The 243,793-nt window shown below is 36.0% G+C and overlaps 1 protein-coding gene and 1 pseudogene across 2 annotated transcripts; one reads left to right on the top strand and one right to left on the bottom strand.

Moving 5' to 3' along the window:
• Positions 1-3,479: 3,479 nt before the first annotated feature.
• On the bottom strand, positions 3,480-214,293 carry NDST3 (N-deacetylase and N-sulfotransferase 3). 2 transcript variants are annotated; one of them, NM_001266899.1, is given in 14 exon segments: positions 3,480-5,144; positions 7,115-7,217; positions 18,726-18,835; positions 20,498-20,668; positions 24,043-24,217; positions 28,136-28,259; positions 34,219-34,315; positions 36,527-36,709; positions 107,593-107,721; positions 113,042-113,227; positions 138,024-138,178; positions 147,436-147,523; positions 193,900-195,035; positions 214,163-214,293. In NM_001266899.1, coding segments are annotated over 13 exon segments (2,622 nt in total). In that variant the 5' UTR covers positions 194,881-195,035; positions 214,163-214,293; the 3' UTR covers positions 3,480-5,024.
• LOC106998474 (peptidyl-prolyl cis-trans isomerase FKBP4 pseudogene) lies at positions 66,411-67,774 on the top strand (annotated as a pseudogene).
• Positions 214,294-243,793: the final 29,500 nt, after the last annotated feature.

Genomic DNA, 243,793 nt, shown 5'->3' with positions numbered 1-243,793 from the left:
CAGTTTTATATAAGATTTGTCACGGATTCTGGGTGCTTTGGAAATATCTCACATTTTATTCAGTGTAATTCACTTTTCTGTATGGTAAAATGTGGGCAAATACATTCTTTCTAACAATATCTTGGAGACTTTATGCTGTGAGCATTTAATTTGTAAAATTTGCTTTGACTTCCTTGGAAAGGATTGCTAAGTAAATGTGATGACTAATTTTATGTGTCAACTTTGACTGGGTCACAGGGTACCTAGATAGCTGGTGAAACCTTATTTCTGGGTGTGGCTATGATGGTGTTTCTGGATGACATTAGCATTTCAATTGGTAGATTGAGTTAAGCAGATTACCCTCCCCAGTGTTGATGGGCATCATCCGATCCATTAAGGGCATGAATAGAACGAGGTGGAAGAAGGTCCAGTTAACTCTGCCTGGCTGCTTGAGCTGAACATTGAACTTCTCCTGTCCTCAGTGCTCCTGGATTTTAGGCCTTCAAACCCAGATTGCAACACTATTGGCTCTCTGGCTCTCAGGCCTTTGAACTACACCTCTGGCTTTCCTGGGTCTCCAATTTGCAGATGACAGATCATGGGCCTTTGCATCCTCTAAAATCATTTAAGCCAATACCTTATAATGAGTCTTTATATATGTGTGTGTGTATGTGTGTGTGTATGCATGCTTATATGTATATATATATGTATATGTATCTGCCACTAGTTCTATTTCTCTGGAGAACTCTGACTATAATATAATAAATGAGATATTTGACTTGACTCTGGAAAGTGAATGTCTTTTTTAACTTATTGATACTATTCATGATTCCTCTTTCTCTAAGAGATGCTCCAAAGGAGATGGTGAGCATGTAACTAATTCCAACTTTAGTGATTTATTAATTTTTGTATTTATAACTTTTGGGAATAGACTGAGATGTGACAGATACGTAAATATGAGGATAGTTACAGGATTAATGGAAGAAGGTTCAACTTATTAGTTTCAGTACTAACAAATAAGTGAATAAATTTTACTCTGTAACCTTTATTAAGAGCACTGAGTATTTAGAGAACTCTTATAGACAACAAATTAGGGACAATAAATGGCAAGAACTGGTAACCGCACTGGTTTGGGGAGAAGTGGCCCTCAAATTCTGTTAGGTATCCTTGGCCACAGGTGAAAGACTTACTTGAAGTAGACTGCAGATTTCTGGGGGGATGGAATCCAAGTGAAACTGTGTGCCTTAGAGTTCTCCAGAAAAGCAGAATTAATAGGAGAGAGATATGTACATATGACTTATTATGAGGGATTGGCTCACATGCTTGAGGCTGAGAAGTCTCGTAATCTGCTGTGCAAGTTGGAGACTGGGTGGTTCATGGTGTAATTCAATCTGAGACTGAAAGCCTGAGGACCAGGGAAGCCAATGCTGTAAATCACAGTCTGAAGGCAGAAGATGAGATGAGATGTTCCAGCTCAATCAGTGAGCCGTGTGTGTGGGAGGCAAGCCTGTGGGGAATTCAGCTGGTGCCCCAAGATAGGATGGGTTGCAACATGTGAAAAGCTGATGTCTAGAAAAGAAAGGGATTGGAAGAGAGAAAAGAAAACTTGTGGAGAATGAAGATAAATGGCTAACTTTACACTCCCCAAATCCCCCTCCCTCCTTTTTTTGCAGAGATCGTTTTGCTAGATTTTTGAAAAAGAGAGATGAACACGTTTTAAAACTCTGAAGAAAGAAATGGGCTCATTGGTGTGGAGCAGAACAGAATACTGGGAGTAAGAAATGCTATAATCATTCCTGTTCTCAAGTCCATTCAGTGACAGCTGTGTGATTCTCTTATTCTCTTATTCTAGGGTCCCATAAATGACCTAGGAGCTGTGTTATATTTATTGGAAGTAAAAAAAAATCACTATAAGTAACATATAAATTTAGGAAGAGAATGATCTGTGAAAGGTTTTATAAATATAGGATGGATATATATCCTACTTGAAAGCTTTCTATCTCTTCATTTTGAATTATGTTAGTGGTATCTATGTTCTGTAACCACCTCCCACTCACCCTCAGGCCAAAACAATAAAATACCTACTGATTACCTAAAATCACCAGGCCCAAACTCTTCGTTTTCCTATCAGTTTATTGTTGTACATATGAGGTACCATGCTACTATCAGAATTATATCCAGGTTTTTTATTTTAAAAAACTCAGAGAAAAAAATGTTTCCAGTAATTTTCATTCAATGTGAATGACAAGATTATAGCTATAAACATTGAAATAACCATTTCATTTCTTCCTGAGGAAGTTTCATATTTTAAACAATGAAAAAGGGAATTCTATACAAAGCTAGTTTTAACTCAAATTATCTCTCATTATTTTCTCATATGTATTTATGTTATTTTCAGATTAGCATATTAACTAGTTGGAGTACATAATGTGGAAAGTATGCGTGTCCTCTAGAATTTGATGCTGTCTTCAAGACACATTGAGTGGTCAAAAATCCTTTCACAGGTTTGCTGCTCTAGCTAGCATAATACATGTACTTGTGAATGAATAAATTTTGGTAAGATCTCTTCCTTTTTCTCCTATCTTTATACGAACATGGAGTATGTTTTTGACATCTATTTAAAAGGATGAGGTGTTCCGTCAACTCGATTTACCTAAACAAAATATGCCATTAGCAGCTTTGCTTAGCAGTTCAAAGGTATATCTTACCATTAAAGCATAAATGTATCAGTTTTTCTTTTCTTTTTTTTTTATTAGAATAAATGTTGTTGCCAAATGAAAACATGACACTGTATATAATTGCTGGGGCCTATTCTCATTATGGTTAACCTTCCTAAGCCAGTTTTGTTAAGTTGGTGGAGATGGAAGACTATAGTAATTTTCCCAGCATGTCTGGCATGTGCTGCTCTAAAAGAGACAGCAGTAAGAATGAAAACTGTGTTTCCCATATTTGTCCAAATGACTTTGATTTTGCTTTTAGAGTCAAGAGTCTTAAAAACTGGTGATTTTTCCAATTTCTTCTACTAATAGTATATTTAAAAATTAGCATATTCTTTAGGTACATAAAACTTTTAAAAAGTTAGTAATTATAATGTACATCTAAACATTTATAGTAAGTAGATCTCACAATTTGTTTTCTAATTAGTAATTGATAGTTTTACCCATTATAATGACAATGAAAATATTTTTCCTATAGGTTTTCCTCTCATTTTTTTCTAATCATAGCTTTGATAATATTTTATGAAGGCTTATAATCATAGCAGGGAATTAATTTACTACTTAAATTTTATGTATATGTACAGTACATTTAAAAATTAAGTATTCTGGGCATGGTGGCTCACGCTTGTAATCCCAGCACTTTGAGAGGCCAAGGTGGGTGGATCATGAGGTCAGGAGTTCAAGACCAGCCTGGCCAACATGGTGAAACCCTGTCGCTACTAAAAATACAAAAATTACCCGGGTGTGGTGGTGCGTGGCTATAATCCCAGCTACTCAGGAGGCTGAGGTAGGAGAATCACTTGAACCCAGGAGGCGGAGGTTGCAGTGAGCCGAGATCACACCATTGCACTCCAACTTGGGTGACATAGCGAAACTCTGTCCCCGCCTCAAAAAAAAAATTAAGTAAATGTTAACAGGACAATAAGTATGATGTATTCTTTTCTTTTTTGAAAACTTTATTAACCATGTCTATCATTTACAATTTAAATGTAAATATATTGCAAGAGCATAACTTGCTCATCTTTGTACTTCCTGCATTTAATTTAGTAGCTAATCCTTAATTGTACCTATGAACTGTTATCTTCCACCAGAGTGATGGGTGAAATATTTTCAAAAGTGAGCCTCTGCTCTGCTTTTGTTTCTTTGCCTTATATCAAAAGTATCACTGCAGACATTAGATTACAAATAATATATTAATTTGTTTTTTGTTATAAATCTTCACGTTACATAATTTTATTTTGAACTATCTGGGAAAATGGAATTTTTTAATAACCTAAATGTAAATAGTCTAATCACATCATCTAGGGAAACTGTTTTTAGTTTTCATTTAATAGGTTTTGTTTTGGGGAGCGTTAAATAAAAGCTATTCATATTTGAAAGTCAACCTGTTTCTGGAGATGACACATACCTCAGACTCTAGGCATGCATTTCTGTAGAACTAGTGAGGACTACTGGGATCGATTCACAGCTTACAGCAAGTGGACATAGAATTCTCAATGATATGTCTTTAGACCTCTATAATTTCTCCCCTTCAGAGGATTCAGTCAGTACACTTTACATTGTTATTTACTGTTTTGGTGTACTCAGTGTGTTTCTATTTACCATCCAACAGCTTTACAGTATATATTTCAGTATAACAATTATGTTGTGATGGAAGAGTTAGTAATTTTTACATATATTCACTAGACCATGTATATGAAAAAATCACTTTTGCTATAGTACTTATCTTTTTTTTTGGTGCAGATAAAGCTCATATATTACGTTTCCACTCTGATCTAGCACAAATTATAATTTACAATTATTTCTAAATACTTAAGTGGATTTAAATTTTGGCAAGCATTTTTCATGGGTGTTATGCTTTTGACATTTTATGCTACATTGTGAAGTTTATTTTGCTTCTTGTTTCATAGGACAGTTTATAGAATAAAAGAATAAGAAAACATTGTACAGGCAAACAGTGGTCTAAAAACCTACAGAGACACAATCTTAGTTGATATATAAAAGTGTAAATATTACTATGAAATGGAACAGTTCTGCATTTGTGTTTGATATTTATGTTGGTTGCAATTGACTTCCACATGAGTGCACAGTAGTCTACAATAATCCCACAGGCTCAGATATGAGTTAAGAGAAAGGCCACAGGCCTCAAGGCTTTAACACATACTTTTTCTTTTTTTCTTATCATCCACATGCCAGCACATGGAAGAAACTTTGTTCTTTTTTCTCATTTGAAGAGGTATATTTTTCAACTGTCTTTTGGTAGCTTCTGGAAGCTTTGGAAAAGGTGTGTTCTACATGGACGATGAAGTCTCGAGTTTTCTCTCAGTGCTATCTTACTTTCTGCAGCTCCTGTCTCAGCCAGGATGGCAGAGGCTGACCCAGTTTGTGCAGCAGCTTTGAGAGTTCCACATTGTGATCTCGATAGTAGCTTGACAGAAATGTCCTGCTCTAAGTGGAGAGGAGGAGAAAAAAGTACATTTTATTTTGTTTATTATATTTCATACACTTTGACTACGTTGAAATAAGTATCAAGTATACCAGATCTGGATTAAAATTTGTATTAGCATGTGGACTATTTATTTAGCACATCCTATGATATTTTACTGATGGTCTTGGGTACTGGCATTTTTCTTACTAGGAAGAGGCAAACGGCGTGGTGACAGTACTGCCCACTCTAATCCTTCCTACACATTTGTATTTTCATTACCTCTGGGAAGACCTCTTTACTCTTACCTCCTTTCTGGACATTATTTTCACGAAATCAGTCACTCCCTTAAATAAACCCAATATGGAATACTTAGTAACCTTGTTGAGAAGAAATGATATCCTGAAAAGTTGTGTTTTTCTTATCTTTCTCTACCACCAAATTTAATAAGGTCTGTGTTAAACCAGAGTAAAATAAAATGCTAAGAAAGCTATTCAGCAGTGTCTCTTAAGCAGTTTAGCTTTAATAAATGTACAGGAAATAGCTTTGACATAAATGCAGATGATATATTTTATATTACTTTCTTGAAATACTATAGAAATTGTATGTCAATTTCTTTTGGGAAAAGAAGGGTTGTTTTCACAGTGCTCTGAAGGTATATTTTAATAATCAGCCAAAGAAAATTGGAGTTCTGAAATTGCAGTTTGTTCATTAAAACAACGGAAACACCCCCCTCTTCTGTATATGATTTAATTAAGAGTTTATTGAGGACAGACCCTGCATCTATCAGGTCAGGCACAAAAAAATAGTCCTCAAAGTTTTGTTAGATAAGGTATTCAAATAAATTTAGCCCACCTTAGGATCCTCAGGTCTGAGGATTCTCAGTTAATATAATGTATTAATTGTGATCTAAAAAAATTTACAAATCAAACTCCACTTGCATGCTTATATTGAAACTATATACTAACTAGACTAATAATAAAAATATTATTAGTAAATCTTAATATATGTCAAGTAAGGATCAAAGTAAAAATGTGGGGTATAGAAATGGAGAAAACTGTAGCATTAAGTGATTAATGCTACACTTAATCACTTAATCAGAGTGTCACCATTCTGAACAGAATAAACAGGAAGTGCTGAATACATACTGCAAAGTGTGTATCTACATTCTCCAAAGCCTAAATTATCTGCTAGTGTAAGTTAGATGTTGGGAAATGTATTGCTTCTTTCATTTATTACCATATTAACAGCTCAAAACTTAGTATATTGTATCAGTAATTTATATTACTGCCCAGGGCACACTTAAAACAGAATGACTCAGGCAGTGAAAAAAATAGAATTTTTTTTTTTTTGAGTTGGTGTTTCACTCTTGTTGCCCAGGCTGGAGCTCAATGGTGCAATCTGGGATCACTGCAACCTCTGCCTCCTGGGTTCAAGCGATCCTCCTGCCTCAGCCTCCTGAGTAGTTGGGATTACAGGCACGAGCCACCATGCCCACCTAATTTTTTCTTTTGTATTTTTAGTAGAGATGGAGTTTCATCATGTTGGCCAGGCTGGTCTCGAACTCCTGACCTCAAGTGATCCACTCGGCCTCCCAAAGTACTGGGATTACAGGCGTGAGCCACCACACCCAGCCAAAAATGGAAATCTTGGTCTTATTTTCACTTTTCAATGAATATATTTCCTGTCTTGGTTTCAGTTAACCTTTATGCTAAAATTTTTGTGCAGGTATCATTCTTTTTGGAATAAGATATTATCTCTTTATTCTTTTTCAGAATGTCAAATTCTATTTTTTCCTTTATTCTTGCATGACAAGTAATAATATATTGTGGGTAAAATCGAAACAAGCAACCTACCTGTACTGAAATTGAAATGGCACTTTTAAGTTTTAGAAAGGCTGAATTTTAACTTTAACTAGTTTTTTAAGAAAATAGATGATATTATTGGTTATCATTTTGCTGATTTAGTTTGTTATTTTAAGCTCTATGCTTACATCAGAGTCCATTGGGGGGTATTTTCTTCCTTTGCTCTTTCCAAGGCATTTTGTTTTACCTTCTTCCAGTAACTGACACCAGAAACCTTTGTGAGAATCAAACCTAAAAAAATAAAAAATACACACAAAAAGACCAGAAAATCATTTTTCAACCAATTTATATGATATAATGACCAATGCATAAATATTTTACTTGGATAACAATCTATAACCAGAGAAACTGAATTCCTTTTTACTATATTCCTTTGCGTAAAGTCTTTTGGCATACTTCTAAATTCTCAGTTCATCTGTCATATTTGTGAGTTTGCCAGGTTCCTACTAGAAAAACTGTCAGCAGGTCTCCTATTAATAGAAATTAATAAGGCTACTTCCTTCATCTGGAAGGAAAAAATGCATAAATTTTCAATTTTATTTTAGGGTTTAGAAACAAGTCATTCTTTTTCTTTGTAGGGTTTAAAAACAAGTCAGTCTTCATCCATGTCTATGAATTTAGATGCTACTTGTATCATACAACTAGAAGGTAATAGAAGAGAAAAGGTTTCAGTGTATCATGGAGTGATTACTTTTAGGATTCTCTAGCTATAATCCATTTAATTTTTTTCAGAGCTACTTTCTTCTTTTGGTATGAGCTTGTTTTAAAGTAATAGCACCTATAAATGATTTTTTTTTTTTTTTTTTTTATTGAGACAAAGTCTCACTCTTGTTGCCCAGGCTGGAGTGCAATGGCACGATGTCAGCTCACCGCAACCTCTGCCTCCCGGGTTCAAGCGATTCTCCTGCTTCAGCCTCCCAAGTAGCTGGGACTACAGGCATGCGCCACCACGCCTGGCTAATTTTTGTATTTTTAGTAGAGACAGAGTTTCTCCATGTTGGTCAGGCTGATCTTGAACTCCCGACCTCAGGTGATCCACCTGCCTCGGCCTTCCAAAGTGCTAGGCACCCAGCCTAAATGAACTTTTTATGCCATAATTATAATAAACATAATAATAGCACATTAAATATACGTTCTATCTTACCAAAATATTTCATATAACTCTTTCTCATTTGAGGTTTCATTCTAACACTTAAGGATATGGTGTGAAGGATTCTTCCCATTTTATAGCATTTAGCATACTGTTTGGCTCTTGTAAACATTTGCCAAGTATTAGTTGAACACAAAATGAGAAAGGAGAAAATGCTTGTCAAGGTTTATCTATCTCGTACTATACTTCAATATTCAAGTCATGACTCAAGTCTAGGCCCCCGATTCTAGGTTCAAGGCTTTTTCTTTTTTACTGGTCTCCAAGTAGGTTTTATATTATTATTCACTGTAAATAAAGCACTAATTTGTATGCTCAGATATAAAAGTGAAAGTAATAGTCAGCAATGATAATTCCTTTACGTAGCTTTTGTTATTCAATAATTCTATCGCCATTTTTCTTCTCAATTAGAATTATTTCTTCAGATAATGTTTTTCTTTTGCTTTTAATCTGTTCTACTTCTAGGAATGCTACTTCCAACACTTTACTTACCATTATAATGTGAAAACCTGAAATACCTAGGGTGACAGTTAACAAAAAATATGTGCAATGACTGCACACTTAAAACTACAAAACGTTGTTAAGATAAATTTTAGAAAAAAAGGATCTATACTATGCTCATAAATCAGAAGACTAGATATTTTTAAAATACCAAGTCTCTCCAAATTTATAGATTCAGTATGATTCCTATCAAAACTCCAGTGGACTATATTTTAAGCAGAAATAGAAAATTATTATAAAAATGTAAAGGGAGTAGACAAGCTAAAACAGTTTGAAAACAAAGAGCAAAGCTGGAGAACTCATACCATTTAATTTCAAGATTTATTGTAATTCTACAGTAATGAAGATTGTATGGTGTTGGCATCAGTGGACCAATGGATCAATGGAACAAAATGAAGAATTCAGAAATAAATCTACACATCTACAGTCAACTGATTTTCAAAAAATAGCTGTCAAGGTAAGTCAATGGGAAAGGATTAGTCTTTTAAATTGCACAAGAAAAATTGGATATCTATATGAAAAAGCTGAACATTGACCCTTACCTCATGTTGTATATAAAAATTAACTTGAAATGTATTATTGAGCTAAATATAACTATAAAAATTTAGGCTAAAAACATATCTAAAATTATAAAAATTCTGAAAGAAAACATAGGAAAAAAAACCAGACAATTTTGCAGTCTTGGGTTAGGCAAAGATTTCTTAGGATGAACCATAAGGGAAAAATAACGTTAATTTTGAATTTATCAAAATTTAAAATTTTGCTCTCATAAAGACACTTAAGAAAATGAGAAGGGAAACCACAGACTGGGAGAAAATATTTGTAAAAAATATATCTAATGCAGAACTTGTATTCAGAATATATAACAATACAAAAGATAAAAATATCAATAAAAACTGGATAAAAGATTGGAACAGGCTGGGCATGATGGCTCATGCTGTAATCTCAGCACTTTGGGAGGCTGAGGAGGGCGGATCAGCTGAGGTCGGGAGTTCGAGACCAGCCTGACCAACATGGAGAAACCCTGTCTCTACTAAAAATACAAAATTAGCCAGGCATGGTGGTGCATGCCTGTAATTCCAGCTACTCAGGAGGCTGAGGCAGGAGAATCACTTGAACCTGGGAGGCGGAGGTTGCTGTGAGCCAAGATCGCACCATTGCACTCCAGCCTGGGCAACAAAAGTGAAACTCTGTCTCAAAAAAAAAAAAAAAAAGACTGGAACAGACACTTCACCAAAGAACACATGAATGGTCAATGAACAAATGAAAATTTGCTGAACACCATTCATCATTAAGGAAATACAAAATACAAATATAAATTACAAATGAAATAGCACTGTACCCTCAGTAGAAAAACTGATTTTAAAAATATCCAGTGTTGGCAAAGACATGGAACAAATAAAATTGTTGGTAGAAATTAAAAATATTACAGCTTCTTTGTAAAGTTTCTTAGAAATTAAAATACAGAACTACTATATGACCTGCCAATCCCATTTCCCATTTCCAGGTTTTTACTTGAAGGCAATGAAAATATATGTCCATACAACTGTTCACAGTAGCTTTGTTTGTGATAGCCAAAAAAATGCAAATTACTCATGTCCATCAACCGGTGAAAGGATAAACAAATTGTAGTATATCCATAAAATGGAGTAATACATAACAATAATAAAGAATTGACTCCTGATAGATGTCGCCACATAGAGGAAACTCAAAAGCATTATGCTAAGTGAAAGAAAGTAGCTTGATGATCGTCAGGGGTCAAGGTGAGTAGAAAGTATTGACTACAGAGGAGCATGAGGAAACTTTTGGATTATATCTTTTTGTTCTATATCTTGATTCTGGTGGTACATACAACTGTATACATTTGTATTCTTTGAACTGCACAATTACAATGGATGATTATATGTAAATTATACATTAACAAAGCACTTAAAATGATAGTATGATCTAATGTGTGTGTGGGGGGGTGTGTACCTGGGGGTGTACTCTATATGTAGTTAATCTTGTAGAATTTATAACTGTAGTCCTATGAAAATAATGCAAACCTGAATTTCTGCCTCTGTATGACTTTGTGTATTAGAGAGAATAATCACATTCCATTTATGTAAAGTCTGGTTTCCCATCGTTATTAAAGCAATTGTGTCAGATTAGGACACAACATTTTATGTTTTCATGCTGTTTATATTCTTGTTTGAATCAGTAAGGCAACTGAATAAATTAGTGTTATATACAGAATTACAAAGAGATCATTAATAAAGATCGTATTAGTTAAATAATCTGTACATGAAAGCCTTTGGGAAACACTAATACAACATTTCTGGAAGTCTGTGATTGATGTAATATTTTTCATTAACATTTTGCTATCAGCAATTTTCCAAAATTGAATTCTGACTCATTTTAAGTATTCAAGTGATCAAAATTCAGAATCCAGACCAGTTATTCACTTTTCGCTAATATACCTTGCTGTAGATACGTAACTGGAACATACATATGCTGTGTATTAAAATGAGTAGTCTTCTGAGAGAAAGTTTTTCTAAGAAACACTGAACTCCACACATGCTAAAATTAAGAATCAAAAGAAAAATAAGTTTTTCTTTTATCTCTGCTGATTAATTAGATCTTATGCAGCAGGTGTCAGGCTGGGCTTTACTGAGAAAAAAAACTGTGTGTGTGTAGCTGGCACCTAGTCTAGGCATCTGTATGCATACACTCATAGGCAATGGTATAAATGTGTCAGGATGCAAATGAGAAGGAGAAGCTAGAAGGGATGGCATGTTTATTTACCCAGTGGCCTGAGGGACTGGGTCTGGTCCTTCATAGAGAACCATCATAGATAGACGAAGGGACTGCTATTCATTGAAGGTCTTATGAGTTTGGGGCAGAAGTAATATTATTTCAGAGCCCAAATGAAGAAGTGTAATAGAAGATGGAGAAAATTGGCCAGGCGCGGTGGCTCACGCCTGTAATTCCGGCAGTTTGGGAGGCCGAGGTGGGCGGATCACGAGGTCAGGAGATGGAGACCATCCTGGCTAACACAGTGAAACCCCGTCTCTACTAAAAATACAAAAAATTAGCCAGGTGTGGTGGCGGGCGCCTGTAGTCCCAGCTACTTGGGAAGCTGAGGCAGGAGAATGGCGTGAACCCGGGAGGCGGAGCTTGCAGTGAGCAGAGATTGCGCCACTGCACTTCAGCCTGGACGACAGAGCGAGACTCCAAAAAAATAAAAATAAGAAGATGGAGAAAATCTCTCCACACCTGTCCAGAAAGCAGCAGTGTTTCTGTGAAGTCTGGTGGAACAGCAAGGAAACAATCTTTTTATGTAAGCACTGGCAACCATTCTCATGGCTGGGCCCCTCCTTTCAAGGCCTTCAGGCAGTGAACATTTTGGAGGAAGTGTTCATGTATTGTTTAGTGTCCGCTTCTATGGCTACCCTAACCTGGTGGTGGGGATACTTTGTTTATCATTGTGTCTCCAGAGTCATGCACGTAATAGTTATTGAATAAAATTTTGTTGATTTAAAGAGTAAAACAAGAATGGGTAAGAATGGTTCTTATGCTTGTATGGAATATCTTCTGGGGATGTTTAGAAATAACGGTAAAAGACTTGTGGGCAGGGGCACCAAGATTCTCCAATGATTCAACCTCTAAACAGTGACTTTTTTTTTTTTCTTTTTATTGAGTCGGAGTTTTGCTCTTTCGCCCAGGCTGGGGTGAAGCAGCCTGATCTCGGCTCACTGCAACCTTGACCCCCCCGGGTTCAAGCAATTCTTCTGCCTCAGCCTCCTGAGTAACTGGGGTTACAGGCATGCACCACCACGCCCGGCTAATTTTTGTATTTTTAGTAGAGATGGAGTTTCACCATATTGGTTAGGCTGGTCTCGAACTCCTGACCTCAGGTAATCCACTCGCCTTGGCCTCTTAAAGTGTTAGGATTACAGGCGTGAGCCCTCTTGCTTGGCCGACATTTTTATATTAATGGAAACGTGACTTTATTTCTACCCTCGTGCGGGTTAATCGTACAAAACATTCAGATTACACTTGGAAGACTAAAGTGTGTCTGAAATGCCTTTACATGGAAAAACCATTTCTATGGGTGAATACTGAATTGAAAATAGCAATTCAGTAAATTTCAAAATCAAAATACCATCATTTAGATATTACTAATATAGGATAAGCATAGCAGTTTTTAAAAATCAGTTCTCTTCTGGCAAACATGTTTCTTATTTAAGGAATCGTTTTACTGATATGTATTTTATTTTAACAACTTTTTTGAGGTATTATTTACATATTGTTAAATATACAATTCAGCACTATTTAGCAAATTTAGATAGTTGTATAATTATCACCACAATCTGTTTTTAGAACATTTCCACTATCCTTTGAAAACCCGTATTTTTGCAGCCCATTGCAGTCAATCCCTGCTGTCATCCCTAGTTCCAGATAAAGTCTTTCTTTCTTTATTTCTTGGTTTTTTGTTTAGACAGAGTTTCACTCTTGTTACCCAGGCTGGATTGCAATGGTGCGATCTTGGCTCACTGCAACCTCCGCCTCCCGGGTTCAAGCAATTCTCCTGCCTCAGCCTCTGGAGGAGCTGGGATTACAGGCATGCACCACCATGCCCAGATAATTTTTGTATTTTTAGTAGAGATGGGGTTTCACCACATTGGCCAGGCTCGTCTCAAACTCCTGACCTCAGGTGATCTGCCTGCCTCGGCCTCCCAAAGTGCTGGGATTACAGGAATGAGTCACCATGCGTGGCCCAGATAAACTCTTTCTAACTCTACATTTGTTTCTTTTCTGAACATTCCTTCCCCACCCCCACCCCCACCCCCCAGTGTGGATATAACAAATCCATTCACCAGTTGAAGGACATTTGTATTGTTTCTAGTTTTTAGCTATTATGAATAATGGTATAATAATTCCCTTACAAGCTTTTATGGACTTAGGTTTTCATTTATTCTGGGGTAGATTCTTAGAATGAAATTGGATTGTTGGGTAAGATGCTGTTTAGTTTTTAAGAAACTGCAAAACTGCTTTCCAAAGTGGCCACATATTATGCATTACCATCAGTAGTGTGTGAGGATTCCAGTTTCTCCACACATTTGCCAACATTTGCAATATGGTTTGGCTCTGTGTCCCCACCCAAATCTCACCTTGGATTGTAATAATACCCACATGTCAAGGGCAGGACCAGGTGGAGGTAATTGAATAATTGGGGCAGTTTATCTTGTGATAGTCAGTAAGTTCTCATAAGATCTGATGGTTTTATAAGTATCTGGCATTTTCCCTGCTGGCACTCATTCTCTCTTCTGCCTCCTTGTGAAGAGTTGGCTTCTGCCATAACTAAGTTTCCTGAGCCTTCCCAACCATGTAAAACTGAGTCAATTAAACCTCTTCTCTTTCTTTCCCTTTCTTTCAAATTTACATATTGTTAAATATACAATTCAGCACTATTTAGCAAATTTATATAGTTGTATAATTATCCCTCCCTCCCTCCCTCCCTCCCTTCCTTCCTTCCTTCCTTCCTTCCTTCCTTCCTTCCTTCCTTCCTTCCTTCCTTCCTTCCTTCCTTCTATCCTTCATTTCTCTCTCTCTCTCTTTCTTTCTTTCTTCTCTCTCTCTTTCTTTCTTTCTTTCTTTTTTTTTTTTTGTGTTTCACTCTTGTTACCCAGGCTGGAGTGCAATGGCACGATCTTGGCTCACTGCAACCTCCACCTCCTGGGTTCAAGTGATTCTCCTGCCTCAGCCTCCCAAATAACTGGGACTACAGGTGCCCACCACCATGCCCGGCTAATTTTTTGAGTTTTTAGTAGAGATGGAGTTTCGCCATGTTGGCCAGGCTGATCTTGAACTCCTGACCTCAGGTGACCCATCTGCCACGGCCTTGCAAAGTGCTGGGATTACAGGTGTCAGCCACCCCACCTGGCCTAAATCTCTTTTCTTTTTAAATAACCCAGTCTAGGGTATTTCTTCATAGCAGCATGAGAATGGACTAATACAGTAAATTGGTATTGTCTTTTGGATTATTGCCATTCTAATGGGTAACATAGTGGTATTTCAATGTATTTTAATTTGCATATCTTTATGATTACATATTTATGAAGAAAAGTGACATCCAGTGCACGTGGAGATGGATGTTATTCATAATAAAATCTGAGACAACAATAGCTCATTTTGAGGTTCTAGTTCTTTTTAAGGAAGCACTTCCTGTTAATATGCTATTCACTATTAAAAATTCACAGTATTGTTTGTCTGTGGTTCTAACATCCTGTGCCAATATGAAGAGCTTAACAGGTTGGCAGTGTAGGTTTCAGAGATAATTGAGTTTCAATCCTGCCTCCTCAACTTACTTGCTGAGTGACTTTTGGCTTAACTTTCCTGTGCCCCAGTTTTTTTAATCGGAAAAAAATGGAGCTAATTGTACCTATCACATTGTGTTTTATGAAGAGAGATAGATATATGGGACATGTAAATGTATATTTATTTTGAACTGTTACAACCACTTAAAAATTTATCATAGAAATTCGAGTAGACTATTTTTTTCTTTTCCCTATTCAGCATTTCTAGGTGTTCTTTCATGCCATCCAGAGAACCAACAGATTTTAGTTACTATGGCTACTATAATTTGCTAATAAGAAAGATTTAATTTAGTACGTTTGTACTCAAATGTATCTACAGTGGGTAGGAAAACAGTTCATGGGCGACATAAATTTGGTTGCCAAGGAAGTTATATTAAAGCCATTGAAGTCCTGATTTTCAAACAACTTCAGTCCTTCATGACTTAGCTAACCTTTATCCACAAAACAAACAAACAAATATACTCAACTCCCGGCTTTCAAATTCTCATTGCCAATTTATTGACATTTTCAAAGTAAATTAATACTAAAAATTCATATAACATAGTCTGGTTTCATTCATCTTGACAAATAGGTTAACTGGCTGAGACATAAAGATGCCAGGTTCAGGTATTTAGCTAACTAGTATTTCTAAACATGAAGACACCTGTCATAGGCATTGATGGCTAGGTATAATTGTGAATAGATGTATTCATGGCAAAACTAAAAATTCATATTTTTCATTTTAGTGTATACAAATTAGCACAATTCCATGCTAAGCATTATTTTTCCTGTCTTATTTCAAATGATTGCTTCAAAATACTATACAACACGTAACACAAAAACTAAAGTAATGTTAATATATCAGTTCCATTTAGGGATTAAGGGTATGTGGAACAAGAGTTGTAAATTATAATTTACTTCATTGAATGAGAAAGTTCTTATTTATATTTTTAAAGCTTATTTTGCTTATTTCATTCACATGATCACTGAGAAAATCAGATTATTTAACATTAAATATATCACTTAACACCCATGATGACAGTACTTAATCATTTTAAGACATCACAAATTCTTCAGTGACTTTGTATATCTTTAGAAGTCTTGAACGCTTTCTTTAGCACTTGTGGAAAAGAATAAACAACAGTCTTGACAATGGGGGCTTATTGTGATTCTTCTTGAAAATAGTTTTGATGCTGAAATTTGCTATATGGAAGATAGTAAGTTTAGAGATCTCTTAAATTGGAATACTCTTTCATGCCAAGATTGCATAGTAAAACATTTGTATAGACCTTGCTTCATTCATTTATTCTACTATATGCAAAGCACTAGATTTATGTAGTTAGTTGAGAATTCATATTGGTTTGCAGTTTACTATATCCTTAGAGGTCTTCCAATGAGAAAAAAAAATTTTTTTAAGCACCAGTGAGATAGTCGTCATTATCACCAGCAGGAAAATAAGAAGAAAAAATAAGAAGCAATACCAAAGTGTACAAAGTATACAAACTGGTATAAATGGCATTTCTGAGGATATATATTTTGTACCTCTAGTCATCCTCAATATTTCCACAGCACTACAGAAACAGCTATCAGTATAGTTACTCTAACAGGAGTAAGTAAATTGTGAAGACAGTTTTCAGATAAACAACTACAAAGGGCATAGGGTGAAGGATAATCAATTTAGACCCCAGACAATGACATGAAACTTCCAAATATTCTACAACTGGTGCACTGCCCGGATTTACAAGTTGTGTCAGGCCAATTGATGATTGACAAGAAAATATAAAAAGAAATGGAATGGAAACACATTATCTCAACCTGCAGGGTGAGAGCCTGGGTGGCACTGCTGGAACAGAAACTGTGGTTTCAGGGACTACACATATCTTATCTTGCTATTTCACCCACTGAGCCCCCAACCAGGTTAGAGAATCATATAATCAGTAATTTTGCTAGATGCAGCCCAGGTGCAAAGGGACCTACAGTTCTTTGTATACAGTACGTTGCTTTGATACTCTTTTAAGTTTACACTGCCTTTTCTCAGCAGTGGAGATGAATAAAAAGCTTGCTGCTGAGCTGGCTGCAGAGGGGACAAATACACAGCATGCAGGTCAAGGACCATCCCGTAAGAAAAAGCAACTCTGTCTTTATAGAATACTGTACTTTTTTTCTGAAATACAATACTTTGCTACATACTCTATAAAAAAAGACCCAAAGATAACCTAACTTGAAATAGAAAACTGTTTAGAAAATAAAAGCTTTCTTTTCTAAGAGATACTTAAAAAGATATAGAACAGAAAATGGTCTTGAATTTTTAAGTGCAAACTGAAATCACAAGGTCAAGTTGAATGTTAAATACCTAAGGCCAGTGTCTGTGTTAGTACTTGAACTAAGCTCTACAAAACTCTGACAGTACTCATAGTATAGAAAACACAGAGGTCAGAAGGTTAATAATAACAGCAAAGTATAAATGACTCTTAGGAAGGAAGCTCAAAACTGCAGAGTTCCACCTACTCCTTTGTCCTCTAAACCAAAATGCCTCCCTTACGTGTCTCTATATTTGATTGTAGGAGATATAAGCAGTATTTGATGCTTTTCTGCTAATCTTTTTTTTTTTTTTTTTTTTTTTTAACTGTAAAGTTTGTTGAAAGGTAAAGGGAACCTGCCTCTCGCTTTCTAAATTGATATTGAAGAGTACAAAAAAGGGGAAAACTACTTTATCTGTGGAACTGAGTTTTATACTGAAAAATACAATGGAAAAATTCCATGATAGTCTTTTTCAGTTTTTTTTAAAGGCTCAGTCCATGTAATTAAAAAAAAACCCAACTTATGGTGTGAGTCAGGTCCATGACCCAGTCCAACTCAGTATCTTCCAGTTGCTCTACACGTGTGGTAGGAACAAATATAATTCTCCTAAATCTGATTGCCATCCATTCCAAATGGACACAGTAAGATAGAGGCCTTCTTCAAAAATGCTAAGTGAAGCCCAGAGTCAGCACTAGGGTGAGATAAGAGAGGCACTTGGACACAGCACTCAGTCTCAGGCATGGGCACACCTCCGAGAGTAACTGCCTTCTTCAACCCTAGTGCCTTACTGGTCCCCAGTCATGAACCTTATAGAGTCAGTTACCTAAGAAAATCGGAAGAAACCAGCAAAAAAACATATAAACAAACAGAAAAATCAAACCAGTGCTTTAACTGCTGAGGACTCTGAAGGAGAGGTGACAGGGTCAAATGTTGGATAAAGACAAAGATGCAAAAAATAAAACAAAAAAAGAATGTTTAGGAGCAATAATAGTACATTTCTCTCTGCTTATTCAACCACCTATGGACTATTTCTTGCTGTATGATATTGTTTCTGAAAATTACATAAATGAGAGAAGAGTCAGTTCCTAAACTACTTAGTTACTCACCTGTTCATACTTCCAAGAGGCCCCATATTGCCTGTTAAATAGGCTCAGGCTTTATGAACTTATTTCAGATAACTTCTTTTAAGGTTTGTGGTTTGTTTTAAGATTTACCACTGTTTTATTTCTCTCCTTTCAGGGAAATCTTTGTACAATTAGGAATTAACACAGGATTTATGTTAGGACATTTCTTTGTCACACTGTTGAATTTTTTTTTGGTGGTTAATGTCAAATTGAAAAATAACCAGCATATAAGGAACAGGTAACCTGACAGTTGTATGACCAAACTACAATTTCTTTGAAATCAATTCCCTGCTGAAACGTCAATAAACTAATTAGAATATAAACTTACGTTAAAGCTTCTGAGTAATTATAATGAGGCGAGACTCCTAGAAACTTCTGTACTTCATCCATCACTGTAGCAGGATCAGTTCTTAATTGTTGCCCATCAATAATTAGCAACTAAATTATAAAATTAAAAAAATGCACATTGAAAAAAGACATGTAAACTGTACAATGAAAAATTTCTGCACTCTGAACTCATTCAGTGAGAGAGACTGTCCTGAGTAAAATTGCATGCATTGGTGTATAGAATCCAGGTCATCCTCATTAATGACCTGGAACCAGAAATCACACCAATCAAGTACACTCATGGTTTGCAATCTGAGAAGTCACTATGAAAGCAAAAAAGGCAGTTGAAATACCAAGAGAGCTTAGAAATGTGACTAGGAAATCACAAATGGAAACCAACTTTCAAAAGAGACAAAGCAATGATCCCATCATTCAAGCTGGGACATACAATAGAAAAGAAGAAAGGTTGTAATAAACTCAGACGTAATATGACAGAGAACATGTCATTCCTCATGATTCCTTTCAGGAATAGCACTGTAAAGGTTGAAGAGATATTTTGATAATCCATGTGGAGAATAAGGTTAGGCTCTCAGGAAACCTGAACATGGACAAAGTTCCTTAAGAAACTAAGGAGGAGAAGTTTCTTGTTACTCCAAGGAGGGTGGACCCAGTGAGAAAAGAGGAGACCAGGATTAAAGGACACAAAGCTTGCAAAGCAAGTCTTGTCTATCCATACCTCTTCTCTGATATTTCTATTTAGCCTAGATCAGCACTGTTCAATAGAACTTTCTGTGATGACGGACATGTTCTATAGCTGCTGGGTCTAACATGTAGCTATTGAGCACTTTTGTCTCGCTCTGTCGCCCGGGTTGGAGTGCAGTGGCTGGATCTCAGCTCACTGCAAGCTCCGCCTCCCAGGTTTACGCTATTCTCCTGCCTCAGCCTCCGGAATAGCTGGGACTACAGGCGCCCACCACCTCGCCCGGCTAGTTGTTTGTATTTTTTTTTTTTTTTTTTTAGTAGAGACGGGGTTTCACCGTGTTAGCCAGGATGGTCTTGATCTCCTGACCTCGTGATCCGCCCGCCTCGGCCTCCCAGAGTGCTGGGATTACAGGCTTGAGCCACCGCGCCCGGCCAGCTATTGAGCACTTAAAATGTGGCTAAAGCAACCGAGGAACTGAACTTTTCATATTATTTGATTTTAATATAAATTAAAATAGCCATCTGTGGTAGTGGTTGTCATATTTGGACAGCATGACTCTAGACTCACAGGTATATACCATGTTTGATGGGACTGGATTGCTTACACCATCCCATGAGGAGCTGGCTGATTTTGCAGTCTAGGTTGATGCCAGGCAGAAGAAATTCAAGGGCCTGAGAAAAACATAAGACTTATAAAAAATTCAGCAAGGGGGTTCAAAAAGAAAATAATGGCACTTAATTAAGCAAAATATTATTTGTCTTTTTTGGTTAAGAGGTTCCCTTTCGAACTTTATTCTCAGGAAGAGAACCAGGGATCTAAAGCTTTCGAAGCTTTTTACAATCAGGAAAGGTATGCACAGCAAATAGAGCAGGGAGAATTATCCTGAAATACTCTTAGAAAATTAAACAGTTTTTCCACTTCTGCCTATTTCTCTTTGCCACAGCCTCATTATTTACAACTAAAGAGGAAAAACTAGTAATAGTTTAACAAGTGAAAATTTTCTTATCCTTAAGGCAAAGTCATCAACTTAATGAGATTCTAACATGATGTAAATCCTTATTACTCCATACCTGAAATGGAGGGAAATAAACAAGCCATCTCTCGATGTGGCTGGCATACCACCCCGGGACCAAACATCTCTTCTGCAAGGCTCTGAGCTCCGAGGGTGCACGGGGCCCTGCTGAGATCACTTCGTAGAAGCTAAACTTTAGAGCTGCAGGGTCTTCATGTGATCGTTGATGCTATGATGAAAAGGTGGATGATTAAACTAATCTGAACCATAGGCGTAAATAATTAAAAACCAATCTTTGTGACAAGTCTCAAAGCTAAAGAAAGAAGTGCCTCACTGCTGGAGAGTTATTTATTTTGAAATTAATAACCGATGAAAATGTTTGCTTGGAGCCTCAGGATTTGAAGTTATGATACTTATGGGAGTAAGTTTTGGAGAATTTATCTGGTAGAAGTTGAATTCTTATTGATAGGATTCCTTCACCAACATTACTGAGTTGTTTCTTTAGTGTACGTATTTTATTGTGAAAGTAAACTTTTGAAAACTGTGTTAATGGCCCCATTCCCACTCATAAGCAAACCATTTATAGTGTCCAGTGAATATCCATAATAGACAAGCACTCTACTATCTCTGCCAAATAGTTTCGCTCCATCTAGTAATGCAGTTTTAGATTAGAAAGGGCCTATCAGCTCTTTTAAATGAAGAAAGTACTAGAAAGTCTGACATGCACATTATCTGAAATCCGCAGCTTTTATCATACATCCCCTGGTATCTAAAAGCCAAGATTATTTTATCTAATGGTAACCTTTGCGGTGAATCAGAATCATTTATTGTGCAGAAAATGCAGAAAGTAGCAATCCAAATAGGAAAGTGTTTCATAATGGCTCAGGCTCAGGCCCATGGGTTTGAGGAAATCACCTTTTCTTTAAATTGGCCAATAAATATTCAGGCTTAGTGGTGAGTTGGTGGATGTTTACATCTAGTTGAATAGCAAATTTTCTGCAACTGAGATTCAAATCACTGGACTACAAACTGCTAGACTTTGTTAAGGTCTGCATTTTGCCACTGTGATTTATTTGTAATATTTAGGACATTTTGTTAGCTTGCAGCCTTAAAGCCTTCTTTTTCTGTAAATTCTATATTTTTCAGGGACGAAGTGGTTGCCATGCTCCAATTTTCTTCATTTTCTTGGAGTCAATTAAGGCTTATTTTTCTTTTCTCCAGATACTTGGTGGAAAAGGTAAAAGTTGCAAAATCAAATCAGGCAATTTGCAATTTGCTGTATGTTTTGATTTAAAAGATGGCTTCAGGTTTGGCATGAATGATTAGTATAGAATTGTGGATTTTTATGGATCTTAGCTTTCCAGGATGTCTCCACTCCTTATTATTCAGATTATTATCAAAATGCCTATCTAAGATTTCATCTGCTTTTTGTGACCTTTCCCTACTATGTTCCTGCCGCAAAAGCTTTTCCAACAATCTGTTCTTCCTCTTGTGAACTTCAACAACTGCTTTTGTTAAGTAGCAGAAGGACTCAGTAATGAGCAACTTTATTCTCTAATATTGTAATTGTCAAGAACTTAGCTGTTTTAAATCAAATCAGTAAGAATGGAACATCCCACTCTTGTAGGGAGGATCTAAGCTACGTGGGTCACTTTAACACAGGGAAGCATTCATATATCCAGCCTACTTGCAGATTTCAGATTAGAGGTTTTCGTACATAGAACATTCCGCATTTGTCTTAACATTATCGTTTCCAAGAAAATAGGACCCTCAGTCTGCTTTTCAGCACTGACCTGACGATAACTCCTTTACATAGCTCTGCTTTGCACCTATGAGAACACTTCTTCATTTTAATTTTACCTGAATTTATCTCCTTACGTATCTTTCCCTTATTTGAGAAAGTGCCCCATGGTTCTGGTGTTTGGGCTTCTCTGCGACAGCCATGAATAAATCTGTCCTTTCCCAGATGGTCTTTGTCAAGTGGGTTTTGTCATTCTGAAGGAGTCTGTATGTCAATTGATTATTACTTTCTAATTTATATGCTTGTTTATACATATTTCTCCAATTAGGCTGAAAGCAATTTCAAGTATAGCATCACATTTATTTTTCAAATCACACTTAGAAAAAAACTGCACATGGTAGCACATTATTTGATGAATGGATAAACACATGAACAGCAGGAAAGCATTTTTTAAAATTACAAACCTGAGAAATGAGAACTAAGGGTCCTAGAGACTAAAGACACTGACTCCATCAATTTTACTATGTTATTATGTTAATTTTGACTGCTGCTTATTGAACCCTTCCAACTGGTGGTTAAACTATCACTGAAACAAGTTTTAAAAGATTGTTTCCTATTATTTGCAATGATTTATTAAAAGTGTATTTGATATATATTATTACTAGAGTTTGTTATTTCAAGGTGAGCATTTCTGTGCAAGGTTCTAACCAACATCAGAAAACAATGGCAATGAGTATACAAGAAACATTTAGATGTGTTAGGATCTCAGGGATGTAGAATTTTTCTCTTTTCTCTTTTCCTTTCCCTTCCCTTCCCTTCCCTTCCCTTCCCTTCCCTTCCCTTCCCTTCCCTTCCCTTCCCTTCCCTTCCCTTCCCTTCCCTTCCTTTCCCTTCCCTCCCCTTCCCTCCCCTCCCCTCCCCTCCCCTCCCCTCCCTCCCCTCCCCTCCCCTCCTTTCCCTTCCTTTCCTTTCCTGTTTTTTTGAGATAGAGTCTCCCTCTGTCACCTAGGCTGTAGTACATGGCGCAATCACAGCTCACTGCAGCCTCAACCCCCTAGGCTCAGGCGATCCTCCCAGTTTAGCCTTCCAAGTAGCTGGGACCACAGGTGTGTGCCACCATACCCGGCTAATTTTCTTTATTTGTAGAGACAGAGTCTCCCTATGTTGCCCAGGCTGGTCTTGAACTCCTGGGCTCAAACAATCTTCCCATCTTCCAAAACGCTTGGATTACAGGCATGAGCCACCAACCCCAGCCTAAAGATTCTTATATATATTAGTTTTGCCACTAAGCTGTTTCTTTAGTACAAGCAGTTGTTTAAGCTTTTTTAGAGCCAGGGTCAGCAGTCTATGGCCTACTGCCTATTCAGTAAAGTTTTATTGGAACACAGGAATGCTTATGCATTAACATATTGTCTATGGCTGCTTTTGAAATAAAATGGTAGAGTTGCAACAGAGACTGTACAACCCTCAAAGCCTGAAATTGTTGCTATCTGACTCTTTATAGAGTACACATGTATCAGATGAAAAAATAATGATTTAAAATTATTACCTTTAAAATGCAGATATATAGAAGCAGAGATATAAAAAAGTACATAATATTTTGTTATATTTTAATTTAGTTTCTCTTATTGCATTAATACATTTTATTAAATGAAGCGATTAAGTTAATAAAATAAGAACAAAAACTTAATGGAGGAAATTTCTCAGTGGAAATCAAGAAAAACTTGTTCATTTTTCTGTAGATATCAAACAACTAGCAAATCTCTTTTGTGAAAACCTGAGGTAGTGGGTATTGCTAAAAACAATGCTTCATTGTCCATACTCTGCTTCTGCCTGTTGGATTTTATTTGCATTTTCCTTACCTGGTACCAGGAGTATGCTCGGTCTGAAGGGTCAATGAGAATGGTGATAATCTTGGCTTTGGGAACCAGAGAAGCAGCTCTTTTAGGGGCTTCCTCTGAGTGGAAGTAATTGGCACTCTTCTCAAACAAAAAGTCGGTGGTGACATTAGATGGGACTGGGAAGAAATCCATATACCTAGAAAAGGAATATTTTTCTCAAAGTAAGACTATGGTTTATACTCGTATTCTGGTGACCAAAGATGTTAAAAGTGTCCCACAAATTCATGTGCTTCCTAAACAAAAGCCTTTTTCTTTACAGCATTTGTGAGCAAGAGAAAAATATCCAGAACACTAATAATGTGTTTGGAAGATGTTTTTGTAAGTACATTTTCTTTATGTTTTGCTTAATATCAGGAAAAAATATAAGTGATAACAAACACGTAGACACAGAATGATCAAACTGCAACAGGGATCAAGCTAGCTATATCAAATGTGTCTAAATGTAGAAACACTGTACAGAGAAAATTTCAAGTACTCAAAAAGAAAATTGTATTAAAACAGATGATATGTTCAGTTCAGACATTTTAAAAGGATTTAGAGAAAATATTTTTTACTTTATTGCAAGTGAAATAATTTCTTTTCCACAAATGTATTGTGCCAGTGTTATGTTTACTCACATAGTGTCAAAGATGCAGAGCATATCTGGTATAAATATTGCTTATTTGCTTACTTTTTCTCATATAGAGCCACCTATGTCCCTCTTTAGTATGATTATAAGAGAAGTTTAAAAAGTATGCACATTCCAAATATACAATCCTAACAAATTTCCCAAGGTCATGTTCTATATCCTTACCAGTAGACAGAATTCAAATTACCAGCAGAATGAACACAGGGATATCTATAGGTTCAAGCACTGAAATGTAGGATTTCATTTAATGTTCCACCTGAATAAAAGTTGTCAAATACAACTAATTCAGCACATGATAAGAAATATTTCTGAAGCACTAAGGAACATCTTTTAGAGGAAAAGGGCTTTTTTAGAGTGACTGTAAAAATATAGCTTCTAGGGATTCTTATATTTTATAATAACGGCCTCAGCCTCCATTGCCACCCCCTTCAATTCATAAGCCATTATCACACTGGGCTACCAAGACAAGGTAATTCAATAATTACTCAACAAAAAAGTCATTAATATTCATGAAATGACCTGTTTTTTACAGTATCTTGTTTTCTTTTGACCAAAAGATCACATGAGATGTTGGTAGATTTTTGACTGAGATCATATCCTCAAACATGATAAAGCTTCTGGTAGAATTCCAGTTGTTAACATATTGCAAAGTTTAGCTGGTGCAACACAGTGATATCTTGAGATTCAGAGAAGTAAAGAAATCCTTTTATGTTGTCTGGAATTGGCTTGTTGGTGATATGTAATTCTGGCACCCTTTTAGGGAGAAAGAGATATACAAAAATTTCTGGAAGGTTTGATGTGCTATTTGTTCTGGTGTACATTCTATTTACAGAAAGTGCCAAATTTCAGGATACTTCTTATGTAGAAGCTCACACTGGTTCCAGGAGTGCTAAGATTATTTCAAGTGTCTAGTGGTATCTTATTTGGTCCAAGCTTGTCTCAAACCTGCTTGTTCTGAAAAAGGCTTCAAAAATCACAAAAAAGAGCAGAAATTTTAGCTTCTTAAACCTGCCCTACCTTGCTAGAAGTCTTTTATATCTGGAACAGTTTAGGCTTTGAAAACCTCCTCAAGCAAGTCCGGATCTTGGACCTATAATGTGTTGATTTTGCCAGGCTCCAGGGGCTCATGGAGAGGGCAGGGCACAGCTCTTGTTTGCTTATATGTCTGCATCTTTCTAGTGTAGTGGCTGGCACTTACAGGTACTTGAAAGATGTTTCATGAATAGAGAAGCAAATAAAAGGTTCATATTTTTAGTATGGGACCTGGAAGCTCCATAAATAGGCTCACATTTAGAGAATGTAAATTCAGGTTATTCAAAGAATTAGTGAGCAAACTGGAAGTGTTTTAACAATGCGGGGGTTAAAAGCAAATGCCTCCCTTAAGTTTTCCTACTTCTATAAAACATAAAACTTCAGCATTTTCTTTTACCTGAAAAGTGGAATTTTTTTTGCAATACTCCACATTTCTTCATTTATTTGCTATTTGGGTTGACCCTGAGTATTTCTTCCTTTTCTTTTTTTTTGGAGACAGAGTCTCCTTCTGACAATGAGGAGGACAATGGCACCATCTCGGCTCACTACAACCTCTGCCTCCCAGGTTCAAGTGATTCTCCTGCTTCAGCCTCCTGAGTAGATGGAATTACAGGCGCCTACCAACATGCCCAGCTACTTTTTGTATTTTCAGTAGAGACGGGTTTTGCCATATTGACCAGGCTGGTCTCAAACTCCTGACCTCAGATGATCTGCCTGCCTTGGCCTCCCAAAGTGCTGGGATTACAGGGGTGAGCCTGTGTGCCCGGCCGGACTTTTTGTTCCTATCAGAGTACCTAGCCACATGATGATCAAAACATATTTTTGAAAGGTTTATGATAAAAAATTAAGAATAACTCTTGCAATAATTTTTTACCATAAATTTTTCAAAAATATGTTTTTTGAAAAAAAGTCCTAGAGAATCCAACTATTGACAGGAATGTAATACTAATACATTCCTGTCCACCTCCAAAGCAATTTTTATTCAGTCCTTTTAGTCCTGATGTTAACATCATTTTATTCTGTAATTATATACTGGCATATATACTTGAGTCAGTGGTCAAATACAGCTGAAGTAGTTGATGGTTTCTTTCTTTTCTTTTTTTTGAGACAGGGTCTCACTCTGTCGCTTAGGCTGGAGTGCAGTGGTGCAATTGCAGCTCACGGCAGCCTCAACCTCTATGGGCTCAGGTGATCCTCCCATCTCAGTCTCCCAAATTAGCTGAGACTACAGGTGCACACCACCATGCCTGGATAATTCTTATATTTTTGGTAGAGATGGGGTCTCTACCAAAGGTAGTCTCTTGCCCAGGCTAGTCTCAAACTCCTGACTTCAAGTGATCCACCCACTTTAGCCTCCCAAAATGCTGGAATTACAGATGTGAGTCCCTGTGCCTGGCCACTGTTGATGGTTTCTTGATTTTCCAGCTGTTATTCAACACCACACAATTAATCAAAATATCAAACCTTGAACTGAAAAATTGGCAGTGAGATATATAACAATTAGAATATATATAAATCCTAGTAGGTGCTCAAATTATACTCAATCCATTCCTTTTCCTTTCCATTCTGACTTCTCATAAGCAGCTCCTCAGGGGGTTGATAATTATAAAATTGAGATCATAAAATCTGACAACAGAGATATATATGACTATGCTAAAATACACGTAAAATCTATTTATGCTGTAGAATTATTATAATTCACTCATTTATACCACTCTCTGTCCAGCATTACACCTTCATAGCAAGACCTTTGGATACATTTTATGGTTAACATGTTAGTTTGCACCATCTCTCTCTACTACATGACTGTATTTCGTGTATTCTGACATTTTTACTTTTTAAATGTTGTCTTCAGATGGTTGATATATTTCTAATTTTGATTCAAAGGCAAAAATTAAATTCTGTGTATTGTTGATAGTTTTTTTATAGCTTTGATTACTCACGCAATATACAAACATTTCTAGTTTTATTTATTTATTTTTCCTTTTATGTGCCAAAGAAAATAGAAAATTACATATGTTGGCTATAGTATCACTTAATAAAAAGTGCACAAGAAGAAAAAGATATGAAATTTTTTTCCCCTTACTAGTAGAGAGGAATTAAATTTCTGAATATTATGCTATATTCTGACTTAATATCTATAATTACCATCAAGAAAATTAATGACAATTGAAATTACATGTGATCCTCTTGGGGAAACAAGTCTCTTTATAAACTGAGAAGAGTTTGTTCTGAAAAATTTCTGAGCCCCTTTATGATATTCAATCAATTTCCAAGGCACAGAGGTTAACTTTTATTTGTGACTACAAACTTAGATGTTTCTAAATATTAGTGCTAAGTTTATACTGTGCACAGTACATAAACTTTTAGATTTATACTAATAACCCATCTTACCAATCAATCCCCCTGTGGTAGTTATTTCTATTAAAGAACTGTACCTCCTCAAAGGTTTTTGGGCTGGGGGAGTTACTAAGGATGGAAGGATGCATAACCAGGAACAAATACAAAGCAGTGGTACCTGGAAAGATAATAGAGGTTCAGAAATTAATTAAATGAAAACACAATTTCCTATGATCAGCACTTTAAAGTCATTAATAAATATTACAATGATCCAAACAGAGTTGTTACAACTACTCCTTGAAATAACTTGAATGGATAATCAGCAGTTTAACAGAAGCAGGTTCTAAAAAAATGGAGACAGTGTGGTGTGAAAATAGGCCTGTTGCAGGGATTGAGAGAACTGGCTTTCAGTCTCAGTTCAATGACTGATTTGTCTGTGACTTTGTCTTTTAGCTTCTGTTTGTCTCAGTTTTCTTTTTCTTTTCCTTTCTCCTTCCTTTCTTCTCTCTCTCCTTCCTTCCTTCCTTCCTTCCTTCCTTCCTTCCTTCCTTCCTTCCTTCCTTCCTTCCTTCCTTCCTTCCTTCCTTCCTTCCTTCCTTCCTTCTTTTTTTTGACAGCATCTTACTATATTGCCCAGGCTGGAGTGTGGTGGTGCAATCATGGCTCACTACAATCTTGACATCAGGCTCATGGGATCCTCCTGTCTCAGCCTCCCAAGTAGCGGTGACTACAGGCATGCACCACTGTGCCAGGCTAATTTTAAAATTTCTAAAAATTTTTTAGTAGAGATGAGGTCTCGCTATGTTGCTCAGGCTGGTCTTGAACACTTGAGCTCATGCAATCCTCCCGCCTCGGCCTCTTAAAGTGCTGGGATTACAGGAGTGAGCCACCTCTCTTGGCCTGTCTCAGCTTTCTTAATGGAAAATCCCCTGCCTACTTATTTCATAGATTTTCTCTGAGAATGAAAAGACATGTACTTGGAGACATTTTGACAGTAATAAGGCACTATATAAATGAAATATATTATTATTTAATATATTACATTACCAAAATCAATACTTGGGTTCTCATATTAAGTTCTTCTTGAGGCCTATGAAAGCTAATTAAACTCAAGACAGAATTTAATCTTTCCACAAGTTTGCTTAAGCTTGAATGTACTTATATTTTTTATAAAAGTAGTGTCAAAAATTGTTTAAATTGCTAAATTTGAAAAAAAAATAGTGCCCTTTCTTAGCGACATAACTTATAGAATTTGCATTTACTAGGGAAGAGAATGGTATATCACAGGTACGCATATATATTTGTGACTGTTGGGGAGCAAGGGTGTGATTTTTCAAAAAGTGAGCAATGTCATAAACTGTACAATTAGTGTTTTATAAGACTAAATGAGGAGATAAAGGGTGCAGCTTAGTCGGTCTGGTACAAGAGAAAGTAAGGCAGTTTGGGTTCAGTTTATCAAAGGTTTAGCCATGTATTTAATATTTGTAACTGTGACTGTGTTTAAAAGATCATAATATAAAAGCATTTCTACATATTGGCTACCCCTAAGAGAGAAATATACTATTATTTACACTGTTATACAATCTGTGGAGCAGGACTTGAAAATTATATTCCAAGTCAATAGCTAGCGATGGTAATAAGACATGGCCTTGTAACATTTCTCTCACTTGGAGAAATTACTACTCTAATTTTGCTTAGTAATTATGTCATGTTGCCATTTGTACAAAACTTTGAATTTTCTTATTTTTCAGATAAGCTTTCTTTCTTTTCTTTCTTTTTTTTTTTTTTTTTGTTTGAGATGGAGTCTCGCTCTCTTGCCCAGGCTGGAGTGCAGTGGCATGATCTTGGCTCACTGCAGCCTCTGCCTCTTGGGCTCAAGCGAATCTCCTGTCTAAGCCTCAGGAGCAGCTGTGATTACAGGCGCCCGCCACCATGCCCAGATAATTTTTGTATTTTTGGTAGAGACAGGGTTTCACCATGTTGGCCAGGCTGGTCTCGATCTCCTGACCTCAGATGATCCACCCACCCAGGCCTCCCAAAGTGCTGAGATCACAGGCATGAGCCACTGTGCCCAGTCCTTAAATAGTATTAATATGGAAGTAAGGTAGTATTTTAGTGTTTATTTACTTAAATGGTACAAATATGGCAATATTTAAGTAAATAAATACTATTTAAGTATTTATAAATTAAGCTTTCTTTAATATTTATTTACTTAAATCTACCATATCTATACAATAGAAAAATTGTTAAAATAACTGTCAACAGCAATATTGTCTTAAAAAATGAATTGAAAGAGGTAGTCTTCCTAGATTATATCTGAACTAAACAATGAACACTGTAATCATAGATCATTATAGGGAATAAAACACAGTAATCTATGATATACAAAGTAAAAATGTGCTTCACAAGCTTGCCTTAAGACAGTGCTCCTCTAAGTAGCATGTATTAGATTCATCTGGTGGGCTAAAACACAGATAGCACAGCTCTATCCTAGTATCTCTGATTCAGCAAGTCTTTGCTGAATTTGCACTTTTTTTTTTTTTTTTTTTTTTTTTTTACAGGAGTCTCGCTCTGTCACCCAGGCTGGAGTGCCGTGGCGCCATCTCGGCTCGCTGCAAGCTCCGCCTCCCGGGTTCACGCCATTCTCCTGCCTCAGCCTCCCGAGTAGCTGGGACTACAAGCGCCCGCCACCACACCTGACTAATTTTTTTGTATTTTTAGTAGCGACGGGGTTTCACCATGTTAGCCAGGATGGTCTCAATCTCCTGACCTCGTGATTCACCCGTCTCGGCCTCCCGAAGTGCTGGGATTACAAGAGTGAGCCACCGCGCCCGGCCTGCACTTCTAGTAAGTTTTCTGGTGATGCTTATGCTGCTGCTCTGGCAACCACCCTTGAGAATCACTGACTTAGAATAACTGTGAAGCAATATCTAAAATTTATTGGAGGAAAAAAGCTCCATTACATGAAATCCATAGTAAAGTAGAAAGTAGTAAAGTAGAAAGAGCATGTTCTTTGAAGTCAGGTAAATTCTAGGATCAAGATTTTTATTCCTGTACTTACCAGCTGTGTGAATTTGAACAAAAATTATTTACAACCTCTCTTGAGTCTTAGTTTTTCCATCTGTGTAGTGGGGAAGAAAATACTTAGCTATCAGTGTTCTATGAGGATTAGCGAGGTAACCTAGGCGAAATCACCTAAAGAGTGCCATATCTGAATATCTAAAAGGCATTTTTCAGATAAAAACTTTACTGAGATGTAGCTTAGAATTATAATACATAAATATATAAATACATTTAAATCTCAGTTATACACGTGAGATATAATCCAGAAAAATGCATGAGGAATTTTTAAAATTAAAAATAACAAATATTTTTGGAAATAAGTGTTGCCATTATAATGTGAGAAAAAAAGCAGAGAGATTAATTCCTTTCTTAGATCAACTGAAAACATTATTTTCTGAATCTTATTTTTAAGAATTGTATTAAATACATTTGTTCACTTTTAATAGCGTTTCATGATCAGCATTAATTAGACAAACAGAAAAAACGGATATAATCTAATTATTTTGCATAGTCAGTAAAAGGCATAATGAAATGTATCAGTGTTAAAAAATTGTTAATTTGTGGTTTCTGAATTCTGTCTTTGCCTGTACATATTCTTGGGTCTGAATAAACTGTCCTGCATATGTATTTTGTGAGTGGTAACTCAACTACATAATCATAGACACACATTTAAATAACCATCTACAAATCTTCAGTTTTATATTTTTTGTCAGTCTTAACACTGAAATATTTGAATATCGAGATAACTAGAAATCTGTGCAAAATTATCCAGAAAAATACTTTTTATTTTTCGAGACAGAGTCTCACTCTGTTGTCCAGTCTGGAGTGCAGTGATGCAATCTTGGCTCACTGTAACCTCTGCCTCCCAGGTTCAAACAATTCTCCTGTCTCAGCCTGCTGAGTACCTGGGACTACAGGCGCACACCACCACGCCTGGCTAATTTTTGTATTTTTAGTAGTGATGGAGTTTCACCGTATTGGTCAGGTTGGTGTCAAACTCCTGACCTCAGGTAATCCACCCGCCTTGGCCTCCCAAAGTGCTAGGATTACAGGTATGAGCCATCGTGCCTGGCCCAGAAAAATACTTTTGACAAAAGTACAGTTAAAAATGAAGCTATTTTATTTTCATGTCACTGATATGAGAAAATACTTTAATTAAAAAATCAATTTCACAAAATATGGATATATACAGCAACACGAATCTCAAAAGTATTATGCTAAATGAAAGATGTCAGATACAAAAGACTACACACTACATGCTTCCATTTACGTGAGGTTCTAGAAAAGGTAAAACTGTAGTGGTAGAAAGTAGTTGCTTGTGGCTGGGGATGTGGTGGGGATCGGGGGGGATACACTGCAAAGGAACAAGGACAAATTTTTTTTAGGCTGACAGCTGTTCTGTGTTTTGAATGTGGTGGTGGACACAACTGTGTGCAATGTTCAAAATTCAGCTAATTGTACATTCAAAATGGCTGGATTTTATTGCATGTAAATTATATTCAGCAAAACTGGGAAAAATCAATTTCTATAAAAAAGAATCAATTTGTATAAAAGGTATTTTCCAACGACAAATGCCATATCCAAATTGTAACAAACACTTGGAAACCCAATTGAGTTTAAGAGGACAAATGATAACTCTACCATCTAACCATGATATCAAAATGTCTGCATATCCAGCACAACACGAGGGAAGTGAATCCTGCAGGACTTTCTAAAGCAAAATGCTACCAAGCCTTCAGGATGTGATCAGTCTTGACAAGTTTATGTGATGACAGTGGGAGTTCACTGAAGAGATTTTAGTTTAAATGTTTTCCTAGTTGTCTTTTCACTTTAGATAGATAAGGACAAGTGAAATAAATGACAAGAAAAATATAAGTATTTGCCATATTTATTATTGTTTTCAGATCGATATCTGCAAATGACATTAAGGAAAAAGATGAACATGCTAAACTCCTTGTGTACTTTGCACAGAATTTTCCTCAGTTATTTCTAGATCAATGAGGAGAGGAAATGTATTCTCCTTAGCAAGCAATATGATGTTCACTGTTTTCTGTGAAGCCAGTAACCAAGGGCCCCAAATAATTTATCACGCAGGATATAGCATGAATGTCTGGTAGTTTAAAGCTTCCATGAGGCTTCGTTTTAATACTGATTTTTAGAAACAAGAAGTTTATAGGCCGGGTGTGGTGGCTCACGCCTGTAATCCCAGCACTTCGGGAGGCTGAGGCGGGCAGATCACAAGGTCAGGAGATTGAAACCATCCTGGCTCACACAGTGAAACCCGGTCTCCACTAAAAATACAAAAAAATTAGTCAGGCATGGTGGCGGGCGCCTGTAGTCCCAGCTACTCGAGAGGCGGAGGCAGGAGAATGGCGTGAACCCGGGAGGCGGAGCTTGCAGTGAGCCAAGATCACTGCCACTGCACTCCAGCCTGGGCGACAGAGCGAGACTCCGTCTCAAAAAAAAAAAAAAAAAAAAGTTTATGGGGAAAAAAATTGCACATCATTTTTAAGAAAAGGTGCAAAAGATTTCTCCTGGGTGTGAATAAACACCTTTCTTAGCACAGAGTTTTATGTATGTCTAGGAATTCTGCTTGTGAAATATCTTTCAGACTTTTAAAAAATAGTCATCTCTGCAAGAAAGTTTACAAATAAACAATATTAGGAAAATGGCAGCCTAAGGGACTATTTTTCTAGCAGGGATTTATTATAAAGAGTTATAGGTACTTATCTGTGTCCCTCTTGACTTTTGATATAATCCTGTCACTGATTAGCTTTGATTTTAGAAGTGTTAATTAAATACTTTTCAATGAAAACATTTGGGGGGAAAAAAATGTGCCACCAAATTGACTGCTGGATATTTGAACAGTGTGACATCTGTTTTATTCTTTTCACCTAAAAAACACTTTGTTAAGCATTTAGGTACATTACTGAGCTAAATGAAAATTATGTCAGAGAAAAACGTTATTCATTCATTAGCAGATATGGGAGGTTTACAAACTTATTGTGACAATAACTCATTGTCTAGTCATCAGAAATTTTACACTGGTTAATCATAACATAAAAAGTTCTCACCAGTTTTCTGGGGTCCTATTACCAAGAATTTTGGTAAGCGATCGCAAGTTTTTTCTTTGGACCAAATGTCTCTGTGGCGTTTGTCATCGCAAGGATTCTAAATGGGAGAAGAACATAGAGATGTATTGTTTTCATGAATGTGTCCATTGTGTGCCAGCTTTTCCAACTTGTGTTCTTTAAAAGTATACCAGGAAACGCTGGGATAAAAACATAGGCTCTTTTAAAAAAATGAAAGCCCTGAAGTGGCATCATGGAAGTTCTGAATAACTCCTTTCCATCTTGAGGCTGAGAGTCTACAGAGGAGGCTGGAGATGGGCAGTATTTCCACTTTGGGTCAACAGTCTCAAAGCATGAACAGTTTAATTGGCTACTAGCAGTTCTATTTATGTTTTAAATAGTTTACTGGGCAGAGATTATGCTTCCTGCTAACCTAAAAGATGATACACACTTAGTATTCAATATATAACTGAAATATAAGTTGTCAGATCTTTATTCTAAGTAACTTTGAACTTTCCAGCTGTGCTTCAGAGGGATAGGGATCTGGCAAAAATACTACTATCTAAAGAGTAGATACCTCTCAACTGCCATCAAAGCTTGATGAATGTGTATCTAAAAACGTAATTTTATAGACTATGATGCCAGAAAGTCCTAAGTTTTAGCAAAAGGGAATAATGAGGGTGAATTACTACCTTAGGGATTCTGCTTTTGGTGTATAATATTTAACACCAACATCCACCACACAAGTCCTACTTAGAACACCCTTCATTTTAAGAACAAAGTATATATTATGTAGAAAAGGAGGAAGAATTACAGTACCTTTAATATTATTTCAGGAATGGGCAAAAGTACCACTTTTTATTTTTAGTCAGTTAATACCATAGGTATGTGAAGTTAAATAAAACTTCTGCTTATTTTTAATAAGCAACAGATGTTAAGACTAAAGTGAGAGTATTCTTTTTGGCTGTTCTTCTGAAAAAGTTTAAAACTTGTCACCTGAAATAATGATTTCAGTTTAAAAGTTAGGTTAAATTAGCAGGAAAATTGCATGTCTTTCCATTGGCTAACATTTGGTGATGTTTTGTGGTAGTTAAAATGAAAAGATGCTTGTTACAATGAAAAGATGCTTGTTGAAACAATGGAAAAGTAATATGCAGTCATAAGTCCACAACCACCAACCTTAACCTGCTAAATGTGCAGTTGTTATGGAGTTACCTGTGTGTGCTCAGGAGGTAATCAACTTACGGTTGAAAGCTGAATGCATTGAATATAAAGTTCAGAGTTAACAAATTCAATCTGTGGTAAAAATTTACTGAGGTCTACTTCTGATGATTGTTACTGTTTTACCATCAGCTCTGTCTGTAACTAGTAGCGTTGAAAACAGTGATTAGGAAGCACAACTTTTGAAGCCAGATGGCCTACAACTGATTCCTGCTCTGCCACACACTAGCTGTGTGACCTTGCTTAATTGACTGAGCCTTTCTGTGCTTCAGTTTCTTCATCTGTAAAATGCAAATCATAACTGTACCTACCACGTAAGGTAGTTGTGAGGATTAAATGAGTTAATACATGTAAAGTGCCCAGTCTGACATATAGTAAGCAAGATGTAATTATTTGCCAAGATTATGATTTTTCATAGATCATGGAGTGGACAATTTAAATTCAAAGTTGTTCCTGCAATTAATTCTATGATACCTAAGAGTCTATGCTTTGAAATCTAGGTTACCCCCAGGGTCATCTGAGTATGCCATATTCATGTGGTATTTTATCTTAAGAAGCTCAGTGATTTTCCCATGAAATGCCTTCCCTCATATTAATCCCCAATTAATACTTCTGAAAGCTGTCCACACTCAGCGGCTCTTGGCTATTGGTGTACCTCATGGTTCAGAAGGCAGATGTCAGTTCTGAACTCTTCTCAGAGATCCTTTAATATGGTTTAATCATTAAAGATATGGGGATGTGTTCAAAGGCTACCTGCCTAACAAACGACCTGTTTGCCATCTTCTACTCTTCCAGCCTATTGCAACATGTAGATTTATCTCTCACTCCTGATTGAAGACATTATGTCCACTGAATCCATCACTGAACTTTCTGAATCCCATGATTCCCAATGCGCAAGGGAACAGGGAATTGAGAGCAATATGTAGCAATGATAAAAGACTACAGTTTAGGAAGGAGTAGTTCCTCAAATTTACTAACATTTCCAAAATGCAGATTTTTTTCAGGTGGCTTCACTTTTCACATTTGGAATATCTCACAGAATTATGTTCCTGGAATTAATGGGTTATATCAATGATTGAATTAATTTTACCTGCCAGAGAGGGTCTTTCTGATCAGGAAACAGCTCAAAATACTTGTGGGCCAGTTGTACTGGAGGCAGAGTCTGAAGTCGCAGGTTGGTCCAGCTCTTCACAAAGTTGGCCAGATTAACAAATGTATATAATCCCAGTCGGTCATTCCCATAGTTGGACAAATGGGTCATGAAAATGCTGATCTGAAAAAAGCAAATGAACTTCAGTGTAAATAACATTTATTTTGACAGTAGAGGGCAGTATAATCACAGCGATGCTAGTTTTTTTCCTTAAGTAGTCTGCGCAGGGTTTCAATTCATGGTGTGTTTTTGGATTTGGGACATATCCCTCAAACCCTCATTATATTCATACATACTGGAGGATGTGTTATCAGCAAGACCTGAGCATTTTTTCCCTGAAATTTTCATATATTTCATAACAAAAAATACATTCAACATCAATAGCGGCCGTATACCCATGTTGGTGCAATAAGACTGTTGTTGAATAACATAACCTGTATGTTTCTCAAGCCCTTTTTCACATTCTTTAGTTCCATTATTCCCAATATAAAACACTTCCTTTAAGAAAAATCTTTAACTCTTGGCTAGATAAAATTGACTGTTCCTATGGAAGCAGCTGACCTAGATTGAATCCATGCATTCAAAGAAAATCACAGCAAGTGTGGGACATTTTTTACAATAAAATAAATTTGAACTCTGCAGGTTAGACTGCATTGGTCTAGGATGTAAATGTACAATGAGTATTTGTAAAACTATTGCTTTAAGTGAATGCAGATAATTTTTGTTGGTTAGTGTTGACAAATGAATTCTTCTGCATGGGATTTTTAATGGCAAAGAAAACCTTTGTGGCATTTGTGCTGCTATAAAAAAGATCATAAAAATAATTCATGTGATAATAGTACTTTTGGAAAATATATAATGTCATGTGAATGAATAGTAACAATGGTTTACTATAATCACAATAATGAGTTTAATAGGTCATTCATTAAGAGACTGAAAGAAATATTCAAGAAAATTCATCGAGGTAATGTGACAGAGCTGAAAGAAAAAGTTATACTAAGATTTAATACAATAAAAAAGAAAAATGTAATTACTTAACAACTATGAATAAGAGGAAGTAGTAATATCCTATGGAACAAATCCTGCAGGCTTTTACATAAAAAGCTTCATTGTGATCAAGAATATTTACATTTCTATTCACTCTGCCTGAACATATATTAAATCTTTGAACTTTTGCAAACAAAATATTTTGTGAGTGATTTAAAATAGCTATCTGTACCGGCAGACCAATGTAGTCATGGAATTGGGAAGTAAGCCTTTTACCATTTTGGGTCTTTCTAAAAAAACGAGACTTTAAAAATTAAACCTTCTGGTTATTTTTTAATAGTAACTTCAATACTGTGACTTAAATTTCCTCTTTTTCTCCTGAAAAATTTATCAGAACATTAGGTGATTGAGAAACTTATGAAAATCATTCTTAAATTTGGAAGTTTTTTTCTAATGTCTGTTGGAGGTGGTCTTTACTCATTTGTTTTACATGCCACATTTTTTTTTTTGTTTTTTTGTTTTTTTTTTTAAATTTATTTATTATTATTATACTTTAAGTTGTAGGGTACATGTGCATAACGTGCAGGTTTGTTACATATGTATACTTGTGCCATGTTGGTGTGCTGCACCCATCAACTCGTCATTTACATCAGGTATAACTCCCAATGCAATCCCTCCCCCTACATGCCACATTTTTCAATGTACCTTAATAAGATAGCAAAATGATACTTCTGTTTACCTTTCTCCTAAAAATTTTTTAACTACAATTTTAAAAACGTGTATTTTTAACCTGGTTAGTAAGTTCAAATTTCTTGCTTTATTTTTATGAAAGATTTGTCAGTAAGTCTGTATGTGTCATATTTCACTTGAATAATATCTGCATGGGACAGAAAATGGGAAACAGGGATAATATATAACCTTGTGATACTAATACATTTGAAATCCCTTTGAACTCACTTTTTAACCTCAGAAAACATTTTTATTCTGACAATTAAAGCAGAGAGCTACTCTCTACCTGCGTGACCATGGAAAGTAAAAAAAAAAAAAAAAAAAAATGCTACTCTTTCTGATAAAGACAGACAGAACCCAAAATGATTTATGAGCTGGTAAAGAACATTGCTTTTCATGAAACTGAACCTGATTTGCAAGAATTCAGGTGATACTTATAAGGTGTTGAACTTAGTCCTGTAAAAGAAAACCTACTTAGCCTCCAAGCATGGAACTTTTCCCAAATGTTCAATTCTATTTTTATATTCACACTTTAATATAATGCAAGGTGCACCACAAGCTAAAGGATGGTTTAATGTTTTTGTAATGCATGTCACCTTATGATCCTTTTAGACTTTGGACTCAAGCCTGAGATTTGTTTTGTGCTCCTAAAGAAATACAAGTCCATAAGGGAATATAATTTGTCAGGACATAATACATTTCAATTTCTTTTTGAACTTCTTTTTTCATGAATCACAATATTTTCTCTAGACATGGAATATTGCACATCTCTTGCTGAACATGTAACCTCTCTAAGTTTTCTTTGTTACTTTTTTGTTAGGAAAGTATGCACATTAAGCAGGAAAATTGACAAAAATAGATATATAACGAGAATGTTTTGGTCAAAAAGTTAGCTTGCTTTCTAGACAGCATTTCTTCCTTACCTATGTACTGACCTATGACATTTATAATGTCATTTCACTTCTTGGTAATTCCTCACCTGACAACAATTTCTGTACAGCATAGAAGGAAACAAAGACAAGGCTTGAAAAGGCTGCTAGTTCAGGAGAAGTAGATATTAGTTTTTTCCTAAAGATGATACTTTTACAATTTTAAGAGTACTTCAGGACTGAGGTTTTATTTTTGTTTTATTTATTTATTTTTTAAAGATGGAATTGGTCAAAATAGATTATTTTCTTTATACTTGTAGATTCCAATGAGAAGGAAAGTGTCAACAGAAGTGACAACTGCATTTATAAAACAATTTTTGCTATAAACACACTATGAGTAATTAGTTGTCACCAAAAGGACTAATTAGCTGCTTAAAACTCACATCATTTGAAACTCTGCCAAAGGCATAATGTTTATTTGACTAACAACTGAAAAAATTCTTTCTAGTCTGTGAGATATAGATGTGTATAGCAAGATGGTTATCTGTGAATTTTTTTCTGTAAAAAGGGAAAAGGTAAATATCAAATACCACATACGTTAGTATTTATGAGAAAGGAAACAGATACCGTTTGTCAAAGTGTAACTAAGAGAAAAATGTGGGAAGCTTTATCTGTACTTTCTAGCATCAACCCTGTGGATCTATTAAGCTGTAAGTATGGAGGGATGCATGGCTCACTACCAAGAATAAAAAGCAAAACATAGGTCCTGGTGCAAACACTGTTGACAATACAGTAAGTATTCTCTTTCTTTGGAGAAGGCTGGGAACAGGAGAGGAAATGTGGATGTGAAAAAGTATGCTAGTTATTATAAACTATGCCTTTCATGACCATGCTGCTCAGTTGAAATCCACAAATATTTTTCTGATTATTCTGCTATTTGCCAGATGCTGTGCTTCATTCTGAGGGTGCAAATATAAATATGCTGCTCATTTTTTCAAGTTTTGTTCATGAAAAGAGTCAGAATTCAGAAGTTCTCTTTTCATAGCAATCTATGAGTTTACAGCAAACTCTTTCTCTCAGCCAACCCGTTTTGTTTTGCTTTAGTATCCTTCTGGGTGACCATAGATTCAAAAGGTTTAGGATATATACAAATCAACTGGGAAGTTTAAAACATTCTGATCACCAGTCTTTATACGCATAGATTCCGATTTTTAGGTCTGGAGGAGGTCCTGGTACCTGCATTTTAATCATCTCTAGTGGTCTTGATGCAGGTGTCATTGGAATACAGTTTGAGAAAACCTGGCTAGACCCAGTTCTCCCAGAGAAACTTTTATTTTCCATAGAAATGTATATTTTATTCATACAGAAAAGATTCAGGTCATCAAACCCATTGGTTGCTTTGTAGTAGCTTTGAACACATTTGAACACATTTTAAAAACAAGCATGTTTTATTAAGCTCATAAAAATATTTCAATGTCCTAGACTTAGAGTTGTCCTTAGTACAAAACACAACTTGGTAAGTGCCGTTGGCCATGCCTTTCGAGGACTTCTGTACTGCTGACGGATGTGTGGTGATGCTCAGAAGATTGCTATGAAAACAGAACTGGTTCATACAGACATGTGAATTTGGCTTCTAATTCCCTTCAATACTGTTTTATTTTTGAATTTTACCTTAAGTTCCGGGATACAAGTGCAGAACATGTAGGTTTGTTACCTAGGTATACATGTGCCATGGTGGTTTGCTGCCTATCAACCTGTCATCTAGGTTTTAAGCCCCATATGCATTAGCTATTTGTCCTAATACTGTCCCTCCCCTAGCCCCCCATCCCTTAACTGGCCTCGGTGTGTTGTCCCCCTCTCTGTGTCCATGTGTTCTCATTGTTCAGCTCTCTCTTATGAATGAGAACATATGATATTTTGTTTTCTGTTCTTGTGTTAGTTTGCTGAAGATGATGGCTTCCAGCTTCATGTCCTTGCAAAGGACACGATCTCATTCCTTTTTATGGCCATATAGTATTCCATGGTTTATATGTACCACATTTTCTTTATCTAGTTGATCATTGATGGGCATTTGGGTTGGTTCCAAGTCTTTGCTATTGTAAACAGTGCTGCAGCAAACATATGTGTGCATTTGTCTTTATAGTAGAATGATTTATATTCCTTTGGGTATATACCCAGTAATGGGATTGCTGGGTCAAATGGTATTTCTGGTTCTAGATCCTTGAGGAATTGCCACAATGTCTTCCACAATGGTTGAACTAATTTACATTCTTACCAACAGCGTAAAAGTGTTCCTATTTCTACACAGCCTCACCAGTGTGAGATGGTATTTCATTGTGGTTTTGATTTGCATTTTGCTAATGATCAGTGAGCTTTTTTCCATATGTTTATTGGCCACATAAAAGTTTTCTTTTGAGAAGTGTCTGTTTATATCATTTGCCCATTTTTTTTTGATGAGGTGTTTTTTTTTTTTTTTCTTGTAAATTTGTTTAAATTCCTTGTGGATTCTGAATATTAGACCTTTGTCAGTTGGGTAGACTGTAAAAATTTTCTGCCATTCTGTAGGTTGCTTGTTCACTCTGATGATAGTTTCTTTTGCTGCGCAGAAGCTCTTTAGTTTAATTATAATCCCATTTGTCAATTTTGACTTTTGTTGCAATTGCTTTTGGTGTTTTAATCATGAAGTCTTTGCACATGCCTATGTCCTGAATGGTACTGCCTAGGTTTTCTTCTAGAGTTTTTATGGTTTTGGATTTTACACTTGTCTTTAATCCATCTTGAGTTTTGTATAAAGTATAAGGAAGGAGTTCAGTTTCTGTTTTCTGCATATGGCTAGCCAGTTTTTCTAGTACCATTTATTAAATAGAGAATCCTTTCCCCATTGCTTGTTTTTGTCAGGTGTGTCAATAATCAGATGGTTGTAGATGTGTGGTGTTATTTCTGAGGTCTCTGTTCTGTCTCTGTTCTGTTCCATTGGTCTGTATGTCTGTTTTGGTACTAGTACCATACTGTTTTGTTACTGTGGCCTTGTAGTATAGTTTGAAGTCAGGTAGCATATGCCTCCAGCATTGTTCTTTTTGCTTAGGATTGTCTTGGCTATATGGGCTCTTTTTTGGTTCCATATGAAATTTTAATTCATGTTTTTTTTTTTTTTCTAATTCTGTGAAGAATGTCAATAGTAGTTTGAAGGGAATAGCATTGAATCTATAAATTACTTTGGGCAGTATGGCCATTTTAATGGTATTGATTCTTCCTATCCAAGAGGATGGAATATTTTTCCATTTACTTGTGTCCTCTTTGATTTCCTTGAGCAGTGGTTTGTAGTTCTCCCTGAAGAGGTCCTTCACATCCCTTGTAAGTTGTATTCCTAGGTATTTTATTCTCTTTGTAGCAATTGTAAATGGGAGTTCATTCATGATTTGGCTCTCTGCTTGTCTATTATTGATGTATAGGAATGCTTCTGATTTTTTGGCACATTGATTTTGTATCCTGAGACTTTACTGAAATTACTTGTCAGCTTAAGGAGTTTGGGGCTGAGACGATGGGGTTTTCTAAGTATAGAATCATGTCATCTGCAAACAGAGACAATCTGACTTCCTCTCTTCCTATCTGAATACCCTTTATTTCTTTCTGTTGGCTGATTGTCCTGGCCAGAACTTCCAATACTATATTGAATAGCAGTGGTGAAAGAGGGCATCCTTGTCTTGAGCCAGTTTTCAAGGGAATGCTTCCAGCTTTTGCCCATTCAATATGATATTGGCTATGGGTTTGTCATAAATAGCTCTCATTATTTTGAGGTATATTCCATCAATACCTTGTTTATTGAGAGTTTTTAACATAAAGGGCTGTTGAGTTTTATCAAAGGCCTTTTCTTTTGACATAATAATGTGGTTTTTGTCATTGGTTCTGTTTATGTGATGGATTACTTTTATTGATTTGCATATGTTGAGCCAACCTTGAATCCTAGGGATGAAGTTGATTTGATTGTGGTGGATAAGCTTTTTGATGTGCTGCTGGATCCGGTTTGTCAGTATTTTACCGAGGATTTTCACATCGATGTTCATTAGGGATATTGGCTTGAAGCTTTCTTTTTTTGTTGTCTCTCTGCCAAGTTTCGGTATCAGGATGATGCTGACCTTATAAAATGAGTTCAAGAAAAGTCCCTCCTTTTCAGTGGTTTGGAATAGTTTCAGAAGGAATGATACCAGCTCCTCTTTTTACCTCTGATAGAATTCAGCTGTGAATTAGTCTGGTCTTGGGCTTTTTTTTGGTTGGTAGGCTATTAATTACTGCCTCAATTTCATAACTTGTTATTGGTCTATTCAGGGATTCGACGTCTTCCTGGTTTAGTCTTGGGAGGGTGTATGTGTCCAGGAATTTATCAATTTCTTGTAGATTTTCTAGTTTATTTGCATAGATGTGTTTATAGTATTCTCTGATGGTAGTTTTTATTTCTGTAGGGTCAGTGGTGATATCCCCTTTTTCATTTTTTATTGTGTCTATTTGTCAATCCTGTTTTTTACCAAAGCAAAGTTTTCCATATCTCCATGTACCTCTCAGATGCATGTTAACTTATGAGTTCTCTATTTAAAAGGCTGCCTTTCACATTCACTTTTGCTTTATTTCATGGCATTTTAATGGCTATGTGGCAAAGGAAGAGTATACTGTAATTTACTTTGTGTTCTTCTTCCTCTTTGACTTAGATTCCCAAACCAGAAACACTCATTACAGAAAGAGTAAGGAAACTAGTTTATTTTTATATAGGGCAATGAACAAACTCCAGAAGTTTCATTTTTATCATCATGGAAAATATATGAGTTCCATCACTGTCAAGATTGTACTCCATCACACGAGCACGTCTCATTCTGAAAAATAACTACAAAATTCTGAGCAGAAAGGATATTCGAATGATGCTCTGGGCCTGAACTTCCTATTCTATAATTCCCTGGCTCGAGCCCTCTCAAAGTGCCTCATTAGCTTTTGAATTGAATAAAGTTCAGTGTGTCAACCTACGGTACTACATGGTCCCAGTTTATCTTTCCAGTCTTCCCTTGTGTACCCCGTCTGTGCTCAGGGCAAACCAGCCAAATTGCCTTGCTTGTTGACCTACAATATTCCTTGGACTTGCTTCTCCATGGCTTTGTTTATACAGTTTCTTCTCTCTGTAAATACGCTGCCTCATTTTGCTACCTAGCTCAATTTTATGTATTCAAGAGTGTCATGTACACTGTTTCATATCTCTCCAGGCAAATGCAATGTTTTTAAAAATGTGAGCCCTAGAGCACCTAGTTTTGTCTTTCTGACATTTTCTTACCCTGGCTTGTTTTGTGCTTTTTAAATATACTTGTTTTATTCATCTCTAGACTGTAAGTTCCTTGGGGGCTGGCATGGGCCCTTCAACTTTATTCTCTGAACTGTCTGTAATATATTGTATGTGCCTTGAGCTGGTTCCAACAATCTTATTTTTAAAGTTGAAAAGTCTAGGGTCCGTTATTTTCAATGCCACTCATTCTGGTAATCTTTTAGCACCATTAAAATTGTGGGCCTCAATGATTTATTCTTGTCTCCTCTAACTTTATCCCCATTCACTGTGTACTCTTCTTTTTAGTCTCCACTTATTTTCTTACTGTCCATTTCCTGCTATTTTCCATGAAACCTTACTCCTTTTTAAATAAACTATATCTTTATGTCTTTGCCTTTGGCCTGTATAGTGATCAAGAAAGAGGGCTCCGCCACCTACCGGCTCTACAGTCTTAGCAAGTTATTTAAACTCTCAGTACTTTAATTGACTTGTTTAAAAGAAAACAAAAAGGATATAGTAATAGTAATTACCTCACAGGGTTGTCATTACAATTAAATGTAAAGTTTAAAAAAATTTAATACACTGACTGCCACATAGTAATTGCTTAATACATAAGAGCTATTTATTATTGTTGATATATTATTGTTAGTTTGGAGAAACATCATTTCTTATTTACAGTTTCTTTCTAGCAGCTCACCAGCCTTATCAGGATAGCTTTCCAATCTCTTAACCCTCTTATTTTTTTCTGCATCAATCAATGTGCTTCTGATCACTTCTTCTACCAGGCAAGATTCTATCTGCAATGATTTGAACTTCTCTAATACCATTACCCTCAGATTCCCAGATCATCTTTCTGCTTTCAGTGCTCTGCAAGTATGAGACTTTGGGCCAGTTCTTCCATTTAATTAGTTCACTTCCACATATGGACTCTTCAGCACAGCTAGAGAAAAAACACACAATAGGAGCTATTCATAGCGCATAAGCATATGGTCCCCAAACTCAATGGAATCCTTAGTGCTACTGGATATTCTTCTTATTTATTCATTGTCACCTTGCTCTTCTGTTCCCTTCAGCAGCTATTTCAAACTTTCAACCCTCTCTGGAGGTCTTCTGTTCAGTTTCCACTCTCCCTACTTTCCCTAATCATCCCCTAATTAACAGGGAGTGTTATCAAGCAGAAACTCTTTCAAATCCTTCTTTCTACACATTTGTCTTTTAAAAATTCCTCCTGACACCTGGAGCGTCAAGCAAAGGTGTTCCATTTTGTATTCAAGACTAATATATCTCCCAGTGCTTTTCATCCCATCTGCTTTCAACTCCCATGTAATCTTAGTCTATCACATATTCCTCTGTTTTCCTCTATTTCAGTCCTCTCCACTGGTCCTTCCCTCATACCTGAAAACATATTTGAATCTCTCTCATCTTAGGCTCTCTCCTGATTGTCTTTTCTAGCCACTGTCCTACCCAGCCAAGTTCTTCAAAGGAACAGTACCCAGGTGCTCACTTTACTCCTCACCTACATTCACGTTTCAGTCATTTGTGACTTAAGTTTTGTCCCCACCATCCCACGGAAAATGCCTTCTGAAAGGTAAGCAATAGCCTCTTAGCTACATATAGATACTTGGTAGTCATTGCATTAACCAATCTACTCTGTTGAACATGGTTGGCCACACTTAAAATTTTATTCTTCCTTGGCTTTTTTGACACTGTTTTCTCCTAGTTCTCCTCTATCTGTATTTTTCACTGATTCTTCCTTCTCCACATTACCTTTAGATAGCTAGTGTTTTCCAGGGTTTTGTTCTTTACATGCTGTCTCTAGGTGGAATCACCACAATGATCCCCACATCTCAAACTACTATTTCTATCTTTCTCCTAAATTTTATACTTAAATGTCTAGTTGACATTTTTATCTGAACGTGCCATAGCCATCTCACTTTAAACATGGCTCAATTGAGCTCATTATGTGCTTGCAATAGAGTGTAAGTAAGCTCCAGGAGAGCAGGGACCTCATCTGTTTCATCATTGCTAGTTTTCTAGCACCTAACCAGCGAAATAATAACTAGCACATAGTAGATGCTCAATAAATAATATTTGAATGAATGAATCTTTACAGCCAGATCTTGTCTTGCTTTTGTATTCCTTATTTTCCCTAAGGTTACTACTGTTCCTATGGTTATCAAGCCAAAAAATTGAGTGCATTCCAGACACTTACCAGATCCTCATTTCTTATTGAACTGGACTTGTTTTGTCAATACAGTCTCTTTCATAACTCCAGCTGATCCTCTCTATTCCTATTAGCACTTACCTGGTTTAATCTCTCATTGAATCTTAGCTGGGTTCTTTAAAAGCTTTCTAACTGATCTTCCTCCTTCCAGAACTGGGCTCCTCTAATCTATCCTCTAGAACAACGCTGTCCAATAGATATATATTGCAAGTCACGTGTGTAATTTAAATTATACCTTCAGTAGCCACATTATGAAAAATAATAATTGAATAAAACTAATTTAAATAATAAACAATATACTTAATTTAACCCAATGTATACAAAATGTCATTTCAGCATGTAATCAACATAAGAATTATTAATGAGGCATTTCTCATTTTTAAATACGAAGTCTTCAAAATCTGGTGTGGTATTTTATATTTACAGTACATCTCAATTAGGATTAGCCAACTTTCAAGAATTCAATTCACGTGTGGCTGGTGTAGCTGTAGAGTCTGTGTCCTTAATGCTTCAAGAGTCCATCATGATAATGCCCCTACCTTCTTCTTCATCTTCATATTTTCCCATTTACTTGCTTTTACTTTCATTCCAGTGTGCATGACTCCATGCATTAGTAGATGTTTTTCATTCTACCTGGAATACCTTCCTGTCTCTTTACCTACCATGTCTTTTCCAGTTTGAGGTGACTACTTCCTTTTTGTATTTCACTGTACCTTACGCTCTCTTATAAAAATTATTAGGATTAGTTGCTTTGACTTGTTATACGTTCCTCTTGCTAAACTGTGAACTCAAGAGCAGGGACCAGGTTGTACTTTTTATTATATCTACAGTCATGTGTATGGTTCATTAAATAAATATTTGTTAAACTTAATTTAATTACATAATAGACTACTGAAAAGTATTTGTTGAATTGAAGTCTATATCTTAAGTGATCTTTTACCTTTTAAAAATTATACAGTCAAGGTAAAAAACAGAAAATGTAAAAAAAGAGAAAAACATTCTGAATTGTTTTCATATATTAAAATCTTATATATATGATTTATATATAAAAGTATATATTGTAAGTTATGTATAAAATTTTTTTATATAAAATTTTGTATGTGTAGGTTAATGTAATGGTATAACCTGACAGATAGTGTTTACTGCTTAGCAATATATCTGTAGCATTTTAATACATTGTTAAAAATACTTTAAAGTGTGTGTGTGTGTATATATATTTAATATATATATTTCATGGCTAAATAGTAATTTATCTTATAAATTATCACAATTATCACAATGTCCTTAGTCAATTTTCTACTCTTGGTCCTTTAGTTTGCTTATAATTTTTATTGTTATAAACAACACTGGATTGGTCATTATCATTGATATATCTTAGTTTGTATCTGACTATATTCCTAGGAAAAATTTTTAGAAGTGGATGAAATTGCAGGTTCCAACAGAATGCATATTTTAAAGGCTAGTATCTTATGAGCCACCTGTCTTGGGTTCAGCACACTGGCCCAGTGCCCTGGGCTTTATTCCTATTCAGCTGTGGCATGAATAAGAACAAATCATAAAGGAAGAGCAGTCTACTGGAGTTCTTGAATAGTGACAATTTATGTTCGAGCTGTGAGAAAAATTGTCCTCTTCATGTCAAATCACTGCTTTTCATTTTGCATGATTCTTGCTGGCTGGGAAGCATTATTTGGAAATTGTGTTAGCTTTGACGATTTAGCTTTCAATCAATAATGAGCTGCAGATGAAAAGGAAACCAAATGTGAAGAGACTAATAAGGAAGGTAGAAAAATAGTCTTTCATCAGACTATAAGGGAGCAAATGTTAGCTTTAGCAGCTCCAGATGAATTACATGTGAGGATTCAATGAGATAATACAAGCTAAAAGTTCAATATAGTGTCTGACAACATAGTAAGTACCCAAGAAATCATGTTACTTAAGATTTGGTAAAATATGATATTTTGACTTGTCTCAAAATTCTTACACCCAAGGCTAACCTGTTATAATTATTTTATCTATTCTGAGGAAGGCTTGTGAGTATACTTATACTTTGGAGCTCATTTGGTTCTTTCCTCATGTATACAAAAAAATAAGTCAGCCATTCAGAAAACTCTTCGTCCTTTTAAAAAAAATGTCCAAATCAGGTAGACTTTAAAGGTGTAGGATGGTTCTGCTTTATATGGTCATAGCATACTCTTGATGTTATGTTGTAAGATATTATCAAACATTATATTGGGTATAATAATTTCTTATTTATTTATAAAAGAAAGAATGAATAACAAGGCCTTGCTCTGTCACCTAGGCTGGAGTGCAATGGCTCCATCACAGCTCACTGCAGACTCAACCTCCTGGGCTCAATCGACCAATCCATCTTAGCCTCACCAGTAGCTGGGGCCACAGGTGCATGTGGCCAGGCCCGGCTAATTTTTGTATTTTTTTGTAGAAATGGGGTTTTGCCATGTTGCTCAGGCTGGTCTCAAACTTCTGGGCTGCTCAAGCGATCTGCCTGCCTTGCCACTGCTAAGTGATGGGATTACAGGCATGAGCCACCAGGCCTGGCATTTCTCTACTTTTAATCCAGACTGTAGCTGCCTCTCTCTGCTGTATTTATAAAAAATTTAATAAAATTCACGTTATGGCATGTTTTTTCAATCAGGTCATCATACAAATTCCAAATGCTTTATTTGCACTGTGAACCCAACTAAACGTATCTGTCATTCAACTTCTAATTCGATCCAAAAAGATGCCCACTGCTATTCCAACCCTACCGGTCCTAAGGGGATGTTTGATACAAGGGATAGTGAATGGAAAGAAACGGTGGTCTCAAACAAGCTGTGGACGGGGTCCATGAAAGTGAGGGGCTTTGAATCATTGCCTTCTGAAGTTTCCCTCTAACCCCTCTTCTGGGATATGGGCAAGCCTGAGGGAAGAGGAGGAGTTCCTCAAGGGGACTCCTTGACACAGGCACATTGTACACTTTACTTGCAGTGTATTATTGTACATGGCAGTTTATGAGAGCCTAGTTACACAGATGTGCAGATTGTATTTTCTAGCTTTAATTATCCTAACCATCACAAAATGTCCAAGTGTCTTAAAAAGATTACTAAGAAACCACGGTTCATAGCGAATGCTATTAATAATAATGAAAGCGCAAGTGAAGGAAAGGAAAGTACCAGAGCCAACCCCTGTGCTCCTTCTAGTCTGAACTCTTGTCAGCCCCTAATGCGATGAAAACAGTGATGATATAATCACGTTTAACAATAGTAGGCTCCCAAATTTCAAAAGTTTCAAGAAGATTATTTGAAATATGGATTTACATCTGTTAATCATATATGAGGCCATTGTGATTGACAAGACATTTAAAAATCTTTTTATTTCATTCTTAGAAATTTTATATTTCTATGTATAGTCATGGTATAAAAATCTGAATATAAAATGAATGAAATAATCTTATAAATAATTATGTAGCTCATATGTTAAACAATTAGGATTCATGGAATATAATTACTAAAGCAATCTTACTTCTTTTTCCCACTGTTCCTTTAAAATTTGTTCAGTGTGGGTAGTTTTCCCTTGCAGAATGGCCTCCCTAATCTCTTAGGTGACAGAAAGTTGTCATGTAGCTTTAAGTCTTGATTTAGTAGTTTAAATCTTTTGGTTCAAAAAACAATCCAAATTCCAAACTTGTTGCAATATGAAATATGCTCCTCTCATCCTCCTGGGACCTGGTGCAGGAGAGAATTTGCAAGACAGGCTGGGAAGAAAGTCTGATTAAGGCTCTGTTCTCCAGTGGGTGATTTTACTCTCCTTGCTTACTGAGGTTTCTGATCCCTTAGTATGTGGGACATGGAGATGAAGGAGTGAAAAGGATGCAGGGAATTATTACTCGACTGATATTTTCATATGCATATGTTTAAAATCATCTGAGATCTTTGGAGCCATCAGTCTCACTTTGTTGCCAGGCTAGAGTACAGTGGTGCGATCTCGGCTCACTGCAACCTCATTGCAATCTTCTGCCTCCTGGGTTCAGGCAGTTCTCCTACCTCAGCCTCCTGAGTAGCTGGGACTACACCACAATGCCCAGCTAATTTTTGTAGTTTTAGTAGAGACAGGGTTTCACCATGCTGGCCAGGATGGTCTCGATCTCTTGACCTTGTGATCCACCCTCCTCGGCCTCCCAAAGTACTGAGATTACAGGCATGAAACACTGCGCCCAGCCAAGCAGGGTTCCTTTTAAAAGGACCCTAGGCTAATATTCCTTTTAAGAGTTGCACGTTTGGGCCTTGGGATTTGGGAGCCTTTGATCTGTCTTGGGAAAAGAGGGCACATAATTCTTATATGTGGTTCTTTCTTCTTCTGATACCACTTTAGCCAATCTCTCTCTTGTACTTTGGATTTATTAGTTGTAAGGCAGACACCAACTTACTGTGTCCGCCTCCTGCAGGGAACACTTCTCAAGCTCTCCGATGGTCTCAGTGACCCTGAAGCCAGATCTCAGCTAGCAGCAGAGCAGGCAATGACCCCTCTGTTCTCCCATGAGTAGAGGGTGGTGGGATCATGCTCAACACACAGCACAACTCTTTCCAAAAATCCTCCCCACGAATCCTCCTTAATTTCCAGGAACTTGACCTTTTTCTTCTGGGTGTGGGTAGGTATTAGAAATTTTGGAATGTTTGTCCCTCTCACAGCTCATTTTGGTGTCTATTGTCTTTCATGTTTTTGTGCATGGTTTTCATGTTTAGTTACACTAAAAATTACTTTCACTTTATCACCTTAATCTCTAAGGTTTAAATTCATTGAGCACTGTTTTTCTACCTGGCTTGTGCCTTAGTCATCACTTCAGAATCTCAAGGAAAGCTCAATTGCGGAATAAATTGGCAAAGGGTTCTTAACATTTAGAATTTGGGATCTGATAGGCTTTAAAGGAAAGCTGGAAGGGTAAATCAATTGCTCTCAATTAGGGACAGCTTTCAAAGGTATGGTGATGAGGTCAATGTAATTTAAAGCAATTTATCTTGGAGCAGTTTGTCTTTTTTATAACATCCATGTTTCTCACTAATTTTTCTGGCTATATTTTCAGAACTGCAAGTTCAACCCTTTAATTACAAGCTAATGATTGATGGTCAATTAGCATTTCTGTTAGGTGTCAAAAGTAATTCTATTGGTTTAATGCATTGCTATTACTTTAGCTGCTGAACAAATATTCACATGTCATGAGAACATCTCCAGTTCTCTGATCACCAATTTTCAACTAATTTTGAATTGTGTATCTTGCTCATGCTGTTGTAATGTTCTTTCTATATTATTCTGAAAGACCCTATTGCAGTTAGTTAGAGGCCAGACAAAAGCTGTTCTTGTTCCTTTAGAGTTAGAAAGTGATGGAATCATGAATATAGTTACACCTTATGATAGCTTTAAAAATGAATAATTAATAGAAATCCTTTTATAAGCAGCAGCGTAGCACAAAGGTTATACTCAATTTTGCAATGAAAACATCTTTATTTTTCAGCAGGAAACATTTTGCTTCTTTGTTTTAATCACTACCTCCACAATATAATAGATATAGGAAGAGCATTAAATTAAACATCTCTAAATGTGTTTAATTTAACTTCAAAAACCTTTGAGAAAATCGACCTACATGAAAATTTGATTTTGGCTCATATGTGAATGAATTAAATTTAGGTAATCACAAAGATCACCTTCACTACTAGTAGGTTTCAATTAATCATATTTGCTCATAAGGCTGAATTCACTCTGGGGGGAGAGGGGTATCAAAATACCAAACAAATATATTTATTTTGTGATTTAAAAAATGCTAGGTTTAAAAAGCTAGTGATTAATTGTTAAGCTTCTAAATATTCAAACATTTACAGTTTTAAAACATTTATTTATTATAAGACAGCCCCTCTAATGAAGTGGTTTGTGAAATGTTGAAAAATTTTGAGAGTACTAATTTGGTTCAGAAGCCCAGTTCCTTAAGTAGAGAGTAAAGACTCAAAGGACAAAAAGAACAATGCTAAAGAATGAACACTTGCTAAGTATTAACAAAGTCACCCAAGAACTGTTCCTTTATTAGAGAGAAAATACTAGGGCTTGACTGGGCCTATGCAAGCCACATCTGTTTTGATTGAAATAAGACATTTTAAGAAGTAAAGTTTGGCACAGCGATAATCTAAGTGAAATAGTTCTCCCAGGGCTTTGCAGGGATGAGCAGACTGACCCAGATACAAGAGTCAGGTAAGGTACTGTATAAAGACTTAATTAAAAGCAAGATACCTAGAAAGGCATGTCTGCAGAGATGGGAGAAAGACCAGAAATATAAAAAATTTCAAACCTTTATGAGTCAGCACTAGAGGATACCTACTGCCAAAGCTGCTGGCATCTGGAGGGCTGTTTCAACTGCAGTGAGAATAATACACTGATAGAAGTTTCTAACTCCAGGGATAAAAGGTGAGAAGTTCATAAAAGACTGTAACTAAACCAGATATCTATTAAAAATTTTGCAGTGGTAGACTCACATTTGGTTTATTATTTGTTATTCTTGCTTTAAATTATAACTCCTTTAAATAACTTATTGATAGATAAATCAATCTATAAGTTAATACTGTTATGTAGTGAAGGGTTATACTTTCTGAAAGTGAATTGTCTTAGGAACTAGCTAAATCAGCTTGCTAAAAAGAAGTAGGGTTTATAAATGTTTCCCTTCTAAAAATGTCAACCCTTCCACATAATAGTAAGTACCCAGAACTGCACATAAGAGGCACAAGGGAGTTAATGAGGTTAGGAAATGTAAACCATGGATTCATTCTTGACTAAACATCAAAATTTCATACTGACTTAAAGAAAAATTTCTAAAAGTCTTTGCTTGAATATTATTATCAGAATCAGGCAAGCCTCAGATACGTTAGAATTTTGAAAGAATTGCATGAATTTTAATAAATGGTTACATTAAACACTAATGTCTAGGGAATATTTCCTGCTGAATAAGAACATTCACCTTATTAGGGAAGGTACATGGTTAACTGGTGAGGGAGGAGGAGGGCACTTCCATCTGTGAGGGCTTACTTGTCTAAATATCTATTCCATTGAAGCTTTAGATAAAACTTTAAGTTTGAAAGAAGTCTTTTGTTTTTACTATGTCATCACTTGTGTGACTTGGGTGAAACAATAAATCTCCAAGTATTTTGGTGCCTGTTTGGCAAAATGGGGATGACAATTATATTCTCCAAACAGGATTTCTTAAATTTTCGTTCTGCTTAAAGCACACAAATCTACACTCATCTCCTTCATGCTATAACATAATACTATTCAATACTAGGCTTTCTACAAATTTCTGTTCTTCTAAGTCCATATTCTTCCTTTATAAATTTTTCCCCACTATAAATTTCTAATAAGTTATCTCTCCAATATTATAGGTGCCACTTTGACTTTAGGCTTTATGGCTTTTAATATTTATTTTGGATTCAACAAGAAGCCACCAATATCATTTGTGTGTGTGTGTGTGTGTGTGTGTGTATTCTTCCAGAATTTTTTATTTTTAAAACATGGAAGCAAATGGTACACAATTTTATACATTAATTTTTTAAAATTTAATACATCTTAGAGATTGTTTTAATCAGTACATAAGGGGTTTCCCTATTTTTATTGTATATGCATGCTGTAATTCAGTTACTATGGATGTGCTATAAGTTATTCAAGTTCTTATTAAGGTTTTATGCTATTATGAATAACTTTGGATATGCATCACTTCACTCATTTGAAAATATATCTGAGGATAAATTCTTAGAAGTGGAATGGCTAAGGAAAATGGTATGTGCGTTTGTAATGTTGGTAGAGATTGCCAAGTTGGCTGTCATGGAGATTGTACTGATTTACATTACCACTAGTAATGTGTGAGAGTTAGGTTTTGTTGCTTTTTGCTTGAACCACACTAATAACTTTCTAAATAACCTCCTCACTTTTGTTTCTTCCAGCACGAATATATCCCAAATGCTAACACCAGAGAAATCCTCCTAAAACAAAAGTCCTTTGCTTAGAAAATATCAAAAACTCCTATTTTCCATCAAATTAAACTTCTTAACCTGGTGCTCAGAATCCTTGACAAAACAGGCCTATATTTATTCTTGAGTTTTATCTTCTACCACATACACCCTATATTCCAGATAAATTGAATCATTCCTTGTTCTATGCTGTGCTTTAGGCCTGAAACAGTTTCCTCTGTACAGAATGCTTCTCTACATATGTCTTTCAGTTTAAATCCTATCAACTTTCAAGGACCATCTCAAATATTACCGACCTAAAGGTCCAAATAGGTTAGCCCTTAGGCTTACATTCTTTGTTTTGCTAATTAATAGTGTGCACTCAGAATAAATAAATACATCTATTATAATAATTGGATTTTGGTTTAGGTGTAATTCAAATCTTCTTGGTTATGTAGTTGCCCAGTTCACAGATGACAGGAAGGAAAGTGTGAGAAGAGGATGGATGTGGGTGGGTGTTGGGTGGTGTGGGTGTTGTAGAGGGTGGTGGCAAGAGACACATATATATTGAAAGCCCAATAGGTGGCCAGTACTGTGTATTTGTACTGTCATCACCTATAGAAGAAACCTTTTGGAGGTGGATATTGTCATCTCCACTTTACAGTCAGACAAGCCCTATAACTAGTAAACAGTTGATCAGGATTTAAACTCAGGTCTATCTGGATGCAAAGCCTAGACTCTCACATTGTACTACATTGACTTATCTGGCAGAGAATAGCAGCAAGGAATGACTAATATCTTGAACTCTGTCTCTAAAGTTGAAGAAATAAACACCTATGAAAAGTTGAACAAGAACATTAGCATCACTAACTGGAACCATCTATTGTAGATACAACTGTCCTATACCATGTGAGTGTAAGTGTATTAGAGCACAATGAGATAAGCAAATTCTGGGTGGAATGGCCTGATTTGGAGAGCAGGGAAAGGTTTACTGCATATAGGAAGACTTCCATTCTGTTTTTTAAATGATATGTAAATAGATAAACTCAATGTATCTGGCATATGAACTCAATTGCAACGTCTATCATTCTGTAAATAGATGATAAATTAGTATGTGTATTGTGTATATTCTTGTGTATTTCTCTGTTGTTCTCTTTGAGTATCTATTTATCTATCTCAAGCCCATCTGCATAAATGAAAATCTTCCCCACTCACAAACGAATTTGCTGTCATTATAAAGTGGAAGATAAGGCCTGCTCAACTCTAGAGAAATGTTAAGCACATAGAAAATAGAAGCAATGATAACATTAACAATATTTTTATTAAATTAAAAAGAAATTGAAGAATGTTAAAAAATTCCAGAATTAACAGTTTTTAGAGTTAACATAAAATGAAGTAAAAAGCAACTTTAATATAATGAGCCAATTACTTGTACACAGGTATAGATTGGGTGAATACTAAAAAAATCACAGGTTTGTTGATTCTAATTTCACACTGAATATAATAAACAACTGTATTCATGTTAGAATTAGCTCTGTTAACTTTCTCTGCTTTCTAAACTAATCAAATTCATTGTTTTTTATCTCTAAGTGTTATTTAATAACAACTTTATTAAAAGTGCCAATATCTTAGAGGATTATATATATAGATATATTTATATTTATATTCACAAAGACACATATATCTATACACATATGCACATGTAATATTTTTAAATCAAGTTTATCCTAAAGTTGCTTCCTTACATACTTTAAGTTTGGCCTAAAGATTTCTCTGTATATAGTGAACAGTAACCTCAATGGTAGTTTAAATAGACAATAACCTACTCTTGTGCCAGTCATCAAGTTTTGGCCAGTCAACTGTTGAAATCATGTTCAAATAAGGCAAATGTTGAGCTGTAACCAATCTGGCTGTTTGTGTACCTCACTTCCATTTTCTGTATGTCACTTTCCTTTTTGTGACCATAAATCTTCCACTATGTGGCTGCACTGGAGTCTCTCTGAGCTTACTCTCTCTAAGGAGGCTGCCAGATGCCAGATTCACAAATCATTCTTTGCTCAGTTAAACTCTATTAAATTTAATTTGTCTAAGGCTTTTTTTTTTTTTTTTTAACAGATGGTGTCAGAAGTGGGATCTGAAGTAGAGCTTCCAGTGATCCCCAGGAGCATCGAGTGACCAAGTGAGGTACTTGCAGGGCTCATTGTGTCCATTGCTCTTTCACAGCAACTGGGAATGATGGTAAGTTCTCTCTCAGAATTCAAAGCTCCACATATTTGTGTTTTGAGCTTTCTGAATTTGAGCAAGTTTCTGATCCAAACTAGGTTTGGAAGTCACAAAAAAACTAAATCGGGTCCAGAATCTGATTGGATCTGATAACTAACTGGCTTGGATCTAGTTACAGGCCTCTTATGTCTGAATGGGTCAGACAGAAACCAGTAGAAAATGGCAATATTTCAGGGGACACAAACTTTGCCTGTAGAAATTTATAGGGATTTTTGTGTTCTACCTCCTTTGTTTTTCTTATGTGCCAAAGTAGGAAAAAATTATTGGCTAAGTTGATTAAGAGGATCTAAGAATTAAAGCTAAGATTCAAGATAAAAATGGGACCCTTATTTTCTTAAGAACTGAGTAATCTACCTTCTGGCTATGCCCACACCTACACGTGTAAGTATTAGGTCCTGGAAACAGCAAACACTTTTAGAAATAGCAAAATCTTACTAAAGGTAATTTAAAATTACAATGGAACATTCCACAGAAACAACACTGCACTTGAAGAAGTGCAGTTGAAAATGAGGGCTCACAACTCTATGCACACAAATTAGAAAATCTAGAGGAAGTGGATAAATTCCTGGAAGGGCACAATCTTCCAAGATTGAATCAGGAAGAGATTAAAAACCTGAATAGACCACTATCAACTTCTGAAATTGAATTAGTAATTAAGAGCCTACTAACCAAAAGAAGCCCTGGCTCAGATGAATTCACAGCTGAATTCTACCAGACATACAAAGAACTGATACCAATCCTACTGAAATTATTCAAAAAATCAAAGAGGAGGGGTTCCTTTCTAACTCATTCTATGAAGCCAGCATCAGCCTGGTACCCAAATCTGGCAGAGACACAATTAAAAAAGGAAACTTTGGACCAATATCTCTCATGAATATAGACATGAAAATCCTCAACAAAATCCTAGGAAATCAAATCCAGCAGCATATTGAAAAGTTAATATAACATGATCAAGTAAGCTTTATTCCTGGAATGCAAGGCTGGTTCAACATATTCAAATCAATAAATGTGATTCACTACATAAGGAGAATCAAAAGCAAAAATGAAATGATCTTCTCAATAGATGCAGAAAAAGCTTTTGATAAAATCCAACATCCCTTCATGTTAAAAACCCTCAACAGACTAGGCAATGAAAGAACATACTTCAAAATAATAAAAGCCATCTATCACAAACCCACAGACGACATCATACAAAGTGGGCAATTGTTTGAAGCATTCCCTTTGAGAATTGGAGCAGAACCAAATGTACACTCTCACCACTCATGTTCAACACAGTAGTGGAAGTCTTAGCCAGAACAATCAGACAAGAGAAAGAAATAAAAGGCATCCAAATAGGAAAAGAAGTCAAAGTATCTCTCTTTGCTGATGACATAATTCTATACCTAGAAAATCCTAAAGACTTTGCCAATAGTCTCCTAGAATTGATAAACACCTTTAGTAAAGTTTCAGGTTACAAAATCATTGTATAAAAATCAGCAGCATTTCCATACGCCAACAAAGTCCAAGCTGAGAGTGAAATCAAGAACACAATCCCACTTACAATAGCCAAAAGAAAATGAAATACCTAGGAATACAGCTAGCCAAGGAGGTGAAAGATCTCTACAAAGAGAACTAAAAAACAAGATCAGAGATGAGATAAATGGGGAACATTCCATGCTGATGGACTGGAAGAATCAGTTTCATAAAAATGGCTGTACTGCCCAAAGCAATTTAAAGATTCAACACTATTCCTATCAAACTACCAAAGCCATTTTTCACAGAATAAATGATTCTAAAATATATATGGAAGTGAAAAGGAGCCCCAATAGCCAAAGCAATTGTAAGCAAAAGAATGAAGCCGGAGGTATCACACTACCCAACTTCAAGGCTGTACTATATAAGGCTACACTACTACTGCTACTACTACTACTACTGCTACTACTGCTGCTACTACTACTACTACTACTACTACTACTACTACTACCACCACCACTACTACTACTACAAGGCTACACTAACCAAAACAACTTAGTACTGGTACAGAAACAGACAAAGACAAGTGGAAGAGAATAGAAAACTCAGAAATAAAGATGCACACCTACTACAATCTGATCTTCAACAAGGCTGACAAAAACAAGCCATGGGGAAAGCACTTCCCATTCAACAAATGTTACTGAGATAACTGGTTAGCTGTATGCAGAAGAGTGAAACCAGACCCCCACCTTTCACCATATACAAAAATTAACTCAAAATGGATTAAAGATTTCAATGTAAGACCTTAAACTGTAAAGATCCTAGAAGACAACCTAGGAAATACTTATCTCAAAGTCAGCCTTGGTAAAGAATTTTTGGCTAAGTATGAAAAGCCATTGCAACAACAACAACATAAAGACAAAGAGGATCTAATTAAACTAAAAAGCTTCAGCACAACAAAAGAAACTATCAACAAAGCAAACAGACAACTGCGGAATGAGAGAAGATATCTGCAAAGTATGCATCCAACAATGGCCTAGTATCCAGAATCTATAGGGAGCTTAAACAAATCAACAGGCAAAACACCAAATAATTTCATTAAAAAATTGGCAAAGGACATGAAGACATACTTCTCAAAAGAAGACATACAAGTCACTAGCAAACATAAAAAAATGCTCAGCATCACTAATCATCAGAGAAATGCAAATCAAACTGGCGGTGAGATAAAATCTCACACAAGTGTGAATGGCTACTAGTAAAACTCCAAAAAAAACAATAGATGCTGGTGAAGATGTGGAGAAAAGTGGAAACTTATACACTGTTAGTGGGAATTTAAATTAGTTTAGCCACTGTGGAAAGCAATCTGGAGATTTCTCAAAGAACCTACCATTCATCTCAGCAATACTATTACTAGGTTTACACCCAAAAGAAAATCATTCTACCAAAAAGACACATGCACTTGTCTGCTCATTGTTGCACTATTCACAGTAGCAAAGACATGGGATCAACCTAGCTGCCCATCAGTGGTGGACTGAACAAACAAAATGTGATATATATACACCATGGAATTGTACGCAGTTATAAAAAATGAAAACATGGGCTTTGCAGAAACATGGATGGAGCTGGTGGCCATAATCCTCAGCAAATTAATGCAGAAACAGAAAATTCAAAAATACATGTTCTTTCTTATAACTGAGATCTAAGCATTGAGAACACATGGATATAAATATTGGAATGATAAACACTGTGGACAACTCAAGGTTCGGAGTGGGTGGGTTGAAAAACTAACTATTGAGTACTATACTATGCTTACTACCAGGGTGAGGGAACACGTACTCCAAACTTCAGCATCATACAATATTCCCATATAACAAATCTGCACATGTACCCCTGTATTTAAAATAAAAGTTGAAATTTTAAAAAAATGAAAAAAAATGAAGCTTCCCAAATTAGTCTCATCTATGGATGCCTATTGATATGCTTCTAAAGAAGCTTCTAAGAAGCTTCTAAAGTATTTCAGTATTTTAAATTAAAGACTCTTCATAAAAGGCAAATAAAAAGCTAAAATGACTTATAAGGAAAGTTAAATCTGCTTTCCTTTTTGCTTAGTTACTACACTGCCCCAAAGACAAAAATGAAAGCTATCCTGGATAAAAAGTTTCTAAAAGTAGGCCCTACAGGTGTGTAGAAAACTAAGTAGGCACTCACGGTACCTGATTTCAGGACTTGGCTTTTAGATGACATTTCTGGACCTGCCTTAGGCCAGAGGGGAGCTCACTGCTCTGAAGGGTGAGTCCCAGGCCAGGCAGCATTCACCACAAGCTGACTGAAGAGCCCTCAGGTCTTAAGGGAACATGGTGGTAGTCTGGTAGTACTCCCTGTGGGCCTGAGATGGCAGTGGCCACAGGGTGAGGCTTGCTGCATTTGGAGAGGGGAGGGAAGAGTGGGAAGCACTGTGTCTTGTGGTTTGAGTGTCAGTTCAGCCACAGTACAATAGAACACCAGGTAGACTTCTAAGATTTTTGACTCTAGTTTCTGGCTCCTGAATGGCACCTCTGGATCCCCCTGGAGCTTGGGCTTGGAGAAATTCATCACCCTCAAGGGAAGAACATAGGCCTGGATGGCTTTGCCACCAGCTAATTGTAGATCCTCAGGGCCTTGAATGAACATAGCCGGTAGCCAGAGAGTGGTTGCAGCAGGGCTTGGGCAAGACCCCAGTGCTCTGCTGGTTTCAGGTCTGACCCAGCACAGTTCTAGGGGTGGTGGCTGCAGCGGTACTTGTGTCACTCCACCTCTAGCTCCAGGTGGCTCAGCACAGAGAGAGACTGGGACCAAAGTAAAAAGAACTTTATTACCAGAGACTCTGGTAATAAAGATAATTCTTCTGGATCTTGTCCAAGACTATCAAGGCAGTATCTCTATGAGTCTGCAAGAATCATAGTGTTACTGGTCTTGGGGTCCTCTCTAAAGCAGGACCATATGGTGTTAGACCATAACACCCAAGTCCTTTTGAATATCTGGAAAGCCTTCCCAGGAAGAATGGGTATAAAGAGCCCGGACTGCAAAGACTATAATAAATACCTAACTCTTCAATGGCCAGACACAGATGAACACCTACAAGTATCCAGACAATCCAGGAAAACATGACTTCAATAAATAAACGAAATAAGGCACCAGAAACCAATCCTGGAGAAACAAGGATACGTGATCTTTCAGACAGAGAACTCAAAATAGCTGTTTTGAGAAAACCCAAAGAAATTCAAGCAGATGACTTCGACAAAGAGATTAAAATAATTAAAAAGAATCAGGCAGAAATTCTGGAGTTGAAAAATGCAGCTGGCATACTGAAGAAATCATCAGAGTCATTCAGTGGCAGAGTTGATCAAGCAGGAAAAAGAATCAGTGAGCTTGAAAACAGGCTATTTGAAAATATAGTCAGAGGAGACAAAAGAAGAAAGAAAGAAAAAAAAAAACAAAAAACAATGAAGCATGCCTACAGGATCTAGAAAATAGCCTCAAAAGGGGAAGTCTAAGAGTTATTGGCTTTAAAGAGTATGTAGAGAAAGAGATATGGGTAGAAAGTTTATTCGAAGGGATAATAACAGAGAACTTCCTGAACCTAGAGAAAGATATCAGTATCCAAGTACGAGAAGGTTACAGAACACCAAGCAGATTTAATCCAAAGAATACTAACTCAAGACATCTGGTAATTCAAGTTGCAAAGGTCAAGATGAAAAAAGGATCCAAAAAGCAGCAAGAGAAAAGAAACAAATAATGCAGCTCCAATACACCTAGTGGCAGCCTTTTCAGTGGAAACCTTATAGGCCAAGAGAGAATGGAATGACATATTTAAAGTGCTGAAAGGAAGAGAACTTTTATGTTAGAATAGTATATCTGGTGAAAATATCCTTCAAGCATGAAGAAAAAATAAAGACTTTCCTAGACAAACAAAAGCTGAAGGATTTAATCAACTCAGACTTGTCTTACAAGAAATGCTAAAGGGAGTACTTTAATAAAAAAGAAAAGGACATTAATGAGCAATAAATAATCACTCGAAGGTACAAAATTCACTAGTAATAGTAAGTATGCAGAAAAACCGAATATTATAGCACTGAAAATGTAGTGTGTAAACTACTCTTCTTTAAGTAGAAAGACTAAATGATTTACCAATCAAACATGGTAACTACAACAACTTTTCAAGACATATTACAATATGATATAAACAGTAACAAAAACTTAAAGCAGGGGCACAAAATTAATGCATGAAGTCTTTGTAAATTTTCTTTCTGTTAGTTTGTTTACGCAAACAATGTTGTTATCAGCTTAAAATAATAGGTTATAACGTAGTATTTGCAAGCTTCATGATACCCTAAACCAAAAAACATACAATGGAGACACAAAAAATAAAAAGCAACAAACTAAATCACATCACCAACGAAAATAACCTCCACAAAAAGAAAGACATGAAGGAAAGAAAGAAGGAAGAGAAGACCATAAAACATCCAGAAAACAAATCACAAAATGACAGAGGTAAGTCCTTACTTATCTATAAATTGAATGTAAATGGACAAAATTCTTCAATCAAAAGACATAGAATAGCTGAAGGGATAAAAAACCATGAGGCCAGGTGTGGTGGCTCACGCCTGTAATCTCAGCACTTTGGGAGGCTGAGGTAGGCGTATCACTTGGTCAAGAGATCAAGACCATCCTGGCCAACATGGTGAAACCCCATCTCTACTAAAAATCCAAAAATTAGCCTGGCGTGGCAGTGTGGCGGTGTGTACCTGTAGTCTCAGCTACTCAGGAGGCTGAGGCAGGAGAATTGCTTGAACCCAGGAGGCAGAGGTTGCAGCGAGCCGAGATCATGCCACTGTACTCCAGCCTGGTGATAGTGAGATTCCATCTCAAAAAAGAAACCAAAACCAAACCAAACCAAACCAAAAAAAGAAAAGAAAAGAAAAAAAAAAACAAAAAACAGATCCAATGATCTGTTGCCCATAAAAAACAGACTTCACCTATAAAACACACATTGAAAATAAAGGGATTGGAAAAAGATATTCCAAGTCCATGGAAACCAAAAAAGAGCAGAAACAGCTATATTCATATCAGACAAAATAGATTTCAAGAAAAAACTAAGAATAGATAAAGAAGGTCACTATATAATGATAAGGGGTTCAATTCAGCAAGAGGATATAACAATTTTAAATATATATGCACTGAATGCTGGAGCACCTAGATGTATAAAGAAAATATTATTAGAGCTAAAGAGAGAAATAGACCCCAATATAACAATATCTGGAGATTTCAACATCCCACTTTCAACACTGCATCAATGTTCTAGACAGAAAATCAACAAAGAAACATCAGATTAATCTGCACTATAGACCAAATGGATCTAATAGATAGTTACAGAACACTTCCTTCAAAGACTGCAGAATACACACTCTTTTCCTCAGGATGTAGATTATTCTTAAGGACAGATCATATGTTAGGTCACAAAACAAATCTTAAAACATTCAAAAAATGGTAATCATATCAAGCACATTCTCTGACCACAATGGAATAAAACTAGAAATCAATGACAATAGGAATTTTGAAAACTATACAAACACATGGAAAGTAAACAATATGCCCCTGAATGACCAGTGGGTAAATGAAGAAATTAAGATGGAAATTGAAAAATTTCCTGAAAAATATGATAATGGAAACACAATGTGCCATTTTGTTGTATGGAATACAGCAAAAGCAGTACTAATAGGGAAGTTTATAGCTATAAGTGCCTACAGAAAATAAAAACTTCAAATAAACAACCTAATGATGCACCTTAAAGAGCTAGAAAAGCAAGAGCAAGCCAAACCCAAAATTAGTAGAAGAAAAGGAATAATAAAGATCAGAGCAGAAATAAATGAAATGGAAATGAAGAAGACAATACAAAAGATCAATGAATCAAAAAGTTTTTTTAAAGATGAAAATTGACAAACTTTTAGCTTGCCTAAGAAAAAAGAGAAGACCCAAATATATAAAATCATAGATGAAAAAGGAGACATTATAACTGATAATACAGAAATTCATATGATAATTTGTGGCTACTGTAAGCAACTCTATGGCAAAAAATTGGAAAGTCTAGAAGAAATGGGCAAATTCCTAGATGCATACAACCTACCAAGATTGAACCATGAAGAAATCCAAAATTTGAATGTACCAATAACAAGTAACATGATTGAAGTTGTAATTAAAAATCTCCCTGTAAATAAAAGCATAGGACCCAATGACTTCACTGCTGAATTCTGTTGAAAATTTAGAAAAGAACTAATAGCAATCCTACTGAAACAATTCTGAAAAAATAGAGGAGGGGATACTTCTAAGCACACACTATGTAGCCAGTATTACCCTGATACCAAAACCAGACAAAGACACATCAAAAAAAGAAAACTACAGGCCAATATCTCTGATGAATCTTGATGCAGAAGGCCTCAACAAGGTGTTAGCAAACCAAATTCACTAATATGTTAAAAGAGATCATTCATTCATGACCAAGTGGGATTTGTCTCTGGCTTGCAAGGATGGTCCAACATACACAAATCAATCAATGTGATAAATCATATCAATAGAATGATGGACAAAACCCATATGATCATGTCAGTGGATGTTGAAAAAGCATTTGATAAAATTCAATGTCCCTTCATGAAAAACCCTCAAAAAACTGCATGTAGAAGGAACATACATCAACATAATTAAAACCATATGTGACAGACCCATAGCTAAAACCATACTGAATGGGGAAAACCTGAAAACCTCCCCTCTACTGTCTGGAACATGACAAGGATGCCCACTTTCACCACTGTTATTCAACATAGTACTAGAAGTCCTAGCTAGAGCAATCAGACAAGAGGAAGAAATAAAGGGCATCCAACTGGAAAGGAAGAAGTCAAATTATCCTTGTTTGTAGATGGTATGATCTTATATTTGGGAAAACCTAAAGACTCCACCAAAAAACTATTTGAACTGATAAATTTTGTAAAGTTGCAGGATACAAAATCAACGTACAAAAATCAGTAGCATTGTTTATGCTAATAGTGAACAATCTGAAAAAGAAATCAAGAAAGTAATCCTAATTATAATAGGCACAAGTGAAATTAAATATGTAGCATATTAGCCTGTTCTCATGCAGCTAATAAAGTCATACCCCAGACTGGGTAAATTATAAAGGAAAAAGGTTTACTGGACTCACAGTTCCACAAGGCTGGGGAGGCCTAACAATCATGGCAGAAGGCAAAGAAGTAGCAAAGGCATGTCTGACATGGTGGCAGGCAAGAAAGCTTGTGCAGGGGAACTCCCATTTATAAAACTATCAGATCCCATGAAACTTATTCACTACCACGAGAATAGTATGGGGGAACTTCCCCCATTATACAATTATCTCCACCTGGCCCCACCCTTGACAAGTGGAGATTATTACAACTCAAGGTGAGATTTGCGTGGGGACACAGACAAACCATATCACCTAGGATTTAACCAAAGAAATGATCTCCACAGTGAAAACTATAAAACATTGAGAAAAGAGATTGAAGAGGACACCAAAAAAGAGAAAGATATTCCATGTTCACGGATGAGAAGAATCAATTTTGTTAAAATGTCTGTACCACCCAAAGCAATCTACATATTCATTGCAATCCCTTTCAAAATACTAATGACATTCTTCACAGAAAAAACAAAAACAAAAACAAAACAAAACAAAAAACTATCCTAAAATTTACATGGAACAACAAAAGACCCAGAATAGTCAAAGCTATCCTGAGCAAAAAGAACAAAACTGGAGAGAATCACATTACCTGACTTCAAATTGTACTACAGACTGGCAGAGGTGCTCCAGCCTCTGCTCAGTCCGCAGTCAGTGCCACAGTGCCTGGCCTCCCACACACCCTGCAGGTAGTGCCCGTGCCCTCAGCCCAGAGTGCACTGGTGCCGGCGCCAGCTCCCAGAAAGAGTGTGCCACACAGAGATGACAGCTGAGGAGATGAAGGAGACCTAGAGCTGGGAGCAATTGGTGCCTCTGCCCATGGAGGGAGTGGACATTAGCCCCAAACAGGAGGAAGGCATGCTGAAAGTCATCGAGAGAGGGCACAGGTACAGAGATGCCCATGATTGGGGACCGAGTCTTTGTCCACTACACTGGCTGGCTGTTAGATGGCACAAACTTTGACCCCAGTCTGGATCACTCCTTTGACTTGGGAAAAGGGAGATCATCAAGGCTTGGGATATTGCTATAGCAGCCATGAAGGTGGGGGAGGTGTGCCATATCACCTGCAAACCAGAATATGCCTACAGTGCAGTAGGCAGTCCTCCAAAGGTCTCCCCATTGCCACGCTTGTGTTTGAGGTGGAGTTGTTTCAGTTTAAGGGAGAAGATCTGATGGAAGAGGAATATGGTGGAATCACCTAGAGAACACAGACTCGTGGTGAAGGCTATCCAGGCCCAGTGAGGGTGCTATCATGGAGGTTGCACTGGAAGGGTGCTACAAGGACCAGCCCTTTGAACATCAGGAGCTCTGCTTTGAGGCAGGCAAGGGGGAGAACCTGGATTTGCCTTATGGTCTGAGGAGGGCCATTCAGTGCATGTAGAAAGGAGAACATCCCATTGTGTACCTCAAACCCAGCTATGCTTTTGGCAGTGTTGGGACGGAAAAGTTCCAAATCCCACAAAATGCCTAACTAATATGAATTACACCTCAAGAGTTTTGAAAAGACCAAGGAGTCTTGGTAGATGAATTCAGAAGAGAAGCTGGAACAGAGCACCACAGTGAAAGAGCGGGACACTGTGTACTTCAAGTAAGGCAAATACAAGCAAGCTTTTCTATTGTCTAAGAAGATTGTGTCCTGGCTGAAATATGAGTCTAGCTTTTCCAGTGAGGAAGCATAGAAGGCAAAAGCCCTTCAACTGGTCTCTCACCTCAACCTAGCCATATGTCATCTGAATCTACAGGTCTTCTCTATTGCCACTGAAAGCTGTAACAAGGCCCTAGAACTGGACAGCAACAACGAGAAGGGCCTCTTCTGTCGGGGAGAGGACTACCTGGTTGTGAATGACTTTGAACTGGCATGGGCTGACTTCTGAAAGGTCCTGCAGCTCTACCCAAACAATGAAGCCACCAAGGCCCAGTTGGCTGTGTGCCAGCAGCAGATCTGCAGGAAGCTTGCCTGGGAGAAGAAGCTCTATGCCAACATGTTTGAGAGGCTGGCTGAGGAAGAGAACAAGGTCAAGCCAGAGGCTTCCTCAGGAGGCAATCCCACTGACAGAGATGAAGGAGGAGCAGAAGAGCAACACCACAGAGAGCCAATCTCAAGTGGAGACAGAAGCATAGCCCCTCTCCACCAGCTCTACTCCTGTGGCTGCCTGCCTCCCTGTCTCCCTACTCTGTCCTGTGAGTTTTGTAAAACCTGAGGAATTTTGAGCAAATTAGACCTTTACTTTTCTATCTGATTGGATGGTGGCTTTAGGGTGAAGGGGGAAAGGAGTAAGCTGGGAGATTGAGGTGGGGAATCATTTTAGGTGGTGTCACCCCTCTTCTCTTCCCCCATTGCACATGAACATATGTCCATCCATACATGCTCATTAGAATGTTAATTTATTGTGATCCCTCTGTTTGTTAGTTCCATTTTCGAAGGGTAGAAGAGGCAAATGGTAGGGATGGGGTCTGACATGAACCCAGGGTGGAGAGGGAGACTCCTGGGCAGCAATTTTCCCCATCCTTTCCCTCTCCCAGTCCATTTCCCTCTCCCAGTCCATTTCCAAATGTGGCCTCCGTGTGGGTGCTAGGTACATGGGAAGAAACACCATTTCTTCTCTGTTCCCTTCCTCACTCCAAATGGCATGGCTGATGATGTCTTCTGGTGTCATGGTGACCACCCCCTGTCCCCTGTTCTGGTATTTCCCCTGTCAGTTTTCCCTCTCAGCAAGGTTGTGTCCCCAAACCCCTCAGCCTCTTCTTTGCATGTTGCTGAAGGTCCAGGCTTGCCTCAAGTTCCATGCTAGAGCAATAAAGTGGAAACATTAAAAACAAAACAAACAAACAAAAAAATTATACTACAGACCTATAGTAATCAAAACAGCATGATGTCGGCATTAAAACAGACACATAGATTAATGAAACAGAATAGAGAACCCAGAAACAAATTCATACACCTACAGTAAACTCATTTTTGACAAAGGTGTCAAGAACATGCACTAGGGAAAAGACAATCTCTTCAATAAATGGTGCTGGAAAAACTGGATATCCATATGCAGAAGAATGACACTATATGCCTATCTCTCACCACATACAAAAATCAAATCAAAATGGATTTTTGAACTATGAAACTACTACAAGAAAACATTGGGGAACTCTCCAAGACATTGATCTGGGCAAAATTTCTTGAGTAATACCCCACAAGCACAGGCAACCAACCAAAAATAGACAAATGGGATCACATCAAGCTAAAAAGTTTCTGCACTGTGGAGAACAGTTTGGAGATTCCTCAAAAAGCTTAAAATAGAGCTTACCATATGATTCAGCAATCCTACTGCTAAGTATATACCCCAGAGAAAGAAAATCAGTATAACAAAGAGATATCTGGACTGCTGTGTTTGTGGCAGCACTGTTCACAATAGACAAGATTTGGAGGCAACCTAAGTGTCCATCAACACATGAATGTTGAAGAGAACAATCAACAAAGTGAAGAGACAGCCCATAGAATGGGAGAAAATATTTGTAAACTCCCCATCTGACAAGGGATTAATAAGCAGAATGTTTAAGTAGCTCAAACAGCACTGAAGGAAAAAATATAATAATTTGATTAAAAAATGGGCTAAGGATATGAAAAGACATTTCTCAAAGGAAGGTATAGAAACAGCAAATAGGTATATGAAAAAGTACTCAACATCACTGATCATCAGAGAAGTGCAAATCAAAACTACAGTGAGATATTATCTGACCTTAGTTAAAATGGCTTTTATCCAAAACAGTCAATAACAAATGCTTGTGAGGATTTGGAGAAAAGAGAACCCTCATACATTATTGGTGGGGATGTAAATTAGTACAACTACTGTGGAGAACAGTTTGGAGATTCCTCAAAAACTTAAAATAGAACTTGCCATATGATTCAGCAATCCTACAGCTAAGTATATACCCCAGAGAAAGAAAATTAGTATAACAAAGAGATGTCTGGACTGCTGTGTTTGTGGCAGCACTGTTCACAATAGCCAAGATTTGGAGGCAACCTAAGTGTCCACCAACAGATGAATGGATAAAGACAATGTGGGACTTATACGCAATGGTGTACTATTCAGCCATAAAAAAGATTGAGATTCAGTCATTTTTAACAACATGGATAGAGCTGGAGGTCATTAATTTTTGTGAAATAAGCCAGGCACAGAATGACAAACATTGTATGTTCTCATTTAGTTGTGGTATGTAAAACTCAAAGCAATTGAACCCATGGAGATAAAGAGTAAAAAGGTGGTTACCAGCTCCTGGGGAGAGCACTGGGCCCTTCTGTGGGGTGGTGGGGATGGTTAATGTGTACAAAAAATATTTAGAATTAATGAACAAGACCTAGTATTTGATAGTACAACAGGGTGACAATAGTCAATAATATTTGAATTATACATTTTAAAATTACTAAAAGAGCATAATTGGATTGTTTTTAACACAAATGCTTGAGGGGATGCAATTCCCATTTTCCATTATGTAATTATTACACATTGCATTCCTGTTTCAATACATCTCATGTATCCCATATACACCTATTATATACCCACAAAAATTAAGTAGGCCCTTGGGAAAAGTAGGTTTTCTTCTTTATCAGACCCATCCATACCGAGTTCAGGCCTAGAGAATGCTTTCTTTGCTCTGTTCCTTAATGGGCTCCACCCTGAACTCAGTAATTTTAGCTAAGAAACAATAGCTAAGTTTAAAAGATCACCACCTATCAAACTGAAATACACCTTTCTGGAATTTAACTGGCTTTCCTGAAACCCTTTTGTAAAAGAAATTAACACCTATAAAGGAAATCTCCATTTGTAAGATGTCTGCCTATGTACATTAGAAACTCTTCCCATTGTTTTAAATTTACATAAGTCATACTTCTGTTTAAGGTGCTTTTCTGGCCATCTTATCTAACTTAACTTTTATTTACACCATTTTGCCCTTGGTTTGAGCAAATGATACTGTATTTAGGCCTAAGGTTTTTCCTTTAATGATATCTACATATATCATATATATATTATAAAATTAATATATATAATTTATAATAAATATATAATATACATATTATTAGATTACCACTTTATCTTGTACTTATTGGCTTTAATTTACAAGCATTTATCATCACAAATTATATTATACCAGTGTGTTTGATTTCTCTTCTTGTTAAAGTGAAGTAAATTTGGTAAGCTTTCCTTATGTTCATAAATCATTTAAATGCATAGACAATTAAAAATGTGTTTAGTTTGTATATACACACAACAGAAAGTAAAATGCTTTCTTCCATATTAAATAATTAATGTAACATATATCAAATATTTCTTTGAAATTCAATAGACATTTAAAAAATATACAGTAGCATATGTACCCATCATATTTCAATTATATTTTAACATTCTTTGGTGTTATTGAACAGCTATTCCCTGTTACATATCTCTTTAGCATTGGTGCCTCTTAATGAAATATAAGAAACTAATAGGATATGTTGTACAAAAATTTAGTGACTCATATTTATTATCCTTAATGTAGAAAGTCTTATTTATTTGTGCCTCAATTTATTTGCCAGTTGAGTAGGAATGCAGAAATAAAAGGTAAGTAATAAAGAAAAAGTCACTTCATGGAAAATGGAAAGGCCTGGAGATAGTTTGTAATTATGCAGCTTTCACAGTCAGAGGACACGTGTGAAAATGCAGACCACAAACATGCTTACAGCAGGTAAATACATAGTACAGAGTATTCCTTGGTGCATAGAATGAAAGCACATTTCTACTAATAAATTATGTATACTTAATATTGCATATTGTTATATAATATTAAAAATGTTTTAGGGTTCTTTAGAGAAACAGAACCAACAGAGAGAGAGAGAGACAGAGAGAGAGAGACAGAGAGAGAGAGAAAATGAGAGACAGACAGAGATTTCTTTCTTTTTTTTTTTTTTTTGAGATGGAGTCTCGGTCTGTCGCCCAGGCTGGAGTGCAGTGGTACGGTCTCAGCTCACTGCTAGTTCTGCCTCCTGGGTTCATACAATTCTCCTGCCTCAGCCTCCTGAGTAGCTGGGACTACAGGCGCCCACCACCACACCCGGCTAATTTTTTGTATTTTTAGTAGAGACAGGGTTTCTCCGTGTTAGCCAGGATGGTCTCGATCTCCTGACCTCGTGATCCGCCCACCTCAGCCTCCCAAAGTGCTGGGATTACAGGTGTGAGCCACCACACCCGGCCCAGACAGAGATTTATTCTGAGGAATTGGCTTGTGACTATAGAGACTTGGTGAGCCCCAAATTTGCAGGGCTGGAGACAACAGGGAAGAGTTGCAATCTGAGTCCAAGCACAATCTGCTGGGAGAATTTTCTCTTCTGGGGAGGTCAGTCTTTTTCTGTTAAGGCTTTTCAGTTTTTGGATGAGGCCAACCCACATTATGGAGGGTAATCTGCTTTACTCATAGGCTACTGATTTAAATGCTATCACATCTAAAGAAATACCTGCACAGAAACATCTAGAATAATATTTGAACAAATATCTGAGTACCATGGCCTTACCAAACTGACACATAAGATTAACCATCACAAAGAGGATGAATACTTTTTAAAGAAATGATTTCATTTTGTTCTTCAGTACCACGTGCAACAAAATAATTCTTTAAACTGTTTTGTCAACTGCATTCTCCTTACATCTAGTTTTTTGACATTATTTTGCTAGGTAAGAAGAGGAGAGAGAAGTGAGACTCTGTAAAACTAGAATTGGAACAGGAGTTCTGTGAGTGAGGGGTGGCCTGAGCCACCCTTCTAAAACCATGAGTAAATGGTAGGACTTTGCGCAAAATTTGAGTGAGTGTCCCTGTGGTACATCTGTGCAGGCTACAGCCAAGATTTCTGGGTTTCCAAACTTAGTCAAGGTGCCCTTTTCCCCGCCTGACACACGTAGAAGCCACAGATCTGCTGGCCCTTCTGCAGTCATGCAGGCTTAGCCAATTTACAATTAAGAGGATGTAAATATGCAACATACGTAAATATGTTTAAGACTCAGTTTTCATCCAAGGCCCGAAGACAATAGCAATAATCCTAAATCCCAGAGTGAGATCCTGAACCACTTGTCTTGCAAAGGAGGTGGTAAAAATACCTTTGGTCATTCATCCACTTGAAGATTGTTGTATAATGGAGAATATGATTAGCGTTTGTCTCTAGTTCTTGAGAGGAAAAGTAGTTCATCTGAAATTTCCCAAATGATAGGGTTCTTTGTCATTCATGGTGGTCCAGATAGCTTATGCTAGTGAGGTGATTCATGGTGGGGCCCTAGTATAGCTTATACTAATGAAATGATTTGGGATGGGGATAGGCCCCGTCAGAAAGACCAACCATTTGATTAGACTGTTGGAGCTTTGGATCAAATGATATCACGAGTATCCTTGAATCCTCAGAAAGATGAGAAAGAAGAGAAGGGCTGGAAACCAAGCTCAATCATGTGCTCAGTGATTTAATCAATTATTCCTATAGTTCTGGTGCCCACTGTGGGGCGGGTGGGACACTTGACTTGCTCCAGAGCCTGCAGATGAGATTCTGGAACAACCGATGAAAAGCCGGCAAAGAAAAATGGTAAACATTGTTTTCCAAGGACAGTCCTCCTGGATTTCTGCCTGTAGTGTCACCTGGTGGAGAATAGAAGGTAAAATTTTCTCATCTCTCTTTTCCAAAATTCAGATTAGCAGGAGAAAATCATCTGTACGAACTAGTTGCTGGGTATAGTGAATCTGGTGATTTTGTTTGGTATGAGTAGTCTGATTTTCTGATCCCTTCCCTTGCAGAGATGCTGCCTTGTTTTCTGTTGTCTTTGTCTTTCGTATTGTTTATCATAAACAGCAGAATCACAGGGCAAGGAGCACAGGCATAAGCTCTCTAAGGTTGTTGCTTAAGCTGGCCTTATAAGCTGGTGGATTCATAGTTGTTACCAGACTTCTGTTTAGTTAGACTAACTTTGCTGTGGGTAACTGAGTCAAAAACTGGATGAGATTCTCCTTTCGTCTTATATTCTGAGATTCTCCTTTGTTTTATATCCTGAGATCTTGGCTTTGTGACCATTAAAGACATTCTCTCTAGTCCATTTTAGGGAAGCGCAAAGTGTTGGCTTGTGTCAGGCAGCCAGCTGGATAGCCTGGAACCCAAAGGTTTTCTTTGATCATTTCAATTCTCAGGGGAGTTCCTCTTATAAGAAGTCGTTGTCCTCATTGCTTGGTTAGTAAAGGGAAACTCCCATCCCAGTATTGTTTGCCTGTTGTCACAGATTACTGTGTTTGTGACTGGAGGCATCCCACATTTTTTGTGGGATTTACGTAATACATAAATTTACCATTTACATAAATAATGTCATTACTACCTGTGACAATGAAAGTCTTTGCTGTCTTAGTCTCTGGAGATGAACTTTCCATGGTATTATTGGTTTGAGTCACTACAGGAAAAATGTTTGAATTGTGGCTTTTGGTCGTGGGGTACCGATTTGTTATTAATCCTTTCCCTCACATGAACAGCTTTTGTTTTCCTGTTTGTTTCAATTCGTGTCCTGAGAACTCGGCTTGGCTTCCTGCCTGTCAGGGCATGCATTTTATTGGGTCTGCTTCCATGATGAACCAACTGAAAAGTGGTCTGGCCCCCAGAATATGGCCAGACAAAAATGTGGGTTGAACCCCATATGTAGCTAGCATACCTACTATTGCCAGCTCTCAAAGCATTGTTGAATCCTTTTCTCTTTTGGCTGTCTTCGGGAAGTGGCTCTGGATCTTGAGAGGGCTGCATTCTTTGCACCTCTGCAGGGCTGACTTGTGAGTCCTTGGTTAAACCTTAAAAGGCTTATTAGTTTTGGTCTTGAGTCACCTATTAGGTATACCTTTGGTTTAAAACTTTGGTTTGTTTTATTTGTTGAATCCCTTAAATGAGTTTCAAACTGGCTTATAGATAAATGGACAATCATATTAACTAAATATACCTAAAACTGCTGAAAATATGGTAACAAACCCAAATGCTTTTCACTTTCATGTGACTTAGGTGAATCTCTGGTAAATAAGATTAGTTCAATATTGTTGGCTTAAGGGAGAAAATAGAGCCAAGAATATTTGCTGTTTGTCCCAGCTGAAATCTGGTAATTTTTGAAAAGATATTTAAAAGAGCTCTATGGTCAGAAGTGAGCTTAATTGAAAGTTGATATTCAGGCTATACTTTTTTTAAGGCCTCTCAGGTCTCTCTATCGGATCCTGCTTCTCCCAAGGGAGCTTCTCAGTCAACTGAATCTTCTCAAACCCATGCTAACTATATGCTCAGCCCTTCTGTCTGCTTCCTTTCTTATCGGCATGATTTTTGCTGAAGATAATGTGGAACTTCATTGGTCTTTTCGGGAAACAAGATCTCAAACTGGCTCCTCTCAGATCTGTTCTTTCCATTTCCTGCTCCTCCTTCCTTTGTATCATCATTTATCTTCCATCCAGTTTCCTTGCATTCTTAATATGTTTCTCTTCAAGCCCCTACCTCCTTCATTTGGTGGTCAGTAGATGGGAAATTACTAAAAGGAAATAGAGTTCTGGTGGCCACATGAAGAGACCTAAAGGAGACTTCTGGTGACCCTGATACCCTTTGGGGAACACAGGGAAGGTGCCACTGATTTCTTTTTTGGAGTACTCTGGTCTTCCTCATTGAGCCCTGAGAGTCATGAGTAGGTTCCTCTCAAGTCTGAAATTCTGCTCTCCTTTACATTGACATACCTGATTTCTTTCGCATTTTGGGTACCAAGGATTAGTTTGTGCTATGAGGTGGCACTTTGCCTGATGAGTCACTGGCAAGAGCTATAGTTTTAAAGGTAACTGACAGTGATTACAGTAAATGGTTATTACTGCAGGTGACACAAACTCTGTGATTTGGAATTCACAGCTCTTCGGTTTCTTTCCTCTTTTTCCTGTGTGCTTAGGTGAGGGCACTTAAGAGATATCAGAGTGTTCATCATTGAAAAATAAGATGCCTGTAAAAGTATAAGCTGGTCAAGAAATGGGCTAGTTGACATTAGGTCACCCACCAGCCTCTAGAAAGTGTCTGTACAACTAGGTATACTGTAGATGCACTACATGACCCAATCCTATGGAGCTTTCCTCTTAGGCTTTTATCCAGGCTCTGAGAAGACTCAAGGTTAAACCAAAGCTAAATTGAAAAGTCACCTATCTAACCAAATTTGTCTCCAAAATATTACTTTCTGGCATTTAGCTGGTTATTTTGAACAGGCTACTGAATTTTCTCTTAGGTTTATCTGTGTACTTCCTTGTACCACTCAAAGAGGTACACCATAGAATGTTACACAGCCACGAAAAGTAATGAAATAATACCGTTTGCAGCAACATAGATGCAACTGGAGTCTATTATCTCAAGCAAATTAATGCAGGAACAGAAAACCAAATACCACATGTTCTCACTTATAAGTGGAAGCTAAACGTTGGATACTCATGTCATAAAGATGGCAACAATAAACACTGGGGACTGCTAGAGAGGGGAAGAAGGGAGGGAGGCAAGAGTTGTAAAACTAACTGTTGGGTCCTATTCTTAGTACTTGGTTGATGGGATCATTTGAACCCCAAACTTCAGCATCAGGAAATATACCCAGTTAACAAACTTGCACATACATCCCCTGAATCTAAAATAAAGGTTAAAAAAAAAACCCTATTTCTTTGGCTCTTACCTCTCCTCTTCCTCCACTCCCCTTCTATTTTGACCATAGATATGTTAAGAACCATGTTAACTGGAGGTGTAAGGTAAGAAATAGAGACAAAGTCTATCACCCTCATTTTCCCACTGAAGGGCCTTCCTTGCAGTAAAGTAGAGCTGTAGGATGAGGTCAGGGGTTAAAAGTTTTACCTTAAATTACATTTAGTACTTTGATTATTATATAATATAGGATACCTTACTTTACTAAATTGAAACTTATTCATAGCTAAAGTGACTGGAGAACTTTTGAGTATCTGAGAATAACCCAAAAATGTTGAGGCTTACTTGAGATTTTTTTCTGGGGAGATGGGAGGAACTAGCCCTACAGATTGGCTTACAAGGATGGGCACAGGAAAAACAATGAGGCTGTTTCTGGATTTTATTAGTCTTGCTCATTTAAGCCAAGGATACATATATATTGAACACAGTAATAGGTTTAAGACTATAGGATATTATTTCATTTTCCAGGTACTTAAACTTTTCTAGTTTTTAAAAAAGTTTAATTGGGAGTGGACCTCCACCTTCCCTCCCTTACCACTTCCAAATTCTCACCATTGATCAGATAACTGAAGTTAGATTTCTAGTAATTATGGCAGAATGAGGGCTTGGATTACAATGTAATTTAATTAAAAAACTAATTTTTGCAAACCGCAATTTATAGATTACTATTCATATCTGATATATAGGAATAAATGTTTTCTTATGTAGTACTAATGTTAAAGATAAGTGAAGATATTCATTAGGGCACACTCTCAGTGGGTCTCTCATTTAGGTAAATCTTACAAGCAAATATACTGACTGGTTTTTTTTTTCCTGGACTATCTTTTTAAGGATATTTGTAAAGTAAACAGCCTTGGAAGACAGAAATAGTGTCTCCCCCCAGGCAAAGTTCAAGTTTGTGTGTCGTCCACCATAATAAAAATCATGACTGTTTCCAGGGCAAAAGTCAGACAGGTTTATTGCCTATTATGTGAGATTTGGGTTCTCTAAAGTTGGAGTTCCTCTTAGGTAATATATCTGATATTCTGGCTATTGCTATTGCTGTCCTTTATATTTAACCTCATGCCTTCTTCCAGCATCCATGAATTGTAGCTGGCCAACTTTTAGCTTGCAATTAGGATAAATCACGTTACCTGACAATACTAAAACAATCTCAAACTTATTAGGATAGCTACTATCAAAGCAATAGGAAATAATGTGTTGGCAAGGTTGTAGGAAAGTTGGAATCCCTGTGCACTGCTGGTGGGAATGTATAATGGTGCAGCTGCTACGGAAAACAGTATAATGATTGTTCAAAAAATTGAAGATAGAATTACCATATGATCCAGCAATTCTGCTTCTGAGTATATACCTAAAACAACTGAAAACAGGGTCTTGAAGAGATGTTTGAATACCCATGTTCACTGCAGCTTTTATTCACAATGGCCACAAGGTGGAAGCAATGTAAGTGTCCATCAATGAATGAATGAATATACCAAATGTGATATATACATACAATGGAATATTACTCAGTCTTAAAAAGGAAGAAAATTCTGACACATGCGATAATATCAATGAACCTTGAGGATAGTATGCTAAGTGAAATAAGCCAGTAACAATAAGAAAAATACTGTTTGGTTCCACTTAAGTGAAGTACCTGGAATAGTCAAATTTATAGAGACATAAAACAGAATGGTAGTTGCTAAGGATTCGGGGCAGAAGGAATATGGAATTGTTGTTTGATGGATATAGAGTTGCAGATTTGCAATATGAAAATGTTTTGGAGATCTGTATCACAACAATGTGAATGTGCTTAACACTACTGAGTTGTGTACTTAAAAATGATTAAGATGATAAATTTTACATTATGTGTATTTTACCCCAATTAACAAATATGAAAATAACACATCCAGATGCTAATTTCAGCCTTGTTATATGGATGTCATATACATAATACAATTTTTAAAGGGACTTATGCTTTTTTTTTCCTGTGGGTCCTTGAGACCCACAGAATATGCTTAAGAAGTTAAAATAGCTGTGTGCGGTGACTGAATTAGTTATTCATTCAACTTGACTGTAACTATCCAACTTTATTTCTCATTGTTCTCCAGTATTAGATTTCCACTTCAGTACAGCCACTCCTGGATTTTCTAAACATTCCAGGATTATTCTTTCTGCAGATTGTTGCCTTCTCCACTCCTTCACCTAACCGAATCATGATCATCGAGGAAAACTCATTCAAATCTTCCATTCTTCATTGAGACTTCAAGACTCATAAGAATGTGTCCCTTTAAAAAAATCCCAGCAGCACTTGTGTTGCAGCCTTGATATACTTTATAATCATATCCAGGATTACCCCTATTCTGAAATATTTATCATGATCTGAAACCCAGAACTTAAATGATAACTCAAAAGGCAAACTCAGGCCGGGCGCGGTGGCTCAAGCCTGTAATCCCAGGCTTTTGGGAGGCCGAGACGGGCGGATCACGAGGTCAGGAGATTAAGACCATCCTGGCTAACACGGTGAAACCCCATCTCTACTAAAAAAAAAATACAAAAAACTAGCTGGGCGAGGTGGCGGGCGCCTGTAGTCCCAGCTACTCGGGAGGCTGAGGCAGGAGAATGGCTTGAACCTAGGAGGCAGAGCTTGCAGTGAGCTGAGATCCGGCCACTGCACTCCAGCCTGGGTGACAGAGCAAGACTCCGTCTCAAAAAAAAAAAAAAAAAAAAAAAAAAAAGGCAAACTCCATTTATTTTCTTTCATTGTTAAAATATGTCTGGCTCCATTGTTCTTAATAGTTATGGTGGAAAAATATATAGGGTCATGATGTTTTCCTGTAATCTTAAACCAAATTAAAAGAGGCTGACATTGATTGAGAGTATTCAAATTGGGATAAAAGATCATTTTAAATATTATCCAAATGAAAACTGATAAAAGCAGTGAACCCAGTGATTTCATCAAAGACAAGAAAAAACTCAGAAGGATGCTTTTGCATTTGATTTGGTGATTAATCTTCTAGAAATAATTCATGCTGTACAGCATAGAGGATGCTGAATAATCTGCATGCCATTTTAATGAGAAAGAGGCAAATGGCAAAATCCTTCCTAAGCTGTCTTCATCCTAAGAATCCTATCCTATTTACCAGGAGCCCTTACTGTCTCTATATTTCCCAGTACCTTCACATACATTATCTTCATAAACTTGATCTTTGCCACAACCCTATGAGACTGACATTTTCCGTAATTTTTTAATAGTTAAGAAATTTGATATTTGAATTATTTAAATGATTTGCTTGTGACTCTTGGTTCTATCACCTGATTTGCTTATTACTGTCTTATGGCTTTGCTCTTCCTTGTCCTGAATGCCTCCTCACTTCCTCACAATTCATAGATAATTATTTGTCTATTTTCAATTTTTATTTAAATCTAAATTAAGATTTCAACTTAAATCTACCTTCTCCTTGAAGACCTCTATTATTGATGAAGTTCACATAGATATTTTTACTCTCAAATTTCAAGTTGATGCTGCATAATTCAATCTCAAATTACATTGCTTATTTTTTGGATCTTTCATCAGATTATTTCATATCTCATTAAGTAAAATGTAAATTCTTTAAGAGAAGGGGTTATGACTTATGAAGCTTTTTTGTTCTATCTGTTAATGTAGTGGGTGTCTCGTATTAGAAGTTTAAGAAATAATTCTTAATGTAACCTTTCTTAACCAGTTTTTGAGAACATTCTACATTCTCTATATTATTATTTCTCTATATTATTATGGAGAAAATAATTCAACTGCCTATTTTCATAATTCTTACAACAAGCGTAAAAAGCTAGAGAAGTGAACTCATCATGTGCAATGGATTAATGAGAGCATTAGGACTTAATAATCCCAGGTTGAGAAGAACAATTTAATGAACTGACCATCATCAACACTAAGATGAAAGATTAGATAATAAATGACCTTTGGTCACAATAATATGCAACTTTCTATCTGCATATAGTGTTATGAAGGCATAGTGCAAAGTAATTTAAGAAGAAACAGTTAAAAAATTTCTAATGTTAAATGTATGGATGGAGTATGAGAAAATATGCAGGGGATAGGTTTGCTTGCAGGTTTTTTTAAAATTTTAAGTTCTAGGGTACATGTGCAAGATGTGCAGGTTTGTTACATAGATTAAATGTTTGCTTGCAGGTTATTTTAAAATTTTAAGTTCTGGGGTACATGTGCAAGATGTGCAGGTTTGTTACGTAGGTAAATGTTTGCTTGCAGGGTTTTTTTTTAAGACTTAAATTCAAGAAAGGTAACTAGAATAATTATATAATTATTTTAATCTAAATAATTAGATATTAGAGGAGTACAAAAAATTGCCAAAAATTTTAACCTTTAATATGGCAAACTTTTTACTAAAGCTAATAAAGCATAATGATACACATTTGCATTTTTTGCCACTTTGAAGGTAAGAATGTGCAATGTGTTGACTAAAGTGGAGTGAGGATAGCACAGACCAAGCTAATCAATCTCCAGTCACCTGAAATTTGGCACAGAGAAAAAGACACACAAACAATTGTAAACATGGAAGAACAATTCCACACTGAGAATACACATTTACATAAAGTCTCTTCTCCAGAGACTTTCTAATTCACAGTGGAAATGCCTGTTTTAATGGGTGTCAAGCTCTTTTCCAGCACAGGTCCAGGCTGAGAGAGAAGTTCGTTATGTCTACATGCCCTCAGGAACAGGCAGAGGCAAACCACACAAGTGAGGTTGTTATCAGTTGCCACAAGGATATGGTTTAGCTTCACCCCTATCAAGGAGGGCCCATGGTGTGTGCCTCCCACTCTGCGAGATACGAGAGGGTAGGTGTAATTGTTACCTAGAAAGTCATTTTAATCTTTTTGTGATAAGGTGGGGGAGAAAAGATACTATTCCAAAGTGTCGTCTAGGAAAGAAAAGAACATAGATGAGACAGCAACTTTTAAGTCATAGAAGTTAGTAAATGTGGGCACTACTTAGTGACAGATGACTTATTATTATTAATATATGATATTAATCTGATTTTAGAGAAAAGAATGGTAACAAAAGGAACTGAGAGTAAGAGGAAGCCTAAGTTACTAGAGGAATGAAAATAAGTAAAAACTAGGCAAGACAAAGGTGCGAAAGAGAAAAGAAGAAATCAGAAGAAAAAATTAATGGCTTTACAGTAAAAGGGAGTTTACTTGGGAATACTGGCATAGATAGGGTATTAAGTGAAAAAGGCAGAAAAATTCTGTTGGAAAAATCTCTAGGTACCTCTGTGAGGCAAGAAAACAATGAAATCCAGGATAAACACTGAAGCATTGAATTGATGAGGTACACCAGAGGGTTTATAGTCAAGTCTGAGAGAGGGCTGCTGGTAAAATACGGGGTATCACCAAGGTAGCATGAAGTCCTCTGTAGACTGTATGTGATCAAAGTTCTGGTCATGGATTTTGGCTGTTAATCTTAGGAGGATTATAAAATGTGAAAGGAAGGGATGGTTTTTAGCATAGCAAGCTGGTTCAGAGCAAAAGACATCACAAAATTATAGGTGACAGTGGAGAGGCAGGCAAGAAGGCAGTCATAGAATCTGACTTTAGTCACAGTTGGATTCTAAAATGAGCTACCAAAGATTAACTCAAGGACACTTGTACCTGGGTGAGCAACTACAGAGAGAATTCTTTCAAGGCTCAAAGAGTCAAGGAGAAGCAAACAATTAAAATGAAACAGTGCCAAATATTTTCTGAATGCTCATGAGTCTATTTGTCTTGGAAATGGTGGTTGGGAGCACTTAGACACAAAAATTACATTAAACAAAAATGTTGAAGTTAGCAGCATGCTGTCAAAATATTCCATCTCCTTTCACTTGGAACCATACATGCTTTAAGATCATGCTGGGCAGCACTGTTGAGATCTCTGTACAGTGATAGTTAGTTCACAGTCCAGCCAGCTGTACAGAATTATAAATATATATTTCAAAATTTTGAACAAAATAATGTGTTACTTCCTATACAGTTCATCAGATCTGATTTCTCTTGTAAATATAAGTAGGGATCATTTGCAAAATAACAGAGTAGAATTTCCTGTGCAGACAGATGCTTTTTATATTTATAAAGCTTGAGCTCCTTTTTTTTTTTTCTTTTTAATGTTCTGGGAAACTGGAAGCTGATATGATTTTTCATATCAAGTTTAGTTTAACATATGGCAGTGAGCTCTCTGAGACTGTCTCCAAACTTTGCAGTTAACAGTTTCCAGCCTACACAGGAAACGAAGCTGTGCTTCTGACGCATTCCCATTATATGGGAAGACCGCAGAGAACAGCCTAAAGTTAAACCACAAAAATTATGTTTATACAAAGCGCAGCATTCAATTTAAACCACAGTTGCACAGAAATCTTCAGTTGATGCTTCAATTCTAGTTTTAAGTTGTTCTAGTGCAATGTTTCAAAGCGTATCAATAACCAAGTCACTGCTTCATCTATTCTTCAGCTTTTAGCTAGGTAGATAAGCAAAAAGCAAGTTCTGACTCTGGATATTGCTTTCTCAGTTTAAGAATCAGCTTGTGTTTGTAGATCTTCTACTGGATTTGTATGTATTACAAAAGCAAAGCAAGACAAACCGATGAACAAAACCTCATCAAGCCAGAACCCTTAAAGGAAAGAGCGGCAATACCCATTGTGCAAAATAATTTTTATATATTACATTCTTCCTAATACATATACAGACTGTATACAGATTGTGTACATAAGGAGTATATGGAAAATAAAGTACTGAATATGATGATTACCTCAGCATGACATAGAGTTGTATATTCTGTCATAAAATAGTTCCATACTGCTATGTAGCTATGCTTTTTGAATTTCTGGGCTGCTTTTTAATAGGGTTGTGTTTTGTTTTTGTTTTTTGTTTTTGTGGTTTACTCTTTCGTCAGCTTTCATTCTCTGTTGCTATTGCTCTAGCATTCTTTCTCTTCTTTCTGTCATGTTCTAATGTTGTGTATACTACATCCCTTAGGATAAGAAACCAGTCTAAGAAGTGTGACCAAATTCTGTTTAAAAATGAGGCTATCTAAGGCTATAAACGTGGGCTAGGGATAGTCTATCAACAAAGCACAATGACAGTGGAAAGAATGTGGACTTTTCTCTTAGTTGTTTTCCTTTGGCCCAATTATGCAACTTCTTTGAACCTCAGCTTCTTCATCTATCAGAATTTTCAGTTTCCTCATCTAACAGAATTGCTGCTAGGGTAAAATAATTATCTATCTATCTATCTATCTATCTATCTATCTATCTATCTATCTATTATCTATCTATCTATCTTATTTTATCATATATATATGCCTCATAGAGTTGTTGTGAGGATTAAATAAGGTCATTTATGAAAGCATGTAGCACATTGCCTGGCACAAAGTAGGTTCCTTTTGTCTTCTCTCCCTTCTCAAGGAGCCTTTATTATTTATTTCCTTGTTCTTGTCTGCAATCCATACAGTTGTTATGGGCAGAAGTACAATTGCTGATAGTTGATATATTATTATTAGTGTTTTACCCCTCACACCATGGACTTTTAGAAAGAGTTAATGTTTTGAAATGTGAAGAAAAAGATTCCTTATATACTCAAAAAGTATCATTTTAATGAACCTCTTAATATATTATCTTAAAATGATTCATATGTTAGTATGATTCATATAAATGTTAGTACATAATTAGATAGGAATAATTATTCTTTGCTAAGAACTCATCTTAGCACTTTTAAGCAGTGCTTTATCCTTCTTGTTAGAAAAAGTGATATAACATCATTAAAGAAAAATTACAAAATACAGAAGAGCAGAAAGAAAAACATGCCCAATTCTCAACATTCAAAGATCCATATCTTTTCATTATTTTAATGAAATTTTGTTTTAAAACTTTGCCATTTATGTACAATTTTGTATTCTTTTATACATATCTCTCATACCTCATGTTATTACCAAATTATTCATAAGCATAAATTTCTAAGTCTGTACAATCATCTACAAAGTGGATATGATTTATTTACACATTTTCCCTTCAGTTGGACATTCAGCTTGTTTCTATTTTCTGTCCCCATTACAATGAACACTTTTTCTCTATTTAGCACTCTTTCCTTAGGAGATATCCCTAGAAGTGAAATCATAATGTTAAAGGATACCAAGATGTTTAAGGCTGTTGCCAAGTTGGAAAACAGCAATTTCAGAATCACAATTTTACTACAAAGGACACCTGGCCAAGCCTCCCTGGCATTTGTCCTATTTACGCCAAATGAATGCCTCAGCCCTTTATCTTACTATGGATAGAGAATATCACCTTGACTATGTTCGCTTTACTGATGCCAACTGCAATGAGCATTGAGATGGCCTGATAATACTTTTTGAAACCTTGATTTCTAATGTCTACTAAATAACCAATTTCTCATAAGAGAGACCTCTATTTTTTTTGTAGTGTTATTGACATTTTTACAGAAGAGGACATGGAAGCACAGAGTAGAATCAGCAAGACAACTGAGGTGTGTGTGTTCCTCCTTTGTCATCCCAGGACACTCACATTGCTTACTGGCCCATATCTGGCTGTGAGCTCTTGACACGCTACATTTACCAACAAGCCCTACTTAACCCTAGGTTTACTAGTTTGGAAGAAAAGATGTGGCAAACCCACTCCTTTTGGAAAAGAGAGAGGGCCCAATTATTCAATTACCTGTGTTACTAATACCGCACTCGAAAGCAGTATCGTATGACCTTCAGAAGGACCGACAATTCCGCCGACATCCAAGACCAAAACATCAGGAGCAAATACACTCATATGCGAATAAAGCTTCTGTAAGGGCCTCCACCCAAGATAGGAAATTACTAACATCTGCAACAGGTGACCTCACACTCTAGGGCCACAGGGAAGTGAGGTCACTCAAAGCACCAAGCAGCATTAGCCTAAGCAACCAGACAAAAATAAAAAATAAAAAATTAAAACACCAGTGGATTAAACTCTGCAAAGTAAAATCTTAAGAACCTACCGAGTTTGTGAGGAAATGCCTCAGCAATCTAAATCTCAGATATGATACAATATCGTACGTCCTGGAGGTAAGACTGAAGCTGAGCATCAAGCATCCTAAGGGGGATACCAATTTAGTGAAACTCCCAATTGGAATGTAACTGGGACCTTTTAAAAAAATTTCCTGGGGCCGGGCGCCGAGGCTCAAGCCTGTAATCCCAGCACTTTGAGAGGCTGAGGCGGGCGGATCACGAGGTCAGGAGATGGAGACCATCCTGGCTAACACAGTGAAACCCCGTCTCTACTAAAGATACAAAAAAATTAGCCGGGCGTGGCGGCGAGGGCCTGTGGTCCCAGCTACTCGGGAGGCTGAGGCAGGAGAATGGCGTGAAAGCGAGAGGCGGAGCTTACAGTGAGCCGAGATCGCGCCACTGCACTCCAGCCTGGGCGACAGAGCAAGACTCTGTCTCAAAAAAAAAAAAAAAAAAAAAAAAAAAAAAAAAAAAAATTTTCCTTGCCAGGATTCCCTCTCCTGGGCCAAATTTGTAGGCCTTTTTTAGGGGTAGTGAGAAATGATTTGGCTTTGACTGAGTTCTTTTAGGGCCGAAGTTTCCACTACAAAGAAAGAAATGAGTAGGCAGGGACTTGAGGTCAAAATAGGAATTCTCTAAGAAGTGTGCACAAAGGTTTAAGTAGAAGATATTTGAAACATCAATTAAAAGTAGCAAATTGTAAACAGCTTGCTGTTTCTGAAACACCTCAGCACACTCATGGGGATTTTGTACTTGCTGTTTCCTTTGACTGGAGATAAAACCAGAGAGGTAAGCTTTGGGGATCACACAGGGTCTTGTAGGCCTTGGCAAGCAGCCTGCCTTCTACTCCGAAGAGAGAAGGTTGGAGGGTTGAGAGCAGAAAAATAATACTATCTGACTTATATTCTACTTTCTCTTCAATTAATTGAGAAAAATACCCTAAATCTATAGAAAAGGCAAATAATTAGTAGAGTGAACATCTTTATAACCTTTACCTATTCTCTGAGTACTTACATTTCACCACACTTAATTTTTCTTTGTTTCTTTTTTTGAGATGAGGTCTCACTCTGTCACCCAGCTTGGAGTGCAGTGGCGTGATCTTGGCTCACTGCAATCTCCGCCTCCTGGGTTCAAACGATTCTTCTGCCTCAGCCTCCCAAGTAGCTAGTACTACAGGCGTGTACGCCTGGCTAATTTTTGGTAGTTTTAGTAGAGACGGGGTTTCACCATATTGGCCAGGCTGGTCTCGAACTCCTGACCTCGTGATCCGCCTGCCTCTGTCTCCCAAAGTGCTGGGTCTGCCTCCCAAAGTGGTGGGACTACAGGCGTGAGCCACGGTGCCTGGTCTCTCTCTTTATTTTTTATTTTGCTGAATCATTTGAAAATAAGTTGCAGATATCAAGACACTACCACCAAATCTTTTGGCATGTATCATGTAAGAATAAGTACATTTTTTATATAACCAAATATCATCATCATACCTAAGAAAACTGGTTATTAATTTAGTATCATCTATTATACAGTCCAGATTTAAATTTTCCCAATTGCCTCATTGTTGTCTGTGGTAAATTCTATTTTCCAAAAATGACTACCACAATTTCTGTTTCTTCCAGAATGTTGTCAGTCCCCTATAAAGAGAGAGAATTTATTTCTTCTCCGTTTGAATGTGGGCAGGTTTTTGTGACAGCAAAAGTGATGCTGTGACTTCTGAATCCAAGGCAATTCTGCTTCTGCCTTGCTTGCTGCAACACTTGATGGAGCCCTAAAGCTGTCTGATTGTTCTGGGAAGAGGCCCAGATAAGCCCCCTGGTAAAGATCACATGGAAAAGCCCTGGGACTACATGAAGAGATGCCCACTGGCTCACAGATGCTCTAGGCACTGCCACCTGGTTTTCCAGTTCTAGTCACTATCTGACTGCAACCTCATGAGAAACCTGGAGCCAGGATCACCCAGTTCATCTTTTTTTTTTTTTTTTTTTTTTTTTTTTTTTTTTTTTTTTTAGATGGAGCCTTGCTCTGTCTGTCGCCCTGGTTAGAGTGTCATGGTGCGATCTCGGCTCACTGCAACCTCCACCTCCTGGGTTCAAGCGATTCTCGTGCCTCAGTCTCCTGAGTAGCTGGGATTACAGGCTCCTGCCACCACACCAGGCTAATTTTTATATTTTTAGTAAAGACCGGGTTTCGCCATGTTGGCGAGGCTAGTTTCAAACTCCTAACCTCATGTGATCTGCCTGCCTCAGCCTCCCACAGTGCTAGGATCTGTTACAGGCGTGAGCCACTGTGCCCGGCCCAGTTCAGCTCTTTCTGATTTCTGACCTACAGAAATCATGAGAGATCACAAACGGATTAATGTTTTTTAACCTATTTTATTTTGGGGCTAAAAAATAACTTTAAAATGACTTTTATAGATGTATATTTTAAAAAATTCCAGATCCAATGAAAGCTTAGGCTTATAAATTACATTATTATGCCTTTTAGTTTCTTTTAAACTAGAATAATCCTTTCTTCCTATTATTTAAAAACACTACATTGTCCTTTTTAGAAAAGTCCAGACTATTTGTTTTATAGAATATATCAGTGTTTGCATTTGTCTGCTTATTTCTTCATTAGATTAAGAACACAAAAAGATATTTTAAAAATTCTTTCTTTCTTTTTAAAAATTGTGGTAAAAAACATGTAACATAAAATTTTGCCTCTTACATTTTTAAATTTGCAGTACAGTATTGTTAATTATAAGTGTATGTTGTACGTTGGATCTCTAGAGGGTATTCGTCATGCATAATTGAAAATTTATATCCATTGAACCCTCCCCAAGCTCCTGGCAATCATCACTCTACTATCTGCTGTTATGAGTTCGACTGTTTCAGATGTCTCATGTTAAGTGGAACCATGCAGTATTTGTTCTTCTGTGACTGACTTATTTCACTTAGCATAATGTCTCAATGTTGATCCATGTTGTCACACATAGCAGAATTTCCCTATTCTTTTTAAGGCTGAATAACATTTCATTGTATGAATATACCATGTTTTTTTACCCATTTGCCTATTGATGGACATTTAGGTTGTTTCGTCATCTTGGCTATGTGAATAATACTGCAGTGAATATGAGAGTGCGTGTATCTCTTCAAGATCCCAATTTCATTTTTTTTGGATGTATACCCAGAAGTCGAATTGTTGAATCATATGGTAGTTCTATTTTTAATTTTTTGAGGAACCTCCATAGTTTCCCATAGCAGCTGCACCATTTTACATTCCTACCAACTATGTACAAGAGTTCTAATTTCTCCACATTCTCACTAGCACTTGTATATATATACACACATATATATATATGATTAGTGATTTATATATATATATTTCTCTACATTCTCACTAGCACTTATTTATATTTGTATATACAAATTTATATAAAAATTGATGATTGGTGACTTTTTTAACATCTATATTCATCAGGAGCATTGGCTTATAATTTCTTTTCATATGCCTGTTGGTCATGTGCCCTTTGGAGAAATGACTGTTCAAGTTCTTTGTTTATTTTCTAATTGGATTATTTGTTTTTGTTTTTTGCTATTGAGTTGTAGCAGTTCCTTTTATATTTTGGATATTAACTCCTTGTTAGACATACAATGTGAGAGTATTTTCTCCCATTCTATAGGTTGCACTTTCCTTCAGTTGGTTATTTTAGTTTATTTCGTTTTAATGTGCAGAAGCTTTTAAATTTGATGTAATCCCACCACTTGTCTATTTTTGCTTTTGTGGCACATGCTTTTGGTGTCATATTCAAGAATCATTGCCAAGACTAATGTAATGAAGTTTTTCCTTTATGTTCGTGTTGGAATGTTTTACAGTGTCAGGTCTTACTTTCAAGTCTTTAATCCATTTTAAATTGATTTTTGTGTAGGGTGTATGATAAGGGTCCATTTTGGTTTTTTATATGTGCGTATTCAATTTTATCAACCCTATTTGTGGAAGAAACTATCTTTTCCTCACTGTGTATTCTTGATGCCCTTGTCAAAGGTCAGTTGACAACATATGCATAGATTTATTTCTGGGCTTTGTATTCTGTTCCATTGATCTATGTATCTATCTTTGTACCATCACTATACTCTTTAATTACCATATCTTTGTAATATATTTTCAAATCAGGAAGTAGGATACCTCCAGCTTTGTTCTCCTGTCTCAAAATTGTTTTCACTTTTTGGGGCCCTTTGTGGTTCCATGTGAATTTTAGGATTGTTTTTTCTATTTTGGTAAAAAATGCCACTGGGATTTTGAGAGGGTTTGCATTTAATCTGTAGATTACTTTGGGTAGTATGGATATTTTAATAATATTTATCTTCCAATCTATGAACATGGAGTATCTTTCTATTTATTTGTATCTTCTTTAATTTCTTTTGGGAATATTTTGCAGTTTTCAGTGTACAAGTTGCTTCCTGTCTTGGAACAGTTTATTTCTACGTATTTTATTCTTTTTTATGCTATTATAAATGGGATCGTTTTCTTAATTTTTTTTGGATAGTTTGTGGTTAGTGAAACAGAACTCATTTTTGTATGTTGATTTTGTATCCTGGAACTATTAATTCTAACAGTTGTTTTTTTGTGTGTGCATGCATGTGTGTGTATGTTTGTGTGTGAAATCTTTAGGGTTTTCTAAATATAAGATCATGTCATGTCCAAACAGAGATAATTTTACTTTTTTATTTATAATTTGGATGTCTTTTTTTTTTTTTTCCCTTGCCTAACTGCTATAGCTAGTACTTCCAGTACAATGTTGCATAGAAATGATGAGAGTGGGCATCTTTGCCTTGTTCCTCAGGCAAGTTTTCAGGTTTTTACCATGAAGAATGAGGTTACTTGTGGGGTTTTTTGTATATGGCTTTTATTATGTTGAGGTAATTTCCTTTTACTCCTACCTTGTTGCGAGTTTTTAATCATGAAATTGTATTCCATTTTGTCAAACAATTTTTCTGTATCTATTGGGATGATCATAACATTTTTATCCTTAATTATGTTATTTTGGTATATTACATTAACTAATTTTTGTATGTGGAGCCATCTTGGCATCTCAAGAATCAATGCCACTTAGTCATGGTGTATAACCTTTTAATGTGCTGTTGAATTTAGTTTGCTACTATTTTGTTGAGGACTTTTGTATCTATGTTCATCAGGAATATTGTCCTGTAGTTTCTCTTCTTGTAGTATATTTGTCTGGCTTTGGTATTAGGCTACTACTGATACCTAATCAGTATTAGGTATCTATTACTGTATTAGGTACCTAATCAGTATTAGGTAAACTCATAGACTGAGTTTGGAAGTGTTCCCTTCTATTCCATTTTTTTTTGGAGAGTTTGATAAGGATTGGCATTAGTTCTTTAAATGTTTGATATCATTCACCAGTAAAGACATCTGTTCCTGGAAGTTTCTTTGTTTGAAGCCTTTTGGTTAGTGACTCAGTCTCCTTACTAGTTACAGGTCTGCTCAGATTTTCTATTTCTTCAAGATGTATGTGTTTAGAAATTTATCCATTTTTTTCTTGGTTATTCCAATTTATCAATGCATAATTGTACATTATAGACTATTATGATCATCTTTATTCTTGTAATCGGTTGTAATGTCTCTTCCTACATTTCTGATTTTATTTGAGTCTTCTTCCTTTTTTCTTAGTAACTAAAGGGTTGCCAATGTTGTTAATCATTTCAAAAAACCAATTTCATTGATTTTTTTCTCGTATTTTTATATTTTCGATTTCATTTATTTTTGCTCTAATCTTTATTATTTCCTTTCTACTAATTTTGGGTTTAGTTTGCTCTTTTTTTCTAGTTTCTTGAGGTTCCTTGAGGTAGAATTAAATACTTTATTTGAATTGTTTCTGTTTTTAAAAATGTAGACATTTATCACTATAAACTCGCCACATAGTAGTGCTTTTGCTGCATTCCACAAGTTTTGGTAGGTGTTTTTTTTTTTGTTTGTTTGTTTTTTTAATTTATATCAAGGTATTTTTAAATTTCTCTTTTGATTTTTTTCTTGTACCCAAATGATTATTGAAGAATGTTTCATTTAATTTCCACATATATGTGAATTTCCCATTTTTCCTTCTGCTATTGATTTTTAGTTTCATTCCCTGTGGTAGTAATTGATATTCTGAAAAGAGACTTATTTTGTGATCCAACATGTAATCTATCCTAGAATGTATTTTGTGTGAGTTTAAGAAGCATGTGCATTCTGCTGCTGTTGGGTGAAATGTTCTGTATCAGTCGGCTAGGTCAATTTGGTCTATAGTGTTGTTCAAGTATTGTTTTCTTATTGATTTTTAGTTTAAGTGTTCTATTGTTGAAAGTAGGATGTTATCTCCTACTATTATTGTGTTACTGTCTATTTCTTCCTTCAGTTATCTCAATGATTATTACACATATTTGGGTGCTCTGAATTTGCATGCATTTATATTTATAATTGTTATATCTTCTTGGTTAATTGACTTTTTAATCACTAGATAATGCCCTATTTTGTTTTTTGTGACAGTTTTGGACTTAAAGTCCATTTTGTCTGATACGAATATGGCTACTTTTGCTCTCTCTTGCTTAACATTTGGATGGGATAAATTTTCCATACTTTCACTTTCAGGCTGTGTGTGACTTGAAATCTAAAACTAGTGTTCTGTAGACAGCATATAGCTGGATCTTGTTTTTGTTATCCATTCAGCTTCTGTATCCATTTTGACTGAGGAGTTTAATTTATTTACATTTAATGTAACTACTGATAGGGAAGCACTTACTAGTACCATTTTGTTAATTGTTTTGTCTTGTAGTTTTTCTGTCCATCTTTTCTTCTCTTGCTGTCTTCCTTTTGTTGATTTTTGTAGTGATAGGCTTTGATTTCTTTCTCATTTATTTTTTAAAAAGTATTTTCTTTGTGGTACTATGGGGCTTACATAAAACATCTTATAGTTATAACAAATATTAAGCTGATATTTTAAGCTAATAACAACTTTAACTTCAATTGGATATAAAGCTCTATTCTTTCACCTCCTTTACCCTTTTTATTATTGTCATATAGTTATAGTTTTTTTTATACTTTTGCCTTTTAACTTGAGTATCAGAATTAAAGGTGATTTATACACAGCCATTACAATATTACAGTATTATCTATTTATTGGTATATTTACTTTTACTAGTGAGCTTTATGGTTTCATAATAATTTCTGCTGCTGCCTAGGGTGTTTTCATTTCAACTTGAAGGTCTCCTTTTAGCATTTCTTGTAAAGGCGATATAGTGGTAATAAACTCCCTTGGCATTTGCTTATCTAGGTCTTTATTTCTTCTAACGTTTAATTTTAGATTCAGGGTTACATGTGCAGCTTTCTTATATAGGTAATCTCGTGTCATAGTGGTTAGAAGTACAGATTATTTCATCACCCAGGTACCCAAGACTGGTACCCAAGAGTTATTTTTTCTGTTCCTCTTCCTCCTCCCATCCTCCACCCTGTGGTCAGCACCAGTGTCTATTGTTCTCCTCTTTGTGTCCATGTGTTCTCATCATTTAGTTCCCACTTATAAGTGAGAACATGTGGTATTTGGTTTTCTGTTCCTGTGGTAGCTTGCTAAGGATAATGGCCTCTAGCTCCATCCATGTTCCTGCAAAGGATGTGATTTTTTTCTTTTCTATGGCTGCATTGTATTCCATGGTGTATATGTACCACATTTTCTTTATCCAGTCTACCACTGATGGGCATTTAGGCTGGTTCCATGTCTTTGCTATTGTGAATAGTGCTGCAACAAACATATGCATGTGTGTTTACGACAGAACAATTTATATTCTTTCGGGTATATATCCAGTAGTGGGATTGCTGGATCAAATGGTAGTTCTGTTTTTAGCTGCTTGAGGAATTGCCAAACTGCTTTCCACAATAGTTGAACTAATTTACATTCCCACCAACAGTGTACAAGCATTCCCTTTTCTTTGCAACCTCGCCAGCATCTGTTATTTTTTGACTTTTTAGTAATAGTCATTTTGACTGGTATGTATCTCATTGTGGTTTTGATTTGCATTTCTCTAATGATCAGTGATACTGAGCTTTTTTAATATGCTTGTTGGCCACATGTATGTCTTCTTTTGAAAAGTGTCTGTTCATGTCCCTTGCTCACTTTTTAAATAAAGTTGTTTGGTTTTTTTTTTTCTTGTAAATTTGTTTAAGTTCCTTATAGATGCTGGATATTGGACCTTTGTCAGATGTATAGTTTGCAAATATTTTCTCCCATTTTGTAGGCTATTTATTCTGTTGATAGTTTTGTTGTTGTGGTTGTTGTAGTGCAGAAGCTCCTCCTTCATTATTGAAGGACAATTTTGCAGGCTATAGTATTCTTGGGTGGCAATTTTTTTTCTTTCAGCACTTTGAATATATCTCCCTTCTCCGTTTTGTCCTGAAAGTTTTCTGCTAGATATCTACTGATAGTGTTATGGAGACTCCCTTTCATGTGATGAATCACTTTTCTTTTTCTGCTTTTAACATCCTTTGAATTTTGACATTTTTATTATAACCTTTTTTGGTGTGGTTATCTTTGGGTTCTTCCTAGTTGGAGTTTGTTGGCCTCTTGAACTAGGATCTCTACTTCCTTTTCCATATTTGGGAAGTTTTGGCCATTATTTCTTTAAATAAGCTTTCTGCATCATTCTCTCTTTCTTCTCTTTGTGAGACTCCCATAATACAAATATTTGCAAACTTGATGGTGTTTCCTAAGTCCCTTAGACTTTCTTCACTCCTTATGTTGTTTTATTTTATTTTGCTCTCTGGCCAATTTCAAATGACCTGTCTTCAAGTTCCCTGATTCTTTCTTCAGCTTAATCATGTTTGCTATTAAAACTTTGTACTGATTTTTTCACTTCAGTTATTTTATTCTTCAGCTCTGAGATTTCTATTTGATTCCATTTTTAATATTTTCTATTTCTTTGTTGAAATTCTCACTTTGTACATCCATTTTTCTCCTGAGGTTTTTGAACATCTTTATGATGATTATTTTGAATTCTTGTCAGGTAATTTAATCTCTCCATTTCATTAAGTTGGTTTCTGGAGACTTATTTTGTTCCTTGGATTGGTCTATATTTTCCTTTTTTTTAATGTGCCTTGCTACCTTTTGTTGGAGTCTGCATTTCAAAAAATAGCTTCCTCTCTCACTCTGTAAAAAACAGGCTTTGTATAGGAATAAACCTTCACCAATAGGCAGGTTAGAGATTCTGAGGTCCTCTCACCTCTAGTCTGTGGATACATCTGCAATAGACTTTTAGTGTAAATTCTCAATTAGAGGGATTTACTAGTCGATTTTCTTCCAAGACCTTGTAATCTATTCCTCCTTCTGGAATAGATTATTCCAGAATAATAATCTGGAGCTGCTATTAGCTGCCAAGCTGTCTTTTGTTGTCAGCAGACCCTGGCTTCTAGAATATGTTGGGTCCTGTCAGCACTTGGAGACAGATAAGATAAAAACTAGTCTCTTGGGCAACCCCCCACCCACTCTTCTGCCCCTCTGTCCCCCACCAAAAGCCTAAATGTTCAATGTAAAAAAATGTACAAGCCAAGTCTTTCCCTCCTATGGGACTGTGGGAGAAGCTAGAAGCTGGAAGTTTTCTTCCAGTTGCTCTCTGCTGAGTCAGTGGAAGCGACTGTGGCAAGTGAGTATTATGAATTTTTTTACTAGCCTCTAAGCAGCTGGTTTTGTTCTTGCCTGGGGTTCAGAAGTGTCTTAATTTGTTTCTGGATTTTTCACAAAGGGAATTCGTTCATGTATTGTTGTTGAGTTGGTGACTCTATGGAAGGAGGATCTGGGACTTTCTATTTCATCATTTTGCTGTTGTCACCCTACTTTGTTTTGTATTGAGTCACAATAGGAGGTGCATAATATCAGCTTATCTTGTTAAGTTACTCCACCTTTGGTGATGTTAAGTCTGATTACTTGGTTACAGTAGAAACTGTCAGATTTCTCTATTTTAAAGAATGATTTTTCTCTTTGTAATTAATAAGTAATCTATGGAATTAAACCTTAAGGCTGTGTAATCTTTCACCCAAAAGTTTCAGCAATTATTGATGTTTCTTTTTTCAATCAATTGTTTTCATTGGTGTCTGCAAAAGGATGATCTTTGAATTCCATCATTCTACCTGAATTCATTATCTGGCACTGGTGTTCTTTTCTACAGAAGAACTCTCCTTCTTTATTCATACTTTGAGTATGAATTTTTTTGATGCTCAAATTTTTTGATCCTCCATTTTTTTGATGCTCAAATTATCTCATGTCAAGGGCACTTTTAGCTGATTTCTGTCCTGTTTAACACAAGCTTGTTAGTCTTTGAGTGAGTGTTTCCCTTTTTTCTGGTACAAGGTGTTCCAGATGCAATTTGCACTTTCCATGTATCTGACTTGAATTTAGCTTTTTCTCCAAAAAGCCCACTTGCTTTTCGGGAGAAAGAGTATTTAGAAGTTAAAATTTGAGCACTAGCTGAGCTCTTTGCTACTCAGTGTCATTGATTCTAGATAGAGGTAGGAAACCTTAAGTTCTTATTAATCTCCTCATTTCAAATTTAAATACTCTAATTCTCTCTTATTATCCTCCTTTCCGTATTTTTATTCTTTGTTTTACAGCGAAAACAGCATCAATATTTTCATTTATTTTTTCTATCTGACAATATGTGAGAAATATTTCATAATTCAACAAAAATTTATTAATAAAGTTTACATTTTCCATGCAAACTTTTGTCTTATATTTCACTAAATGTATACAGTTAGAATCGTATACTCAAAATTATTTTAATTAATTATTTTGTGTAATATATTACATACATATCCATGTTAGGTTTATTTGTTCATTTGTCTTCAGTTTTCAGGTTTGCTTATTTCTTTCTCATCCTTTTTCATTTATTATTTTGGCTACATGTAAAACATTTCATGGTTCAAAATCAAAGCTATAGGCTGGGCTAGGTACCTCATGCCTGCAATCTCAGCACTTTAGGAGGTTGAGGTGTGTGGATCACGACATCAGGAGATCAAGACCATTTTGGCAAACTCAATGACTAACACAGTGAGACCCTGTCTCTACTAAAAATACAAAAAATTATCCGGGCATGGTGGCACGTAACTGTAGTCCTAACTACTCAGGAGGCTGAGGCAGGAGAATCGCTTGAACCTGAGAGGTGAAGGCAGTGAGCCGAGATTATGCCACTGCACTCCAGCCTTGGTAACAGAGCGACACTCTGTCTCAAAAAACAAAACAAAACAAAACAAAAACAAAACTATGTAAAAAATGTACTTAGTGAAGTGTTTCTCCCACTCATCCCCTTACTTTTCTGCTCTCATCCCACCATCCCCCCATTTTAAATGTAATTTTATTTTTATTAATAATTTAAAAGTTTTAAATTTCTATTAATAATTAAGAAAACTCTTTTATTATTTTTGGTGTGTTTCTCCTGTATTTCTTTTTGTACAAGTAGATAAATATAAATATGTATTAAAATTGCCCACTTTTTCCTCCCTTAATATATTGTGGAAATCACAGTACATCAAAATCTTCCTAATTTTATTTGTATAGTAGTTTCATGTATGGCTATACCACAGATTTTTTAACCAGTCTCTTATGGATGGATGTTTAGGTTGTTCCCACTATTTGATGTACAAATAATCCAGTAATGAATAACTGAAAAAATGTTTGCATTCAGATTGTTCATTAAAAAATTGACTTTTTGGTAATTTCTTCTTTAAGGTAGAGTTCTAAAGGTAGAATTTCTCCAGTGAAGAGCAAGTGCTATGTGGATTTGTTAGATGTTGCTAAATTTCTTCCATTAGGGTTGCACCATTTACTCACTCACTAGGATATATGAGAGTACCTGTTTCCCACAGACTTGCTAACAGAATATCTTAGCAATCATTTGAATTTTTGTTAATCTGGTAGATAAGAAATAGTATCTCAATATAATCTTACTTTGCATTTTTCTTATTATGAGTGAAATTGAGCATCTTGTCATAAACTCAATTACTTCAATAAGGTCATATATTAGATGCCATGTTGGGAGAGAATAAAAACTCAGTTACTCAAACCCTCTGTAATCAAGTGAATTCTTTGGTGAGATACTTCCAAGGCAACCAAATTTTCTTTCAAATTCCAAAGATAGTATGTATGTAGTCACGGGAAGTCATGGGAAATGCATTGTCATTTATTTAGAGCCTACTATGTGCCAAAACTTTTGCAGTGTATTGTGAATGTAAAATAGAATAAGACATGATGTCTTCCATCAAGGAAGTAAAAAATTACTGGAAGGTAAAGATAATTGATTATAGGACTGTAGGCAAATTATAATTGGGTTATGCCTGAGTACTATGAGAACACAGAGGAGAAACATTAGAAATCAAGCTAGAGGGTTGGGGATGTCTTCTTTAAAAAAATGATGTATGAGTTCAAATTTGCAGGAGGGCATTCCAGATTGAGGTGATAATACTTTAAGATACAGAGTGAGATAGTACAAAGTTTTGTTCAAGGTACTGTGAATTATTCCGTATGGGTGGAGTGAAAGGTGCATATAAGAAGTTACTGGAAAAAAGGATGAGAAAAGTGGACAGGAGCCAGATTTGATTTATTTTTTTCAAGTGAAGAAATTTTCTGTCTATCCTGAATGCTAGAAATAGTATTTAGGAATTAAAATCTGAGCATTTTGCATTTAGTATTTAGGAATTAAATAAATAGTATTTAGGAATTAAAATCTTTGCTACTGGGTGTCACTGATTGTTATGGGAAACTATCAAAGGATTAAACAAAAAATAACATAATATTCATTTCTCCAACTTAATATCTATTTTCTTACATTTTAAGATAATATCCATTCCAAAAACTTGAAAGTTTTCATACTCCTATTTTTCTTAACTATGGAGGTCAAAACGACTTAATCATGCTTTCTTGTGGTTTTCTTAATCTCACAGTGACAAGTAATAACAGTAAGTTCTCACTTAATGTTAATGGTAGGTTCTTGGAAACTGAAACTGTAAACAAAATGACATATAACAAAACCAATTTTACCAATGCTTAAATAATCTAAACAACAGTTAATTTCCTATGACATATTTCTGTCCCCCAAAACATCACCCAGCTTCTAAACAGGAACACAAGCATTTTAATATTAAACATTGAAATAAATGTGAGCTCTACATATATTTAGGAAAGGTTAGTAAAAACAAGTAAGATAATCATTTACCCAATTATTCCAGTTTAGGGTTGCTTGGGGGCCAGGGCCTATCCTGGCAGTTCAGGGCACAAGGCAAGAACCGACCCTGGACAATATGCTATTCCATCACGGTTTATACAGGACAGTTAACCTGATATGCACATCTTTGGGATGTAGGAAGAAACCCGAGTATCAGGAGAAAATCCACATAGACATGGGGTGAATGTGCAAACTCCACACAGATTGGCCCTGTATGGGAATTGATTTTTTCCTTATCAATATTATAACAAAATGATATTAAAGGAAACAGCATTATTCAAGGACCTGCTGTATATAACACCACAGTTAGTAATGAAGAATATTAATAATAGAAAAATAGGGCTGATATGGAGGATAGCAAAGAAATGAAATAAAATGTTTTGGCTTTATAAATTTAAAAGTCTTACCATTTTATAATTAACATCAATACAATGTATTGGTTTAAGATAAAAAGAACATAATTCTTTATTCATATTTCTTTAAAAGTACATTACACATTTTTCCTTAACTGCAAGTGTTTATTACAGCTTTTCTCAAAAGGACTAGTTTTTTGCTTTTTAACCCTACATGGAGATGGTTTGCTTTTTCTTAGACAATAGCCTGACATGTTTAACCACTCAGATTTTTTCAGTACCAGGTCACTGAGTCATATTAAGAAGGAATGTGCATCATATCAAGACCAATTTAGCCAGGAGTGCAGAAACAGTGTGTTGTAGTGGGTGAAGCGGTGAACTAAGAGTCAGGAAGAATAGAGTTCTGGTCAGAATACTATAGAAGCTACCTGGAGCGAACTAAATAATCTTTTTGGAACTCTAGTTCACCAAAAATTAGGAGATTGATAGATAACCTTCATGGTCTTTTCCAGTTTAATAATCCTTTGTTCTGTGTCAGGTAAATTTCATCATCACTTGTGAAAACCTGCTAAAGATTTAGGGCCTCTTAAACATTTTCTGAAGTCTAAATTTCATTTACTTGCAAGCAGAGACTCTGCCAAATGCAGTTTTATTAAAACTCGGCTTGTTATTCACATTTGGATATACCTTAAAGCAAGTCATACCCCTGAAATATAACTCTTCATGCATTTAGTCAATCATTAAAATACATTTAGCAACCTCTTATTAGATTCAAACATTGATCTAGACACAATGGAAAGCACAAAGATGAAACACACACAGATTACCTGTGTAATAAGAATGCCCCATTATACAGTAGAAAGGATGTACACACAAATAATCACACTGTGGGGCAGGTGATAGGCAACATATGAGACTTACAGATACAGAACAATTGGAACTGAGTAAATAGAAATTCTATTCCTGTACGCCAACAACACAAAATAATTCTATTTTATGTACATCACTATTAGATGATGATTATTATTTTTAATGTAGCTTTTATTGTGTAACTCTGTGTGTGTTGTGTCTCTGTGTTCATGTGTGTGAAGTTTCTGGTTATAACACTAATAGATGTTCACTATAGATATTTTATAAAAATTAGAGGAAGATAATGGAAATCATCTTCAATCATGTGATCTAGGATAACTACTGCTAACATTCTGCTGAGTTCTTTCTAGTTTATTTCCATACTCATATCTTATTTTCTTGTAATTTACTTTTCCCATTGAGAAGATCACAAATATTTCCCATGTCATTAAAATTATTATTATTATTATTTTAGATGGAGTATCGCTCTGTCACCCAGGCTGGAGTGCAGTGGTGCGATTTTGGCTCTCTGCAACCTCCGCCTCCCGGGTTCAAGCAATTCTCATCCCTCAGCCTCCCGAGTAGCTGGGATTACAGGCATTCACCACCATGCCCGGCCAATTCTTGTATTTTTAGTAGAGACAGGGTTTCACCATGTTGGCCGGGCTGGTCAGGAACTCCTGACCTCAGGGGATCCAACCGCCTTGGCCTCCCAAAGTGCGGGGATTACAGGAGTGAGCCACCACACTCGGCCAAAATTATTATACAACATGTTTTTAAATGCCTGAATGTATCTTATTATAAAGCATATTTTATTGCATAATGCATTTTATTACATAAGGGTGAACATAGTTTATTTTGCTACTGGCCACTTCCCCCTCCCTTTTGGACATTTACGTTCATTCATTCATTTATAAAATATTTTTTAAGCACCTTATAATGCCAGAACTCTTCCTAGTGTTGAGGTTTAGAGTAAACAAAACACAAGATGTAAATGCCCTATTGGAGCTTGCATTCCAAGTGAGTATGGAGCAATACATATATTAAAATGATAAAATTAACTAGTCCCATCTAAGAGAGCTACTTATTCTACTTAGACTTTATAAGCTTCAAAATGAATCTTTTGAGCCTCTCCAAAGAGGTTCAGTTTACTCCCAATCTGTGGGATTGGCTGGAAACCATAATGACTGTTCTCACAGGATTCAGATCAAGCTAATAGCTGCATAGCACCTCCCCTTGCAAGTCTTTGCTAGGAGGATGGTTCTTAGGCAGCCGTTACTCAGTCATAGTTTACAAGTGGGGGGCATGTGGGGATATAAACGAAGAACGGACATTTCACAGAAGACCAGGACTGATATGGGCTGACTCAGAAAGGTGAGCTGAAGCAAGTGGATTCCCTTGCTTGGAAATTCGACCTGAGAATCCGGAGGATGAGGCAGTAAGCAGTTAGATTTGGGGCTGAATTCTGATATGGAGAATATGTGATGCATTCATATTGGGCCATTTGTAAGAGTAATTAATGGTCTTGCAGAAATCGTAAACAAGCAGCACTTTTTTTGAAGGAATGTATAATGTGATCACGTGTACAGAAAAGAGAAAGATATGTGAAAAGCATCTTTGGGTTCATAATAAAGCACTAAGGCAAGATTAATATTAGCATTTCTCATTTTTTTCTTTACCTTCTTTAATTTCTATTTTAAGTAAAGTGACCTCATCAGAAAAATATTTACAGTAGGCCCCGTATCAAGGGTTTTGGTTACCCATTGTCAACCATGGTCCAGAAAAATTAAATGAAAAATTTCAATAATAAAAAACTCATAAGTGTTAAAGCAATTCTCATTTTTATGGACCTTGCAGCTACCTTGGACTCAGAACACCCTCTAGGTCCTATGATTCCCGAATGTGTAGCTTTCTGGAGTTCCACATTACTTGAAGTAACATTACTTCCTAGAGTCCCATTACCTGAGGTAACTTGAATGAGCCTCTAGTCCTTAAACTATAAGAACTCAACACAAATGAGTCTATACAGGAAGACAAATGCATGGGTAAAGAACAGTACACAACAATACATAATTCAGCCCCACTGAATTCAGGAAACAGATTTTCCTTATGCTTTTGACTTGAGAATTTTCTTAATAGGACTCAGATTTCCTTTTTTGAATAGATTCATTTTTCTTTTTAAATCAGGTCATTAGAAAAGTTAATTTCTCTTCCTTAACATAAAAAACTAGGTACAAGGTATTATGTTTAGACACTGGAATAGTTTTGGAAATGAAAGACACATTCTCTAGGACCACAAGCGTACAGCCTAATACAACCCACAATTACGATGCAGGATAATAAGTACTTTGCAAGAGTCTGCAAAGGATGCTATAGAAACACAAGGAGGGGCCTCTAAATCAGAGTAGAAAAGGTTTCCTGAGGACGGTGACCCCTGCACTGAGTTTTTAGGATGAACAGCAGTAAACACTATTTCAAAATCCAGTTTAAGGTAGAGTTCTCTGGTCACTTAGGAAAACATTAATTCTTACTGTTTTTTAAAGTTCTATTGCAGATTTGGAGTCAGTTTCCATTCTGATACCTTGATTCTAGGTCTACAATTTCTATAACAGTTTTTGGTAATCTTTGATTACCAAAATCACTTCTCTGTTTTCTTCCTCGGCAATATTTCTCTATTTGCCTGATCCTAAGATTCACCTAAAGCACATGGTGAGTATGCAGATCCCCAGCTCAACCCTGGAGATTCTGATGCATTAAGTCTGGATTTTTAAAATTCAAGCATCTCAGGCAGTACTCACTATTAGGCATGTTCAGGAATTACTTTTCTAGTGTCTAACGTTATTATCATTTATTTATTTTTCAGTAAAGAGTTTCCTGTTATTAGAATGTGTTCCAGAACTAGTGAATAAAAAAAGAAACATAAAACTTCCCATTAGGACAAAATGTTATTTCCTTTCGGATGAATTTTATAGATAAGCACATACACATATACAAATTACAGTGATTTTTTTTTTTTCAATTTCAGTGTGGGTTAATTTCTTTTTATAAACGCTTTTTTCTGAGTGAATTCTGTTTTTTTATTTTAGTTGTAATCAATCTATGTGTTAATTCTAGTTTAAGATATTCACTCTATTCACATCCATGTTTATAATAAGAGAAACACAATTTAGATTTAACTTCTAGGGATTCAGGTAGGAGAGTATGTAGGGTATGGTAGAAGTATGCTATATCAAATTGAGAAACAGAGACAAAAAGCATTTAATAAAATGTATGCATAAAGGGGTTAGCTAATGCTTCTGTGGGATGGTTAATGGTTTGATGAAGGAGGCATAATATTGTTACACAGTCAGGGATTTGTTTCACCTGAATTCCAAACAAATGTAATACCGTAGTGCATTTATTTTTTTTTGAGACGGAGTTTCGCTCTGTTGCCCAGGCTGGAGTGCAGTGGCACGATCTCGGCTCACTGCAACCTCTGCCTCCCGGGTTCAAGCGATTCTCCTACCTCAGCCTCCTGAGTAGCTGGGACTACAGGCACCCGCCACTATGCCCGGCTAATTTTTTGTATTTTTAGTAGAGATGGGGTTTCACTGTGTCAACCAGGATGGTCTCGATCTCCTGACCTCATGATCCGCCCACCTCAGCTTCCCAAAGTGCTGTGATTACAGCCGTGAGCCACCGCACCTGGCCCATCGGCATGAATCTTGTGGCAATCCACAGTTGCTTTTTTGGATTAATAGGTAAGCACTGACTTTATTATCAAGTGTGTTGAAGGGAGGCAAAGTGTTCTACATCTATAGTTGTTAATGACTCAGTACCTGGAGTCTATTTATTCAACAAGTGCATAAGCAAAGACTCATCACATCTTGTGATTAGAAATAAGAACACTGAAGCAAAAAGGTGACATTTTTGTTTAATGCATTTGAAATGATAATATGGCTCCTACAAGAAGTACAAATCTGTCTAAGCCAGAACTTTTTCAATTAGCGTATTAATTAACTGTTACTGCATCTTCCTAAGATAGGTGGAACTGGAAACTTGTTAAAATGAACACTATAGTCTTACTAGTTCCTTTTGTCTAAGTATGTATGTCATATATTATATAGAGTTTAATTTGTTGAGAGCAGATACAGTCATTGCCAGTTAATGCTTTTTGTTATCTTCATAAGTTTTAGTTCTTAGTACCCTTCTACATATTATTTTATATAAGTTTCTAAAGTAAATAGGCTCTCACAATTTTTGAAAATATATATGAGTACTCTGTATAATTGTAAATTGATCAAGAATGTTTGTATCTGGGTATATTACATGTTTGTGTAGAAATCTCATGCCTGTGTGTTGCTAGCAGTGACTGTGGGGTACTTCCAGTGGCTCTCTCCCGTGGTACATCATGAGGTAACTCTCATTACCATCGTGAATCAACAAACACTTTGAGGTCTGTTTCTGACCGATGGGCTCCAAAACCTGATTCAGCACACTTGTAGAGAGAGTCAGTTTTTTTTTCTGGGACAGAATCAAATTAGCAAAAGCTCACGAAACCAATAAATAAAAACAGGATACCATCTATTAGTTTAAAATGGGTAACTGCAAATTAGAGAGGAACTGAAATACTCTACAATTACTTTCTATACAATTAGAGGGCTCTTTCCAGGTAGTCCGGTTACATGGGAAGAATTGATCAATTAAAACTTATAAAATTATATTGCGAATTATTGTCCCGGAGAGTACAATTTCCTATGATTAACATATTCTTTTCCTATAGTAGGATCTACATGGGAAAGTAAACCATAATGAGGAAGTCATCAGTTGGGTTTAGAATCAGAAAAGGCAGAATTAGAAAAATTGAAATCTTAATGGTTCCAGGTTCGGGGAGCCTGCTAGGTCCACCTCCGCCAGCTGGATCTGAACCTCAAAGTCTATTAATCAAAAGCCCTGCATCCAACCTACGTGAGAGGGGTCCAGGCCTGTGACATTGGAAAGGCTTATTCAGAGATGACCAAAGTTTTCTCTCCCCTAGACAGTGCTAACATTCGTCTTTGTATTCTCTATTTTGTTAAATTCACTTGATTGATACTTCTTTCTTTCACAGTGACAAATATTTTGGTAATGTTAGAACATTTCAGGCCAGAGAGTTATTCTGTTTAAGAGTTTTTTACCTTTGCTGTGATCTTTCCAGTTTAACTCTGAGGGGCACCTTATTGTAACCCTTTCTCACCCCATTACTGGTAACTTATTGCACCTTGATATTATGTTGACATATGGTAAAAATTTTAAACCCTCATTAACTAAAGTCCTGTTTATATTTTCATTTTCAGCTCAAATGTATGTGAATGTATTTAAGTGCCATGTGTCCAATACACATCTACCTTTTTGTAGTAAATGATAACTTCACTTGGCATTCTCAGAAAATGGCACTTCTAATTGAGGCCTGGGGTAATAAACTTACAATGGCTATCTTTCAAATCCACTATAATTAAAATTCATAAATTTCCTGCAGCTAATGTATACTTTGATTCCATCAAGGTTTTCTCATTTTCATCCTGGCCTAATAAAAAATGTCATTTGCTAAATTACTGGCATGCCTTACTGCATCTGGATCTTCCTTAGTTTCAATATAAACTTTATCCAAGCACTTAATTTCAGGATGGAGAATTCATGGGAAACATGCCACTACTCCTTACTCTGTTCTCCAAGACAGATATCACTAACTAATGATAGCAGTTCTCCCTCTGGCTAGACGTGGGCTGAATCCAGATGTGGGCTTCTTAACCTCTTGTCTCCAGGTGAGTAGAATTGCTTCCAGTGTTAGAGTTGGTGTGCCAGATAACGTTAGCTTTGGATTCCTTGTTTATCTTGTGGCATCTGACAAGATTTGTCATTTATTTTGAGTCTAGGGACTTTTTTCTGAAAATAATTGTCTACTGAAAGTTTTCTGAATCAGGAAAGAACAAGTTTTGTGCGGCTCCCCCAACCCGCCACCTTTATTCCTATGAGTCTCCTCCTCAAGACATAAAATTGCCAAATATCATTGATAAAGGCCTGAAAAGTAGGGAGGTTTGTTAAAGAATTTGCTCAGTTAGTCCAATTAATGTCCAAGATTAACATAAACTTTACTGTAAGGTTTTTAAAAACAAAGACAATAATTTGGTTTTTAAATTAGTAAAAAGTGTAATATTTCTTATCACAAAATGGATGAAATTCTTAGTATAAATCCATTGTACATGAATGATTTAACTTTGAATTTCTTCCATGCTAAACAAAACTCATTTGCTTTAGAAATTGGAGATAAAATCCTACGGTGAACTTTTAAGAAGTTCATGATTATTTGTTAATACTCCTGTTGCTCTATGATGAAAGTAAATGTGAAACATCAGAATTTTACAGGTGATAGATTAAAGTGCTTAAAATTATTGGTGAAAATGTTAGCATTTTAAGAGTGTTTTAACTGCTTCTTCAGTTCATAACCAGGCATTGGTTTAACTCTCTTTGACTATGTATTACTGTACTGGTTGAAATGAGAAAAAAGAGAAGAAAGCTGTATAAGGAGACTCAAAATACTTCCATTTGTGAAAATAGGTAAGTTAGAGGAGTTATGGATGTTCAAACCAGAGTTATTTGTATTTTTGGGATCTGAAGGTTGATAAACATCCAAAAGTCCAAATATCACACTCCTCCAAACTATCCCCATTTTTGAATACACGAGCAGGGTTTGTCCAAAGATGAGTTACTCTTTCTTCTATCTCATTTTCTAGGAGTTAAAACGTAAGTATAGTAGATGAATACAAGCAGAATTAAACACAATAAATCTCCTTGAATACAAGTAGATGGTGAACACTATCTGCAATTTTATTTGCAGGGACTATAAAACTAAGGTCAAGAGAGTGGTTTTGCAAATTTTATTCAATTTATCCCAATCGTATCCAACTTTTTTTACTGATAATTTTTTTTACATTTGGAAATAACAATTTTTTTTCATCTTGAATATTGCCAATGCCAGGGGCAAACCCATACATCTTCTGATAAATAAACTTAGCTTTACTTTTTATGATAGTGATTTTCAAAAGGGAAATAAAATCCCTTCTTTTCCTTATACAGCTTACTTCTATTTGTTATTTCTCTACACAACTTTCTAATACTTGCCTCAAGCAGCAATATATGCAAATGGTTTACTGTGGAGCTGACACACAAGTATGAAGAAGTAAAAGAGTAGCCCATTAAATAGGCCTGCTCTGCTTCAGCATAGGACCTAGCAAGACGAGATCTAACATGAAGCAGAAGATACGACTATATTTGCTTACCCAATTCTTCTACCCTTTTGCTTCTACATTAACTTTAAATAGTAAAATAAAAAGAATAATAGAGGCAACTGTTGCCTAAATGGAAAATAACAACAACAACAACAACAACAACAACAGCAGCAGCAACAACAAAAACTGGTTCCCAGTGGAAATAGGAGAGTTTTACAGGTGAAAAATTTTATTCTCCATAAAAGCTTCTGATCACTTTCCAATGCAGAGGAGGATCCTCTGGAGCACTTCCCTGGTTCTGCCATGAGTTCCTCATGTTACTGCTACTTGTAGAATTGGTTTGTCCCCATTTCTAGATATGGTTCCATTTTGTTTTTACTACTGTTTCAGAGCTAGAACTTCATATTGGCTTGGCTGATGACTACCCAATCCCTAGCCTCTTTGCCAGGGTGATTTTTGCCAGCCCTATTATTTTTCACTATTTATTTGGAGAATAAAGTACTTACAGGGTTGAGGACAACAGTGAAGAAAAGTTCTCCTCCTTGGATACTCTTATCCAGCTCTTTAGGACCCCCTGGATATTCTTTGTAGAAAATGGTGTGAGTGAAAAGCCCACAGGTTTGTCTTGGGAGAACCTGAAGGAAAAATGAAAAAAGTAAGGAAAAACTTTTTTTCCCAATCAATTTGTTGAAACTTAGCTTTTTGCTCATGGAAGATGATACACAAGCTAGTGAATTATTCAGGTCTAACTAGTGCCTGGACAATCTATCATACTCTAGGCAAGAGAAGGTGATGCTAATATGGAAGGAATAGTGAAGAAAGTTGAAGAAATATTTTAAAACTAAAATGGGTGTTGTGTTATTTTAGCTACTTGTCTGTTTTAAATATCAAAGTGAGTACTTCTATTATGAGGCCTAGTAGGTTCTAGCATCTTAAGAGATTAAAAAAAAGAAGTAAAAATGAGACTTTAAAGAAGTATTGGATTGTCGCGCTATACTGTAATCCTAATAGGCAAGAATTTTAAGAAAATAGTTTCTGCCAAATTCTGCCATGCATTAGAAAATGAAGTCAATTATCAACTCAATGTGCTCCTTACAGAATGACATTTTAAATTAGAACGAATATTTGCGACACAAATCACAGTATCTGTTCTCGTCTGAAAGGACTACTGCAGGCTATAGTAATTACCTCAGATTCTAAGTGTGAAGCCTGCCAGTTCCTACAGTAAGAAAGAGATTATCCACTTGGCTTGTTACTTTTAGAAAGTGTAGCAACAAAATGATAAAAGGTCATTTAGTAAAAGATCTTCTCTTCACCCTTTCTATATATATTATCTGCTTCAATTATATACATTTGTGATAAGATTTTTCAAATTTTTACAGCCTTTTGCAATTATAAAAGGTGTGAATTAAAGTTGTGCAAGATGGTAAAGCCTTAAGCAGAATATGTTACAATGACTTCATGGTGACCTATGTTTGTCACTACACATTTGAAGTAGCAGAACATTAACGAGTATACTTCAGAGAGCTACAAATGTTACAAAATCATATAGGGGCAGATCTTCTGCTTATTGTCCTAAGTAAATCAATCTTCATGTTTTATGTCTTTACTCTTAAAGCACATTTGGTTCAGTAAGTGCTTTCAAAATACTACCTGTCCAGGACCTCACATGTTTTTCAACCCTGTAGAAATATACTAGTTTTATTTATTTATTTATTTATTTATTTATTTATTTATTTATTTTAGTTTGAATGTGTATTAAAATAAATTTTCATCTAGCCCTTGGACAGTATTATATAATACTGGTTATATAATACAATCTATTGTATAATCTAGTCCTTGGACAGACAGCTCAATCAGTATATCTGCATAAATCAAAACTCTATATATCCTATTTATGTTGGTAAGTTGGTAGAAGTTATATCCTTAGAAGCTATTTTATCTTAATAAAATAGTTACAAAACTTCTGTTTAAGCACAAAATATTAGCTCTGATGATGTCTATGTTTAAAAGCATTATGCATCCTCATTATCCTATCTATATACAAAAACAATAACAAAAAACAACTAAAGGCAAATGCATTCTAACGGAATTACATTTATTTCCTAACAACTATTATAAATGTAAGATTTGGAAATTAAAAATGAAATTTTGAATTTGGAAAGCATTCGGAATAAATAAATGCTTTATATAGCATTTATTCATTTATTTTACAAATATTTATTCCAAACTCTCTGCTAGCCCACAGAATAGAGTTAGTTAAGTGCTAGTGGAACTAGCTATGGACTCTATGTTAATATGTTGCATGGAGTTAGTTTTATGCTAGAATGCTAGATCCATATGCTAGTTCTGTGCCAGTCCATGTGAGAGAGCAGAAAGATATATATTTTCTACTCTTGAAGGATTTAAGCTATATCGGGCTAATGAGAAAGACCCAAAAGCTAAATAATAAAATGCTCACATGTGTTAAATGCCATTTAACATTTTAAAAGTGTATGACTATGACTGAATCACTTCTAGGGTTCAGTTTGAGTATTTTGCTTGGAAAATTATAGGATATATACAGAGCCATCTTTGGGACTTGATTGCCTAGCTGATTCTATGCAAAATGAAGAGAGAAGCAAAAAGATGTTTGAATTTTGTCTGTTTCTCAAATTACTTGAATTTCAATGCAGTGAAGAGGAAGTGGCAGGCTTTACCCTGCAACTGCAGGAGCACTACTCCTGCTGAGGGTATGAACCCCATAGAGAGCCCTAGGGGAGTCAGTGGACCACCACAGGAGGCTAAGGAGATAATCAGGAGTGTGGTAAGGGTCATATTCCACTGCCTTGCTCCATAAATGCAGTGGCAACGAATGATGAGCATGTTCCTTGAAACAGCTTTCTTATGCTACAGAAAGGATGAGAAACATTTTTAGGCATTCTGCTGTGGGCTGCCCCCTAGAATTGGTTCTGGGAATGTAACAGTATCAAAATCAAACTTTGAGATGCCGATGAACCCCTGGGAACCTTATTGCTGCTGAAAATAACTGGGAGTTCATTATGAAAGCCATGATCAACAAGAATCTTGGCCAATGGGAACTGAAGCCAATATCCTGTACCTATGGCTCAATCAGGAGCAACTGCCAACAAATACTTCTGGGGAGATATCAATAAAGACCACTTAGCGGGTTTACAGCAAGATTAATGATAGTCTCTACCAATGGGCATTTCCATTAAAATCAGTAAGTAGACAGAATGTCTAGTCTAATTTCTTAGAGGTCTCTGGCTGATATGGTTAGGGTTTGTGTCCTCACCCAAATCTCATCTTAAATTGTAATCCCCATAATACTCATATGTCAAGGGAGAGACCAGGTGGAGGTAAATGAATCATGGGGACAATTTCCCACGTGCTGTTCTTGTGATAGCGAGTGAGTTCTCACGAGACCTGATGATTTTATAAGGGGCTCTTCCCCATTTGCTCTGCACTTCTCCTTCCTGCTGCCTTGTGAAGAAGGTGCTTTGCTTCCCCCTTGCCTTCCGCCATGATTGTAAGTTTCCTGAGGTCTCCCCAGCCATACTGAACTGTGAGTCCATTAAACCTCTTTCCTTTATAAATTACCTAGTCTTGGGTATTTCCTCAAAGCAATGTGAGAATGGACTAATATACTGGTTCTTTCCAGAGAGTCATATTCAACAACCAGGGATTAGAGTATAGAGTGCTGGTTTCCATCAAGTCTTGACTGAAGGAAAATGACTCAGTTGAAAATGCAATAAAACTAGGGGTCCAGAGACTTTGGTTAGGGCTCAAACACCTTAAAGTGTAATTGGTGTTTACGTTCCTGATGAAAAAATGATGTGTTGTAGGAATTCAGAGGAGAATAAGATCCCTGTAGGTATGAGTTAGGTATTGAGTTGCTATATACTAAGGTGCTTTGTTTTCAATTATTTAAGATATGGGACTTGATATTGAAGAATAAAGGGAATAGAAATAGGTAGACAGTGGCCAGAAAGTCTCTCAAGGTGGAAAGAATGACACAGGCATGGTAATAGCAATACTATTATGGAGTTTGGTTGGAGTGAGTGTGTTTCAGCTACAGGGAAATAGGAAATAGAAAGGTAGACAGTCCAGATGGTTTTCAGGTACTTGATGGGCACATTAGGGGATATGGAAGCAACTGGAACTAATCAAGGTTAGGAAGGCCAGGATGAAGGCAGCATTTTAGAAAGATTAAAAGGTTGGCACTGTCTATGGGATAGACTGCAGTGAGGTGGTGGAAGGAACCTGTGAATAGATAAAGTAGGAAGCAGCACCAGAGTTAACACATGAAAGTCAAGGAAGTAAATTAAGATGGTGGCAGTGGGAAAGGAAATAAAAAAGATATAAAGGAATTATTGATGAAATATAGACACTGATTGGAAGTGGTGGTGGGGGGAGAGAATGATGTTTGAATTACAGAATTGAATCAAGGATAATAGCACAATCAATAGCTAGTTTGAAGGGAAAATTAATGAGTCATTTTCAGTTGGATTTGGGAATGGATCATCAGAAAAAAACTGCTCTCATACAACAAAATAAGAATGTGATCTAAAGTTCACTCCTCAGTTTCCTATTTCTAGATGCATTCTCTCCCTAGGAGGGCATATTGGCTCCTTTGGTCTCTACTTGCTTCTGTATTTGAATGGGCTCCTAGCCCTGTTTTCTCTCGCTTATTGTGTAATCAACTGTCTGCTGAACATTTCCCACTTGGAAACTCTCATCCAAGAGCCCACAAGCCAAATATAGAAGGTTTCCACAGATTGCTGCAAAATCAGACCCACAGGGACAGTTCCATCAAAACAGGAAAGCTGTTAGAGCCTTGATTACCTCAGGATTCATGCATTTATAATATAGATAAAATGTGTTTTCAGGAGAAATGAAAAAATATAACCCAGGTCTTCTAAACTCCCTCTGGTCAGAATTCTGGCAGCTTGAGCCACAGTAAGTTCATTTTCAGTACAGAGGAAGGGCAGATTGGGATAAAATGTGGCCATTATGTCCCCGTCCAACATTTACAACAGTTTTTTATTGAGGGAAAAGTCAAGATGGGAGATGATCTAAGCTATATGTCTATCCATTCTGTAATTTTTGCAGACATTGAAAAACTGTCTGAAAAGAAGTCAGTTATAACCTAATTCTAGAGGGTAGACATCTCTTCAGACATATCAGTTCAACAGAGTGTTGCGGTGGCTCATCACATAGTGTTCTTCTGTGGTGTTTCTTCCCAGTGTGTGATTCTAAATTAGGAGGCCCATTCCTAGCTTTACCAGGACTTTCTTAGGGTTCTCTGATTTGGGAAGAAATTAGGATTTCATTACTTACTTTTGGAGGTAGTAGCATATTTTGACAATATACATTTACTGAAATTGTAAAAAACAAAACAGAGAAGCCCAGGATAGAATTAGATGATGTATGCAAATGATTTAATTAACATCACCTGTCATTTTTACTCTGCATTATTATATGTTAATGATTATGCAGGGCTTCACATGTGGCTTCTGGCTGCAAATGGTTGAGTTCTTTTTTTAGCCTGGCATGGTAAATAGAAGAACACAGTTTGACTGGCTTGTCAAAGAGCAGCATGGTTAATATAGACAGAGTTGGTGTTAGTTTTTCATACTGAATAACATTTTGAAGAAGTGATGTCTACTAAAAATTATCTGCAAGTTAAATGTAATTTTTTTTTAGTATTTTAACATCAGTGCCTGCTTACCAGTGGCAATGACAGTAACGAAACCTTTTTCAGTTATATTTGAAGAATTGAAAAGAAGTGATTTTAATTAAAACATCTTCTGCTTAGATATGACAAATATGCTTCCTGCAGCCTGGAGATTTTCCTACATTTATGCTTCTAGCATTTGTTTTTTTCTTTCTTCAAGTGAGGAATGTAAATCTGGCAGAATTAGTTGTACCCTATGCATACCGGAGGAAGCTCACCATGATGTTTTTGTGGATAAAACCCCTCCGGTATCTAGCCGGTTTCAGATGTGGATATTCTTCAGTGCTGGTGATTTTAATGTTCCAGACCTTCTTCCAGGCCTCGTAAAGTTGAACATGTACAGGGTAGACGCCTGAATGGTGAGGGGCCACAGCGTAGCCCATGTCCGTCGGAATGCCATGCTCCTAAGACCAAGCAAATGTTAATTAGAGCATGTAAAGATTTATCTTGATCCTATTTTTACACTAAGATTTTCAAATGTACTATAAATATATATGTTTAAATGCATCATTACTTAATTGTGTGGTAAAATTAAAGTGGTAAGTATTAACACTGCTAGACGTCATGAAGCCTGTTAGCCATTTCACCAGTCTTTATGTTGATGCATCTATGTTTGAGGGGTGGTGAGACAGAACTAGTGATTTTAATGAATAATTTGAAAGAGCCTCCATTTTGCGCATCCTTGTCTCAGCCACCTGTTTTCCTATTGCCCATAACGTCAACAAGTTAAATGTTAGACACTTATTGCAAACAAAACTAAGCACTTCCCACATAATACAACCAATATTTATTAGAGGAACAGAACACATTCCAAGTTCATTAGGCTGCTGATAAGATTTTATTTTGTCTGTACCGTTTTTACCAAGTTTGCCACATTTCTGTTGTCCCCTCAGCATGTGGGCCAGTAGTAACAATGTTCCCTGCCTTCAGAGAAGCACACTCTTTTGACTGGATAATGTAAAATTCAACAGAGTAATATTTTTTTTGAAGTAGAAGTCCTTACAGTGAAAGCTGAAGGTACTCAAACAGCCAGATATTCTGGGAACTTAGTTGATCTGAAGTCAAGCTCTTGCACATAAAACGACTCCAGTTAAAAAAAAGGCATAGCGGAAAATTACACAGGAACACAAAATGAAACGTGTCCTTTACAAATAGAACACCCATGGCTTCAATAGTTGACAGGTGTTTTTTTCCTCCAAAATTATTTTTTATTTTTCTGTTTATATTTTTCAATTACTTGGAAAAAATCTTCAAAAATTCCACTCAAATGGTTTTTTTTTAATTAATGACTGTCTTCATGACAAATAACAATTTCACATACACAGAATCATAGTATCAGGCTGCTAAATGGTTTAAATTGCAGAAATATGCAGCCGACTGATATGGAAAAAGTTAGAGATATGGTTAGCTTTGTTTTTAAACCTAAACAATAACAGGAGGGGAAGAAAGTATATGCAGTGCCTGAATGCAGAAGGAAAACAGCTTGCCAATGGTTTGCCATTACCTAAACACTTGTTCAAATTCCTTCATATGGCATAAAAGGCCCTCAAAATTTGGTCCCAACCTACCTATATAGCCTCATCTCCTATCAGCACTCATCACCCCAATTTCTGATGATTTCCTACATATCACTGCTGCATACTATACAGACCGTCTTCCTCAACTGGAATGCCCTTTTCTTATCTTGTAAACTCTGTTTATTGTTCAAAACTCAGTTCAGTCAGCAGTAGTTGAAGATGCCAAAAACGGGAGCCACTATCTTACTGCTGTGAGAAGGAGGATGGGTGGTATTGGAGGTTGAGTGGACCATTCCTGTGTTTCTGAAGGGTGGGAGGGAAAGTTTCATATTCTTCATTTTATTTGCATCATTTGCAGAAATTACCATAACTACATAACCATCATATTTAGAACTCCACTAAAAATTGAATTGAAATATTTCATTGCTTTTTTCTTACTGGTTTTTAAAAACTCAAACTAAAGTAATTTTTTCCCACTAGACATCCCTTATCAACACATAATTTGTGCTCAACTAAAGTGGTTGAAGGCTAGGGGTATGGTGATAAGGACCAGATGAAGAAAAATGAAATTATACCATAAACATTAAAAAATGAATGATAGGTTAACAACTTTAAAAATGTGCTGAAGTAACTTTATTATTTCTGTAGTGGTTGTTAAACACTATTCTTTTATTTTAAATTTCAACTTTTAGATACAGGGGGTGCATGTGCAGGTTTGTTATATGGAAATGCTGTGTGGTGCTGAGGAGGTTAACAACTTTTCGAAGAGTATAGGAAGAACCAAGGAATAAATTCACAATGACAGGAGCTATGTTATAAAATTCCAGTATATGCAAATTTGTAAGAAATTATGCTGTTCAAAAGCTCAAGGTAGTTTTCAACACCTGCGAGTAGTCAGCTGTGTCTTAAGGACCCACATGGCATGAAAGGATGGCCCAGCATAGCAGAGACATTTCCCCTATTTTGGATTTAAAAATATTTGGCAAACAATGTATATACAGTTTTTACTTTTTTTCCCTAGCTTTAACACTAAAGAACTACTGTGATTTTTAATTAATTAATTAATTTATTGAGACAGGATCTCACCCTGTTTCCCAGGCTGGTGTACAGTGGTGGTGATCATAGCTTACTGTAGCCTCGACCTCCTGGGCTCAAGCAATCCTCCTATGATAGTTAGGACTACAAGTGAACACCAGCACACCCAACTAAATGGGGCTTTTTAGTTTCATCTTTTATTTGTGTGCTGGTGCAGTGTGGCATAGTAGCAGAAAACATCGCTTCTGGAATCAGACATAGCTGGCTGTTCGTGCTCTCATTTACCAACTGCGTGGCCTTTGGCAAACAACCTATGAGCTCTAAGCCTTGTTTCCTGTTCTCTAAAATGCTAGTCGTAAGGGCATTAACTCAAAGTGGTTCAGAGGTAATTCTGAAAGGCAGTTAGTATAGTTCTGGAAACATGATACACATTTAATGAATTTTTAAAATTATGGTTGTCATTACTGCACTGCCTCTATTGTTTTTAGATGCTATGATCCTACCACTCAACTATAATGTGGAAATTATGAAACTACCAGGCCACTTATTTTCCACTAAAAGAGACAGACTGTATTTTCTACTTTCACTGCAGATTTTGGGATTCTTCACATGAGGCTTCTGTGGTGAACTCTGACTTCTACCCCACGACCCTTTCCTAAGCTTGCTTCTCTTCTGATTCCTCCGAATATGCTCAGCCACCGCCAAGTGCTTCCAGCTCATGAGTCATTCAGATAGTAGGGGGCCACTTTTAAATTCATTTTAGAAAAAGGCAACATAAATTTGCTCCCAAATTTGCATTCATCACCAGAGAGAACACCTGAAATGTTATTGTATAGAAAAGTTTAGGCTAAGATTGCAGGTAGTGTGATCTGGAAGGCAGACTATCATGTTTTAAAAGCTTTAGCCATCATGCTAAGTTTTTGGCTGATTACTGTCCTCCGGATTGTTCAATTTGTGATTAAGCACATATTGTTGTTTAATCTGCAGCAAAAAGTCTACCTTAAGAGTTAATTCTAATTAGTCTTTTCATTGATCCTGGATTGAAAGTAGCATCTTAGATCCAGGAACTCTGGAATCTATGTTAAGAGTTTTCTAGTGGAGGACATGGTTCAAAAACACTGAGGAATGTGGCTATGTAACTACAAAATGTAAATGAAATATTTGGAACACAAGTGGAATTAATAGTCTCAATAGTTGAACTCATGATTTCCACATCTCAGCCCTACCAGATACTCTCTTTCTCCAGGGTTTCTCCATGTCATTAAATGACACCATCAACCATCAACAAACAAGTTGCTGTGTTGAAAGATAGTTTTGACAACTCCTGTTTCCTCTTTTCCAAATCTAGTCCACTGCCATGTCCTATCAGTACTATCTCTTGTATATATCTTAAATTTAGCTCCTTTTCTTCAATTCTATCATTATCATCACCCTAATCGAATCTACCGTCTTATCCCGTTGCCTTTTGGCATAGAATCCCATTCCCTCTCTTGCTTCCTTCCAACACATTTCCTGCAAAGTAATATTTAAAAGATACAAGTATGGTTTTGTGACTGTCTACTCAAAATCCTTCCCTGATTTCCCTTTGCACTTAAATTACAAAATTCTTAGCATGATCACAAGCACTGCATATGATCCTTGCTTCTTTGTCTAGCTTCATCTTGCACCACCCTCAATCCTTCACTGAATTTTGGTCACATGAACCTTTCCCTGAAACTCACCAAGCACTTTTCTACCTCAGTATCTTCCTATATATGGTTTCTCCCCCTGAAATGTTTCTACTCCAAATCTTCACCTGGATAAATCTGAAGATAATTTATTCTGTCATATCTTCGGAGAAGACTTCACTGACAAGTCCCAATCTAAATGAAGTCGACATTAAGACTTCTCTTAGTAGCTTTCCTCATTTTTTCATAGTACACAGCACAGTTTGTAAGCATGTATTTTTTGCATAGAAAAGACATTTATGTAATATTTCTCTTTTTCATTAAACAATAAGCTTCATGAAATTAGGTTCCATTTTATCCACTGCGATATGCTCAGTGTCTTGCCAACAGCAAGTGCTCAACAAATACTAGTGAAAAAGTTACATGATCTGATTCTGACTACCTCCTTCTATTCCAGTTTTCACTTTCTCAATTATCTTCATTACACTGCCTATTCGTCTAAAGAATAAACATATGGTAACTCACAGGGAAATTTTAATATCTATGTAAATAATACTTGAAAGCATTTTTGAGACTGTAGTTAAAAATTATGAGGGCAAAGCAAAATGGCAGAATAGAAGTCTACACCATTTGTACCCCCTGCAGGAAGACCAAATTTTAACAACTATCTGCATACAGAAAAGTACCATCAGAAAAACAAAAAATCAGGTAAGCAATCACAGTACTTCATTATATCTTCATAAAAGTTAATGAAAATGGCGTTGAGGAGGGTTGGAGAGACAATCTTGAATCACCAATGCCACCTTTCCCCTAACTCCCGGCAGTGGCCATGCAGTGCAGAGGGTCTGTGTATGTGGGGGAGGGAGAGCACAGTGACTGGGGGACTTTATATTGAACTCAGTGCTACCCTGTCATAGCAGAGAGCAAATCCATGCTGGGCTCAGCCTTTGCTCACATATTGAGGGAGCATTTGGACTAGACTTAGCCAAGGGAAGTCATGCATGTTATCAGTTAGTGCTCGAGTTTCTTGTTAAGTCTCGCCACCATGGGCCAACATGCTCTAAGGTCCATGGTAAACTTGAAAGACAGTCTAGCACACAAGGACTGCAATTCCTAGGCAACTCCTAGAGCTGGGTTGGGATTAGAACCAGTACACTAGTGTGGCATGTGACCTAGGGAGACACTAGCCAGAGCAGCTAAAGGATTGCTTGCACCACTCCTTCCCTAATCCCAGGAAGTGCAACTCACAGCAGTGAAAGTGTCTCTTTCCTTCTGTTTAAAGGGAGGAGAGTAAAGAGTAAAGAGGACATTGTGTTGGATCTTGGATACCGGCTCAGCCATAGTAGGACAGGGCACCAGGCAGAGTCATGAGGCCCCCATTCTAGGCACTAGCTCCTGGAGAACATTTCTTGACACACTCTGGGACAAAAGGGAACCCATTGTCTTAAAGAGAAAGATCCAGTCTTGGAAAGATTCATCACCTGCTGATTAAAGTGCTCTTGGGCCCTGAATAACCATCAGTGATAGCCAGGGAGCATGCTGTGAGCCTTGGGCACTTGGGACGTGCTTACTACATGTTTGACCCAGCATGTTTCCAGCAGTGGTGACTATGGTGAAAGACTCCTGTTTGAGAAAAGCACGGGGAAAAGTAAAGGGGACTCTGTCTTGCACCTTATATACCAGCTTGGTCACAGTGGGGTAGAGCAAAAAGCAGGCCCTTGGGATCTTTAAGTCCAGGCCTAGGCTCTTGAACAGCATTTCTGGAACTTCTCTTGGTCAGAGGGGAACCCACTGTGCAGAGGGTGAATCCCTGGCCTGGAAGCATTCACCACAAGCTGACAGAAGAACCCTTGGTCTTAAGTGAACATTGCCAGTGGCCTGGCAGAACCCTGCCAAGGGCTGCTGGTGGTGGTGCTCAGAGGGAGAGGCTCTTCTCCCTGTGGAAAGGAGAAGGAAGAGCAGGAAGTACTTTGTAGTATGGTTTTAGTACCAGCTTAGCCACAGTAGAACAGAGCATCAGGCAAATTCCTATTTTTCACTCTAATTCTTGGCTCCCAGACAGCATATCTGGACCTGCCTGGGGCCTGGAGGAACTTGCTGCTCTGAAGGGAAGGGCACAAACCTGGCTGGCTTTGCCACCTTCTGATTGTAGTGGCCTAGGGCCGTGAGTGAACATAGGTGGTAGCCAGGTAGTGGTTATAGTGGGCCTTGGACAAGACTCAGTGTTGTGCTGACTGAGTCTTTAGGCCTGACCCAGTACAGTCCCAGTTATAGTGGCCATAGGGGTGTTTGAATCATCATAATCCCAGTTCCAGGCAGCTCAGCACAGAGAAAGAGACTCTGTTTGTTTGGGAGAAACTAAGGGAAATGAACAAGAATCTCTGCCTATTAATCCAGAGACTTCTTCTAGATCTTCTCCAAGACCACCAAGATGGTACCTTTATGAGTCTGCAAGAACCACAGTGATATTGGGCTTGAGAACCAAGCACCTTCAAATATCGGAAAAGCCTTCTCAAGGACCAGCATAAACAAGCCTAGACTGCAAAGGCTGTAATAAATATCTAACTGTTCTATGCGCAGACACAGATGAACATCTACAAGCATCAAGATGATCTAGGAAAATGACCTCACCAAATGAACTAAATAAGGCACCAGGGACCAATCCTAGAGAAATAAGGATGTGTGACCTTTCAGACAGAGAACTCAAAATGGCCATTTTGAGGAAACTCAAAGAAATTCAAGATTAACACAGATAAGGAATTCCGAATTCTATCAGATTAATTTTACAAAGACATTGAAATAATGAGAAAGAATCAAGCAGAAATTCTAGAGTTGAAAAATGCAATTGACATACTGAAGAATGCATCAGTCACTTAATAGCAGAATTGATCAAGCAGAAGAAAGAATCAGTGAGCTTGAAGACAGCCTATTTGAAAATACACAATCAGAAGAGACAAAAGAAAAACAAAACAAAACAAAAACAACATAGCACACCTATAAGATCTAGAAAATAGCCTCCAAAGGGCAAATCTCAGAGATATTGGTTTTAAATAAGAGGTAGAAAAACAGCTAAGGGTAAAAAGTTTGTTCAAAATGAATAATAACAGAAAAACCTCTCAAACCTGGAGAAAGAGATCAACATTCAAGTACAAGAAGGTTATGGAGCACCAAGCAGATTAACTGAAAGAAGACTACCTCAAGGCATCTAATAATCAAACTCCCAAGAGTCAAGGACAAAGACAGTATCCTAAATGCAGCAAGAAAAAAGTAACAAATAACATTCAATGGAACTCCAATACATCTGGCAGCAGACTTTTCATTGGAAGCCTGACAGGCCAGGGGAGGGTGGCAAGACATATTTAAAGTGCTGAAGGAAAAGAACTTTTATGCTAGAGTAGTATATCTGGTGGAAATATTCTTCAAGCATGAAGGAGAAATAAAGACTTTCCCAGACAAACAAAAGCTGAGGAACTTCATCAACACCAGACGTGTCTTACAATAAATGCTGAAGGAAGTTTTTCAATCTGAAAGAAAAGGATATTAATGAGCAAGAAGAAATCATCTAAAGGTAAAAATACACACTGGTAATAGTAGGCACACAGAGAAACAGACTATGATAAGACTGTAATGGTGATGTGTAAATTACTCTTATCTTAAGTAGAAAGACTAAATGATGAACCAATCAAAAGTAGTACTACAAAAACCTTTCAAGATATAAACAGTAAAACAAGACATAAGGAACAACAAAAAATTAAAAAGTGAGGTGATAAAGTTAAAGTATAGTGTTGTCTTTCTGTGGAGTTTGTTTATGCAATCAGTGTTAAGTTGTCGTCAGTTTAAAATAATGAGTTACAAGACAGTATTTGCTACTCTCATGATAACCTCAAATCAAAAAACACAACAGAAACAAGCAAGAAGTTAAAGCACAAGAGAAAATTATCTTCACTAAAAGGAAGACAGGAAGGAAGAAAAGAAGAGAGCGAAAACCCCCAAACAACCATAAAACAAATAACAAAATGGCAGGAGTAAGTTTTTACAAGTAAATCATAACATTAAATATAAGTGAACTAAACTCTCTGATCAAAAGACACAGAGTGGCCAGATGGATGAAAATACAAGACTCTATGATCTGTTGCCCACAGGAAACACACTTCACCTATAAAGATAAACATAGACTGAAAATAAAGGGATGCAAAAAGGTATTCCATGCCAATTGAAATAAAAAATGAACAGGAGTAGTTATACTTGTATCAGACAAAATAGACTTGAAAACAATTACTGTGATAAGAGACGAAGAAGGTCACTATATAATGATAAAGGAGTCAACTCAGTAATAGTATATAACAATTTTAAATATATATGCACCCCACTCTGGAGCACACAGCTATATAAAGAAAATATTATTAGTGCTAAAGAGAGATATAGACCCCAATACAGTAATAGTTGGAGATTTCAACACTCCACTTTCAATATTGGACAGATGTCCCAGACAGAAACTCAACAAAAATGTTGCCATTTTGTTATTTGTTTTATGGTTGTTTGGGGGTTTTCACTCTCTTCTTTTCTTCCTTCCTGTCTTCCTTTTAGTGAAGATAATTTTCTCTTGTGCTTTAACTTCTTGCTTGTTTCTGTTGTGTTTTTTGATTTGAGGTTATCATGAGAGTAGCACTATACAACAAATGAATCTAATATATATTTATAGAACATTTCAACCAAAGGCTACAGAATACGCATTCTTTGTCTCAGCACATGGATCATTTTCAAGGATAGACCATAAGTTAGGTTATAAAACAAGTCTTAACACATTTACAAGAATCCAAACAACATCAAGCATCTTCTCTGACAACAATGGAATAAAACTAGAACTCAACAAGAGGAATTTTGGAAACTATACAAACTCAATGGAAATTAAACAATATGCTCTTGAATGATCAGTGGGGTCAATCAAAAAAGTTAACATGAAAATTGAAAAATGTTTTGGAAAAGAAATGATAATGGAAACACAACATACCAAAACCTATAGGATACAGCAAAAGCAGTACTAAGAGGAAAGTTTACAGCTGTAAGTGCCTACATCAAAAAAGAAAAAAAAAACCTTCAAATAAATAACCTAACAATGCATCTTAAAGAATTAGAAAAGCAAGTGCAAACTGAACCCAGAAATAATAGGAGAAAAGAAATAATAAAGATCAAAGCAGAAATAAATGAAATTGAAATGAAGAAAACAATACAAAAAAGTCAATGAAACAAAAAGGATTTTTCTAAGATAAACAAAATCAGCACACCATTAGCCAGATTAACAAATTAAAAAAAGAGTGAGGACCCAAATAAATAAAATCAGATATGAAAAAGGAAACACTACAACTGATATTGCAGAAATTCAAAGGGTCAGTAGTGGCTACTATGAGCAACTATATGCCAATAAACTGGAAAATTTACAGGAAATGAATAAATTCCTTGGCATATACAACCTACCAAAACTGAACCATGAAGAAATCCAAAACCTGAAAAGACCAATAACAAGTAATGAGATTGAAGACATAATAAAACGTCTCCCAGTAAAGAAACGCCCAGGGCTTCATGGCTATACTGCTGATTTCTACCAAACATTTAAAGAAGAACAAAGCAGCAATCCTACTGAAACTTCCAAAAAATAGAGGAGGAGGGAATACTTCCAAACTCATTCGATGAGGCCAGAATGTTACTGATACCAAAACCAGATAAAGACACATCAAAAAAAGAAAACTACAGGCCAGTGTCTCTGATGAATACTGATGCAAAAATTTTCAATAAAATACTAACAATCTAAATCCAACAATACATTAAAAAGATCATTTACCATGACCAAGTGAGACTTATCCTTGGGATGCAAGGATGGTTCAATATACACAAATCAATCAAGATGATACACCATATCAACAGAATGAAGGACAAAAATCATAACGATCATTTCAATTCATTCTGAAAAAGCATTTGATAAAACTGAACATCCCTTCATGATAAAAACCCTCAACAAACGTGGTATAGAAGGTACATACCTCACCATAATAAAAATCCCTCTATGACAGATGCAAAGCTGGTATCATACTGAATTGGGGAAAACTGAAAGGCTTTCCTCTAAGATCTGGAAGACAACAAGGATGCCCACTGTCACCACTGTTATTCAACATAGCACTGGACGTCCTAGCTATAGCAATCAGAAAAGAGAAAGAAATGAAGGGCATTCAAGTTGGACAATAAATAGTTAAATTATCCTTGCTTCCAAATGATATAATCCTATATTTGGAAAAACCTAAAGATTTCACCAAAAAACTATTAGAACTGATAAACAAATTCAGTAAAATTCAAGATACAAGATCAACCTACAAAAATCAGTAGCATTTCTATATGCTAATATGCCAATGGTGAACAATGCAAAAAACAAGTCAAAATGTAATCTCATTTATAGTAGCCACAAATAAAATTACATACCTAGGAATTAACCAAAAAGTGAAAGATCTCTACAATGAAAACTATAAAACATTGATGAAAGAAATTAGAGTACACCAAAAAAAATAAAAAGATATTCCATGTTCATGGATGAGAAGAATCAATATTGTTAAAATGTCCATACAAAACAAAGCTCTCTACAGATTCAATGAAATATTTATCAAAATGCCAATGATATTTTTCACAAATATACAATATAATCCAAAAATTTATATGGAACCACAGAAGATCCAGAATAGCCAAAGCTATCCTGAACAAAAAGAACAAAACCGGAAGAATCACATTACCTGATTTCACATTATACTACGGAGTTATATTAACCAAAATAGCATGCTACTGGCATATAAACAGATACACAGACCAATGGAATAGAACAAAGAACACAGAAACAAATTAATACACATGCAGTCAACTCATTTTTGACAAAGGTGCCAAGAACATACACTGGAGAAAGGACAATCTCTTCAGCAAATGGTGCTTGAAAAACTAGATTTCCATATGTGGAAAAATTAAGCTGAACCCCTGTTTATCACCAAATACAAAAAATCAAATCAAAATAGATTAAAGACTTAAACATAAGACCTCAAACTATGAAACTACAGTAAGAAAACATGGGAGAAACTCTCCAAGACATTGGTCTCGGCAAAAATTTTGTGAGTAATACTCCACAAGCACAGGCAACCAACAAAAAATGGACAGATGGGATCGCATCAAGTTAAAATGCTTTTGCACAGCAAAAGACACAATCAACAAAGTGAAGAGACAACCCACAGAATGGGAGAAAATATTTGCAAACTCCCCACCTGACAAGAGATTAATAATCAGAATATATAAGAAACTCAAACAACTCTAGAGTAAAAAAATCTCATAATCTGAATAACTAAAGGACAAAGGGCTTGATCAGGCATTTCTCAAAAGAATACATACAAATGGCAAACAGGCATTTGAAAAGATGCTCAACATCATTGGTCATCAGAGAAATGCAATCGAAAACTATAATGAGATGTCATCTCAACCCGATTAAAATGGCTTTTCTCCAAAAAGACAGGCAATAACAAATGCTGGAGAGGATGTGGAGAAAAGAAAACCCTCATACGCTGTTGGTGGGAATGTAAATTAGTACAACCACTATGGAGAACAGTTTGGAGGTTTCTCAAAAAACTAAAATTAAAACTACCATATGATCCAGCAATCCCACTGCTGAGTATATGCCAAAAAGAAAGGAAATCAGTATATCAAAGAGGTATCTGCACTCTCATGTTTGTTGCAGCACTATTTACAGTAGCCAAGATTTGGAAGCAACCAGTGTCTATTAACCAATGAATAGATAAAGAAAATTATACATGTATATATATAGAAAATTATACATGTATATATATAAAGAAAATTATACATGTATATATATGTATGTATATATAGTATAATAGTACACAATGGTGTACTATTCAGCCATAAAAAAGCATGGGATTCAGTTACCTGCAACAATATAGATGGAACTGGAGGTCATTATCTTAAGTGAAATAACCAAGACACAGAAAGACAAACATCACATGTTCTCACTTATTTGTGGTATATAAAACAAAACAATTAAACACATGGAGATAGAGAGTAGAAGGATGGTTACCACAAGCTGGGTAGGACAGTGGATGTTGCAGGGGAGGTGGGCATCATTAGTGAGTACAAAATATAAGTAGGAAGCATGAATAATATGCACTATTTGATAGCACCATGGGATGATTATAGTCAAAATTATATAAAAAAAATGTACATTTTAAAATAACTAAAATAGTATAATTGGATTGTTCATAACACTAAAGATAAATGCTTGGCAGGGGTGGAGATCCCAGTTTTCATGATGTGATTATTACACATTGCATGCGTCTATCAAATATTTCATGTCTCCCATAAATATATACACCTACTGAGTACCCACAATAATTAAAAATTAAAAAAAATTATTATTCCATGAAGCCACCTTTATTTATTTCTGTAAACTCATATATTTGTTATATTACATAAAGTTAAAAATTACAAGATTTTCCTAAATTATGCATTGAAATATTTCCAAATAGACAATGTGAAAATAATACAGTTTTGTCAGGCAAAAAGTAATGTAGTCTTTAGAACAATTTTCCTAAAAACTAAAAGAGAAAAATAGCATTTAGGTATTTGAAAAATACAGTTAGCTTCATTACTGAAGAAAAAATTGTTTATTACTGTCTTTAATGATAGGTCTGTATTTAGACTCTTGCTAGTAATTAAAAATGGCACTTAACTTTTAGTTTTTGTCTCTATTTCAATTTTTCTAAACAGAAACACCTTTGTAATTTTCATTAATGACTAGAAGGCTCATTGTCTATTTCCATATTTTGCAGGTTAGCAAATATGTAAACTAATGTAATTTACAGAAAACCCCACAATGACAGGAAATCAAACAGACATTCTGCATGCTACAGTGAAAAACGAATCCCAAACTTCATTACAGTATAATTTGGAAATACTTCAAAATGCTTTTCTGGAGTTCATTTTGGTTGGAATGTCCCATTTCCTCAGTATACAGAAGTTCATGTTTTGGTTAACTATCTCATAGTATTGAGAAATTACATACATAATTTACATTGGTTGAAGATTAAGTTTCTCTATATTTACATTTGGTAGTATATTTCGAAGTTGATTCTAGAAAAACATTTTTTTTCCCCTAGAGTTTTAAAGTGGCTTCATTAAAAACTATGGCTTTTTGGGGAAAAAACTGTCACTTCCTTAAAAACTACGGCTATTTGAGGTATTATTTAACAAAGAAAAGAATACGTTTTTCTTTATGATAGGACCATAATTCTGACCAACTGCCTCCTTCTCTTTGGAAAATTAAATTAGCTTCTTTTAATACATAAGGCACTTGCATGAGTGCAGGCACACGCGTGTGCACGCACACACACAGGTATATGAAATATGAAGAAAATAAATTTATACTATTTCCTTGAATTTGTGAAGCATTTTCAAGCTTCTAATGATGATTTGTTTTCCTAAGGTGACACTGATGGACTACACCACAATTCAGCTTATAAGAACCTGTGGAACCTCTGGCACCCACGGAAGGAGTCCTGTAGTAGCTGCAATCATTGGGAGAAAGTAAGAAATGGCGTGGCTGTTGGCAAAATGGCCCAATATATGTAAAAGTTGCTATTAAAAGGAAGCTGACTGTCTTCTTAGCCTCTAACAAAATGAGGCAAGTCAGGATCATTAGGTTAGGGAATTTAGGTTTGGTACTACATGCAAAGATTATTAAATATTAGATTATGTTCCTATGATAAATGGTAATATTTCTGGTATGGTTTGAAATGAAAAATCTTGAAAGAATTAATTACCTTAGCATAGGAATCTGATTTTTCATTTTCTAAAAAATTGTAAAATAAAGGGGTTGTAAAAGTTGTCACTAAAGTCCAGGTTTAAAATTCTGTGTTTCTTTGACATAATCTTTGTGGTTTTAGAAATGATTTTATATTCAGATGCTAAATATGAATGCACTATTTTTAATCCATGAACAAATTTAAACTCCCATGTACAATTTTCTTTCTACATACTTAAGGAGGAATAATCTTCTAAAATACAGTAGACACAGTTACATAAATTTGGTTAATATTTATAGATTTGACCACTAAATATTTCTCTAGTTTTCTTACATGGTGCTCTTTGATTTATAATATGAATTTTGGTTTGCTGGGTGGTATGTGAAAAAATTTCTATGATGATAATGTTGTTTTTAGTAGATTTGTTTTAAGAGTTCAAGAATCATCCCCTGTTGGCAGCTATTGTATTAATAAAGAATTTGTCTGGTCTTCCTTATCCCTGATTCCTGGGAGATAACTCCTAACTCTGTGGAATTTCCTGAGTGATAGAAATGTCTTTGTTATTTATGGTGAGACCCTGAAACTATATCTGAGTTTATGCTAACAAGATGACTCAGGATGAAGGTTAGTCATGCCAGGAAGTCCCACCATGTAATTAGAGAGTGAGAGCTTTGAGCCAGGTAATATCAGCCTGACCTTAGGGTAGGCAAGAGGAGTTGGAAATTGAGTTCAATCACGTGGCTAGTAATACAATCAAACATGCCTATATAATGATACCCTTATAAAAAAATCTGGAACTTGAGGTTTAGTTGAGTCTCTCTGGGTAGTGATATTCCTATGGATCCAGAAAGTCCAGGAAAGAGATATTCTCTGTCTCACAAGATAGCAAAAAATATGGCTATAAAATAAAAGTAACAAAAGTCTTTGGATAAAAGTGTTAAAGGTGTTAATAATGAGATCTTGTAAAACCGAATGGCATTACAGCAACTTATAAAACAGAAGTGTCACCTTATCACTCTGGAGTTACTCATCTCCGGAAAAGAGACGAGTGTATGGTGTTTAATTTAGTATATAGTGAGAAAAGAGTCTTATTCTTTCAATATCTCAAAATAGCCAAACCCATGACAATTAAATTATCCTTGTACCAGGAATTCTAGGGATAGGGAGTAGCATAGTATCATCAAGAGAGTACAGATTTAGGAGAGCACAGTTTTGAGTCCTGGGCTCAATCTCAGTGCTTCTCTGCATTGGTCCAAGGACCCTGGCAGGTTATGCAAATTCACCATGCCTCAATTCCCTCATTTGCCAAGTAGGGGTAATAAAACTAATGATCTCACAGAGTTGTTTAGAGTGAAGGGTATAAACAAAGTTATTGGTCAAGTGCCATTTAATTTTCTTTTATTTGGTTAACAGTATACTTTATTTGGGGGAAACAAAAACAAGCAAAGCAAAACAAAACAAAACAAACAAGGTAAACTAAGACTCCTCTAACCATTACTTTTATCCTCAAACAACTCAGAATGCTTATTTCACAGCAGACATTCCTCGAAGAAGATACATTGTCATTATCAATCATGTCTGAAAACAATGTCTTACTAAACAGTACACATTTCTTCTATTACACATACTAGATATTACACATAAAGTGGGAGGGAAGGAATACCTCTGGTGTACCATAAATCTGACAGAGCTGTAGCGATAACAAAAGCAAAAACCCCTTCTTAACACCACATATTCCTCTTTAAGCATTATCCCAAGTTAGCAGCTAAATTATTTCAAGAAATGGAATGACATTTTGTAAGCCAAATGTAGTAAGAAATTCCAGTAACAAAAGTTAAGCTAAAAATGTAGTACCAATACTGAAAAAGGGTTACAAAAGGTAGCATACTTGGCTTTAACTTTCATTTTTACTTGTAACCTTAAAGAAAAGAACTATTTGGGGAAGAGTGACAGATTTTCTCCCAGTCTTCCCTAACAATTATAAAATTTATTTCAAGTACATTTTCATTTAACTGAGCATGTTGTTTTCCTCTCTTAGAGTTCCCTCCAGAATTTTTGAAGTGTTGTCATATCTTTGTCGAGTGTCTCATAAGTAAACATAGCACTAAAAGATGCACTTTTGTGAGAATACTCAAAAGAATGATGTAAACACTTGTACTTTGCACAGCCCAGGTTGGTATTTTTGAACTGCTGGGGTGCATTCAAGTAAACACAATAAGAGGTTTATAGAAATGTAAAATATGAATTTATGAAGCCTTACTTTTTATGCTACAGCAAAATAACTGAAAAGAAAATTATCTGGATTCATAATGGAGGAATTGAAAGTTTGGTTTAATTCAGCTTTTTCAGACTTTGAAGCAATAAATTTTATGTGGACCTTTGGGGGTTTTTGAGAGATAAGAAAGCTATAAATAATTCAGGACAACCTCAAATTCTCAGAGTACTTGCACATACATTTAATTTCTCTGAAAATATGCAAGGTTGATTAGGAATCTTGAAGTCTACATAGTACTAATTTTAAGTGAAGTTTAATATTTCTGAAAGCATAAAATGTTGATATCGATTTTTGTGAAAATCACTGTAAACCCTCTGCTATTTCTAAAAGCCACCAGGACAGTAATGCTTGCAGCATTGAGATCGCAAACACAAGAAACCACATAAATCCTATAGACAGCTTTTTAGGAGAAAAACATTGTAAAAAGTCAGATTTGTATTCTGAAATTGTGTAAAAATATAACTCCTTAAGGAAGTAGTAGCATTTTGATTATGAGGTCTGTGTAACAGCAATCAGTATCAATGGCATGGCTACTTGTTAATTTTACAAACCATGGTTGTTTCATGGGCTTTGGAATTTGACAGACCTGGGATAAAAATCCTTTCTCCAGCTTTCACTGGCTGTGTGATTTTAGAAAAATTATATAAGTTTTCCAAGCCTTGCTTTCTTCATTTTCAATACAAGAATAAGCAACCTCACAGGTGGCTGGGAGAATTAACTGAGGATGTATGGAAAGCACGAAGCACGATGTCTAGTAAATATTTGGAGCTCAACAATTTCTCTTCCTACATTTCCTTAAGAGAGTCAAGAATCTTTCTCACTGAACCGTAAGGTTCTGTTTCATGCAGGGGAAACAGAATCACAGAATTTCAAGTTTCACGTTTCCTGATCTGAGCAAAAATTAAAGGAAAAAATGGGAAATCAGGGAGACTAGTTTGGAGGCTGCTGCAATAATCTAGGTGTGGGCTGAAAATTTGGAAGTGAAGTAGGGATGGAAAATTTTGAAAAGGAGCAGGAGCTGGTACAAAAGAAAAAAAAAACTGAAAGAAATTGTTAAATGAGTGGGAACGTGGAGTGGGAGACATGAAAATGCCAAAGCAGAGCCAAGGTTAGCACTCTTGTGGAATTTACTCTTACTTCTTCTTCTGCCATCACTTCCATCTCTGCCATGTTTATAACCACCTCTCAGAATGCAAGTGCGCCCTCCATCTTAAGTAAATGAAAGGCATAAAAGGAAAGAACAGTGAGAATTCAGGAGCAGCAGGCATGGATCTGGAAATAGACCTCCCCCACCCTCATACCCACATCTGACTCCAGCCCACCAGTATGAGTTTCTAGGAGAATTCATAAAGGCTTTTAGTTCATTTTGTGTCCACATAAATTTGGACAGTAAGGCACTATTTTCATGCAGTACATGTGCTAAATTTATCTTTCTTTTTATGAGATCAATTTAAGTTACCAGATAAATGTGCTGAAGATGAAATCTAGTATTTCTGTTAGAGAAAAAAGGGAAAGGAATTGAGGAATTCTTTCTACAATGTCTATCTTGTTAGAGAGTATGGAGTCTTCCCATACGATGGAAAAGAAGGTTATCTGGACAGGAATTTACAAAGAAAAGAATTCCAATTAAAACCACTTTCAAAAGTTCAATGATATATCCAAATGAGAATACATTTTGCCCCACTGTAGATATGGGTAGGAGGGGTTATCCTCATGTAGGTGAAATATAGAACTTCTAAAGAAGCAGCAGCAGTTCACATTTGCAAAAAGTTTAAAGAAGAACACACAGAAAAGTGGGAGGCTTAAACCCTGATGTTATTTTTGACCTGTTATTCTCTTTTGCTTCCTCATCATCCATCTGATAAAAAACCTTATTGAATCGATGTCAGAAATACTTTTCACATCTAACTTCTTTATGATCCCACTTCTACTAGTTAAAGCTGGCTTTTATTTCCTATTTTTTTGGTTAATTTAATAGCAATCCAGTATGTCTACTTACATCCAATTTTCCCTGCTTGTCTTCATCCTCAACAGTCCTTCTCTAATGTTCTGTGATTCTACCACCTACGCGGAAGTGCTAGAACTTCGGAGTAGATGACAGTGTTATCTTGGAGTTCAAGCTACGTAAAATATGTAGTTCTAAAAATAACTAGATATGGGGCCGGGCGCGGTGGCTCACACCTGTAATCCCAGCACTTTGGGAGGCCAAGACGGGTGGATCACAAGGTCAGGAGATCGAGACCACCCTAACACGGTGAAACCCCATCTCTACTAAAAATACAAAAAAAAAAAAAAAAAAAAAAATAGCCGGGCGTGGTGGCGGGCGCCTGTTGTCCCAGCTACTCGGGAGTCTGAGGCAGGAGAATGGCGTGAACCCAGGAGGTGGAGCTTGCAGTGAGCCGAGATGGCGCCACTGCACTCCAGCCTGGGCGACAGAGCGAGACTCCACCTCAAAAACAAACAAAAACAAACAAAACTAGATATGACATTTCAATTTAGAAAAACAGATTTTAAAATATTCTAGTAAAAAATAGTTGTGAAACAATTGGTAGAAATATGCCAGGGGAACACAGCTAAAGGATATGTATTGCTCTACCACAAAGCTCTAATCATGATGTTATGTTCAACAATACTAATAACTTGAAGATGCAAAAGTCATACTTGTAAAATATAGGGATTACATAAAGCTGGGAAAGATATAAAGCATGTTAAATAACAGAGTCAGTCTTTAGCAGGAGGTTGATATACTAAAACACTGAACATAGAACAAATATGGAATATTAAAGGGACAATTGTAATTCCAAGGCTAGCATTTAGTTTACAGAATCAATTGGATAAAAATAAATACTTGAAGGTTTAATAAATGGCTCATGGGCAGAGGGTCTGGCAGACACAGGTGTGATATGGTGGTATAAAAATTTAATGTGATCTTTGGCTACATTAATACAAGTAAAGTGCACATGAAGAGAAAAATATTTTACTATTTTCTGCTTTGATAACACCACATCAGTGGGCAATAATCTTCAGATTGGGGCATATATTGGGAAGAAGAATGACAAATTAGAAATTGTATGAATATGACAGCTGGGATGATGAGGGGGTTTGAAAACCTGTGGAATGCTTCGAGATACATCACTGAGAGAAAGCGTCATGCCTCTTTATTTTCTGTATTTCTGATGTTTTGATATCTGGGGCCTTGCTAACCCTGGAGAGATTGCTGCTCTCGGGCTAGCCAGTTCCTAGAGATAGCAAACACCACCCTGAGAGCACTCTCAGATGTCAATCAAGCAATTCAGAACTCCTATCCTTGACTGCTTCCTTTATCAGACTCTCATATGTTGAGCAACTATCTCCTTCATCTAATCACCCCACAGCAAAGTATCAGATGACTAAAGACAGCTCTTACATCTCAGAACACACTGAAATTATTCAAAGTAGGCAATCCTGAGCCTGCTTACCCTGTCTTGCCTTACCTTTCCTGCAGAAACCACAATAATACTCTTGCCCACATTTTCCCCTTGCTCCCTCTGCCTCCTGAGCAACCCTGGTGCCTCCCCTTGTGGCCCTGCATCCATGGCACACCCTCTTTCTTGGGAACTGTGAATAACAAACTAATCTTTTCAATGGCAGTCATCTCCTGGTCTATTGGACTCACCATACCTGAATAATAACAAAACATACATTATAATACAGTAATGATAGAATCTTAAGAGCTAGAAGAAACATTTACTTTTATTTTTATTTAACGAACATTGAGTACCATTCTCTATACATATCTTATCTAGATTAGAAGAAGTCTACTTCTTAAATCTATATTACTTCCATACCTTTCCTTATAAATATACTGATTCTAGTCCCTTCTAAATCTTAAGACTCATTATCTTCTGGAATGATACTAAAAATATCTACCAACCAGCATGCCGTGCCACTGAGCAATCAGAACTGCTGCCAGCTAGACAGCTGGAGCTCGGTGCTGGAGACTCTTTCTGGGCCAGGCCCCTTTAGTTCCTGAGAAATGGGGAGATTTGGGACACCTTGGGGAAGCATCCGATGTGGTAATGGGATAGGGGTAAAGTATTGTCACATTTCAATATTGTAATAACTGGCATAGCCATACCAGTACTTTTGGTTGAACAGTAGCCCTGATAATATATCCCTTAGTCTTCTTTTTTATCTCTTGCCTTCTTTAATTTCCTTTAGCTATTCATTTTATGAAGTAAATTATAGACTTCATCATATTGGTCATTTTGCTCTGAACAACGGCCAGTGTCTTTCTTAAACTGCGCTGCTTGGATTACTCTAAAGCGGCCTACCAGCTGAGTGGACTCTGCGACCTAACTGGAATTCTCTATTTCTATTAGGACGCCTAGAATTATAATTTGTGCTCAGTATCAGTAAAATGAAAATCTCATATGCCTTTTTATTAAGTGCATCACTGAAATAAAAGTGATAGTACTCATTCATTCTCTAGCTGGCAAGCAAACTAATTAAAAGATCATTCCTTAAGCCAGCAAGTCTTTCAATATATTTTAAATTACATTTGGATACTATAATCTTTATTTCCATATTGGAAAAGTTAACATGCTCACTAATCTAAAAAGTTTTATAATTGACAATAGACATTCCAGCTAATGTAAATTAACAGGTTCTGCTGCACTTTGAAAAGAAAGGCAAAAAGGACACCATTTAAAAGAATGATGATAATGCAATTAGAAGTTCAATCTTCAGTAAGATTTTATGTTACCATGAACATCGTTCTACTACTACTAACTTTAATAGTATTGTCTATAAAGGCATTAAATATCATCTATTATTGGCAAAGAGTTCTATGATAGAAATATCTATTAACTATTTTATCATTAAAAATGTAACAACCACCATTTTCCAAAATTTAGATACAGTTCTTCAGTTGAGAGTATATACTATTGAAGACTTTTTTGAGGTTAAAATAGAACACTATTTTACCTTTCTAATGATACGTTATTCTATTTTAAAAACTGTAGAGTCAATATTTTAAATTTTGTGGTAGGTCATTATTAGTGATACATTTAATCTTTGTCTCAGAATTTGTACCTTTCAAAAAAAAAAAAAAATCCCCTGTTGAAATTTCAGTTTAACCCGTGAATTAGCCTATATTTGGTAACTAAAATTTTTTTCCAATCAACCTCTAAAGCTGCATTTCCTGATGGGTGTAATCATCAAATGCAAGTTTGCTTAAAGGATTTACTTGACCTTTCATAATAAACTATTAGAGCTTTCAAAGACAAATTAAAATAGACATCAAATTTGTGTCCACATTGTGGAAAAGGATAATAGGTAAGATGTATTTGTTAAAAGTCAATGAAAATAGCAGATGTTTGGCTGTAAATGATGATAACAAAGGCCGAAACCCAAAAGTTTTAGATCAGAGTCTCAGATTCTCCTAGCTGGAAAGGTACTTTAAATGTCCTCTAACCCAATTACCCATTTGAGTATTGCATCCATCACCTCCATTTTTGTTTGAACATCTATTTGCTCCCAAGACAGCCCACTGCTTCTTTGCATGTTCTTTCATTTTCTTCATTGGGAAATACCCACACTCATTTTAAAATCAAGAGCCTCCAAGCTGATGGAGAAGAGCAGGATATAATTCGATTTAGAAATGCAATATTAGCACAGGTTAAACATTAGATTGTTCCATCTAGTGAGGTGAAGTAGGATTTTCTCCAGAGTACTTTTCACTGAGTTAAAGTGGATTCTGTAGCTATATATGATAAGTGATATTTGGTCAAGTGGAAATTTCCTCAGATTTAGTTTTTTGTCTTCCCCACCCTTTTGGCCCCCTCCAACATTTTAGAGACTCTGCCTATATTAGGGAACTTCAGAAGATCTGAGGGAAAAGTTGCCCTGTGAGTTCCACCTCAAGTTCTCCATTCCCTTTGTATTACCAGCATAACCAGACATTCCCTTGGATTACCAGCAGAAAAGAAATCTTGATTCACACCTGTGAATTGGGTTGGGAGACTAGGGAGGAAGCCTGGGGGGGCACAATTTATGCAGCACTAGAAGACTTAACACTGCAATTTATGCAACATTAAGATTTCTGGTCTTAATTGTACTGCTAGTGAGTTTTATAATCATGAATAAATCACTGCATTGCTCTGATTCTCAGTTGCTTCATCTATAATGGGAGAATAAATAGACCTACAATTCAGGGTTAATTTAAGAAAATAATAAAAATATGTTAAAATTGGAAACCCTTGATCTGTTCTTATTATATCTTTAAAGTCAGCAACAATGCAGTTTTGTAACCCTAACGCCTAATGGAAAGTAAAAGAGTTAACACATACTTAGAAATTGGGTTAAATTCACATTAAACAAATGTCATCCCAATACAAAGTAAACTTTTAAACTTAAGGATTTTTGTCCCTCTTACCTGTCTGTCCAAACACCTCAGGAGCCTAGGCAAAAATTAAAGATGGCAATTTTATGATACTAGATATAATGATAAAAACAACAGCTGCCATCTATTGAGTGTTACATGCTAATTGCTGTTCCCAAATGCTTTTTATATATATATGCTCTTTCATGTTGTTATGGCTGGGGAGGGACTGGTTCTGGATTCAGTCTTTTTTCATATCTATCCTCTCACAACAAAATGAAATCCACTTGTCCTGGATTTGATTAAACACTAAATAATTTATTTGGTCTTATTTCTGGAGATCTATTACAACTACTCTCTACTGCTTCAAAAACAATAATGTGAATTGCCAACATGTAGTTCGGAATGACTCTTCTAAGAAATCTGCTTTGCTTGACATTTAAGTTAGGTGGTTAAGAATTACCAGATACTGTTTTTGAATTATTCTTTTATTCATGATGCTTTTTAGTTGGGAATTCTGAAAAATGCATATAACTCCTGTGGATGCTTGTTCTAGCATATGTATTAAGTATATTCTTAGAATATGTACTTCCAAACATCTGAAAATGTTTTAAACATAAACATAATATTGGCATTCATTGATTCATTCCCGTAATAATAGAACACCTATTGTTCTAGATACTACTAGTTTCAGCAGATATAGCAGTGAATGACATGTCTTTTATCGAAGCTGCTTTGGTACATTATTTTTGGAAAGCTATCAAAACAACAACAACAGCAACAACCATTTCACTCCTCACTTCTCAGTATCTTATCTTTTACTGGTGCTTTACTTTACTGTATTTGTGTATTTTCTTCTCTCACAAATCCCATTCTCTTTTTCTCAACAGATTTAGAAATAAACCACAAAGTAATTTTTTCTCCACATAATTTATTACTGATGAACGTTGCCAGTATCAGCAATCTAGATTTCTGGAAATGACAGAATTAATGTTTGCTCTATTGAGATATGAGTTTCAGGACTTTCTAATACAAATTCTGGCACTGTCTTACCAATTTTACATGCTGTTTATTATGTCCATTTATATTTTTTAGGAAAAAAGATGACTCTCCTTCTCACAGGAGTTTTCATATACCATCAAAACATTTTCACAGTATCAGCGTGGAGGAGCACTATTCTTGCTTTCTTGACAAAATATCAATATGTGGCAAAGGTGCACCTGAAGCTATTTGTATATTTGGTGGAGTAGATTGAAGCTAAAAGACAAATATGGGCTCCTGATGCCACCATAAAGTATTTGGTCTTACATATCCTCAAGAAAAAGAAATATAGTGTATAAATTCTAACCTCGTCTTATATATGTTTGAGTAAGGTGCTGTGAGAACCAACTAAAACGTCTTAGCTCTAGCAATTGGTGTAGAAAACCATTCTACACCTCGGTACTCTCTCTGATCACAAGCACATTTTTCTTCATAATGTGCTTATTTAAACTTTTACTATAAATTTCCCTGTCCTGAATATAAACCCTTCAGTATTACATGGTGCACCTTGCTTCAGCTAAGCAAATGTTCCATCCATACAACATATATGTTTGCAATGCTTTTAACTGTTTAGATTGAGTCTTTATTACCTCATGCAGTCATTATGGTCTCCTACCTGCTCTTTTCTCTCAACCTCATTTCATGCCAGTTCATCCTGATACCCAAGAATTATTCTTATTTCAGGATGTATGTAAAATCTCATTTCCAGAAGAACCCATCTTGGGCTACTCCCGGTGATACTTACTTCTTTGAACGGTGGGTTTTCTGTCTGTGAGGTTTGGCATTAGATCATGAAAAACGGCCGGGCGCGGTGGCTCAAGCCTGTAATCCCAGCACTTTGGGAGGCCGAGACGGGCGGATCACAAGGTCAGGAGATCGAGACCATCCTGGCGAACACAGTGAAACCCTGTCTCTACCAAAAAAATACAAAAAACTAGCCGGGCGAGGTGGCGGGCGCCTGTAGTCCCAGCTCCTTGGGAGGCTGAGGCAGGAGAATGGCGTAAACCCGGGAGGCGGAGCTTGCAGTGAGCTGAGATCCAGCCACAGCACTCCAGCCTGGGCCACAGAGCGAGACTCCGTCTCAACAAATAAATAAATAAATAGATCATGAAAAAATATTTTATTTTGTTGGGCAATTGTTTAACGTGCATATTTCTGCCTTCCCAGTGCAGCAGGAAACTCCTTCTGGACAGGAGCCATGTCTTAGGAGCTCTAACCATAACGTCATCATAAATTTTGTATCTTGTGAAGTCCCTCTTAAATTAGATCCTTCAAAACATTAAGTATAGTGGTAAGCACTCAATACAAACTCAAGAGCCACATACTGAAAGGTGGCAATACCAAAATCTTCTAAATGATCATATGAAAAAGTTACTTAAAAGCGCCGCTATGCCATAATATAATAACCTTTTCATTTCTCCAATCAGTGTACACTACTTCAATGCAACAGTCAAAGTGAATTACTTACTAAGGCAAATTTTTTGTTGAGAATCATCTGCTCCACCAAAGATGACTCGTTGTGGAAGAGGTGGGGCTGCATATGGCTCCACATGTGAGGAAACCACCAGAACTCATCCACAGACCCCAACAGACAGTCATCCCCTTCATCTTCCTCTTCAGTTCCTTTAGGGGGGAAAAAGATTATCCAATTAATTCCAGTTATGCAGATCTATGATCAATCAATCAATCAATCTACCTATCTAATCTATTCTCATATATGTATTTAGAAGACATCATTTATTCTGTTTTATGTGTAAGGCTTTAAACTCAAATGTATCAAAGGAAAATCTGTTAGAAAATAATCAGAGACCATGTAAAACTCTTAAACGTTATTAAATATGAGACATGGATTTGAAATCACTGCAAGATGAAAATATATAACCATTCCCAAGGATATTAGAACTCTTAACTTTCAGGATTTTTGTGCAATTGGTAGTCTGGAGACAATGGGGGATAAGTAGGAAATGTAATTGAGGAAATATGAGTAAGGAATGTGTGTCACAGCCTCAGAAGTAGCAGGTCATTGTGACATGGGCTGCATATACAACAAAGTAATTCTTTTATTCAGGTTCCTCCTTAGGTCTGGGAAGAAGCTACTTAGTATTTGGTGAAAACTGATGCATAAGAAAGAGAAAAGAAGGAAATGTGGAAATTGTTATTGGGAAAATTAGAGAAAACTGAAGGATAAACAAGAAGAAAGGGTGAAAGTGATGGACAGAAGTTGCGAAGTGGTGAAATCATAGTCACCACTATCAAAACAATCCAAGCTGCTCCTTGGTGGTACTCATGTTCCATATGCTTGTCCTTTCTCTTAAGTTGTTGGAAGAAGATTTTCCATCACGAAACTCCTATTTCCTTAAGTGTCAGCCCTGTTGTTGTTTCTTGGAGGTTTCATACTTGAACTCATTTTATTTCCTCCCATTTTCCTTGGCCTGCAGTTCAGTTGACTGCGGGAAATTTCACTGTTCTTTTAACTTATTTGAAGGGGCTGAGTCCTTTTTATACTTCCCCAGGCATAGCTTCTTTACTATAGCATAAAATAAGAACAGCGTAAGGTGCTTACTACTGTCCTGGAATATCATAAGATAATACTAGTCATTATACAATTATGCAGCCACACTTGAATTTTAGCCACAACATTGAATCCAATAAGCTCCCAGAGTAGTGGGTTCTTCCTATGATGTCCTTTCTGTGTGGAGAAAAATCTCCTCCCATATTTTCAATGGAAGCTCTGATATGATTTGTTTTATTAGAGCCCTACAGGCTAAAGATGGAGAATGGACTGCTGCCAGTCATTCTAAACCCAGACCCTCTTAACATTGTTCATTCAACTTCTCAAGAGAAGGGAGGCAGAGTCTATTGGCAGGAAAAGAATCAGGTGCTGTGATTTGGTGGGCATTGAAAACCTTTACTGGAGATGAAGGCATACTAAGAGGTTTCATGGTCATTCAAATTTATACAGGAGAAACAAAGATTGAGTGCTATAGAGTGAGTGGAATAGCATAATCCTTCAAGGACAGTCTTCAGTTTCACTTTCATATGCTTAAGTACTCTGCTGCTATGAAGGAACTTCCTCTCCACTACATACAAAGATTACATCTTTAAATCTAATGTTTTATTTTCTTTATTTTTTCTTCTTAATATACACTTATGTTACCATTGTATAGTAGAACGAGTATAGCCTTTGAAGTCAGAAAGCTTTAGTTTATTTGTAGGTTCCAACACATTTGAGTTGTGTGGCCAAGTCACATGATCTCTTTAATGTCTGTATTCACGTAGGTAAAAAGATGGACAGCAGTACCTATTTTATTTTTTGGGGGAGGTAGTGTCTACATAATTCTGGCAATATTGGGCAACTTATAATGCCCCTTTCTTTTCTTCCTGTATTTCCTACTTCAGTTCTTCTTGTGTTTCTTTGCATGTCTCCTTGAGTTTTTTTTCCTCGTTACAATACTACATGAAAGGAGGAGGTAATTTTCACATGTGCTATGTGGGAGAGGTGACATTATGTTCAAGAACTGACCAAGTCATTATATTAACTCATTGGCCTGATTAATGAATGAGTCACCAGCATTCTTGGAGCTTCTGAGCAGTTTTCTTATGGCTCAGGGAAATTTTATAGAGAGAAAGGCAAGAAAAATAGGAAGATGGATTCAGGGGTTTAGAAACTCTGATGATCCTAACCATGGCAGGTTCTTGGGTCCTTCTAAATTTGAGGTGATAAATAAGGTGACTTAGTAAAGAAGCATTTTGTAGGTGTGACTGGTGATCTTAAATACATGTTTTGCTTGACATAAGAATGATGTCATTTAGTTTCCCTGCATTTAAACATCTCTGCTTCTATCCAAGATACTCCCCTGTTGCTTAACATTTTGTAGTCTCCAGGACACTGTATTAGTGTCAGTTATTTGTTGCCATTTTATTTTCTCACACTGAGAGCAGGCAGAGTCTCTTGGAGTTTCCCAGAAATCAATTCATTCCTGATTTCCACATACCCTGCAATGTCAGTGAGCTGAGATTCCCTAGTTTATAAGAAGTCTCCTCTCCTACCGCTTTTAAGCTCTATTCCTTGTTGCCTATAATTCCCATCTTTTCTTGCAACTTTCCTGTTATCTTTCCTTTATTCATGCTTTTTTAGTTGGACTCTGCTGAAATATTATTTATCAGAACAGAGCAGCAGATCTCAGGGTTCTTTGAAAAGATAGCTCAGGCATTTGTTGTCCTTTCCTGAACATCATGGTGAAATCTGTGACTAAAATATTCATACATTTGAATCATGCAAGAGTTAGACAAATACTATCTGCCTTCTGACATATTTGTCTCAGTTCACATTAGGCATGATTTTATGTCTTCTCTTTATAGATTTGTCTTATCTGATTTCTTTTAATCCTACTTTGAGAATGTTTTACATTAGAATTACATTGAAAACAAATGTCTCTTGCTTATTACTTTCATAATTATGGGCTGGGCTTGGTGGCTCACGTCTGTAATCCTAGCACTTTGGGAGGCTGAGGCGGGTGGATCACAAGGTCTTAAGATCGAGACCATCCTGGCTAACATGGTGAAATCCCATCTCTACTAAAAATACAAAAAAAAAATTAGCCAGTCGTGGGGGTGGACACCTGTAGTCCCAGCCACTGGGGAGGCTGAGGCAGGAGAATGGCATTAACCTGGGAGGCGGAGCTTGCAGTGAGCTGATATGGCACCACTGCACTCCAGCCTAGACGACAGAGCGAGACTCTGTCTCGGAAAAAAAAAAAATTTTTTTTTTTGATTAAAAAGCAGTTGAAGTGTAATTAACTGTGGGTTAATTACATTTGGTTGGACTGTCATGGCCTCTTGCCAACTCTTTGCTTCCCCACTTTGCCCACCTTTGTTAGAACTGGAGGAAAAGAGAAGAACAAGAAGTCAAATTCTTCAATTTTAAGCGTCATTTCCTTTTTCTGGGAAGATGCAGATTATATTTATTTTATTTTATTTTCAACTTTTATTTTAGATTCAGTGGGGACATGCAGGTTTGTTACCTGGGCATATTGCATGATGCTGAGGTTTGGGGTATGAAAGATCCCGTCACTCAGATAATGAGAATAATACCCAACAGTTAGTTTTTCAACCTTTACTCTTCTCCTTCCCTCTCTGCTATTAGCCCCCAATGTCTACTGTTGCCATCTCTATGACTATGAGTACCAGTTGTTTAGTTCTCACTTATAAATGAGAACATGTGGTATTTGGTTTTCTGCTCTTGCATTGATTCACTTAGGATAATGGCCTCCAGCAGCATCCATGTTGCTGCAAAGGGTATGATTTCATTCCTTTTTTATGGTGGTGTGGTATTCCATGGAGTATATGTATCAGATTTTCTTCAGTCAATCCACCATTAGATTGGATGGACACATGGACACCTAGGTTTATTCCACATCTTTGCTACTGTGAATAGTGCTGTAGTGATCATGTGAGTGCATGTGTCTTTTTGGTATAATGATTTGCTTTCTTTGGATATATAATAATGTCCAATAATGGGATTGCTGGGTTGAATGTTAGTTCTAAGTTTTTTGAGAAACTTCCAAACTCCTTTCCACAGTGTTAAGTGCCATTTCTTAACTTGTCACAAAACTATGCTGAAGTCTTATAAAGTTATTGCAAACTATAATTTATTTTTAATATATTTATTTAAATAACTGGTCTCCACACTACTTTATCTGTAGTGTTTCCTATTCTGATATTATATTTAAAATCATCATTGATTGAGACTCTATGTTGTGTTGTTATGTCAAGCACTGTGTTGGGTACTTTACAACCATCATTTCACTTCATTCTCAAAACAACCTCATGAGGTGAGGGCCGCTGCCAACTTCATTTTACAAATAAGGGAATTGATATTTGGAGAGGTAAAGTAACTTGCTCCATGTCACTGAGAGGTTTGAGACGGAGCCTGAACTGAAATCCTGAGTTCTAACTCAGATTGAGCAACTCCAAATTCAGGGCCCTTAACTGTCATTTACTGGCTAAACGTGGAGTCTAGAAATAAGATCAGCATTTACTCATTCAGTATAACATTGCTTTTCCCGTTGTTAATTTCTTCTGTAATATAATTAGAATGTATAGTTACTATTGGATCTCAGTGATTTGGGGAAACATAAAAAGACTAACAAATCTATAAATAAGGAGAATCTTTTGTCATTCAGCTTCCCTAATCAAGGATGGGTTAAGACTATTTTTTGACGCTTCACTAGTATGTGACCTTGGGCCCCTTTAAGTTTCTATGTTCTTATCTAGAAAACAAGTTAACACATTTTTTAACTTCTAGGATTCAGTAGAAAAGTACATGAAAAATGCTTAACAGAGCACTAAAAGGGAACTATGATTTTTATTTTTTATCCCTTTATTTCTCACATAAATGCATATAACCTTCAAAAATTAAAATAAATCAAACAAGATAAAGCTCTCTTCTGACATAAAGTATTACTATTATGACAGTGCCACTTTTCTTTTTCCCTCCAAGACTGAGTAAAATGGATAGAATTTTTTATAGAAAAAGGAATAGCAATTTCCTCATTTAGAAAGGAAGACAATATAATTCAATTACATTTTATCCCATCTAAGTTTTGAAAGATCAAATATTAAATTTTACATCTGTTCCCTCTAAAAAAATGATTTAACTGGCCTTAGACAACCCTGGCTACAGTTTTGTGGAAACTCTCATATTATACACAAATAACAAGACCCTTTCAAACCTTGGCCTCTGTTTCCACCTGTGTTGTACTTTCTCTGACTTAGGGAGAGGATACTCTTATTATGAGCTGTGGGAAGTGCCCAAGTAAAGAAAGAGGACAAACCTTGCAGAGATGAGAAGGAATGACATGAATTGGCTAGCATCGTTCCCCAGTATTCAATGATGGGCAAAAAAATAATGGAGTTGTCAGGAGTGTTTTCTTGTATTTCTTGAGCAAATCTGGGCTGTCCTGGTTTTGCTGTGATGTCTCTTCCTACTATCCCCATTTCCCCCTAAACATACCACATATTTCACCTTAAGTTTGCCTGATGGTTTTTTATCCATATGATAATTTTCATTTATATAATAGGTGTCAAAGAATCTAAGACAATCATCCTGAAGTTAGGATATCCTAACTCAGAAGTTTAGGAAGAGGTTATGGGCAGTCTTCTGTTTCCTTAAGCTCTTGGGACTCTCCATTGTGAAAGTTAGTGATGCTATGAGTCTAACTTCGCTAGAAAGATGAACTAAACCTCTGCACATAAAGAGAAAGTTCTCACTTCACATATCTATTGCCAAGGTAGCAGAACTTTCCTATTAGGAAAAGATTTAAAATAGATGTCTAATTATGTTTTTATTTTTGAGGTTACAATAAGAACCAACTCACTGAATCGTAAAACAAAGTCAAACATAAATCATGAAGTTCCCAGTTGTTAATATTTAAAACAATCACAGAAAAAGTGTATTTTATGTATTGATCTAAGAAATTCAGGGGAATAAAAGCTTCAGAGCTTCTTATGTTAAAGTTATTCTTAAAACCTACACAGTTTTCAAATTGATAGGTGAAAGTTATATGTAGTTGTACGATTATACATATTGTATTCATTACACAATAGTACAACAGGAAAATACTATAGCCAAGTCTCATGGCTCTGTAGCTTCCATGGAAACAAATGGACATTCACTTGCTCTAGAAATACAATATTACTTCTATATAAAAATAAAATTACTATTTATGTTGTTTATGTGCATATGGAGATTATATTGATGTTAGTATACGGATAAAATTCTCAGCATGATATGTTTATTAAACCCTTGAAGGTATTCATCAAATACATACAAAGTAGGTCTTGCTCATATTATCAGATTAAAAGTTTGAAAAGTATTTGCAATTGTAGAAAACTGATAAACTTGTTTAAATATTATATCACTTTAAAAAATTACTTATGAGTTTATTCATTTATATCTAACACACATATATGTTATAAAATGCAAAGGTTCAGAAAAAAATTAGTAAAAACTCTTCTTTTCATCTTTCTTGTTTGATTCTCAAATTCTCTTCTTCACTGATATGGTTTGGCTCTGTGTCCCCACCCAAATCTCACCTTGAATTGTAATAATCTCCATGTGTCATGGGTGGGGCTGGGTGGAGATAATTGAATCATGGGGCCAGTTTCCCCCATATTGTTCTCATGATAGTGAATAAGAAGTCTCACGAGATTTGGTGGTTTTATAAATGGGAGTTACCCTGCACAAGCCCTCTTGCCTACTGCCATGTAAGACACCCCTTTGCTCTTCCTTCATCTTCTGCCATGATTGTGAGGCCTCCCCAGCCATGTGGAACTGTGAGTCCATTAAACCTCTTTCCTTTATAAATTACCCAGTCTCAGGTATGTGTTTATTAGCAGCATGAAAACTGACTAATACACTCATGGTTACCCATTCCTACCAGTTTATTATGAATTCTCTCACAGATATCCTATACCTGTATTACTAGCTCTTATATAAAAAATACTTAATTTTAGCATCATTCAGTTTATCATTTTTTTTTTAACGGTCAGCCTTTTCTATCTTATTTAAGAAATCTTGCATAGCACAAGTTACTTAACTACTCAGTAACTGAGTTTTCTAAGCTATAAGAGTTCTATACATAGAGTTGTACAGATTTCACCTTCTCTTTTATTTTTATATAAATGGGAACATATTCTAATCACTGTACTATGCCTTGATTTTTATATAGTTTTTATCTTCTCCTTTATTTTTATACAAATGGGAGCATGTTCTAATCACTGTACTGTACACTGATTTTTCAGTGTTTCTTGAGAGCTCTTTCTATATGGTTTACATTTAAAATTATCTCTTTTTAATGACTGCAGAACATTCCATTATATGAGTATACCAATACATGTAATCTGTTTTTTTAACTTCTAAAAATACAGGTTATTTCTTTCAGTTACAAAATTGTGTTCGGCTATCCTGAGGCAAGTCAAAATATCTTCACTCATTTTAATTATATTTGTGAAAAAAACTTTGTAATTATTCTCAATATTTAGAGTGATTTCTTTTCACATTTAATAGGGAAATCCAGAATGAGAGTCCACAGTTACATGGCCATATAATTTTTGATAATAATGACACAATGAAGCAGTGGGAAGGGATGGTCTTTACAATACTGGGTGCTAATTAGATTTTTTAAAAGAGACAGATTCTTGCTCTGTTGCTCAGACTGGACTGCAGTGGCATGAACATAGTTCATTGCAGCCTAGACCTCCTGAGCTCAAGTGATCCTCCCATCTCAGTCTCCCGAGTAGTTGGGACTACAGGCACATGTCACCATGTCTGGCTAACCAGTTAGATATTTTTATGAAAAAAGAAACTATATTGACCCGATCTGATATATACACAAAATCAATTCCAGATATATCACAGATTTATACATTGCCAGTCTTGGCAAAATAGTAAGACTTCTTCTCTACAAAAAACACAGGCAGTCATGGTGGCATGGGCCTGTAGTCCTAGCTACTCAAAAGACTGAGGTGGAGGATTTCTTAAGCCTAGGAGGTTGAGGCTGCAGTGAGTTGTGTTTGCACCACTGCACTCTACTCTGGGCAACAGAGCAAGACCCTGTCTCAAAAAGAAAAATAATATTCATGTTCTTGTGGTATGCAAAGATTTCTTAAATAAGATAGAAAAGGCTGACCATTAAAAAAAATGATAAATTGAACGACAGTAAAATTAAGTATTTTTGTTCATTAAAAGCGCCATAAGGAAAATTAAAAGACAGCCAGACAGCAGGATAAAGTACTTGGAACACGTGGAACTGTAAAAGAATTTCAAGGAAAGAATTTCTACAAATCTTTAAGTAAAAGCAGAAAACCCAGATATTCCTCAAGAGAGAATATCCAAATAGCTGGTCAAAATATGAAGAAAGATCATTCACTGCTCTTCAGAGAAATGTACTTTAAAACCCTAATATGATATCTCTACATGTCCACCAGAAAGGCTAAAATTAAAAAGACAAACAATATCAAATACTGGCAAGCATACAGAGCAACAGGAACTCATACTGTTGGGAATATAAACAGGTACAACCATTTTGAAAAACTGGCATTTTCTTCTAAAGCTAATTATAAGTGTGTCCATAACTAGCAATTCCATTCCTAGTTGATGATTAACAGAAAAGAATACTCAAATTCTTTAAAGGACAGGTATAAAAATGTTCATAACAGGGAGTTATGAATATTTCTATTCAGAAAAACTCAAAGTCTGGAAACATCCAACCATCTACAGCTGAATGGAATAGATAAGTACATTTTGTATGTTCAAACACTGGAATACTGTACAGCAAGGAAAAGTAAAGAATCATAACCTATAGACAATAATATCTCTGAAACAGAAATAACATTGTACAAAATGAGCTGGATACAGATGAATATTTACTGTGTGATTCCTTTTACATACCTCGCAAAGCCAAGCAAAACTAATTCATGATATTAGAAGTCAGGATCCTACTCTTCTTGGAGAGAAGCTAGTTATTGTGAGGGGCACAAGAAGTGGAGATTTTGGACGTGTTCTCTTTCTTGTTCTGCCTGTTGTTTACACAGCTGTGTACACTTTGAAAATTCACTGAATATCACATTTACTATTTATGTACTTTTATATATGTAAATTATAATTCAATAAAAATGAAAGGCCATCAGACAGTTCCATAAACTTTCAAACCATTAATATTCTACAAAAATTATAAAATAACATGTTAAATGGAATTGAATGATAAAATGCTGGGGAGGAACATAGGGAATGTAGGAAGGTGTGGACAGGAGAAGTGTTCAATTTTAAACAGTGATCAGAGAGGTCTTAATGAGAACAGTTAATCCCTTTTTCTTACCTGTGTGGTAAAATTTCCCTGAAAATCCCAGGTTGAATGTAAAATTTGTGATTTGTGCACGCAAAAGATTCTGAGTATCAAGCAGGGCCTGAAATATATAATTTTTAAAATGTATCAGATAATGAATGGCATCAAAAAGTTTCCAAAAGATATATCCTTTTTGCATTCAGAGGATAAAACCGGTCCTTATACATGCGAGAATTAAATAATGGAAAATAGTCTCTTTAGCACTTTAAAACTAGTGAGATACTTTTGAGTTTACATGAAACACATACATCTATTTATCCTTTAGCTTGCAATAAATCAGCAAAAAGTGTCAGTTGGAAAAAGGAAGTTAAATGGAAAGAGAAGTTTATTCTGTATGTATCAAAGGAACTAGTATCTAGTACATAAAATATATCCAATTTGCCCTTCAGGCACATAGATCACCAATTGTCAAAAGAAGGGCACTCATTTTTAGTGAAGCTATGCCAGAACGTATGTTGAAAGAAACAGATTATTTCTCAAACAAGTCTTTGGTTTTCAAAATCCAAATCTGAGATTCCCAAAAGATAATAATTATTATTCAAAATGAGATATCATAGTAAAGTAGATCTCTAATTTGCCCTTTCATTAGAAAACAGACTAATAAAATATCCTACTTCTGATAAGTAAAGCTATTTTGAATTACAGTTTTAATTGTTATATCCCATAAAATATTTACCATGCTGAGTATTTAATGTACTTTTCTTTCTTCTTTTTTCTTTCTCAATCACAAATTCTGATTCTTATATTCCTTCTCTCTGTCTCCTTCTCTGTCTGTCTCTTCCTCACACACACATACACACACATACACAGTAGCTGAGTGTTCACTTCAGCTAGGCAGAAGGTAGTGCTGTTAGATTTGTAAATGATCTTTCATAGATGAAATTAGTGGTAGATCCCAGCTTAAGGATATAGATCCAAATTAGGCACTCCTTTTACTCTATCCCTTATCTTCTTTCTCCCTTTCCTTAATACAGTTGGGCCCACAACTAAATCTTATTTTCTTAATCATAATGCTGACATCTGGAAGGTCTGCCTTATCATGTTCATGGTCCCAGCTTTTTTGGAGCATAAGCAGATATACAATTTTTTAGTCATTGACTACCCCATGATTGTATGCTTTATCTGAATGCAAGAGATTCTTCCTAATTGTAAAAGCAGAGGTAGAGAACTACTGGGTTCAAATTTAGACTTATCTAGCCAATGGTAAGTTTTTGAAATTTAGCTATCTAATTCTTTTGATATCACTACTCTCTTAACATGAGCAAGCTTTTTGGTGTGCACAACCAAACCATGTAATATATGCATCCTGATGATACTCAGAAATAGAAGACAGGCCTGTTGGTGGATCTCTACACCTAACTAGGGGAGCAAAAGACTGAACTGACGGCAATGTCATCAGGGACAGATTAGGTCCTTACAAGGTGGGGACGGTTTGGATAGGGGAGGGGGAATTCAGCCAGCTGGACATGATGAAGTTACAAATGGGACTTCTAGGTCAGATGCTGGACCCTGGTGTGGGGAAGGATGTGCCTAGGTATAAGATATACAATATACATATACAAGTGTCTGTATATGTATACTGCTGACAATTATAACACACACACATTATATATATATATATATATATATATATATATATATATATATATGTATTTGCTGACAATTATAATATCTTCCCTTTCTTTCTTCTCCCCTTCTTCCTCTCTCAATTTTTTTGTTCCCCAGTTGAACATTCTAGCCTACCCTTCCTATATTTCCTTCCCCTTAGATCATATCTTTCTTCTTTTTCTATTTTACTCACTTCATTTCAGTCTTTTATTTTTCTTCTTTCAGTGGTTAAAATATAGATTCCAAATCTATTTGAACGTATTTTTTGTGTGTTCAATGCTTTAAGTCTTACAATTTGGTAAAATGAACATTCTTTCTTTTTGCCTTTCTTCTTATTCAAACTAAATATGAATTTGAACTTTGCTTTGTGATCCTTGATTGCATTTTTAATGTACATTTACAAAACTTGATAAGAAGAACTATATATAAGAAACCTGTCTTGTTCTTAGGCCTTAGAAGCTAAATAAAGTTACTGTGAACTAAACTCTTAGTCAACTAGAATACAATGATTTAAGTTACTAAATTAGCCCTGAATTTGCAGATTTGAGTTGCCATTTTATGTGTTTATTTTATATTCTAGAAACAAACACTAAAACATATAAAAGATACATTGAAACAGATGGCAGATACTAATTATTCCTATATATGGTAAAGAGGGGAAATTTATTTCTAGATGATATTTTATATACTTAAGATAAGCAGTGATATTTGTCATCTTTTATGTTGTTTTTATAAACCAGATTTTGCAGATGTTTATGAGAACAATATTATACATTCATCCATTATTCCCACCTTTTAAAAATATATTTATTACTGGCCTAACCCTTGTAAAAAGCTTAAGCACCCAGCAATATGCTTAGATCATATTCTTTTCACTAAACCCTTCATTACTAGAGTGATTTTATTCAGCATTATTCTATTTTAAACTGAAGTAGTCTACTCATTACTATGAACAAAATATAAAAATGATATAAAATTATACTTTTTTCTGTATATGCAACATGTCTAAAATGGTGTGATCATATCTAAAAATCTAATTATAATTAAGTCAGTGCTCTACCACCACAGACAGAAAACCACATGTATTCTGGGCAAGCAAAACCCATCTGATAGAGTACTGTAGTCACGGAGGAGGTAAGGAATCACGACTGTCTGAAGAGGCACAATTTAGTGGTCTCCTCAAATGCCAATCCAGGAACCCTAAGAACATAGATGTCTACCTTCAAAAGTGGTTTGATTATTGAAAAATGGGACTTTTGTTTTTAATTATTCCAAAATACTGTATTATATATAGGAAGGTAATTTACAATTCCATGTATCAATTATTATTTTTAAAATAACATTTTTTCTAATTAAAAATAATTAAAATCACCAGTAAAGTATTATGATGTGTTTTCCTTCTATTTTTCTCAATAACTAAATAAACACATATGACTATATTTTCAGGCATATAGATATATAGGTAAATTAGTGCCATAAAATAAAAATTAGAGCTATAGCAATCAGGATTAAAAATATAGAGTTTTGAATTTTTCATTTGACTGTATATCATGGGCTTTCTCCTATCACATTAATCTTCCAAAACCAAATTTTCTAATGAATGCAGAATATTGCATCAAATGACTATACTATAATTTATTTACCCATTTTATCCTATTGTCGTACATCTAAGTTGTTTACTTTTTTGACTAATATAAATACTGCTCTGTGTGTCAACACATATTTATGTAGTTACGAATCTCCTAATGATGTTTCAGTCAACAATGTAGCACGTATATTTTGGTGGTCTTAGGTATGTAGTAGGCTATACCATCTAGGTTTGTGTAAGTATACTCTGTGATGTTTGCACGACAACAAAATTGGCTAACAACACGTTTTTTAGAACACATCTCCATCATTAAGCCACTCATGACTACAGCAATGAAGCAGTCATTTCTGCAGCAGAAAATAATTGTTTATCCTTTAGCAAACAAAACATTTGAAAATGCTTATCAGACTGTTAGAAGGGAACATAATGTGCAATTTAATTATGCAATAATTGCATTTCAAATACAATTTAACCCAAAAATTTCAAAATTATCTTTCCAAATTTTAATCTGTATGCTACCCCACTAACTTTTTTTTCCAAGTCTTCATTTTGCAAAGCTAAGAAAGTTTGTAGGCATTAAAATATCTAGTTGAAGACAAAAAAGATCTAATTTAAAGAATCTGAGTTCTGAGAACTGAGCGAAATTATAGCCTTTGAATTTTCTCTAACTTTGTTAGCAGAATAAATCATCAAATAGATGAAGAGGCAGAAATTGAAATTAAAAGTAATTGCAAAGAAGTTTCACATGAAGATTTATGTTAGTGTTCATGACGTGTGGCATTCTTGGTGGAAAGTCTTGATAATTTTTTTGTTTCTTATTTGTGCTTCTTAGATTACATTTTGACCTATTTTAGCAGATAAAATTATTTTCGTTTGAGCACAGTACTTTTAGAGTTAATATTTTATAATCAATCATATACTATTTAGAAATATAAATGTCTATATTTGCTAGAGTAAATGAAATCAATTAGGCAGCAAATGATAAGCTCCTATGCCTATGTGTCTAGACACACACGTGTACACGCACTCATACCTCCTCCAGGCATCAGATATGTTTAGTATACTAGAGAGTATTATTCCCATTTCAGAAGTGGTAGACATGATTTATATAGTGTAAGTGGCTTTCCCTTGGTCACAAAGCTATTGAAGAGCTAAAGAAGTGACTTAACGAGAATTTTGGATTTTGAAGCTCACTGCTTCTGTTGTCCATGGAAACAACAAGAATACAACATGAATCCTGTTATCACTGGCATACAGAACTGTGGTGACATACTCTTCCAGAAATGAACACAAGGATGCTCTTTTTTCCACTTTCAATATTTAACTTTTAGTTTTCAAAGCCTAAAGGCATGAGGGGAATGGGAAAACTAGATTGCTCAGTGAATAGTAAGCTGTATTATTTAGGATTTTCCAGAGACAGAACCGATAGGAAATAGATATGGATATAGATATAGGAGGTCATTTATTATAGGATTTGGCTCATGTGGTTGTGGAGGCAAGCTGGAGGAATAAGAAAGCAGGTGATATAATTCAGTTCGCAACGGAAGGCCTGAGAAATTGGTGGCGGTGGTGGGTGATGGTGTAAGTGGCAGTTTGAAAGCCTGAAGCCAGGAGCGCCTATGTCTGAGGGAGATAAAGGTGGATGCCTCAGCTCAAGCAGAGAGAGTGAATTTGCCCTTCCTCCACCTCTTGGTTCTATTCAGTCCCTCAGTAAATTGGAAGATGCCCCCTATATTGGGGAGGGCCATCTGCTTTACTCAGCTCACTGGGTGAAAAGCTTATCTCTTCCAGAAACACTCCCACAGACACACCCCGAATCATGTTGTAGCAGCTATATGGGCATCCCTTAGCTTAGGGAATCCCTTACGTTCACACATAAGATTAGCCACCACACCAGCCAAACTAGTAATGTTTACCCATTGGCATCCAGATTAAAGAACACTTATTCATTGTACCATCTGCAGAGTTGGACTGCAGGACACTGGAGTACTATGAAGTGCTCCAATGATCACTTTAGTCTCTCTCTGACCAGGTTTAGAACTGGAAAGACTATACAAGACTTGTTCTCAGACAAGAAAAACATTGAAATATGCTGGAAACAGTTAATTAGGTTAATATTAGAGTAGGGCTTCATGCACAATTAGAGGAAGGATACCCTTAGAGGAAAATAATAAATAATAAGGCCAGGATCAGCTTTACTATTTGATCTACCTACACAATTGACATTCAGCAGGGAAATAAGAAAGAATACAGGAAAGATGGGCAAGCTAGTGGGAAGCATAATATCCAGTCAGTTTTTGCAACAGTATTTAAGCTCCCTTGACAAGAAATCTATAGACATGGCACTGCATTATCTAACTTAAGAACACTCCTAATGGCAAGACAATCACTCAGCTCTCACTTGCCCATATTCTAAATGTGAAGTCTACATATAAACTGCATTTATCCTGCCAGATTAAAATAGTCTTAAAGACCAAAGGCTGGAGTGTGTTTTCTATGAGCTTTCACCTAGGAATTTGCTAAGTACAGTGAGGAGTCTTAGAGATTATCTTTGCTCTTATTAAATTGCCTTAGGCCAAGGCCACCGTCTGCTGAGTGCCCAGTTCTTGAGCTTGGCCTCACCAACATGGCCATGATGGAAAAGCAGCAGATTGAAATCAGGGTGACTTAGGACTCTGGCTTGGCTACTTGATTACTACGGAGTAATAATATGAAGCTTGGACAAGTTACTGAACCTTTCCAAATCACGGTTCCTCCCTTGGAAAACAAGAATAACAATATGTAGCTCCCAGGTTTTGTATGAAGATCAAATGAGAAATGGATATATGGCCCTAAATCCTTTCCTAATACACAGAAGTTGAGTTTTAGCTTTGTGAATGAAATCCTTTGTTATTCTGCCAACTTTCAAAGGTCCTTATTGTCCTGTCACAAAATTCCATGTTCTATTACTTTCTGTTACTCACATGAAAACATCAGGCATATGCCTAAAATTTTAAACTATATTTTTAAATTGAGCCTTAACAGTTCTGGGCTTGTCTAATCAGCACTAAACAGGAAGATAATCCAAGCAGCTGTATTATAATAACTTCACAGGGCTTTATATTGCTTGGTATTTTTTCTAAATGAATTTAGTGAATTTTCATTCTTCACCTGAATGCATGTGTATTTTATTGTTTCTATTGTAGTAACAGAGTAAGGACAAAGGTTTGTGTGAAAGCAGAGAAAAGAGTTATAGAGCAATCTTGAGCTACTTCTGTTACATACTTTAGCTGGTCTTGTGCATACATTATATATAACCTCTAAATTATCGCGGCGAAGAATGATTTTCCCAGAAGATTTCTTGAGCTGAAATTGGCAAATAATGGTAAGCAAGTGGGGAAAAGAGGAAACTATTAAGTAAGTGCTACTATCACTAAGTATTCACTTGAAATTGTTATGCACATGCTGTTTAGCTTACAGTTGACATGCTTAGTCAAAATACTAATGTAATTTTTAAAAGAAAATGTTAAAAATAGTTCACTATTTTTTACTATATAGTATCTCTAGGAAACTATTAGTTAAATCTCATTCATTCAATTGTGAAGAAAAGGGATGTTTTTATATTACTATAAACATCATTTTAATACCTTAATTTAAAATACTTGCTTTTAACAGCAAAGCAGAAAAGGAAGCAGAGCTGTAAGATTTCACATTAGAGGACTGAGGTGTCTCAATCCACTTACTGTTATTGCAGAACCAATTAGATTTCCTTTCAGTTGCAGAGGTATGAAACTCCTTAAGTAGTGCATCTGTTCTGATCAAGACATGAAAATGCTAAATACTTAAAAAAATCATCACAATAATTAAATGACCAGCAACCCACCCCCCTCCAAAAAAAGGTTTGTGTTATATGTTAAAAACAAAATGTGAGATTAAAGCTGGACTATAAACTCCATGAGCAATGTCTGTCCTATTCACTGCTGCATTCCCAAAACCCAGCATGATGTCAACAACAGAAGGGAAAGTAAGTATTTATTGAATGGGAACACGAATGAATTTTGATTGATCTAATGATGCAATAAACTCATAAAGATTTGAAAATGGTCAGTGTAGAACATTTATTTACTATTTTATTTTCATAAACTGTTTTGAATCTTAGTGAAGAATTTCAACATAATTCAAATTGGAAAAAGTAATTAGAAAACATTTTATTTCAAATTATTTTGAAAATTGCTAAAATGCTAAAATAAAAGCATTTCCTATTTCAGTGCTTCTCAAACTTCTATGTACATAAAGATTATCTGGGAAACTTAACAAAATGTAGACTTCTGGGTCCTAACCCGGAGATTCAGAATAATCATCCTGAACAAGGGCAATGTACCCTGGGTGATTTCGATATAGGGGACATTATACCACACTCTTAAGAATCACTGTTCTATTCCTTGATTTCAAATAGTTCAAGGTAGTTTCTAATTTATTTATGACTTGTTTTTCCTTTTGAGTGTGAAATCTTTGATGTTCACTTCTTAGTATAGTTACTGGTACAGCTAATCAATGGATTCTCCAATAAGAAATACTCTAGGCAACATGGGATATATAAGGGCCATCTGAATTCAGTTGAGGTCCTAAAAATTGTGCTGGCTCAAAAGTACTCTGTGAAGGTTAACATTACATGTGAACTTGAATGAGCTATGGGGTGCCTAGATAATTGGTCAAACATTATTATGGGTGTGTCTGTGAGGATGTTTTGGATGAGATTAACATTCAGTTAGTAGACTGAATAAAGCAGATTTCCTTCTCTAAGGAGAGTGGCCCTCATCCAATAACATGAAGTCTTAAGTAGAACAAAAAGATTGAATATTTTGCAAGTAAAAGGGTGCTCCTTCTGCCTGACTGCTTTGAGCTGGAAAATTGATCTTTTCCTATCTTTAGACTTAAACTGAAACATTGACTCTTGAGTATCTAACCTGTCAGATTTTAGACTGGAACACACACTATCAGTTCTCCTGGTTCTCAGATTTTCAAACCTGGACAGGAACTGCACACTTGGCTCTGCTGGATCTCCAGCTTGTTGCCTGCATATCTTGAGACTTCTCAGCCTCCATAACCGCATAAGCCAATTTCTTATAATAAATCTATCTATCTATCTATCTACCTACCTACCTACCTACCTACCTACCTACCTACCTACCTATCTACTCGAGTCATAATGGAGTATGTATTGGATTTCTCTAGTGAAACAGAATCAATAGAAGATTATCTATACATCTATCTTTTATATATATCATCACTAGGGTAGTTTGGGTTAGAAATTACACAGCAGAATTTTAGCTTCTAAAGTTTAGCTTTATATATTTATTAATTTTATTTTTCTTAGTTTTTCTAATTAAAGTCCATTTCAGCTGGGTTGGGAGAACCAGCTAATCAGGTTGTCAGTTTTGGTAAAAATGTGATAACTCAGTATAAACAGCTCCAATCTAGGGAAGATAAGGTATGAGGAAGCAAGTGCTTGCAGAGAATAGACAAGCCCTGACTTATGATGGTTCAAGCAAAGATCTTTCTGCTTTATGATGGTGTAAAAGTGATATGCATTCAATACACAAGAATATAATCCCACTGTATGTCAAGGAGAATCTGTATATAAAGGTGGTTTAAGAATCAGAGAGCTGTGGGACTGTAATGTGATTCAGCCCCTTTGGAAAACATTTTGGTGACTACTCAAAAAGTTAAACATAGAATTACCATATGACCTAGCAATTCTACTTCTAGGTATGTACTACAAGAACAAAAAACAGTGGTCAGACAAATACTTCTACATACATGTTCATGGTTGTACTATTCATGATAGCTAAAAGGTAGAAACAATTGAAATGTCCATCTGTGGATGAATGGAGAAACAAATTGGGCTATGTACATACAATTAAATATTATTCAACTATAAAAAGAAATGATGTACTGATACATGTTATAACATGGATTAACTTCAAAAACATTATGCTAAGTGAAAGAAGCCAGACATATATGGCCATATATTGTATGCTTCTATTTACAAGAAATATCTAGAATACGTACATCCATAGATAGAAGAGATTGGTGGTTGCCAGTGTAGGGGGCAATTGGGTGCAACTGATTGATGAGTATGGGTTCCTTTTGGGGTGATAAAAATGTTTTGGACTAGACAGAGGTTGTAGTTGCACAATACTGTGAATGTACTAAATGCTACTGAATTGTTTACTTTAAAATAGTTAATTTTACATAAGTGAATTTTGCCTGCATCAACAACCACAAAAAACCCAGAATGTACAACTGTGAATACTGTTGTCTCCATGTTTTCTTCTGAATTTTATGAAAATGGTATCATGCAAGTTAACCATACCAAAATTATTTGCAATACATGTCCTATGCTCTTTACACCAATTTTAAGAAAACTGTCCAGAAGTAGCACCAAGTCAAACACACAATGAACTATTGGGAAGCAGTGACAACTGATGTTCAAAAATCCCTACATTACATGGCCCATGCCTTAGGCCTTATGTTCTATAATTTCCTTTCCTACTCACTATGTTCTAGACATATATGCCTTTATGCTGCTTATGTCCTAAAACATACCAAGTTTTTTCACACCTCAAGGTTTTAGTCTTGCTGTTTCCTCTTAAGGATATGCTTTCCCCAAATACTCATGTGGTTTACTTCCTTACTCTTTCAGGTCTCCACTTACACATAACCTCTTTGGTGAGGCTTTCCTTGACCATCCTTTTTTCTTTTTCTTTCTTCTTCTTTTTTTTTTTTTTAATTTTCACCCAGCTCTGTTAAGGCATAATAGACAAAATGTATATATTGTACACTTAAAGTATATATTGTACACTAAAAACTGCATATATTTATAGTGTACAAGGTGATGTTTTAATAAATGTACTTGTGAAATGGTGAAATTAAGTGAATTAACATGTCCATCACTTCACATGCTTATTTATTTTTTGTGATCACCCTCTTTTAAATAAATGCTCAGCCTATCGCTCTATACCTGGATTCTCTGCTTTATTTTTTTTCATAGAATTTATCACTATTACTATTGGTGTATATTTATTTATAACCATCAATTTAGCTCTTACCCTTAGAGCTATTCATTTAGCTTTCTAACAGAATAAATGTAACCTCTGTCTCTACAATGCTAAATCTGCAGTGCCCAGAGCAGTGCTTGGCATGTAGTAGGCTCCCAATAGAGTCTTGTTGAAAGAATGAAAGAATAAATGAATTACTGGTAATGCCAAAAGATTCTTAGTCAGAAGAGGAAAGAATATTTGACTGAAAATTTGTATAGGGTAACTAAAGGGTAAATAGAGATAATGACTTCTATGGAAAGGATATATTAAGCACACCTCATAACAAGAGGCACATTTACAATCATGTTGCACCAAGTGGGTAGATCATCAATATTGGATGGGAACTCTTGCTTCAGTGAGGAAAAGTCAGGGCTCAGACAAACCTGTAAGCTATGGATACTTCAGGTAAATGAGATCAGGTTTGGTGTAATGAATAACCTCTTAATGTGGCTTTGGATCATGTCATAGATTCTATGTTTGATGGAATGACATACTTTATATATTTTTTTGGATGCAAGTTAGAGGAAAGGTACAATTGTATACTGTGTCTAACAACTTTAACCCACTAGAATTAAATTGCAGATGCAGAAATAAGCAAAATCCCTATGAGATCAGAACAGCTATTAGGAAGCAAGTAGTAAAGTTATTGAATTTTGCTATGGTCTGAATGTGTTCCCCACAATTCATATGTTGAAACTTAATTGCCAATGTGGTATTATTAAGAAGTGAGGCCTTCAGGAGGTGATTAAATCATGAGGATGGAGCTCTCATTATTGGGATTAATGACTTCATAAAAGGGCTTGAGGAAGTGGGCTTGCTTCTTTCCATCCCTTCTGCCATGTGAAAACATAGTGTTTGTCCCCTCTGGAGGATGCAGCAACAGGGTTCCATCTTGGAAGCAGAGAGACTTAGCCCTTACTAGACACTGAACGTGCTGGTGCCTTGACCTTGGACTTTCCAGCGCCCAGAACTAAATTTCTATTATTTATAAATTACCCAGTCTGTGGTATTTTGTTGTAGCAGCACAAATGAACTAAAGCAAATTTATTTTTTAAGAAAGGGTTTCATGCTCTCACTTAAAAGTCACTTTGTTTTACATACATATAGGTCTAACAGGCCTGTGATCTGGTTTCCAAGAATATAGCAGTTTAAATATGATAAATTGGGAATATACATAAACTGATTGCAAAGAAAGATGCTAAAGAACTTAATGGAAGGGTTAGGCAGAAAAAAGTGCAAATCACCACAAAAAAATAGATACATATATAAGTTAGGGTGCAGACAAATGGCTGGATAAATCTTTATAGCCTCTGAAGCTTCATTGAATTATAAACCCATCACTGATGTTCAAAAAAATGAGCATGGTAAAGGTGAAAAATTAGAAATTGTGCCACAGAATTAATACATCAACTAATTAAATCCATATATGTTTATTGAGTGCTTACTATGCATCATGTCTTGTGTCAGTTGCTGGGATAATCAAATCAAATTAGACCCATCATTCAGTGACAGCATGTTTTGAGGAGAAAAGGAGATAATATCTGGGAAAAGGCTTTTTATTCTGTGAAGCACTAAACACATGTATAAAAAATTAATATAATCTAAAATTTTCTGGAAAATGGCTCATATTTTAAAAGTCAAATGCCATTCTTGAATGAATTATAGATGAGTCAAGCAATTTTAGGAATCAATTCATTCTCACTCAGTTCCAGCGCACAGGCCTTCTCGTTGTTAGGGAAACACAAGATTATTCCTGTTTCTGGGCCTTTGCTCATGCTGTTCTTTTTCTCTGCCCCTAAGTCTCTTCCTCAGAGCATCACTTTTAAATTCACATTTCTTTTACGTCTCTGTTCAAATATTACCTTATCAGACGGGCTTTTCCTGGACATCCTTATAAACTTAACAATACTCCTCTATTTTCTGAGGCTCAGACTTCTCTATTTCCTTTGCCCTACATTATTTTCTCCACAACACCTGCCAGTGTCTGATATGTTATACTATGTGCTTACTTGTTTAATGTTATCTATTCCCATTGAACATAAGAAACATGAGAGCAGGGAGCATGTCTGTTCCATTCACTACAGTTTGCCCAATGCTATGTAGTAGGCACTCATAAATATTTATTGAATGAATAAACAAATTAATTAATGCTTCTGACCTGAAATTTAGAGTAGTTTAGACCTGAAGCTGAGGTGCATTTCTGGGGCCAAAAAAGGAACTAAAATTGTGGAAAGATATTTCCAGAGAAGGTGGACTGGAAGTTTGGAGGGTCAATGAAGGGACAGTAGAAAAAGCAAAAAGATAATGACTCAAGGAGGAAAGAGAAAAAGCCAGCTGACTTGAGGCATCAGAATCAGAAATGGCCTGCGATCTGACAAAGATTTCATGCCTAATCAAGCTACCAAAATAACTTATTGTGACTTTCTGACAATATTCTAATTGGAAGGTTCTTCAGAAAGATCATTAGTAGTATGGTTTTTGGAGGGAAGTTTCCTGGGCTTGAATCCTAGCTCTAAGGACACTGAGTAACTTTTCCCCTTGGTAAGTGCCTTTCCTGAGTCTTAGTTTCCTTGTTCTAAAAAAGTAATAATGAAAATACCTACCTCACAGAGTTGTAAGTTTTGGACAATAATCTGTTTAAAGCCTCATAGCTGAAACATAATCATTACAATAAAATTTTAATTCTATATCCCAATTCTGTAAAAAGATTTAAAGTCATCATAAGTATGTATAACATGAAATATGATAGACGTTGTATATAAGTGAGTAAGAAAAAGAAAAAATGTAGTAGAGATATAAAATGAAGTCGATTATAATACAAATATAAAAAATACACAAAAATACTTTGGGCACTAACATTAGGTCTATATGGGCTCTACCTCAGTAGATGTGGTGGTGATAGCGGGGCACAAACATATTACTACTGTAACAGGAAAGGGTAGAGATCCCAGGAGTTCCTTCATAGAAATACTCTTCTATTCCCTCGGTGAGTGAAAGTAGGAGAGGTTTGGCAACCAGTACCTGAGTAGAGAATCCTCTGCTTGGGGTCAGAGTAAGGATGCATCACATTACTCATGATTATCACAAAAAAGGATTTAGAGCTGGAAGATACCTTCGAGACTGCCATGCTCAATTTCTCAAACTGTTGCAGGGAAGCTTCTCTCACTAAACAAGAGGATGAACATATTACTGCCTATCCCTCAGACTCTTGGGACCGTGCTATATAGACTGACATGGTTCCTACAAAGAAAAAGATTTTTGAGGGATCTTGTAGTTTATCTGCAAAATCCTAACAGATTTTTCAATGATCTGCTAATGATCCCTAAATTTTTTTTTCCAACTTTTATTTTAGGTCCAGAGGATACATGTGTAGGTTTGTTACATGGGTAAATTGTGTGTTGTGGGGATATGGTGTACAAATTATTTCATCCCAGGTAGTGAGCATAGTACCCAATAGGTAGTTTTTCAATCCTGATGCTACTCCCACTCTTCGCCCTCAAGTAAGTCCTTGTATCTATATCTACCGTTCCCTTCTTTGTGTCCAAGTTCTAAGAGCAATTTTTTTTTTTTTTTTTTTTTTTTTTTTTTGAGATGGAGTCTCTCTCTGTCACCCAGACTGGAGTGCAGTGGGGCAATCTCATCTAACAGCATATTTTTAAATGTTCACCAGTTAAGGCATAAAACCAAAAAAGCAAAACAAGAAAAAAAAGTTTTTGTTTCATTTGTAAAATATAATTGTAACTATGTATATATTTTATCTCTTTATATCTCATCCAATCAGACCCTTTCATAAAACTCTTCTATGTTATAAAGGCTCTAGAATTTTTGTCTGAGATTCTGCTAGACTAAAGAAGCCTCTTTTAATACTGAGACCAACTCACAAGACATTTGAAAATTGCTTATGTCTGACCTATATACCCGAAGAGAAATAGCTCCTTTTTTTCCTGATGTTTTTTCTTCCTTTCGAGTGAAGAAAGATGAAAAATTACAGGTTCCGAATAAATAATGAGATCAATACCAGGATGCAGATTTCAGCATCATGTTTTGTATTTGTTAGTGAAAAAATAGCATCTTGTTATGATTGTTATCCCAACTTGTACCATTTCAAACCTCTGTTGTAAATAGAAAGAAAGTTCGTTAATTCATATTTTATTTAATTAAAGGTCAAAGAACCTCTAGCCAATTAACATAGAATTATAAAACCGCCACTGCTGACTTCATATTCATCTCAGGGGCATTGATAGGATGGGCCAATCCATTCCAGTTTAAAATAAGCCTTTCAACTGTTTATAAATGCCTCATAAACAGATTTCCCAAAGCAGAACCAAATTTTAAATTACATTTTCTCTTGAACTTTAACTTGCTGTTTAAAATATTTGATATTCACCTCTTTGTGAAAAAAGTAGGATCAAATGCAGAACTGCTCAATGCCCACCAAGTCTTGTCAGCGGGATTGTGCTAGTTATATAGGTGTAGGTATAGGTGGTTTTAACGGCTTCTTATTCCTAATGGGGATGTAAGGAATGCTTTAAGACAATGTCATGAGGATCAGACGGTCCTTTGCCATGGTTGCCCCATGGACTAGGGATATATATTTGTTTTATTCATTTGTGGTAAGTGGCAGGTGGTCTTTTTCTATTGGCACTCTAACCCTTTGTGCCTTTTCCTCTTAGGTGTGCTCTTTGAGCAAAAGCAGGGCTGACATTTATCTCCATGATGGAGTAAGCTTGACATGGGCTTCTTCTTTGACAAGATATTCTTTTATAGTTATCACCTCTGCTTTCACCTTGTTCTCAAAGTTTATGTCTTACTTTTCATCTGCTCAGGATGAATAATGTGCTCCTCCTTACATAAAGCCCTTCTCACTCTAAATATATCACCTTTTATAAAATACTTTTTCATAGGTCTTTCATTTGGGACGGTGTTGGGAATACACTCCAGATCTTATGTATAATTGGTGTGAGGCATTCATATATACACAGGTGAAGCATAAAACATAAACTTCAATGTTTTCATCTTTGAAATAATTAAACAGAATATCTAAGATCACATTTGTTTATGTTGTAACCTCAGATCAATCTCAGTATTTCTTCTAATAATAACTTGTAGGTTTGATTTAAATTTTGAGTTACAGTTGGTCAGATGACTCTTCAACTGGGAAAGATGGCATGATTTTACTCTACTTAGGCCACCAGATAGTCATTTGCTTTCAGTGACCCAGTTCAGATGTAAATCAATGACCTTTTAGCAACTCCAGATGTATTCCTTAATGGGAAAAGTATTTTTTCTTTACAAAGATAACTTCAAAAACTGTAGTAAATGATAACATTATCTAGGTAACTATGTAGACCCCTTAAGTTCTACATTACTGTCTGCATACCACTGAATAACATAATAAATGTTCTATTACTAAGGAAGAGAGGATTTAAAAATCAGCTTATTTTATTTGTTTCCAAATAAATTTTATCTTAATTTAAAGTTTCAAATTTTTATCTTTAGGAGTCCATTTTGTCCATTTCTGTGTTTACTATAGAACAATGATTTAGAGAAAAACTGGTTAAGAAATTTTCATAATACTTTAGAACATGTTCCTTTTCCACAAATGTTTCCAATATCACAAATTCCAGATAGGAGTTAAATTGGTTATTTCCTGAAACTATGAAAATCAATTGTTTTAATTGAATAGACCTAGAAACCTATAGTTTTCTTTTGTCTGTCTTAAGGGGACTCTAATGATAATATCATAATAGAGTCAATTAACTATCACAGAGCCAGCAACGGTCTAGACATGGAAGCTCTGAGATAATACCTAAACTTCTCAATCAAAGCACAACTGAGTATCAAGAAAGTTACTATTCATCTTGTTCTTAATTTTTCTGTTTGAAAATATGGATAAAAATATGCACACTGGCTTAGAAAGTGTATTTTAGAAAGACCCTTCATGAAAACAAGTCATTGGTAATTTGAACACAAACATTTTAGACTTGCCCCAAATTGACAAAAACTAAATTGCGGTTTCTTTGTTTCACAAGCTTGCTGCTATGGGTTGTATAAAAGCTAACATCATTCCAAGAAAAATTGTAAAGGTGCTGACTAGACTAGCAGTGAAGTGTTGTTTCTTCAGGTATCCTGGTACTGTGAGAAGGTATAATGTGCAGCTGATCATACCTTGGCTACTCGTTATTTTGAGTCAGCTGAGAAAACAACACGGGTTTGGTTTATGTAATTTTGAGTTTCATATTATTTGTATTCTGTAATTCTTTCCATCCACGACAAATACCTTTAGATCAGCCTAGGAAAAAACACATTTTCTATTTTGACCAAAGTTTTAGCCACAGAAAATTATTTGAACATGAGTAACTGAAGATAACCCTAAAATTTTACTTTCATCAAATTCTGAATAGGGATTATTTTAAGAAGGTATCCTTTAAAATATGATTTAAAGTTCTCTAATTGCTATTATTTTTATTCACAATACATATTTTAAAAAATGGACACTACTGGGGCTTACTTACATGTCTGTCATTCTTGTTACTTGAATGGCATTTCACAGAAAACTCAAGTTAGTGGCTAAGGTTGTATTGCCAACTGTTCCACTTATTTTCAGTTTCATGTGAATAAAGGTGGAAATTGAAACCAAAGAAAGAAAAAAATGATACAACATTATAACTCTCCTCTATGAGTTTCCTTGTTATGAGAGAGAGTGTCTCCAATTGAATCTAACTACATTCCACAGCTTCTACATGGAGAAACCTATCCCAGTCAAGAACTGGTAAGGTCAACTTCCCATGCATTGAAATCTAGACTTCTGAACTTGGAACTGTCTCTCCTCGGGAGAAGAGTCATAAGTCTGTAATGGCCTTAAGTGTGTACTTTAATTTTCTGTGTGCTGTCTTTTGTAACAGAGAGAGAAAACGTTGTATGCAAGGTTTGACTTATGCATTTGAGAGACACACATTCTCATCCTCCCTCCCCCTGCCCAATCATACATGTCAAGTATAGACATGGGAGAAGCTCTAGGTTGTCAGCCAAAATTTCAATTCTAATCAACAGTGATGATTTGTGCCAGGCCCAAATTCCTAGAATAATCTGGAACTGATTAGAGATATTCACAGCTGAGAGAAATGTGTGTCTGAGAAACACAATGGGACTTTCTTTGAGGTTCCATGAATCTATGAATGTATAGGTGGAAGTGCTGATGGGAAGGAAAGGGATACAGAATACAGGGGATCTTCCAGTATTCTTTTTTGTCAGCTAGAAAGACTTTCCCTGCCTTCCTAGTGATCTTGAAAAAACAGTAGCCAACTCAAATGAGATGATATGTAAAACCTTTTGAGAATTATAAGCAATTAGACAAACATAAAGTTACATTATGCTTTTACATATCATCTATGTGATCTTTAAAACAACTCAAGAGAGAGAAGGCATGCACGATTTCACTTTACATTTAAGGAAACTGAAGCTCAGATATGTTAAGAGATTTGCTTAAATGCACACAGTAAATAAGAGGTTAAATGGGAGATTTAAGCCCATATTTCCATATGGTCTAAGCTGTCTTGTCTAGAAACAAAAAAGCTAAAAATATCCTGACCAATATTTCTAGTTATAACAATTTATCTAGACAATTCTTTCAATTCATTTTTCTTAGACCATAAAACCACCTTTCCTGCCATAAGCGCTGCTTTTTAAATAACTTTCCGCATGAATATTTTTGTATTAGCATGGAAAGATAACGTGTTTTGCTAATATTATGTTTATTTTAGTCCACATTCTCTCCCTTAATATATGTATAATCTTTCCTGAATATGAATTAGCCTTTCATTTTCAACAACAAAAAGCATTTAAAATGGTTTTGGGATTATTAGGCCAAGAAGCTTATCCAAACCGATGAAAGCATAGCATTTATGAGTTCCCTCATTTGTAGTATAGACTGTAGATTAAGGCTGATGTCCTGCGCGTTAAGGTCCTTAAGTGCTCTATTGTGATTTTCCAACAAGCAAGAATGACTTTTACTTTGACACTAAATGTGATTTTTTGTCCTTAGGCCAAGATGGTTGGCAGATTGCTTTTATGTAATTCCTGTGGAGCTGGCAGGAGGTGACTCATATACATAAATGCCTCTTTCAATCAGGAAGAAGGTGTCAGAGGGCGGGTGGGTGGTGTCTGAATGACTAAGTTTTAAGATGTTAGGGGTACTGAAAAAAATGGATTAAATTGAAGGTTTCTAGGGAGATGCACACAAGAGGATCTGGATCAGATCAATAAATGAAAGACAAACTTTGAAAAGATTTTACTACATTGCTTGAGTTTTAGTCTAGCTTTTATAACTCAATGCAAAGAAAAATTTCCAAAATGATTCATAAATTAAAAACAGCCCAAAGTTTAAACAAATTTCAGGAATCAGACTTGATTGCAAGATGCTAAAATTGAATTATAAGTAAGTACATTGCGTGAAAGGGACAGAAGAGTTATGGGTTTGAAAAAGCTATGAGAAAGTCACCTAATTTTCAGATACAGCTACAGGGGAGGAGTATGTTCCTGAAAAAATAAAGACCTACTCACTGCATTTTTTTTTTATATTTCAAGTAAAATAACAAAACTTTCTCACAATGGTAGTCATATGGAGCAGAATAAAAATGTCTATTGAGAGAATAGAGGATTCCAGATAAATGTAAAGTAATGACATGACCATGTAGCTAAGCAGCAGACCCATAATTGCGGACGTTCTCAGTAAATGCTCAGTGTAACACATAAAAGCCTATACAGTGATTGAACGCCCAGGGAAAGCTAAGCAATTTGACAGAGTGAAATTCTTCGTTTCATGGCTTTGTGTTCTGGTTTTCTCATGAGACCATGTTATTTATCTGTTGTGATTTTTTTCCTTTAAAAAATTTAAAGAGGACAAAGCAAACAAAAAACAACAACAAGCCCCTACCTAACCCAAAGAGAAGCATATATAAAATTGTTACCCAAAACGAGAGTGTTTAACTTGAACAAGGGTTGGAGTTTGGATTCAACAATGTTATCAACAAAAGGTTGCAGCATTTTTTTCTCCACTGATCATTCTGCATATTGTGTCTATTGATTGGCTTGCCCAATATTATAACATCGATCTATTATTTGCAGGAACTGTGTGATTATATTTGCAATTACAAACCAGAACAATATCTATTAGCACTTTTTTCTCTTAATTTCTGTGTAAAGATTATAGAGGAATTCTAAATGTCTTCAGGCAGTTCTGGGACTGTTGTCTGAACTCTTCTGCTAAGCATTTATTTTATTTTATTTTAAAAGTTTCTTGATGTGGAGCATTTTTGAGAGAGCTAGAAGGATTATTTCAGAAGACGTTTGATATGGTCTGCTACTGTCAATAAAGATTTTAGGAGACACAAAACTTAATTCCACATACTTGATTCTAATGTTATTTTTTATTTTTTATTTTTTTGGAGTCTCGCTCTGTCGCCTAGGCTGGAGTGTGGTCGCGTGATCTCAACTCACTGCAACCTCCGCCTCCCGGGTTCAAGCAATTCCCTGCCTCAGCCTAAGGAGTAGCTGGGACTACAGGTGCCCGCCACCACGCCTGGCTAATTTTGTTTTTGTATTTTTAGTAGAGAAGGGGTTTCACCGTGTTAGCCAAGATGGTCTCTATCTCCTGACCTCATGATCTGCCCGCCTTGGCCTCCCAAAGTGCTGGGATTACAGGTGTGAGCAACCATGCCTGGCCCATTCCAGTTGTTTTTAAATAATGTTTAATTGGCTTTTGGGCAGAGTTGGTAAGAAACAAAATTCCTATGGAACTAAGTTAAAAAGGCATATTTTTTACCTTTATTTATTTGTGTTAGTGTAACAGTAAGAGTCTATCTCTAAAAGTAAAACACAAATTCTTTCATTTTCGTGAATGAAGATTTTGTTATTATTGCAGGCTTATTATCACTTCATATTTTCTGTTTAATGTAATGCGCCTTGTAAAACCAACATACGACAGAACAGAGGTCATACTTGCATTTCTCAAAGATGTCACACTGTCACTAAAGTTCCTGAGCGAGATTTCAGAAACACTGAACTAGGAATCAGATACTTTCAAAAAGAGTGAGAAAAACATGTTGACTGAGCCTGTGGATCCAAAAATTTGCCACTTTGGTACAAAAAGTGGCATTTGGGCCATTAGTTGCTCAGGCCTAACACATCGTGGATACTATTTTTTAAAAAATAAATTTTTTCGTGTATAATTAAGATAAACAAAATGGTGTTATGGGATACGTATAGATAGTAAAATGATTACTATAGTGAAGCAAATAACATATCAATCATCTCACATAGTTACCTATGTTTTTGTTTGTTTTTATAGCAAAAGTAGCTAAAACCTACTCATTTAGTAGGAATCCCAAATACAGTACAATTTTATCAGCTATAGTTCTCATGTGGTACATCAGATCTTTAGACTTGTTCGTGCTACATATCTACTACTTTGTATCCTCTGACCTACATCTTGTCATTTCCTCAAAAGAGGTCAAATATGAAGAGATGGATATCATTTTTAGAAGAATACTGGTGGATACATAATCTCTCTTCCCACTGTGAACCTACTGTTCTCATTGGCAATGGAGTCTAGAGAGTAGAGAGGATTTTCTGTCACAAAGGCATAGTTGGTCCCAAAAGATAGAAAGATTGTTCAGGAAAATAAGACTGAATGGTTAAAAATTGTAAAGGCACAGAGTCAGACTAGAGTGAGACAGGGTTTGACTCTTGCTTTTCCATTACAAATGGTGTGACCTTTAGTAATGTCTGAATCTCAGTCCACTCATCTGAAAAATAATGCCTTCTTTATAGAGAACGCTGTTAAGAATGAATGAAATAATACATGAAAGCACCAGGTCACATAATCAACTAAAAACACATAATAAGTCTTCAAGAATCTTACTTCCTTCTATCTCTACCCTTTCCTGATGAATGCCTCTGTATCAACAAAAGGCAAACCAGCACTCCCAAGGTACATTTGGAAGTGGGCTCAATGGTGGTGGTTTAGTGAAGGGGCTATTTTAAGTACTTCTCATCAAAGTGTACTTATAGTTAATTCTAATTAAAACTAACATTTATGGAGAAATGAACACTTAATGAATACCAGGCTCCGTGCTAAGCATTCTACATGGACTATCTCATTTAATCTACTCAATAATACATCAAATTAATTATTATATTTATTTCATTACACAGGTGAGGAAATTGAGTTACACATAGATTAAGCAAATTTACTAAAAATTGAATTTCCATTTAGTTTAAGAAAGGATTTTAGGGTATTCTTTGCAAGAAGACTGTGATTTTGGGGTTACGTATTCAAGTTACTAAGTCTATATTAACTAAAAACTCATGTAATGAAAACACTATTAAACTGTAATACACATTCATGAAAAAAAAGCATCTGTGGTGTTTTAAAATAATTCCTGGTACTTGATATGGTTTGGATTTGTGTCCCCGCCCAAATTTCATGTCGAATTATAATTCCCAGTGTTGGAGGAGGGTCCTGGTGGGAGGTGACTGAATCATGTGGGGTGGATTTCCCTCTTGCTGTTTTGGTAATTCTGGGTGAGTTCTCACAAGATCTAGTTGTTTAAAAGTGTGTATACCTCCCCCTTACCTCTCTCTTCCTCCTTATCTGGCCATGTAAGACATGCCTGCTTCCTCTTTGCCTTCTGCCATAATTTGGAGCTTCCTGAGGCCTCTCCAGCCATGCTTCCTGTACCGCCTGGGGAACTATGAGTCAATTAGGCTTCTTTTCTTTATAAACTACCCAGTCTCAGGTAGTTCTTCATAGCAATGCGAGAACAAACTATTACAGTACTCTTACATTTATGCATGTCTTGTGGGCAGAGACACTTAGTGCCTTTGCTCTGTATGATTGTTTTGAGGACATCTGTAAAAACAGCCTTGGAAGATAGAGATAGTGTCTTTCTTTGTAGTAAAGAAAATTTTGTTTAGTTTGCAGCATAAAAAGACAATATTTACTTCTGTGGCAAAGGTCACTCAGGCTTACTGTCCATTATAAAATATTTGGTTTCCCTAAGCTTAGAGTTCTTCTCCTATAATGCAACCCACTGTATGTGAAGGCATCATCTGGCACTCTTCACACCACCCTGTAGGAATTAGAACTTGGAGAACCAGTTCAAATGCTGCTACTCTGGCTAATGCTAATGCTATGAGTAATAAAGTCCTTTTCTTTTTGATCTAAGAGTGTTGCACCTTCTGCCAGCAACCATGAAACTGTGTCAGGGTGACTTGCTAGTTTGCAAGTGAAATCTCAAGACTCTTCACTGCTCTTGACAAGTGGCAAAAGAAAACTTGTAAGTATTCATGGACAGCAAAAGATTCAGTTTATTTAAGGTACTATCTGAAGCATTGGCACGAGGATGTAAAAATACTCGGGAAAAATAATCACTCCCAAAGGCTGTGTTTTATGATGTACCAGGGAGATTTTGTGATAGGAATTTGTGTGTGTGCTTGCAAGGAAAAGGAGAGGGTAAAGAAAACATATTGCTTGAAACCACGGAAAACTAATAAATATACATGGCTGTAAACAGCTTTCTAAAGGCAGGTACATTGTGCTGAACATGATTTATATGTTTGCTCTTGGCTTGAAAATGAGCATTGGTACTAGATTCACAAAAGCTGTTAAATTCTTCTGAGGCTCAAGGCTGCAGGAAATTGTTCCATATCTATATTCTCAGGAAGCCAATTGGCTGGCTTGTAACTTTATGCAACTTTTTTATCTGACAAATTGAGTGGAGAAAGAAGGGTTAATTTACTGGGAGGTATAATTCACAGCTAATAAATTGTAACAATCATCAGGAAGTAAAGAGACGGTAGCATAATGGGGACACAGCAAAGAGGCATTTTTTTCCCTTTAAATGTACTTAATTAGCACAGTTCATCCTCTGGGGGGCAGGAAATAATGAGACCATAACAGCCTTTGCCTCTGGATGCTGCTAAGTCTGTTTAAAAGCAGCAAATTACTACAGTGTAAGAAATCCCTCCTGTTATATATGAAGGATATTGTCACACATATATTTTCATTAAGAAAGAAGTAAATTTATTTATGTAAAACTAAGTACATTTTTATACTGCAATGTACTTTTGTATCAACAGATCTCTCTCTCTCTCTCACACACACATACATATACACAATCACTTGCATTGTATGCATCATTTAAAAAATAAACTGAGTTTTATAAGCACATAATTGTGAGCTGTGCCTTGAGCATAATGAATTCTTAAGTGCAAAAACCTTCCATAAAAAATGTAGTATATTTTTTAGGAGAAATAAGGAAACTAAAATGTGAGTATCCAATTTATGCCATAAAGGATATGGGTTCTCGAACTTTAAGGTTTCTCCTATAATGCCACACATTGTATGTGCATGCATCACCTGACCCTCTTCACATCACAAAACTCTTTCAGACCTTTTCAAACTCCATGAGGTAGGTATTATAATCATCCCTATTTTAAAGATGAGATGGATTCAGATGAGTCCGTAAATTGTTCAGGCTTCACAACTTACATGGATGGGAGATTTGAGCACAAGTTTGCCTAAGTCTAAAGCCTCATTATCTTTTCACTTTACATCTCTTCCTTGTGCAATAGAGAAAGATAGGTTTTAGGAAGATAAGTTTATTTATGAGCCTAGATTCATCTTTGGTTTTCCACAGTGTTCACATTTTCTCCCCAACAAAATGAGTTCAGTTTATCTTCTTCCTTAGAGCGAAATAATTCATGTCCTCAGTAGCTAGTCCTTCATATGGTGCCATGGAAAAGATAGATTATTCTTCATAATTTATTTAAATAATTATCCCAACAGACATTTATTGAGGGAGCCTATAGGTATTACTCTGTGCTAGGAACAGTGAAGGACATTAAAAAATATGGCACATAACATCACCATGAGGGACCGATAATCTGATGGGAGAACATATGGGTGAAATGTAAAATGGAGGGCAGTTTGTGATCCAGAACTTCAAATGAGACTTTCATGAATTAATTTAGAAATAAAGTGTTCCCTAAAAATAAAGAGTGAAATAAAGAATTCATTCAGACTCTCAAGTCATTTCTAAGTATATGTGGCCATGACCTTCATGGTGACATACCCCAGGGATGATCCTCTTTTACTGTCTTCTCTACCGTCTTTTCCTAGATGATCTTATCCAGTGGCAGGAATTTAAATACTGTCAACATGATATTGAGTTCCTGATTTATATCCTTCCTCCCGACATCTCTCTGAACTCTAGACTTGAATGCCCTACTGCCTGCACATCTTCACTTGGACATCTAAAAGGCATCATAGACCTAGGAAGTGTAAAAGAGAATTCCTGCTACCCGCTCTCCCCATCCCCTTAATAATAACTAACACCAGGTACTGTTTTAAGTATTTTACATGTGTTTATTAATTTAATCTGTAAGGCACATCTAAGTAATAAGTGCTGCTATGATTCTAATTTTACCAAAAAGAAAACTGATGCAGAGGATAAGTAACTTGACCAAGGCTAGTAAGTGATGAAGAGGGGATGCAAACTTAGTGTTTGTCCATAATGCGCATGTCTCACAACTACTGTAGTACAGTCCTCTTCTCTAGGGCTCCCCAGCTGGAGGAACACACTGCTGTCAGGCCAAAATCCTAGTAAGTATCCTTGATTCTATTCTTTCCTAGTGCTTCCCACATACCATCTATAAGCAAGTTCCTTCAGCTACATTTTCCATATGTCTCAAGCCCATTAAATTCTCACCATCTTTATTACCACCACTATCACCTGTTGGGTCTAATTCAGTAGCCACCTGACTGGACTCTCACCTTCCATTATTTTTCTACAGTTTTCCATACGACAGTCAGCATAATTTTTAAAAAACCTAAATCAGACCTTATTATTCCCTTGCCAAAGATATCCAATGGCTGCTCCCTGAAATCAGAATAGAATCCAAATTCCTCTCCATGGCCCACCAGAGCCCACATAATCTGGTTCCTGTCTGTTTTACTGAATTCCTGTCATCCCAGGCTCCCTCACAGTCACTGTGCTCCACTCACACTGACCTTTCTTCTCTCTTTCTTGGTTACACCAGGCATGTTTCATAATAGGGCCTGTTTCCTTTGCATAGAACTCTCTTACCTTAGGTATTTGTGTTTATTGTAGGATATTCTCCTCTTTCATGTCTCAGCTCACATGTTATACCAGAAAAAATTTCCCTTTCGGCTTCTCTGAATCAGCAGTCCCCTTGTGCTTAACCTGCCTGGCATATTCCACCACTCTGTATCCCACTGGCCCTGTTTTATTTTCTTTGCAGCTCTCTTATTCCTGTAAGATTATTTTACTTGCTCATGTGCTTATGTGTTTCTTGTCTTTCTCCTCTCATTAGAGGTAAGATATATGTAAGCAGCAGACTTGTGCATTTTGGCTACCACTACACCACCAGCTCCTAGAACAATGCCTGGCACATAGTAGACACCAATTAATATTTTTAGAGTGAATGGCCAAAAATGGTCTAGTTTTCTTGTAGCTGACTTTATACTTCTGAAGCATTTATAAGAATTAATTTTACTCATTTTAGAATTCCTTCCAAAATGCTGCTCAAATATATTCTCCCTACATGTTATGTTCACAGTAAAAAAAATAGTGTAAATATTGAGGGCCAACTAGTATTAGGCATTTGACATGAAGTGTCATTCTCACAGGTGACATTCATGCTTTGAAGTAAGTGTGATTCTTATTTTAAAGATCTGGAAACTGATGACGAAGTGAGTTAAACACTTGTCTGGGGTTACTTAAATAGAAAAGGGCAGACTTGAGATTTGGACCCACACTGATTTTTTTTTTTTTTTTTTTTTTTTTTAAGACAGAGTCTGGCCCTGTTGCCCAGGCTGGAGTGCAATGGCATGATCTTGGCTCACTGCAACTCCTGCCTCCCGGGTTCAAACGTTTCTCCTGTCTCAGCTTCCCAAATAGCTGGGATTACAGGCATCTGCCACCATGCCCAGCTAATTTTTGTATTTAGTAGAGACAGGGTTTCACCATGTTGACCAGGCTGGTCTTGAACTCCTTACCTCATGATCCACCCACCCTGGCCACTGATCTTAACTCTCAAGCTCTTTCAGCAGGAATATTATATTCACTTGTGCAACTGGCTAGAAAATGTAAATAATCAGAAAGATGAAATGATGAGAAGCCTTTCAGTCTATAAAAAATGTGAAAGTTGAGGAGTTTGGGTCAATATGGTAGACTAGAAGCAGTTCACATGTGTCATTTTCACTGAGCAGAAACAAAAGGCTAGTGAACACTGATCTGACAAGCTGATCACCTAAAAAACACATTGGGATCCATCAAGGCAGCAGGGAGACATAGAGAGCAGAGTGGAGTGAAGCTGGGCACCAGCCTGTCTGGGCTCAGTGCAGAGGCCAGGAGAACCCCTCAAATATGGGAAAAGGCAAGTGAGTGAGAGCCCCGTGGGGTCCTGTGCAAGACTGGGACTGAAAAAGTCCCCTGGCTCTACTCCTTCCCAATTCAACAGGAGTTAACTATCCTAAATATATTTGCATCTAACAGTAGAGCACCCAGATGCATAAAATGAGTTCTTAGAGATCTATGAAGGGACCTAGATAACCACATAGTAACAGTGGGAGACTTCATTGAGGCAGAAAACTAACAAAAATATTTATTATGGGAAGTCAAGGAACTCAAACAGAGGGGCTGCTGAAGCCATGGCAGAAGAACATAAATTGTGATGATTTCATGAACATTTGTTAGTTCCCCAAATTAATACTTTTATAATTTCTTATGCCTGTCTTTACTGCAGTCTCTGAACATAAATTGTGAAGATTTCATGGACATTTATCACTTCCCCCATCAATACTCTTATAATTTCCTATGCCTGTCTTTAATTTCTTACTGCCGTCATCTTCGTAAGCTGAGGATATATGTCACCTCAGGGCCCTGTGATGATTGCGTTTCTGCACAAATTGTTTGTAAAGCATGTGTGTTTGAACAATATGAAATCTGAGCACCTTGAAAAGAACAGAGTAACAGCGATTTTCAGTGAACAAGGGAGATAACCATAAAGTCTGACTGCCTGTGGGGCCGGGCAGACAGAGTCATATTTCTCTTCTTGCAAAAGCAAATAGGAGAAATATCACTGAATTCTTTTTCTCAGTAAGGAACAGCCCTGGGAAAAGAATGCATTCCCAGGGGGAGGCCTCTAAAACGGCCACTCTGGGAAGGTCTGTCTTATGCAGTTGAAGATAAGGGGTAAAATATGCCCTGGTCTCCTGCAGCACCCCCAGGCTTGCTAGGATTAGGAAATTTCCGCCTGGCGGATTCTAGTCAGACCGGTTCTCTGCTCTTGAACCCTGTTTCTTCTTAAGCTGTTTATCAATGACTATGTGTGCACAGCAGGACAAGAACCTTATTAGTAAATCTAATTTCGCCTTGGTCTTGTGATCTTGTTCTGCCCCCACTTGCCTTTGAAGCATGTGATCTCTGTGACCCACACCCTATTGGTACACTCCCTCCCCTTTGAAAATCGCTAGTAAAAACTTGCTGGTTTTGTGACTCGGGGGGTATCACGGAACCTGCTGACATGTGATGTCACCCCTGGAGATCCAGCTGTAAAATTTCTTTCTTTTGTACTCTTTCTCTTTATTTCTCAGACCAGCTGACACTTAGGAAAATAGAAAAGAACCTATGTTGAAATATTGGGGGCTGGTTCCCCCAATAGACATTCAGTACCTAAACTTGACATTTGACCAAATGGACCTAACAGACATCTACGGAACTTTCCACCCAAAACCAACAGAATGTACATGCTTCACATTTGCACATGGCATATAGTCTAAAATCAACCATACAATTGGCCATAAAACAATTCTAAGCAAATTAAAAAAAACTGAAATCATACCAACCAAACTTTCAGACCATAGTGCAATACAAATAGAAATCAATACCAAGAAGATCACTCAAAACCATACAATTACATGAAAATGAAGCAAGCTACTCCTGAATGACTTCTTGGTAAACAATGAAATTAAGTCAGAAATTAGGAAATTCTTTGAAAATAATGAGAACAAAGATACAACCTACCAGAATCTCTGGGATACAGCGAAAGCAGTGTTAAGAGGAAAGTTTATAGCACTAAATGCTCACATAAAAAGTTAGAAATATCTTAAATGTAGCATCACACCTAGATGAACTGGAAAAACAATAGCAAACCAACTACAAAAGTAGCAGAAGACAAGAAATAACCAAAATTAGAACTTAACTGAATGAAATTGAGATGTGAAAAAATGAACTGAATAAAATTGAGACATAAAAAAGCATGTAAAAGATCAACAAAACCAGAAGTTAGGTTTTTGAAAAAATAAATAAGATTGATAGCTGACTAGACAAATAAAGAAAAAAAGAGAGAAGATCCGAATAAACAGAATCAGAAATGACAAAGGGGACAATACCACTGACCCCATAGAAATATAAAAAATCCTCAGAGACTATTATGAACACCTCTCTCCACAAAAACTAGAATACCTACAAGAAATGGACACATTTCTGGAAGCATGTTCCAAAATTCAACCAGGAAGAAATTGAAACCCTGAAGAGACCAATAATGAGTACTGAAATTGAATCAGTAATAAAAAGCCTACCAACCAGGAAAAGCCCAGGACCAGATGGATTCACAGCTGAATTCTACCAGACATAGAAAGAAGAGCTGGTACCATTCCTAATGAAACTATTCCAAAAAAAAATTGAGGAGGGACTCCTCCTTAGCTTGTCTTATGAGACCAGCATCATTCTGATACCAAAAACCTGGCAGAGATACAACAACAAAAAAGGAAAACTTCAGGCTAATATCCTGGATGAACACAGAAGCAAAAATCCTCAACGAAATATTAGCAAATCGAATAAAGCAGCACATCAAAAAGCTAATCCATCACAGTCAAGTAGGTTTTTTCCCTGAGATGTAAGGTTGGTTCAATATATGCAAATCAATAAATGTGTTTTATCACATAAACAGAATTAAAAACAAAAAACACATGATTATCTCAATTAATGCAGAAAAGTGTTCGATAAAATTCAGCTTCCTTCATGTTTAAAAACCATCAACAGATTAGGCATTGAAGGAACATACCTCAGAATAATAAGGGATATCTATGACAAACCCACAGCCAATATACTGAACAGGCAAAAGCTGGAAGCATATCCTTTGACAACTGGAACAAAACAAGGATGCCCACTGTCACTACTCCTATTCAACATATTCTGTGAAAATCCTATCCAGAGAAATCAGGCAAGAGAAAGAAACAAAAGGCATCCAAATATGAAGAGAGAAAGTCAAACTATTTATGTTTGCAGATGATATAATTTTATATATGGAAAAGCCCAGTCTCTGCCTAAATACTCCTACACCTAATGAACAACTTCAGCAAAGTTTCAAGATACAAAATCAATGTACAAAAGTCAGTAGCATTTCTATACACCAACAGCATCAAAGCTGAGTGCCAAATCAAGAACACAATCCCATTCACAATAGCCACTCACAAACCCAAATACCTAGGAGTACAGCTAACTAGGGAGGTCAAAGATTTCTACAAGGAGAATTGTACAACATTATTGAAAGAAACCAAAGACAACACAAAGAAAAGAATAACATTCCATGCTCATGAATAGGAAGAATCAATATTGTTAAAATGGTCATACTGACCAAAGCAATTTACAGATTCAGTGCTATTTCTATCAAATGATCAATGACGTTCTTCACAGAATTAGAAAAAAAAATACTCTAAAAATCATATGAAACAAAAAAAAGTGCCCGAATAGCCAAAGCAATCCTAAGCATAAAGAACAAAACTGGAGGTATCACATTACCTGACTTCAAACAATACTTCAAGGCTATAGCAACCCAAACAGCATGGCACTGGTACTAAAACAGACATATAGACCAATGGAACAGGTTAGAGAACCCAGAAATAAAGCCTCACACTTACAGCCATCTGATCTTCATATAAAAAATGTTCAACATCCCTAATCATTAGAGAAATGCAAATCAAAACCCCAATGATATACCATCTCACATCAATCAGAATGGCTATTCCTAAAAAGTCAATAAATAAAAGATGCTGGTGAGGTTGCAGAGAAAAGATGACATACAGTGCTAGTGGAAATGTGAATTAGTTCAGCCACTGTGGAAAGTAGTTTGGCAATTTATCAAATAACTTAAAATAGAACTACCATTGCATTATTGTATTATTGGATATATACTCAAAAGAATATAAATTGTTCTACCTTAAAGACATATGCATGTGCATGTTCATGGCAGCACTATTCACAATAGTAAAGACATAGAATCAACCTAAATTCCCATAAGTAGTAGACTGGATAAAGAAAATGTGGTAAATAGACACCATGGAATATCATGCAGCCATGAAAAATAACTAGGTCATGTCCTTTGTAGAACACCCCAGTGGATGGAGCTGGAGGCCATTATCACAGGCAAACTAATGCAGGAAGAGAAAGCCAAATACTGCATGTTCTCACTTATTAATGGGAGCTAAACATTGAGTACATACGAAAGCAAAGAAGAGGGCAATAGACAACAGCACCTACTTGAGGATGGAGGGTAGGAGGAGGGTGAGGATTGAAAAACTAACTATTGGGTGTTATGCTTATTTCCTGAGTGATGAAATAATCTGTACACCAAACTCCTGTGACATGCAGTATACCTGTATAACAAACCTGCACATGTACCCCTGAAACTGAAATAAAAGTTATAAGAAAATATGAAAGTCAAGATAAGAATGTTTGAGGTTTACAGAATTGAGGGTTGAACACATTGATGACAGATTTGATAAGAACCACAGGTTGGGAAATTTGTTTCAAATTAAAAGTAAACTTATGGACTGTATCAAAATAATAGAGGGTAGCGAGTAACATATGAATACCTACAGAATATTTTAAACAAGTTATATACCATATGCATAATGTTATTCCGGGAAACCAGAGAGTCTTGGAATTCTCTGCCTCACCAGAAGTCAGGGAGGCCGACCAGCCTTCTCACACATGAATTCATTGGGGCTGTTATGAAAGCATACCATGCGGAGGAAGGGGATCCTAATTCTCAGAAGCAGTGTTCTGTTCACCCTATTTCACCATATAATTACTCTGCTCAAGTCAATTGGTGCTGGGCTTTTCTTAGTAATGTTTTAAAGAATTTCACAGAGTTAGAACTGGTCGAGACCTTAGCAGTGATTAAATCTAATTGTCTAATCCCAGGAAAAGAAACAAATCCAGAGATAAAGATTTATGGTTTGTAAAGTGCTTTCACACTCACAGGTTTGCTGCATTCTTATTTCATTGCCATCTTCACAGGGGAGAAATGAGCTCTGAGAGTATACATGTCAGTAAGTTGTTCACAGCAGGAACACAGTGTGCCAGGTGCTACAACCTGGTATATTTTGAAAGAGGTTGCATCAGCCTTCCCCCTTTATGATATTAATAAAACATTTTAAACTTAATCTGTAAGAATTAAAACTTTCTGGGAATATAAATATATAAAGGTTAGCAACAAAGGAACATGCTGTTCCATTTATGGAGTGTGAAATAAGAGGAAAAATAATAACTGATTGGTCAAGAACAAAAACAAACACCCAATGGAAAACAATTGACAAGAAACAATTCTCAAAAGGGAAATACAAATGGACGATAAACCTAAGTGACCATATTAACTCTTGCTTACAAATACAAATAACAATTAAAAAATGAATGAAATTAAACATTTTACCTATTAGATTTGCAAACATTAAAGAATGACTAAATCCAATGTGTAGAGAGACTGAGGAGAGAATTGCTTTTTGCTTTCTTCTTTGTAGTTTTCTATATTAATTATTTTCATTACAAAGGGCATGGATTGTTTATATATTTAAAACAATAAAAATTTATTTTCATTTTGGACATTTGGACAAAAAAACTGCAAACAGGGCTCACCCTAATTGTAGTTTCTCAAAGGCAAATGTTAAAGCTTCCTAAGGTAAAATTTCTTCATTCAAAAAATACTTCTCTTGCTAACATTTAAAAAAATCACCTCGCGAGGTCAGGAGATCGAGACCATCCTGGCTAACACGGTGAAACCCCGTCTCTACTAAAAATACAAAAAATTAGCCGGGCATGGTGGCGAGTGCCTGTAATCCCAGCCACTGGGAGGCTGAGGCAGGAGAATGGCATGAACCCAGGAGGCGGAGCTTGCAGTGAGCCCAGATCGCACCACTGCGCTCCTGCCTGGGCAATAGGGTGAGACTCCGTCTCAAAAAAAAAAAAAAAAAAAAAAAAAAAAAATCACCTCATGGGGTACTCTATCCCACCTATTATTCAACCTCAGATCTCTTTTTGTAATTTCTTTGATATCTCATTAGAAGCACATTCAATTAGACCTGAAGTGTAAATAACCTCTCTCTCTCTCTGTTCTTTCCCCTTTAGGAAAACAATTCCCATTTCTCTATCCTAGTTCTTACACCTCCTGATCATAACCTTCTCTGCTGGAGTCTTTCTTCTGACTGCTCGGATGTACAGGTTCCTGAAAGAACACAGAAGCAATGTGCCTTTCATTACTTTGTCAAAATTATCCAGTGTCCTCTTACTAGGCAATACTAACAAGTTTTCCACTTATTGGAATTACTGTCTTCAATCTTCTGTTTCTTGTCCCTTCATATAAAATCCACCCTATTGATCTCCATAGGCAGTTTCACATGTACACATATTTGCCAAAATGTTATCACACTGTCTTGGTATATGGTTCAAAATAACTAAATGTAAGAACTTTTCTAGCATCAGATTAAACTCAGTCACAAAACTATTAGTTCTATTGTGACCTCTTTCCATTATATATTTGCTTATATATGTAAAATTAAAATTTTTATACAACATGATTTTAACATACTTTCCACAGGGAAAAATAATAGGATCCAGGTCTCCATATTTTACAATAATATCAAATGTAGTCTATTTAAACCCATGTTTCCACAAATGGGCATTTCTACTACTTGTATTAGAATCATCTAGGTGATCTGGGCCTCTCTCTTCCCCCGATCTACCAAGACAAAAGTCTTTGAGTGTGGAATTGCGGAATCTGCATTTTTAAGCAAACATTTAAAGTGATTTCTCTTGGCTCTTCTGTGGTTTGGAAACTCATGAAAATAGTCCTATATTGATAAGTGATTAAACACATCTGAACATCACTGAGTGAAAGAATGATTAAGAGGAAACTAGTGATGAATTCTTGGACCATTCCTTTAAAAAAAATACAGTCGGACTTTGCTTTCTGTTCATTTACAAGTTACCAGTAGATTGATCACTGGTGCCCAATAATATCTGTGTTTCAGGTTCATCAACAATAAAAGTACAGGTATACTTGGGTGTGCTGGCATGGGCCTGTGATTTTAACTACTTGGGAGGCTGAGCTTGAGCCTGGGAGTTCAAGTTCAGCCTGGGCAACATGGTGAGACTCTGTCTCAGGAAAAAAAAAAAAAAAAAAAAAAGATCAGGTATAAGCTGTTGACTATATCATATTTAAGTGGCTGGAAGGATTAGTTTTAATTAAGTAATAATTTTGCTCCTTAGAGACATTCAGTTACAACAGAGAAACAATCTGAAATCTGCTGATGTCTTGAAAACAAAGATAATTAATTACCCTCATAGACTTTCCTTGCTTTTGAGGATGTTGCATTGAAATTGTGTCAATTTCTTTTCGTTTTTTCTTTTTATTTAGTTATTTACTTACTTTAAGTTCCAGGATTCATAAGTAGAGTGTGCAGGTTTGTTATATAGGTATATGTGTCCCATGGTGGTTTGTTGCACCTATCAATCCGTCACCTAGGTTTTAAGCCCAGCATGCATTAGCTATTTGTCCTAATGCTCTTTCTCCCCTCACCCCTGCCCCCACACCGACATTGTGTCAATTTCTAAGTAGGGAGCATTGAACAGAGGCCCTCCTAGGCCTCTTCAGAGACTCTCAAGTATTCTGAAGTTTGATGAACAGCCTCTTGCCACTGGCATCCTTGAGTTAGATTCCACTTAGGTAAACATAACTTTTTTGAATACAATGAGCAGCTGTGTCTTCTTTGAGAATGGTGACTGAGTACTAATTAGTTTTTGCAAAGTGCAAATGACAATGCTATTGGAGATCTGCTTCTAGCAGGACAATCCTAGCAAGAAGGAAAAATGTGTCTTTAGTTTTCCATTCTTCATTTGCCCCTCAATTAGAGCAATGACAATGTCCCTGTATCACATTAGAAATGACATAGACTGGGAAAGTATTTTCTCCCTTTACTTCCTTTAAATACTTATTGCATTTCTAGAGCAGATTAGCAAATCATGTTGAGATCCTTTGAATATTAACCTAACTTACTTTTTTAAAGCAATCACACTAGAGTTAAAATGGGTTTTCATTATAATGTCTTTTTCCTAAAAATATTGTCAAATAATTTTTGTTAAATGTTATACAAAATTTCCTAGAAGTATTTTTCAGCATATCAGAAATCTGAGTTTGGCAGGATATAACTATTCACTACTCCATTGGCAGCAGTTCTAATCTTCATTTTATTGTCAAAACCACTTGAATTCATTTATTCAAGAATATCGAGTAAGCTGTCTTTCTATGTGAACTCAAATACTTTATCTCTTAGGATTCTTAGATAAAAATGGCTCTGTTATATGTTATTCTGGCACTATATATATATAAAATATAAATACATATAATTTATATATATTATATAAAATACATATTATATAAAAGTCTATATTATATATTTATGTTAATATATAATATAATATATAATATACAAATATATAGTATATATTATATATCATATATATAATATGATAGTATCATATTATAATATATTATATATCATATATAATATTATAGTATATAATATATATAAAAAATATATTCATCCAAAAGAATAGTGAAGGATTTATTATTGTTATTTTTGAGGATAGATCATTATTCAATGCTTCAACCAGTTGATCTAATTTCTACATGCAATGTTTTTTTCCCCAGAAATCTGATTCTACTCAGTTTATGTAGTCACAGAAAAAAATAGAGACAAGTAGTTACTTAAAATAAAGATGTATGTATGAAGGGGGAAAAAAGGTACATTATTATACCAGACACCAGGATATCAAAGCAGGGGAGATAAATAGAGAAGGGATAAACAGATAAAACACCATTGCTCTTTCTAGATTGGGGTAGTTAGAATAGAAATTCCAAAGAAGGAAAGGCCAGTACAATAAGGGCACTAAAACTGAGGTGGATGCAGAAACATAAATCAAAGAGAACAAAATAGAAAAATGAAAGTATAATGAAATGGTGACAATGAAAATGGTAAACTGTGCTTAAGTAACTATGTGGTAGTCCTAATCAACTGGCTTTCAAAACAGTCTCTAGTCTCATAATTGATGCACTTCTAGAAACATGATATTAGAAACTCCTAAAGTAGTGAATTGATCATAGTCACACATCTGCTCCAATCAAGCAATCTTTGGAGAGGTACATTTCTTAAGATACCTAAGTGAAGGGACGGTTACTTGCTCCCCCATGTTAACCTCCTGAGTGTAAGGAATATGAAGCATTTAATAGCACAATAATTTAATTTTCCCCAGTTAACTACTGTTAACTCAGAGATCTAGAGTCATTGTTTGAGCATCTATATGCCATCAAGATTTCATTTTCCAGTGAGGAAAACAGTAGTAAAGTAGTAGAGTTTCTTAGAGAGTTGAGTCATTGTAAGAATTGTAGCATGATTACCTGAAGAGCATAGCTTGTGGTACACAGAATAATATCTCCTTTGCCTCCCCTACCAAGAAATCCATGTCCTAGTCCCTGGAACCTGTGAATGTGAACATTACATGGCAAAAGAAATTTTGCAAATGTGATTAAGTTAAGGACGTTGATATGGGGAGATTATTCTGGGTTATCCAGTTGGGCCATATGGGTCCTTAAAAGCAGATAACCTTTCCAGTTTTAGTAAGAGAGAGATGTGGCTATGAAATAAGGCACAGAGAGTATTTCTGTCTTTAATGATGAAGGAAGGGAATATGAGCCAAGGAATGTGGGCAGAATCTAGAAGATGGAAACAGCAAGGTGATGGGTTCTCCCCTAGTGCCTCCAGAAAGGAACACAGCCCTGTGGATATCTTGAACTTAGTTCAGTAAGATCCATGTTGGATGTCTGACCTTCAGAAATGCAAAATGACAAATTTGGGTTGTTTTAAGCCACTAAGTTGGTGGTAATTTGCTTTGGCATTAATAGAAAACCATACATAGTTATTTTAGCAATTGGTGTAATTAATAACTATAACTATTAATAATCATTATAACTATTAATATTAAAATGAGAAAGCATGTAATCTTTTAAGGTAAAATTCTAATATGTATTTTCAGTTCATCTAGAAGTGTAATAAGTTGGCTATATTTCTTTGGTTATAAACAGTTTATAAATTATGTCAAATAGATCTCATGATTTATTTTATATTAACATCATGATTTTAATATCCACTTTGTATTTCTGTCTCCAGTTTCATTATTCATAGAAGCTTATAAAACTTAAGAATAAAAAAGTGCTTTAGCTATTAATTCATTTTTCCCAGAGACTAAGTGACGATATGTCAGACTTTCCTTGACTTTTTCTATTTTGTTTGTGTGCTTTAAAAAATGTTAGGAATGCCAGCATAAAGCACTCTCAAACATCACACAGACTTTAAAATCTGAGTACATACAGATAGAAAAAGTGAAATTATCAGAATTATGGGCAATTTTCTTTCTTTAGTTGACTGAGTGCCAGAAGGACCTGTCACTAAGCTGTCACTATGCCACTCTCATACATCAAAAACTTATTTCAGCCCAAGACATTTCAAGAAGTGACTAATACTAATTTTTGTTCCAGACTTATAAGCAAATCTAGGGCAAAACTTCAGATAAAACCCATCAAACTATAACAGAATCTGATAAGTTGTAATTTACTGTAAAGTAGAGTTTGGTAGGAAGAAATTGCTATGGACACCACCTAACACCAGTTGTGTTAAGCTCACAACTATGAAGCCCATGAGGTGGAAAAGCTCAGATTTTGGAGCCAGGTAGACCTGCATTTTATATTCTAGGAATGCCACTGACTAGTTGTAAGATCTCGGGCAAATTAGTCATAAGCTATCAGCCTCAGTTTCTTTATGTAAAATGATGCTGCTTATTATCTTTGTTTTATAGGATTTCTATGAGAATTACATGATGAAGCAAAGCACTTAAAACAACATATGTACTCAGTAAGTGTTACCTATTTTGGGAGTAACTTACTGCAGTTTTTATGGGTTTAGCAGTATAAACCACCAGCATAGAGATACAAAAATGATTTTTTACATGCTGATTTATTTTCTGGAAACATGGAATGTTAGAAGAAATCAATTCTCTTGACCAAGAGAAGGACATAATCCAGTAACTGGCAAATAGTACAATTTTCTCCAAGGTTTTTGATTTCCTTTATCAAAAATGTGTTTCATTATTCATCAGCGTATCCTTTGAAACCTTATGACATTATTTTAACAGAGTAAATGCGCATAATTTTCTTAATATCTCTATAACCTAAATCTCTGTTCTGAATTTGCCTCTTGTATTCTTCTGCTATTACAGTATGTAGAAGTCATCATTGTGTGGTTGAGCTTTGGTACCATCTATGACAGCTCTCGTGTATCATGCGTGGGCTGGATTTACTGCAACAGACATTTTTTCTTTTTTTTTGAGACAGAGTTTCACTCTTGTTGTCTGGGCTGGAGTGCAATGGCAAGATCTCAGTTCACTGCAACCTCCACCTCCCGGGTTCAAGCTATTCTCCTGCCTCAGCCTCCAGAGTAGCTGGGACTACAGCGCCCGCCACCACACCTGAATAATTTTGTATTTTTAGTAGAGATGGGGTTTCTCCATGTTATTCAGGCTGGTCTTGAACTCCTGACCTCAGGTGATCTGCCCACCTCAGCCTCCCAAAGTGCTGGGATTACAGGCATGAGCCACTGTACCCGGCCTGCATCAGACCTTTAAAAAATGTAATTAGTCACCAAATATCCTGTTCACATATTCATGTGTTCAGTAACAGCATTTTGCTTTCTTTAAATAATTTATAACTCATTCTTTTAGAATGTCTTTGCATAATAAATCACTCCTTAATAGTAGAGAAACATTCCATTTCACAATGTAACAACAAATTTAATACAATATATTAAATGTAAAGAGATTATGAATATGAAATAGTTTTTCCCTTTGCTAATCTATTTTATGATTTCCCCATGTTAAATTATAAAATTATTTTCTTAAAATAACTGTATAGTTGTATAGTTGCTAGCACACTATGGCTATCTGAATGTGATAATAATATTGACAGTAATTTATGTTCCTGTGTATTTTTAATATGATCACATTATATCAAATGTAGAAATAAGTATTCCACCAAACTAAGAGAGAGAGGGAGAGGGAGGGAGAGAGAGAGGGAGACAAACATTTCATATACATTCATAAGAATGGTCTCAAATTGCCTAACGTTGTGACAATCATAAAACAATTAGGGACCAGTGGAACTGGACATTCTGTTACCAAAAATGTTTAGGTGACTTCCAGGGAGCAGTAATCTTCCTGGTATGAGCGACAATGGATATATATGAGGGAACTGTTAACTAGGCATTGTGAACTCAACAAGCTATCTTTTAAGGATGAGGGAAAATAAAGACATTTACAATGCAGAAAATCTGAGATGGTTTACCATTAATAGATTCTCTTTGAAGGAAGTCTTTAAAATAAAGTTTAGACTATTACCATGAATAAATTCTCATTGAAAGAAGTCTTTAAAATAGAGTTTAATAACTAATTATTTAAACTTACATAATTTTAGTTTGGCCTAAAGGTTTCCTATACATCATGAACTATAACAAGTAGAGGTGTAAACAGACCGCAGTCTACACTTGTGCCAATTATTATGTTTTGGCCAGTCAATTGTGTTTGAATCATGTTCAAATAAGGCAAACACTAACTTGTAACTAATCCAGCTGTTTCTGCCCTCATTTCTGTTTTCTGTATGTCATTTCCTTTTTCTATCCATAAATCTTCTTCCACCATGTGCCTGCGCTGGAGTCTCTGAACCTACTCTGGCTCAGAAGGCTGCCAAATTCATGAATTGTTCATTGCTCAATTAAATTCCTTTAAATTTAATTCAGCTGATGTTTTTCTTTTATCATGTCTAAAGGATATACTTCAGAAAGAACGCAATTCATTCATTCAACAAATGTATAGTGAGCCAGGCACATTTCTCTGTGCTGGAGATACATCAGTGAACCAAATAGAGGAAAAAAAATCTTGCCCTAATGAAGCTTACATTTTAATAGTCAAAATAACAAAGTAGTGGCCAAAACCTCAATTATTTTTGCACCAATCTAATAAATTAGTAAAATATATGGTATGTATGGTAGCATGCTGTGAAGCCTTTAACAACTGGGTCTTTGTGAATAAAAAGCCCAGATTTGTAGCATTTGTCCATTTTTATGGTGTAAATACTCCTTCCCTAAAGCTGGGAAGAGATGCACAAAATTGACCTTATAAGCCAGTATGAGCCAGTTTTGCACATCATTGGTGATCATAAGTGCCAGAACGAAACATTCTCAGGGAAAGATGGGAGATTTAGGGGTTGCAACTTTAAAGAGAATGGTCAGAGAAGACTTCACTGGGAAAGTAACACTTGAGTAAAGACCCAAAGGAAGCAAAGAAGAGAGCCATGCACCAATCTGGGGGAAGGACACTTTAGGGAGAAAGAACAGCAAGTGCAAAATTCTGAAACAGGAGCGAGGAACAGCAAGGATACTAGAGAGGCTGCAGTAGAGTGAGTGAGGGAAAAGGAGCTGGGCGTGTAGTGGAGATAAAGACCCTGGAAGTTGCTGGAGGGTTTTGAGGAGAGGAGGGTCATGATCAAAATTATGTGTCAATGGCATGACTCTGTCTGCTCTATGAAAAAAGGGGTAAGGTGTAGAAGCTGAGAATCACATCAGATGGGAAAAGGTGAATGGTTAGCAAAGAAAACAGTAGAAATCTGGCAAATGTAATCAAATTTTGATGGTAGTAAAAACAGCAGTGCCTAATATCCAGGGTTGAACAACAACATTCACATCCAGAGCAAGAATAACCTATCAGCCAAAGGAGAGAGAGCATTATTGGAGATAAAGAACTTTCTACCTTTTGACTGAGGTATGAAGATATTGGCACTTGTTTAATGCATATGTTTAAATTCCTGGAGAAACTACTCAAAAAAAAAAAAAAAAAGAGAGAGAGAGAGATAAAATACATTCATTTAAACCAGGAATGGATAGAAAAAAGAAAGAAACTGACAATTCAAATGAAGGTAAAAATGAAGAGAGAAAAAGAAGAGATGAAATATAACCAGTGGGGCAAATATAAAGCACAAAATAAAGTAGCTGAAATAAATCCATATACATTGATAATCCAATTAACTATATGTAGATTGATCTTGTTAATTAAAAGACAAATATTGACAGAGTAGACAAAAAGCAAAGTTCACCTTGAAGCTATTTTCAAAGCTAATTTACAGTGCAAAGACAGCAGAGAGATTAAAAATATATAAAAAAGGGGTAAGATGTATTTCTCAAATACTAATCAAAAGAAAGCTGGTATAGCTGTATTAGCATTAAACAAAACAAACAAAGGCAAAACAACATTAATACAGTTAAAAAGATAACATAGATAAAACATTATATTAAAATACAATTTCAAAATATATGCACTTAACATAGCTTCAAAATATAGAAGACAATAATTTTCAGAACAAGGAAATACTTTCAATCAACCATCAGAGTTGGAAAATTAAACATAACTCTTTTGATAGCATCAGGGATACCACTCCTCTCCCTCACCCCCCAAAGAAGAATACAGTAAGAAGACAGATTTGAAAAACGTAATTAACAAGATTGTGTTGATATACCTTGATTAGAGAATATATGTTCCTGTCAAGTACATGAGGCATACTGTATCCAGTTATAAAGTAAATCTAGCAAATTTGAAGTATTGGTATCAAGCAGATACATGCTTCTATAGCATAATAAAATTAAATGAATATCAGTAAATAAGAAATAAGAAACATCAGATATAATGGAAAGGAACTCAAGAAATATGAGTTTAGGAGAAAAATGGCAAAACATTAATACTATGTACAGTGTACAGGTCTTTACATTCATACAGAGCACTTGAATAGTGAACTGTCTGGAGAAATTTTTGCTACCTTTCTATGTGTACTTATGACAGAATAATTGATTGCAGTTGTGTTTTCCCCCTCCTCCCAATATTTGGTATGTTGGTTTTTTTAGCGATATTATGAAGCCTCTGGCTTCCCCTTAGCTGGTGTGGTGAATATTCGTGATGAAGTCAAGCAGCACAGAGTGCACCTTTACACTCCAATTAGAGCCTCCTACAGTCAGCCCCAAGCAAGACTAAAAAGTCAGCTGAGTTTATCTTTTGAGCTTAATATGTCTTATTTTTCAGTTTTCTGGCTTCCCACTTCTATTTTCAGCACTTTCTTTTCCCTAAGTACTCTTGGATCTTCTGTTAGAGAGGAAAATAATGATACAGTCACTCATGACATTGTATTAAAAATTTAAGAACTTCCCTCTCTTCTGGGGCCACTTAAAAATGTAGATTTTTTTTAAGGGCTAATCTACAAATACACAAGTTATGGAATATTGAAATGTAGGAAAATAGTGGGAAAGGTCTGCGGTGGTTAAAAAAGGAAAGTGGCTGTTGAGTACCTCCGGAAAGAAGTACAAGGTACTCCAGGAGGAGCCACAGTTACCTCTTCAGTAAGCTCAGATGTGACCGGGTGGGTTCTTCATTTTCCGATGAATTTTAGGAATTTTCTCAAAGTTTGAAAGAAATGTGTACCTATTACAGAAATAGAAGAGAGAGAGGAAGGGAGAGATGCAGGAGGGAGTGATATGTAACCTCTTTTATGCATTGAGAGTATTCAACTGCAAGGAGTTCAGTAAAACTCTGAAAGACTACCTTTTCCAGAGTCTTTTCATTCAACTCCTCAAATGTCTTGAGACATAAATGTTATATGAAATGGTAGGTCTAAAGGTATAATGGATCTTACGACAAGAGTGAGTTAATGCATCTAAAAGATCATATGGGTTGTTAGTGTTCACTGGGTCATGAAGTGCTTTCATATAAAACTAAAATGCTTTTAATTGTAGAAATATCACTTTCTCTCTCCAAAAACCCTTAGTCGGGAAGTTTGAGGGTAGATCATAGATCACAAGGAACTTGAAATTTTGAACATCACTAAAACTCATCCAGTAGTCCAATGGAACATGTTTGCATGCATACGTCCACAGACACACATACACACACACATTTTCCCGACTTCAATTTCACTGAAATTTGTCCTGCCTTTTTAAAGGAATATTTGAATTATCTAAACATTTTTTTTTCTTTGTTTCTTTATAGGCTATGGCTTGTAGCTTGCATATTCCCAGACAAATGAATACCTCAACTTAGGCCTGTTTTTTCTTTTTTCTTTTTTCTTTTTCTTTTTGTCTTATTGTGGCATGAAGAATGAAACACTTTGTGCCATGTCACAGTTTCTTTTGTGGCTTTGAGGCTCTTTAAAATATACTCATATTATTCAGCTTCTAGGTGGGTAAAGCTGATATTACATTGCTATTTAAATCTTCCCATTAAATAAGGAAGCACATTTTCTGTTCCACATAAGGAAGAAAAATAACATCTATGCAGTGATTAGTTTAATAGCTAAAATTTATGTCTTGCACTCTCCTTCTAGTTTGGTACATAACAGTTTATGTAACTTTTGATTTTCTCACATTCTTTTAAATTTTCCCAATACTTAAAATAGGGAAAATATAATATTTGCTCATAAGTGGTAATAATTAATTGATTTAAACATTTATATTAATTATATACCCTTAATCACAAAATTTATGATTTTTTTTTTTAGACTTCATGATTTTTGATTATTTCTTCCTTTTCTGATTTAGTCAGGTCACCCCTATCTAACTCTTGGACTCTTAAGTTTTAGCACCAAATACTTTCAGTCCTAGACAAAACAGGACAGTTGGTCTTCCTAGACCCAGTCCACCCTCTAGCTACTGTATAATTTCTCTTTTTTGCTTCATACCAAAATTTCTCCACTGAGTGCTCTATACTCTCTTTCTTCACATCTTGACCCCTTCTTGACCCCTTAGTTAACTCCTGAACTCACTGCACATGGGCTTTGGTCTCTATCATTCCATTCACATAGATTACACAAGAGTCACCAGTGATCTTTGTCTTTTCCCAAAGGAGACTCTCCAGTCCTTACCCCAGTGGACCCTGCTGTTGGGTTTTATACTGCTGATCACACTCCTGCTGAAGCTATAGTATCTCAGCTTCCTAGTCTCCGACTGTTCTTTTAAACTCTTATTCAAGGGATATTTCCCTCTACTTGTTTTCTAAAAGATGATTTTCCTCAATATTCTACATTTGATCATCTTCTCTCATCACTCTATAAATTATTTCCCTGGCTGATCTCACACACCTTCATGCGGTGAATGATTCCCTATAGGATGATGAATTTGAAGTCTATATGTCCTACCCAGACTTTTCCTGTGAAGTAACTACCTGTGAAATGCCTCTGCATGAAACATGCACTTTAATAAAACTGAAAATTTTAATATGACCTTTAATGATCTTCGCTATGATCCTCTTACTTACTGTTGTTGACATCATCAACAATTATCCACCTATGCTAAAATCCTAATGTCATCCTTATATTCTCTTTCATGACAAATTCTAATGCCATGATTATATTCTCTTTCATCTCCATTTAGCCAATTACTAAGTTGTTCAATTTTACTTCCTAAATAGATCTTATTGGTCCTTCCGTCTCCATTCTTACTCCAATTTCCTGGTTTCAAGAAATTGCTATCTTTGTCTGAATTACTGCTACAGCTTTCCAAATCATCACATCAATCTAGTCTTACCTTCGAACTCCGTCCTACATTCTTAATACTTACAGGTACACAGCACACACTGTCGTGTTTCCCACAACATAATTTATATAAAACTGTGTAGATATGTTTGTTATTGTGCTTACCATGTTGCGAGCTATTTACCTATTTACCACCCCCACGAGACACTTTATCTTTGTATCCCTAAAGCCTGCCTCTGTGCCTGGAATGGGATATAGCCATATTAAGTACTGAACCGATAGATGCTCAGCACAATGTGCTTTCTTATGACTCTACTCTTCCCTGCCCCTCTTCTAAAGGAATGGACTACAGTTCAAGATTTTATCTGTAAGTTCCAAAAAGTGCTTCACATGTAGTACACACTTAATAACTAGTTACAGAATGAATACATGAATGACTGTTTATACTCTCAGGGCAACTGACTGCAATAAATTAGTGTTTTGAGACACAATCACAGATGCAATTTAGAAGTAATTAAAAAACCCAGATTATTCAAAACATATATATTTTTAAAAGCCTTAGGTAGTTTAGAAAATATATTTCTATCTAAATATGAGCAGGTCATAAAGTACACATGCCAAACTTTTCTTTAATGTGTTCAATAAGCCTCTAATTTTTCATACCCCTGAAAACTGGCTTAACTTCTGGAGCACAAAGACATTTTGTATTTTGTATAATATTAGGGGAAATGGGGGGCTACATAAAAAACTCAGGGATTTATTTACCATATTTTAAGTTTCCATAACAATATATTTGACAGTTTCAAACAATTTCACATCAGAAATATATTCATATTGAAAACATTTCTCACCAAAATCATTTGAAATGGAAAAAAATGGAAGAATTATGTATTATTTCTAATCTTCAAACATGTAATAAATGCTTAAACTACCAGCTTAGTTTAAATTTAGCTATATTTTCAAAAGTAAATACAAAGACTTAATGGAAACTTAAATACAGCTTCTTTATTAATTAATTTCCATTTAGCTAAAAGGAAGAGACTAAAATAATGCCAAGAATATGGAAGTTTTTTTTCTTTTCAGTCTTCACACTCTCTTACAGTAACATTTAATGGTCCTTCTGGTATTCTTAGTTCACTTAACTAGTGTGATGAACATTACTATTATTTGCCAGATGCTTAGTGACTAGAGAAAAGAACAAAGTTTTCAAGATATATTTTTTGCTATCTGATTTGGTTCTAGATAGTCTACCAAAAGGTTAAAGCTGTAGAATAAAAACCATGTATCAAAAGTCTCACTTTTATGAGAAATCAATATGTAGCATAGCAGACATAGAATCCTATGATATTTCGAATGGGAAACTAAGATAAATGTAGGTAACTTTAATTTTTAAAATGTTTTAATAGCAAACAATCAGCTGTTTATGTAACACAATCAACTCATAATAATGACAAACTATTTCAAATAATTGTTTTCTGTTTAAGGGCAACAGTTTTACACAAGAAGAAATGTAATACAATTTAAATGCAGCATGATTGGCTTCATATATGTGTCAGAAGTGTTCACTGAAATCGAGTTAAATCCTCATGTGTATATGTGAATAAATATGCTTATACAGTCATTGATTTTCATATTTAGTAGTACTGATTTTCAGTTTCAGAAAAATATAAGAGAAAATGCATTGCATATTTGACTTCCAAAAGTATCTGAACTTGCTACTATGAGATCTGTAATTCTTGAAATTTGTGGAAATATTTATTATCATCAAGACAAATTCACATTTAAATGTGCTAAGTCTGAGATTAGTAATAGTTTTTTTTTGAGGTAGATAGTTTATGGACAGTAATTAAACAAAATGATTTCTACTCTAGTTGTAAATACATGTAGAAAACCATTTCAGGATCCTACCACACTCAATCTTTTAGTAAAATCTTTATTTTTCTTGATTTAGATAGAAGTATATAATCTTATTAGTTGATTTAGGGTGAGTGATAATCCTAGATTGCCCAGACTTTCCCAATAAATCCCACGTCCTGGGTAACCCAGTTGTAGTACAAACTGGGATAGTTGTATCCCTGCTGGGAGATGAACTGAACTTTGAAACTTGAGAAAATAGAGCCTTACCTTTACATCATTGGTGTTCATTCTTGTTCCCTCTTTTCCCACAAATATATCATCAATATCCACAAGAATGTACCTGTCCAAGGACAATGTCAGCCTCTTCCCTGATAAGAAGGAGATGGCATCTATGAAGATGAGCTTGTGCAGCCAAAAGTTCAAGTTGTTGCCAAAAAGAACCCTTTGAATTCCATCATGAAGCCCCAGGTCATGTATTATAGTGGCATAAAAAGCACCTTTAGAGATGGAAGGAGAAAGGTTTTCTGGGGTCTTTACTTTGGCAAATATTACCGGTTGGTAGGCTGAATGATTGATCTGAAAAACTGTCCAGTCAGTTCCAGGTAAAGAACCTTTTTCAAGCTTGGAAGATTTGGTCACACGAAGCAATGGAGAATGAGGATTAATACAACAATCTTTTACTGCAAGATTTCCATATATGGAAACAGGGAAACCTTTTAACTGAAAGCTCTGTACACTCTTCTCACTAGTTTTGTGGAATCCAATGACACCCACACCGTATTCTACACAGTATTTATCTAGAAGGCTTCGATTCCAGGAGTCCATATTTATATACTTTAAAATATTCTCATAAATAATGAGAATGTATTTGCCTTTCATTTTGTCTATAAGTGCTGGGAGATCTCCCTTTCCAGGGGCAATTTCAATGTGATACTGGAATCTACTCGATTCTAGAATCATAATGATGTCTTGACCAAGAGATGAGTACTGGCTCTCTACAAATACTAGGACTGTGGGATCTGTCCTTGAAGCATCAAAAAGCTTCATTGCTTTCACTTCCATGAGCCGATATGGTAGGTGCTGGAGGTCACCACAGTCAACTTCTGAAGCCGTCTCAGAGAGTTCATTTTCCTGTTTGTAGCCACTGTACAGGTAGTAAGCAGAAATGATAATGCTCACCATACAAAAAGTGGCAAGCAGAATGACTGTTCTTTGAAAGTGTCTGTGAAGCTTCATGATAAAACTCATGTTGTAGGTACTTTCCCCAACTATGCCAATAGAAGCACCATAAAAAATTAAAAGAAAAGATGGTGTTCCGGCTACTTTCCCAGTCTCAGTCAAGAGTTTATGTCACCATTGCAGCTCATTTGTATCACTTGATCAGGACTCACAGAAAATACAACCTGAAAAATAGAAAAGAATATAAAACAGTCAGTTTGCAGCATTATAATAAGCAAGTTTTTATCTTGTTGACTAGCATAAGTGGCAGAGTATTTGGCAGATGAACTGGTGTATAGTAAATTCGAAGCCCTCCCTTTTCTTCTCCCAGATCTGCGTGAGGACATGGGACTGATAGAAAGAGGAAAAGGGGTCCATTGAGCCCTCTATCCCTAGTACAAAAAAGACTTTGGGCTAACAGGAAATTTCATGATATCACTGTGCTTTGCATCAAACTCTATAGATAGTATAGAACAAAGACCACAGAGCGGTCACCTAAGCCATACACTGCCATTTCTTGCCATCTGGCTATACATTATGTAATACATACTCAAGCTGTTTGTTTTTAATTACAGATACTGAATGTTTATGCCACAATTAAAACATGTTTTTTTCTTTTCTGCAAAGTCATTGGCACAGTCAATTTTATCATTGTATATGCATTTTACATTCATTAGAGAAACAACCTTACGATAATTGCTGTCATTAGAATAGCCCTTTCAAAATGTATATGTGGCCCCACAATGCAATTAATTTTTTTAGAACTACATATTTTCACAGTTGCATTTTCCAAAAATCAAAACTGTCATGTGGTAAGATAAATATTAGGAATAAAATACTTCTCGGGGTTTCTGCAAATCTGGTGTGAGACCATTGGGAATCATATATTCTTGGAGAAGAGCATATTTACCTATTGATTCACTTTCTATACCATTCTATTTCCACTTTTTGAGAAGGAGTTTTGTAATTATGTGAAAAACTACTCCAGAAATGTTTTTAAAAATGTAATGAAAACAACTGAGACTTCATGAAACACTTTGTTATGCAATAATTTGAAATCCCTTTCAAGTCTTAGTAACCTTTGAAAATTTAGTAACTTTGAAAAATAATACAAAAGAAACATGGGCGCTTCTTTTTTTATTTGGGTGATCTACATTTATTAGGATTACACTTCCTCTGGTATCACAGCACACTGATACAGATTTACTGTTAAGAGTATTTTGAGTGCATGAAGCTTAAGCAAACTGTGTATATATCTCTGTCAACTGAACAATATTTTTTCTCGGGTAGTTGAACTAGTGGGAAACAAACACATATTTCCTGGCTAGTCAAAACCAAAATAATGTACAGCCATGCTTGGATTTACCTGGGCACCTAAGGAGTTCTTTTCCTTTTAAAAAAATTCAACCATTATTTTAGAGGGTACACATGCAGGTTTACTACCTGGGGATACTGCGGGATGCTGACATTTAGGGTATGGATCTCATCACCCAGGCAGTAAGCACAGTACCCGATAGGTAGTTTTTCCACCATGTATGTCCTCCTTCCTTATTCCTCCCTCTAATAGTCCACAGTGTCTCACAGTGTCTGTTTTTCTTGTGTATATGTCCATGTGTGCTCAGTACTTAGCTCCCACTTATAAGTGAGAACATGTGGTATTTAGTTGTCTGTTCCTGAGTTAATTTGTTTAGGATTATGTCCTCCAGTTGTATCCATGTTACTACAAAAGACATGACTTCATTCTTTTTTATGGCCACATAGTATTCTATGATATATTTGTACCACATTTTCTTTATCAAATTCACTCTTGATTGGCATCTAGTTTGATTCTTTACCTTATTCACTTATTCACTATTGTGAATAGTGCTGTGATAAACCTACAAGTGTATGCATCTTTTTAGTAGAATGATTTATTTTCCTTTGGGCATATACCCAGTAACAGAATCCGTGACCAAGTGATAGCTCTGTTTCAAGTTCTTTCAGAAATCTCCAAACTTCTTTCCATAGTGACTGAATTTGTTTACATTCCCACCAACAGTGTATAAGCATTCCTTTTTCTATGCAGCCTCACCAGCATCTGTTATCTTTTAACTTCTTACTAATTGCCATTCTGACTGGTGTAGATGATATCTCACTGTGGTGTTGATTTGCATTTCTCTGATGATTAGTGGTGATGAGCATTTTTTCATGTTTGTTGGCTACTTGTATGTCTTCTTTTAATAAAGAGACTATTTTGGTAGGATATTTAGCATTTTCTAGGTATAGAATCATATCATCAGTGAAGAGAGATAATTTGACTTCTTTTTCTATATAGATGCCTTATTTCTTTCTCTTGCCTGATTGCTTCTTTGAAGAAACATCTGCTCATGTCCTTTGCCTGTTTTTAAAGGGGGTTGTTTGTTTCTTTCTTATTGATCTGTTTAAGTTTCTTGTAGACTCTGGATATTACACCTTTGTTGGATGCATACTTTGTGAATATTTTCTCCCATTCTGTTGGTTGTCTGTTTACTCTGCTGATAGTTTCTTCTGCTGTTCAGAAGCTCTTTAGTTTAATTAGGTCCCACTAGTCAACTTTTGTTTTCGTTGCAATTGCTTTTGGGGACTTAGCCAAAAATTCTTTGCCAAGGCTGATACAATGAACAGTATTTCTTAGATTTGCTTCTAAAATTTTTATAGTTTGATGTCCTGCATTTGAATTAATTTGCTTACTTAATTTTCTTAGGATTACAGACTAGGCAAATTACCTTGAGTTAATTTTTGTATATGGTACAAGGTAAGGGTCCGGTTTCATTCTTCTGCATGTGGCTAGTCATTTATCCCAGCACCATTTACTGAATAGTGAGTGCTTTACCTATTGCTTGCTTTTGTTGGCCTCGCCAAAGACCAGGTGATTGTAGGTGTGTGGCTTTATTTCTGAGTTTTCTCTTGTGTTCCATTGGTCTATGTGTCTGCTTTTGTACCAGTACCACACTGTTTGGGTTACTGTAGCTTTGTAGTATAGTTTGAAGTCAGGTAGTGTGATGCTTCTGGCTTTGTTCTTTTTGCTTAGAATTGCTTTGGCTGGTTGGGCTCTTTTTTGGTTCCATGTGAATTTTAGAACAGTTTTTTTTCTATTTATTTAAAAATAACATTTGTAATATGATAGGAGTAGTGTTGAATCTGTAAATTGTTTTAAGAATCATGTCCATTTTAATGACACTGATTCTTCTAATCCATGAGCATGAAATGTATTTTCATTTATTTGTATTGTCTTTGATTTATTTAATCAGAATTTTTTAGTTCTCCTTGTAGAGATCTTTTACCTCCTTGACTAGCTGTATTGTTAGGTATTTCATTTTCTTTGTGGTTATTGTACATGGGATTGTATTCTTCATTGGACTCTCAGCTTTGGCATTATTGATGTATGTATAGGGACACTACTGATTTTTGTATATTGTTTTTTTATCCTGAAACTTTCCTGAAGTCATTTATCAGTTCTAAGGACCTTTTGGCAGAATCTTTAGCATTTTCTAGGTATAAAATCATATAATCAGCAAAGAGAAATAGTTTGACTTCTTTTTCTATTTGGATGCTTTATTTCTTTCTCTTGTCTGATTGCTCTGGCTAGGACTTCCAGTGCTATAGGAGTGGTAAGGGTGGGCATCCTTATCTCCTTCCAGTTCTCAAGAGTAGTGGTTCCAACTTTTGCCTGTTCAGTATGACACTGACTGTGAGTTTGTTATAGATGTCTCTTATTATTTTGAGATATGTTCTTTTAATGCCTAGACTGTTAAGGGTTTTTATCATGAAGGTATGTTGGATTTTATTGAAAGCTTTTCTGCATCTATTGAGATTATCATATGGTTTTGCTTTTAATTCTGTTTATGTGGTAAATGACATTTATTGATTTGCATATGTTGAAACAGCCTTGCATCCCAGAAATAAAGCGGACCTGATTGTGGCCTATTAAATTTTTGATATGCTGCTGGATTTGGTTTGCTAGTATTCTGTTGAGAATTTCTGAATCTATGTTCATCAGATATATTGGCCTGAGTTTTTTTCTTCATTGTGTCTCTGCCAGCTTTTGGTATCAGGCTGATGCTTGCTTCACAGAATGAGTGAGGAAGAAGCCCCTTCTCCTCAATTTTTTTGGGAATAATTTCAGTAGGATTGGTACCAGTTCATTTTAGTATGTCTGGTACAATTCGGCTGTAAATCAATCTGGTCCAGTGCTTTTTTTTGGTGGGTAGGTTTTTTTTTTTTTTTTTTTTTTTTTTTTTTTTTTTTTTACTGATTCAATTTCAGAGCTTGATATTGGTCTTTTCAGAGTTTCAATCTCTTCATGATTCAGTTTTGGGAGATTGTGTTTCCAGGAATTTATCCATTTCCTCTAGATTTTCAAATTCATGTGAGTAGAGATATTCATAGTATCTTTAAGGATGTTTCTATTTCTGTGGGATTAGTTGTAATGTTATCTTTGTCATTTTTGATTGTTCTTTTTTGGATATTCTCTTTATTTTTCTTTGTTATTCTAGCTGATGGACTATCAGTCTTGTTTATTTTTTTCTAAGAACCAAATCTTGGTTTCATTGGTCTTTTATATGGATTTTGGCATCTCAGTTTCATTTAATTCTTCTTTAATGTTATTTATTTTTTTCTGCCAGCTGTGGGGGTATGTTTGTTCCTTTATTTTAGTTCCTTTAGGTACAAAGGTAGATTGTTAATTTGAGATCTTTCTAACTTATTGATGAAGACATTTACTGCTATAATCTTTCTTCTTCACACTAACTTAGCTGCATCCCAAAGATATTGGTAAGTTGTGTCCCTATCTTCATTAATTTCAAAGAATTTTTTGATTTCCGCCTTAATTTTGATGTTCACCAAGGAGTTATTCAGGAGCAAGTTGCTTAATTTCCATATAATTGTGTAGTTTTGAGAGATCTTCTTGAATTGATTTTTTAAATTGCACTGAGGTTGGTGAATGTTGTTGGTATGATTTCAGTTTTTTAAAATTTATTGAGACTTGCTTCATGAACAAACACGTGGTCAATCTTAGAATATGTTTTATGTGCAGATGAGAAAGATGTATATTTTGTGGTTGTTGGGTGGAGTGGTTCTGTAGATATCTATTAGATCTAGTTGGTCAGGTGACAAGTTTAAGTCCAGAGTTTATTAGTTTTCTGCCTTGAATATCTGTCTAATATTGTGAGTGCGGTGTTGACGTCTCTCATTATTATTGTGTAGTTGTCTAAGTTTTGCTGTGAGTGAAGAAGAACTCGTTTTGTGAGTCTAGGTGCTCCAATGTTTGGTGTATATGTATTTAGGATAGTTAAGTCTTGTTGTTGGATTATACTCTTTATCGTTATGTATTGCCCTTCTTTGTCTTTTTAAATTGTTATTGGTTTGAAGTTTGTTTTATCTAATATAAGAATAGTCACTCCTGATCTTTGTGTATTTTCCATTTGTACAGTAGATCTTTCTCCATCCTTTTACTTTGCGCCTGTGGGTACCATTACATGTGAAATTGGTCACATGAAGACAGCAGATGGTTGGGTCTTGTCCTTTTATCTACCTTGCCACTCTGTGTCTTTTAAGTGTGGCATTTAGCTCATTTACATTCAGGATTAGTATTGATCTGTGAGATTTTGGTCCTGTCATCATGTTGTTAGCTGGTTGTTATGAAGACTTGATTGTCTAGGTGGATTATAGTGCCTGCAGGCTATGCACTTAAGTGTGTTTTTGTGGTAGCAGGTGTTTCTTTTCAATTCCATGTTCAGCACTCCCTTAAGAACCTCTTGTAAGGCTGGTCTAGTTGAAATGAATTCATTCAGCATCTGCTTGTCTGAGAAGGATTTTCTATCTCTTTCTCCTAAGAAGCTTAGTTTGGTGCCATATGAAGTTCTTGGTTGGAATTTTTGTTTTTTAAAATGCTAAAAATAGGCTCCCAATCTTGTCTGGCTGTAATGTTTCTGCTGAAATGTCTGCTGCTAGCCTAATGGGGTCCCCTCTGTACATGACTTGACCATTCTTCTCTCTAGCTGCCTTTAAGATTTTTTCTTTTGCATTGACCTTGGTGAATCTGATGACTGTGTGCCTTAAGGATGGTCATATCACGTAGTATGCAGCCTAGGTTCTCTGTATTTCTTGAATTTGCAACTCAACCTCTCTAGTGTGATTAGGGAAATAGATTCACGGACTATATACTCAAATATATTTTCCTACTTGCTTATTCTGTCTCCTTCTCTCTCAAGGATGCCAATGAATCAAAAATTTGGTGTCTTTACATAACTCATATTTCTCAGAGGTTTTGTTCATTTTTAACAACTATTTTTCTTTAGTTTTGTCTGACTGAGTTGGCCCAAAGATCCAGTCTTCAAGTTCTGAAGTTCTTTTCTCAGTTTGGTCTAATCTGCTGTTAATACTTCTAATTGTATTATGAAATTCTTATACTGAATTTTTCAGGTCTACTAATTCAGTTTAATTCTTTCTTAAAATGGATATTTCATATTTCATCTCTTGGATAGTATAAATAAATTCCTTGAATTGGGTTTCAGTTTTCTTCTGAATCTCAACCCTTCTTGCCATCCAGATTCTAAATTCTATGTCTGTCATTTCAGTCATTTCAGACTGGTTGAGAACCACTGCTGGGGAGCTGGTGGATTCATTTGGAGTAAAGGAGACACTCTGACTTTTCAAATTGCCAGAGTTCTTACCATGATTCTTTTGCATCTAACAAGTCCAGTGTTTCTTTAACAATGATGTAATTTGAGTATTTCAGTTGGATTTGTTTCTGGATGTTTTCACATGCCCAAGCCTCTCTACAGGGCCTTTATTTGTGGCTGAATTCTTGCTCTTGTTTCACAGGAGTGTATAGCAGCAAAATATTTTTGGCATTGTAGTTTGGGCTGGGATCCAGTAGATGATGCTGAAGAGTAATAGGCAGTAGATAGCCTCTTGTCTAGCTGCATGGCTCCTCTGTATTTCTCATATTTGCAGCCGTGCTCTGCAGTGGGCAGGGAGAGACGTGACTTCCTCACCATGTCAACTCTTGGAACTTGGGGGAGCCCCTCTGATCACTGACATTGTGTCTGCATTTCTTTTGTTAGGTGGTCTGGGCTGCAGGACTCCCTGGCCAGAAGTTGCAGCAGGTAGATGGGAGACAACCTTTCCCGGCCAGTCCTGGGGAGGAGGCATGGCCCCTCCCACTCCAGCCCATGAATGGGCGTCTCACCCCTCTCAGTGGTTTGAGAGTGTGAGCTCCTCTCCCACTTGAGTGCCAGCCACAGAACTTGGCTTGGCATTACTGAGCTGGCTGCTGCAGCCCTCAGGCACTTTAATCGGCTTGGGGCTCCATCCCTCAGGCACTTGGAATTGGATTCTGGCTGCTCTGAGGAATCCAAAGTGCTCCCAAGCCACCAGGAATATATAATTGGGTGGAGCAAGGTACCCGGGCTGGGCAACAGAGGCTGTACTGTGCATATGTTCCTGCAGGGTTGCTAGGGTGTGGCCCTGAGAGGGGCTGGCAGGCTGGAAGGCCTGCAGAACAAACATGACCCAATTCCACAGGGAAGTCAGCTCTACTTTCTTCTGGCCCAGTGGTCAGCTGCGGCTAGAGGTTTCTGGAGGGAAATGGGGAGACCTGGGTTATGGATGCCTATTACCATGTTCTGCCAGAGCTGCACCATGTACAAAGTCCCCTGTTTCATGCTGGATGAAGCTGTCTTTCTCTACTCTGCAATCAGATCCCCTTGTCAGATCAAATGTCCATGAGGTTGCGAGGCCCTCTAAGCCAGCATCCCATAGGCCCATGGTGAGGGTGGGCAGTCCCTCAGTCCCATCATGAACCTATTCCCCAGGGGTTGTTCAGGGCCAGGGACTAGCCCACGCATTCCAGTACCCTGTGCCTGCCTTCTCCCTTCTCAGCCTCAGCATCTGCATTGCATCTCCATCTAAACATTTTCTCTCTTGAGATCTGTCCAAATTATGTTGGTTTACTCAAACCCTTGGTTTTTCTCTGTGGGAGTAGCACTTCTTTGCTGCATCTAGTTGACCATCTTGCCTTCCCCCTGTGGAATTCCTGGGTGTTTCTTAGAGCAAAAGCTTATTAGAGTTTTATGGTCCTGGAACTTTACAAGAAATTATAATGGAGTATAAAAAAAATTAAGATAGGTCTTGTGACTCTACATAAGGCAGGCTAAAAGCTAGCTGGTACAACAATAAGCAAAGGTGAAAAATGCTGTATTTAGTGTTTGTCATAAGATTAGAGTCTACTGCACATCTGCTTCTTATTCATTGTGTCATTTGGGCCCCTGTACCAAGTAAAATGATGAAGTTAGAATAAATGATCACCAATTAACATTCTAGTTGCAAAATTCTATGACATAAACAATGAACAATATTTTGAACAATATGTTTATCTTTATGAATAACATAATGTTCTAGACTAGAATTGTAGGATATTTATAGGATATTATATTTACAAGATAAATGTGTTATCTTTTAAATTATATATTGGAGTTCATTCCTTAAAATATTTAGGGTATATATGTCATGCATTCGAATATTTATGGGGTAGCTCTCCTGCTATTTAAAATATAAATATTCAGCAGACTGAATTTATTTAAAACATTCTAAATTATAAAGCAGAGATAGTGACAAGAATGATAATAATGTGAGGGTTGTGGGTTACAGACAATGACTATAACAGGATGAGAGAAGAAAGAGTCCATGGCAAGTGGGGGAGTCTGTGGAATGCTCCAGGGGGTAGGGAGGCTGTACTGTGGATTAGGATTTGGGTAGAGCCTTGAAGGATGAGAGTAATTTGAACAGACATTTGAGATAGAGGGAATGTTACAGAGGCAGGAATGAGCACAAAATTGGGTAAGGATCATGAATAACGAGTGGGAGGAAAGAGTGAGAAATACTTAAAAAATAAATTTGACTATGTATGGGTAACCCAGATTATGATAAGACTTGAGAGTATAGAGGTTGTGAAAGTCTGTAGGAAGGTCTTATGGTTTGTATGTGTCCTGAAAAGTTTGTGTGCTGGAAATTTAATTCCCAATGCAACAGTGTTGGGAGGTGAGGCCTCAGAAGAGGTGAGTAGGTCATGAGGGGTCCTCCCTAATGAATAGATAAATGTCATTATCTTGGGAGCGGGTTACTTATCTCAAGGGTGTCATAAAAGCAAGTTTGGCTGGCTCTTGCTCTCTTGCCCCTTTGTGCATGCTGTCTGCCCTTCAATCTTCTACCATGAGATGACACAGTAAGAAGACCCTCACCAGATGCCAGCACCATGCTCTCAGACTTCCAAATCTCCAGAACTGTGAGCCATATAAATTGTTAATGTTTATAAATTACCCAGTCTGTGGTATTCTGTTAGAGACACACAACTTTTCTTGATTAGGGGGATAACATAACAGATTTTTCTGGGACAAGAATTAATAACATGGAGAATACCATAGAGCAATCTTAGAGAGTTGATCTGGCAGGCCAGTGCAGTCTCATTTCTCACAATGTAGTCGTAAACTGCTAATCATCATAGGTGAGGGGGAATTGTAGGGAAGGGTTCTGGTATAGGTACAGATGATATTTAAGCAAATAAAAATTTACCTGGACAACAGAGTTTTCATTGTAATTATGTTATTTCATTTTGATAAGTAATTGCACTTTTAAAGTTATGTACATGCTTATGACTATAATATTCTGGAGTGTAACAGCAGAATACGAAATCTCATATCTTCCCATTTCTGTGTTTCAATTTTACCTGTGAAGTGTTTTTGACTAGATATAAAATGTATTGCTACATTTTCCATTTTAGATAGTAGCGTTTTATAATTTGTTCCCTTTGTCAAAAGTGAAAGGCATGTAACATACAATTCTTACCTATGATGAGGCAGAGTGGTGAGGAGTGTATGCTCTCACTGTTTAGGACAGGTATTAGGAATCTATCAAAGTTACCTTCTCTGTTAGCCATTATAAAATGCTGAAGGACATTTCTTTTCCATTATACTCTTCAAGTTTCCTTCTGAAGCTAAAGAAAATTCCAATGCATGTCCCTGAGGAATTGGTCTAACATATTTAAATGCATACATTAAAATTCTCCTGTTTTCTGCAAACCTTTTTCAATTGCACATCTCACTTTGCCATGCCAACTTCAGTCTCTGGTGCAGATTCTTAGAGCTTTCTATTCATACTACAAACTCATCCAAGGACAGCAACTTCCCATTCTCTTCCATGTTTCTGCTAACTCTGAAAACTTCAGGATGGACTGAACCGTTGCTGTCACTCCTCCTGTGGAAGGTGGCACCATAGCAGTAGGCAGAGGCAAAGGTACAGACTTCACCTGAGCCCTTCATTTTTGAGGCATCATGCAGATGGATGAATATGGAAAATTAAGCTCCTCGCCACAATTGCCCTGTGGTGCCTTCTCTGACTTTCCAAACTTGATAAGACCAGTGGGTATACATGGTCTTTGTGAAAAGAACATCTCCTTTGTACTTGTTGCCATAATTAAAATTTTGTTTAAAGTCAGCCTCTCTGTATGCCTGGAAGCTCGAAGAGGGTTGAGATAATACCTTTCTTTTGTCTATCATTGCACCACTTGTGCCAGGAGCAATGACTTTTTGCGGAAGTAATGGAATCCAATGGCATCTTACTCCTGTGGGTTAATTTGACACTTTTACTTTATTCTAATGCTTTAACTTATCTGTTGAAGTTACAGATAACTATCACATTCAATGTTAAGTTAATATAATCATAGCATCCCAACATGGGATAAATTTAATATCATAATATCTATGGTAGATAAAACCTTCAACCACCAAAAATAATTATCATTATACAATTAGTGATAACCTACTTTGGAATTAGTGCTGTAGTAAGTACTGTGGACACCACAGAAGTATATTAGGATATTAGGAATAATTCTTTCCCCTAGAGAACGGACTCTATTAAGGGAAATGAGACTTGTGAAACAGCAGCCAACAGTATGTTGTACATAATAAATAGTGATTTATGCAGTATAGACTATCTGTTACAGGTTTCAGAAGAGAGAGAGAGACAGACACACACACACAGAGATTAGTGAAGCTTAGTAAAGTCAGTGGCAGTTTCTAAGATACATGGTGCTTGAAAGTGACATGTCATGATGCACTGGGTTTGGATATGAGGATGGGGACAACATGCCAGGCAAAACTCCCTGGCAAGGTTGAAGAAATGAAATGGTTACAATGCACTTAGCTCAGAGTGAAATTAACTAAAATATAGGATACTATGTTTTGGGTTGAAAATGGAAAAAATATTTGATTAAAAGAGTGCTGCAGATTAATGAAAGTCCTTGGAAGTGATTGTGAAGTACAAGGGTATGAACTTGAAAATAAAGAGCATTGGGTGCATTTGAACAGACGGATTTGATAAAGATAGTGTTTACAGATGATTAGTGTAGTAGTGACACCCAGAATGATGAACAGCAGTAATATGAACAGAGAGAGAACATGCCACGCTGTGCAGAATGAAGAAGTAGGCAGAGTCAAGACAGTCTCAGCTAAGAGGCTGCTGCTGTAATCCATGTGTGAGGTGGTATAGGTCCAGACTAAGGTGGTTTTGAGAGAGAGTGGAAATGAGGAATATTTGGGAAGAAAGAAGAAAAGAACATGCTTACCGTTAAATTATGGTTGGGGGGTGGTAGCAGGCTTGGGGACTAGAAGATAAAGATGCCAGTATAATAGAAACATAAAACTAAGAGGGGAAATTGGCTTGACTCAGTGATGCACACTTCAGATTCACATAGATAGATGGACTAAGTTATACATGATTAGATAACAAAATCACAATGTTATATAAAATAGTTGGATGTAGACAAATAAAAAAAGTCAAGAAAATCTTTGGAATTGATAGGTTACAGGCACATCTGAATGTGCTACAAAAACCCAATTCCTCAGGAAAGCCTCTGCTGACCAACTCTATTCTTCCCATTTAGACCAGGCTCCCTTTGGAGACTTTATCATAACTCTTATGAAATATTAACAGTATTATTTGTCTAATGTCTGTCTTCCTGGTTAGACTGAAATTTCCAAGGGCATAGGGCTCATTTTTTTTCCCAGTAACTCTTCAAATTTTTTAAAAAGAAATGAGATTAAAATACTTTTAAAAGCCAACAAGATCAACATGTAAACATTTCAGTATAGTGATGAATATATTCTTGAAATGCTATCAAAAAATCCATAGAAAATTGAAGACTTCTGCATAGTCAGTAGGGTACTCTGAATAAGTACAGAACAAGCATACTAGCCTGCATGTGAGAGAGTTCCCATGGACACAACTGTCTTGATCAGCAGTACAGAACTGACAGTTGTGATTGAATTCTGCTCCATATTCAACCTATGATGAGGACTATGCTGAGTGATCAAGAAACTATTCTAAATTTTTTAAAAATCAACAAATCACATAGACAGGCATTCTGAAATAGTTAGGTTCAAGAAAGTTACAAGGTTGGATAAGTTATAAATGTCACTACATCATCAAGATTTCCTATAAGGCACCCTGAAGGAAATAGTATGAGATGGGAATATACAGAATAACAATAGTAATGCAGCTAATATTAATAAACACTTACATAGGTACTGAAATTGTGTTGGACCCTTTAGAAGCGAAGTAACCTGCCCATGATGTCATAGCTAGTAGAGGTAGAACTGAAATATGAACTCCAACAGCCTGCATCAAAGATACCATACACCTGGGAAGATAACTGCAATGCAATCCTTCCATGCTAGGAACAAGTAGGAAATGCATCTTGGGCAGCTATTATCTTTAGATGCTGCAGTTTCCTTCTAAGCAAATGGGCTACTGTGATATCTCCTAACGGGATTTTAATGAGGGTTAAAGCTCTTAGAGGCTGGGTGCAGTCGCTCACCCCTATAATCCCAGCACAAGGGGAGGCTGAGGTGGGCAGGTCACTTGAGCTCAGGGGTGGAGACCAGCCTGGGCAACACAGCAAAACCTCATCTCTACAAAAAATATAATATTATATATAAATATATATATTTATATATATATATGTTTTCGGACATATATATGTTGGATATGGTGGCAGGTGGTCCCAGCTACTTGGGAGGCTGAAGTGGTTGGATCGCTTGAGCTTGGGAGGTGGAGGCTACAGTGAGCCATTATCATACCACTGCACTCCAGCCTGGGCGACAGAGTAAAATCCTGTCTCAAAAACAGCAACAACAAAATCGAACTCTTATAATAGTGTTTGGCACATACAACGAAAAAACGAAATTTATCTGCTATGATGATGATAGTAGAAATATCACAGGAAATGAGGGAAATATCCTGAAGATGACCAATGACATTTCATACACTAAGCATTCATAAAGGGACAGCTATGAGCATTTTAGCTTAAGCAGAGTTGTGGGAAGCATATAAGCCCACCCTTAGTGCAGAGGTCTAAAGTCAGATGGATCTTAGAACAAAGAAAGGCTCAATCAGAGGCATAACCAGCACCATGTCCTTGGGCTTCTTTTCACCCCTCCCCCTTTCCTTAGATGAGCTCATATACTTCTTGGTTTTCATTACCATCTATACTCTAGTAAATTCCGAATGTTCATTCGTAACTCAGACCTCCTTCCTCTAAGCTCTAGGATTTTATATTGAACTATCAACTTGATATAATAGCAACAACAACTCACATCGACTGTGCCCTTTCTTATTATATTCCAGCCACTATTTGGCTCCACTAGAATCATGTCACAAGCAAACTTAACCTATCTAAAACTGAATGTATGATCTTTCTGCTAAAACCATCCTCATGGTCCCACAATCACCTACGTGCATCCTTAACACCTTCTTTTACTTGCAGCAACTAATCTCACCACAGATGTTCTTGGCTCCTTCTACCATTTTCTCAATGCAGCATCAAAGTGGATCTCTGTTGCTTCTTTCCAGCTGAGATCCTATCAATGGCCGCTTATTTCACTTGCTGGTTAAAATTCATATTCTTGTACATGTCCCACAAGACCCTGTGTGGCATGCTTCCCACTTTGATCTCTCAGGCCTGGTTACATGATGCTCTCCCTTCTAAGTTCCAGGCAAGTGGGTCCTCTTTCAGTTCCCAAAAGAGATAATCTCTTTTCTGTCTCAGGGTCTTTCTACATGCTGTTACCTTTGTCTGAAAGTTTTTTCTCCACTTCCCCATCTGGTTTCATCTTCCAAATCCTATGGTTCTAAGTATAAATATCCCTGCCTCACAAAAGTCTTCCCTGATCCTCCTGATCCGTCAGGCCTCCCTGTCACACATTCTCACATCACTCTCTACTTTACCTCTGTCGTGTGTTCCAAAGTTATAATTAGTTACGTGATTTTCTGTTATAATTAGTTACGCAATTTTTCTCCGTAGCTTGGAAGCATCTGTAAGTACTCGTCCTGTTCACTTCTATATTTTTAATGTCTAATAGAGTGCTTGAAGTGAGAACAGCCTATTGAATATTTGTTGAATGAGTGAAAAAGGCCTCTACTAAATTTTACAAATAGCAGCTGGCACTCACAAACTAGGGCAATATTTAAGTCAAACCATCTTGCATGAACGGCTACCTTCATCAGTCACACCGGCCTCAAACAGTCAAGGCGATAATATAAACATTGCGAATAGCAGTGACCACCTTGATCAGAGCCATAAATCAGGCATATCCAGGATGTGCTTTTCACCGAAATTTACTCAACTACTTATTTTTTCCATTCTGAGATTTTTCAGAATTCAGCGTGAATACAGTTGCTGTGCAATGCATCTGTTTTTAAAAAGACTCCACCAAGCAAATATTAGCCATTAATTATTTGCCATTAACAAAAGGCAGAGGAAGCAATTAGTTTTTGGAATCACAGACAATTCCATAACATAGTGAAAGAACTCAATATATACAAACATACATTTTGCAAAGTATTGCAATATCTGCAAGGAGAAGTGCCTGCTTGTCAATGTAACCTATCTTTTCTCTTCCACTAACACCCACCATCATCCCAAAGTAAAAATCAATTTCTAAATGAAATAGAATCATGTTAAAGTTGGCAGTACAAGAAAAGTGAAAAAAGATTACCATCTGGAAAATGAGTATTAATAACTAAAGAGCTTCAGGTTCTAACATAAATGAAAGATATTTAAAAGATCTTGAACAATATTCCCTTTTCTGAAAAAGGAATGAATTATAAAACTATATTTTATAATGTCGAAAAATGCAGTGGGAGGCCTCAAATACATGGATTTGCTAAAAGTAATTTAGTAATAATATTGAAAATTGACAAGAGCAAGCTTTTCTTCGGGAATGTGTGAAATTGTGTCATGTTAATTAAACCCTGCTGTGGTAGGCAAGTAAGAAGCTGATTTACATGGAGTATGACCAAGAATACACTCTGTCTCTAGAACTGTAATTTTTAAAAGATGGATGGGAGAAAAGCTGCACTTGAGGGCATTAGCTTTGTTTGGTACATTAAATGGAAAATGACTTTCTATTGTCATTCTCCCTCCGTCTTTGTATTAGAAATTATGAAGGGAAGACTATATTTTATTCACCTCCCTCAGTGTTATGCCATCCAGTGATGCAAGAGAAGAAAACCACCCCACTGCTGTTTGCTGTTTATTCTGCCCTACATGACTGAAGGGGGAAAATGTCTGCCTTTACCCTCTAAGATTGGACCGGAATGCATGTATCAAAACATGCCGACATATTCTGTCACACATGCTCACATATGACATATATGAGTGCTGACAATGCAGCTTTTAGGATCTAATCCAAACCTTTTATTTGTCCTTCATTAGACTCATGGGAACAAGAGAGTGTTAACCTGGCCTCTCATTGGTTGCCTGGACCATAAGATGTAAAGTTACAGATCAGTGTTGGCTATGTTTTAGGGCAGGTTACATGAACCAGAGAAGGAAAGACGGCCAATCTGCAGAGAGAAGATGATGCAAACAGAGTAGAGACAAATAATGAAAAATACGATATAGGGAGTCTTGAGGAGGTTGAAGGTTCTATTACTTTCTATTCTATGGACACATCAATAAAGGAGTCAGGTAAATTATTCTTCTGTTACCTTGGGCACTTTTTGGAACAAGTGAGACTCAACCTAACAGGGGTAGCAAAAGAAGACAAAGAAATCACCTGAACTAGACCATATATACTTAACTAGGCAAGGCACCACGTTTAATTGTCCTGTGGACTGCTTTATGCCTGGCACAAAAGTAGATGCTTAGTAAATACCTCCTGGGTGAATGAATGAATATTTCGTATGTAAGGGAAGTGGTGGAGATTGTTGGAGTGGTATATGGATTGCCTCTATTACATCAAGAGGCATATCAAGAACAAATATTTGAAACCTACAGAGAGACAATGTAGTATAATGGTTAAAGGAATGTGTGCTGGAGCCAGACTCAAACTGAATACCAGCTTCACCACTTTCCAAGGATGTGATCTTAGGCAGGTAGGTAACCTCTCAGTGCCTCAATTTCCTCATTTGTGAAGTAGGAATAATATTTACCTTAAATAATCTTTGTGAAGGTTATATAAGCTAAAAATGAATATGTAAAGTAGAACAGGGCCTGGTACAAGGTAACCATTCTACGAGCATAAACTGTAACATCCCTACTACCAAAAATCTAGACAGTAGTACTTATCATCAAGTTAAACTTTGTATTATTTACTGATGTTTTCTTATCTGTCTTCGTTCTGTCCTCCAGAGTGATTTCTTAAATGTTGAACAAACAGGATAAAAAAGGGTCTCTGGAATCCTCGTTTTTCAGGTGAAGAAATCAAGCCCCAGAGCCAGCAAGGGAGCTGTTCAAGGCCACTCCTCTCTTGGCAGAGCCAGGCCTAGAATTTAGGTCTACTTTCGTGTTATTTTCAAATACTTGAATGAAACAAAAACATTCAGCAATGAAATGTATGTACAATGGATACTCACCATTGAGATGCTTAAAAGTTTTAGGATAGGACTGCAATAATTTATTTTTAAGCTCTTATTTGGCAACAGATAATCCAGAATTATAGCCCTCAGTAATTTGTAGAAGATTTTGGGAAATAATTTATTACAGACATTAATTAATTGTAGTAGGTCCTGACTACTTTTTTTCTTGTTCTATAACTTACATGAAATCCATGAAAATGTTCAGAGTAACATGAAAGAATAAATCACTCATTGTGATATCCAGGTATCTAAGAGTATAGTTTTTTACTATAAACAAACAGACAAACAAAGAAATATTAAAATCACCCTTTACTATTCTAAGAGAAACTTCAGTCATAAAATAGTTCTGAGCATTGTTCAGACTAATTATCTTTATAATATAGGTCGTTACTTTTGTGGCCTGGCAGCATTCCCTAATCTGGACAGGTGTTCAGAGTTCATGCATTTCAGTATGAATGCTCATTTATAATAGACATAGCACAGGGAAAGTAAACTTCCACTGTTTTCCCTTACTGTCTGAACTGTGAAGCAATTAGAAATTCAAGGCATTCATTTAGTTGAGAATAGTGTTTTTAACCTTAATTTAATTTCCCTGGTTTTATAGTGTATATAAATCGCAAAGTATTTATATGTAGTTTTAAAAAATTATTTTGCATCTTAATAAATGCACGTTTAAGTTTAGAAATTGACTCTAATCACCAAAAAGCAGCTGAAACTCAACCAGGTTTCAAGGAAGTCGTATAATCAGAGTCCCAAGATTAAAAGAAAAAGACTGTAATTTCTTTACAGTTTTAAAATTTTGAAACGACAGGTAGACAAATAGTTACATTTTAGCTTATAATAACTTCTTTAGCAGAACACATGGCTTAGAAAAAGAAACTCCAATGCCTGCTTATCTCTTCTACTGTATATTTTTTAACAAACTTTTCAGTTACACCAAAAATTACTCTAATATTTGCTGCAATGATCAGAAATAATGCTTTTCTCAAGAAAATTAATTAAAAGAGAAGGCATATATAACTCCACCAAACTAAACTATAATAAATATCTCCAGAAAGAGATAAGTTTTATTTTATCTAAAACATTTTAGTAATGTGAGGATCCTTCATTTTAAAGACTATGAAGAAAATTAACTCATGTGACAAGCTTATAATTAACATTATTTACACAAAGAAACAAATCTTCTGTTTTACCATCAAGATGATAAAGAAAAACAATAACAAAATTAGAAATGGAAGATACTGTGTTAACCAGAGAAATTTTTTAAAAAAGAGCTTATCTTAGGCAAGCCTCTTTTTATGTTCAGTACTATTTTTAAAAGGAGCCTCTTTCAAACTTATATTTGAAATCTCCATCTCAAATATAATATTGATAAAAGGCTATGGATGAAGAAAAAGGAAAAAAAAATTCCTTTCAGCTGAATATCGGATATTCTAGAGTTTCTCTGCCATATCATTCTGCTCTCTGGTGGTGAACAGCATTGCTCAGTAGTTGATAATATGATATTTTCTAAGGGAAAAAGAAAAAAAAAAGACTGTGTCCCAGATCAGTTGCACCCATCTCAATATTTGATTTGTATTTTAATTTAATACAAATGTATTAAGAATGTAGCTGTTTGCATTGTCTAGAAGTGTTTTCTTCTAAACTCTTCCAGATTACATATGTTGCTATATTTAAATACATTTATAAAGAATATAGATACTAATACATTTTCAACATTAAATAACTCTGATGTTTAAACAGCATCCAGCTATTAGAAAAACTATTTGAAAAAGGATCTGAGTAAACCCTTTAAAGATGTCACTCTGCTTTCACTTGCCCCCACAAAATGGATATATTAAATAGAAGATATATCATTTTCTTTATATTTAAAATTTCTGTATATTTGATACCTAGAGTGATTCTTTCCATTTCCATTTAATTTTATTAATTGTATAGTTTTAAATAATGTCTATAAACTGCATCAAATAGAAAGCCTTTTGAGGATCATTACTGTGTAGATAGGCAGGTAGCTTAGTTTTAAGTCTCTGATGTTCCTTATAAAATTCTGTCAAGGCAACAGACATGTGATCTGTTAAACAAATCTACTTCAGAATCATTATAAGCTGGTGAATATCTTAAACAATTACAAGAGGTCATTTCTTTAGTACTGTAATTTTACGGAAGGGAAGCTTTACAATCATCCCTGAATGAGATGGTCCTTTGTTTCACTTAATTTAATCAAAATGCTCTATATTTCTTCTTCAAGAATAAAATGAGGCACTTGTTCAATCTTGAAATTTTTAGATTATTTGAAAACAAAGTTGTAATCTCTTAAAAGCCCCTACATTTATGAGTGAAGCATTAATGCACAGTATAAATAAATAAATACACTTACCTGGAATTAAAGTTCAGAGCTGAAAATGCTTGAGAAAGTTGCAATAGATGGAAAAGAAACGGAAACAGTACCACTCGCTACCATCGGCTCAGGCTTTTTGACTTTACAAGTGGCAGCAACACCAGTCCTGGCCCAGTACTCTCATGTTATGTAACATCTTATTAATATTAGCCATCAAACTGCTACCAAGCTGGTGAGGCACTAGAGGGCAAGAGTGTCACATGCAAGATCCGTCGCCAAGGGACCGGCTTTGGTACCACTTGGGGGAAGACAGATGCTAACTAAGCTGATAAATAACAGGATGCCCGAATACAACAGAAAACTTGAAACGTTCCTCAAAGAATATTTTACATGTCAATTTTCTGACTAGCGGAAGAGTTAACAGGTTAATAAATATGCGCAAGCAAATAACCACACCATGAAAAACTTTGAGGATTATATTTACTAACCCACAGTCACTCAAGAGGATGTTTGTTTTTTTTCTTTCCATTGTCTAAATAAACTTATTTAAAACAGGAGAAAAAAAAGCTGGTTAAATAAAACGAGGGTCGGTTTCACGACTCCCTCATTCCAAGCCGCGAGAAACTTGTCTGGTCGAGGTGCCGCCTCTGGAGTCCGCATTCCAAGGCGCCCGGCTCGGGTTTCTGGGCGAGGAGAAGACCGGCCCCGTCCTTCATGGAGATTACCTGGGGCTGTAGCCGTCCGTGGGCTCCTCCTTCCCTCGGGTCTTCGACCTCAGCCGCTCCCCAGGGCCCTGCGTCCGGGTGGCTCTCAGGTGCTACGCGGTGCCCGGGGTCCGGCGGGGACGACGAGCGGGCGACCCCTCCCCTCCGCGACCGGGATCTCCGCGGACACAGCTGGTGGCGACTCCGGCCGCTCAGGCAGCGGCTGCGGGGCAAGAGCAGCCGGCGCGCCGGGGACTCCTGCGCTGGAGAACCGCGGTCCCGGGACCCGCCCGGCCGCGCCGCCGCCGCCGCCCTCGCCACCGCCTCCCGGGGCGGGAGCCGCCGCCTCCCAGCTCCCAGCCCGCGCGCGCCCACCCCGGGGAAGGGGAGGGAGCAGGAGCTGAGGACTCGAGCCGCCTCCATCGGCCGGGCTCCCGCCCGGACCGGCCCTGCGATCTGGCTGCCCGGGCCTGGACAAGGAGACCCCGGGGGTTCCGCCCCGGCCTGCCAGTTCCGACCACCCCTCCCGGCGGCTTGGCGGCGGCCGCCAAGGATGAAACGTCTTGTGCGGCCAGGGAAAGGGGTGCGAGTCCCCGAGGCGACGCTGGAAGGGTGGGGCGCACCCGCGCGGTCCCCTCCTGTCGCGCTCCTGCGGTTGGCACTGGACACAGGGCAGCTGCGAGGCTGCAAGAGTTTCCTCTGTTCTCCAGTTTTTTTCAAAGGCCATGTGTTCCAGCTCCTGAAGACAAGTGGAAGGCCAGCAACTGAAGAGATATTTTGGATTCAAGGTGTGAGGTTACCCTCTCCAGAACTATAGTATGAGTAGAAGTCTGAATCGAATGATATATATTTTTAAAAATTTCATTTGATTCCACTAACATGTGAATTTTATTAAGTGAGTCTACTAATGATACTTTGTATTGGCCATTTGTGGTTTTGCTTCCCAACACTCACTCTTGTTGAAACAGTACCCCAGTTTATTTTGGAAGATCCAACCACTTGATCCCACCCCGCAGCCCATTTGCTTTAGGTGATGTCAGCCGCTGCTCTGACCCCCTGGTAGATCCACAGCTCAGGTCTGGCCAGGGGTAGCTTTATGTCCTGGTAGCATGAGTGGGTATGTAACACAAGTCTGGCCAATCAGAGACAAAACCACCATTCTGGGACTTTTTTTTTTTTTTTTCTCCTTCCCTTGAAGAAGTGGACTCTCTTCTACTGGACTTTGCAAAATGAAGATGTGAGCTTAGAGCTTCTTGTGTTTCCATGAGAAGTCTGAAAATAAAGCTGATTCTCAGGAAGGCAGACCTGGGAGTGGGAGAAAAGTGAAACCCAGATGGAGATTTTCGAGCTTGGAATCGAGCTATGGCTGTAATACGTTCTATCTCTGGATATTTTCATTCATAAACAAATATATTAACTTTTTTTTTTTTTTTTTTTTTTTTGAGACAGAGTCTCTCTCTGTCGCCCAGGCTGGAGTGCAGTGGCGCGATCTCAGCTCACTGCAAGCTCTGCCTCTCGGGTTCACACCATTCTCCTGCCTCAGCCTCCGGAGTAGCTGGGACTACAGGCGCCGGCCACTAGGCCTGGCTAATTTTTTGTATTTTTGGTAGAGGCAGGGTTTCGCCATGTTAGCCAGGACGGTCTCGATCTCTTGACCTCGTGATCCGCCCGCCTCTGCCTCCCAAAGTGCTGGGATTACAGGCGTGAGCCACCGCTCCCGGCCACATTCACTTTTGTCTTAAGGCAGCTTGGATTGCATTTTCTGTCCGTTGAAACTGAAAGAGACCCAAATGATGATACAGAAATTAAATATTCTAGTTGTTTATTAACTTTATCAGAGTATCTGGATTCGTAGTGCAAGGCCTTCAGTTAGAACCCAATGTCCTGAAAGGGTTAGTTGGAATTTTTTTTTTAAAGCCAGAGAGTTATATATCCTTTTTGTTATATGTGATAGAGGGGTTACAGAAGTGACTGAACCAATTGCTTCTCCTGGAAGCCCACAAAAATGTCAGGATGCTAGAATTCTTTGGCCAAGTAACATGTATTAGATTAGTTTTATTTATTTTATTTTTTAGTTGGAGTGTCCCCTGGAAGTCTTGTGCCTTTCAAGAATTTTAAGAACCTACATTTATTTTTCTATGTACTCCTTACCCGAGAGAGAGCCTACCCTGTCTTTCGAGCAGGCATGCATTCATCATTTTAGTACTCAAAAAATTATTGCACACCTACTAAATGGCTCTGGGAATACAATAATATTGAAAAAAGAAAAGCAGCACCACTCTGCCCTTCAGTCCCTTATATTGATATAGCAATAGGAGGTCAGGCTCTTCTACAAGATTTCAGAGAATAGACAAGATTCATGAATTCATAAATTCCTAAATGTTTCAGGGAATGTAGGCAGGTTCAGAAATGATATTCACTTTTTCTTTTCTTTTTCTACCTCCTCTGCACAAAAACAAAAAACCAGAAAATATTCTTCTACAAAATAAGATATTTAGTGTTCTGGTGACTGTATTTTGGGGTTTTCTTCAGCTAAGTTGGATAGGAGACATAATCAAATTTCTCATTGCTTTTGGGAGAGTTGCTACCTTCACCAGCTACTGCTCCTTCCAACCATCCATCTGGAATTACAAACAGCTTAGGGTCATGCTATCTTTTCCTACGAGATCCTCAAATCTTACAGCTCTGTTAGAGAAGTCCTCATCTGCACACATATGTCGTCTAAGCCAGTGTAATGGAAGATTGATACGTTGCCTATGTTTCCTTTCACTACTGGACTGCGTGCCCAGCAGAGAGGTAAGAAGGGACAGACAGCAGGGCCAACTATTGCCCCCTGTAGTCCTCCCTTCCCATCTTCTGTTTCTAACCCAGGGACATTAAGGCCAGCGAACAATTTTCCTCCAGAGATATATTCCTATTTAGTCTAACACTGTGGCAGTGCCCAAGTAGAGGTGGAGAAGGCCATCTGGTTCAGGGCCAGACATTTGTGAAGCACTTCAAATAGAGTCAGCTCCAAATGAACTTGTTCTATCTATCTATCTATCTATCTATCTATCTATCTATCTATCTATCTATCTACCTATCTATCTATCTATTTATCTATTTTTTTTGAGATGGAGTCTCACTCTGTTGCCCAGGTTGGAGTGTAGTGGCAAGATCTCGGGTCACTGCAACGTCTGCCTCCCAGGTTCAAGCGATTCTCTTGTCTCAGCCTCCTGAGTAGCTGGGATTACAGGCACATGCCGCCATGTCCAGCTAATTTTTTTGTATTTTAGTAGAGACGGGGTTTTACAGTGTCACCCAGGTTGGTCTTGAACTTCTGAGCTCAGGCAATCCATCCATCTCGGCCTTCCAAAGTGCTAGGATTACAGGAGTGAGCCACGGTGCCCGGCCTAAACTTCTGCAATATTTTTTAATAGGATAAATGGATTATGTTTAGTTTAGCCTTTTGGGATATACTATAGTTTTTGTAACCACTCTTGGCATTTCTATTATTACTATTTACATAAATCCTGAGAATCTCAAAAAATGGAAGAGGCTCAGACTTCTGCTAAACTCTGAGAAGCCTTGAGACAATATAAAATATTTTTATTAGAATCCCAGCTTCAGACACAAAAGGAAGCATCTGCTGGTCATTAATACCCTATAGAAATCATTAAAAAGGGCCGGGTGCGGTGGCTTGCACCTGTAATCCTAGCATTTTGGGAGGCCGATGTGGGCGGATCACTTGAGGTCAGGAGTTCAAGATGGGTCTGGCCAACGTAGTGAAACCCTGTCTCCAGTAAATACAAAAATTAGCCAGGCATGATGGCAGAGCCTCTAATCCCAGCTACTCGGGGGGGCTGAGACGGGAGAATCGCTTGAAACCGGGAGACAGTGGTTGCAGTAAGCCAAGATGGTACCACTGCACTCCAGCCTGGGCAGCTGAACTCGACTCCATCTGAAAAAAAAGAAAAGAAAAAAAGGAAAAGCAAAGAAAAAAAAAGAAAAGAGAAGAAAAAAGAAAAAAGAAATCGTGAAAACGAAGGAAAAAAAGTAAAACTTGTACTTTTAATATTGAAATCATCCTTGTATTTAGTCACTGATGCCAAAGGCATAGAATAGCAACTTATGGTAATATAGAGATTTAATAACTTATGCTTTATATAAGTTAAAAATTATTTATATCTTTTGATGGTTTTTTTTTGTCCTTTATCTAAATGCTTCTGTGTGGAGGGTGCTGATTATAAAAGACTTTTGGGAAACTAATTTTAATTTCCAGAGTTCTCTGCTATTTTTCAATGTCTAGTTTAAAGCCATGTATTATTCTATTATGACAAATATTAAAAAGTACAGGTATTTATATAGGACATATTAGTATTTCTAACTTGAAACAGCTAATAAACTATAAGATTACAATTTCTTTAAAAATCTTCAGCCTGGACTTTATAGTAATTAATGACACTGTTAAGCTGCTTAAAGGTAATAGGGTGAAGATTTAATAGAAATCGTATTCTGGGTAGGAACTGCTAACTCAGCCCAAGGAAATGTACTCCAACTTTGATTGTCTCAGGAGGTGTCAAAGTGAAAACACATCAAAACCAAAAATCTCAGCAAAATGGTTGGGAGGAAGGAGGAAGGAGATGGCATGCCCCTTTCTGGCTGCCCTAAAGCCACAGAAAGATAAATTTTACCTGCTTCTAAGTGTCCTTGCAAACATTTCCTGTGAAAAGTAATGAAGGCTGAATTAGTAGTATTAAAGTCTCATCTTATTTTTATGAAACACCACTTTAAAGCTTAATAGACTAGATTAGAGCAGTGATTCTCAAACTTTAGTGTGCCTTAATATCGCTAGAGGGCTTATTAAATCGTAGGTTGCTTGGCCTCACCGTCAGAGTTTCTGATTCAGTAGATCAGGAGGTAGGGCCTGAGAATGTACATTTTAGCAATTTCCTAGGTGATGTAAATGGGGCTTGTCTGAGGCCATACTTCGAGAACCCCTGGACTAGAGCATTATTGAGAACCTAGTGTCTTTATGTGTGTCTATAAAAATGAACGTGTGTTACTAAATAAGTTATTTGATTTTCAAAGCTAATTTTCTGCTTTTACGGTTATCATAGTAAATATACAGTAAATTGAGTATTCTGATTAGCTTTTCATATAATCAATTAGGCAAACTACCAAAGAACATAAAATGATTTATTCAAAAATATACAGCCTTTGTCATGGTAAAAATAGCGAAATTTGGAAATGGGAGAATGAGTGCTGCACTCTAACCTCCTTGTGGGCTGCCTCCATTACCGATTCGTTTTGTGTGTTCCCCTGCTCCAGGTGCACTGCCTTGCACATCAGTGATCATTTAAAACACACTAAAGAAGAGAAAGAAATTATTTTCTTAGTAGAAGAGGTAGTGTTTTACACTGTCCCTGCTGAAGGAAAAACCTTTTTTAATCCTGTCTTAATTAAAAAAATTCTTAGCCAAAAATTACCTCTACACATTGTTTTCTGTTTAATTTCGGAATGCGTTTTCCTCCAGAATAGCTTTTTTCCCTACGTGAGACTGTTTTAAACTCTTATGTGTTGATCATAGGTATGTAGTTCATTACAAGCCTTGGGTAATGACTCTTTGGTAGTTAAAAACATATTCATATCTATAGGTTTAGCATAAACTATTGAAATTATTGTCATTTTGTTCCATCCTAATGGGGAAATATTAGCAATCAACAGATTGTAGAATAATTTGAGTCTTCAAAGCTAACTTGTAATATTCAGGCAGGACCAAATATCATTAAGGTGTTTCTTTGATCTAGTTTGCAACATTAAAACATCATTTTACAGCTTGGCCTTCTGCCGTGTAGTACAAGAGAGATTCATTGTGAGAATAAAATGGATGATTTCTCTCTCATTTTACCTGAAAACAGGCTTCATAAACACTCCAGAATATTTTCTCTACCATATTACAGTGATGTATTTCCATTATATCCCATCCTTGGATTTCAGGAGGTTGAAGAAAATAAATATTCAAGAAGTAGGGGTTGTATGAATTAACTTAGTTTAGCTCCTTTGAAAGTATGTTTTTGAAAAAGTGATATGATAAGTTGTTAGAAAAAAGACAAATAACAAAGAAAACTGAGATGCCCTGTCCATTATGAATTGATAAATCCAATGTTGTTAGGCTTGAGGCTTTTTGAATGAATTCTCCACCAAACATTTGAATTAGAATTAGAGTACTGTGAGTATATAAAATGAAAATTTAATTGGAAAATGCAACTATCTGTGCATATGTTTTTCTCCCTCAAACACACTAACAAATACCCTTAATAGTAACAGAAGAAATAGACAATGGAAATGCTCTTCACACAGTGCTAAGTTGAAGTGTTGCACATCTTTTGTATTCTAGAAGATAAGAGAGTAGATGCCCTCATTTATTTTTCTTAAAACTCACACTTGAGCTCAAGCACTCAAACACCTAAATGAAATGAAATTACAAGAACTAATGATGAAGCACAAAATAATTTTCTACAAAGTCTCATTTTAATTATTGGGAACCATAATCATTTAGTATTCCTTTCACAGGATACAGTTCAGCACTCTAGAAAAGGCAAAGGTAAATAATATTGATTGGCCAAATGAATTTAATTCTTAAAATTTTGTTTTCCTTAAGCCCTTTAGGTAAAGTATGTTTAATAAATTAGTCTTTGAAAGATTCTACTAGTAATTTGTGCCTATGTATTATATATAAGTTACAAATTTAGACTTTATTATATATAAATTACGAATTTAGATTCTATTGTTGATCAGGGCAGGAGTATAAGGTTAGCAGAGACGCTCTAGAGTTCTAAAACTTGTAGTAGCTTTGTACTTAGAGCAGAAGAAAACAAATGTAAACTGGGTTAAAGGATTTGGGGTGGTAATAGAATTATTTTTTATTTATACCTATCTATCCTAGTGGGGGCAACAGTTTTTTTTTTTTTTTTTTTTTTTTTGGTGGGGGCTACATTAAGCACAGCAAGCAGAGAGAGACGAAATGGAAAGTCACCAATTATCTGGATATTGCCACATTTCTGAAGTGTGACCAACATCAAATATTTGTCCAAATGCTTAATATATTCACATTTTTGTTCTTCAATGAAATAAATTTCTTGACAATATAGTTTATTGGAATCTGTGTAGAGCTGCATGACCTGAGACTCAACTTTGGTTATGCCACTTGCCAGTTACTTAACTTTGGGCTGATTGCTTCACCTCACCTGGTAAATGAGAACAATGGACCCTTCAGAGGAATGAATTGAAAATAAAACGTGAGAAAATGCTATGAAATTTGCAGAGAGATATGTAGGTAAGTGATATTTTAAAAAATATTGGATTATCAGATTGGTCATGTTTATAAGAATAAAAGTATTAACTATAAGATATAATTGAGTTACCTAAGACTTACATTTTAGTGTAAAAATGAAGTGAACACAATTTTCTATTCAAACCCTTCTCTTTTTAAAGGAAATTTAGTTTCTATTCTATTAATAATATTAAATGTAGTAATAAATTTAGTAGCTATAATCATAGGACATCATTTGACCACCTCTGAGATTGCCAGGTGCTGTTGTGTTCATCTCACCTAATTTCTGCTTGGAAGATCTCTGATTGGAAGGCAGTCTGCTAGTTGTCTTTCAATATTTAGTCTCCCCTTCCTCTACAATAAAAGCATCTGTAACAGACACGTAACCATGCAGAAAGAATGACTACATTTTCCAACAAGGTGTGGCTCAGCTCTAGCCAATGGGTTATAGAGGAAGTACTGTGCGATTGTTTCTGTGAACTGTCTTGTGACAGACAGACACTGGAGAAGCCCGCATGGTACCCACCCCTTGCTGTTCAGTCCTTGTAAAATACCCTCCCCTGGAGTGTGGACAGGACCTGTGAGTTATTTATAACTAATAGAATATGACAAATATGATGGGATTTCACTCGTTATGTTATGTTATGTTATGTTATGTTATGTTATGTTATGTCACATAAGACTTCATCTTGCTACCAGACTAACTCTAGTGGCTCTCCTTTCTGGCTTAATGAAGCAAATGGCCACACTGGGAAAGCTCATGTGGCAAGAAACTGCAAGAAGCCTCAATAAATAATGGATTGCCTCTAGGAATTGTGAGCTCTGGGATATCAGGGAAGCCTCCAGCCAACAGCCAGCAAGAACCTGAAGCTCCTAGTACCACAGCCACAAAAATAAATTCTGATAGCAATTTGAGTCAGCTTGGAAATGGATTCTTCCTCAGTTGAAACCCCTGATTGTAATGCAGCCCAATCAGCACCATGATAGCAACATTGTGAAACCCTAAGCATAGTAACTAGCTAAGCTGTTTTTGTACTCCTGACATAGGGAAACTATGAGATAATAAATGTCTGTTGCCTAAGTTGCTAAGTTTGTGACAATTTGTTATGTGGCACTAATACAGTCCTTCAGAGGCAGCTGGCACATGCTATTTGCCCTTTTTCTTTTTTCACGTCTTCTTTCATCTTGTTGCTTAGACTTCTGCTACAACCTTACTGAACCACAAAGTTGGAGTGTCATTTTCAAGATGATGAATCCTTGAGCTGAAACAGATCCAGGTTCCTGAAGGGTATTCATGTGAACATGAGCATTTATCTTGTTTGAGCCATTGTTATTTTGCATTTTCTATCACTTGATGCTGAATTATTCCAAATAGTACAATAAGTATTGTTAACTAGTATTTGTTTTATTTTACTGTTTACTGTAATAAGAATTCATGTTTATTATAGGTGATTTGGAAAGTACAACATATACAGAAGAAGAAATAGTACCAATTACTTTACACTCAAATACATCCACTATTCATATTTTGGTATGCTTCTTTTTGGTATTTTGATCTAACATTTTGAAAATGAAGACCTCTACAGCAAATATTTGTGACATTTAAAGGTCATGGCTTCTAGGTTTATAAGATAAAGTTTTTGTCAAATTACTTTAAAACATCTGGTGGTGATATAAAAATCCAATCAAACCAAAAGAGGAAAAATATCCCATTTATTATTTTCATTAAATTTAAGTATTTTTAAAAAGTCTATTTAGACCACATATTTATGTGTTCAGAAATTTGACCTCAATAACTGAACATAAAAGAAGTGATATTTCTAAGAATTGGCTATTAATATAGCTTATTTTAGGTACCCAAATTAGATTTTTTTTTTTGTATCTTCACTGATGCATCTCAGGTCATTACTTAACTTTTAAGTTTGTACATATATATGTTGTGATTTTGCTAATATTTTCAAATGCTAGTTGTATTAGCCCATTCTCACTCTGCTATGAAGAAATATCAGAGACTGGAAAATTTATTAAGAAGAGAGGTTTAATTGACTCACAGTGGGGCTCAGGAGGCCTCAGGAAACTTACAATCATGGCAGAAGGCACATCTTCCCAGGGTGGCAGGAGAGAGAATGAATGCCAGCAGGGGAAATGCCAGACACTTATAAAACCATCAGATCTCATGAGAACTCATTCACTGTCATGAGAACAGCATGGGGAAACTGCCCCAATCATTCAGTTACCTCCCACCAGGTCCCTCCCATGACACATGAGGATTATGGGATTAAAATTCAAGGTGAGATTTGGGAGGGGCCACAAAGCCAAACTCTATTACTAGCTTAAAAGTTATGCAAACCTGAACTTACTATATTATTAATTGTAGCTTTTTAAAATGTGAAGATTGGCTAAATCTTAGTTTGAGAGTTTTCTTTCAAAAATTCTCATCAAGTCCAAGGTTCTCAGTAGTTCTAATCCTCTACATAATAGTGCCAATCTATCTTTATAAACTTCTCCCTAAAACAAATCTTCATTCCTGGCAAATTAGTTTGCCAAATAGGACAGCTCCCTCTTCCACACCTTTTCTCAACTTTCCGGCTTACGATGCACTCTACCCTGCTCTGGATTTATCTAATTGGACTTTTCCTTTAAAGTTCAGTTAACTCTCAGCTTCTTCATGAAATCTCTCTTAGGTTAACTCAGACTTCTGTGATTTCTCCATTTCCTAACCCAGATAATTTTCTGTCCACACTACTTAGATGACATGAAGTACCTGATACTTCTCCCTAATGAAAAGGACATTCTTGTCCCCACCTCTCTTCTGCTGCATTTTTCTAGGGCGGTTAATTGATAAATAAAGACAAAAATTCAATGACTATATTTTGCACTTATTAAAAAAAGTAAGATTGTCTTCGGTGAAAAGTCTGTGAGCTTAATTCATGCATGGGGAAAGATTTAAGGAGAGTACATAAAATGAGGAACTATAAACTTGAATTCTGGAATTCTGTTGCAATGTCATCTTCTGAACTAAAGTCATATTAAGCAGGTATAGTTCTGGGGATTGCATTTCACGTGTACTGTTCTTGATAGAAGCAATCCTGTCTGTGTAATCATACTATATTTCCTTTGGAAGTAAAGAAAATTAAACAAAAAGTAAGGAGTAAAATATGACATTTAAAAAATGTTGGTAATTTACAGAGACTCTCCAATTCAAAATGAAAGTGTCAATCAATACTCAGAGGCTTTCATGTTCAAGAGTACTTCACAGAGTATAGATAACTCCTGTGGTTTGAATGTGTCCCCCAAAGTTCATGTATTTTAAGGAAACTTAATCCTTAATACAACAGTGTTGAGAGGTGGGACCATTCAGAAGGTCATGAGGGTTCTGCTTTCGTGAATGCATTAATTAATTTCATTATCTCTGGAGTGGCTTCCTTATTGTGGGACTGGGTTTATTATAAAAACAAGTTCGGCCCTCTCTTGCTCTTTCTCTCTTATCCTCTCACCTACTATAATGGAATGCCTCAGCAAGAAGACCCTCATCAGATCTGGCATCTTGATATCGGACTTCCCAGCCTCCAGAACTGTGAGAAGTAAATTTCTTTTCTGTATACATTACTCAGTGTTTGGTATTCTGTTATAGCAACACAAAATGGACTAAGACAATAAGCAAATTGAAGTGGTCTTTTTCTAAAATGCTCCAGGGTGTTTCACTGTGACTTTGTACTGTAGAACAATGGGAGCACTGATGGCAGGGTCCCATGATGTACTTAGTGTACTTAGTGGAGTATTTTGAACCTTTAAAAAATTTGATAATGCCTTATAATTATAGTAGAAACATTAAAAAACTGAAGTAGATTCCATAATGAGAAAATTAAAATATAGATGGGATGTAAGAAGATGACTTTATGCTTTGCAAATGCTTTTATAATTTAATCTCATTGAACTCTTAGATGATTCCACATATAGACAGGTGAAGCAACTGAGGCTTTTGGAGGTTCAAGTTAGTGGTAGAATGAAGGCTTCAATTCTGGCCCTTTAATTCCTTTGGACAAGCTACTCTCATTCTTGTGAAAAGAAATTTATTTTTGGAGGTGTGGTATTTTTAATATATAGCAGATAATTAAATAATTAAAAGCTCTGTGGTTAAATTTCAAAAAGTTGATAATTATCCCTTGCTAAATAACTTTGCTTCCTCTTTCACTCTGAAAATAAAAGAAACTTTCTACATTTCCTACATTTCACACAGTTTCAGATTTGGTTGTTTTTCTAATTGATTAAGGTAGAACATGTAGGGACTCTGCCTCTAGGAGGTAAAGTATGAAGCTAGTTGAAGGTGGGGAGGTTTATATTTTCCTCTTCATGAGCAAATTGTTTCATAATTTGATGTGTCACTCCAGATTCTATTTTGGTCTGGTTTTATTTTCTAAGTTTCTATAGAAGGTAAAGTATTTTAATAATTTTCCATTTAAAAAATAATTTCCAGTTTCAGTGTGGTACAGTATATTTTTTGTTTTTTATTTTTGTACCAGAGTACATTTAATGATGTTAAATAAAATGCTGCCAGTCTCTCATATGTTCTCAAGGCAGTTATTGTTCAAGGTAGTGTTATCCTTAGAAACTCACCACTAGTTAGAGGTTCTGTTCTAGCCCAAGTCATGTTTGGAGTCTTCAGCTATATCTTTGATTAGTAACCACCAATCAGATCTTAGTCATTCCACTCTGTAGCCAGAACCACAATAATACGGAAGTAGTCAAAGTGACAGCTGTGTAACTAAATGGATGGAGCCAAGGCGGAAGAGAGAATGAAGTTTCTAGTTACTGATTTCTGTAAGTGATGGTCAAAACTCAGTGGTCACTTTGGAATTTTAATGTATTCAACTTAGGTTTCAGGTTTAATAGCACCTTGTTTAAAATTGAGTTTCAAAAATCCATAAAAGTCAGAAGTCTTGTAGTGTGACAGAAACAATATCGAACTTGGAGTCAAGGGCCCTGAGTTCTACCCATTCATTTAAGTGTTTCTCAAACAGAGTCTCTGAATCAGAATCATTGAGAACATATGCTAAAAAGCAGATTTCCCCACATTATGCCTAGATGTATTAAATTAGAATCTTTGATGGGAGCATGAGGGAACTATAGTTTTACCTCTCACCTTAAGTGATTTCTATGCACTCTGAAGTTTAAATTCCTATTTCTTCTTTTTAGATTTTCCTTATTTATGAGGTGAAGCCATAAATTATTTAGGAACTGTAAGTATCTTTTTATTCCCTGGCTCTAGTGATTCCATTAGTCCTTATGTGCCATATTTTTGGGTACAGTAGTTGGTTTGTTTAAATTACTATCATCTGTATAAATGAAAAATTATAATCTATAAACATAGTTAATGGTTAACCTTATAGACATTGTAGCCATCTTTTATTCATCTGTGCTATCTTTGATCTAAAATTTTCAGGATTTAGTGCTGTGTGATTTCTCTTGCTCCTGTTTTAGAACATACAGAAAAATATTTCTTCTAACAAAAGGCATAATATTAGTTTTATGTTATGCCCTTAAAAGAACAAAGATATAACAGAGATGAAGGAGATGCTCATACAATCTTAACAATCCCACTGCCAACAAATCCTACAGTGATTCCACAGTCAGATTTTATTTCAGTAAGATTTTGATGCTGAAGAAAAACACTGAAAATAAAACTGGAAAGATTGAAGAGCCTTGAAGAGGGATGAAGAGAATAATAAAATGAAATTATCGAGTGGGGCACTAAAATCAGAGATGACGATGAATCTTCACCCCTGTAAGTGCCACAAGCTCCATAGGGCAGCAGAATCTTATATACTTCCTAGGTAGTATTTTAGCTTGATTTAAAAAATAATATATTACTACTTCTTATTAACATCTTTTTTTTTTCTCTTCCCATAGTAGCCTGACTAAATTGCAAGGGAAAACACATACTTCCTTTGAAACTATAAGGAAACTACAGTATGAAAGAATTTTTTAAAATGCAGAATAAGAAAGGAATATATAGATTTTCAATCAAGTATGCTTTACATGGTTCTCTGAGACAATATTTGAGGCCTGAGACCAATCACACTGTCAGTTATCCTGTTCTTATGCCCTAAATATCTTTGTATCTCACATCTCCAAGTATTACACTGGAGAGATCAGATGGAAATTTTTCCTCAAACATAATATTAATGGAAAAATACAAAAACAAGACATACAGCCTGAGGCCTATATGCAGTAGTAAGAAGGAAAAATATAATTCATTGTGTCTTGGGAATAATGCTACATGTGTGGAACTGCCATTTGTAAAAAACTGACTGAAAATTAATCTTTATTTTCCCACCACGAGTAGGGTACTCTCCCAACCTGGAATCTGGATATAAGGTTGGAGTTGAGATTTTAGCTTTAGTCATTGGCTTTCGATTCAGGAGAATAGGATTTTTCTCGTCTCCTAAAATGCATAGATAAAATAATAAGGAACTTCAATCTGAATATTAAATATACCTAAGAGCATTTCTAGATGTGTTTCTCACTGCTTTAAGATTGACTTATAGCAAACATTTTTTTAAAAAGCAAGTCACAACACTAGAGTTGTCACAGCATTAGATGTCATGAGCGTTCTTTTTCAAAAGTTGATAAAAAAATAATTGCAACAGACAGCATTGCAAAAATCAGCAGATCTGTGGTCATTTCTGTAAGTGTCCTTTTAAAAGGGCTCATCAATCTATTTGACCTCTTTCTTAGACACATGATATTGTTCAACATGTGCCTTCTATAATGTATTTCCTTCTAATCTTTCTTATAATAGCTTTAAAACAGATCTCCAAGGAACGCCCTGACAGGAAGACAGAAGTATAGTAAAAGAACTAACAAAAGAACTTGGGGATAAATACTTAAGCTATAATATCAAATGAATTATTAATTATTAGAAAGTAGTTAATGCATTATCTACTGATTGTGCATGTTATCTCTAAGAGGTGATCGTAAGACTTTCTCACATATGAAATGATTAATTGAATTTATCTCTATTGTTATATTACCTAGTAAAAATATTCTAGAATATTTTATATCTATTTTATGTAAAATTAGAACAGCTAAAATTTGAATTTGTTTCGTAATTCTTACTAAGCCATATTGTTTGCTAGAATAAGTGTTTTTTTTTTTAGTATAAAATTTCTAGTTACTTCAACTCTAATTTATCTAATTCCAACTGCTGATTGGAACTTGTTCCTAATCATAGAGGTGAATCCTAGAGATGAATACTGTTCCTTTAGCAAAGGAATACAGTATAACTTTTCCTTGTCTAGCTGCAGTAATATTTCTTCTCTTTGACATCAGCCATATCCCAAGTACTCCTATAAGCTACATATGGTACAAATTGAACAAATATCAAATGATTTGTGGACACCTGAGTGTGCCATATACCTTATTAGATAAAGAATAATTACTGTACCATGCAGCGACATTGTCTTCCCCTCTAAATTCATTATTTTTAGATTTATAGGGCTTGGTCTGAGGTCTACTAAAAATGTGTTTTAACATATTACCTTTGTTTTTCCACTTTCTGATGTCTGCTGTATGATTGATCACTGCAGTATTCCTGCAGGACATCTGAGCTGGATTCCACTTTGGACAGAACTCAGTGTCTACAAGCTTTATACTGCTTGTTCATGTGTTCTTTCTATTGAAAGATTTCCAATGGTATATATCATATTCATGTTTTTGCTCTATGTGACTTAACTCCTCTAATTATTTTTCTTTTGCTTGTGTGTGCCATTTTATGAGGTCATTAATGAACTTTCTATTAAGGCACTTTGACTAAAGCACTTTAGCACAAAGAATAGCTTTTAGGGATCAATAATTACAGTGAATTAAGTAATGCATTAATACAGTAAAAGATCATTTGTCATTAACTTCATAAATGCACACTATCTTGTGGTTTAATGGACAAGCTCCCTCCAATTTATCACGCTATAGAGAATTATCATTTATAGTCTGAGTGCTATTTTATCAGAAAATGCCAAGGCAAAGAATTAAGCTGCTAAGAAACCAAAGAAAGGCTATGTGATCTCATTCTTTAGCCTTAGGGAAATATTTTGCATAAAATCTGTTTCCTGATGCTTTTAAGTTTAGGGTTGTGAAGGTCCTTTGATTTTTCCTGTTTGATTCTGTTGATGTAATGAAAGGTCAAATGGGAAAGACAATTAAGTAATTTGGATGCTGAAAGTCTTATTTGCTCCAAAACTTAAGTAGTATATATCTTACTGCTAGAAAAAGTATACAGTTATTCATATTTGTGAAAAAGAAAAGCTTCAGATAAAATTGCTTTACAGATAAGAAACAATATAATGTCAATCTATTTGGGATGTAAAGGTTTAATTTTAAAGTACTAAAAAAATCTTTAATTTGATTTCGTAATTGAAAGTTTAAAGGTAAACAAGAGAAGACCTCTAATTTTTTTTGCCAATGAACTGCATTTTCTGCAACAGTTCTTGCTCCATGTCCAGCAGCATAGAGATGATCTAACTGATTATAAGCTTGTTGTCAAATCCTGTCTGATTTTAATGATGTAGACAACAAAGAATGAAGAAATATAGACAAGTGATAGAACAATTCAAGTATTCTGATTTGGAAGGAAAATCTAAAGTGCACAAAAATAACAGGAAATTATATATCAACTAATCCCCAGATTTAAAATAACAACATAGGCTTTTCATCGAGGTGCTTAGAAAAATATCACTTTCATATATTCTAAGATATTATCAGTTCTTAACTGTTCAGAACAGGTAAGAGATTGCTTTCTTAATGTAATTATGTATGAATATGTTCTAAAATGAATAAATAGCATCAAATTAAAATTTTCTGTTTTAAATGTTTTTTGTTTTTTTGATTACTAAGACAATACATGTTAGAACTTAAAAAAGTGAACTTTTTAATACTTTCATTCAATAATTTTCTTTATGCATGTATGTTGTAGAAATTAGAAAAATGAATATACCTATTTATACATATATACGTGTACACATATATGCATACAAATGACTTTTTATGTAAGTGGATTATCAGATTATTTCTGTATTGTTGAGTTTTTTTATTTCCAATAGTTTGCTGTTATAAATATTGTAAAATACATGTGCAAAATGACATTTTAATATACACATCCATCTTTGTTCATATATGTGATTATTTCTTTGGCTAGATTTCCAGAGAAGGAACTTCAAATAATATGAGTATTTTTACAATGTTTGATGCAGAGTTAGGATTTGCTTTTCAGGTAGGTTGTGCCAACTGATACTCTTTATAGCAACGTGAGAGTTTTTTTCCTACATTTTACTTAACAGTTGACACATTTTTGGAAATTTGATGGGTAAAATATAAAATTTCACAGTTGTTTTAAGTTGCATTTTTTTCATTATTAATGAAGATAAACTTTAAAAATTTATTATTTATAATAATTTGTTTACTCTGACCTGTATGTACATTTATTCCTTTTTTTTCTCTTGGTATTTAGGGATTTTCTCAATAATTTTCAGGAGAATTTTATATATTATAGTTACTATCTATTATTCTGACATATTTGACTTTGTTTTCTCTTCTTTAGTTTTTCTTATGCTTTTTTGATCTACAGAAACTTTTAATATTTACATAGTTAAGTAAATATCTTTTTCCTTTCCTTTATGGGTTTTCCCCATTGATTTTATCCTTAGAATTTCTTTCTCCAATCATAAATCAGAAAAATATTTACTTACATTTTCTAGAATATTATAATTTTCCATTTCATGTTTATATTTTTAATTATTTGGAATTAATTTCGGTGGATGATGGCAAGTGAGTGATTCTTTTGTTTTTATTTTTCATCCAAAATAGCTAATTATTACAGTATCATTTATCAAATAACCCACTCCTTTCCTACTAATTTGTGATAATCCTTTCATTGTTTGTTAAATACATCTTATATAAACTTTGTATTCGTTTCAATGAAACACGTCTAGCCTTGAACCATAGCAAAGTTGTAATTGTGGTTCTACAACACATTTGAATATTGAATAGAGTTATAGTCTCACATTTTTACAATTTTCTTTATCAAAAATTTTGTCTGTTTATTCTTCCTTATGAATTGTGGAATTATTTTTGCAGGCATGAAATATTTCATAATTTATTTTGATTATTAATGTTTACTAATAATTATTGATTATAGCATATTTAATCTGAATATTATTTGAGGATAATTAATATATCTAGACTGTTGGCTTTCACTCAGGAATATGTCTTCATTTATTTTTGTCTTTAAAAAATCTTTTATAGAAAGAGATTTAAAAATTTTCTGTATATGTACATCCTTCAGGTCAAGATTATGTTTTCATATTTCACAAATTTTCTTATTGTGAGAGAATGAAAGTCTTTTAAAACTCACTACTCTTCATTGTAATATGAATAGTAAAAGTATTGAAGTCTTTGTATTTTTATTCAGCTGCTTTGTTGAATTTTTAAAATTAAATCCAAAAGTTTTATAGTTGGTTCTTTTAACTTTTCTAGGCAAACAAATAATAAAATTTTAATTTTGATGTTTATTTTCCAATTGAATACATATGTATATAAGTATTAGCTGTTTCTTTTGTTTATTTTTGGCAATAGAAAGAAATTTCAGGTCAATATTAGTTTTAGTGTGATTGACAACAACCTTGACTTCTTTCCAGTGTAAATGGGAATATCCTTGGTATTTCTCATTGGGTAATTTTTTGTGATATGTTGTATTGATTACATTAAGGATAACTCATTTTATTCCAAAGTTAAGTAATTTTCCTTTTTAATCAAAAGGCAAAACCTTTTCAGCCTCTCAGATAGTACTATATTTTAAAATTTGACCTATTAATTTAACCTAGCACATAAAAAGTTTTATTTATTGGAATACTCATCCTTCCTTTCCTACCTTCCTTCCTTCCTTCTTCAGTAAACATACATTATGTGTTGTCGTGGATTACTCCTTTAATATTTTTAGTTTTTAACTATAATGTTACTTGATTAAATGGATCCTGATTAGATTACATTTTTGGGGTAATATTCTTCAAAAGGAATCTAAAATACTTACTGGGTTAACTTTTCTAGAAACCATAATCTGTAGTACAAAATCATAGGAACTAGCTTTATTGTAACTGACAATTCTCCCAATATGCAGTTAAATTTTATTTGCCAAAATATAAGTCTGGTCAAACAAAAATAAAAAACATTTTTTGCAAATTAATTATATACTTAGTGCAGAAAATTACCTTATTTTCAGCATTATGAAGAAATATTTATTATCAGGTCATTTTAAATCATGATTTTAAAGAAAAAGAGTGGGGAATGTTTTAATAACTAATTAATATTAATAACTAATAAGTTTTAATAACCAATTAACATTTTATTATAATTTTATACTGTATTTTTATTTGTTCATTATATTTATTATATAATGTTATGTAATAAATATATGATTATATTTATTTAAATATTAATAAAATTATATAAAAATTAAGTAAATAAAAATATAATGTAAATATAAGATAAATATGAGTATTATACTAATTTTATACTATATTTAATAGCTAATAAACATTTTACAGTAAAATATTTATCCATCTTTTAATAACTAAGTTTTAATAACTAAGTAATATTAACAATTAATATTAATACTTGGATAGTTATTTCTTTTTGAGATGGAGTCTTGTTTTGTTGTCCAGGCCGGAGTGCAGTGGCCCAGGCTGGAGTGTGGGAGCAGAGTGATCTCGGCTCACTGCATCCTCCACCTCCTGAGTTCAAGTGATTCTCCTGCCTCAGCCTCCTGAGTAGCCAGGATTACAGGCATGTGTCACCATGCCCAGTTAATTTTTGTAGTTTTAGTAGAGACGGGGTTTCACCATGTTGGGCAGACTGGTCTCGAACTCCTGACCTTGTGATCCGCCCACCTTGGCCTCCCAAAGGCGGGATAATACTTGGATAGTTATTTTATTCAACTCTGGAACTCAATTTCATAACATTTTTCTTAGGCATATTATATTTATTATTTTGGTTAAAGCAAATTGTACAGAAAAATAGGGGCATCTACAAAGAGTCTTTAGTGTGACTAATCCATTTGGTGAAATCAACTCTTCTCATAAACTACTGATAGTTGAAATCAGGGGGATGTTATACATAGCTGCAATTAACCGGATAAATAGATTAAGAGACATCTATCTACAATAGCACATGGAGAAAAAAGCAGGAAGTGTGGACTTCGCTGGAGGCAGTTGAAAATATCTCATCTTTAGCAAGCCTCACGGCCAAATAGTCTAGGTTTAGTTGCTATTCTAAAGTTGAAGCTGTATTTGAATTTTCTGAAATGTTTCCTAGTTGGTGTGAACCCAACCAATTAAAAATACTGTTTTTTTATTCAAGGCAGTCATACAAAGAAAATTTAAATGCATCTAATTTTTCTGCAATTCAAGTGTACAGTACTATTTCAGAGCTACATGAAAACATAATGTAGCAAAAAGTTACTTAACCCTTGAGTATATTTGGAATATTAGAATGCCCCATTATGGGAGTTACCTCTAGAAAAATAATTCCATGTGGATAGATGATTTCATAACAAATTATTATGCTTATCTTAGTCCATATTGGAATAAACTGAGGAAATTCTTTCTCAATCTCTTTCTCTTTTTCCAGCATCCTCATGGTGTTAAGATTCATTACGAGGGCATTTCACTTCTCTCTATTTAGGAAAAGGAAAACTGATTATCTAATTGTTTGATCTAGTATATGAAATCCCATATTACAATTTTTGGCATTACTAATATTTAAAGGAATGCAAATTTAAACAATAATGGGGCAATTTTAACAACTTTTAAATGAGCATAAATATTAAAAATGATAATAACTTGATGCTGGCAGGTTCCCAATAAAGCTGGTACATTAAATGTGGATTCTCATGCCTCTTGGAAAACACTTGGTACTATATCTCATAAACCATAGAAAAGTTTATATTCGTTGACTCTGTAATTCCACTCTTGGGAATAGACTCCAAGGAAACTCTTCAAAATAATTTAAAAAACTATGAATATAAAGAAGCTCATTACAGCAATGATTATAATGGAAAGTTTAGAATGAAATTAATACTATAAACATGAGAATAATTAAGTTACAGTATAGCCAGTTGATGTCATGTTATAATGTCATTAAGTGAAAATTATGAAAATGGTTCAACATGGAAAAGTATTTATGATGTCAGATTAAATGGCAAAAAGTGAAAAGCAAAATCTTGCATACAAGATTATCACAATTATAAATCCAAGTCCATATGGACATATCCTGGAAGAAAAGTTAAAAAGTAGAAATAACTAGTTTGAGACAAGTAAATTGAAGACTTTTTTCTTTGAAAATGTCTTCTAATGTTTTAATTGTATATACTGCATTTTAGTGGTTAGTTAGCTAGTGGTTGATTGATGATTAAAATATTCATTAAAAATATTTTCTTCTTGTAGTTTATAGCTTAGGCACCATCCACCTCATATTTAACATTATGGATTCACAGCACTATATGAAATATATATGGCATTGGATGGTTTCAGTGACTCTGCTGTGAAGAAACGTATGATCCAGCAGCACATCACTTACGTTTCCTTATCTGATAAAATGTGTTCTGTATATTTCATCTGCTTATATACATATAATTCATCATATTTTCAAAACATGTGTTTGCTTACAGCAAAATCATATATGTAATCATAAAGATGATTATATTTTATAGTAAATAAGTTGTAGAGCAATGATATACAATGAAAATAATAGAATAAATTACACATCTAATCGTATTCCATCCTTTACGGTGTATATTCAGAGTATTCAGACATTTTAGGAGCTTAGGAATTTTCTTTTTTTTGAGATGGAGTCTCACTGTCTTGCTCAGGCTGGAGTGCAGTGGCACGATCTTGGTTCACTGCAACCTTTGCCTCCTGGGCTGAAGTGATCCTCCTACCACAGCCTCCGTAGCAGCTGGGACTACAGGCACACCACCACGTCCTGCTGATTGTATTTTTGGTAGAGGCAGGGTTTCACTGTGTTCCCTAGACTGGTCTTGAACTCCTGAGCTCAACAGACCTGCCTGCCATGGCCTTCCAAAGTACTGGGATTACAGGCATGAGCCACTGTGCCCGGCCAGTTTAGGAATTTTCTTCTTCCATTTTGTGATGCTGTAACAGAATACAACAGACTGGGTAATATATAATAAAAAGAAATTCATTTGTTATAATTCTAGTAGTTGAGAAGTCCATGGTCAAGGAGTCTGTATCTTGTGAGGGCCTTTTTGCTGTGTCATCCCCTAGTGGAAGGGCAATAGACTGCAAGAGAGCAAGAGAACAAGAGAAAGCCTAACTTTTACAGAAAGCCCACTCTGGAGATAACTAACCCACTCTTGAGATAATGACATCAATCCATTAATGAGGGTGCTACGCTCATGACCTAATCACCTCTTATTAGGCCCTACCTCTCAACACTGTTGCACTGGGGCTTGAGTTTCCAACACGTGAACCTGGGGGTACATTCAAACCATAAAAAGAATCCTGTAGAGGCTGGGTGCAGTGCCTCACGCCTGTAATCCCAGCACTTTGGGAGGCTGAGGCGGGTGGATCATTTGAGGCCAGGAGTTTGGAAACAGCCTGGCTAACATGGTGAAACCCCATCTCTACCAGAACTACAAAATTAGATGGGCATGGTGGTGTGCACCCGTAGTCCCAGTTACTTAGGAGGCTAAGGCATGAGGATTGCTTGAACTCCGGAAGCAGAGGTTGCAATGAGTTGAGATCCACCACTTCACTCCAGCTTGGGTGATGGAGTGAGACTGTCTCAAAAACTAAATAAATAAATAAAAATAAAAAAGAATCCTGTAGATCAGGACTTAAAAACTCAAATAATAAATAAACAGAGCTGTTTAAGTTTCATTTATAGTGTATGACTCCACCAAACAGGGCAGTAGTGACCCAGGTCTTGCTGATTGCTGTGGGAAAATATAGGGTGACTGTTCAAAAGAAGCTAGATAGATAACTAGAGTTTTATGTGAACATTCTTTTTAGCATGAAAATTAGTTCAAATTAGAAAAATAAAACCATAGTAGGCCAAAATGTATTTGTTTGCATACCATATCTAGCCTGGAGTAGTTTGTAACCTCTGGATCAAGTAGAAATTTTTAAATTTTATTTATTGTATCTTATTTTATAAGTAAAGACATGGCATTAAAAAAAATGAAGTTACTTGTCTAAGATAATAGCATATTAGTTTCAGAGTTGTCTCTAGAACTAGGTCTCCTGAATCTTGGTTTTCTGTTTCCTTGGGTGGAAAAATTGATTTTTATTTTTTGTTTTTAGGAAATAATTCTTTACTATCCTTATTAGAAGGTATTTTTGGCTACAGATTATAGAAGAATATCTTATTGGCAGAGAATTGATATGGTTTGGATTTTTGTCCCTGCCCAAACCTTATGTCAAATTGTGATCCCCAATGTTGAAGGAGGGGCCTGTTGGGAGGTGATTGGATCATGGGGGTGGATTTCCCCTTGCTATTCTTGTGATAGTGAGTGAGTTCACATGAGATCTGGTTGTTTAAAAGGGTGTAGCATCTCCCCCTGCTCTCTCTTCTTGCTTCTCCAGTCATATAAGATGTGCCTGTTTTCCCTTTGCCTTCCATTGTGATTTTAAGTTTCCTGAGGCTTCTTCAGCCATGCTTCTGGTACAGCCTGTGGAACTGTGTGTCAATTAAACCTCTTTTCTTTATAAATCTCCCAATTTCAGGTAGTTCTTTATAACAGTGTGAGAATGGACTAATACAAGAATATTTAATTTTAGTGCTATGCTTCTAAAACTCCTTTTATATAAATTTCCTAAACCTCAAATTTCCCCTGAAAATCAAGCAAATGACAATCATCCCCTACTCCCTCCAACAACCCCCTCCCTCAAACCTTGCATCTGAAGCATTCTTCCATTATTAGAGCTAATGATTTCTCTTAAAAAGGCCACTATACAGAGAAGTAGAAATTTGGTAATCTTTCTACACCCTCAATGATATTGGCTTTCGAGACACTGTTTTAAATGGAGCATGTTGTGTTACTTACCTCATTTAGCGAATGTCTACTCCAGGAAGGAAGGCTTCAGAATGTTGAGCTCTGGATCTTCTTGTGCTTTCAGAACAATAATGGATTTGCAATATTATTTACATTTTAGCATTTCCTATGTGTAGTAAGTCATATTCTCCAACCCAAGACAATGCTTACATTCAGATGTTTTTTTTTTTTTTTTTTTTTTTTGCCATCATTAATGTAGCATCCCTACTTTTGCCAATCAACTCAAAGGCACTCCATTTACAAGCATTTTTCACACATACTAAAGAATAATTATCACAAACATATTTTAGCATAATTAAATACCTTAATCTGAGTCAGCCTTCCTTTATTTTCAACCTAATCTGCATTCCAATCTTCAGTAAGTCTATCACATTGTTTGACTAGGTCATTCCCCTGCTCAAAAACCTTCAGTGTTTCTCATTACAGATTAATGTTAAAACCCATAGTTCACGAACTATGAACTAAGTCACCCAGGGTGCCATAGTGAATTCACAGGGACACCACAGATTTTTTGTAAAAATTGAGGGAAGCACAGCGAACGTTTGTGACACTGTCAAAATGACTATCTCAAAGTAGTTCACAGTTTTAATATTTACATTCCTTTAATTATCTTTCTTTCCTTTTGATGATGTCCTTTCTTTTCAAAGGTGAGTTTTCAACAATTACTGTGACACAAGGCAGTACCACTCAGAAAATAATATGGAACATGAAATGAGGGTGGTGATAGACAATCTGACTTTGATGCCTGAGGAATTGTGCAATGCCCAGCAGGCATACGTCTCATTAGTAAACAATCATGGCTGCTTAAGAATGAAATAAAATATTTTTTTTTTCTTTAAATGGAGTGTATTTATTTTTCAAATGATGACTAAGTTGTCAACACATAATTACTTAAGTTGTTTGAACTTATTTAGTAAATGGAGGTATTTCTTTTATTCTAAGAATGCTATGAAAAAATTACTGAGATAAGGGTGTAACACGAAAGTTTGAGTATGTCTGGTCCAAGTCTTTTAGCCTTGCATTCAATGACCTTTAAATATACCTTAACTCTTTTAAAATTTGTCTTATACCATTTTCTTATTTTAATTCTCTATTATCTCTTAAATGGTGTATTCATTGTCTCTTGATCATGGCTCATCCAGTTGGTATTTTGGGTGTTTACTTTCCAACATGCACTTTTGTTCATGTATTTTCCACATGTGGCAGTATAATTTGTTGAGATATAAATTTGTGTTTTGTTATGTCTTTCCCCCTCTCTTTTCCAAACAAGTTCTTAGGCATTTTTAGATTATTGGATAGAGGAAGGTGGGTGGGAGAGGAGAAGTTTCCTCTAGTCAGAAAAGAGAAGCTATTGGCAGACGAAGAGTTTTTTTCTGATTTTGTTTTATTCAGAAGGCCAAAGTCCTCGAGAGATTTGTGTTTGGGGGTTGGGGAGAGCAGGAAGGGGACTGTGTTGCAGGTGGGGAAAAAAGAAAAGCAGAATGTCCTAGTTCCCTAAGCCTACTACAACAAATTAACACAAAGTTGGTGGCTTGAAACAGTGGAAATGTATTTTCCAACAGTTCTGGAGACCAGAAATTCAAAATCAAGTTTATCAGCCGGGTTGGTTTCTCCTGGAGGCTTGGAGGGAAAAGGTCTCCTGCCACTCTTCTAACTTCTGGTGGTTGCTGGCAATCCTTGACATTCCTTGGCTTGTGGAGATATGTCTCCAATCTTTGCCTCAGTCTTCACATGGTGCTCTCTTCTATGTGTCTCTACATCCTCTCCTCTTCCTGTAAGGACACTTGCTTTGGATTTAGGGACCAGCCTAAACTCAGGATGATTTCATCTTGTGATCATTAATTAATTATACCTGCAAAGACTCCATTTCTAAATAAAGTCACATTATGAGGTTCTGGGTGGGCATGGGTTTTTTGGGGGACACCAACCCACTATAGAGACTGGGAGTGGAAAGAGATTGGCAGGTAAAGAATATAGGCGACTACAAGTATTGCAAAATGTGAAAAGGGACTGAAAAGACTTCTATTTCACCAAGTAGGAGAGAATTTAGGTACCAGGGTTCTGGCAAAACCAAGATTCTTCTGTCCAAACTTGGCACATGAATGGTAGTCACCTGCCTTCAAGGGACCACACAGGCTTGGACCACATTTGATTTGAACAAAGTAATTTCACAATATTTATACATCTAAGTGTGTAAAACATAATATATCACTACAAACACATTTATCCCACCTGTCATCCAAGTCTCAGCTGAAACTCCCTTTCTTTATAAAAACTTAGGCTAATGTCATTCCATTCTTCATTGTTTTGATGGTGACCTTCTTTTAGTAATTAATGTTGTTGCCTCATCTCATTTTTTCCTCTCAAAGTATTTGTATTTTAAGCTTGTGAAGCTATTTATCATTTTGTGTCTATATTTTGTTTCCCTCCTATAATAGATTTTAGCTTAAAATTTATTTTAGCATTTTATGTATCTTGGTAGCCATCTTCACTCTTATCACCATGCACCGTTGTGCCAAACTCCTATTAACAGCAATAGGGAAGGCACTAGGTTCAAGAGGTGGAAGAAAAGACCCAGAGCCAGCAAACAATGCAAGGAGTTTTTTTAGGGGATGATATACAGTGGAGAGAGTTCAGTGGCAGTGACTAGACAAGAGAACCACCTCACATACAGCAGCAGTGGCAGGGGGCTGGACAACATGACTGCACTGCACAGTGATGGTGGGCTGGGTGGGTAAACCGCAACTGCTTGCAAACAACTTGCAGTCTAGATAGCATTTTCACTTAATGCCCTCTCCTTAATGACTTCTGCCTGGCAACCTTCATTTAACCCAAAAATCAGGACCTTGATCCTCTGTATGGCCTGCCTGTGTTCCACAGGATGGGCTGAAGTCTCAGATGTTCCTCATAGACAAGGAATCAATCTCTGGGTTGGCCAGCTGCAGGTTCCCTAGCTCAGAACACACATTCAGGTGCAACTGTCATTCAGTGTCATTCTAAGAGTATGCTTAAGTTATTGCTGTCAGGTGTGTTTACCATGCATATACTCAATAGTTAATGGATTTAATTTGATTGACTGTGTTTACTTTGTTTTCCTGGTGTTCATATCACTCCCTATTTCTTCTTTGATATATTTAAGAAATATATCTGAAAACATGGTAATATATGGCATTTTTTTTCCATTGCAAACAAAGTATATGAGAATGTTCAGTCTGCAAATACTCTTTATGATTTTGACCAACCTATCCCAAGGTAAATGACAAGTGAAATAAGTTTTGTTTTCTATGTCCCTTGCATCTCAGGTGCCCTGAAATTGCTTCCTTTTGTGTTGAACAGCATTGCTAGCCAACCTTGGTCATTTCTGAATTTCACAATTTAGCTTGCTTTATCAGATGTATGTGAGAGTGAGCTCTTAGTAAGTGAAAAATGAACTACAATCTGATCTACAAACAGATCCTCTGGGACTCAGCTGATGTTCTCGTGGGAATGCACTACTCCATGTCTTTCCTTTTCCTTGATTTGAGTCATTTATATTATATTAGACCTGGAAAAAAAACACAAAACTTAGGAAAAATTGAATCCCAGGATACATCCGCCATTTTCAAAGGAACTCAATTCATTTTCCATGTCTAGGACCAGGAAACATGTGGTCCTAGACATTTTCTTCTGTTTGACTAGAAGGAATGACAGACTTAAGCACAAAGTGAGAATACCTGATATCAATGACATTTTTTTCAGTACCAGAATGTTGTATGCCCAGAGTGGATCTGAATAGCTCTGAGAAAATCTATAAGCCATATTCTTTAATTTTTAATTGACTAATAAAGAAAAGAAATCTTTTAAATCTTTAATTAAAATTAAAAGAAGTATCTTAAGATTTGCCAAATTACACATTATTTATCACAAAATAGTATTTTTCACATAATCCTCATGTAATAAGTCATTTCTCCCTTAAATTAGAAAAGTGCATCTATTTCTGAACAATTTACCAATTTTTTTTTCTTGGTATAACAACCTCTCTTAACTTCTTCTCCTAGATGTGCAGTGTATACAGCGGAATCATTTAACCTCTAACTTTAGGATGGGCAGTGCCTCAGTTCCCTGGGGTTCTTTCTGCTGGGTTTTCCCTGGCCTGGTGAAGGTAAAATTTGTTCCTGAGTACAGCTGTGCCTTGAGGACCCTGGTTTTATTAACTGGTTTCTGTCTTAATTATCTTAATGATATCTTAAAAATTTTTCTGGTCCTTCAGTTTGTTTGTTTGTATCCCTGTAATGCCATATATTGACCACTGAGCTCTGCTGTTGTTTACTTGGGGCGCTCTGAGGCCCTGCATTCCTGGTCTCTTGCATATGGCCTTTTTATAGACACCGCTGCTCCCTTCAACCCTCCAACATCTGCACTCTGTCTCATAATTATTTTTTAAGATTGCTTTTTACTTTGTGGCCATAGCATTATTCTGAAACTCAGCTAAACTTACAGAGGGATGAAGAAAATGGAACCTAAAGTAAGACAAGTAAGAGGACAAGGTAGTAGGGTATGAGAACAGATTTCCCCAAATTCATAGGAATGGGGTGTGGCAGGGTCCCACATTATCATAATCGTAATTGTCTCACTGGTGGTGGCTTTGCTGGTACCAAAACTTTCTGTGGTTTCTACAACCCTTGTGGGGAGATTTCTTGCTTGCTCAGAGACTGCATGATTTCCATCTAGCTAGCCAGCAGGGCAGTTGAAAACTCTAGAACCATTTGTGTTGGGTCCAATATTTGCCTCCAACAAAGTGCCAGGACCAGAGTGCTTCCAGAAGTTGTTAGCAGCATATTTCTCCTGGTAGATGGGTTTCTACCAGTGTCATTGTTGCATTTAAAATTACTACTCACACATGAAAACGGAGTAAAATTTCTGTAAAGAGTCTTGTCATGCAGCTCTTTCTGTTTCCCAAATACCAAGCATTTTCTGTGATTTTTAAAACTTTGAAAATAGCTTCAAACAAGGAAAAAAAGAAGGTGACTCATTGTCAATAGTAATATTGAATTATACAACGAGTTGGTTCTAGCAAGTGTCAGCCCAGCCTTCACATGTTGGCAGCTCCAAGAGGCAGAGAGTGTGCAGAGTACCTCGATCACTTCTTTGACCTCCACTGCAGTGTGTTTATCTTCTTTTGGACACTGTTTCTCCTCCTGGCTGGAATCTTACCATTCAAGACTGACTTATGTTTCTCAGCACTGTTATTTCCTCAGTAGGGAAGATTGGTGCGCAGGTTCAGGTTTCTATCTATTATCTACTGTGAATTACTGTGTTGTGTACCTAGCTGGAACAAGAGATCTAACAAATTCTCTGCATCCCTGTGATAAGGTTTGGCTCTGTATCCCTACCCAAGTCTCACCTTGAATTGTAATAATCCTCAGGTGTCCTGCCCTCTCAAAGGCAGGGCCAGGTGGAGATAATAAAATCATGGGAGTGGCTTCCCCTGTGTTGTTCTCATGATAATGAGTAAGTTCTCACGAGATCTGATGGTTTTATAACGGACT

This window comes from Macaca mulatta, chromosome 5 (assembly GCF_049350105.2).
Source record: "Macaca mulatta isolate MMU2019108-1 chromosome 5, T2T-MMU8v2.0, whole genome shotgun sequence".
NCBI lineage: Eukaryota > Metazoa > Chordata > Mammalia > Primates > Cercopithecidae > Macaca > Macaca mulatta.
Note: the sequence above shows the minus strand (reverse complement) of the source record. Positions and strands in the feature narration are given on the sequence as shown.

Excerpts from the sequence above, each read along its gene's own strand:
- NDST3 (XM_015138957.3), bottom strand. The coding sequence starts at position 194,880 with ATGAGTTTTATCATGAAGCTTCACAGACACTTTCAAAGAACAGTCATT. Across the intron at positions 36,710-107,592 it reads TCACTGTTGTCCTCAACCCT|ATCAGCATTTTCATGACCCA; the intron begins GTAAGTACTTTA and ends TGCTTTTTTCAG. Across the intron at positions 7,218-18,725 it reads AATTACTCAGAAGCTTTAAC|GTTTGATTCTCACAAAGGTT; the intron begins GTAAGTTTATAT and ends TTATTTTTTTAG.